Source organism: Carica papaya, chromosome 6, assembly GCF_054855325.1.
Source record: "Carica papaya isolate Zhongbai chromosome 6, ASM5485532v1, whole genome shotgun sequence".
Taxonomy (NCBI): Eukaryota; Viridiplantae; Streptophyta; class Magnoliopsida; order Brassicales; family Caricaceae; genus Carica; species Carica papaya.
In genome coordinates this window covers 13,648,820-13,937,177 of record NC_142314.1, presented here as the reverse complement: position 1 = coordinate 13,937,177, position 288,358 = coordinate 13,648,820, and positions in this window count along the sequence as shown.

Here is a 288,358-nt window from a genome sequence, read left to right as displayed (position 1 = left end):
ATTCTCGTAGTCCTATTGAGCATTATAAATTATTGTGTAAGCAATGTAAATTCTAACTCTATTAATCGCTTCTGCATTAAATTTATGAATTTATTTTCCTTTTAATTTAGGGTCTCTACAAGATGATAGTAGGAATGGAGGTTAATTAATTGTCATTCATTAGTTTTTAGTTCTAAATTTCATCTTATTGGGTTGTGTATACTCATTACTTTCATTTTTAGATACTTTGAGGTGGGAATAAGAACCGGAGTGCTTAGCAACGGAGCATTGGACCTAAAAGAAACAGAATATTATCAATGATAATAAGACATAGTAGTATACTCATTCTATTGAAATAGTATTGGAACTTCTATATGTATGGTTACGGTTGTAGAATTTCTTTAATTGTAGAGTTGTATCATTGTAACGAGAACCAATTACTTTATGAATTAATGGCTATAAGATTTGGTTGGAGGTTCTAAATACCTTGTCCTAGGTAGGAGGATGAATAATGTACATTAATATAGTCAAAACAGTATAGGAGTGTCACAAGAGATATATTCTTAATTGTAATAATTATCTTATTGTTTATTAGGATGTTATAAAATTGATTTTACATGTACAATATAATATAAAAAATTAAAAATTAAAAATTTAACTACATATTAAGAATTATATAAAGTAAAATATTATCTATTGTAAAAATTTATTTTATTACTATTAAATATTTTATAATTTGATATTAGAAGATATATCTTATTATAAAAATTTAATTGCACATTATTTCATGCAAATAAGGAAGAATGTTAAATAATATAAAAATTTACTGTACATAGGTCAATAGGATTATTTATATATACCACCAACATAATATTTCATTTAAATATCTCAAAAATTATTAAAAATATAGAACTATTTATTTTTTAAACGTATAATAGAATGATAATGAGTAATTTATAGTATTTTATTTAATAAATATATAATTTAATTTATCAATATATGTGATATTATGTTGATCAAATTGTATTTTGTTTTAATAAGTTTGTATACCTTTAATAAATAAAAATATTTTATAATAATAATTTTTTTAATTTAAATAGTCACAATAACTTACCTATTTTTATTTTGTCAAAATTTATAATATATATTATTATATATATATATATATATATAATATAAAGAACTAGAGAAGGTTTCTTCACATCTTTTGACAAACTTAGTCCATATGTTTCTGCGACCGATTTTGTAGAGTTTTCTCAACAAAGATTATCAAGTGGGCCCTAGACTTTGATTGAAACTCACCGTTTTTCCAGCTCATCACTTCCTCACCTGAAAAAAATTAAATATCAGTATATTTATTTCTTTACGACCACCGATGTTCCAGGTACCTTATGTATATTAATATTTACTTTATTGAATTTTCTTTTATAGCAACCTGGTTTTTCTTGTATTTTTTTTTTATTTGAGAAAAAAATTTTTTTGAATCGGTACAAATAAAAAAATTGTGTATATATAATAAAATCAAATTACTTATGAACTTGTACTTCATTCTTTTTCATTTTATATGTAGGAAAAATTTATGATTAAGTATCTTTAAATAATTTTTTTTAATAAATATTATTCTAGTTGATTAGTAAATATATTATGTGATTTTTATAATTTAGATTTAAGTGCTAAGTATGTAACTACCCGAAACTTGAAAGGAAATAAATTATAAATTAAATGCGGAAGCGAAATAATAGCGTTAAAGTTTATATTACTTACACAGTAATTCAGAATACCTAATAAGGTTACTAGAATGACCATTCTAAAATAACAACAAATAATCAAAGAAATAAAAAGAAAGTAAACAACTGAACATCTTATTTGCAACCCTCTTATAGATCGGGATATGAATCTTAGTCTTCTTGATCTGAAATGGTTAATAAAAGAGTGAGCTATACTAGCCCAATAAAAATATCACACTACTCACCGATACAGAAATGAAGGTTGGTAAAAATTATGAAAACAACTAATAGAGCTGTTAATTTAAGTAAATTTATTTATCATAAATAAAATTATTTTTTGTACATTTACTGTAGCGAAAATTTTAAAATTGACTTATAGAGGCAATAATACAAATAATATCATAATCTCATATTCAATTAACCAAAACAATAACTTTCCCTTTTTATCTGCCTATTGATATCTATGGGGATCCATAGAGATATCCCCACTATGCGTGAACCTTTATTCAATATTGTTAACTAATTGGTTATCCCCAAACCCCGTCTGGTATGAGCGCCAAAATACCATCCCTCAATACCCCGTCTGGTATGAGGGTGAAACGGATCGTCCCCATACCCCGTCCGGTATGAGTGCCAAAAATACCATCCCTCAATACCCGTCCGGTATGAGGGTGAAGCGGGTCGTCTCCATACCCCGTCCGGTATGAGTGCCAAAATACCAATCCTCGATACCCCGTCCGGTATAAGGCAACGTTCATGGTAGGGTTCCCTATGCACCCGTTCCATTCACCATCTCCCAGAATATCCAATAAGGCTACCATATTCATTTATTCACTTAATCAAATAATTTCCATTTACATTTAATTTTCAGTTTCACAATTTAACTATAAATCACGCAAAACAAGCAATACATGCATCAAGAAAATACAACTAAATCATCTTACCAACTCCAGTGTATTACTATGCACTTGAAACTGTAAAATCAATGAATTAGTTGAAACAGAACCAACAGTAATAAATAACTAGTTCCGGCTTCATTAGTAACCCGTAATTAATTATCGAAGTTTTCAGAATTAAGCAAAATATCGTATTATTTATAATTAGATTTCAATTCTATAACAAGGAATAAGGTGAGAGATTCTTATCCAAATCGGTGTCCGAACACTAAAATTTTAGCTGCACCTACTAGAGGTCCCTGGGTTCCCTAAATTTTCTTTGGAGATTAAAACATACTCCAAGTACCTAGAAATACCCTAAAAAAACTCAAAATCGGTGTTAAAACCCTTTTCTGGCCAATTTCAAAATTCTGGCACGGCGGCACAGCCGTGCTCCAGCGACTGCACTGTCGTCCCCAGCGGTAGTTTGCCTTGGATTGACTGTTTTCGACCGATTATATACTCATTTCTGCGAGAAAATACATTAAGGGTCATCGGTTGGCCGAAAAAAGTCAAAAAACATAAGCTTACCAGCGGTGGGATTTTCTGGTGCGGTGGCTCCGCCGACTCACCTTCTTGGTTGGACATTTTTTTTGTCAACTTGTGGAAACATAATGATGAATACAATGGTGAAAAAATCGTACGAAACGAAAATCAAGAAGGGCCTCATCGGAAGTGATTTTTAATTTTTTCCGTGGCTGAGCTGCCAGGCTTTACCCGCAGTTTCCGGCTCATCCGCCAGTCTTTTTGCTCCAATTTGGCTATGGGGGTGTTCAAAATCAAATTTCGAGCGAATAATTTTTTTTTAACCTTTTTTGGTAGTCGAAGTTGGCTCCGTTACGGCGGCGGGCGGCTCCCTTCTCCGGCGACTGGTTCTTCTTCTCCAGTGTGGGGCTGTCGACTAGGGTTAGGGTTCAGTATGAAGTTATATATTTATACCTATTTTTCTTTAATCTGGGTCGTCCATCGCATTTGATCTCAATCGTTCGATTGCATTTAAAGAAGAAATAAATTTGGACCGTTCATCGTGATTTGATCTGGACCATACGATCGCGTTTAAAGAGAAAACAGATCCGGACTGTCTACTCGCGCGAAAGCAAATTCGGATTGTCCGATCACGGGCATGCAGATTGCCAGCATGGCCGGGGTGCGTGGCACCGAGTCAGCGTGCCTTGCCACGCGACACGCTCTGGTTCGTTGGGGTTGCTAATGGCGCAGTTCTATGTGGCACATTTTTTTAAATTATGTTTTGACCCCCAGTTTCTGATTTTTCTTTGAAAAAAACCCACATAATCTAAATTTTCACCTTTTTTTTTTTCTGAAATTATTTTCAATTTTGTCATCCACCTATTTTTTCCTAATTTTTATATTAAATAAAAATTTATAAATTTAAAAATTATATTTTCTATATTAATTTTAAAATTTTAAAATTAATCGCGGGTATTATAACTCTCTCCTCTTAAAAGAAATTTGATCCCTTAAATTTGTCTATCTCTCACTCAATCAAACAGTTAGGGATACTGGACTTTAAAGTCTGATTATAGCTCCCATGTAGCCTCTCCCTATGTGTGATTCTGCCATAGGACCTTAACGAAGGGAATTTTTCGGTTGTGAAGTACTATGCTCTTTCGGTCCACAATACCGACCGATGCCTCCTCGTAGGACAGATCCTCTTGGAGTGAAAAGGACTCGTGGGCCAAGACATGAGAGAGGTTCAAGTTGTATTTGCGTAGCATAGACACATGAAATACATTATGGACCCTGGATAGTTCTGGAGGTAGTGTCAGTCTGTAGCCAGCGGTGTCAATTCTGTCTAAGATTTCAAATGGCCTAATAAACTGGAGATTTAATTTTTTCCTCTTGCGAAACTTACTGATTTTCTTAAAAAGAGTGACCTTAAGGAATACTCGATCACCTTTATCAAATTCCAAATCCCTTCTCCAAGTGTTCGTATAACTCTTCTACCTGCTCTGAGCCGTCTAGATATTCTCCCTGATCTTAACTATTTTTGCTGTAGTCTCCTCTACAAGATTTGAACAGAACAATTTTCTATTACCCACCTCTTCCCAACAGATCGACGATCTGCATGGACTGCTATATAACGCCTCGTACGGAGCCATGCTAATACTTACTTGGTAGTTGTTATTATAGGCGAACTCTATTAAGGGTAAATGATCATCCCAATGGCCCCCGAAGTTAAGGACACAAGCTCGGAGCATATCCTCCAGTTGCGGATCGTCCTTTTTGAATGTCTGTCGGTCTGAGAGTGGAATGCGGTACTAAGGAACAGTTTCATTTCTATGGCTTGCTGAAAACTGGACCAGAACCGAGAAGTGAACTTGGGGTCCCTGTCGGACATTATTGTCACTAGCACTCCATGTAATCTGACTATCTCTCGGATATATATTCTTGCTAGCTTGTCCAAGGGTCGATCATTTTGATGGCTAAGAAGTGGGAAGACTTGATGAGCCAGTCAATAATTATCCAAATGACATCATGTCCCAAGTGTGCGTTGGGCAATCTTGTCATGAAATCTATTATGATGTGTTCCCACTTCTACTCCGGAGTTAGTAACAGTTGAAATAGCCTGCTTGGGCATTGATACTCTATCTTGACTTGCTGATATACTAAATACTTGGAAACAAAGTTGGCCAGATCCCTTTTCATCCCATTCCACCAAAATAGAGGTCGCATACTTTGATACATCTTAATGCTTCCAGGATACATGATAAACTTTAAGCTATGGGTCTCAGTCATGATGTCCATTTTCAGTTCACTATCACATAGAACACACACCCTGTCCTAAAATCTAAGCAACTCATTGGCAGAGACTTAAAATTTTGAATTAACTCCCTGTTCTGCATCTTTCTTGAGGGCTGTTAGGGTGGAATCGGCGGATTGAGCTTCTTTTATTCTCTGAATCAACTCAGGTTGAACAGTCACGTAGGCCAAGCATGTGACTCTCTTTAGGTCCTGGAGTCGTACTTGTTGTGCGGTCCCTATTGTCTTGCATTCTGAAACCATTAGGTGAGCAAATATACCTGCACTTTTTCTGCTGAGTGCATCGGCTACCACGTTGTCCTTACCCGGATGATACAAGATATTGCAATCGTAGTCCTTAAGGAGTTCTATCCATTTTCTCTTATGCATGTTGAGATTCTTTTGAGTGAATATATGTTTCAACTTCTTATGGTCAGTATAGATCTAAAAGATTTCCCCATACAAGTAATGGCTCCAAGTCTTCAAGGCGTGGATAATCGTGGCAAGTTTTAAGTCATAGGTGGGGTAGTTTTTCTCGTGACTCTTCAACTGCCTGGACCCATAGGCTATGACATTTCCATGCTGTATCAAAACACAATCCAACCCTAGGTAGGAGGTATCACTATAAATTGTATATCCACCTGTCTTGCTCGGTAAGGCCAACACAGGTGCGGTAGTTAACCACTTTTTAGTTCTGAAAAACTCCTTCTACAGTCCTCGTTCCACTCAAACTTGACGTTCTTCTTTGTGAGCCGAGTCAAAGGAGTAGCTAGACTAGAAAAAGCTTCTATAAACTTGCGATAATAAATTGTCATTCTTAGAAAGCTATGAATCTTCTTGACTGAGGTTAAATTTTTCTAGCTGAGCACTGCCTCAACTTTTTGGGATTTACTGACACTCCATCCCTTGATATGATGTGCCCTAGGAAGGTAGTCTGCTCGAATCAAAACCCACACTTACTCAGCTTTTCATACAACTTCGTTTCTCTAAGAATCTGTAAAATTTGAGTCAGATGGTGAGTGTGTTCCTCTCTACTCTTTGAATAGACCAGGATATCATCAATAAATACAATGATGAACTGATCCAAGAATTGTCTGAAAACCCTGTTCATCAAATTCATGAAGATGGCTAGTGCATTGGTTAGTCCAAATAGCATGACTAGAAATTCATAGTGTCCGTACTTAGTTTGAAAAACTTTTTTGGGAATGTCTTCTGTCTTGATCTTTACTTGATGGTAACCTGAACGCAAGTCTATTTTGGAGAAGACTTGGGCACCCTGCAACTGATCAAAAAGGTCATCAATCTTAGGGAGGGGGTAGTTGTTCTTGATCGTGACCCTATTAAGTCCTCTGTAGTCAATACATAACCTTAACGTCCCATCCCCCTTCTTTGCAAATGTGACTCCAGCACCCAAAGGGGACACACTATGTCGGATGAATCCACTATCCTGCAATTCATTTTCTTAACTCCTCAATATCAATACGACTCATGCGGTAAGGGGTAATTGAAATAGGTTGGGTGCCTGGCTGAAGATCTATGGTGAATTCAACTTCTCTGTCCACTAGCGGTCTAGGTAGTTCATTTGGGAGCATATCCGAAAAGTTTCAGACTACTGAAATTTCTTGAATACAAATTTCTTTCTTAGCTTTGCCTAGTTAGAGAAAACAATTGAGTTAAAGCATTTGATAATAAGAAAAACTGCCATGAGGGAATAATGTTTAAAAATTTTTATTAATTTGTAAATGACTCTTCATTAGGAGGGTTGAATACAAGTTTCTTATGAAAATAATCTATGATAGCTTGATACACCGCTAGCCAGTTCATTCCTAAGATTACATCAAAGTCCCCCATGTTAATCTCTATTAGGTCCACACTCAATTTCCTATCTACTATATCTATGACAGAAGCTCTATATATAACCTCCCCAGTAGTGTCATACTCCCAGGAGTAGACATAAGCAACACAGATTCAAGTTTTTCAGGTAATACATTCAAGTTTAGTGTAAAAGCATGGAAAATAAATGAATGTGAGGCACCAATATTAATCAAAACATGTGCAAGATGATTGCAGATAGTGTACGTACCCTGTATCACGTATGGGTTGGCTTTTGCATCTTGTGAGTGAGGTTATAAGCCCTGCCCTAGATAAGAGGTCTGGTATGGTTCTGATTTATCAGGCACTCTCTCGCGTAATGTTGGGCACTCCCACATATTCGTCAAGTATTGTTGAGGCAATAGCAGGGTCAGTTCCCATGATCCTTGCCACAATGTTGGCAAGTCCTACTGCATCCTGTTGTTGGAATCTGAGGAAGAGTTTGATTCATTGGTCTAGGTCTCTTGATCTGCTGAACAGGTGCAGTAGGTGCCAGTCTGCGATGTGAAACTGAGGTCCTGAGGTTTCCTACTGCTAGAGGAAAAATACAAAGATTCCTCTCTACTAGTTGTGCTTTAGCCAGAACAACTGAGTAAGTAATGAGCTCGAACACATACAACTGCTGTCTAATCTCAGGACGGACCCCACTCGAACTTTCTTATTTTTTTGCCTTCATCCATCATGCTCTCAGGGGAATACCGACCCAACTTTAGGAACTTTCGGGTATATTCTGATACAGTCATGTCACCCTGGACCAAGTGTATAAACTCCGTTTTCTTCAGATGTCAGAGATGCTCTATGAGGTACTCTGCATTGAAGGATATCAAGAATTATTCCCAAGTGACTGGAATGGGTAGGGTGGCCTACTTGAGTTGCCACCAGCGACTTGCCTCTTCTACCAGCGACTTACCTCTTCTACCAGCATGTAGATGGCAAGTATGACTCTCTGTTCGAGAATCACTTCAAGAGTCGTGAAGGTCTTCTCTGTCTCAGCTAACCAGTACTTGGCCTCTTCAAAGAAGAATTCCTCTGCAAAAGTAGATGAATTTAGTCTTTTATACCTCTCAATGTAGCCTGGGTCTTTCTTGGAATGAATTGGGTCCCATAGAAGGTCTGGATTATGTTGGGGATGGACTTGATGCCCTTGTGGTGGTACTGGATGATACAGTGGAGGCATCGAATTATATTATGGTGGTGCCGGATGATGCAATTAGGGCACTGGGCTATATTATGGTGGTGCCGGGTGATGCAATTGAAGCATTGGACCATACTGTGGTGGTGCCGGATGGTACTATGGAGGAATAGGGTCGTACCGAGATGGCTCAGGATCCTCTCCCTACAGGTGTGGCTCAACCTATGGTAGCGGGGGAGGGTCAGGTAGCTCCCTCCTTTCCTCCCGAGCCTGTTGGACAGCGATGAGTCTCTCCAGCATTTCAAATAATTGGTCAACATTCTCTCGAAGCGAACCCTCCGGAGCTGGTCGATTTAGTGAGGGTCTTTCTCTCCTCATCTATCTGTACCTGTATTTCACAAGGAATGGTTGAGTGATAATTCATTCTTTGGTGTTTCCTAGGGTTTTTGTGTAAGGAATGGTTCTGAGGAACGTAGATTTGATACCAACTGTAACTACCTAAAACTTGAAAGGAAATAAATTATAAATTGAATGCGGAAGCGAAATAATAACACTAGGGTTTACATTCCTTACACAATAATTCAGAATACCTAATAGGGCTACGGGAATGACCCTTCTAAAAGAACAACAAAAAATCAAGAAATAAATAAAAAGTTAATAAGTGGACATCCTATTCGTAACCATCTTGTGGATTGGGATTTGAATATTGGTCCTCTTGATATAAATTGATTAATGAAAGAGTGAGCTACACTACCCCTGTAAAAATATCACGCTACTCACTGATACAGAAATGAAGGTTGGTAAAAATAATGAAAACAACTAATGGAGATCTTAATTTAAATAAATTAATTTATCATAAATAAAATCATTTATTGTACACTTACTGTAGCAAAAATTTTAAAACTAAGCTATAGAGGCAATAACACAAACAATATCATAATCTCATAATCAATTAACCAGAACAACAACTTTTCCTTTTTACCTGCTTACTGGTATCCATAGGGGTCCATAGGGATGTCCCTACTACGCGTGAACCCTTATTCAACATTGTCAACTAACCAGTCGTCCCCATACCCCGTCCGGTATGAGCTTTAAAAATATCAATCCTCGATACCCCGTCCGATATGAGGCAACGTTTACGGGTTCCCTATGTACCCGGTTCATCCACCATCTTTCAAGATATCAAGTAAGGCTGCCATTTGTTCATTCACTTAATCAAATAATTCCCATTTACATTTAATTTCTAGTTTTACAATTTAACTATAAATCACGTAAAACAAGCAATATATGCATCAAGAAAATACAACTGAATTATCTTACCAACTCCAGTATATTATTATGTATTTAAAATTATAAAATCAATCAATCAATTGAAACAGAACAAAAAGTAATAAATAACCGGTTCTGCCTCCATTAGTAACCCATAATTAATTATCGAAGTTTTCGATATTAAGCAAAATATTGTATTATTTATAATTAGACTTCAATTCTATAACAAGAAATAAGGTGAGAGATTCTCATCCGAATCGGTGTCCGAACACTAAACTTTCAGCTGCGCCCACTAGCGGTCCCTAGGTTCCCTGAATTTTTTTTTGGAGATTAAAACACGTTCCAAGTATCTAGAAATATCCCAAAAAATCCAAAATCGGTGTTAAAACCCTTTTTGTCCTATTTTAGAATTCCGGCATGACGGCACTGCCGCCCGCTGCAGCAGTTTGTCTAGGACTGGCCATTTTCAACTAGTTTTGGCCGATTTTGGCATATTTTATACTCATCCATGCGAGAAAACACGTTAAGGGACCTCGGTTGGCTGAAAAAAGTTAAAAAACAGAAGCTTACCGACAGTGGGGTTTTCTGGTGCAGTGGCTCTGCTGGCTCACCTTCGCTGTTGGCCATTTTTCTTTGGTTAACCTGTGGGAAATATAATGGTGAATATAATGGTGTAAAAATTGCACGAAACGACAATCGGGAATGGCCTCATCGGAGGTGGTTTTTGATTTTTTCTGTGGCGGCGATGTCAGGCTTTAACTGCGGTTTCTGACTCATCTGCTAGTCTTTTTCCTTCGATTTGACTATGGAGGTGTTCAAAATCAAATTTCCAGTGAATAAATTTTTTTTACCTTTTTTGGCAGTTGAAGGTGGCTCCGACATGACAGCGGACGGCGGTCGGCTCCCTTCTTCGGCGACTGGTTCTTCTTCTCCGGCAGGAGGTTGGTGACTAGGGTTAGGGTTCGGTGTGAAGTGATATATTTATACCTATCTCCCTTTAATCTAGGCCGTTGATCGCGTCTGATCTCGACCGTCCGATCACGTTTAAGGAAGAAATGAATCTGGAGCGTTCATCGCGATTTGATTTGGATTGTATGATCGCGTTTAAAGAGGGAACAGATCCGGATTGTCCATGCGTGCGGGAACAAATCGGGACCGTTCGATCGCGGGCATGTGGATTGCCAGTGTTGCCCCCTGTGTGTGGCACCGAGTCAACGTGCCTTACCACCCTGCGTGCTCCGATTCGTCGAGGCTGTTGACTCGGCAGTCCTACATAACAAATTTCTTTAAATTACGTTTTGACCTCCAGTTTTTGATATTTTTTTCAAAAACACTCCTAGAACCCAAGTTTCCACCATTTTTTTCCCAAAATTGTTTTTAATTTCGTCCTCTACCTATTTTTTCCTAATTTTTATATCAAATAAAAATTTATAAATTTAAAAATTATATTTTATATATTAATTTTAAAATTTTAAAAATAATTGCGGGTATTACAAAATATTATTTTAAAAATAAAATCTAGGTAAATTAAAAATGTCATGTCTATAGTTTAATGTAATTGTAATCGAATTATATAAATTTTTTTGACAAATTGGTTTTATATATTTAAGTATATATTTAAAAAATGCTTGAAAATTAATTTAACTTTAATAATACCCATGAGAAAAAGTTACGTATTTCATACTCAAATCTAAATTGAAGAAACATATCAAAATATAACTTAAATATATGCTTTTGTTTGATATATCTTCTTTTCACCAAAGATTAATGATGAGTTTTTTGTTTAATATTCACATTTTTTTTTGCATAAAAACATATAAATTATATAAAAGTTCTTAAGATTTTCCTATAGTTTTGTCTATGTTATATATATATATATATCTAACTTATGTATAGTTTTGTCATAATTTTATTTTTAATATTTTTTTGTTAAAATTTTGTCAATAATATTTTTCATTTGTTTTAAGCGTATAATTTATGTAATGACCAAAAACTCAAAGAAAATGAATTTATATTTTAAATGCGAAAGCGAATAATAATATTAAGGTTTATATTCCTTACACAATAAATTGAAATATCTAATAGGGTTACGAAAATGTCTCTTCTACGTGGTTCATAAAAAGACAAACGGTAATTAAAGAAAAATGAATAAATAAGTATTCTAAGGATATCCTTCACTAGCACTTAAAGGGAGTTCGCGAGGTGAACTACTCACGACCCTCTTGCTGATCGGGATCTAAATCTTGATCTTCTTAATTTGAAATGGTTAATGAAAGGGTGAGCTACACGAACCTAGTAAAAATATCACACTAATCATTGATACAGAAAACTAAATGTTGTTAAAAATCAGAAACAACTAACGAAGCTCTTGCTTTAAATAAATACATTTAACTTTAAAACTTTTTATTCGATACTAACCGTTATGGTTTTTTTTAAAATCAATCTATGAAGACAATTAACCAAATAACATTTCAATTTCATGCATAGGGTCATCAATCTTTCCTTTTTAACCTACTTACTGGGACCCCTAGAAGTCCATAGAGATATCCCTCTATTCGTAAATACAGTATCAAGATTTAACAATTAACCTAGTCGTCCCCATACCCCGTCCGGTAATGGGCACTAATAACACATCGCATCGATACCTTGTTCGGTATGAAGGTGAACCATATCTCCCAAAATCCTTCCGACATGGGACTTCTCAGCCTCATCTAACTGAGATAATATCTACAGTAAGGTTCCCTATGTACCGAGTTCGTCAACTATTTTCCAGGATACCCAGTAAGCTTTCATTTATTTAGATTCTTATCATCCAAACAACCTCTAAAGTATACCAACGTCTCATTTTATATTCATTGATAAGTTTAAACGACATTTAAGCAAATGACATAGTTTATCATAATCGAGTAATCAGATAACCAAATAAAAAATGCAGAAAGAACTAAATAAACCAAATAATCGAGAAGACTATAGAAACTATCAATTTAAACATACACAATATAATAGTAAGCAAGTTAGGCAGTACAGAAAAATGAAACAGGGAATAAGGATAAATGTGAACTAACTGGTTCTAACTCCATTAGTGACTTGTAATATTTTTAGAATTTTTTCTAATTTTTTGTGAAAAACACAATTATCGATTATTAATCCTCAATTTACCATAACTGAGAATAAGGTGAGGGATCCTTACCCGGATTGATGTTTTGAAATGTCATGCTATTTACTACGCCTCCTAACGGATCCCGGATTTCTTGAATTTTTCCTGCAAAAATTCAAAATACTCGTTATGTACCTAAAAATACCCCAAAAATCTAAAATTGATGTTAAAAACCGTTTCTGGCCAAGTTTAGGGTTCTGGCATGGCACCGCCAACATACTTCGGCACTGGCTCCACCAGCCACAACAGCAGTTCGTTTCGGCCTAGCTAGTTTTGACCGATTTTACACGTATCCTTATAAAAAAAATACGTTAGAGGGCATCAGTTCACCAAAAAATCACAAGAAACCGAACCTACCGGCGTCTTTGCTGGTTCTCCTTCGCGGTTGGGGTTTTTTCTTCGGCTAACCTGTATAGAAAAGGACAGTGAACAAAATGGTCAAAAAATTGTGTAAAATGGGAAACAAAAAGGGGCTCATCGGAGGAGTTTTAGGGTTTCAACTGCAGCAGCTCCGCCAAACTTTGCCCCTGGTTTTCAGCTCATCTGCCATCCCTTTTACTCCGATATGGCCACAGGGAGACTTGGAATTGAATGCCTAGCGAGGAGAGACCAATATTTCTTTTTTTTGGCGATTGACAGTGGCTTTGGTGTGACGCTGTCTACCATACTATTAGGCCTCATAGAAGACTGCTAAAATCTATCCTAATCTAATTCGAATTATCTTAATCTCCAATCTATGCTACAATCTATCCTAATCTAATTCTTTGATTCTTCAACTTCGATGAAATCGAAGTAGTTACCTTCAGTCTTATACTAATATACTTAAAAATTAGTAATAAATTTTGATGAAATTGAATTGGATTCAAACCAATATTTTTTATTTTTGATTGATTTTGATTCCTGTAAAAAAAAAATTGAAGTAGAAGGTTTTTTTTTAATTTTCATGAGTCGGCGCTTTTATATTAATTCGTACTGTACAATTCCTTTGTTTGTGGGATCATTTTCTCACAAGAGATAATGAAAAGAGTTATGGAATGGATTACTACCTATGCCTAGATCGCGTATAAATGGAAATGTTTTTGATAAAACCTTTTCAATTGTGGCCAATATCTTATTACGAATAATTCTGACAACCTCGGGAGAAAAAGAGGCATTTATCTATAATTGATTTCTTCTGTGTAATACTAATCGATAGGGCCTCATTGGTAAGTGTTACAAGATCTCGTACATTGGAACCCATGGTTATGGACTCGAATCCATTAGTATGGAACATTTTCTTTTCCAAGTGAAATCCCCAGTATATGAAAGAGTGAAAAAGTGCTTTCGTTGTTGTGGAATAAGAAGCCTTCATATCTTAATGCATGTATTTAATTTATTCGGGGCTATTAGAGCGAGGTCGGTCTCCTTCTTCGGCGACTAGTTCTTCTTCTCTAGTGACAGCAGATGCGGCTAGGGTTATGGTTCTCCTGCGATGCGATGTTTAAATACCTATCTTTTGTCGATCTGGACTATCCGTTCGCGTTGACGTGGAGCAAGGAAAGTCGTTTGGTTATTACCTGTTTAGGTCAATTGCATGGGCAAATATAGATCGTTCATCATGATTGATCTCGTCCATTCAATCGCTCTTAAAGAGGGAATGCATATGAGCTGTTCATGCACGCAAGATTAAATCTGGACCGTCGGATCCCTCGGCTTACGGATCCCTGGCGTGGCCTCCTGTGGGCATGCTCTGGTTCGTCGTGGCTATTAACTGGGTCGTCGCATGTGGCTGAATTTCTCTTTTTTCTATTTTAACCCTATGTTTTCAAATTTTCTTTTAAAAATAGTCCCCGAACTCAAAATTTCACCCTTCTTCCCAGAATTGCTTTGAACTTCGTCCCTAACTTATTTTTTTCAAATATTTACTAAAATTAAATTAAAATAATATTTTTAATTATGTTTATAAATAAAAAAATTTATCCCATGCCAAATTATGGGCCCGGCTATTACAACTCTCCCTTCCTTAAGAAAAATTTTGGTATCTCAAATTTGTTACCCTCTCACTTAGTTAAACAATTGAGGATACTGGGCTTTGAAGTCTAATTCTAGCTCCTATGTGACATCTTTCTGTGTGTGATTCTGCCATAAGACCTTGACGAAAGGAATTTCTCTATTGCAAAGTACTCTGCTCTTTCGGTCTACAATGTCTAATGGTACCTCCTCATAGGATAGATCTTCAAGGAATGAAAGGGGCTCATGGGACAGGATGTTTGAGGGGTCCAGGTTGTACTTGGGTCACATGAAACACATTATAGTCTAATATCTCAAATGACCCAATGAACCGAAGATTTAATTTCCTCCTCTTGCCAAACCTACTGATTTTCTTAAAAGGGGTGACCTTAAGAAACACTCGATCACCTTTCTCAAATTCCAAATCCCTCTTCCAAGTGTTAGCATAACTTTTCTATATGCTCTGAGTTATCTAGATGTTCTTCCTGATCTTAACTATCTTGGCTGTATTCTCCTTTACAAGATTTGGGCTGAATAATTTTCGATCACCCATGTCTTCCCAACATATCAATGACCTACAAGGGTGGCCATATAATACCTCATACGGGGCTATGCCGATACTTGCTTAGTAGCTGTTATTGTAGGCAAACTCTATCAAAGGTAGGTGATCATCCTAATATCCCCCGAAATCTAGAATACAATCTCAGAGAATATCTTCCAATGTACGAATCGTTCTCTTTGATTGTCCATCGGTTTGAGGGTGGAATGCAGTGTTAAGGGATAATTTTATTCCCATGGCTTGCTGAAAACTAGACTAAAACTGAGAAGTGAACCTGGAGTCTCTGTCGGATACCACTATCACTAGAACTCCATGTAATTTGATTATTTCACGAATATATATTCTCGCTAACTTGTCCAAGGGTCGCTCATCTTGATAACCAATAAGCGAAAGGACTTGGTGAGCCGGTTGACAATTACCCAGATAACATCATGACTCGAGCATGCCTTAGGCAACCCTATCACGAAGTCTATTGTGATATGTTCTCACTTTCACTCCAAGATCGATAATGGCTGAAGTAGTTCATCTGGACGTTGATGCTCTGCCTTAACCTGTTGACATATCAGATACTTAGAGACAAAGTCAACTATCTCTCTTTTCAATACGCTCCACCAAAACTGGGGTCGCATACTTTGATACATTTTAGTACTTTCAGAATATATGACGAACTTCGAGTTATGAGCTTCTGTCATGATATCCTTTTTCAGTTCACTGTCATCTAAAACATAAACCCTATCTTGAAACCTGAGCAACTCATCGGTAGAGACTCAAAATTCTAGATTTACTCCATATTCTGTATCCTTCTTAAGAGCTGTTATGGTGGAATTAATTAATTAGGTTTCTTTTATTCTCTTGATCAATTCATGTTGGACAGTCATGTGGGTCAAGCATGTAACCCTCTTCAAGTCATGAAACCATATCTATTGTGCAGCCCCTATTACCCTGCATTTAGAAATAATTAAGTAAGCTAATATACTTACACATTTTCTGCTGAGTGCGTCAACTACCAAATTACCTTTGTCTGAGTGATACAAAATATTACAATTGTAGTTATTAAGGAGCTTTATCGAACGTATCTGATGCATGTTGAGATCCTTCTAAGTGAATATATGTTTCAAGTTCTTATGATCTGTGTAAATCTTAAAAGTCTCCCCATACAGGTAGTGGCACCAAGTCTTCAAGACGTAGATAATGGTGGCAAATTCCAAGTCATGGGTGGGGTAATTTTTTTTATCACTCTTCAACTGTTTGGACCCATAGGCTATGACCTTCCCATGCTGCATTAGAACACAACCCAACCCTAGGTAGAAGGCATCACTATACACTGTATATCTCCTTGTCCCACTGGTAGTCCGGGTAATTCTTTAGAAAACACATCTGGAAATGCAAATTTTTTTCATAAGTTTGTCTATATAAAGAAGACAATCGAGTTAAAACGTCATGTAATAAGGGAATTTCCATGAGGGAATAATATTCAAAACTTTTATTAACTTGTAAATGACTCTTCGTTAGGAGGGTTGAATACAAGTTTCTTGTGGAAATAATCCACGATAGTATGATACGTGGCTAACCAGTTCATTCTTAGAGTTATATCAAAGTCCCCCGTGCCGATCTCTATCAAGTCCACACTCAGTTTTCTATCTGCTATGTCTATGATACAAGTTTTGTATATAATCTCCCCTAATAATAGTATACTTTCAAGAGTGGACACAAACAACACATAATCAGGTCTCTCAAGTAATACATTCAATTTTTGTGTAAAAACATGTGAGACAAATGAATGTGAATCACTAGTATCAATTAAAATATGTGCAAGGTTATTACAGATAGTGTACGTATCATGTATCATGTCTGAGTTGGCTTCAGCATCCTATTGAGTGAGGTTGTAAACTCTACCTAGATAGGAGGTTTGGCCTGATTCTGATTTCGCGGGCACTCTCTCGCGTAGTGTTGGGCACTCTCACATATGTGGCAAGTATTATTGAGATGATAGCAAAGTCCATCCCCATGATCCTTACCACAGTGCTGGCAAGTCCTACCACGTCCTGTTATTTATTTTATTAAATATAAAAATTTAATTTGATTATGTGTAATGACCCCGAAAATACCCAAAAAAAATAGATAATAACTTAAGTGCGGAAGCAAAATAAAAGGTTTAAGGTTTACATTCCTTACATAAAAACTTAAAAGTACTAAACAACATTACGGAATTCATCTCTTTGAAAGAAACACAAGAAATAAGGATATAAACGAAAAAGAGAAAATATCTAGCATCTACTCGCAATCTTCTTGCGGATCGGGCTATGGAACCTGGTCCTCTTGATATGAAATGGTTAAATAAGAAATGAGCTACACTAGATCAGTAAGGATATCATAGTATATCACCGACATAGAAATAAAGATGGGTATAAAAATAAAAATAACTAATGGAACACTAAATTTAGCAAATCCATTTATCAATCATAAAATCATTTACCGTTCACTTACCACAGTGAAATTTATAAAAATAACATATGCAGACAATTAATATCATACATATCATAATTTCATGTAAAATCAGCACATAGCACATATCCCAAGTCTATATATATCATCAATAAACCAAACAATAACTGTTACTTTTTCACCAGCCCACTAGTATCCATGGGGGTTCATAGGGATGTCCCTACTACACGTGACCCCTTTCCTTTAACAATCTCAATTACAGGCTGTCCCCATACCACGTCCGGTATGAGAGCCAAATTATTAAACCTCAATACACCGCTGGTATAAGGGTGAAGCAGGCTGTCCCCATACCCCGTCCAGTATGAGTGGAATTATTCAGTTTTCATATCGCGTCCGGTATGAGACAACATTCACGGTAGGGTTCCCTATGTACCCGGTCTGTCCACTATCTCCAAAGATATCTAGTAAGGCTATCATTCTATCTGTTTATTTAATCACACAACTTTTCTGTTTTTCTTTTGTCTCCATTTCCAAATCAAATATAATCACATAAGCAAATAAACATGTATCAGGTAATGAAGTCATGTCTCAAATTCCAAATCAAACAGTAGTCACGTAAGGCAGCAATTCACGCATTCAAACTATAAAATAAATCAACATAAATCAACAGAGAATAATTTCTGGTTCGGGCTCCATTAGTAATCCGTAATTAATTATGCACATTTATTTAATTTTCATAAATACCATATTATCATTGTTTAGACTTCAATTCTATGATAGGAAATAGGGTGAAGAATCCTTACTCGATTTGACACCCGAAAAGCTAAACTATTTACTGCATCTACGGGCGGTCCCTAGGTTCCCTGAATTTTTTTTTGGGAATTAAAACACATTAATAGTACCTACAAATGTTCCAAACAAACTCAAAATCAGTCCTAGGGCCACTTGGCCGATTTCAGAATTCTAGCATGGCGGCTCCAGCGATGGCACCGCCGCCCTCGGGGGTGGTCCATCTCGGGTCGGCTATTTTGGGTCATTTTCGACTGATTTTGCATCGATCCCTGCGAGAAAACACATTAAAGGGCCTCGGTTGGCCGACAAAATACGAAAAATCTAAACTCACCAGCAGCAGGGCTCTCCGGTGTAGCAGCTCCTCTGGCTCACGTTGCGATTAGGTATTTTGCTCCAGTCAACTTGTAGAGAAGGACACGATGATTACAATGGTAAAAAAATTACAGAGAACGGGAATTGGGAAGGGACTCATTAGAGGCATTTTGTGAAATTCCCTGTGGCACCAACGGGCTTCGCCGGTATTTTTCGACCGATTAGTCAGTCATTTTGCTCTGATTTGGCCATGGGTGAGCTTACAATTGAATTTCGTACAAAAGAGAAAGTTTTTATCTTTTTTGGAGGTCGAAAAGGCAGCGACAGGTGGCTGCGATCAGCTCCCCGGCGGCTGGGTCATCTTCTCTAGTGAAGAGGTCTAGCGGCTAGGGTTAGGGTTTGGTGCGGATGGGGATTATTTATATCCGTCTGCTTTTGATCTGGACCATCTATCGCGTTTGATTTGGACAATCCGATCGCGATTAAATAGAAGTGAAGCTGGACCGTTCATCGCGATCCAATCTGGGCCATCCATCGCGATTCTTTCTGGGTCGTCCGATCGCGTTTAAATTCGGCCGTTCGATCGCGTTTGGGAGGGAGTGCATCCAGGCCGTCTGTGAGCACGGGAACGGACCTGGGTCGTTCAATCGTGGGCATGCGGATCACCCGCGTGGCTTCCCACATGGCAACGTGTCAGCGTCCGCTGCCATGCGGTGTGTTCTGATTTCCCGGGCGTGCTGACCGGGCGTCTGACGTGGCGAAACTTTCTAAAATTATATTTTTGCTCCTATTTTCCAATTTTTCTTTCAAAAATACCCCCAGAACCCAAATTTTCACCCCTTTTTCCCAAAATTAATTTCAATTAAATCCTCTAATTTTATTTTATTTTTTACTCTAAATTAAAATAAAAACAAAAAGAAAAATTGAAAAATTATTTTATTACATTTAGAATAAAATTCTAAATTACAAAAAAAAATTTTTAGTGTTACATTATGTGTAATAATTATTTATTTAAATACAAATGTAATTATATTGATAAACAATTTTTTTTTATTACATACTTCTTATATACCATTTACTATTACATATAATAGATTGGGGTAAATTAGTAATTTGACTGAAAATATAACCATACCATTCTATCATCCAAATAAAAATATGTCATTAACATACATTAATATATAATCATCCAACCATAAAAAAATGTTGCCATTCTCATCCTGTGTTAGTGCCATTCAATCACTGTCATTACCATACATTAATTAACCATCACTAAAATTTATCCAAACAGGGTGTAAGAGTGAGAGATAGGTTGTCGATGGATGGCGAGGAAGGCAAAGAGAAAGAAGAGCAAATGAGGGAAATAACAACCAGATCAACATTATTATTGGGAGCAAGAGGTAAGATCATTTCAGCTCTTTTCGATTTGAATTGCAGTTTAAAGTACATGTTAATTCATTTAAATCGCATGAAGAAGATTTAAAATGGATATCTGGAAAACAGAGCAAGGTATAACATCATATGAATTTACAAATGGGCATACATACATGTGTATTTCCTTATCTTCAAAATAAATGTTAAATATGTGTGTATTAGTGTTTGAAGAAGAGGACTCAGATGTGTTGGTGGTTTGAGTATTTCGTACATAAATCTAGTGAGATATGGCTAAGATAATGAGGTGAGTTTCATTAAGTAATGGTTCAGGAAAGAAAAATAAGAAAAAAAAGAAGAGAAAAAAAAAATTCTGGAAGTACATAGGAGTCGTTGAGGAAAAGATATGTAGCGACCAAGAGTAGGAGAAGGGATTCTAGGTAGGCATATTTAACCAAATAAATTCTGTAAGTAAATTGGAGATAAAAACCTGATAAACCAAACACATAAAGGGGAAGAATAATAAGGGAAGATGTTCAGGGTGATGGAGAATAGTGAACCAAATAAAGTTAGGTTGAAGGAAACTCTCAGACGACTCACATAATTAATTTAAAGATTTTTTATTGGGAATGATACTAGACTAGGACTGCTGAATGTAAGCCTTGAAGGGACTTGAGTGTTGAATCTAGAATATGTTGGGTAGAAATGAGACAAAATTGGGAGGGTTAAATGATCCAAACCAGAGGCTAGATGTAGGATGGGATTGAGCTAGAACTAAAACATATTTTTTTGTGTTGGTGATCTCTCGTTGTGGTGTGTGTGTGGCCTATGTTCGCTGTGTGATGTGGAACAACTGACTATCAGAAGGTTCGAATTAGGAGTGAATCTCCCAAATGCATGTGATAAATGAGGCCAGAGATGTAGTCGAGAAAGAGAAGGCTCTGAAGGGCTTAGTTCGATGTGTAAAGTGCAAGCTCTGGGTATGTGCATGCGTTACATTCTAGTGTGACCAATGCAAATATGGAGTTGGGCTGGTGGAGCCGAGTGTGAAAACTGGTGGGAAAGAAATTAAAGAAAAACATATATAAAATAGGCGTAATGATGAGAATGAAAATTGGAAATATAATTAGGTAAGTTCAATGGCTATGTTGAATGATCTTAGTGATATGTATGTCCTGTTATATTGTTCCAATTTGTTAGAAAAATTGTTGCATATATCTAAATTCAAGAATTGATGAAACAAAATAGTACAGGTAAATGAGTATAGTTATGTAGAATTGCTAAAGAGGTAACTAATTTAAATGTGGATCATTTTGTTAAATGTGCATAATCTAATTCATAATTGAATGCCTTAAAAGTGTTTTGAAGAAACTTATAGGATGAGGATATGTAACATCCTAAAAATTGAATAGCGACCCTCGAAGTATGTTGGAAAGATTTAGTAGAAACAAAATTTTAAAATACTATAAAAGGTTAAAAGAAAGGATCAAATCTCAAAGGTTTTGAAAAAAGAGGAGCAATATGGAGATGATATAGGGGCTAGGTGGTAAGGATTTCAAAAAAAATAGGAAGTTTTGGAATTTAAAAAAAAAAGGAACCAACGATGCAGATCTACCCTTGACATCGAACAGTCCTCACAACCCTTATAAAAACTTCTTCTTCTCAGCCACTTGGGGGGGGGGGGGGGGAGAGGTGGGAACCCTAACAGAAGAGGGAGAGTCGATCACGAGAGAGAGATAGTGAGATCGACTCAGAGGAGAACAAGCCAACCGAGTACAAGATTCTAGAGAGGAAGTAAAATCTTAAAATAGCTAGTCTGATCGAGAGAAGGATGGGCAAAAGAGTACGAAGATCTAAAGAGGAACCGATGGCATTGCATTACGATGTCGCCAAGGAGGACTTAAGAGAGAACCGACATTGCAAGTAAACATCCACGCGGTGACAGGAGGTAAGATAAATTTTAAATTTTCAAACACCAAAATTGAGATTTATATTTTTAAATTCCTTCTTTTGGAGGATGTATGCATGATTGGGGTTGAAAAAAATGGAAAAGATATTTGAACTTTTAGTAGAATGTTAGATCGTGCATCATAAAAGGCTAAACCCAAAAGTGTATATAGAAATGTGATGATGCAGCAACATGGTAAGAGAATCGAGGGTGAAAGGGTTTTCATGATAGAAGGCTAACATTTTGGAGAAAATCAATTACGGTCTTAAAAACTAAAAATTAGGATGAATGGCTAAAAGTAACTCGGAAGAATAAATTAGATATGCTAAAGAAAGATGGACAACTGAATGTAAATTAATTTAAGAATAAAAAAATAAAAAAGTATGAATGAACACTGGAGAAAGAAAATAGATGGGAAATCAGGGCCTGTTTTGAGGGAGAGCTAAGGGGAGGAAACAACAGAATGTAGGTTTTGTTTGCAATGATTTAGAAATGGAATTATAAATAAATGATAGGGGTTTGAGAGAGAGAATGGACAGAGAGATATGGGAATAAATGGAAATCGTTACAAGGCAGATAAAGGGAGAGGAATTAGACAGCCTTCTAGGGGATTGTGGTGTTAAACCGAAAACCTTCCTAGGAAAGCATGGGTCGTTGTTTCTGGCATTTGGATCAACTTTGAGTGGGTGTGTGGCCAGGTTGTGGCCAGAAAGTGTGCGAAAATGGTGTACCTCATGTATTGTATTATTAAAAATTGTGTATTGCATTTGTAAGCTATATGTTGTGTTAATAGTGGTGCGTGTATGAGTGGCCAAATATAGGTTGGATTTTATATCATTTCCTTGTCACATTATCTGCTGATTTTCTTTACTATGTAATGCATTAACCTGCTATAGGTTATTAAATATGTTGTGTAAGTGGATGACCAACTCGTGGCCGGAATGGGTGTGACACTTGGATATTGAATATGCTATTGTTTATTTACTAAACTGGACAAACCATCTACAAAACTAAATGTTGTGATGGGTTATGTGAGTGGCTCGACAACGGTCATCTAAATATGTTTTTGACATTTAATATAAAATAGTATATGCTAAGTTGGAAAATAGAGTGGTGGAAAACACCAAAGGATTGCAGGTATGTAAAAATAGAATGTGCATAGAGTGGTTGTTGATATTATTGTTCTGGTTACTATGTGGGCATGCAGATTAGAGGCAGATTAGTATGGAATTATTGAGGAGAATAAAATGAGTACTTAAGGACTATGAGTGGAAAAAATTAAGCTGAACATAGGTTGAAGAGTGAAGAAAAATATCCTAAAATAGGTAAACCAGAATATGAAAGATGGAACTACAAATGGTAAGGTTAATAACCGAGGATCTGTAGTAGATGGTTATTGTGTTGAGAGGGTGTTTTAACCTGCAAAAGAGTGGCTGAAAGGGTTGGTGGCTAGGTAGGCTAAGGATGAGGTAACATATGGGTTATGAAATAGGAGCTGCCATGGTAATTATGTTGAAATTCAAGGGATATTTAGGCAGTAGTCTGCTGGTAACCATATAAGTAGAGGGATAAATGGACTATTTGAGTGGTAGAGTGATGACAAAGAGTAGATAGACTGTTGGGGACAAGTTAGGGAAGTGGATAACAGGCTATTTGTACCTGTGAGCTTTGGGGAAAGTCTAAGATATCTAGAATTTTCCTTTAGAGGGAAAAAATGGACTATATGAAGTGAGAGAGAGAGTTAAGGACGACTCCGGTTTAGGAATTTTATTTTAATATATTGTTTAAATTTAAATTTGACTTCATGGGCATGTGTAAGCTCATTCTTGTTTATTTACAGATACAGTGAAGTAAGAATCAAGATAGGATTCACCACCAACGGAATCCAATACATAGGGGATACAAGAAGAGAATAAGCGAGATTTACGCCATTATACTCATACGGATATAATAGCTAAAATTAACGCACATGTATAAGAACATCTTTGTTATTCACTGTGGTTTAACGTATGCTGATAGGAAGCTAAGGAACATTTTGACTGTGTTGAATTGGATGATGATGAATTTAAGAAGTATGTATTACTTTTAATTTAAAGAAGATGTCTCGATTATTATAGGTTGCGGGGCATTACATGATAAAAGGAAATTATAGGTAAGTGATTTGAGTTGAGGAAAACACCCACCAGAGTGAATGAGTTGCTACACTGTAATGCAGATTCTGATTGCTTGAGGTGCTGATCTGGGCTTACTGAGCGATTTATGCTCATCCTGTTATTTAATGTTGTTTTTCCAAATCAAATAAAATAAGAGGGTGATCCTAATCTAGTCAACCTAGTTCTGGAAGCATGGAAGAAACAAAAAAAGGAAAACTAAAGCTGTGTAAGAGTGAGATTAAATAGAGGTTCATACAGCGAATAGGAATACAAGAACAATGATTCTGAAAAAGAGAAGAAAAAAAAATAGCAAGAGGCAGTAGGATAGATAAAGAAAATTTATACATTCAGTTGGTAGGATTTAAGAACTATATGAATGTATGAACACATTTTTGGTTCTTCTCAAATTTTGTTTATTTAATATATATATTTTCTTGATATGGAAGTTTATGAGCACTTGTATATGGGTTTCCGAGTTGGGTCATTACATTGTGTGAAGTGATGCATGATTTTAAAATATTTTTTTATTTTTAAATTTGTGTATATTTAAATTCACAAAATTATATTTTAGTTAATAATAACACGATATAACTTTTTTTAAAAAAATAATAAAAAGATATAGTGAAATTAATTATTTATGAAATTATTTTGTTCTGAAAAATATTTTGCCTTTTATGAAAAAGACAATTATTTTATTTTACTTTGCTTATTTCATAATATCTAAACTTTATAATAAAAACACGTATATACATCAATACATTTGCTTATTTCATAAATATATAAACTTTATAATAGAAACACAAATACACATCAATACATTTTATAAATAAAAGTTATAAAACTACTTTTGGTTTGCTATTTGATTAGGTTACTAGAAAGACATTGGTGGTCTTTCTATTTGGTAACATCCTAAATATTATAATTCTAAAGAATATCAAAATATTTATTAAATTAAATAATATAATATTTCAAAAAATTAATTAATTATTAACAAAGATTAATTAGTTTTTTTATTTTTAAAAAATAAAATAATACTTAACAACTTATTATTAAAAATCAGCCGCAAGAAGCAAAAAATTAAGTTGTACAAGAAAATAATAATATGCAAAAAATTGAAGAAGACTAAAAAAACAAGAAATAGGCCACACTTGTAGCTATAAGAAGAGCACTCGCCTGGTTGCACACTAGAATGCATCAAAAGAAAAGAATAAGAAGAATAAGAAGAACAACAAAAAGAAGAATAAGTAGTAATAGTAGTAGTAGCAGCAGTAGTAGCAGCAGTATTAGTAACAGTAGCACTAATAGCAGTAATAGCAATATTAGCTGCAGTAGTAGTCGCAGCAATAGTAATAGTAGTAGTGGTAGTAGCAGTAGAAGTAGTAAAAATATTAGCAGTAGTAGTAATAGCAGCAGTAGGAGTTGTAGTAGTAGTAGCAGCTGTACCAGTAATAGAAATAACAACAGTAGTAGCAGTAACAGTAGTAGTAACAGTAGTGATAATATTATTGGTATTAGTAATAGCAGTAGTAGTAGTACTGGTATGTATAAATATTCATGTACTTGAAGGCTTTTAGCATCAGCTACAAATCAAAGCTTCAGTTTCTCAATTAGTCTGTCTAACTTCTTCCTCTCATATTTCAATAAATTATTATATTCAGCTAGCTTACTTCTTCATTTTTTTAATAGAAACAAATCAAGCCTAATTGATCATTTTGCTATTTATAGGTTGATTTTTACATTCAAATTCTTCTTCAATTGAATTAATATGACAACGAAACTTTTTTTCTTTATTTAAATAAATAAATAAATTAAAGTAATGAAATCTAAAAAAAAATACTGGATAGTTAATAATACTATTAAAATAAACTTTTTTTTTGAGGTTACATATAATGCAGTAGTAGTGACAATAGTAGTAGTAGCAGTAGCAGTAGCAACAGTAGCAATAACAGTATTAGCAGCAGTAGTAGTAACAGTGGTTGCAGTAGTAGTATCAGTAGTAAAAATAGTAACAGCAGTGGCGGCTGTAGTAGTAGTACTTGCTGTAGTAGTAGTACCTATACTAGCTGTAATAGAAGTAATAGTATTAGTAGTAGCAGCAGTAGTATTAGTAGTAGTAGTATCATTAGTAGTAGTAGTAGTACTATTAGTAGTAGTACTATTAGTAGTAGTATCTATAAATATACATGTACTTGAAAGCTTTTAGCATCAACCACAAATCAGAAAAGAAAATCTAAAAAAATACTGGATAATTAATAATACTATTAAAATAAACTAAATTTTTTATGGTGTTACATATGATGCAGTAGTAGTAGCAGTAGTAGTAGCAGCAGCAGCAACAGTAGCAGTAGCAGTACTAGCACCAGTAGTAGTAGTGGTAATAGTAGTAGTAGCAATAATAGAAATAATAGTAGTAGTAGCAGTAACAGCAGTAGCAGTAATAATTGCAGTAAAAGTAATAGTAGTAATAGTAGTAGCAGTAGTATTAGCAGCAGTAGTAGTATTAGTAGTAGTAGTAGCTAATACTAGTACCTATAAATACTCATGTACTTGAAGGCTTTTAGCATCAATCACAAATCGAAACTTGAGTTTCTCAGTTAATCTCTCTTACTTCTTGCTCTAATATTTCAACAAACTATTATATTTAGCTAGCTTATCTCTTCATTTTTTTCTAAAAAAATAAATAAAGTCTAATTGATTATTTTTCTATTTATAGGTTGATTTATACATTCAAAATCTTCTTCAGTTGAATTAATATGATAATGAAACTTTTTTTTTTCTCATTTAAATTAATTAGTTAATTCAAGTAAGGAAATCTGAAAAAAATACTGGATAGTTAATAGTGCTATTAAAATAAACTTAATTTTTTGTGTTATTACATTTGATGCAGTAGTAATAGCAGTAGTAGTAGTAGCAATAGCTGTAGCAGTATTAGTAGTAGTAGTAGTAGCAATGGTAATAACAGTAGTAACAGTAGTAAAAATAGTAACAGTAGTAGTAGTAGTAGCAATAGTGGGTTTAGAAGTAGTTGTAGTTGTAGTAGTAGTAATAGTAGTATAAGTACCTATAAATAACCATGTATTTGAAAGCTTTTAGCATCAACCACAAATCAAAACTTGAGTTTCTCAATTCGTCTATCTTACTTCTTCCTCTTATATTTCAACAAATTGTTATATTCTGCTAGTCTATCTCTTCATTTTTTCTAACAGAAACAAATGAAGCCTAATTGATTATTTTACCATTCATATGTTAATTTGTACATTCAAATTCTTCTTTAATTGCATTAATATAACAACGAAACTTTTTTATTTTCTCATTTAATTTAAGTAATTAATTCAAGTAAGGAAATCTTAAAAACAATGCTGGATAGTTAATAATGCTATTAAAATAAACTTGATTTTTTGTATTATTACATATAATGCAGTAGTAATAGCAGTAGTAGTAGCAATAGTTGTAGCAGTATTAGTAATAGTAGTAGTAGCAGTAGTAATAATAATAGTAACAGTAGTAAAAATAGTAGCAGTAGTAGCAGTAGTAGCAACAGTGGGTTTAGCAGTAGTAACAGCAATAGAAGTAATAGTAACAGTAGCAATAACAGAAGTATTAGTAGTAGTAGTAGCATTAGTAGTAATAGTAGTAGTAGTACCTATACCTATAAATACCCATGTACTTAAAAGCTTTTAGCATCAACCACAAATCAAAACTTAAGTTTCTCAATTCATCTATCTTACTTCTTCCACTTATATTTCAACAAATTGTTATATTCCGCTAGTCTATCTCTTCATTTCTTCTAACAGAAACAAATGAAGTCTAATTGATTATTTTACCATTTGTACGTTAATTTGTACATTCAAATTCTTCTTCAATTGCATTAATATAACAACAAAACTTTTTTATTTTCTCATTTAAATTAAGTAAATAATTCAAGGAAATCTTAAAAATAATGCTGGATAGTTAATAATGCTATTAAAATAAACTTGATTTTTTGTATTACTACATATAATGCAGTAGTAATAGCAGCAGAAGTAGTAGTAACAATAGTTATAGCAGTATTAATAGTAGTAGTAGTAGCAGTGGTAATAACAATAGTAATAGTAGTAAAAATAATAGCAGTAGTAGCAACAGTGGGTTTAGCAGTAGTAACAGCAATAGAAGTAATAGTAACAGTAGTAATAACAGAAGTATTAGTAGTAGTAATAGCATTAGTAGTAATAGTAGTAGTAGTACCTATACCTATAAATACCCATGTACTTGAAAGCTTTTAGCATCAACCACAAATCAAAACTTGAGTTTCTCAATTCATCTTTCTTACTTTTTCCTCTTATAAGGCTATGTATTTATTTTCTCTAACAAAAACAAATCAAGGCTAATTGATGATTTTGTCATTTGTAGGTTAATTTGTATATTCAAATTCTTCTTCAATTGAATTAATATGGCAGTGAAACTTTTTTTTTCTCATTTAAAGTAATTAATTCATTTCAAGTAAAGAACTCTGAAAAAAAAAGGCTGGATAGTTAATAATACTATTAAAATAAACTAGTTTTTTTATGGTGATGCATATAATATAGTAGTAGTTGCAGTAGTAACAGCAACAGTAGTAGTAATAGTAGTATTAGTAGCCGTAGTAGTAGTAGTAGTAGTAGAAATAATAATAATAGTAGTAATAGTAGCAGTAGCGGCTATATCAGTAATACATATTGTAGCAGTAGTAACAACAATAGAACTAATAGTAATAGCAGTATTAGTAGTATTAATAATAGTAGTAGTATTAATAGTAGTCGTTGAAGAAGTAGTAGTACCTATAAATACCCATGTACTTGAAAGCTTTTAGCATCAATCACAAATTTTCACAAATGAAAATTTGTGTTTCTTAATTAGTATCTCTTACTTGTTCCTCTTATATCTTAACAAATTATTATATTCTACTAGCTTATCTCTTCATTTTTTTCTAACAAAAATAAATCAAGGCTAATTGATCATTTTGCTATTTGTAGGTTGATTTGTACATTCAAATTCTTCTTCAATTGAATTAATATAACAACAAATTTTTTTCTCATTTAAATTAATTGATTAATTCAAGTAAAAAAATCTAAAAAAATATTAGATAATTAATAATACTATTAAAATAAACTAAATTTTTTACGATGTTACATATGATGCAGTAATAATAGCAGCAGTAGTAGTAGCAGTAGCAATAGCAGTATTAGTGGTGGTAGTAGTACTAGTAGAAATAGTAACAATAGTAGTAATAGCAGCAGTGGCGACTGTAGTTGTAGTATCTACTATAGCAGTATTAGTAGTAACAGTATCAGTAGTATTAGTAGTAGTAATAGCATTGATAATAGTAGTAGTAGTAGTAACTAGTACTTATAAATACCTATGTACTTGAAAGCTTTTAGCATCAACCACAAATCAAAACTTGAGTTTCTCAATTAGTCTCTCTTATTTCTTCCTCTTATATTTCAACAAATTATTATATTTAGCTAGTCTATCTCTTCATTTTTTCTAATAAAAATAAATCAAGCTTAATTGATAATTTTTTATTTGCAGGTTGATTTGTACATTCAAATTCTTTTTCAATTAAATTAATATAACAACAAAATTTTTTATTTTCTCATTTAAATTAAGTAATTAATTCAAGTAAAAAAATCTTAAAAAAATGCTGGATAGTTAATAATGCTATTAAAATAAACTTGATTTTTTGTGTTATTATATATAATGCAGTAGTAATAACAGCATAGTAGTAGCAATAGTTGTAGCAATATGAGTAGTAGTGGTAGTAGTAGTGGTAATAACAGTAGTAACAATAGTAAAAATAGTAGAAGCAGTAGCAATAGCAGCTTTAGCAGTAGTAGCAGTAGTAGCAGAAATAAAAATAATAGTAATAGTAACAATAGCAATAGCAGAAGTATTAGTAGTAGTAGTAGTAGTAATAGTAATAGTAGTACTAGTACCTATAAATACTCATGTACTTGAAGGCTTCTAGCATCAATCACAAATAAAAACTTGAGTTTCTTAATTAGTCTCTCTTACTTCTTCCTCTTCTATTTCATCAAATTATTATATCCAACTAACCTATCTCTTCATTTTTTCTAACAAAAATAAATGAAGTTTAATTGATCATTTTGTCATTTGTAAGTTAATTTGTACATTCAAATTCTTCTTCAAATTAAATTAATATGGCAATAAAACTTTTTTTTCTTATTTTAATTAATTAATTAATTTTAAGTAAAAAAAATGAAAAAAAGCTAGATAGTTAATAATACTATTAAAATAAACTAGACTTTTTATGGTGATACATATAATACAATATTAGTGGTAGTAGTAGTAGCATGAATAGTAGTAGCAATATTAGCAGCAGCAGCAGTAGTAGTAGTAGTAGAAATAGTAACAATAGCAGCAGTAGTGGTTGTATCAGTAGTACCTGCTGTAACAGTAGTAGCAATAGTAGTAACAATAGAAGTAACAGTATTAGCAGTACCAGTAGTATTAGTAGTGGTAGTAGAAGGAGTACTAGTACCTATAAATAACCATGTACTTAAAGGCTTTTAGCATCAACCACAAATGAAAACTTGAGTTTCTCAATTAGTATCTCTTACTTTTTCCTTTTATATCTCAACAAATTATTATATTCAGTTAGCCTATCTCTTTATTTTTTCTAACAAAAACAAATTAAGGCTAATTGATCATTTGGCTATTTATAGGTTGATTTGGACATTCAAATTCTTTTTTAATTGAATTAATATGACAACAATTTTTCTCATTTAAATTAATTGATTAGTTCAAGTGAGGAAATTTGAAATAAAAATGTTGGATTGTTAATAATACTATTAAAATAAACTACATTTTTTGTGGTGTTATATATAATGCAATAGTAGCAGTAGTAGTAGCAGCAGTAACAATAGTAGCAGTAGTAGCAGCAGCAGTAGCAGTAGTAATAGTAGCAGTATTAGTAACAGTAGTACTATTAGTAGTGGTACTAGCAGTAGTAACAGTAGTAAAAATAGTAGTAGTAGTAGTCGTAATAGCTGTAGCAGTAGTAGCAGTAGTAGAAGTAATAATAGTAGTAACAGTAGCAGTAGTATTAATAGTAGTAGTAGCATTAGTAGTAATACCAGTACTAGTATTAGTACTTATAAATACCCATGTACTTGAAGATTTTTAGCATCAATCATAAATTAAAATTTGAGTTTCTCAATTAGTATCTTTTACTTCTTCCTCTTATATTTTAACAAATTATTATATTTACCTAGCCTAAATATTCATTTTTCTAACAAAAATAAAAAAAGTTTAATCGATCATTTTGCCATTTGTTGGTTGATTTATACATTCAAATTCTTTTTTAATTAAATTAATATGATAATGAATTTTTTTTCCTTATTTAAATTAATTAATTAATTTAAATAAGGAAGTCTAAAAATAAATATTGGATAGCTAATAATACTATTAAAATAAGATTTTTTGTGGTGATATATATAATGCAGTAGTAGTAATAGTAATAGCAACAGTAGTAGCAATAGTATTAGTAGTAGTAGTGGTAGTAATAGTAATAAAAATAATAGTAATAATAACAGTAGCAGTAGTAGCAGTATTAGAAGTAATAGTAGTAGCAGCAGTAGTATTTGTAGTAGTAGTAGCAGTAGTAGCATTAGTAGTAGTAATAGTTTTAAATAATTTTATTAAAACTATTACTAATGCTACTACTGCTACTACTACTACCTTTATATACTATGTACTTGAAGGCTTTTAACATCAACCATAAATCAAAACTTGAGTTTCTCAATTAGTCTGTCTTACTTCTTCCTCTTATATTTCAACAAATTATTATATTCAACTAGCTTATCTCTTCATTTTTTCTAACAAAAATAAATCGAGTATAATTGTTTATTTTGTCATTTGTAGATTGACTTGTACATTCAAATTATTCTTCAATTGAGTTAATATGATAACAAAACTTTTTTTTCCTCATTTAAATTAATTCAAGTATGAAAATTTGAAAAAAAAATATGAATAGTTAATAATACTATTAAAATAAATTAGATTTTTTATATTGTTTTAGATATAATTTTATTAAAAGTTTTAAATAATTTTGTAATTTAATTTTAATAGAAATTATAGTTCCAACTATCTAAGTTTAATATAATTTTATTTGAAGATTTATGAAAAAAAATTAGTTAATTAATTTTAGTATGATTATAATTAAAAAATGTATAATAAATAAATAAACTAAAAAATAATTATATGAATCATAGTAAATATGCTCATTTCACAATGTAATAATTATATTAAGGATAAAACATTATTTTACAGTTAATTTTGATCTATTTTCTTTTATAATTATAATTGTGTATTTTATTAAAAAAAATCTTAAGTTTTTAAATTTTTTTAAATGACTAAAATAGTTAAAATTAAATATAAGAAATCTTTTTAAGCTGGAAATAATAGGAATATGTTGTCATTCAGACAAAAATATTTGCATAATATGTTGTCACTTAGACAAAAAATAGTAAGAAGTGTAATTGAACTAAAATGTTTGATTGTGCATATAATCTTATCGTTGGATCATCTAAATTTACTTTAAGTCAAATTCACATCCAAAATAACGATGAATACATAAAAGCCAGCTGGAAAGTAAGTCATATGATCTTTTGGTTCTTTTTCTTTTCAGATGTTGGGTTAAATCTATTCTCAAACTTAATTAAAACTACAATGGAAGGTTAGCAACGATTATTATTATTTTTTCCTATTTTTATAGAGATATTTATATTTTTTTTAGATTAATATGCATAGGTCATTAAAAAAATTATTTTATTAAAATGTGTATTTTTGTCAATATTTAAATTCACTTTACTTTACTCGAAAGGACATAACTCTTAATTTTTCTCTTCCCAAAATTTCTAGACGTGGTTTAGAAATATATTTTTATAAATTCACAATTTTTTGGCTAAAAATATGAATATATTAATTTATTAATTATGTATAATTTATTTTTATTTTTTTAATTAAGAAACTTTTTTTATATATGTTAAATTAGGATGGCTAGCATCTAAAGATGAGGAAATTGGATTTTGGGTATCGCAAAGATTTTCTTCTTTAAAGAATTTGGTTACTTACATGAGCTAGGGAAGAGAAGTATTTAGTCCACATAACATACCTAGTCGTCCAATGGGGAATGGTCACTTTCCATTGGGCCTCAGTAATGGAACAAATGCAATATATTATAAAGTTAGAATTGTTGATGAAACTAATCATCATCTTATTGATTTGTGGACACAAAGGATATCAAAATTATGCTTTGAATTTAGGGAGATCTAAAGAGTTTGGTCTTGCATTTTGTTATGGTGGTCTTGGAAAGTTAAAGTGAAATTAATCTTTCTTAAAATTACTTGATAATGTATTATCTTTTCTCTTGAAAGAAATTTTTAAATGTTATATGTATAATATACATATTTGTTTTACGTATATATATATATACATATATAATAGTGAGGTGTGGTAGGAAGAAATAAGCAAAGCAAGCATAAAGCAAGTAAATTAAACATGAGAATAGAAAATTTTTATGTTGGAAAAATCCAAATTTTGAAAAACATTAAATTGAACACTTTTATGATATGACTGGATCTAGTCCGATCAATTTTAGTACGGATTGACAACCAATTTTGTTATAATTTTTGTGTTTCATTTATTTCATTTCATATTCTTATATTCATACATATAAGAATATATATATTCTTATGTACATTCAAGTTTTCTATCTATTAATAAAAATGTATATTCTTATATATATATATATTCATTTCATATCACTTTACTTCATAAAATGACACATATATTCATCTAATTAATGAATTAAATGCATCTTTTAATTAATTGCGTAAAAAAATAATATTACTTGATGATGTGGCTTAGTGTAGTGCACACTTCACTAACTATATGTATAGATATGTATATCAATTATGATTAATTCATAAATAATAAAAAGTCTAGTGTCTTCATTTTTTTTAAGTGATCAATTCATTAACAGTTAGGAAACCATTACAGCAATATTGGGAGGTAAACTCTCCCAAACATACAAACAAGAATGGGAACGAGCAATCTGCGCAATGTTATGGGCTACTATTGCATTGTCTTCAAACTCAACTTATGGATACATTAGCTCAAAGTGCCAGCAGAATCCTATAATCTTCAATAATGAATCCAAACTCAGAATAATCTTCCCCATTGGTTGTCAAAGCAGTTTTTACCATTTGTGCATCCACTTCAATAATGCCCGACCCAGTGATATTGGAGATTATATATTGCAGTGAATTACGGTAGCCAAGTAGTTCAGTTATATAGGGAGATTGACACCCTCATAAACTGTTAAAGAAAATCGTCAATACTCTTTCTACCGAGTCTCAGACGACTGCTCCTTATCCTACCTCATAACCTACATAAAAAATTGTACCGTCCACATTGCATTTCTAAACCCCAGGCGATGGAGCTTCCCACAGCAGGGACCTTGACTTGGTGCGCGAAAGTTGTACCTTGCCTCTGTCTCTAACTTAATGTGCATGTCTCCGTTAATGCGAAAACTTCCTCGCTAGAAAGATGGAGGTCTAATCACCAAACATCCCTCAAGTCCATAGAAATTCATTCCACTCAAATCAGAGGTTCCATAAACAGCAAAGTATCTTTGTTAACTCCCGTTTTGCCATTGTTTTAGCTTGATGTTCTATCAATCTGAATATGTTGTCGGTCTATCTCGCCTGGAAGCGTATACCCAGTTTTTGCCAGCAAGACCTGGCTTTTTTCACAATCAAAGAAGGCATGCTTGGTGGTTTCCTCCTTGTCACATCTAGGGCGCATGTTCACAATTTCAATCCCTTTGTAAGCTGTATTATTGACAATTGTGTATTGCATTTATAAGCTGTATGTTGTGTTAATAGTTATGTGTGTCTGAGTGGCCGAATATGGGTTAGATTTCACATCATTTCCTTGTCACGTTATCTACTGATTTTTTTTACTGTGTAATGCATTAACTTGCTGTAGGTTATTAAATGTGTTGCATAACAAAAACAAATCAAGCTTAATTGATGAGTTTACCATGTAGGTTGATTTGTACATTCAAATTCTTCTTCAATTGAATTAATATGACGACAAAAATTTTTTTCTTTATGTAAATTAATTAATTAATTCAAGTAAGAAAATCTAAAAAAAAAAGCTGGATAATTAATAACACAATTAAAATAAACTAGTACCTATAAATACCCATGTACTTGAAAGCTTTTAGCATCAATCACAAATCAAAGCTTGAGCTTCTCAATTAGTCTCTTTTACTTCTTCGTCTCATATTTCAACAAACTATTATATTCAGCTAGCCTATCTCTTCATTTTTTCTAACAAAATAAATCAAGCCTAATTGATGATTTTGCCATTTGTAGGTTGATTTATTTTGTTAGAAAAAATGAAGAGATAGGAAGCCTAATTGATGATTTTGCCATTTGTAGGTTGATTTGTACATTCAAATTCTTATGCAATTGAATTAATATGACAACAAATTTTTTTTTTCTATGTGTAAATTAATTAATTAATCCAAGTAAGGAAATCTAAAAAAAATGCTGGATAATTAATAATACCATTAAAATAAACTAATACCTAAAAATACCAATGTACTTGAAAGCTTTTAGCATCAACCACAAATCAAAGCTTGAGTTTCTCAATTAGTCTCTTTTACTTCTTCGTCTCATATTTCAACAAACTATTATATTCAGCTAGCCTATCTCTTCATTTTTTCTAACAAAATAAATCAAGTCTAATTGATGATTTTGCCATTTGTAGATTGATTTGTACATTCAAATTCTTATGCAATTGAATTAATATAACAACAAATTTTTTTTCCATGTGTAAATTAATTAATTAATTCAAGTAAGGAAATCTAAAAAAAATGTTGGATAATTAATAATACCATTAAAATAAACTAGTACCTATAAATACCCATGTACTTGAAAGATTTTAGCATCAACCACAAATCAAAGTTTGAGTTTCTCAATTAGTCTCTCTTATTTCTTCCTCTCATATTTTAATAAATTATTATATTCAGCTAGTCTATCTCTTCATTTTTTCTAACAAAAACAAATCAACTCTAATTGATGATTTTGCCATTTGTAGGTTGATTTGTACATTCAAATTCTTCTTCAATTGAATTAATATGACAACAAAACCTTTTTTTCCTTCATGTATATTAATTAATTAATTCAAGTAAGTAAATCTAAAAAAAAAATGTTGGATAATTAATAATCAAGCCTAATTGATGATTTTGCCATTTGTAGATTAATTTGTACATTCAAATTCTTCTTCAATTGAATTAATATGACAACAAAACTTTTTTTCTCTTTGTGTAAATTAATTAATTAATTCAAGTAAGTAAATCTAAAAAAAAAAACTAGATAATTAATAATATCATTAAAATAAACTAAATTTTTTATGGTGTCACATATAATGCAGTAGTAGTGACAGTAGTAGTAACAGTAGTAGCAATACAAGTATTAGTAGTAATTTTGATAGTAGCACTAATAGCAATAGTAGAAATAGTAATAGTAGTAGCAATAGCAATAGTAATAGTACCTGGCAGTAGTAGCAGTGGTATCAATAACAGTTGTAGCATTTGTAATAGTAGTATTAGTAGTAGTAGTACCTATAAATACCCATGTACTTGAAGGCTTCTAGCATTAACCACAAATCAAAAATTAAGTTTCTCAATTAGTCTGTCTTACTTCTTCTCATATTTCAACAAATTATTATATTCAACTAGCTTATCTCTTCATTTTTTCTAACAGAAACAAATAAAGTTAAGTGATCATTTTGCCATTTGTGGGTTGATTTTTACATTTAAATTCTTCTTCAATTGAATTAATATGACAACAAAACTTTTTTTTCTTCATTTACATTAATTAATTAATTAAAGTAAAGAAATAAAAAAAAATGTTGCACAGTTAATAATACTATTAAAATAAATTAAATTTTTGTGTGTGTTATATATAATGCAGTAGTAGTGACAGTAGTAATAGTAGCAGCAGTAGCAATAACAATAGCAGTATTAGCAGTAGTAGAAATAATAACAGCAGTAACAATAGTAGCAATGGCGACTGTAGGAGTAGTACCTGTTGTAGCAGTAGCAGTAATATTAGTAGTAATAATAACATTAGTAATAGTAGTAGTAGTAGTAGTAGAAGTAATACCTATAAATACCCATGTACTTGAAGGCTTTTAACATCAACCATAAATTAAAACTTGAGTTTTTCAATTCATCTCTCTTACTTCTTCCTCTCATATTTCAACAAGTTATTATATTCAGCTAGCCTATCTATTCATTTTTTAATAAAAATAAATGAATCCTAATTGAATATTTTTTCATTTATAGGTTAATTTGGATATTCAAATTCTTCTTGAATTGAACTAATATGGCAATTAAACTTTTTTTTTCTAATTTAAATTAATTAATTAATTTCAAGAAAAGAAATCTGAAAAAAAATGTTGGATAGTTAACAATACTATTAAAATAAACTAGACTTTTTATGGTATTACATATAATACAGTAGTAGTGCAGTAATAATAGCAACAGTCATAGTAGAAGTATTAGCAGCAGCAGTAATAGAAGTTTTAATACTTGGGCCTGAAATTTAGCTCGGGATTAATTTTAAATTAAAAAAAATATATAAAAATATAATTTTTAAATTTTATTTAATGTAAAATTAAGAAGCAATAGGTGGAGGATGAAATTGAAAATAATTTTGGAAAAAAGGAATGAAAATTTGGGTTCGGGGGGTATTTTTGAAAGAAAAATAAAAAATTAGGGGTCAAAATACAATTAAAAAAAATTACGGCACGTAGGACTGCTCAATCAGCAGCCCCGACAAACCAGAATGCGCCACATCGCAAGGCACACTGACTCGGTGCCATGCGGGACGCCACGCTGGTAGTCCGTTTGCCTATGATTGGACGGCTCGGATGCGTTCTTATGTGCGTGGACGGTCTAGATTTGTTCCCTCCTCAGGCGCGATCAAACGGTCATAATTATGATCAGATGATCGTAATTAAACGCAATCGTACGGTCAAGATCAAATCAAGATGAACGGTCCGAATTCATTTCCTCTTTAAATGCGATCGGATGGTCGAGATCAAACGCGATGAATAGTCCATATTTAAGGAAGACGGGTATAAATATCTTGCATCACACTGAACCCAAACCCTAGCCGCTAGCCCCCGTCGAAAAAAGAAGAACAGTCACCGGAGAAGGGAACCGACCGTTACCCACTGCCGCGCCGGAGCCACCTCCGACCGCAAAACAAAGTAAAAATTCTCTATCTGCTTGGAATTTTATTTTAAACATCCCCATTGCCAAATCAAAGTAAAAGAAATGACGGATAAGCTGAAAACTGTGGGTAAAGCCTGGTGGCACCGCCACAGGTAAAACCTGAAATCGCTTCTGATGAGCCCATTTTGTGCGATTTTTCCACCATTGTGTTCACCATTATGTTTTTTACAGGTTGACCGGAGAAAAATACCCAGCTGCAAAGCTGAGCCGGTGGAGCCGTCGCATTGAAAAATTTTATTACTGGTAAGTTTTTGTTTTTTGACTTTTTTCGACTAACCGAGGCCCTCAACGTGTTTTCTAGCAAGGATAGGTATAAAACTGGCCAAAACTAGCCAAAATGGCCAGGCCGAGGCAAATTGCCACCATGGCTGGGGGTGCTGCCGTGCCAGAATTTTAAAATTTGCCAGAAAAGGTCTTTAACACCAATTTTGGGTTATTTGGGATATTTTTAGGTACGTGAAGCGTGTTTTAATCTCCGTAGAAAAATTCAGAAAACTCAGGGATTGCTAGTAGGCGCAGTAGAAAGCTAGGTGTTTTGGACACCGATTCGGGTAAGAATCCCTCACCTTATTCCTTGTTATGGAATTGAAGTTTAATTATTAATAATACGATATTTTACGTAATTTAGAAAACTTCGAGAATTTATTACAAGTTACTAATGGAGTCAGAACCTGTTATTTATTATTGTTTGTCCTATTTGACCGATTGTTTGATTTTACAGCCTTAAATGTATGATAATATACTGGAATGGATAAAATGATTTAGTTGTGTTTTTTTTATGCATGTATTATTTTACTTGCGTTGATTTACGGTTAAATCGTGACACTGAAAACTAAATGTAAACGAAAAATTGATTGGTTAAGTGAATGAATAAATGCTAGCCTTACTGGATATCCTGGAAGATGGTGGATGGACCGGGTACATAGGGAACCCTACCGTGAACATCGCCTCATACCGAATGGGATAACAAGGATTGGTATTTTTGGCCCTCATACCGGACGGGGTATGGGGACGAACCATTTCACCCTCATATCGGACAGGGTATTGAGAGATGATATTCTTGATGCTCATACCAGATGGGATATGGGGACGGCCGGTTAGTTGACAATGTTGAATAATGGTTCACGGATAGTGGGATATCCCTATGGGCCCCTAGGGATACCAATAGGCAAATAAAGAGGGAAAGTTACTGTTCTTGCTCACTTGAGTATAAGATTGGAATTTTATTTTGGTTATTGTTTCTATAGGTCGATTTTGAAAATTTCGCAAACAGTAAATACATGTAATAAATGTTTTTTTTATGATAAATAAATTTGCTTAAATCAAGAGTTCAATTTGTTGTCTTTTATGATTTTTACCAACCTTCAGTTTCTGTATTGGTGAGTAGTGTGATATTCTTACTGGGCTAGTGTAGCTCACTATTTCATTAACTATTTCAGATCAAGAGGACCAAGACCTATATCTTGATCAACAAGAGGGTTGTGAATAGTTTACTATCTGAACTCCTTTAAAAGCTAGTAAAGGTCGTCCTAAGATACTCAGTTGTTTACTTTTTATTTATTTCTTTAATTTTTATTTGTTCTTTTAGAAGGGACATTCCTATAATCCTATTGGGTATTTTAAATTATTGTTTAAAAAATGTAAATCCTAACTATATTATTCTGCTTTCGCTTTCAATTCATGTCTTTATTTCCTTTTAAGTTCTGGGCCTCTGCAGTTGGTATCAGAGTCGCGTTCCTCATAACCATTCCTTACACAAAAACCTTATGAAATGCCAAAAACAATGAATTATCACTCAACCATTCCTTGTGAAATGCAGGTACAGATAGATGAGGAGAGGAATGCAGGTTAACCGAGTAGCCCGGGAGGGTTCACTTCGAGAGGATGTTGATCGACTATTTAAAATGCTAGAAAGACTCATCACTGCCCAGTAGGCCCGGGAGGAAAGGAGGGAGCTACTTGATCCTCTTTCACTGCCACAATTTGAGCCACTCCTACAGCAGGAGGATCCTGAGCCACCCCGGTATGACCTTGCTCCTCCACAGTACCATCCAGCACCACCACAGTATGGCCCGGTCCCCCAACCGCATCACCTAACACCACCACAGTACAATCCGGTGCCTCCACTGTGTCATCCAATACCACCGCAGGGCCATCTGGTCCATCCCCAGCATAATCTAGTCCCTCTTTCACGGGACCCAGTTCCTCCCATGATGGATCCAAACTATATTAAGAGGTATAAAAGATTAAATCCATATACTTTTGCAGGGGCATTCTCCTTTTAAGAAGATAAGTACTAGTTAACTAAGACAGAGAAATCCTTCACGACTCTTGGGGTGATTCCTGAACAGAGAGTCATACTTGCCACCTACATGCTGGTGGGAGAGGTAGGCCGCTGGTGGTAGCTCAAACAGGCCACCCTGGCCGTTTCAGTCACTTGGGAACAGTTCTTGGTGGCTTTCAATGCAGAGTACCTCCTAGAGCATCTCTGACATCTAAAGAAAATAGAGTTTGCATACCTGGTCTAGGGTGATATGACTGTATCAGAATATGCTCGAAAGTTCCTAGAGTTTGACCGGTATTCCCCTGAGAGCATGATGATGAAGGCAGAAAGGCAAGAAAGTTTAAGTGGGGCCTCAGTCTTAAGATTAGAGAGCAACTGTATGTGTTCAAGCTCAACACTTACTTGACCATTCTGGTCAAGGCACAGCTAGTAGAGAGGAACCTTCGTATTTTTCCTCCAGCAGTAGGGAACCTCAGGCCCTCGGTTTCACACCGTAGACCAGTACCCAGTGCACCTGTTTAGCATAACAAGAGACCTAGGCTAGTGATGCAGGCTCCTCTTCAGATTTCGATAATAAGACGTGGTAGGACTTGTCAACACTGTGGCAAGTATCACGAGAATCGACCCTACTATCGGCTCGACAATATTTACCGTATATGTGGGAGTGTCCAGCATTACGCGAAAGAGTGCTCGAGGAATCAGAACTAGGCCAGACTTCCTATCTAGGGTAGGGCTCATAACCTCACTCAGCAAGATGCAGAAGCCAACCTAGACGTAATACAGGATATGTACACTATCTGTAATCATCTTACACATGTTTTGATTGATACTGGTACCTTACATTCATTTGTTTCACATGCTGTTACACCAAACTTAAATGTATTACCTAAAAGACTTGATTATGTATTTTTTATGTCTACTCTTGGGATGACACTACTGGAGGAGGTTATATACAGAGCCTGTATCATAGATATAGTAAATAGGAAATTGAGTGTGGACTTTATAGAGATTGACACACGGGACTTTGATGTAATCCTAGGAATGAACTAGCTAGCAGTGTTTCACGCCACCATAGATTATTTTCACAAGAAATTTATATTCAACCCTCCTAATGAAGAGTCATTTACAAATTAATAAAATTCTTTAAACGTTATTCCTTCATGGCAATTTTTCTATTACTAAGTGCTTTAACTCGGCTATTTTCTCTAACTAGGCAAACCTAAGAAAAAAATTTATATTCGAGAGATTCTGATAGTCCGAGACTTCCAGGATGTGTTCTTAGACGAACTACCTGAACTGCTAGTAGAAGAGAAGTTGAATTCACAATAGATCTTTAGCCAGGCACCCAGCCTATTTCAGTTGCCCCTTACTACATGAGTCGTGTTGAGATGGAGGACCCGAGGAAATAAATCAATGAATTGCAGGATAGTGGATTCATCCAACATAGTGTGTCACCTTGGGGTGCTGGAGTCACATTTGTAAGGAAGGGGGATGGGACATTAAGGTTATATATTAACTATAGATGACTTAACAAACTCATGATCAAGAACAAGTAACCCCTCCCTAGGTCAATGACCTTTTTTATCAGTTGCAGGGTGCCTAGGCCTTCTCCAAAATAGACCTGCGTTCAAGTTACCATCAGGTAAAGATCAAGGCAGAAAACATTCCCAAAATAGCTTTTTGAACTAGGTACAGACACCATGAGTTCTTGGTCATATCATTTGGACTAACCAATGCACCGGCCATCTTCATGAATTTGATGAACAGGGTTTTCAGACAATTTCTGGATCAGTTCGTCATCGTATTTATCAATGATATCTTGGCCTATTCAAAAAGGTGAGAGGAACACACTCACCATCTGACTCAGATTTTACAGGTTCTTAGAGAAAAGAAGTTGTATGCAAAGTTGAGTAAGTGTGGGTTCTGCCTTGAGCAGACTACCTTATTAGGGTACATCATATTAAGGGATGAAGTGTCAGTGAATACCGAAAAAATTGAGGCAATGCTCGATTGGGAGAAATTGACCTCGGTCAAGGAGATTCGTAGCTTTCTGGGGATAGCAGGTTATTACCGCAGTTTTATGGAAGGATTTTCGAGCCCAGTTGCTCTTTTGACCCAGCTCATAAAGAAGAATTCAAGTTTGAGTGGAACGAGGACTGTGAAAGGAGCTTTTCAGAATTAAAGAAGCGATTGACTACTGCACCTGTGTTGGCCTTGCCGAGTGGGACAGGTGGATACACAGTTTATAGTGATGCCTCCTACCTGGGGTTGGGTTGTGTTCTGATGCAGCATGGGAAGGTCATAGCCTGTGGGTCCAGGTAGTTGAAGAGTCATAAGAAAAACTACCCCACCCATGACTTAGAACTTGTCGCGATTATCCACGCCTTGAAGAGTTGGTGACATTACTTGTATGGAGAGACTTTTTAGATTTATACTGACCATAAGAGCTTGAAACATATATTCACTCAAAAGAATCTCAACATGTGTCAGAGACGATGGATAGAACTCTTCAAGGACTACGATCGCAATATCTTGTATCACCTGGGCAAGGGCAACGTAATAGCCGACGCACTCAGCAAAAAAAGTGCAGGTATATTAGCTCACCTAATGGTTTCAGAATGCAGAGTAATAGGGGCCGCATAACAGGTATGACTTCAGGACCTAAAGAGAGTTTCAGTTACATGTTTGGCCCACCTAACTGTTCAGCCTGAGTTGATCTAGAGAATAAAGGAAGCCCAATCAGCTGATTCCACCATGGCAGCCTTCAGGAAAGATTTAGAACAGGGGGTAAATTCAGAATTTCGAGTCTCTGCCGATGGGTTGCTCATATTTCAGAACAGGATGTGTGTTCTATATGATAGTGAGCTGAAAAAGAACATCATGACAAAGGCTCATAGCTTAAAGTTTGCCATGCATCCTGAAAGCACTAAAATGTATCAAAGTAGTTCCGATTTTGGTAGAACGGGATGAAAAGAGAGGTGGCCGAATTTATTTTCAAGTGTCTGGTGTGTCAGCAAGTCAAGGCAGAGCTTCAACACCCAGGCAGGCTATTTTAGCCATTACCAATTCTGGAGTGGAAGTGGGAACACATCACAATGGATTTTTTGACAGGATTGCCCAGGGCACGCTCGGGACATGATGCCATTTGGGTAATTATTGACCGACTTATCAAGTGTTCTCACTTCTTGGCCATCAAGATGATCGACCCCTTGGACAAGCTAGCAAGAATGTATATCCGAGAGATAATCAGGTTACATGGAGTGCTAGTGACAGTAGTATCTGACAGGGACCTCAAGTTCACTTCTCGGTTTTTGTATAGTTTTATGCAAGTCATGGGAATTTTTTACATTCAAAATCTTTTTCAATTGAATTAATTTGACAACAAAACTTTTTTTTCCTTATTTAAATTAATTAACTAATTCAAGCAAGGAAATTTGAAAAAAAAATGTTGGATAGTTAATAATGCTATTAAAATAAACTGCATTTTTTGTGTTGTTACATATAATGTAGTAGTAGTAGCAGTAGTAGTAGCAGCAGTAGCAGCAATAGTAGCAGCAGTAGTAGCAGTAGCAGCAGCAGTAGAAATAACAGTAGTAGCAGTAGTAGCAGTTGTATTAGTAGTAGTAGTAGCATTTGTAGTAGTAGTAGTACCTATAGATACTCATGTACTTGAAGGCTTTTAGCATCAACCACAAATCAAAACTTAAGTTTCTCAATTAGTCTGTCTTACTTCTTCCTTTCATATTTCAACAAATTATTATATTCAGCTAGCTTATCTCTTCATTTTTTCTAACAAAAACAAATCAAGTATTATTGATCATTTTGTCATTTGTATGTTGACTTATACATTCAAATTCTTCTTCAATTGAATTAATATGACAACAAATTTTTTTTTATTCATTTAAATTAATTGATTAATTAAATTAAGAAAATCTGAAACAAAAATGTTGGATAGTTAATAATACTATTAAAATAAACTAGATTTTTTATTGTCTTACATATAATGCAGTAGTAGTAGTAGTAGTAGTAACAACAGCAGTAGCAGTAGTAGTAATAGTAGTGGTAGTATAAGTAGTAGTAGTAGTAAAAATAATAGCAGTAGTATTAGTATTAGTACTAGTAGTAGTACTAGTACTAGTACTAGTACTAGTACCTGTAAATACCGATGTACTTGAAAAACTTTTAGCATCAACGACAAATTAAAACTTGAGTTGCTCAATTAGTTTTTCTTACTTTTTCCTCTCATATTTCAACAAATTATTATATTCAGCTAGCCTATCTCTTTATTTTTCTAACAAAAACAAATAAAGCTTGATTGATTATTTTGCTATTTGTAGGTTGATTTATACATTCAAAATCTTCTTCAATTGAATTAATATGACAACAAATTTTTTTTCCTCATTTAAATTATTAGTTAATTCAAGCAAGAAAAGTTAAAAAAAATGTTAGATAGTTAATAATTCTATTAAAATAAACTATATTTTTTGTATTATTACATATAATGAAGTAGTAGGAGCAGTAGTAGTAGTATTAGTAGTAGTACTACCATTTTTAGTAGTAGTAGTACCTATATTAAGATGGATGGAACATCAAGTTAAAACAATGGTGATACTTTGTTGCTTATGGCACCTCTGACTTGAGCAGAATGAATTTCTATGAACTTGAAGGATGTTTGGTGATTAGACCTCCATCTTTCTAGTGAGGAAGTTTTTGCATGAACGGAGACATGCACATTAAGTTAGAGCCAGAGGCAAGGTACAACTCTCGCACACTGAGTCAAGGTCCCTGTTGTGGGAAGCTCCATTGCCTAGGGTCTTGAAATGCAATGTGGATGGTACAATTTTTGACACAGGTTATAAGGAAAGATAGGGAGTAGTCATCCAAGAGTGGGCAGAAAAAGTATTGACGGTTTTCTTTGACAGGTTATGAGGGTGCCAATCTCCCTATCTAACTAAACTACTTTGGTACCATAATTTACTGCAATATATAATCTCAAATATCACTGGGTCGGGTGTTGTCGAAGTGGACCCACAAACGGTAAAAAATGCTTTGACGACCAATGGGGAAGATTGTTCTAAATTCGAATTCATTATTGAAGATTGTAGTACTCTGTTGGCACTTCGAGGTAATGTATCCATAAGTTGGGTTCGAATCCAAGGCAAGGGTAGCCCATAACATTGTGCAGACTGCTCGTTCCCATTCTTGTTTGTATGTTTGGGAGAGTTTACCTCCCAAGATTGTTGTAATATTTTCCTAACTCTTAATAAATTGATTACTTAAAAAAAAAATTGAAGACATTAGACTTTTTATAATCTACAAATTAATCTTGTTTGATATATATATGTATATATGTATACATACAGTTAGTATAGTGCGCATTACACTGAGCAACATCATCAAGTAATATTTATTTTTTATGCAATTAATTAAAAGATGCATTTAATTCATTAATTAGATGAATATATGTGTCATTTTATGAAGTAAAGAGATATAAAATAAATATATATATATATATATATATATAAGAATATACATTTTTATTAATAGATAGAAAAATTAAATGTACATAGGAATAAACATATTCTTATATGTATAAATATAAGAATATGAAATGAAATAAATCAAACCGAAAAATTATAACAAAATTGGTTGTCAGTCCGTACTAGAATTGATCGGACTAGATCTAGTCATACCATAAAAATGTTCAATTTAATGTTTTAAAAAATTTGAATTTTTCCAACATAAAATTTTTCTATTCTCATGTTTAATTTACTTGCTTTATGCTTGCTTTGCTTATTTCTTAATGATATTAATGAAATTCAAAAAAACATAATTATCTAGTACATCTCACTCCAACATAAAACCAAGGATGGGATAGAGGCTTGGAAAATATAGTTTACCATATTTATTTCTTCCTACCACACCTCAATATTATATACATATACATAAAAAAAATATGTATATTATACATATAACATTTAAAAATTTCTTTCAAGAAAAAAGATAATATATTATCAAGTAATTTTAAGAAAGATTACTTTTATTTTAACTTTCCAAGAACACCATAAAAAAATGCAAAACCAAACTCTTTAGATCTCTCTAAATTCAAAGTATAATTTTGATATCCTTTGTGTCCATAAATCAATAAGATTGTGATTAGTTTCATCAACAATTCTAACTTTATAATATATTACATTTGTTCCATTACTGAGGCCCAATGGAAAGTGACCATTCCCCATTGGACGGCTAGGTATGTTATGTTGACTAAATACTTCTCTTCCCCAGCTCATGTAAGTAGCCAAATTCTTTAAAGAAGAAAATCTTTGTGATAGCCAAAATCCATTTCCTCATCTTCATATGCGGACCATCCTAATTTAATATCAATAAAAAAAATTTCTCCATTAGAAAATAAAAATAAATTTTACATAATTAATAAATTAATATATTCATATTTTTCTCCAAAAAAATGAAAATTTATAAAAATATATTTCTAAAACACGTCTAGAAATTTTGGGAAGAGAAAAATCAAGAGATATATCCTTTCTAGCAGAGCAAAGTGAATTAAAATATTGACAAAAATACACATTTTAATAAAATAAATTTTTTTAATGACATATGCATATTAACGTCAGAAAAAAAAAATCTCTATAAAAATAGGAAAAAATAATAATAATCGTTGCTAACCTTCCATTGTAGTTTTAATTAAGTTTGAAAATAAATTTAACCCGACATCTGAAAAGAAAAAGGACCAAAAGATCATATGACTTACTTTCCAACTGGCTTTTATGTATTCATCATTATTTTGGATGTGAATTTGACTTGAAGTAAATTTGGATGATACAACAATAAGATTATATGCATAATCAAACATTTCAGCTCAACTATACTTCTTACTTTTTTTGTCTAAGTGATAACACATTCCTATTATTTCTAGCTTTAAAAGAATTCTTATATTTGCTTTTAACTGTTTTAGTCATTTAAAAAAATTTAAAAACTTGAGACTATTTTTTTAATAAAATATACAATTATAATTACAAAAGAAAATTGATCAAAATTTGAACAGTAAAATAATTTTTTGTCCTTAATATAATTCTTACATTATAAAATGAGCAGATTTACTATGATTCATATAATTATTTTTTAACTAATTTATTTATTATATATTTTTTTAATTATAATCATACTAAAATAATTAATGAAGTATTTTTCAATCTTCAAATAAAATTATATTAAACTTAGATAGTTGGAACTATAATTTTTATTAAAATTAAATTATAAAATTATTTAAAACTTTTAATAAAATTATATCTAATATAATACAAAAAATTTAGTTTATTTTAATAGAATTATTAACAATACAGAATTTTTTTAAAAAAAATATTTCCTTACTTGAATTAATTTAAATGAGGAAAAAAAAATTTCGTTATCATATTAATTCAATTGAAGAAGAATTTGAATGTACAAATCAACCTACAAATGGCAAAATAAAAAAGTAGACTTGATTTTTTTTTGTTAAAAAAAAAAAGAGATAGGCTAGTTGAATGTAATAATTTGTTGAAATATGAAAGGAAGAAGAGAAACTAATTAAGAAACTCAAGTTTTGATTTGTGGTTAATGTTAAAAGCCTTTAAGTACATGGGTATTTATAGGTACTAGTACTAATACTACTATTACTACTACTAATACTAGTACTAATACTACTATTACTACTACTAATACTAGTACTAATACTATTATTACTACTACTAATACCAGTATTACTACTAATATTACTGTTACTTCTAGTACTACTGTTATTTCCACTACTTCTACCACTATTACTACTGCTACTACTACTGCTACAGTTGTTACTGCTATTAATATTACTACTGTTACTACCACTGCTAGTGCTACTATTGCTAATACTGCTACTGTTACTACTGCTGTTACTGTTATTACTACTTCATTATATATAACACTACAAAAAATCTTGTTTTAATAGTATTATTAACTATGCAGAATTTTTTTTTTCAAATTTTCTTACTTGAATTAATTAATTAATTCAAATACGGAAAAAAAGTTTCGTTATCATATAAATACAATTGAAAAAGAATTTAAATGTACAAATCGACCTACAAATGGCAAAATGATAAATTAATTTATTTTTTTAGAAAAAATAAAAAGATAGACTAGCTGAATATAATAATTTGTTGAAATATAAGAGGAAGAAGTAAGATAAACTAATTGAGAAACTCAAATTTTAATATATGGTTGATGCTAAATGCCTTCAAGTACATAGTATATATAGGTAGTAGTAGTACTACTAGTACTATTACTACTAATGTTGTAACACCCAACATTTCATTTTTTTATTAATTATTATGATTTTTTTATATAAATATAATTATTATTTATATGATTTTAATTTAATTTATTTAATTTTAATTTGATTTAATAAAAATAATAATAATAAAAAGAGTAAAAAATTGGTTAAGGATTTAATTGAAAATAATTTTAGGGAAAATGGGTGAAAATTTGGGTTCTGGGGGTATTTTTGAAAGAAAAATCAGAAACCGAGGGTCAAAATGCAATTTAAAAAAGTTACGCCACGTCACTTGCCCGGTCAGCAGCCCCGACCAACCAGGACACGCCAGGTGGCAGAGACGCTGACGCGGGAGGCCACGCGGGGGGAGCCATGTGGGCGATCCGCGTGCGCGCGATCAAACGGCTGAGATCCGTTCTCGCGTGCACGGACGACCCAGATTGCATCGCGCACGGACGGTCCAGATTGAATTGCGTCCAGATTAAATGTGATGGACGGCCCAGATTAAAAGCGGATGGGTATAAATAACCCCATTCGCACCCAAACCCTAACCCTAGCCGGAGAAGACAACCCAGCCGCCGGGGAGCCGATCGCTGCCACTCGCTGCCGTACCGGAGCAATTTTCGACAGCTAAAATAGGTAAAAATTTCCCCTCTTGCACGAAATTCAATTTTAAACCCACCCATGGCCAAATCGGAGTGAAAGAACTGGCTGATTGGCCAAAAAATGCCACCGAAGCTCGGCATCGCCACCACGGGGTGTTTCAAAAAATGCCTCCGATGAGGCCGAATCAAAAAACCCAACTGCAACGTGAGCCGGAGGAGCCGCCACACCGGAGAGCCCCACCGTCGGTGAGTTTCGATTTTCTGCATTTTTTCGGCCCACCAAGGGCCCTAAGTGTGTTTTCTCACAAGAACCGGTGCAAGTTCGGCTGAATTCGGCTGAAAATAGCCAACCCGAGGCAGATCACCACCGTGGGAGGCGGCAACATCGTTGGAGCACAGCGGAGCCGCCGTGCCAGAATTCCAAAATTGGTCGAGTAGCCCCTGGGTCTATTTTTTGGGTTTATTTGGGACACTTATAGGTACTGTAAGTGCGTTTCAGTTTCTGAAGGAAAATTCAGAGAACCCAAGGACCTCCCGTAGGCGCAGTAACCATCTAGTTTTCGGCATCGAATCAAGTAAGGACCCCTCACCCTATTTCCTATCATAGATGTGAAGTTTGAATAAATAATAATATGGTCCTTTGTACAAGTTAGATAAACATGCATAATTAATTACAGATTGCTAACGGAGCCCAAAATTGGACATTATTTTCTGTTGATTCCTGTTGATTTATTTTACAGTTTAGATGCATGATGGTATTTGATTTATCTATTCTATGGTTTAAAATGCATGTATTACTGTATTACTTGACCACTGTGTGATTGTGGGAGTTAAGATATGATTGTATTACCGGGTGCATGTTCATTATTTATGTGATTGTGTTTAATTTGGTAATGGAGATTAAAGATAAGCAGGAAAGGGATGTGATCTAATAAACAGATAAGGTGACAGCCTCACTAGATGTAACGGCCCCAGAAATTTAGAATGAAATATGTGTATTAAAAATGTCAAATGCGGAAGCGTAATAAAAATTTTGATTAACATCCCTTACACAAAGACAAAAAACGTGCTCAAAATATAAAAGAACAAACTAACTAAAAGAGATACTCGAAAATAAGAACTATAAATATAACTACGGAGTCTTTAGGCGTCCCCTTCGCCGTCTTCCTGCGGAACGGGCTCAGGAACAATGTCTTCCTGATCTGAAATGGTTAAATAAGGAATGAGCTACACCAGCCCAGTAAAGACATCACATTATCTCACTGCCACGGAGGTAAAGGTGGGTAGAAAACACAAAAAAGACCAATAGAGCATAATTTATAATAAACTCATTTATTAACATAAAAACCTTTACTGTCCACTTACCTCGGTGAGATCCATAAAACAACATATGAAAGCAATAACATTATCATCATCATGAAATCATATGAACTGTATAACATAATACTTACCACGCCTTTGCATTTCAATCATTAAACAACACATTTTCCTCATGTATCCATGGGGATCCATAGGGGTCCCGCTGCCCGTGAACCCTTAACATTTATAACTTGATTCCAGAGCCGTCCCCATACCCCGTCCGGTATGGGCGCCAAAACACATAAGGTCTCCATACCCCGTCCGGTATAAGAGACCACGTTCCCGGTAGGGTTCCCTACGGACCCAGTTCGTCCACCATCTCCCAGGATATCTAGTCGGACTGTCCACATTATCCATTTATCAATTCACATAACCTTTTTGCCCTTTTCTTGGTTTCAATCATCCAAACACACGCAACATGTAAACCAGTAATGGACACCAAACAAGACAACACAGTATCGGGTTAAGCATAATACCAACCATAATAAGGAAACCATGATTCATGCATAGGAGGCCATAATATAATTACATCAAACATCATGCTGCATTTAATACTAGAAATTAAATCAAACAATAACAGACCAACACAGTATCAGACTCGGGCTCCATTGGCAACCTTAATCAATTATACATCTATAAAGTCATATAGTACAGTTTAATTATTTATTTAGCTTTAATACGGTGATAGGAAATAGGGTGAGGGGTCCTTACTTGTTTCGAGATCTGAATACGGATCTACAGTGTGCCTACAGGCTGTCTCTAATTTTCCCTGAATTTTTTCCGGGAAACTGAAACGCACTACTGGTACCTGCACGTGCCCCAAAAAATCTCAAATTAGACCTAGGGAATGTATATTAAAAATATCAAATGCGGAAGCGAAGTCAAAATTTGATTAACATCCCTTACACTAAAACCAAAAACGTGCTCAAAATATAAAAGATCAAACTAACTAAAAGAGAAATTCGAAAGTAAACTATGAATATGACTTTGGAGTCTTTAGGCGTCCCCTTCGTCGTCTTCTTGCGGAACGGGCTCGGGAACAATGCCTTCCTGATCTGAAATGATTAAATAAGGAATGAGCTACACTAGCCCAGTAAGGACATCACGATATCTCACCGTCACGGAGATAAAGGTGGGTAGAAAACACAAAAAGACCAATGGAGCATAATTTACAATAAACTCATTTATCAGTAATAAAACCTTTTACCATTCACTTACCTCGGTGAAATTCATAAAACAATATACGAAAGCAATAATATTATCATCATCATGAAATCATATAAACTGTGTAACATAATACTTATCACGCCTTTGCAATTCAATCATTTCACAATTACTTTTCCTCATTCACCAGCCTACTAGTATCCATGGGGATCCATAGGGGTTCCGCTACCCGTTACCCTTAATACTTGTAATCAGATTCCAGGGCCGTCCCCATACCCCGTTCGGTATGGGCGCCAAAACTGTAAACCTCAATACCCCGTCCGGTATGAGGGTGAAACGGGCCGTCCCCATACCCCGTCCGGTATGGGCGCCAAAACACATAAGATCTCCATACCCCGTTCGGTATGAGAGACCACAATCCTGGTAGGGTCCCCTACGGACCCGGTCCGTCCACCATCTCCCAGGATATCTAGTCAGGCTGACCCCATTACACAATTATCAATTTATACAATCTTCCATTCTTCTTTCCCTCAATCAGCATCATCAATTCGCATTTAGATAAGCAAAACAGTAATTCATGCCAAACAGACAACATACAGTATCGGTATTTCAGTCATTCAACCAATAATCAATAAAACAGTAAAATATGCACACGAAACTATAAAATGAAAACATCAAACCTCATACTGCATTTAATACTGAAAATTAGATCAAACAATAACAGACCAACATTGTATCAGACTCGGGCTCCATTGGCAACCTCAATCAATTATACATCTATAAAGTCTCAAAATACCGTTTAATTATTTATTAAACTTTAATACCGTGATAGGAAATAGGGTGAGGGGTCCTTACTCGTTTCGGGGTCCGAACACGGCTTCACAGTGCGCCTACAGGCTGTCCCTAATTTTCCCTGAATTTTTCTCGGGGAACTGAAACGCACTACTGGTACCTGCACATGTTCCAAAAAATCCCAAATTAGGCCTAGGGCCCCTTTCGGCCCAAATCGCAACTTCAGCACGGCGGCTCCGCCGTGCTCCGGCGACGGTGCCGCCGCTTGCGGCGGCGGTTTGCCTCGGGTTGGCCGTTTTCAGCCGAATTCGGCTACACTCGCATTGGTTCTTGTGATGAAACAACCCTACGGCCCTCGGGGGGCCGAAAATTTACGAAAAACCGAAGCTTACCAGCGGCGGTGCTCTCGGGTGCGGCGGCTCTCCGGTGAAGTTCGTGTTTTGGTGATTCGGCTCCGATCAACCTCGATCGGCGGTCGGAAATCCCTCCGGTGCGGCGGCGGGTGGCGGCGGCCGGCTTCTGGTTCGTCTTCTCCGGCGAGCGGCAGGCGGCTAGGGTTTGTGGTCTGGTGTGGGGGTTCTATTTATAACCCTTTGCCCTTTTGATCTCAGCCGTCCATTTTATTTTAATCTGGGCCGTCCGTTTTTGATTAAATCTGGGCCGTCCGTGCGATTAAATCTGGATCGTCCGATTGCACGCTTGATCTGGGCCGTCCGATCGCGCCTACGTGGATCGCCAACGTGGCCCGTTTCGGAACGACGTGGTCTTGCCACGTGGCAGGTCCCGGTTGGCCGTGACTGCTGACCGGGCCTGCGGCCCCTTTTTCCAGGCGCTACAACTCTCCCCCCCTTAAAGAAATTTGGTCCCCAAATTTGCCTCATTACTCTTGATCAAACAGATGGGGATATTGGGCCCTAAATTCTGATTCCAGTTCCCAAGTCGCCTCCCTGGGCGTGTGGTTCTGCCACATGACTTTTACAAATGATATTTTCCGGTTGCGGAGTATTCTACTTTCTCGGTCCGTGATACTGACCGGTACTTCTTCATAAGTCAAATCCTCTCGAAGTGGAAGCGGTTCATGAGCCAAGACATGAGAAGGGTCCGGATTGTACTTACGTAGCATAGATACATGAAACACATTATGAACCCGGGAGAGCTCAGGAGGCAGTGCAAGTCTGTAGGCAGTGGTACCAATCTTGTCTAAGATTTCAAAGGGTCCAATATATTTGGGGTTTAATTTTTCCCTCCTGCCGAACCTACTAATTCCCTTGAAGGGGGTGACTTTAAGAAACACCCGGTCGCCTTTCTCAAAGGCCAGGTCTCTCCTCCGGGTATCAGCATAACTCTTCTGCCTACTCTGAGCTGTCTGGATGTTCTTCTTGATCTTAACTATCTTGGACGTGGTTTTTTCTACCAAATTCGGGCCGAACAATCTTCTATCGCCCACTTCTTCCCAACAGATCGGTGACCTGCACGGGCGCCCGTATAGCGCCTCATATTGGGCCATGCCGATGCTTGCTTGGTAACTGTTGTTGTAAGCAAACTCTATCAGGGGTAGGTGGTCGTCCCAATGGCCCCTGGAGTCAAGGACACAAGCTCAGAGCATATCCTCCAGCGTACGAATTGTCCTTTCTGATTGTCCATCGGTTTGGGGGTGGAAAGCAGTACTAAGTGACAACTTTGTCCCCATAGCTTGCTGGAAACTATTCCAAAATCGAAAAGTGAATCTGGGATCCCTGTCGGATACCATTGTTACTGGAACTCCATGCAGTCTGACTACCTCCCGGATATACATTTTTGCCAACTTGTCCAAAGGATCAGTCATTCTGATGGCCAGGAAGTGGGAAGACTTAGTGAGTCGGTCAACAATTACCCATATAGCATCATGTCCCGATCGTGCCTTGGGTAGTCCCGATACGAAGTCCATGGTGATATGTTCCCACTTCCACTCTGGAATCGGTAAAGGCTGAAGTAACCCGCCCAGGCGTTGATGTTCTGCTTTGACCTGCTGACATACCAAGCACTTAGATACAAAGTCGGCTATATCTCTCTTCATCCCATTCCACCAGAAATGAGGTCGCATAGTTTGGTACATTTTCGTACTTCCTGGATGCATGGCGAACCTTGAACTATGGGACTCTGCCATGATGTCTCTTTTTAACTCACTGTCGTCTAGAACACACACTCTGTCCTTGAAACGAATCAATCCATCGGCAGAGATCTGAAATTCTGAGCTCACTCCCTGTTCTGCATTCTTCTTGCGGGTTACTAGGGCGGGGTCGACTGACTGGGCTTCTTTTATTCTTTGGATTAACTCGGGTTGGACTGCTAGGTGGCCCAAACATGTGATTCTCTTCAGGTCTCGCAGGCGAACCTGCTGTGTGGCCCCAATGGACCTACATTCTGAAACCATCAGATGGGCTAGGGTGCCTGCACTTTTCCTGCTGAGGGCATCGGCCACCACGTTGCCCTTACCTGGATGGTATAGGATGTCACAATCATAGTCCTTGAGGAGTTCCATCCACCTTCTCTAACGCATGTTGAGATCCTTCTGAGTGAAGATATGCTTCAAACTTTTATGATCGGTGTAGATCTGAAAGGTCTCTCCATACAAATAATGGCGCCAGGTTTTCAAGGCGTGTATGATTGCGGCAAGCTCCAAGTCATGGGTAGGATAGTTTTTCTCATGATTCTTTAGCTGTCTAGACCCATATGCTATAACCTTTCCATGCTGCATTAGGACACAACCCAGGCCCAGATAGGAGGCATCACTATAAACTGTGTACCCTCCTGATCCACTCGGTAGAGCCAGCACTGGTGCAGTAGTCAGTCACTTCTTCAACTCTGAAAAACTCCTCTCGCAGTTCTCATTCCATTCAAACCTTGCATTCTTCTTTGTGAGTCGGGTCAGAGGAGCTGCTAGACTAGAGAACCCTTCGACAAACCGGCGGTAATAACCTGCCATCCCTAGAAAACTGCGAATTTCCTTAACTGTTGTCAGCCTTTCCCAACCAAGTACCGCTTCAACCTTTTCGGGGTTCACCGACACCCCTTCCTTCAATATAACATGTCGTAGGAAGGCGGTTTGTTCGAGCCAAAATCCACACTTGCTCAACTTCGCATACAACTTCTTTTCCCTGAGTACCTGTAGGACTTGGGCAAGATGATGAGCATGTTCTTCCCTACTTTTTGAGTAGACTAAGATATCATCGATGAACACGATGACAAATTGATCCAAGAATTCTCTGAAGATTCTGTTCATTAGATCCATAAAGATGGCCGGGGCGTTGGTTAGCCCAAACGGCATAACCAGGAACTCATAGTGTCCGTACCTGGTTTGGAATGCCGTCTTGGGGATGTCTTCGGCTCTCACTTTTACCTGATGATAACCTGATCGTAGATCTATTTTGGAAAAGACCTGTGCACCCTACAACTGATCGAAAAGGTCATCAATCCGGGGAAGAGGGTACTTGTTCTTAATTGTTACCTTGTTTATCCTTCTATAATCAATGCACAGTCTCAACGTTCCATCCCCTTTCTTTGCAAAAGTAACCCCGGCACCCCATGGGGAAATGCTATGTCTAATGAAGCCACTGTTTTGTAGCTCAGTGATTTGTTTCCTTAGCTCTTCCATCTCGATGCGGCTCATTCGGTAAGGAGCTACCGAGATGGGCTGGGTTCCTGGCTGTAAGTCTATGGTGAACTCGACCTCTTTGTCCCCTGGTAGACCGGACAGTTCATCCGGAAATACGTCTGGAAAGTCTCGGACTACTGGAATCTCTTGGATACAAACTTCTTTCTTGGGTTTACCTAGTTAGAGAAAATACAATATTAAGGCACTGGGAATTTAGAAGAAAAGAATTTGCCATTAGGGGAAATCAGTACCGAATAATTTTATTAACTTGTAAATGGCTCCTCGTTGGGAGGATTAAATACAATCTTTTTGTTAAAGCAGTCTATGGTGGCGTGATACGCCGCTAGCCAATCCATTCCTAGGATTACATCAAAATCCCCTGTGTCTAACCCTATCAGGTCTACCCTCAATTTCCTATCTGCTATCTCCACGGCACATGCCCTGTAAACAACCTCTCCTAGCAATGTTTCCCCCCCAGCGGTAGATACAAGCAAAAATGAATCAAGTCTATCAAGTGATATACAAATTTTGGAAGCAAGAACATGTGAAATAAAAGAATGTGATGCACCAGTATCAAACAAAACATGAGCAATGTGGCCAGAGATAGTATACATACCATGTACCACGTCCGGGTCTGCGTCGGCATCCTTCTGGGTAAGGTTGTAAACTCTGCCCTGGATTGGAGGCCTCCCTTGATTGTGGTTCCTAGGGCACTCCCTCGCATAGTGCTGGGCACTACCGCATATGCGACAGGTGTTGTTGAGGCGGTAGCAGGGTCGGTCCCCATGATCCCTGCCGCATACTGGCAGATCTTCCCACGTGCTGCCCCCATAGCCTGAGGAGGGGCCTGGACGACAGGCCTGGGCCTCTTACTGGGTTGGACAGGCATGGTAGGCGCTGGCCTGCGGAGTGGGGCTGAGGGTCGGGAACTTCCCGCTAGCTGAGGGTGGGTGTCGAAGCTCCTTTCTATGATCTGCACCTTTGCCAGGACTGCCGAATATGTCTCGAGCTCCATCACCAATAAGTGCTGTCTGATCGCCGGGCAGAGACCCCACTAGAATTTCCTGGCCTTTCGGCCCTCATCCAACAATGTCTCCGGGGCATGTCGGCCCAGCTCCAGGAACTTGCGGGCATACTCCGACACTGTCATATTTCCCTGGACCAATTGAGCAAATTCCATTTCCTTTAAATGTTGGATGTGTTTAGGGAGATACTCCGCATGGAAGGCCGCTAGGAACTGCTCCCAAGTAACTGGTACAGGCAGGGTGGCCCGCTTGAGCTCCCACCAGCGTACTGCCTCCCCTACCAGCATGTAGGAGGCAATGGCAGCCCTCTGCTCAGGAACTACTCCCAAGGTCTCGAAAGCTCTCTCAGTCTCTACAAGCCAGTATTGGGCCTCTTCGAAAGAGGATCCCCCTGAAAAAGTAGAAGGGTTCAGTCTTCTGTACCTCTCTATGAAGCCGGGGTCGATCAAGGAGGGAGCGGGGTCCCGAGGTAGAGGGACTGGGACCGGCTGAGGGTGAACTGGGGGACCCTGTGGTGGCACCTGCTGATGTGGTGGGGGCACTGGAATGTGCTGTGGCGACACCTGTTGGTACTGTGGCTGTGGTACCGGGTCGTACCGCGGCTGTGGTGCCGGGTGGTACTGTGGAGGGACAGGCTCCTACCGGGGTGGCTCGAGATCAGCCTGCTGTAGCGGGGGCTCAACCTGCGCTAGCGGAGGAGGTCCGGGTAACTCCCTTCTCTCCTCTTGCCTTCGCTGGGCAGCTACGAGAGCTTCCACCATCTCATATAATCTGTCTAAATCCTCTCGAAGCGAATTATCTTGGGCCGCCCGGTTTAGTGGGGGCCTTCCTCTCCTCATTTCTGTGTACCTGCATTCACAAGGAATGGTTGAGTAACAACCAATCGGTGAGTATTTCTTTAAAAGACTATAGTGTAAGGGATGGGTCCGAGGAAACCTGGCTCTGATACCAACTATAACGGCCCCGAAAATTTAAAATGGAATGTATATTAAAAATATCAAATGCAGAAGCGAAGTCAAAATTCGATTAACATCCCTTACACTAAAACTAAAAACGTGCTCAAAATATAAAAGATCAAACTAACTAAAAGAGAAATTCGAAAGTAAACTATGAATATGACTTTGGAGTCTTTAGGCATCCCCTTCGTCGTCTTCTTGCGGAACGGGCTCGGGAACAATGTCTTCCTGATCTGAAATGATTAAATAAGGAATGAGCTACACTAGCCCAGTAAGGACATCACGATATCTCACCGTCACGGAGATAAAGGTGGGTAGAAAACACAAAAAGACCAATGGAGCATAATTTACAATAAACTCATTTATCAGTAATAAAACCTTTTACCATTCACTTACCTCGGTGAAATTCATAAAACAATATACGAAAGCAATAATATTATCATCATCATGAAATCATATAAACTGTGTAACATAATACTTATCACGCCTTTGCAATTCAATCATTTCACAATTACTTTTCCTCATTCACCAGCCTACTAATATCCATGGGGATCCATAGGGGTTCCGCTACCCGTTACCCTTAATACTTGTAATCAGATTCCAGGGCCGTCCCCATACCCCGTCCGGTATGGGCGACAAAACTGTAAACCTCAATACCCCGTCCGGTATGAGGGTGAAACGGGCCGTCCCCATACCCCGTCCGGTATGGGTGCGAAAACACATAAGATCTCCATACCCCGTTCGGTATGAGAGACCACAATCTCGGTAGGGTCCCCTACGGACCCGGTCCGTCCACCATCTCCCAGGATATCTAGTCAGGCTAACCCCATTACACAATTATCAATTTATACAATCTTCCATTCTTCTTTCCCTCAATCAGCATCATCAATTCGCATTTAGATAAGCAAAACAGTAATTCATGCCAAACAGACAACATACAGTATCGGTATTTCAGTCATTCAACCAATAATCAATAAAACAGTAAAATATGCACACGAAACTATAAAATGAAAACATCAAACCTCATACTGCATTTAATACTGAAAATTAGATCAAACAATAACAGACCAACATTGTATCAGACTCGGGCTCCATTGGCAACCTCAATCAATTATACATCTATAAAGTCTCAAAATACCATTTAATTATTTATTAAGCTTTAATACCGTGATAGGAAATAGGGTGAGGGGTCCTTACTCGTTTCGGGGTCCGAACACGGCTTCACAGTGCGCCTACAGGGTGTCCCTAATTTTTCCTGAATTTTTCTCGGGGAACTGAAACGCACTACTGGTACCTGCACATGTTCCAAAAAATCCCAAATTAGGCCCAGGGCCCCTTTCGGCCCAAATCGCAACTCCGGCACGGCGGCTCCGCCGTGCTCCGGCGATGGCGCCGCCGCTTGCGGCGGCGGTTTGCCTCGGGTTGGCCGTTTTCGGCCGAATTCGGCCACACTCGCATTGGTTCCTGTGATGAAACAACCCTACGGCCCTCGGGGGGCCGAAAATTTACGAAAAACCGAAGCTTACCGGCGGCGGTGCTCTCGGGTGCGGTGGCTCTCCAGTGAAGTTCGTGTTTTGGTGATTCGGCTCCGATCAACCTCGATCGGCGGTCGGAAATCCCTCCGGTGCGGCGGCGGGTGGCGGCGGCCGGCTTCTGGTTTGTCTTCTCCGGCGAGCGGCAGGCGGCTAGGGTTTGTGGTCTGGTGTGGGGGTTCTATTTATAACCCTTTGCCCTTTTGATCTCAGCCGTCCATTTTATTTTAATCTGGGCCGTCCGATCGCACGCTTGATCTGGGCCGTCCGATCGCGCCTACGTGGATCGCCAACGTGGCCCGTTTTGGAACGACGTGGTCTTGCCGCGTGGCAGGTCCCGGTTGGCCGGGACTGCTGACCGGGCCTGCGGCCCCTTTTTCCGAGCGCTGCAGCGCCGCCGCAAGCGGCGACGATTCTCCTCGGGTTGGCCGTTTTTGGTCGAATTCGGCCACGCTTGCATCGGTCCCTGTGATAGAACAACCCTAGGGCCCTCGGTGGGCCGAAAAATCACAAAAAACTGAAACTTACCGGTGGCGGTGCTCTCGGGTGCGGCGGCTCCCCCGGCGTGAGTCACGTTTTGATGTTTGGCTCTGATTAACCTGTAGAGAAAAGAACGGTGATCACAGTGGTATAAAATTTGTATCAAACGGAGGCCGGGAAGGGCCTCATCGGAGGCAAAAATCGAGGAGGGGCACGATGGTGCCGCTGGGTTTCGGCTGGGTTTTTCGACCGTTTGACGGGTGGTTTAGCTCCGGTTTGGCCATAGGCAGACTCAGCATCTAAAAACGAGCAAGGGAGAGAAAATTTACCTCGATCAACGGTCAAAAACTTCCCCGGTGTGGCGGGGGGTGGCGGCGGCCGGCTCCTCCGGCGTCTGGTTCTTATTCTCCGGCGAGCACTGGCGGCTAGGGTTTCTTTGGTCAGGTGTGGGTGGGGGTATTTATACCCTTTGCCTTTTAATCTCAACCGTCCATCAAGATTAAATTTGGACCGTTCGATCGCGATTTAATTGGGATTAAATATGGGCCGTCCATCCGTGCCTGATTGAATCTGGGCCGTCCGTGTGCATGAATCTGGGTCGTCCGTGCGCACATTTGATCTGGGTCGTCCGTGTGCGCGGGAACGAATCTGGGCTGTCTTATCGCGCACACGCGGATCGCCCACGTGGCCCGTCCCCTTATCAGCGTTTCCTTGCCACGCGGCGCGTCCTGGTTGGCCGGGGCTGCTGACCGGACCGCTAACGTGGCTGCTGACGTGGTGCTGACGTGGCACAACTTTTCTAAATTGTGTTTTGACCCCCGGTTTCCTTTTTCTTTTCAAAAACACCCCCATAATTCAAATTTTCACCCCTTTTTCCCAAAATCAATTTCAATTAAATCCAAATAATATTTTTACCCAATTTTATCATTATTATTATTTTTATTTTCATTAAATTAAATCAAATTAAATTAAATTAAATAAAAAAATCAAATAAAATTCCAATAATTACAAAATAAAATAAATAAAATAAATTGAAAAAATAATAATAATAATAATACACTTGGGGTGTTACACTAGATATCCTGGGAGATGGTGGACGGACCGAGTTCATAAGGAACTCTACGGTGAACATTGTCTCATACCGGATGGGGCATGGAGACTTGGTCATTTGGCACTCATACCAGACGAGGTATGGGGACGGCCCGCTTCACCCTCATACCAGACGGGGTATTGAGGTTTAATGTCTTGGCGCTCATACCAGACGGGGTATGGGGACGGCCCTAGAATTAAGGTTGTTAATGGAAAGAGTTCACATATAACGGGGACACCCATATGGATCCCCATGGATACTAGTAGACTGGTGAAATGAGAAACGGTGATGATTAGTTATTGTTAATGAATATGAATTTATGATATATTTTATGTTGCGCATGAAGTTATGATCTGTATGATGTTATTATCTTTATAGGTTGTTTTCGCAGGTTCTCCAATGGTAAGAAAAAAGAAAAATGGTTTTAATTTTAATGAATGTATTAGTTTAAAATTTGTGCTCCATTGGTTGTTTTTGGTTTTCTACCAATCTTTACTTCTGTGATGGTGATATATTGTGATGTCCTTACTGGGCTAGTGTAGCTCACCCCTTATTTAACCATTTTAGATTAGGAAGACCCGGTTCCCGATCCAGATCTGCAAGAAGGCTATGAGTAGATGCTAGATACTTTATAATTTTTTTAATTTTTTTCCATTTTTCGAATTTCTTTCAGAGAATTTGTTCTGTGATGTTTGTTAGTACTTTTGAATTATCGTGTAAGGGATATTAACCTTAACCTTTATTTCGCTACCGCACTCAAATTATTATATGCATTTCCTTTTAAATTTCCAAGGTCGTTACAAATGTTACTATTATTATTACTATTAATACTGCTACTGTTACTGGTGCTACTGCTGCTTCTAATACTTCTACTGTTACTAGTGCTACTGCTGCTGCTGCTACTACTACTACCATATTTATTACAACGACTGCTAATATTGTTATTGCTATTGCAGCTACTACTGTTACTGCTTTTATTACTGTTACTACTACTGCTACTGCTATTACTACTACTACAGCCGCCGCTGCTGCTATTTCTACTACTATTACCATTTCTACTACTGCTCCTACTGCTACTACTACTGTTACTACTACTACTGCTAATACTGCTATTGCTACTTCTACTACTGTTGTTGCTGCTATTGTCACTATTACTGCATTATATGTAACACCAAAAATAATTTAGTTCATTTTAATAGTATTATTAACTATCCAATATATTTTTTTAGATTTCTGTACTTTAATTAATTAATTAATTAAAATGAAGAAAAAAAAGTTTTGTTTTCAAATTAATTCAATTGAAGAAGAATTTGAATGAAAAAATCAACCTACAAATGGCAAAATGATCAATTAGGCTTGATTATTTCTATTAGAAAAAATGAAGAGATAAGCTAGCTGAATATAATAATTTGTTGAAATATGAGAAGAAGAAGTAAGACAGACTAATTGAGAAACTTAAGTTTTGATTTGTGATTGATGCTAAAAGCCTCCAAGTACATGGGTATTTATAAGTACTACTAGTACTAATACTACTACTACAAATACTACTGCTAGTACTGCTGCTACAACTGCTACAACAGGTACTACTGCTACAGCCGCCACTGTTGCTATTGTTACTACTGTTACTATTTCTACTACCGCTACTACTACAGTTACTACTACTAGTGCTAATATTGTTATTGCTACTGCTGCTACTATTATTGTCGCTAGTACTGCAGTATATATAACATCATAAAAAATTTAGTTTATTTTAATAGTATTATTAATTATCTATAATTATTTTTTAGATTTCCTTGAATTAATTAATTAATTTAAATGAGGAAAAAAAAAGTTTGGTTGTCATATTAATTCAATTGAAGAAGAATTTGAATGTACATATCAACCTACAAATGACAAAATCATCAATTAGGTTTGATTTATTTTTCTTAGAAAAATGAAGAGATAGGCTAGTTGAATATAATAATTTGTTGAAATATGAGAGGAAGAAGTAAGAAAGACTAATTGAAAAACTCAAGTTTTGATTTGTTGTTGATGCTAAAAGTTTTTAAGTAGATGGGCATTTATAAGTACTAGTTTATTTTAATAGTATTATTAATTATCCAGAATTTTTTTTTCAACTTTCTTTACTTGAATTAATTAATTACTTTAAATGAGGAAAAAAAATTTTGTTGTCATATTAATTCAATTGAAGAAGAATTTGAATATACAAATCAACCTGCAAATGGCAAAATGATCAATTAGGTTTTATTTATTTTTGTTAGAAAAAATGAAGAGATAGGCTAGCTGAATATAATAATTTGTTAAAATATCAGAGGAAGAAGTAAGAGAGACTATTGAGAAACTCAAGCTTTGATTTGTGATTGATGCTAAAAGCTTTCAACTACATTGGTATTTACAGGTACTATTACTACTACTACTACTATTACTACTACTATTATTACTGTTGTTGCTACTATTGTTACTATTGCTACTGTTGCTATTGTTATTACTGCTAGTATTGCTACTACTACTACTACTATTATTGTTGTTACTACTATTATTGTTATTACTACTACTACTGCTGCTACTACTACTACTATTACTACTATTGCTTTTACTTATTCTTCTTATTCTTATTCTTCTTCTTTTTGCTACATTATGGAGTGCAACCAAGCGAGCGCTCCTCTTACAACTACAAGCAAGGTCCATTTCTTTTTTTTTATATCCTTCAATTTTCTACATATTATTATTTTTCTGCACAGCTTTATTTTTTTGCTTCTTGTTACTGATTTTTAATAATAAGTTGTTGAATATTATTTTATTTTTTAATAATAATAAAACTAATTAATATTTGTTAATAATTAGTTAATTCATAAGAATATTAGATTATTCAATATAATAAATATTTTGATATTATTTAGAATTATAATATTTAAGATGGTATCAAATAAAGAGACCACTAATGTCTTTCCAGTAACCTAATCAAATAACAAACAAAAAAGTAGTTTAATAACTTTTATTTTTAAAATGTATTGATGTGTATACGTGTTTCTATTATAAAGTTTATATATTTGTGAAATAAACAAATGTATTTATGCATATACATATTTCTATTATAAAGTTTATATATTTATAAAATAATCAAAGTAAAATAAAATAATTGTCGTTTTCATAAAAGACAAAATATTTTCCAAAACAAAATAATTTCAGAAATAATTAATTTCACGATATCTTTTTTTTTTTTTAAATTATATCTTTTTATTATTAACTAATATATAATTTTGTGAATTTGAATATATACAAATTTAAAAATAAAAAGAATATTTTGAAACCATGCATCACTTCACACAGTGTAATGACCCAGCTTAGAAATTCACATACACTTCTCATAAACTTGTATATCAAGAAAAATATATATATATATATCAGATAAATAAAATTCAAGAAGATCCAAAACACGTGTTCATACATTCATATAGTTTTGAAATTCTACCAACTGAATATACAAATTTTTCTCTTTTTATCCTACTGTTTCTTGCTATTTTTTTTTCTTCTCCTTTTCAGTAGCATTGTTTTTGTATTCCTATTTGCTGTATGAAACTCTATCTAATTTCACTCCTACACAACTTTAGTTGTTCCCTTTTCTTGTTTCCTCCATGTTTTCAGAACTAGGTTGGCTGGAACGGGATCACTCTCTTGTTTTATTTGATATGGAAAAACAATATTAAATAATAGGATTAACATAAAACACTCAGTAAACCTAGATGAGAACCTCAAGCAATCAGAATTTACATTACAATGCAGTAACTCATTCACCCTTGTGAGTGTTTTCCTCAACTCAAATCACTTACCTATAATTTATTCTTATCCTGTAACACCCCACAACCTATAACAGTCGAGATATCCTATTTTAAATTATCAAGTAATACATGTCAAATTCATCATCATCTAATTCAACACAGTCAAAATATTCCTTACAAATATACATGTAAAAGGCATAACCTCCTCCACGTACTTACCTATCAAGTACACTTAGCTTCTTATCAGCATACACTAAACCATAGTGAATAACAAGAATACTCTTATACATGTGTGTCAATTTTAGCTATTATGTATGTATGAGTATAATGGTGTAAATCTCACTTATTCTCTCCTTGTATCCCCTATGTATTGGATTCCACTGGTGGTGAATCATATCCTGATTCCTGCTTCACTGCATCTGTAAATAAATAGGAATGAGCCTACGTATGCCCATAAAGTTAAATTTAGATTTAAACAATGTATTAAAATCAATAAAATTCTTAAATTGGAATTGCCCTCAACTCTCGTTCTCACTCCAGACAGTCCCTTTTTTCCCTCTATAGGAAATTCTAAATATCTTAGACTCTCCCCAAAGCTCACAGGTTCAAATAGCCCGTTATCCACTTCCCTAACTTGTCCCCAATAGTCTCTCTACTCTTTGCCATCACTCTCCCACTCAAATAGCCATTTATCCCTCTGCTTATATGGTTCCCATCACACTACTATCTAAATTTTCCTTGAATTTCAGCATAATTACCATGGTAGCTCCTATTTCATAACCCATATGTTACTTCATCCTTGGTCTAGCCAGTCGCCCCTTTCAGCCACTCCTTTGTAGGTTAAAACACCCTCCCAACACAATAACCATCTATTACATGTTCTCAATTTTTAACCTTACCATTTGCAATTCCATCTTTCACATTCTGATTTACCTATTGCAGGGTATTTTTCCTCACTCTTCAACCTATGTTCAACTTAATTTTACCCACTCATAGTCCCTAAGTGCTCATTTTCTTCTACTTAATAATTTCATACTAATCTGCCTCTGATTTGCATGCCCACATAGTAACCAGAATGATAATATCAACAACCATTCCACGCACATTCTATTTTCACATACCTGCAATCCTTTGGTGTTTTCCACCATTCTATTTTCGAACTTAGCATATGCCATTTTATATTGAATGTCAAACACATATTTAAACTGTAACAGCTCGAACTCTCATGTAGAATCTTGACCGTACGCATACCATATCATGATAAAATAATCTATAAGAATACTTCACGCAACAAATTTTAAAATAATAAAAAGTACATCCCTTTCATACTTACCTCAAAATATCCAATATCCATGAGGCATGTCTAAACTCTAAATTAAATACTCACTAAAAATAAAATCATTAACATTAAGTATTGTTTGAATTAAAATAAAAATTAAACGATCTTCTAGCAAGTCTTTCACTATTCAAGAGTGGGGTTCTGAATATCCTGATCTAAAAAAAATGAATAATAAATAGGGTGAGCTTGCTCAATAAGCATGTAAGTACCAATAAATAATAGGATAGTTTATCCAAGTTGGTAGAAAACATAAAACTACCGACAGAGATGGTTTAACACTTTTCTCTTTAATTCAGAAAGCACGTGGTATCTACACCCAAATTCATTAACAAATCTTATAAATAATTTTATTTAGTAAACATTCAAAATTCATTATTTCAGTATCATAACTCAAGGTATAAACAGTTCAATAAATAATATAATTTAGTATTCAGTATCACAATTTAGACAATAAGCAGTTCAGTAGATATTAATTTAGTATTTTAGTATTGTAAACATTACACATGACTCTCTATTTATTCTTATTGATTTATATCCTGTTAACAATAGTTTCATTGCGAGATGCCATTTCTGCGGTATCAACGAGAGCAGTAAGGATCCCCTCTACAAGGTGAATACGTTATAGTTCAGTTCATATATTACAGTTTGCAGTATACAGTATTCAATTTATAGTTTCACAGTACTTGTCACTTCGCTACGTTTGGCTAAAGTCATATCCACGGGTAGGGTTCACCACAGTCACATAATAAAAGGATATACACACACTCACCCCTTGGTGATACCAGTTAAATGAGTTTCCCAAATCTTTTAATGTATATTTATTTATTTCAACTCTCTAATAAGTTTTCTGATTTTTATTATTTAATAAATTCTATACCTATAATACGCATACTGGAACTATTCACCAGGATAGACTCTTCTACATATCCTTAATATATTCTCAATTACATAGCAACTAGTACATATACGAATTTAGTTACCAAAATATAGATAAACAATTCATCAACAATTTCAGTAGTAAACATAAATAGGAACATAAAATCAATAGTAAAATATTGTCAGAATCCTGCGCCTAATTACAAATTATTAAACATTACAGTTTTATTATCTTAGAAAGATTAAACTACATTTGTAATCGCTTACGCACTTACCTAATTTCCATCTAAATCTTGTTTGTGAAATTATCTTTGATGTACAAGATCAACTTGTTACATTGATATCCGTATCGGGTTAGTAATGAATTAGTTATCCCCTAATTTTAAACATCCGTGTCTAGATTTATCCCTAATTCTAAATAGGATAAATAATTTATTGCATTAAAATTAAATAGGATTAATTAACTCTAAATGTAAAACAGTAAACCATCAGGGTTTTTTGAACTCACCTATCCAAACCGGGTTCCTAGGACTCACTGCGCGCAACCACTAGAAGTTCGTGTGCCTCCACATGCACCTCCTCCAGATCGCCATGCGCTGCCACTGTTCGTCATCGATTGCCGCTACAGATTGGCCAAAATTCATTGTAGAGCACTTCACGCCCTTAGATCTGACACAGATTTGGTGGAATCCCGCCGAAGGGAGCCGTAGAATAGCAAAACACACGTCGAGCTACCGCACAAATCATCTTCTTCTCATGCGCACCGTTGCGCGCAACACAAGATTCTCCTCTGCCTTTTTCTTTTTCTTCTTCTTCCTCTCTTCTCTCGGTTGCCAATTGATGGTAACCGTAACCCTTCTCTCTTTATCTTATTCTCTTTATTTCTCTCTCTCTCTCTCTCTTTCTCTTTCTCTATCTTTTTCTCTCTCTTCCTGCACCTATTTCCTTCCCTCCCTTCGCAATTTATAGGGAGGGGCAGAAGGAGTCCTGCATAACCCTTCTTCCTCTCTTTTTTCTTTTGTACTGGTGGCAGAGGCATACACACCTCTACCTCTTCACTTTTCCTAATTAGAGGAAAACACACCTTTTGTTTTGCCTGAACAACACTGTTTTAGGGTCTCCCAAAATAATGTCGTTTTAGTCTCTTACACAGACGATCGTTGTCCGGCCACTCACACAACCCATCACAATATTTAGTTTTTTGAATGGTTTGTCCATGTCAGTAAATAAGCAATAATATATTTAATATCTCGGTGTCACACCCATTTCGGCCACAAGTTGGCCATCCACTTACACAACACATTTAATAACCTACAGTAGGTTAATGCATTACACAATAAAAAAAATCAGCAGATAATATGACAAGAAAATGATGTGAAATCTAACCAATATTTGGTCACTCACACATACATAACTATTAACACAACATACAGCTCACAAATGTAATACACAATTGTTAATAATACAGCAGATGAGGTACACCATTTTCACACATTTTTTGGCCACCAGCGCTGGCCACACACCCACACAAAGTTGATCCACACACCAGAAATAGCAACCCATGTTTTTTTAGGAATGTTTTAAGTTTAACACCATAGTCCCCTAGAAGGCCATTTAATTCCTCTCCCTTTTTCTGCCTTGTAACCCTTTCCATTTATTCCCATATCTCTCCATCTATTCACTCCCTTAAACACCTATCACTTATTTAAAATTTCATTTCTAAATCATTGCAAACAAAACTTACATTCTGTTGTTTCTTCCCCTTGACTCTCCCTCAAAACAGGCCCTGACTTCCCATCTATTTTTTGTCTCCAATGTTCATTTATACTTTTCCATATTTTTATTTTTAAATTAATTTACATTCAGTTGTCCCTCTCTCTTTATCAGATCTGATTTATTTTTCTGGGTTACTTTTAGCCATTCATCATATTTTCTAATTGTTAGGACCCTAATTGATTTTCTCCAAAATGTCAGCCTTCTATCATGAAAACTCTTCCAGTAAACTATATTGTGTTAGAGTCGATGTGTGAAGTGTGTTGTTTTGTGACTATAAGCATAAACCATACTGTATTATTGAATATTGTATTGATGTTACTGTAGTACATTGTGAAAACAATGGGTGTGCATTGTCACTGTAAATAGAGAAAATAAAACAATAGTCGTAATTGTAACCATTTAATAATACAATTAGCTATGACCAACACAAATAAAAGATTGAAGAAGTATGAGAGTAAAGAAAAAAGAGAAAAGAGGTATTCAATTATCAGTCTTGGAGGTTAAGGTATTAAATTATTTTTATTGAGCATGTGTAGTTCATTTAGTCCCATTTTTTAGAGCATTAAAACCAAGAAAAAACTCAAGATTAGCCAAAATAATGAGATCTATAGGGTGTGGAGGATATATGTTAACATCAGTTAGTGTTGACTTAATTTTTCAAACTCTAAACCATTATCTACCTTTTTGAAAGTGTTAACATCTCATGTTACGGGCTAACTATTTTAAATTTCACCACTGTTGTAAGGGAAGAAGTCATAGACAAAGTTAATATTTTCGCATTTTATGTTAATTCTATTGAGCATCAATTTGTGGTTGATATGCATGGATACTCATGACTCCATCTAGAATATGGGTCATTCCAATATATGTTACTGTGAATAAATATATTTATATGGGTGCAGTTACATGTACAAAATTTTTTTAACTATATAAATCTGTGTGCTGCGGATATATATATATATAAACATATGTATATACATATGAAAAAATAAAAGAAATGAAGAAAATAACTAACAATTGAATACAAAAAATGATTTTGAAATTTTAATCACAAGCTTAGTGATTTAAAATAAATTAAAGTCAAGAACTTGGTAGACCAAGAGAAACACATAGGTAAGTAAAAATCTGCCACTAAACTTGTTTAAACACTTATAAAATTAATCAACAAAGAAAGTCATACGAACAATAAATTAAAAATAAAAAAATGGAAAAATAATAATACCTTAATAAAGCAAATGGAGAACAAAAGTAAGTACATTTAGAAATTACATGAATAAAATAAATAGACAATTAAATTATGAATCATTGACCAAAGTGGTAAAGTGATACGATAACAAAGTTTTTGGAATAACAAATGAAATTGAGAATAAAAAAAGATATTAAGTTAAATTACAAATAAAAGAAACACTAATTAAAAAATTAAAAAAGAAACCAAATAAGCAATAAAATTAGAATAATATAAATAAGTTAAGGAATACTACAATAAGGGATAAGAAAATTCAAAATACAAACAAATGAAAATAAAAGAATTACTGAAAGACTATGAAACCCATTTAGTATGTATTAGAGAAGGATGGTGCGTGTGTAGCCATTTTTGGTAACTTATGTGCCTCAATCAGACAAGGCTGTAAAGCCCCATACTAAACATATTTGAGAAAGTGTTCAGTGATACCCATTACTGCAGGTGGAATGGAGATTTGAGTGCTAAGTGATTAGTATTTTCTATCCATGTTATAGAAGGAATCGTTAATGCCCCCAATGGTACCGATAAAAACAACATCATCAGATGAAACTCTTTAATAAATAAAAATAAGTGTCAACAAAAATGTTAGGGGTCAAGCCTTAGAAGCAGGGCTAACAAATGTATTTGGAGTCACTCGAAGGATGGCAAATAGATCGAAAAATTAGCATACCAACATTTGATGGGTTTCCATGCAAACCATGCACAACAATCATTTAACATGTGGAAGTATTTATGGCAGTCAGAAGTCTCCCCCAAAGTTAAGAATTTTGTATGGAGATTGTTGAATAATATCCCCTTGGTAAAATCTAAATAGCAGGAGAAAGGGATTGGAATTGTTAACGTGTGCCCTAGATGTGACAATGAGGAAACCACCGAGCATGTCTTTTTTGATTGTGAAAAAAGTTAGGGCTTGCTGGCAAAAACTGGGTATACACTTTCAGGTAAGATAAACCAACGACATATTCAGATGGATGGAACATCAAGTTAAAACAATGGCAAAGCGAGAGTTAACGGAGATATTTGCTGCTTATGGTGCCTCTGACTTGAGCAGAATGAATTTATGTGAACTTGAAGGATGTTTGGCGATTAGACCTCCACCTTTCTAGCGATGAAGTTTCTATATGAACGGAGATAGGCACATTAAGTTAAAGACAGAGGCAAGGTACAACTCTCGCATATCAAGTTAAGGTCCCTGCTGTGGGAAGCTCCATTGCCTGGGTTCTGAAAATGCAATATGGATGGTACAATTTTTTATGCAAGTTATAAGGCAGGATAGGGAGCAGTCGTCAGAGACTCGGCAGAAAGAGTATTGACAATTTTCTCTAATAAGTTATGAGGGTGTCAATCTCCCTATCTAATTGAACTACTTGGCTACTGTAATTCACTATAATATATAGTCTTCAATATCACTAGGTCGGGCATTGTCGAAGTGGACGCACAAATGGTAAAAAATGCTTTGACGATCAATGAGGAAGATTGTTCTGAGTTCAGATTCATTATTGAAGATTGTAGTACTCTGCTGGCACTTCAAGCTAATGTATCTATAAGTTGGGTTTGAAGACAAGGCAAGGGTAGCCCATAACATTGCGCAGACTGCTTCTTGTTTGTACGTTTGGGAGAGTTTACCTCCCAATGTTGTTGTAATATTTTCCTAACTCTTAATGAATTTATTACTTAAAAAAAATTGAAGACACTAGACTTTTTATTATTTATGAATTAATCTTATTTGATGTATCTATATGTATACATACAGTTAGTGAAGTATGCACTAAACTAAGCCACATCATCAAGTAATATTGATTTTTTACGCAATTAATTAAAAGATGCATTTAATTCATTAATTAGATGAATATGTATTATTTTATGAAGTAAAGTGATATGAAATGAACGTATATATAAGAATTTAAATTTTTATTAATAGATAAAAAAATTAAATGTAAATAAGAATATACATATTCTTATATGTATGAATATAAGAATATGAAATGAAATAAATCAAACCAAAAAATTATAACAAAATTTGTTGTCAGTTTGTACTAGAATTGATCGGATTAGATCCAGTCATACCATAAAAATGTTCAATTTAATGTTTTACAAAATTTGAATTTTTCCAACATAAAAATTTTCTATTCTCATGTTTAATTTACTTGCTTTATGCTTGCTTTGCTTATTTCTTAATGATATTAATGAAATTCAAAAAACATAATTATCTACTACATCTCACCCCAACATAAAACCAAGGATGGGATGGAGGGTTGGGAAATATACTTTACCATATTTATTTCTTCCTACCACACCTCAATATTATATACATACATAAAACAAATATGTATATTACACATATAACATTTAAAAATTTCTTTCAAGAGAAAAGATAATACATTATCAAGTAATTTTAAGAAAGATTAATCAACCATAAAAAAATGCAAGACCAAACTCTTTCAATCTCCCTAAATTCAAAGCATAATTTTGATATCCTTTGTGTTCACAAATCAATAAGATGATGATTAGTTTCATCAACAATTCTAACTTTATAATATATTGCTTTTGTTCCATTACTGAGGCCCAATGGAAAGTGACCATTCCCTATTGGACAACTAGGTTGTTATGTGGACTAAATACTTCTCTTCCCCAGCTCATGTAAGTAGCCAAATTCTTTAAAAAAGAAAATCTCTGCAATAACCAAAATTCAATTTCCTCATCTTCATATGTCAACCATCCTAATTTAACATCAATAAAAAAAATTTCAATTAAAAATTAAAAATAAATTATACATAATTAGTAAATTAATATATTCATATTATTACTCCAAAAATTGTGAATTTATAAGAATATATTTCTAAACCACGTCTAGAAATTTTGGGAAGAGAAAAATCAAGAGATATGTCCTTTCGAGCAGAGCAAAGTGAATTAAAATATTGACAAAAATACACATCTTAATAAAATAAATTTTTAATGACATATGCATATTAATCTAAAAAATATATAAATATCTGTATAAAAATAGGAAAAAATAATAATAATCGTTGCTGACCTTCTATTATTAATTAAGTTTGAGAATAAATTTAACCCAACATCCGAAAAGAAAAAGAACCAAAAGATCATATGACTTACTTTCCAATCGGCTTTTATGTATTTATCGTTATTTTGAATGTGAATTTGACTTGAAGTAAATTTGGATGATCCAACAATAAGATTATATGCACAATCAAACATTTCAGCTCAATTATACTTCTTACTACTTTTTGTTTAAGTGACAACATATTCCTATTATTTCCAGCTTTAAAAGAATTTTTATATTTACTTTTAACTGTTTTAGTCATTTAAAAAAATTTAAAAACTTGAGACAGTTTTTTTAATAAAATACACAATTATAATTACAAAAGAAAATGGATCAAAATTTGAACAGTAAAATAATGTTTTGTTCTTAATATAATTTTTGCATTGTGAAATGAGCAAATTTACTTTGATTCATATAATTATTTTTTATTTATAATCATACTAAAACTAATTAATTTTTTTTTTTCATAAATCTTCAAATAAAATTATATTAAACTTAGGCAATTGGAACTATAATTTCTATTAAAATTAGATTAGAAAATTATTTAAAACATTTAATAAAATTATATTTAACATAATATAAAAAGTCTAGTTTATTTTAATAGTATTATTAACTATTCAAAATTTTTTTTTTTCAAATTTCCTTACTTGAATTAATTTAAATGAGGAAAAAAAAATTTTGTTATCATATTAATTCAATTGAAGAAGAATTTGAATATATAAATCAACCTACAAATGGAAAAATAAACAATTAGGCTCGATTTGTTTTTGCTAGAAAAAATGAAGAGATAGGCTAGGTGAATATAATAATTTGTTGAAATATGAGAGGAAGAAGTAAGAGAGACTAATTAAGAAATTCAAGTTTTGATTTGTGGTTAATGTTAAAAGCCTTTAAGTACATTGGTATGTATAGGTACTAGTACTAATACTACTACTACTATTACTAATGCTACTATTACTACTGTTACTTTTACTACTGTTACTACTATTACTACTGCTACTACTACTACTATAGCTGCTACTACTGTTACTGTTACTACTGCTACTATTACTACTATTTTTATTACTTTTACTACTACTGCTAGTGCTACTGTTGCTAATACTACTCTGCTGCTGCTACTACTACTACTGTTGCTACTACTGTTACTGCTCTTACTACTACATTATCTATAACACAAAAAAAATCTTATTTTAATAGTATTATTAACTATCTAGTATTTTTTTAAAGATTTTTTTAGTTGAATTAATTAAATAATTTAAATAAGAAAAAAAAAGTTTTGTTGTCATATAAATTCAACTGAAGAAGAATTTAAATGTACAAATCAACCTACAAATGGAAAAATGATTAATTTATTTATTTTTTTAAAAAAATGAAAAGATAGGCTAGCTGAATATAATAATTTGATGAAATATGAGAGGAAGAAGTAAGAGAGACGAATTGAGAAACTCAAGTTTTGATTTGTGATTGATGTTAAAAGCTTTGAAGTACATGGATATTTATAGGTACTACTACTACTGCTATTGATAATACTACTATTACTAATACTTCTGCCACTGCTACTGTTACTGTTACTGTTACTGTTACTGTTACTTCTATTGCTGCTACTACTGCTGCTACTGCTAAAGTCACTACTACTACAACTGCTACTATTTTTACTACTGTTACTACTGTTATTACCACTGCTACTACTACTACTACTAATATTGTTAAAACTATTGTTATTACTACTACTATTATTACTACTGTATTATATGTAATAATACAAAAAATTAAGTTTATTTTAATAACATTATAAACTATCCAACATTTTTTTTTTGAGATTTTCTTACTTGAATTATGTAACGACCCTAGAATTCCAAAGAAAATAAATTATAAATTAAGCGCAGAAACGAAATAAATGGTTAAGGTTTAAATTCCTTACACAATAACTTAAAGTACCGAATAGTGCTACAGGAATTACCCTTTTGAAAGAAATACAAAAAAAATAAGAAAATAAGCAGAAAATAAATAAAACTAGCATCCTACTCGTAACCATCTTGCGGATCGGGCTCTGTGTAACACCCAAACCTTTTATTATTATTATTATTATTATTTTGTAATTATTTTGGTTTATTTCATTTTAATAATTAATTTATTTTGTAATAATATGTTTTAATTTAATTTAATTTAATTTAATAGAAATAAAAATAATAATAATGATAAAATGGAGTAAAATTATTTTTGGGATTTAATTGAAATTGATTTTGGGAAAAAGGGGTAAAAATTTGGATTCTAGGGGTGTTTTTGAAAAGAAAATCAGAAATCGGAGGGTCAAAATACAATTTAGAAAATTACGCCACGTCAGCAGCCAGATCAACAGCCCCGGCCAACCAGGACACGCCGCGTGGCAAGGACGCTGATGCGGGAAGCCACGCTGGACGGAGACACATGGGCGATCCGCGTGCGCGCGATCGGACGTCCCAGATCCCTTCCCGCGCACACGGACAACCCAGATCAAAAGCGCGCATGGACGGCCCAGATTTATTTCTAATTTAATCATGATCGGACGGTTCAGATTAAATCGTGATGGATGGCTCAGATTAAAATGGAAAGGTTATAAATAATCGCATCCACACCTAACCCCAAACCCTAGCTGCCAGAACCCTCGCCGGAGAAGACAACCCAGCCATCGGAGGAACCGGCCACTGCCACCCGCCGCCGCACCGGAGGATTTGTCGGCCACCAAACGAGGTAAAATTTCTCCTCTTGGCTCATTTTTCGATGTTGAACCTCCCTGTGGCCAAATCGGAGCCAAACCACCAGACAATTGGCCGAAAAATACCGCCGAAGTCCAACATCGCCGCCGTAGGTTTCTTCGATTTTTACCTCCGATGAGGCCCTTTCCGGTTCCTGTTCGATGTAATTTTTACCACTGTGACCACCGTCCTTTTCTCTACAGGTTGACCGGAGCAAAACACTAAATCGCGACTCGCGCCGGCGGAGCCATCGCACCCGAGAGCTCCGCCACTGGTAAGTCTCAATTTTCTATAATGTTTTGGCCAACCGAGGGCCCTAGGGGTGTTTTATCACAGGAACTAATGCAAGTTTGGCCGAATTCGGTTGAAAACGGCCAAAAACAGTCAACCCAAGGCGGATCGCCGCCGTCTCCGGAGCACGGCGGAGCCACCGTACTAGAATTCTGAAATTGGCCGAAAAGGCCCTGGGTCTGATTTGGGGACATGTTCAGGTACCGAAAGTGTGCTTCAGTTTCTGGGGAAAAAATTCAGGGAATCTAGGGACTGCTCGTAGGTCCAATGAGAACCCGATTTCAGACTCTGAAACAAGTAAGGATCTCTCACTCTATTTCCTATTACAGCATTAAAGCTTAATAAATGATAAAATGGTATGTTATGAATTAATAGATATGTATAATTAATTAAGGTTGCTAATGGAGCCCGAATCTGATGTATTTTTCGGTCAGGTATTGTTTGATTTATTTTGCAGTTTTGAATGCAGAATGGTGCCTGATGTGTTTATTCTATGGTTTCGTATCATGAATCACGGTTTCATTTATTATGGTTTGAATTATTGTGAACCCGATGTTGTGTTGCCTTGTTTAATGTCCATTACTGGTTTACGTGTTTATATTTGATTGGGTAATTGAGACTAAGAAAAATGAAAAAAGGTATGTGAATTGATAAATGGATAATGTCGACAGCCTAACTAGATATCCTGGGAAATGGTGGATGGACCAGGTTCATAGGGAACCCTACGGGAAACGTGACCTCTCATATCGGACGGGGTATGGAGACTTTATGTGTTTTGGCGCCCATACCGGATGGGGTATGGGGACGGCCCGTTTCACCCTCATACCGGACGGGGTATTGAGGTTTATGGTTTTGGCGCCCATACTGGACGGGGTATGGGGACGGCCCTGGAAATAAGTTATTAATGTGAATGGTTCATGTGTAGCGAGGATCCCCTATGGATCCCCATGGATACTAGTAGGCTGATAAAAGAGGAAATTTGTTGCCTGATGATTGAAATACAAAAGTATGATATGTGTTATGTTACAGAGTGTGCATGATCTTATGATGTTTATGATGTTATTGTTTCTCATAAGTTATTTTCATAAATCTCACCGAGGTAAGTGGACAGTAAAGGTTTTTATTATTGATAAATGAGTTTGTTATAAATTATGCTCCATTGGTCATTTTTGTTTTCTACCAACCTTTACTTTTGTGACAGTGAGATAGTGTGATGTCTTTACTGGGCTAGTGTAGCTCATTCCTTACTTAACCATTTCATATCAGGAAGACTTGGTTCCCGAGTCCGTCCCGCAGGAAGACAGTGAGTAGAAACCTAAAGATTTATTAGTTTTCCTTATAGTATTTCTTTCAGTTAGTTTATTCTTTCATATCTTTAATACGTTTTGATTATTGTGTAAGGGATGTTAATCATAATCTATTTTATTTTGCTTCTACACTTAGAATAAATATATACATTTCTTTTTAATTTCCGGGGCCGTTACACTCTGGATCCTGATCCTCTTGATCTGGAATGGCTAAATAAGAAATGAGCTATATTAGCCCAGTAAGAATATCATGCTACACACCAACATAGAAATGAAGATTGGTAGAAAATCGAAACAACAAATGGAGCACTTAATTAAACAAATGTATTTATTAGTAATAAAATCATTTACAGTCCACTTACTGCAGTGAGATTTGTAAAAACAACCTATAGAGACAATAACATAGCACTTATCATGATTTTATATATAATCGATAACATGCACACATTATAAATCCAGATTCCATAAATCAAACAACAACTACCCCTTTCAATAAGGTTTTTGATATCCGAGGGTTCATAGGGATGTCTCTGCTATGCGTGAACCCTTTCTTTTAACATTATCAATTAATGAGTTGTCTCCATACCCCGTCCGGTATGAGCATGAAACGGGCTATCCCAATACCCCGTCGATATGAGCACAAAATTTCCAAGTCTTGATACCCTGTTCGGTATGAGACCACGTTCATGGTAGGGCTCCCTATTATACCCGATCCATCCACCATCTTCCAGGATATCTAGTAAGGCTGTGGTTTCATCCATTCACTTAATCACACAGTTTCCATTTACCTTTAATCTCCAGTTTTCTAATTCAACCATAATCACATAAACAAACAAACATGCATAAGGGAATGCAACCATATCTCAGTTTTTTAATTTAAGAGTAGTCACATAAAGCAGTAATACATGCATTCAAAACCATAAAATTGATAAATCAGATATTATTATGCATTCAAACTGTAAAATAAATCGACAGAAATTAACATAGAATAATTTTCAATTCTTACTCCATTAGTAACCTGTAATTAATTATAGATATTTTTTAAATTGTACAAAATACTGTATTATTGTTAATTTGACTTCAATTCCATAATAGAGAATATGGTGAGGGATTTTTACGCACTTTGATACCTGAAAAGCTAAGTTGTTGACTGTGCCTACTGGCGGTCCCGGGTTCTCTGAATTTTTTCTCAGGGATTAAAATGTGCTATAAGTACCTATAAATATCCAAAAAATCTAAAATCAGTCTCATGACCAATTTTTGGCCAATTCTAGAATTCTGGCACGGTGGCTCTGCCGTGCTCCGGTGACAACGCCACTGCCCGCGGTGGTGGTTTGCCTCAGATCAGCTGTTTTTGGCCATTTTCAGATGGATTTGACCAATTTTGCATCAATCCCTATGAGAAAACACGTTAAAGGGCCTCAATTGGCCAAAAAAAACAAAAAACTGGAACTCACCTACGGCGGGGCTCTCTGGTGCAGAGCCTCTGGCTCATGTTGCGGTTGGGTGTTTTGCTCTGGTCAACCAATAGAGAAGGAAATGGTGATCATAATAATGGAAAAATTACGTACAACGGGAATCGGGAAGGGCCTCATTGGAGGTATTTTGTGAACTTCTCCGCGACAGCGTTGCTGGGCTTTGCCCACGATATTTGGCCAATCCACCAATTTTTTTGCTCCAATTTGGCCATTGGGGTGTTTAAAATTGAATTTCGAGCAAAGGAGAAATTTTTTACCTCTTTTGGCGGTCGAAAAGGTCTTTGGCGTGACGACGGGTGGCGGCAGCCTCCTTCCTAGCGGCTGGATCTTCCTGGCGGCTGGATCTTCTTCTCCGGTGAGGGGGGTCTGGCGGCTAGGGTTAAGGTTTGGTGTGAAGGGGGTTATTTATACTCGTCCCATTTTTTATCTGAGCCGTCCATCGCAGTTGATCTAGATCGTCCGATCGCAATTAAATAAGAAGTGAATATGAGCCGTCCATCGCGATCTAATATGGGTCGTTCGATCACGTTTAAATAAGAAGCAGATATGGACCATCAATCTCATTTAAATCTAGCCGTCTGATTGCGTTTAGGGAAGGAACGCATCCAGGGCGTCCATGTGCACAGGAACGGATCTGGGTCGTTCGATCATGGGCATGCAGATTGCCTGCGTGGCATTGCATCAGCATCCGTTGCCACGCGGCACGTTCTAGTTCGTCGGAGCTGCTGACCGGGCATCCTTCGTGGCACAAGTTTTCTAAATTACATTTTGACCTCCAGTTTTTTATTTTTCTTTCAAAAATACCTCCATAACCCAAATTTTCACCCATTTTTTCCAAAATTATTTTTAATTTCATCCCCCATCAAATTTCCTTCATTTTTACACTAAATAAAAATAAAAAAATTATATTTATAAATTAATTTTAAATTATATTAAAATTAAATTTGGGTGTTACAGATTAATTACTCAATTTAGATGAGGAAAAAAATGTTTCATTGTCCTATTAATTCAGTTGAAGAAGATTTTGAATGTATAAATCAACCTACAAATAGAAAAATGATCAATTAGCCTTTATTTATTTTTGTTAAAAAAATGAATAGATAGGCTAGATGAATATAATAATTTGTTGAAATATGATAGGAAGAACTAAGAGATACTAATTGAGAAACTCAAGTTTTGATTTGTGGTTGATGTTAAAAGCCTTCAAGTACTTGAGTATTTATAGGTAATAGTACTACTACTACTAATATTATTACTACTGTTATTACTACTATTACTTTTACTTCTGTTATTATCGCTACTACTACTACAACAACAAGTATTATTGATACTGCTGTTATTGCTACTACTGCTTTTACTTCTACTATAGCTACTACTACTACTACCACCACTACTACTACTACTGCTGCTGATACTGCTACTGCTACTGTTGTTACAGCTGTTACTACTATTGCTACTATTACTACATTATATGTAACACCATAAAAAATTTAATTTATTTTAATAGTATTATTAACTATATAGTATTTTTTCATATTTCCTTACTTGAATTAATTAATTAATTTAAATAAAGAAAATAAAAGTTTTATTGCCACATTAATTCAATTGAAGAAGAATTTAAATGTACAAATCAACCAACAAATGGAAAAATGATCAATTAGTCTTGATTTGTTTTTGTTAGAAAAGATGAAGAGATAGACTAGCTGAATATAATAATTTGTGAAAATATGAGAGGAAGAACTATGAGAGACTAATTGAGAAACTCAAGTTTTGATTTGTGGTTGATGCTAAAAGCCTTCAAGTACATGAGTATTTATAATACTAGTACTACTACTAATACTAATACTACTTCTACTACTACTTGTACTACTACTACTACCACTGCTGCTGCTGCTGCTAATATTGTTATTGCAACTACTGCTACTACTACTGCATTATATGTAACACAATAAAAAATCTAGTTTATTTTAATAGTATTATTAACTATCCAACCTTTTTTCTTTAGATTTCCTTACTTTAATTAATCAATTAATTTAAATGAATACAAATTTTTTTTGTCATATTAATTCAATTAAAGAAGAATTTGAATGTATAAATCTATCTACAAATGACAAAATAATCAATTAGACTTGATTTGTTTTTGTTAGAAAAAAATGAAGAAATAAGTTAGTTGAATATAATAATTTGTTGAAATCTGAAAGGAAGAAGTAAGACAGACCATTTCTTTTTTTTTGTCTTCTTCAATTCTCAGCATATTATAATTTTCCTGTACAACTTAATTTTTTTTGCTTCTTGTTGCTAATTTTTAATAATAAGTTGTTAAGTATTATTTTATTTTTTAATTATAAAAAAACTAATTAATCTTTTTTAATAATTAGTTAATTCTTGAAAATATTAGATTATTCAATTCAATAACTATTTTGATATTCTTTAGAATTATAATATTTAAGATATTACCAAATAGAAAGACCACCAATGTTTTTTTAGTAACCTAATCAAATAGCAAACCAAAAAGTAGTTTTATAACTTTTATTTATAAAATGTATTGATGCCAATTTGTGTTTCTATTATAAAGTTTATATATTTATGAAATAAGCAATTGTATTGATGTATATACTTGTTTCTAGATGTATATACTTGTTTCTATTATAAACTTTATATATTATGAAATAAGCAAAGTAAAATAAAATATTGTCTTTTTCATAAAAGACAAAATATTTTCCGAAACAAAATAATTTTAGAAATAATTAATTTCACTATATCTTTTTATTATTAATTAATATATAATTTTCTGAATTTAAATATACACAAATTTAAAAATAAAAAAATATTTTAAAATCATGCATCACTTCACACAGTGTAATGACCCAGCCCGGAAACCCATATATAAGTGCTCATAAACTTCCATATCCAGAAAATATATATGTAGCAGCCCCGGAAATTCATAATGGAATGTATATTAAAAATATCAAATGCGGAAGCGAAGTCAAAATTTGAATAACATCCCTTACACTAAAACCAAAACGTGCTCACAAAATATAAAAGATTAAACTACCTAAAGGAGAAACTTGAAAGTAAAAACTACGAATGTGACTATGGAGTCCTTAGGCGTCCCCTTCGTCGTCCTCCTGCGGAAGCGGCTCGGGAACGATGGCCTCTTGATCTGTAATGATTAAATAAGGAATGAGCTACACTAGCCCAGTAAAGACATCACGATATCTCACCGTTACGGAGGTAAAGGTGGGTAGAAAACACAAAAAGACCAATGGAGCATAATTCACAACAAATCCTTTTATCGAAAATAAAACCTTTACCATTTACTTACCTCGGTGAAATTCATAAAACAATATACGAAAGCAATAACATCATCATCATCATGAAAACATATATATGAACTGTATAACATAATACCTATCACACTTTTCGAAATTCAATCATTACACAACATATTTTCCTAATCCACCAGCCTACTAGTATCCATGGGGATCCATAGGGGTCCCGCTACCCGTTAATCCTTAACACTCGAAATTATATTCCAGGACCGTCCCCATACCCCGTCCGGTATGGGCGCCAAAACATAGACCTCATTACCCCGTCCGGTATGAGGGTGAAACGGGCCGTCCCCATACCCCGTCCGGTATGGGCGCCAAAACACATAAGATCTCCATACCCCGTCCGGTATGGGAGACCACAATCCCGGTAGGGTTCCCTACGGACCCGGTCCGTCCACCATCTCCCAAGATATCTAGTCAGGCTGAACACATTATACAATTTTCATTCACATAATTTTTCATTCTCCTTTTTTCTCAGTCAGCATTATCAATCACATACAAACAAGCGAAACGATAATTTATGCCAAACAGGCAACATACAGCATCAATATCCCGGTCATTCAATTCATAATCAATAAAACAGTAAAATATGCACACGAAACTATAAAATGAAAACATCGAACCTCATGCTGCATTTAAAACTGTAAAACAGGCCAAATAACAGTTAACCGACAAACACACTAGACTCGGGCTCCATTAGCGACCTTAAGCAATTTCACACATTCGTTGATTCACGAAATACCGTTTTATCATTTATTGGACTTTAAAACTGTGATAGAAAATAGGGTGAGGGGTCCTTACTCGTTTCGGGGTCCGAACACGGCTTCACAGTGCGCTTGCAGGCTGTTCCTAATTTTCCCTGAATTTTCCTCGGGGAACTGAAACGCACTACTGGTACCTGCACGTGTTCCAAAAAAATCCCAAATTAGGCCTAGGGCCCCTTTCGGCCCAAATCGCAACTCCGGCACGGCGGCTCCGTCGTGCTCCGGCGACGGCGCCGCCGCTGGCGGCGGTGAGTCGCCTCGGGTTGGCTGTTTTCGGCCGTTTCCAGCCGAATTCGGCCACACTCGCATCGGTCCCTGTGAGAAAACAACCATAGGGCCCTCGGGGGGCCAAAAAATCACGGAAAAACGAAGCTTACCGGCGGCGGCGCTCTTGGGTGCGGCGGCTCTCCGGCAAGGTTCATGTTTTGGTGATTCGGCTCCGGTCAACCTGTAGAGAAAAGAATGGTGATCACGGTGATATAAAAATTGCATCAAACGGAGGCCGGGAAGGGCCTCATCGGAGGCAAAAACCGAGAAGGGGCGCGGCGGTGCCGCTGGGCTTCGGCCGTTTGGCCGGGATTTTGGCTCCAATTTGGCCACAGGAGGAATCAACTTGGAAAAACGAGTCGGGGGTACGAAATTTACCTCGATCGGCGGTCGGAAGTTCCTCCGGTGCGGCGGCGGGTGGCGGCGGCCGGCTTCTGGTTCGTCTTCTCCGGCAAGCGGCAGGCGGCTAGGGTTTGTGGTCTGGTGTGGGGGTTCTATTTATAACCCCTTGCCCTTTGATCTCAGCCGTCCGTTTTTGATTAAATCTGGGCCGTCCGTGCGTTTAAATCTGGGCCGTTCGATCGCCCGCTTGATCTGGGCCGTCCGATCGCGCCCACGCGGATCGCCAACGTGGCCCTTTTGGAACGACGTGGTTTTGCCACGTGGCAGGTCCCGGTTGGCCGGGACTGCTGACCGGGCCTGCTGACGTGGCTGCTAACGTGGTTTTTTTTTTTTTTTTTTTTTTTTTTTCCTTCTCTCTTTCCTCCTCCTTTCCGGGCGCTACAATATATATTAGATAAAAAAAATTTGAGAAGATCCAAAACATGTGTTCATACATTCATATAATTCCGAAATCCTACTAATTAAATGTATAAATTTTCTTTATCTATCCTACTGCCTCTTGCTGCTTTTTTTTCTTCTCTTTTTCAGAGGCATTGTCCTTGTATTCCTATCCGTTGTATGAACCTCTATCTAATTTCACTCCTACAAAACTTTAGTTTTCCCTTTTCTTGTTTCCTCCATGCTTCCAAAACTAGGTCGATTGGATTGGGATCACCCTCCTATTTTATTTGATTTGGAAAAATAACATTAAATAATAAGATGAGCATAAATTGCTCAGTAAGCCCAGATTAGCACCTTAAGCAATCAGAATCTGCATTACAGTGCAATAACTCATTCACCCTGGTGGGTGTTTTCCTCAACTCAAATCACTTACCTGTAATTTTCTCTTATCCTGTAACACCCCACAATCTATAATAGTTTAGGCATCCTATTTTAAATTACTAGTAATACATACTTCTCAAATTCATCATCATCTAATTCCACACAGTTAAAATGTTCCTTAACTTCTTATCAACATATGCTATACCACAATGAATAGCAAAGATGTTCTTATACATGTGTGTCAATTTTAGCTATTATGTCCGTATTAGTATAATGGTGTAAATCTCACTTATTCTCTTCTTGTATCCCTTATGTATTGGATTTCACTGGTGGTAAATCCTATCTTGACTCTTGCTTCACTGCATCTGTAAATAAATAAGAATGAGCCTACACATGCCCATGAAGTCAAATTTAAATTTAAACAGTGTATTGAAATCAATAAAATTCCTAAATCAGAGTCGCTCTCAACTCTCTCTCTCACTCTAGACAATCCTCTTTTTTCCTCTAAAGGAAAATTCTAGATATCTTATACTCTCCCCAAAGCTCACAAGTACAAATAACCTGTTATTCACTTCCTTGACTTGTCTCCAATAGTCTTTCTACTCTTTGTCATCACTCTTCCACTCAAATAGCCCATTTATCCCTCTCCTTATATGGTTCCCAGCACACTACTGCCTAAATTTCCCTTGAATTTCAACATAATTACCATGGCAGGTCCTATTTCATAATCCATATATTACCTCATCCTTAGTCTACCTAGCCACCCCTTTCAGCCACTCCTTTGCAAGTTAAAACACCCTCCCAATACAATAACCATCCGCTACATATCCTCGGTTATTAACCTTACCATTTGCAGTTCCATCTTTCACGTTCTGGTTTGCCTATTCCAATTTTTCCTCACTCTTCAACCTATGTTCACCTTAATTTTTTCCACTCCTAGTCCCTAAGTGCTCATTTTATTCTCCTTGATAATTCCATACTAATCTGCCTCCAATTTGCATGCCCACATAGTAACCAAAACGATAATATCAACAACCACTCCACGCACATTCTATTTTTACATACCTGCATTCCTTCGGTGTTTTCCACCACTCTATTTTCCAACTCAGCATATAAAACTTTATATTAAATGTAAACACATATTTAGGCGACCATTGTCTGACCACTCACACAACCCATCACAACATTTAGTTTTGTAGACGATTTTTAAGTTTAGTAAATAAATATTAGCATATTCAATATCCCAGTGTCACACCAATTCTAGCCATGAGTTGGCCATCCACTTATAGAAAACATTTAATAACCTACAGTAGGTTAATGCATTACATAGTAAAGAAAATCAACAAATACTGTGACAATGAAATGATGTAAAAGCCAACCCATATTTGGCCACTCATACACACACAACTGTTAACACAACATAAACTTACAAATGCAATACATAATTGTTAATAATACAATAGATGAGGTACACCATTTTCACACAGTTTTGGACCGCCAACTGGCCACACACCAGAAACAGTGACCCATGGTTCCTTAGGAAGGTTTTTAGTTTAACATCACAATCCCTTAAAAGGTCGTCTAATTCCTCTCCCTTTATCTTCCTTGAAACTATTTCCATTTATTCCCATATCTCTCCATCCGTTGTCTCCCTCAAACCCCTATCATTTATTCATAATTCTGTTTCTAAATCATTGCAAACAAAACCTACGTTTTGTTATTTCCTCCCCTTATCTCTCCCTCAAAACAAGCCCTGATTTCCCATCTATTTTCTTTCTCCAATGTTCATTCATACTTTTTTCATTTTTTTATTCTTAAATTAATTTACATTCAATTGTCCTTCTCTCTTTAGCAAATCTGATTTACTTTTAGCAATTCATCATTTTTTTTTGTTTTTAAGACCCTAATTGATTTTCTCCAAAATTTTAGCCTTCTATCATGAAAACCATTTCACCCTCGATTCTCTTACCTTGTTGCTGCATCTTCACATATCTATATACACTTTTGGGTTTTGCCTTTTATGATGAACGATCTAACATTCTACAAAAAGTTCAAATATCTTCCCTTTGTTTTCAACCCCAATCATGCATATATCCTTCGAAAGAAGGAATTTAAAAATATAAATCTCAATTTTGGTGTTTAAAACCCAAATTTGTCTTACCTCACCGCGTAGATGTTTACTTGTAATGTCAGTTCTCTCTCAAGTCATCGGTTCCTCTTTAGGTCTTCATACTCTTTCTACCCATCCTTCTCGATCAGACTAGTTATTTTAAGATCTTACTTCCTCTCTAGAATCTCGTACTCATTCAACTTGCTCTCCTCTGAGTCGATCTCACTATCTCTCTCTCATAATCAACCCTCCATTTTCTGTTAGGGTCCCCCCCCTCTCAAATGGTTGAGAAGAATAAGTTTTTATAAGGGTTGTGAGGACTGTTCGATGTCAAGGGTAGATCAGCATCGTTGGTTTTATTTTTTTTTTAAATTCCCAAATTTCCCTTCTTTTTTTGAAATCCTTACAACCTAGCCCCAATACCATCTCCATATTACTCCTCTTTTTTTTAAAAAAAAAATCTTTGAGATTTGAACCTTTCTTTTCACCTTTTATAGTATTTTAAAATTTTGTTTCTACTAAATCTTTCCAACATACTTCGAGGTACACTATTTGATTTTTGGGATGTTACATATTCTCATCCTACAAGTTTCTTCAAAACACTTTCAAGACATTCAATTATGAATTAGACTATGCACATTTAACAAAATATCCACATTTAAATTACTTACCCCTTTACCCATCCTGCAGAACTATACTTATTTACCTATATTATTATGTTTCATCCATTCTAGAATTTAGACATATGCAGTAATTTTTCTAGCAAGTTGGAATATTATAACAGGACATACATATCACTAAGATCATTCAACACAACCACTAAACTTAACTAATTATATTTCTAATTTTCATTCTCATCATTACACCTCTTTTATATATATATGATAATAACAATGATTGGATTATACTGACACAGGATGAGAATGGTAAATTTTTTTGATGTTTGGATGATTGTATATTAATGTATGTTAATGGTATATTTTTATTTGGACGATAGAATGGTATGATTGTATTTTTAGTCAAATTACTAATTTACCTCTACTATTATATGTATTAGTAAATGATATATAAGAAATATGTAATGAAAAATAAATAAATTATTTACTAATATAATTACATTTGTATTTAAATAAATAATTATTACAGATAATCAAATTAAATTTTTATATTTAATAAAATAAATAATAATTTGTGAGGATAAAAATAGAATTAAGTATATTATATGGAGGCATAAGGGGAAAAAAAGTAACCTGTCGGTCACATACCACTAATTTGGTAGTTTTAAAATTTATCTCAAGTTTTCCAATCAGATACTGTTTGCTACCATTAGAAGTTGAAATAAACATGATTTTCTCACACCTGTGGAGTACTATACATTAAAATTCTATCTTTCACCATGATCCAAACAGGGTGTTAGGTTTTCTTCCTTTTTTGTGTAGAAACAATGTCTTCTTATATAGTAGCTAAAATTAAATTGTAGCCTTCCATTACAGAATGAGATCTGGACCGTTGATATGTTATTTCCTTTTAAAATTTTAAAGTTTCTTCCCCCTTTTTTTTATTGGGATGATACACACATACTTGGATTTGAGATGGAAATATAGAAATATATATAATTTTAAACTGTTGAACTTTTTTGGGTTTATTTTTTCTCTTTTTTTTATGTCATCTAAAAAGCTAATATAAGCTTGACACAAACATTTGCTTCAAATTGGCCGCTAACAAAAAAGCCCAACACAGATAGATCATATTTCTTCCACTATCTACATAATTTTTTTTATATATTGATATAATATTATAAATGAATCACATAATATATATTTTAATAAATAAATTATATTATTTTTATAAATTTTAAATTTAATTATTTATATAAATTTTTAATTGTAATAAAAATTTTAATTAACAATTAATTTACTTAAATATTAAAATGTTACTTTAGTTACAAAATTAATAGAAATCTTCACATAAAATTCTAAATTTCTTAATGTATGTCATAGAACTTCTTTTTATTTTAAATACATTATCTTCAAAAACAAATGAATCTATTTCGCATATTCAAATTTATTTGAAATCTTTCTTTACCTTTATCGATACTTAATTTTTTTGGCTTTTTTATTTAAATTAGTTTAAATCCTTATAGCTATCTATTTTTAGCAGTTTTAATCATTTAAAAAAATTTAATAGAATACACAATTACAAAGATAACAAAAATGGATCAAAATTTGAACAGTAAAAATATTATTTTGTCCTTAATATAATTTTTACACTGATAAAACCTTAATTATCAACCACATAATAAAATTGAATTAATATAATTAACCAAAAAAATTCCAAATACAATATCTTCAAGAAACATAAAAAAATAAATTTTATTTATAAATATATGATAATAGACATGATTAATTGATAAAGCAATGAAGAAAAAAGAGACAAAAGACAAGTTAGCAAATGATCCTTCAAAATTATAATTAGCAACTCATTGAACAATATTTATAATAGTAATATTGGGTATTTTCCTTTTTAATTGCATTATTAATTTTTTCCGGTGCTTTTGTTTCCTTGCAAAATTATTTAATACTTTAAGTAATTTTTCTAAAATAAAGTTAAATTTAAATGATTCAGTAATTAGCTGCTAATTCTAATTATATATAATTTTATAAACATAATTAAATAATTATTCAAATAATAGCTTGGATGGGCCTTTAACTACTTTAATAAAATCCAAACTTAAATTTTTATTGTAACATTTTATTGAGAATTTTTTTCAATTACAAAATAAATTTTAAATAATAAAAATTAACAAGGAAGTTATTAATAATATATAATGTTAAATCTTTTAACGTTTGTAAAATTTAGAATAATTTTCTCAAAAAAATATGTTACCTACATTAATTTTCTGTCTCTTCTTTAATTTTTTGCCTTAAACTCTATTATTATTTCATTGCTTCTTTAGATATTATTCTATTTTAGAGAATATTTTCAATTACATTTCTAAGAAATTCTATTCGTAAAGGTACTTTGGCAACACAAAGCCACTGAGTAATTCATGTGGAAACTAGAAGAGGAAATGAAACCTAAGAACCTTCATCTGTTTGTAGTACCTGATAAGTTCAATTTGGAGGACCAAATTCATTTTTAAGGAGGGGAGAATGTAGTAGCTTAGATTTTTTGAATTCTAGTTTCTCGTATTTGGTATGGTTGATTAAGTGTGTATATGTATCTAGGAAGATGTTGCAAGGATAAGAACTGGATTTAATGATAAATAGGAAGGAAATAGTAAAATTAGGTTAAGGAAGATCCCTTAATAGTGAGAATATTCCCTCAAAGGGGAAATCATTCGGCTAAAAAAGTTTCTCAAAGGTGAAACAACATCTTAAGAAGATGTAATGTAACGCCCAGAACGTGGACATTTTTGTAATTTCCTCATTAATTATTTGTCCAGCCAAAAAAAAAAAAAAAAAAAAGAAGCGTGGTGGCGCAGAGAACGGGAGAAGAAGAAGGAAGCAAAGACGTGCACGACGCGAGCGGGAAGAGATGGGTTTTCGTGATTTTTGGAGAATCTTCAGTGTGAGGATGCTGATCTAAACAGCTTCGCTCCACTATAAGCAGCGTAGTGGCGCAGAAAACGGGAGAAGAAGAAGGAAGGAAGGATGTGCACGTCGCGAGCGGGAAGAGATGGGTTTTCGTGATTTTTGGAGAATCTTCAGTGCGGGGATGCTGATCTAAACAGCTTCGCTCCACTATGAAGAACGAAACTCGAAAACAGAGAAAGGAGGAATCCTTGAGGCCAAAGGGGCGTAGAGAGAGAGAGGAGGCCGAGAAGAGAGAGAGAGCTCATCTTCTCCATGGACTCTTCGCAAAATACTTAGAAAAATCCCCTCAAATTGTTCTTCTCATTCTTTATTTTCCTTCTACTCGCAGAACCAATTACCGGCCTCTACTTATTGACATAAGCACAAATATCACCCATCTCTGTATTTTCTTCAGCGCGACTCCAAGCAGCTCAGGCCATCTCTGTTACAGAAGAAGCTCTCTCTCTGCTGTCCTTAATTTCCGAGCGGCAATCATATACATTGCAGCTTATCATCACCGAGACCCAACCTTCATTGCATAATTGATCGGAGCCGAATCACCAAAGCACGAACCTCACCGGAGAGCCGTCACACCCGAGAGCACCGCCGCCAGTAAGCTTCGGTTTTTCGTAATTTTATTTGGCTCCTCGAGGGCCCTAGGGTTGTTTTATCACAGGAACCAATGCAAGTGTGGCCGAATTCGGCCGAAAACGGCCAACCCGAGGCGAATCGCCGCCGCCGGAGCACGGGGGAGATGTCGTGCCAGAATTGCGATATTGGCCAAAAAGGAGCCCTGTGCCTAATTTGAGATTTTTTGAAACGCGTGCAGGTACCGTTAGTGCGTTTCAGTTTCCCGGAAAAAATTCAGGGAAAATTAGGGACAGCCTGTAGGCGCACCGTGAAGCCGCGTTCGGACCCCAAAACGAGTAAGGACCCCTCACCCTATTTCCTATCACGGTTTTAAGGTTCAATAAATGATAAAACGGTATTTCATGAATCAACGAATGTGTGAAATTGCTTAAGGTCACTAATGGAGCCCGAGTCTGGTGTGTTTTGTCGGTTAACTGTTATTTGGCCTGTTTACAGTTTTAAATGCAGTATGAGGTTTGATGTTTTCATTTTATAGTTTCGTGTGCATATTCTACTGTTTTATTGATTATGGATTGAATGATCGGGATATTGATACTGTATGTTGTCTGTTTGGCATAAATTACTGTTTTGCTTGTTTGTATGTGGATTAATGATGCTGACTGAGGAAAAAGAGAATGGAAAATTATGTAAATGGGTAATGGTATAATGTGGTCAGCCTGACTAGATATCCTGGGAGATGGTGGACGGACCGGGTCCGTAGGGGACCCTACCGGGATTGTGGTCTCCCATATCGGACGGGGTATGGAGATCTTATGTGTTTTGGCGCCCATACCGGACGGGGTATGGGGACGGCCCGTTTCATCCTCATACCGGACGGGGTAATGAGGTCTATGTTTTTGCGCCCATACCGGACGGGGTATGGGGACGGCCCTGGAATATGATTTCAGGTGTTAAGGGTTAACGGGTAGCGGGACCCCTATGGATCCCCATGGATACTAGTGGGCTGGTAAATGAGAAAAATATGTTGTGTAACGATTGAATTACGAAAGGTTTGATAGGTATTATGTTGTACAGTTTATATATATGGTTTCATGATGATGATGATGTTATTGCTTTCGTATGCTGTTTTATAAATTTCACCGAGGTAAGTGAATGGTAAAGGTTTTATTATCGATAAAGGGATTTGTTGTAAATTATGCTCCATCGGTCTTTTTGTGTTTTCTACCCACCTTTACCTCCGTGACGGTGAGATATCGTGATGTCTTTACTGGGCTAGTGTAGCTCATTCCTTATTTAATCATTTCAGATCAAGAGGACATCGTCCCCGAGCCGGTTCCGCAGGAGGACGATGAAATGAACGCCTAAAGACTCCATAGTCACATTCGTAGTTTTTACTTTCAAGTTTCTCCTTTAGGTAGTTTAATCTTTTATATTTTGCGAGCACGTTTTTGGTTTTAGTGTAAGGGATGTTATTCAAATTTTGACTTCGCTTCCGCATTTGATATTTATAATATAATTTCCATTTTAAATTTCCGGGGCTACTACATGTAAAGCATTCGACACTGTAAGAAAATTGTTCGAAGTGAAATTAAAAAGAGAACGGGAAGTTAGGTTACGTATGAAAACCCTAATTCCTTAATAATGGGAGAGAATGATCTTTTATGATTGAAACATTTTTTGAGACCAAAATACATAAAATTTGAATCCCAAATTTAGTAGAAGGCAAACTAAGAGTTGAAAGAAGAGAGATGTTAAAAAAAAAATTTTAGTAGAAGAAAATTTGGATAAACTTAAGGAAAACTGATAGACATATAGAGAAGTTTATAACGACTTGTTATTTAGGGCTTATGGACTTATGTGGGCCTAAAGGAGTCTAATAGGCTCTATTTCAGCTCAATTTTGGAGTTAAATGGAAAAAAGGATGGATAAGGATGAGGAAGCAAATGGAAGATTGTGGAAGAATTCAGAATAAAAATGGAATAACATGATGAAAGATGACAACTTTTTAGATGAAATGACATCATAAAAAGTGATAACTTTTAGATAAAGTGACATAACAAAATGTGGAAACCTTTTGATGAAGTTGCATTGTGGAAGGGTGAGAACTTTTCTCTTATGGCTCCTCAGTCCTATAAATAGGAGATGGGGGAATGGAGGAAAAGACAAAAATAGTGAGCAACATAGAGTTGGAGGAAGAAGGAGTATGAATTTAATGACTTTTTGAGAGTATTGTGAGGATTATAGATAAAAACCTTGGAGAAACTCTCCATGCATGCTCTAATTATGACAAACCAAGTGAAGAACAAACAAAAAATTAAGTGCTAATGGGTTATATATACATATATATAGTAAAAGATAATCAACAAACCAGATGTATAAAAGAAAGAATGAAATAGTGTTGCTACACATTGGAGCTTATAGTGGAAATTTAGTAAAGAAGGTTACTGTTGTTTCTATATTGAGAAATTGTGTAAACCATGTTTAGCTTTGTAATGGAAGCTATATTTTAAAAAATGATGAGATAGTTATTATTGATAGTTTACAGAGGTTTTTTGGGTCTCTTGGGGTATGTCCTTTCCATAGTTTTGATCATGAAGATCTCTTTTTTACAAATCAAATTTTTTTGAATAAGAGCTACAAAATGACATATAAAATGAGAGGATACTCTAAAGTGATTCCCTCTTAAATAATAAGTTCAAAATTATCAAAGGTCTCTTCATTCGAGAGTACCAATAAACAAACCATCAAGAGAGGAACAAATTAAAGAGAGAATCGTGAAAAGCTACTCATGAAGTTTTAATTTATAGGTTCAACTAAAATTTGTGGTTAAATTATTTCCTTGTAAACCTGATATCAGTGAATCACTTGTAAGAAAAGAACTTATGAGCCTAGTAGGAATAAGTTTAGAGATTGTATTTAAAATATTAAAAAGGTGCTATTCCGAGTTTGATGAGAGCCTTAGTTTAGGAAAATTTTTCTATCTAAGCTAATGAAAATACAGGAAGTAGTTTTTATGTAAGTCATTGAAAATGTAGTTTTTTTTTACTTTTATCTTAGCAATTGAAAAAGTGATAAAAGACCATTTTCAAGAAAGAAAGTAAATCTAATATAACTCGGCAATGGTATCAGTAATTACTTTATGTTTGATCCATAATAGGGCATTTCTTTACCATTGATGATACTACAAGTTCTAGAAAATTCATAAAACTAATTTTATTTATATTCAGAAATTGTCGTTCTCTTTCATTTCTTCTGCTCGACTCCTCTCAAATGGGAGGACTTGGGTTTATGATTTATTTATATATCTTAAACAGAAGTCATACGATTTGTTTCAATGAAGATCGGACCGTTGGATTGATCAAGGCCATTTTCGTCTTTATATGTGCGAAAATAACCCTTAGCCATTCAGTTTTGCCCCTTTGAACTTTGACCGTCTAATCTACGATTCCATTAATGGCTTTTTACTCTTTTTACATTTCCTTAAATTTTGGCTGTTAGATAATTTTAGGCAGGATGCAATCTAGACCATCGATTTGACTTTTAGTCATGGAAGGATTTGGGTCATTCAATCAGACGATATGTGCGAGAATGGGTTTTGGTCATTGGATCTAGCCCACAAACGACAGGGGTGAACTTTACTTCAGACACTACTTACTTTTTCTTCCTTAAAGAGGGCTCTTATGCTTTTCCCCACAAATAGTCTTCTCTAATTGTAGTAATTTTTCTATAACAGGGACTTGAATTACATTAGGAAAATAGTCCCCGAAAATGATATAACCATAAATGAACTTCAGTAAAATAGTCATTAAACCACTATTATGAATACTCTATCCACGGTAGGTAAGAACATTGCCACTATAGACTCATATTTTTCCTACTTATAGTGATTATCCTGTATATATGTATACATATATATATACACACACACATGCCAGACAGTCTTTATTATGTAGTATATATGTGCTTCTGTGCATGTGTGTGTATGCATGCATATATAAATATGACCATGTATATTTATGGACTTAGAATTTTTAGACCCAGTATTAGATGCCATCCCAAGATATCCTTATACTAAAAGACATAGTAATACAGATAAATGTGTTATATGTTGTGATGACTTTGCGCTTGGAGAAATTTTGCAAAGACTTCCTATTTTTCACCATACTTATCATTCTAGATGCATTAGTATATGGTTCTCAAGTGGCATCTACTCATATCCAGTTTCTAGGGAAGATAATACTAATTATAGAACATAATTATCTATAGATAAAGTTTTATAGATATAGAAACTACTTGGTGTGTATATATAGTGACAGTAAAGTTGATAACTTAACAAATGATGTACTGCATCTTAAAATGTTTAGCCCACTCTAATATATTGTGTGTGTGATATATAAATGTATAATTATAAACCAAGCTTTCTTTTTATTATGTACAAAACAAAATAGGTCATGATTTTTTATTTAACTCAAACGCATTAAAAATGTTTAGTCCATTCTTATGTATTGTGGGTGTGATATATAATATATAAATGTATAATTATAAACACAGTTTTCTTTTTATTATGTCTAAAATCAAATAAGGTCCTGAATTTATTTAGACCATTTTTTTTTTCACTTATAAACCCAGCCTCAACCTAGTTAAACTTAGGGGCATCCATTTTGTTGTCTTCATATTTTCTCCATTAAGTTAGAGAAAAAAAAAGTCATAGACAAGAGTTTTTTGGAGAATAGAGAGAGAGAAAGGGAAGGATGAACAAGGAGGGAGAGAGTTGCAACAGCAAGAAGAAAGAGAGTGTGAGATTACAACTGGAGAGACATTATGCTAATCAAGACTTAAATTACTTCAAATTCTTATTTATATATTTAACTATTTTAGTAATTCAAAAGAATTTAAAAATTTGGGACTATTTTTTTAATAAAATACACAATTACAATTACAAAAAGAAAAGGATCAAAATTTGAATACTAAAATAATGTTTTGTCCTTAATATAATTCTTACAATGTGAAATGAGCAGATTTACTATGATTCATATAATCATTTTTTAGTTTATTTATTTATTATACATTCTGTAATTATAATCATATTAAAACTAATTAATTAATTTTTTATCAAATTTCAAATAAAATTATATTAACTTAGAAAATTGAAACTATAATTTCTATTAAAATTAAATTACAAAATTATTTAAAATATTTAATAAAATTATATATAATACAATACAAAAATATAGTTTATTTTAATAATATTATTAATTATAAATTAGGCATGTTCAGTTACAAAGAAACTACAACCTTATTATTGCAACACAAGAGGGGAATTTGGTTGCATTAACGTCAACCAAGAAAACAAACCGTCTACACCTATAACAAATGTTTAAATATGAAAAGTAAAACTAACTCAAAAAAATTTACATGACAGATAATAAATAATGAGAAAGAGTTACCAAGGTAAAAGCAACATTTTGATTGAAAAGAAAACTTATTGGTTCTAAGATATTAGAAAACTTATGTTTGATTCAAATAAAGAAAATCTTTTAGTAATTAAAGAAACATTCTTTATTATTGTTAATAGTCTAGTTGAAGGTGTTGGACTTTTTATGGTGGATGGTGTCTTTTGGGTTGCTGACGATGCATTTTTATGGAAGATCAATTCACCTAACAATAAAATTTAGTTAAGGACACTGGGAAATATAAATTTTATGAAAAGATAAAAGTCAATAGTGTATAATGTTATAGTAGATGAGCATGTAAAGATAAAAGTCAATATAGTTTTGAATTTATGTATGTGGATATGATTATCTAATTTATTTTATTTTATCTCATCTTTTCAGCACAAAACGTTTATAAAAGATACTCGTTTTGTAACATCATGATGTCTATATGAATGAATTTTTACTAAAATTTTATTTATGCATTAAGGGAATTTTGGAAATAAAAGGAAAGCCCATGTAAATTTAAACAATTAAGAAAAACCCTAAAATTTTGTTAATTGTATTCATAAGAATATAATTGAAAAACAAATATTAGAAAAGGGCAAAACTATAATTAGCTAGGAAACCCATATGAAAGAAAATTAAGCGGAAGGGGGAATAACATAACTTTAAAAAGGCAGGACACCTTAGCATATCAGACTAACCAATAATGCCCTGCCACGTGGACAACCACGCCAGTTGACCTGCATGTGTGGTCAGCCATGCAAGTAGGAGGGTGTGAATATCGAACTGCTAAGATTCTAGATGCCGATCGAATGGCTAAGGGGTAATTCAGAAACGAGCGGCCAGGATAACTGACTGTCCCGATTTGCGGAGTAGAGAGATCCAACAGTCCAGATTTGCTTGGATAAAAGGTATGAAATTATCATTAGTGAGGCTTGATCCTACAGTCCTTCTGTTTCCATGCACACAAAGATTGGACAACTATGAAATTTAGGGGCAAGTATTAATAGAGTGGTCTGCTACCCCCCTGTCGAGCAGAAACATGATAGAGAAGAGAGAAGAGTGGCTGAGTTTAGTGGAGAACTGAGGTGTCAGGTTATCGAAGAAGGAGGCCAATGCCGGTGAGCTTTTCACTTCTCCTTCCTTTGCTATTTCGATTTAATTCCTCATTCACACCATGCATGTGTTTACACGTAGAATTAGAAAAGGTTTAAAGCTGAGAGAGAGGGAAACTTGAATGCCAAGAGGAGCTCCGACCCCTCTTTCCATTTAAATTTAGGTTAAGGTACAAGTTGCTATTAGAAGTCCTTAAAAATTAAATCTAACTAGTATGTTTTTTTTAATAAGAAATTTATGCAGGATTCAACCCAACGGAGACTATTCACTTATTTTTATTTTTCTTTTAAATTTTATTTTTCTAGCTTCAAATTTATTTTCTGTTGATTGATGAAAACGAAGAAGTGAAGTGAGGTTGCGTGTAAGGAAAGGTTTAAAGTCGAAAACAAATATTTATATATATATACTTATATATATATATATCTATCTCTGCATGTCAGTACATATATACTGTGTGCACGCGTGTGTGCTTTATGTATATATATATATATATACTTATTTATGTGTATATGTATACATATATACATGCATGAGTATATGTATACATTCTATATGTGTGCGTTTTCTGTATATATATATATATATATTGAGTGTGTGCTGGTTCGTAAATATACATATAATTGATACATATATATAGCTATATAAGTGTGTGTGCGTGACTGTATGCATGAAAATATTATGTATGCGTACAAATACTTGTGTACGTAAATGGAGTAAAACCCAGAATAGAAAATGGGTCGAACTAAAAAAAATACTCCAAAATTACTATTGGGCAGAAACCAGAGTACGTAACTTATGAAATAAAATAAAAGAAAAAAATGTACATAATAATAATAATAAAGAAAAAGGTATGTTTGACAGGGAGTTTGGGCTACTGACCCAGTTAAAGGATGAGCTGGGTGGTTAGGAACTTGAAATGGGTCAAATAAAAGAGCGCCGGTGGGTTTGGACTTGTGGCATAGGGGAACACTGCATTTAATTATGAAGTTTGGTAATGGACTGAATATAAAAATCTATAAAAGGCTTTATAAGGATATTAATACACCAAGGAAAAAAGAGGGGAAAAATGTTATAAATACTTATAATCAAATAAAAAAACAGACCCTGTATGTCTGATAAAAATTAGTTAGAGTTATTTTTTAAATTTAAATTAGATTACACCATAAAAAATATAAAGAAAATATGTGAATAACTATTAGACAAAGTAAAGGAAATTTACAATGCTTAAGGAGAGTACATGGGAAAAACTTAATTGAGAATACGAAGATTAAGAATTTTGTAAGGTCAAAATTTTAGAGGAAAAATCACTAAAATTCAAATAAAATAAGAGTAAGAAGATACATTCACAAAGTCAAATCATGGTAGTAAACTTCAAGAAAATTTAATAAAGACTATTGAGTGAAAATTTGGGTTAATATAAGGAAAATTTTAAATAGTATGAAATTTTGTGATACATCTAACTGTTTAGTTAAATATCAAGTGCGTGAGGGTGTGTATATGCTCAAATTCTCATCTATTTAAGTGATAGTGAATCCTATTACATGGATGATAAGGTTATTGTACACTTTTCCTATTGTATGATTATTGCATATGAGAATAATGTTATTGTGCATTGTAGCTGCTATGTTATCTTATACAAATGTGATGTTATACAAATGTGATGCTACTATTGTGAATTGTATCTGCTGTGTGATTTTGTACAAATGTGATGCTATTAGTATGAATTGTACCTATTGTGTGTTCTAGTACATATGTGATTAATGTTATTATGCATTGTATTTGTTGTATGATCTAGCACAAATATGATTATTTTTACTATGCATTGTATCCATGTTAATAGTGGTGTCCCAACTCTTTGTGATAGTAAACTATATTAAATTATATTAATTATTTAAATTAATTTTCTAAAAAATACTATTGCCTACATCAAATTCTTATATTTACTTTTACTCTTTTAGTCATTTAAAAGAATTTAAAAACTTGTGACAGTTTTTTAATAAAATACACAATTACAATAATAAAAAAAAAAGGATCAAAATTTGAATAGTAAAATATTATGTCTGTATGAGTATAATGGTGTAAATCTCACTTATTCTCTCCTTGTATCCCCTATGTATTGGATTCCACTGGTGGTGAATCATGTCCTGATTCCTGCTTGATTGCATTTGTAAATAAATAGGAATGAGCTTATGCATGCCCATAAAGTTAAATTTAGATTTAAACAATGTATTAAAATCAATAAAATTCCTAAACCAGAGTCGCTCTCAACTCTCTCTCTCACTCCAGACAGTCCCCTTTTTCCCTCTATAAGAAAATTCTAGATATCTTAGACTCTCTCCATAGCTCATAGGTACAAATAGTCTGTTATCAACTTCCTTGACTTGTCCCCAATAGTCTCTTTACTCTTTATCATCACTCTCCCACTCAAATAGCCATTTATCCCTCTGCTTATATGGTTCCCATCACACTACTACCTAAATTTCCCTTGAAATTCAGCATAATTACCATGGGAGCTCCAATTTCATAACCCATATGTTACCTCATCCTTGGTCTAGCCAGTCGCCCCTTTCAGCCACTCCTTTATAGGTTAAAACACCCTCCTAACACAATAATCATCTACTACATATTCTCGATTTTTAACCTTACCATTTGAAATTCCATCTTTCACATTCTTGTATACCTATTTCAGGGTATTTTCATCACTCTTCAACCTATGTTCAACTTAATTTTTTCCACTCATAGTCCCTAAGTGCTCATTTTCTTCTACTTAATAATTTCATACTAATCTACCTCCAATCTGCATGCCCACATAGTAACCAGAATGATAATATCAACAACCATTCCACACACATTCTATTTTCACATACCTGCAATCCTTTTGTGTTTTCCACCACTCTATTTTCCAACTCAGCATATACCATTTTATATTGAATGTCAAACACATATTTAAACTGTAATAGCTCAAACTCTCATGTAGAATCAGGACCGTATGCATACCATATCATGATAAAATAATTTATAAGAATACTTCACGCAACAAATTTTAAAATAATAAACAATTCATCAATAATTTTAGTAATAAACATAAATAAGAACACAACAATCAATAGTAAAATATTGTCAGAATCCTGTGCCTAATTACCAATTATTAAAAATTACAGTTTTAGTATTTTAGAAAGATTAAACTACGTTTGTAATCACTTCCACACTTACCTGATTTTCATCTAAATCTTGTTCGTGAAATTATCTTTGATTTATAAGATCAACTTGTTACAGTGATTTCCGTATCGAGTTGGTAATGAATTGGTTATCCCCTAATTTCAAACATCCATGTCCAGACTTATCCCTAATTCTAAACCGGATAAATAATTTATTGCATTAAAATTAAATAGGATTAATTAACCCTAAATGTAAAACAGTAAACCACCAGGGTTTTTTGAACTCACCTACCCAAACTGGGTTCCTAGGACTCACTGTGCATAACCACTAGAAGTTTGTGTGCCTCCACACGCACCTCCACTGGATCGCCATGAGCCGCCGCTGTTCGCTAATGATTACCACTGCGGATTGGCCGAAATTCACTGTAGACCACTTCGCACCCTCAAATTTGACATAGATTTGGTGGAATCGCACCTAAGGGAGCCACAGAATAGCAAAACACACGTCGAGCTGCTGCACAAATCGTCTTCTTCTCACGCACACTGTTGCGCACAGCATTGGACTCATCTCTACCTTTTTCTTTTTCTTTTTCTTCTTCTTCTTCCTCTCTTCTCTCAGTTGCCAATTGATGGTAACTGTAGCCCTTCTCTCTCTATCTTCCTCTCTTTCTCTCTCTCTCTCTTTCTCTCTCTCTCTCTTTCTCTCTCTTCCTGCACTGATTTCCTTCCCTCCCTTCACATTTTAGAGGGAGAGGCAAAAGGAATCTTGAACGACCCTTCTTCCTCAGCGTGCAGGTCTCCTCTTCTTTCTTTTCGGCCGGTGGCAAAGGTATACACACCTTTGCCTCTTCACCTTTCTCGACTAGAGGCAAACACGCCTTTTATTTTTGCCTAAAACAACGCCGTTTTGGAGTCTCCTAAAATGATGCCACTTTAGTCTGTTACATAGACGATTGTGTTCCGGCCACTAATAAAACCCATCACAATATTTAGTTTTGTGGACGGTTTTTCTAGGTTAGTAAATAAGCATTAGTATATTTAATATCCTGGTATCACACCCATTCCAACCACAAGTTGGCTATCCACTTACGCAACACATTAATAACCTATAACAAGTTAATGCATTACATGGTAAAAAAAAATCAGCAAATAATGTGACAAGGAAATGATGTGAAATCTAACCCATATTTGGCAACTCACACACACATAACTATTAACACAACATACAGCTCACAAATGTAATACACAATTATTAAGAATACAGCAAATGAGGTACACCATTTTCACACTTTTTTGGCCATCAGCTGGCCACACACCCACACAAAGTTGATCCACACACCAGAAATAGCAACCCATGTTTCTTTAGCAATGTTTTAAGTTTAACACCATAGTCCCCTAGAAGGCTGTTTAATTCCTCTCCCTTTTTTTGCCTTGTAACCTTTCCATTTATTCCCATATCTCTCCATCTGTTCTCTCTCTCAAACACCTATCACTTATTCAAAATTTCATTTCAAAATCATTGCAAAGAAAACCTACATTCTGTTGTTTCCTTCCTTGACTCTTCCTCAAAACAGGTCCTGACTTCCCATCAATTTTTCGTCTCCAATGTTCACTCATAATTTTCCATTTTTTTATTTTTGAATTGATTTACATTCAGTTGTCCCTCTCTCTTTATCATATCTAATTTATTCTTCTGGGTTACTTTTAGCCATTCATCCTATTTTCTTGTTTTTAGGATCCTAATTGATTTTATCCAAAATATCAGCCTTCTATCATGAAAACCCTTTCAGTAAACTATATTGTGTTAGAGTCAATGTGTGAAGTGTCTTGTTCTGTGACTATAAGCGTAAACCATACTGTATTATTCAATATTGTATTGATGTTACTATAGTACATTGTAAAAACAATGGGTGTGCATTGTCACAGTAAATAGGGAAAATAAAACTATAGTCATAATTGTAACCATTTAACAATACTATCATCTATTACCACTACAAATAAAAGATTGAAGAAGTATGAGAGTAAAGAAAAAAGAGAAGAGAGTTAGTCGATTATCAGTCTTTGAGGTTAGGGTATTAAATTATTTTTATTGAGCATGTGTAGTTCATTTATTCCCATTTTTCAGAGCACAAAAGCCAAGAAAAAACTCAAGATTAGCCGGAATAATGAGATCTATAGGGTGTGGATATATGTTAACATCAGTTAGTATCGACTTAATTTTTCAAACTCCAAACCATTATCTACCTTTTTTAAAGTGTTAATATCTCATGTTACGGGCTAACTATTTTAAATTTCATAATGTTGTAAGGGAAGAAGTCATAGACAAAGTTACTTTTTTTGCATTTTATGTTAATTCAGCTTAGCATCAATTTGTGGTTGATATGCATGGCTACTCGTGACTCCATCTAGAGTACGAGTCATTCCAATATATGTTACATGTGCAAAAAAATTTTAAGTCTATAAATCTGTTGTTGATACATATATAAGCATATGTATGTACATATGGAAAAATAAAAGAAACGAAGTAAATAACTAATAATTGAATATGAAAAATGATTTTGAAATTTTAATCACAAGCTTAGTGATTTAAAATAAATTAAAGTCAAGAACTTGGTAGACCAAGAGAAACATATAAGTAAGTAAAAGTCTGTCACTAAACTTGTTTAAACACTTATAAAATTAATCAACAAAGAAGGTCATAAGAACAATAAATTGAAAATAAAAGAATAGTAAAATAATAATAATACCTTAATACAGCAAATTGAGAACCAAAGTAAGTACATTTAGAAATTACATGAATAAAATAAATAGAGAATTAAATTATGAATCATTGACCAAAGTAGTAAAGTTATATGATAACAAAGTTTTTGGCATAACAAATAAAATTGAGAATAAAAAAAGATATTAAGTTAAATCACAAATAAAAGAAACACTAATTAAAAAATTAAAAAAGGAATCAAATAAGCAATAAAATTAGAATAATATAACTAATTAAGGAATATTACAATAAGGGATAAGAAAATTCAAAATATCAACAAATAAAAATAAAAGAATTACTGAAAGACTATGAAACCCATTTAGTATGTATTAGAGAAGCATGGTGCGTGTGTAGCCATTTTTGGTAACTTATGTGCCTCAATCAGACAAGGCTGCGAAGCCCCATACTGAACATGTTTGAGAAAGTGTTCAGTGATACCCATTACTGCAGGTGGAATGGGGATTTGACTACTAAATGATTAGTATTTTCTATCCATGTTGTAGAAGAAATCCTTAATGCCCTCAATGGTACTGATAAAGACAACATCATCATATGAAACTCTTTAATAAATAAAAATAAATGTCAACGGAAATGTTAGGGGTCTATTGTGGATGAGGAAGTCGATCTCATTATGAGTAGTCAAATAAGCCTGAAAAGCAAGGCTAACAAATGTATTTGGAGTAACTCGAAGGATGGCAAATAGATTGTAAAATTGGCATACCAGCATTTGATGGTTTCCATACAAACCATGCACAACGATCATTTAACACGTGAAAGTATTTGTGGAGGTCAAAAGTCTCCCCCAAAGTTACGAATTTCATATGGATATTGCTGAATAATATCCTCCTGGTAAAATCTAAACTGCAGGAGAAAGGGATTGGAATTGTGAACGTGCGCCCTAGATGTGACAAGGAGGAAACCACCGAGCATGTCTTCTTTGATTGTGAAAAAAGCAAGGGCTTGTTGGCAAAAACTGGGTATACACTTCCAAGTAAGACAGAGAAATGAAATATTCAGATGGATGGAACATCAAGCTAAAACAATGGCAAAGCGGGAATTAATGGAGATACTTTGCTGCTTATGGCGCCTCTTATTTGAGCATAATGAATTTCTGTGGACTTGAAGGATGTTTGGTGATTAAACCTCCATTTTTCTAGCGAGGAAGTTTTTGCATGAACGGAGACAGGCACATTAAGTTAGAGATAGAGGCAAGGTACAACTCTCGCACACCAAATCAACGTCCCTGCTGTGGGAAGCTCCATCGCCTGGGGTATGGAAATGCAATATGGACGGTACAATTTTTGACGCAAGTTATAAGGCAGGATAGGGAGCAGTCATCCGAGACTCGGCAAAAAGAGTATTGACAATTTTCTCTAACAGGTTATGAGGGTGTCGATCTCCCTATCTAACTGAACTACTTGGCTACCGTAATTCACTGCAATATATAATCTCCAATATCACTGGGTCGGGCATTGTCAAAGTGGACTCATAAATGGTAAAAAATGCTTTGATGACCAATAGGAAAGATTGTTCTGAGTTCGAATTCATTATTGAAGATTGTAGTACTCTGCTGGCACTTTGAGTTAATGTATCCATAAGTTGGGTTTGAAGACAAGGCAAGGGTAGTCCATAACATTGCGCAGACTGCTCGTTCCCATTCTTGTTTGTACGTTTGGGAGAGTTTACCTCCCAATATTGCTGTAATATTTTCCTAACTCTTAATGAATTGATTACTTAAAAAAAATTGAAGACACTAGACTTTTTATTATTTATGAATTAATCTTATTTGATATATATATATATGTATACATACAGTTAGTGAAGTGCGCACTACACTAAGCCACATCATCAAGTAATATTGATTTTTTACGCAATTAATTAAAAGATGCATTTAATTCATAATTAGATGAATGTATGTATCATTTTATGAAGTAAAGTGATTTGAAATGAATGTATATATAAGAATTTACATTTTTATTAATAGATAAAAAATTAAATGTAAATAAGAATATACATATTCTTATATGTATGAATATAAGAATATGAAATGAAATAAATCAAACCAAAAAATTATAACAAAATTGGTTGTCAGTCCGTACTAGAATTGATTGGACAAAATTTGGATTTTTCCAACATAAAAATTTTCTATTCTCATGTTTAATTTACTTGCTTTATGCTTGCTTTGCTTATTTCTTAATAATGTTAATGAAATTCAAAAAACATAATTATCTATTACATCTCACCCCAACATAAAACCAATGATGGGATGGAGGCTTGGGAAATATACTTCACCATATTTATTTTTTCCTACCACACCTCAATATTATATATATATATACATAAAACAAGTATGTATATTATACATATAACATTTAAAAATTTCTTTCAAAAGAAAAGATAATACATTATCAAGTAATTTTAAGAAAGATTAATTTCATTTTAACTTTCCAAGACCACCATAAAAAATTACAAGACCAAACTCTTTAGATCTCCCTAAATTCAAAGCATAATTTTGATATCCTTTATGTTCACAAATCAATAAGATGATGATTAGTTTCATCAACAATTCTAACTTTATAATATATTGCTTTTGTTATATTACTGAGGCCCAATGGAAAGTGACCGTTCCCCATTGGACGACCAGGTATGTTATGTAGACTAAATACTTATGTTCCCCAACTCATGTAAGTAGCCAAATTCTTTAAAGAAGAAAATCTTTGGAATAGCCAAAATCCAATTTCCTCAGCTTCATATGTCGACCATCCTAATTTAACATCAATAAAAAAAAATTTCAATTAAAAAATAAAAATAAATTATACACAATTACTAAATTAATATATTCATATTTTTACCCCAAAAATTGTGAATTTATAAGAATATATTTGTAAACCACGTCTAGAAATTTTGATAAGAGAAAAATCAAGAGGTATGTCCTTTCCAACAGAGCAAAGTGAATTAAAATATTGATAAAAATACATATCTTAACGCATATTAATCTAAAAAAAATATAAATATCTCTATAAAAATAGGAAAAAATAATAATAATCGTTGCTAACCTTCTATTGTAGTTTTAATTAATTTTGAGAATAAATTTAACCCAACATTTGAAAAGAAAAAGAACCAAAAGATCATATGACTTACTTTCCAACTGGCTTTTATGTATTCATCGTTATTTTGGATGTGACTTGAAGTAAATTTGCATGATCCAACGATAAGATTATATGCACAATCAAATATTTCAGCTCAATTATACTTCTTACTGTTTATTGTCTAAGTGACAACATATTCCTATTATTTCCAGCTTTAAAAGAATTCTTATATTTACTTTTAACTGTTTTAATCATTTAAAAAAAATTTAAAAACTTGAGACTGTTTTTTTAATAAAATACACAATTATAATTACAAAAGAAAATAGATCAAAATTTGAATAGTAAAATAATATTTTGTCCTTAATATAATTCTTACATTGTGAAATGAGCAGATTTACTATGATTCATATAATTATTTTTTAGTTTATTTATTTATTATATATTTTTTAATTATAATCATACTAAAACTAATTAATTAATTTTTTTTCATAAATCTTCAAATAAAATTATATTAAACTTAGACAGTTGAAACTATAATTTCTATTAAAATTAGATTACAAAATTATTTAAAACTTTTAATAAAATTATATATAACATAATATAAAAAATTTAGTTTATTTTAATAGTATTATTAACTATCCAAAATTTTTTTTTCAAATTTTCTTACTTGAATTAATTTAAATGAGGAAAAAAAAAGCTTCGTTATCATATTAATTCAATTGAAGAAGATTTTGAATGTACAAATTAACCTACAAATGGCAAAATAAATAATTAGGTTTGATTTGTTTTTGTTAGAAAAAATAAAGAGATAGGCTAGCTGAATATAATAATTTGTTGAAATATGAGACGAAAAAGTAAGAGAGATTAATTGAGAAACTCAAGTGTTGATTTGTGGCTAATGTTAAAAGCCTTCAAGTACATGGGTATTTATAAGTACTAGTATTAATACTACTACTACTACTAATACTACTATTATTACTGCTACTGCTAGTACTATTGTTACTTTAATTACTTCTACTACTATTACTATTGCTACTACTACTGCTACTATTATTAATGTTACTACTGCTACTATTACTACTATGTTTACTACTGCTACTACCACTGCTTGTGCTACTATTACTAATACTGCTACTGCTATTACTATTTTATTATATTTAACATCACAAAAAATTTTATTTTAATAGTATTATTAACTATCCAGCATTTTTTTTCAGATTTTCTTCCTTGAATTAATTAATTAATTTAAATAAAGAAAAAAAATTTCGTTGTCAGATAAATTCAATTGAAGAAGAATTTAAATGTACAAATCAACTTACAAATGGAAAAATAATTAATTAATTTGTTTTTTTAGAAAAAATAAAAAGATAGGCTAGCTGAATAAAATAATTTGTTGAAATATAAGAGGAAGAACTAAGATAGACTAATTGAGAAACTCAAGTTTTGATTTGTGGTTGATGCTAAAAGTCTTCTAGTACATGAGTATTTATAGGTACTATTACTAGTACAGATGCTACTACTACTATTAATACTACTACTACTACTACTGTTATTTCTACTACTGCTTCTACTACTGCTACTACTTCTAATACTACTGCTACTAATACTGCATTATATGTAATAATGCAAAAAAATATTGTTTATTTTAATAACATTATTATGTAATGACCCCAAAAATCTAAAAGAAAATATATAATAATTTAAGTATAGAAGCGAAATAAAAAGTTAAAGTTTACATCTCTTATAAAATAACTTAAAAGTACTAAACAAACATCACAGAATGAATTTTTTGAAAGAAACACGAGAAATGAGAAAAAAAAAAGAAAAATATAAAGTATCTAGCATCTACTCGCAGTCTTCTTGCGGATCAGGCTCAGGAATCAGGTCCTCTTGATCTGAAATAGTTAAATAAGGAATAGCTACACTAGCCCAGTAAGGACATCACACTATATCACCAGCACAGAAGTAAAGATTGGTAGAAAATCAAAACAACCAATGGAGTAGTAGATTTAAACGAATACATTTATTTAAAATAAAACCATTTACCCTTTTACTTACCATTGGGGAATTTATGAAAATAAATTATAGAAGTAATAATATCATACAGATCATGACTTCATGTACGACCAGCAACATAAAACATATCATAAATTCACATTTATTAACAATAAATGAAATTGTAACCGTTTCTCATTTCACCAGTCTACTAGTATCCATGGGGATCCATAGGAGTGTCTCCGCTACACGTGAACCCTTTCCCTTAACAGTCTTAATTACATAGCCGACCCCATATCCCGTTTGGTATGAGCACCGAGACAATAAACCTCAATACTCCGTCCGGTATGAGCGCCAAATTACCAAGTCTCCATACCCCGTCTGGTATGAGACAACATTCACGGTAGGGTTCCCTATGAACTCGGTCCGTCCACCATCTCCCAGGATACCTAGTGAGGCTGTCATCTTATCTGTTTATTAAATCACACCCTTTCCTATTTTTCCTTAGTCTCCATTACCAATTCAAACATAATCGCATAAATAATGAATATGCATCCGGTAATGCAATCATATCTTAAATCTCAAAATCAACCAATGGTCAAGTAAGGCAGTAATACATGCATTTAAACCATAAAATATATAAACCAGAAATCATCATGCTTTTAATTTATAAAATAAATCAATATAAATCAATAGAGAACAATGTCTGGTTCGGGCTCCATTAGCAATCCGTAATTAATTATGCACATCTATTTAATTTGTACAAAATAAAGTATCATCATTTATTCAAACTTCAATTCCATTATAGGAAATAGGGTGACGGGTCCTTATTTGATTCGACACTGAAAGCTAAATGGTTACTGTGCCTACGGGCGATCCCTAGGTTCCTTGAATTTTTTTTTTGGGAACTAAAACGTGCTTACGGTACCTAAAAATGTCCCAAATAAATCCAAAATCAGTCCCAGGGCCTACTCGGTCAATTTCAAAAATTCGGCATGGCGGCTCCACCGTGCTCTCGCGACAATGCCTCCGCCCGCGACAGCGATCCACCTCGGGTTGGCTGTTTTCAGCCATTTTCTGCCAAATTCAGCCAAATTTGCATCGGTTCCTATGAGAAGACTCACTTAGGGCCGTCGGTGGGCTGAAAAAATGTAAAAAACCAAAACTCATGGGCGGTGGGGCTCTCCGGTGTGGTGGCTCCTCCGGCTCACGTTGCGGTTGGGTGTTTTGTTCTTGTCAACCTATAGAGAAGGAAACAGTGATCACAAGGGTGGAAAAATCACATCAAACGGAAATCGGGAAGGGCCTCATCAGAGGCATTTTTTGAAATACCCTGCGACGGTGTCGTCGGGCTTTGCCAGCATTTTCTGGCCAATTGGTTGGTTCTTTTGCTATGATTTTGTTATGGGTGTGTTTAAAATCAAATTCTAAGAAAAGATTTAAATTTTTACCTCGTTTGGCAGTCAGAAATTCCTCTAGTGAGGTGGCAGTCGGCTCCCCTGTGGTTGGGTAGTCTTCTCCGATAAGGGGGGCTCTGGCGGCTAGGGTTAGGGTTTGGGTGTGGATGAGGTTATTTATACCAATCTACTTTTGATCTGGGTCATCCATTGCTTTTAATCTGGACCGTCCTATCGCGATTAAATAGGGAGTGAATCTGGACCGTTCATCATAATTCAATCTGGGCCATCCGTGCAAGATTCAATTTGCGCCGTCCGTGCGCAAATCAATCTGGGATGTCCGTGCGCGATCTCAATATGGGTCGTCCATGCACGCGGGAGCGGACCTCAGCCGTTCGATCGCGCACACGAGGATCGCCCACGTGGCCCCCCAGCATGGCCTCCCGCGTCAGCGCCTCTGTCACCTGGCATGCCCTGGTTCGTCGGGGCTGCTGATCGAGCATATGATGTGGCACATTTTTTTTAAATTGCATTTTGACCATTGATTTTTTATTTTTCTTTCAAAAATACCTCCATAACCCAAATTTTTACCATTTTTTCGCAAAATTGTTTTCAATTAAATCCTCAACTAATTTTTTACCCTTTTTATTATTATTATTATTATTATTTCCATTAAATTAAATTAAAATAAAATAAACTAAATTAAATTCAATTAACAAATAATTATATATATATATATAAAAATCAAAAAAATTAAATGTTGGGTGTTACAACTCTCCCCTCCTTAAAAGAAATTTGGTTCCTCAAATTTGTCTCTTACTCTCGATCCAACAGCTGGGGATATTGGGCTCTAAAGTCTGATTCTAGCTCCCATGTAGCCTCCCTTGGTGTGTGGTTCTGCCATATGACCTTTACAAAGGATATTTTCCGGTTGCGGAGTAATCTGCTCTTTCGATCCACAATGCCAACTGGTACTTCCTCGTAGGATAAATCCTCCTAGAGTAGAAGAGACTCGTGGGGCAGGATATTAGAGGGATCCGGGTTGTACTTGCATAGCATGGACACATGAAACACATTGTTGACCTTAGAAATTTATAGAGGCAGTGCTAGTCTGTAGGCGGCGGTACCAATCCTGTCTAAGACTTCAAATGGTCCAATAAATTGGGAGTTCAATTTTCCCCTCCTGCCGAACCTACTGATTCCCTTGAAATGAGTGACCTTGAGGAACACCCGATCGTCTTCCTCAAATTCTAAATCTCTCCTCCGGGTGTCTGCACAACTCTTCTACCTACTCTGAGCCGTCTGAATGTTCTTCTTGATCTTAACTATTTTGGATGTAGTCTCCTCTACCAGCTCTGGGCTGAATAGTTTTCTATCGCCCACTTGCTCCCAACAAATCGGCGATCTACATGGGCGCCCATATAATGTCTCATACGGAGCCATGCTAATACTTGCTTGGTAGCTGTTGTTGTAGGCGAACTCTATCAGGGATAGATGGTCGTCCCAATGGCCCCTGGAGTTAAGGACACAAGCTTGGAGCATATCCTCAAGTGTACGGATTGTCCTTTCTGACTGTCCATCAATTTGAGGGTGGAATGCAGTACTGAGGGACAGCTTCGTTCCCATGACTTGCTGAAAGCTACTCCAAAACTGAGAAGTCAACCTAGGGTCCCTGTCGGACACCACTGTCACTGTGACTCTATGTAATCTGACCACTTCCCGGATATACATTCTTGCTAACTTGTTGAAGGGATCAGTCACTCTGATGACCAAGAAGTGGGAAGACTTGGTAAGCTGGTCGACAATTACCCAGATGGCATCATGTCCTGAGCGTGCCTTAGGTAATCCTGTCACGAAGTCCATGGTGATATGTTCCCATTTCTATTCTAGGATCAGTAATGGCTGAAGTAGCCTGCCTGGGCACTGATACTCTGTCTTGACCTGCTGATATACCAAACACTTAGAAACAAAATCTGTTATATCTCTTTTCATTCCGTTCCACTAAAATCAGGGTAGCATATTTTGGTATATTTTAGTGCTTTCGGGATGCATGGCAAACTTTGAGCTATGGACCTTTGTCATGATGTTTCTCTTTAACTCGCTGTCACCTGGAACACACACCCTGTCCTGGAATCAGAGCAACCCATCGGTGGAGACTCAAAATTCTGAGCTAACTCCTTGTTCTGCATCTTTCTTGATGGCTACTAGGGCGGCATCGGCTGACTGGGTTTCCCTTATTCTCTAGATTAACTTAGGCTAAACGGTCAGATGGCCCAAACATGTGACTTCCTCAGGTCCTGAAGCCGAACTTGTTGTGTGGCCCCCAATCTGCCTGCATTTTAAAACCATCAAATGGGCTAATATACCTGCACTTTTTCTCCTGAGTGTATCGGCTACCACGTTGCCCTTACCTGAATTATACAAGATGTCACAACCATAGTCCTTAAGAAGTTCTATCCACTTTCTCTTATGCATGTTGAGATCCTTTTGAGTAAATATATGTTTAAAACCCATGTGATCGGTATAGATCTGAAAGGTCTCTCTGTATAAATAATGGTGCCATGTCTTCAAGGCGTGTATGATTGCGGCAAGCTCTTAGTCATGGGTGGGATAGTTTTTCTCATGAATCTATAATTATCTGAACCTATAGGCTATGACCTTCCCATGCTGCATTAAAACACAACCCAGGCCTAGATATGAGGCATCACTGTAAACTGTATATCCCCTCGATCCACTCAGTAAGGCCAGCACAGGTGTAGTAGTAAGCCACTTTTTTAGTTCTGAAAAATTTTTTTTACAGTCCTCATTCCACTCAAACTTGACATTCTTCTTCGTGAGCCGTGTCAGGGGAGCAGATAGACTAGAAAATCCTTCAACAAACCTGTAGTAATAGCCCGCCATTCCCAAAAAGCTACAGATCTCTTTAACTGATATCAATTTCTCCTAGCCGAGCACCGCTTCAACCTTTTCAGGGTTCACTGATACTCCATTCTTAGATATGATGTGTCCTAGGAAGGTGGTAAGCTCAAGTCAAAATCCATACTTACTTAACTTTGCATACAGCTTCTTTCTTCTGAGAACCTGCAAAACCTGAGCTAGATGGTGAGTATATTCTTCTCTGCTTTTTTGAATAGACTAGGATGTCATCGATGAACACGATAACAAATTGATCTAGGAATTGTCTGGAGACCTTGTTCATCAGATCCATGAAGATGGCCGGGGCATTGGTTAGCCCAAATGGCATGACCAGGAACTCATAGTGTCTGTACCTAGTTCGAATAGTTGTCTTGGGGATGTCTTATGTTCTGATTTTCACCTGATGGTAACCTGAACACAAGTCTATTTTGGAGAAGACCTGCGCACCCTGCAACTAATCGAAGAGGTCATCAATCCTGCGAAGGGGATACTTGTTCTTGATTGTGACTCTGTTCAATCCTCTGTAATCAATACATAGTCTCAACGTTTCATTTTTCTTTCTGGCAAAAGTGACTCTGGCACCCCAAGGGGACACACTATGTCTGATAAAACCACTGTTCTATAATTCAGTGATTTGTTTCCTCAGTTCCTCCATCTCAACGTGGCTCATGCGGTAAGGAGCAACCAAAATAGGCTGGGTGCCTGGCTGTAGGTTTATGGTGAATTCGACTTCCCGGTCCATTGACAGTCCGGGTAGTTCATCCAAAAATACATCTGGGAAGTCTCGGACTACAAGAATCTCTTGAATACAATTCTCTTTCTTGGGTTTGCCTAGTTAGAGAAAATAATAGGGTTAAAGTATACGATGAATAAGAAAACATGCCATCAAGGAATAAGTACTAAATGATTTTATTAATTTGTAAATGGCTCCTCATTAGGACGATTGAATACAACCTTCTTGCTAAAATAATTTACGATGGCGTGATACACCGTTAACCAATTCATTCCTAAAATTACATCAAAGTGCTCCGTGTCTAATTCAATTAGGTCCACAATCAATATCCTATCTGTTATCTCTACGACACAAGCCTGTAGACAACTTCACCCAATAGTGTCATACTCCCAGCCGTAGACACAAATAATATAGAATCGAGTTTATCAAGTAATACATTAAATTTGGATGTAAAAACAGGTGAAACAAATGAATGTGATGCACCAGTGTCAATCAAAACATGAGCAAGATAGTTACAGATAGTGTACATACCCTGTACTACGTTCGGGTTGGCTTCAATATCCTACTGGGTGAGATTGTAAGTCCTGCCCTAGATAGGAGGTCTGCCCTGATTCTGGTTCCTTAGGCACTCTCTCGCATAATGTTGAGCACTACCACATATGCGATAGGTGTTGTTGAGATGGTAGCAAGGTTGATCCCCGTGATCCCTACCGCAGTGCTGACAGATCTTTCCATGTCCTACCACTGGAGCCTGAGGAAGAGCCTGGATCACTGGCCTGGGCCTCTTGTTCTATTGGACAGATACAGTAGGTGCTGGTTTGCAGGGTGGAGCTGAGGGTCTGAGGTTCTCTACTGCTTGAGGGAGGGTATGGAAGCTCCTTTCCACCAGCTGTGCCTTGGCCAGAACGGCCGAATAGGTCCTGAGCTCCAGCACGAACAAATGCTGCCTGATCTCTGGGCGGAGGCCCCACTGGAACCTCCTAGCCTTCCTGCCCTCATCCAACAGTGTCTTAGGGGAGTATTGGCCCAACTTCAGGAACTTACGAGCATATTCTGACACAGTCATGTTCCCCTGGACCAAGTGGATGAACTCCATCTCCTTTAGATGTCAGAGATACTCTGGGAGGTACTCTGCATGAAAGGCTCCTAGGTGGTCTGTTTGAGTTCCCACCAGCGGTCTGCTTCTCCCACTAACATGTAAGTAGCAAGGGTGACCTTCTGCTCAGAAGTCATCCCTAGGGTCTTGAAGCCCTTCTCTATCTCTGCCAACCAGTACTCGGCATCTTTAAAAGAGGATTCCTCTGTAAAAGTGGATGGGTTTAGTCTCTTGTACCTCTCTATGTAGCCTGAGTCAATCGTGGTAGGAATTGGGTCCCGTGAAAAATGGACTGGGCCAGCCTGAGGATAGAATGGGGGGCCCTGTGCTGGTACTTACTGATACGGTGGGGGCACTGAATTATACTGTGGCGGTGCCGGGCGGTACTGTGGCTAGGGCACCGGATCATACTGCGGTGGTGCCAGATGGTACTGTGGAGGAGTAGGGTCGTATTGGGGTGGCTCGAGATCTTCTTGCTGCAGTGGTGGCTCAGCCTGTGGAAGCGGGGGAGGGTCAGGTAGCTCCTTCCTCTCCTTTCGGCCCTACTGGGCAGTAATGAGTCTCTCTAGCATCTCAAATATTCTGTCAACGTCTTCCCTAGGCGAACTATCTCGAGCTGCTCGATTTAGTGGGGGTCTTCCTCTTCTCATCTCTCTGTACCTGCATTTCACAAGGAAGGGTTAAGTGATAATTCATTGGTTTGGTGTTTCTCTAAGTATTATTGTGTAAGGGATAGGTACCCCGAATCATATGTCTTTTTCCTATTCCTAAGACGGGGAGTGGTAAATAAAGAAAAAAAAATAATGATAATCAAAATCAAATCGCACCATCTCTGTAATAGGTAAATGCCTCTTTTTCTCCCGAGGTTGTCGGAATGGCTCTGATACCAACTGTAACGACCCTGAAAATCCAAAAGGAAATATATAATAATTTAAGTGCGAAAGCAAAATAAAAATTTAAGGTTTACATCCCTTATACAATAACTTAAAAGTACTAAACAAATATCACAGAATGAATTTTTTGAAAGAAACACGAGAAATGAGAAAAGCAAAGGAAAATATAAAGTATCTAGCATCCACTCGCAATCTTCTTGCGGATCGGGCTCGGGAATCAGGTCCTCTTGATCTGAAATAGTTAAATAAGGTATTAATAAGCTACACTAGCCCAGTAAGAACATCATACTATATCATCAGCACATTTAATTTTTTTGATTTATATATATATATATAATTATTTGTTAATTGAATTTAATTTGGTTTATTTTAATTTAATTTAATTTAATGAAAATAATAATAATAATAATAATAAGGGAAAAAAAATTAAATGTTGGGTGTTACATATTAACTATCCAGCATTTTTTTCAAATTTTCTTATTTGAATTAATTAATTAATTTAAATGAGGAAAAAAAAGTTTTGTTGTTATATTAATTTAATTGAAGAAGATTTTGAATGTGTAAATCAATTTTGAAATGGTAAAATAATCAATTAGGCTTGATTTGTTCTTCTTAGAAAAAATGAAGAGATAGGCTAACTAAATATAATAATTTGTTGAAATATGAGAGGAAGAACTAAGAGAGACTAATTGAGAAACTCAAGTTTTGATTTGTGGTTGATGTTAAAAGCTATCAAGTACATGAGTATTTATAGGTAATAGTATTACTATTACTACTACTAATGTTAATACTACTACTAATCTACTGCTACTGCTATTACTACTATTACTTTTACTGATGTTATTATTGCTACAACAACTATAGCAGGTACTGCTGCTACTGCTATTATTTCTACTACTATTACTACTGTTACAACCACTACTACTACTGCTGGTGTTAATACTGCTACTGTTACTACTGCTACTGCTGCTGCTACTGCTGCTGCTACTGCTGCTGCTACTACTACTATTATTATTATGACTACTACTAATACTGTTATTGCTACTACTGTTGCTATTACTGCTACTACTACTACTATTGCTACTACTTTTACTATTTTTACTATTGCTACTACCACTGTTACTACTACTATTGCAGCCGCCACTACTGCTATTACTACTACTGTTACTATTTCTACTACTGCTCCTACTGCTACTACCATTGTTACTATTACTACTGCTAATATTACTATTGCTACTACTACTACTGGTACTGCTGCTACTACTGCATTATATTTAACACTCAAAAGAATTTTATTTATTTTAATAGTATTATTAACTATCCAACATTTTTTTTCTTATTTCTTTACTTTAATAATTAATTAATTTAAATGAAGAAAAAAGTTTCGATGTCGTATTAATTCAATTGAAGAAGAATTTAAATGTAAAAATCAACCTAAAAATGACAAAGTGATCAATTAGGCTTGATTTATTTATGTTAGAAAAAATGAAGAGATAAGCTAGCTAAATATAATAATTTGTTGAAATATGAGAAGAAGAAGTAAGACAGACTAATTAAGAAACTTAAGTTTTGATTTGTGGTTGATGCTTAAAGCCTTCAAGTACATGAGTATTTATAAATACTACTACTAATAATACTACTACTAGAAATGCTACTACTACTACTAATACTAATACCACTACTACTACTATTATTTCTAGTACTGCTACTACTACTACCACCACTACTACTACAACAACTACTAAAACTGTTATTGTTACTACCGCTACTGCCGCTGCTACTATTACTACTGCCACTGTTATTACAATTACTGTTAATATTGTTATTGCTACTGCTATTGCGACTACTTTTACTATTTTTACTACTGCTACTATCACTGTTACTACTACTATTGCTACAATAAGTACTAAAGCTACAGCTGCCACTACCGTTATTTCTACCACTGTTACTATTTCTACTACTGCTCCTACTACTACTATCACTATTACTATTATTATTGCTAATACTGCTACTACCGCTACTATCACAGTTAATACTGCTGCTGCTAATAATGTTATTGTTGTTGCTGCTACTACTACTGTCACTACTACTACATTATATGTAACACCATAAAAAATTTAGTTTATTTTAATAGTATTATTAATTATCCAAAAAAAAATTTAGATTTCTTTACTTGAATTAATTAATTAATTGAAATGAGAAAAAAAATGTTGGTTGTCATATTAATTCAATTGAAGAAGAATTTGAATGTACAAATCGACCTACAAATGGAAAAATCATCAATTAAGCTTCATTTGTTTTTGTTAAAAAAATTAAGAGATAGGCTAGCTGAATATAAAAATTTATTGAAATATTAGAGGATGAAGTAAGAGATACTAATTGAGAAACTCATGCTTTGATTTATGGTCGATGCTAAAAGCTTTCAAGTACATGGGTATGTATAGGTACTAGTTTATTTTAATAGTATTAATAATTATCCAACATTTATTTTTTAGATTTTCTTACTTGAATTAATTAATTAATTTAAATGAGAAAAAAATTTGTTGTCATAGTAATTCAATTGAAGGAGAATTTAAATGTACAAATCAACCTACAAATGGCAAAATGATCAATTAGGCTTGATTTGTTTTTGTTAAAAAAATGAAGAGATAGGCTAACTGAATATAATAATTTGATGAACTATGAGAGGAAGAAGTAAGAGAGACTAATTGAAAAACTCAAGCTTTGATTTGTTGTTGATGCTAAAAGCTTTCAAGTACATTGACATTTATAGGTACTAGTTTATTTTAATAGTATTATTAATTATTCAGAATTTTTTTTTTCAGATTTTTGTACTTGAATTAATTAATTAATTTAAATAAAGAAAAAAAATTTTGTTGTCATATTAATTCAACTGAAAAAGAATTTAAATGTACAAATCAACCTAAAAATGGCAAAATCATCAATTAGCCTCTATTTATTTTTGTTAGAAAAAAATGAAAAAATAGGCTAGCTAAATATAATAATTTGTTGAAATATGATAGGAAGAAACAAAATAGACTAATTGAGAAACTCAAGCTTTGATTTTTGGTTGATGCTAAAAGCTTTCAAACACATGGGTATTTATAGGTACTAGTTTATTTTAATAGTATTAATAATTATCTAGAATTTTTATTTTCAGATTTTCTTGAATTAATTAATAAATTTAAATGAGGAAATTTTTTTTGTTGTCATATTAATTCAATTGAAGAAGAATTTGAATGTACAAATCAAACTAAAAATGACAAAATCATCAATTAGGAATGATTTGTTTTTGTTTGAAAAAATGAAAAGATATGCTAGCTGAATATAATAATTTGTTGAAATATGAGATGAAGAAATAAGAGAGACTAATTGAGAAACTCAAGCTTTGACTAGTGGTTGATGCTAAAAGCTTTCAAGTACATGGGCATCTATAAGTATTAGTACTACTACTACTACTACTACTATTATATTACCAATAATATTATTACTACTGCTATTACTACTGGTGTTATTTCTACTTTTGGTACAGTTATTACTACTGCTACAATTCCTACTACTACTGCTGCTAATATTGCTACTACTGCTACAACTACCACCACTACTACTATTGTTCCTGCTATTGTTGTTGCTACTGTTACTGCTAATATTGCTATTACTGTTATTAGTGCAACTTTTACTAATACTGTTACTACTACTGTTGTTACTACTATTGCTACTGCTACTACAACTAATACTACTTATTCTTCTTTTTTCTTGCTCTTCTTATTCTTCTTGTTCCTTTCTTTTGCTGCATTCTGGAGTGCAACCAGTCGAATGCTCCTCTTACAATTACAAGCCTGGTCCATTTATTTATTTTTTGTCTTCTTCAATTTTTTGCATATTATTATTTTCCTGTACGACTTAATCTTTTTACTTCTTGTTGCTGATTTTTAGTAATAAGTTGTTAAGTATTATTTTATTTTTTAATAATAAAAAAACTAACTAATATTTGTTAATAATTAGTTAATTCGTCAAAATATTAGATTATTGAATTTAATAAATATTTTGATATTATTTAGAATTATAATATTTAGGACGGTACCAAATAGAAAGACCACCAATGTCTTTCTAGTAACCTAATCAAATAGCAAACCAAAAAGTAGTTTTATAACTTTTATTTATAAAATGTATTGATGTGTATTTGTGTTTCTATTATAAAGTTTATATATTTATGAAATAAGCAAATGTATTGATGTGTATACACGTTTTTATTATAAAGTTTATATATTATAAAATAAGCAAAGTAAAATAAAATAATTGTCTCTTTCATAAAAGGCAAAATATTCTCCGAAACAAAATAATTTTAGAACTAATTAATTTCACTATATCTGTAACGGCCCCAGAAATTTAAAAGGAAATGTATGTGTTAAAAATTCTAAGTGCGGAAGTGAAATAAATATTCTGATTAACATCCCTTACACAATAACCAAAAAACATATTCAACGTGTGAAAGAATAAACTAAGGTAAATACTAGTAATGAATGATATAAATAAAACTGTGAAATCTTTAGGCGTCTACTCGCCGTCTTCCTGCGGGACGAGCTCGGGAACCACATCTTCCTGATTTGAAATAGTTAAGTAAGGAATGAGCTACACTAGCCTAATAAAGACATCACACTATCTCACTGCCACGGAAATAAAGGTTGGTAGAAAACAAAAAGGACCAATGGAGCATAATTTATAACAAACTCATTTATTAATAATAAAAACTTTTACTGTCCACTTACCTCGGTGAGATTCGTGAAAATAACATATGAAAACAATAACATTATAACCATCATAAGGATATACACTTTGTAACGTAACACATGTTATACTTTTGTACCTCAATAATCAGACAACAAATTTCCTCTTTTACCAGCCTACTAGTATCCATGGGGATCCATAGGGGTCCCCGCTACACGTGAACCATTAACATTAATAACTTAATTCCAAGGCGGTCCCCATACCCCGTCCAGTATGGGTGCCTAAAAACCATGAACCTCAATACCCCGTCCGATATGAGGGTGAAACGGGCCATTCCCATACCCCGTCCGGTATGGGCGCTAAAACACATAAAGTCTCCGTACCCCGTTCGATATGAGAGACCACATTTCTGGTAGGGTTCCCTATGGACCTGGTCTGTCCACCATCTCCCAGGATATCTAATAAGGCTGTAGTCATTATCCATTTATGAATTCACATACTTTTTTCATTTTTCTTGGTCTCAATTATCTAGTTATACACAAACACATAAACTAGTAATGAACATCATACAAAACAACACAACATAGAGTTCCCAATAATTCAAACCAGAATAGACGAAACCGTGATTCATGCATACAAAACCATAAAATAAATACATCAGATACAATGCTGCATTTAGACTGTAAAATAGATCAAACAACAACTGATCGAAAAATACATCAGATTCGGGCTCCATTAATAACCTTAATTAATTATACATATGTATTAATTCATGAAATGCCGTTTTATTATTTATTGAGCTTTAATACCGTGATAGGAAATAGGGTGAGAAATTCTTACTTGTTTCGGGGTTTGAAATCGGGTTCTCACTGCGCCTACGGGTTGTCCCTAAATTCTCTGAATTTTTTTCGAGAAACTAAAACACACTTCTGGTACCTGCACGTGTCCCAAAAAATCCCAAATCAGACCCAGGCCCATTATTAGCCAATATCAAAATTTCGGCACTGCGGCTCTGCCGTGCTCCGGCGACGGCACCGCCGCCCACAGCGGTGATTCGCCTCGGGTTGGCCATTTTTAGCTAAATTCGGCCAAACTTGCATTGGTTCCTGCAATAAAACAACCCTAGGGCCCTCGGTGGGCCAAAAAATCACGAAAAATTGAGACTTACCGGCGGCGGAGCTCTCGGGTGCAGCGGCTTCTCCAGCGCGAGTCGCAATTTGATGTTTTGCTCCGGTCAACCTGTAGAGAAAAGGACAGTGATCACAGTGGTGTAAAAATTGCATCAAACGGGAATCAGAAAGGGCCTCATCGGAGGCAAAAACCGAGGGAAGCCGCGGCGGCGTCGCTGGACTTCGGCGGTGTTTTCCAGCCGATTGGCCAGTGGTTTGGCTTTGATTTGGCCATAGGCGGATTCAGCATCGAAAAAAGAGCCAAGGGGAGAAAATTTACCTCGTTTGGCGATCGAAAAATCCTTCGGTGAGGCGGCGGGTGGTGGCGGTCAGCTCCTCCGGTGACTAGTTCTTCTCCTCCGGCGAGGGTAGTGGCGGCTAGGGTTTGGGGTTGGGTGTGGGTGAGGTTATTTATAACCTTCCCCTTTTAATCTCAGCCGTCCATCACGATTTAATCTGGCCGTCCGATCGCGATTAAAATAAGAATAAATCTGGACCGTCCATCGCGATGCGATCTGGGTCGTCCGAGCGTGATTCAATCTGGGCCATCCACACGTGATCTGGGCCGTTTGATCGCGTGCACACGGATCGCCCACGTGGCTTCGTCCCGCGTCAGCTTCCTTGCCATGCGGCGTGTTCTGGTTGGCCGGGGCTACTGACTAGGCTGCTGACGTAGCACAACTTTTCTAAATTACGTTTTGACCCCTAGTTTTCGATTTTCTTTTCAAAAACACCACCGGAATCCAAATTTTCACCCCTTTTTTCCAAAATCAATTTCAATTAAATTCCAAAAATAATTTTACCCTATATTATTATTATTATTATTATTATTTTTATTAAATTAAATTAAATTAAATTAAAACCTTATAAATTAAATATTGAAATAGAATAAAGAATTAAACAAAAATTCTAATATAAATTTAAATAAATTAAATAATAAATTTGGGTGTTACAATATCTTTTTATTATTAACTAATATATAATTTTGTGAATTTAAATTTACATAAATTTAAAAATAAAAAAATATTTTAAAATCATGCATCACTTCACACAATGTAATGACCTAGCCAGAAACACATATACAAGTGCTCATAAACTTCCATATCAAGAAAATATATATATCAGATAAATAAAATTTGAGAAGATCCAAAACATATGTTCATACATTCATATAGTTCCGAAATCCTGCCAACTAAATGTATAAATTTTCTTTATCTATCCTATTGCCTCTTGCTGTACTTTTTTTCTTCTCTTTTTGCGAAGCATTGTTCTTGTATTCCTATTCACTGTATGAACCTCCATTTAATCTCACTCCGACACAGCTTTAGTTTTCCCTTTTCTTGTTTCCTCCATGCTTCAAGAACTAGGTTGACTGGATCTGTAATACCCTTAATTAATTTTAATTACATTAAAATTAATGTATAAATATAATTTTTTAGTTTTTGAATTTTTATTTAATTTAAAAATAAAGAAAATTAATTGGAGGATTGAATTGAAATTTTTTTTGAGAAAAATGAGTGAAAATTTGGGTTCTCGGGGTGTTTTTGAAAGAAAAATCAGAAAATGGGCACACTGATGCGGTTCCACACAGGAGGCCACGCTGGTGATCCGTATGCCTACGATCGGACGGTCTAGATTTGTTCCCGCGCGTACGGACGGTCCGGATCCATTTCTTCCTCAGACGCAATTAGACGGTCACGATTAAACACGATGAACGGTCCAGATCCACTTTCTATTTAAACATGATCGGACGACCCAGATCAAATCGCGATGAACGGTCTAAATTCACTTCTTATTTAAACGCAATCAGATGGTTCGGATCAAACGCGATGGATGACCCCGATTAAAAGGAGATGAATATAAATAACTCTCTTAACACCAAACCTAACCCTAGCCGCCAGACCCCCCCGCCCCCCCCCCCCCCCCATCGGAGAAGAAAGCTAGTCGCCGGGAAGGGAGTCGACCACCGCTTGTCGCCGTGTCGGAGCCGCCTCTAACTGCCAAAAGAGGTAAAATTTTCCTCATTTGCTCAAAATTCAATTTTGAACACCCCTATGGCCAAATTGGAGCAAAAGGACCGGTGAATGAGCCGAAAACTGCGGGTTAAGCCCAGCAGCACCGCTGCAGGAAAAAGCAAAACTACCTCCGATAAGGCCCTTTCTGATTCCTGTTTCGTGTAATTTTTCTACCACTGTAATCACTATTCCTTTCTCTACGAGTTGACTAAAGCAAAACACCAAACTGCGAAGGTGAACTAGCAGAGCCGCTGCACCGAAAAACCCCGTCGCCGGTAAGCTTTGGGTTTTTGACTTTTTTCGGCCAACTGAGGCCCCTTAACATGTTTTCTCGCATGGATTGGTATAAAAATGGCTGAAATTGGCAAAAAATAGCCAAAAATAGCCAACTCGAGGCAAACCACTGCTGCAGGCGGTGGTGCTGTCGTCGGAGAACGGTAAAGCTGTCGGGCTGAAATTTATGAATTGGCCAAAAAGGGTTTCTAACACTCATTTTGGGTTTTTGGGGGTATTTTTAGGTACTTGAAGCATGTTTTAATCCCCAAAGAAAATTCAGGAAACCCAGGGATCGCTAGTAGGCACAGTAAAAAACTTAGCGTTCGGACACCAATTCGAGTAAGAATCCCTTACCTTATTCCTTATTATGGAATTGAAGTTTAATTTTAAATAATATGGTATTCTGTGAAAATTAAAAAATATTTGTAATCAATTACAAGTTACTAATGAAGCCAGAATCAGTTACTTATTATTGTTTGCTATGTTTAACTAATTTCCTGATTTTACAATTCCTGAATACATGATAATACACTGAAATTGGTATGATGATGCGATTGTGTTTCTTTGATGCATGTATTGCTTGTTTTATGTGATTACGGTTAAACTGAGAAACTGGAAATTAAAGGTAAACATGAAATTGTTTGATTAAGTGGATGGATGAACGGTAGCCTTACTGGCTATCCTAGGAGATGGTGGACAGACCGGGTACAAAGGAAACCTACCATGAACATTGTCTCATACCGGACTGGGTATGGAGATGGCCCGTTTCACTCTCATGCCGGACGGGACACTGAGAGATGGTATTTTGGCGCTCATAACGGACGAGGTATGGGAACGACCCATTAATTGAAAATGTTAAAAAGGGGTTCATGTGTAGTGAGGACATCCCTATGGACCCCCATGGATACCAGTAGGATGATAAAAGAGAAAGTTGTTGTTACCGACTGATTACATATGAGATTATGATATTGTTTATGTTATTGACTCTATAGGTTGGTTTTGAAAATCTCGCTATGGTAAGTATGCTGTAAATGATTTTTATTTATGATAAACGAATTTACTGAAATTAAGAGCTTCAATAATTGTTTTCATGATTTTTACCAACCTTCATTTCTGTGTCGATGAGCAATGTGATATTCTTACTGGGCTAGTATAGCTCACTCTTTTATTAATCATTTCAGATCAAGAGGACCAAGATCCAAAGCCCGATTCACAAGAGGGTTGCGAGTAGGATGCCCAGTTGTTTATTTTTTATTATTTCTTTGATTTTTCATTATATCTTTTAAAAGGGTCATTCCTGTAGCCCTATTGGATAATCTGAATTATTTTGTAAGTAATGTAAACCTTATTATTTATTTCATTTCTGCATTCAATTCATAATTTATTTCCTTTCAAGTTTATGGGCTATTATAGGATCGAGATCACCCTCCTATTTTATTTGATTTGGAAAAACAACATTAAATAACATGATGAGCATAAATCGCTTAGTAAGCTCAGATCAGCACCTCAAGCAATTAGAATCTACATTACAATGCAGTAACTCATTCACCTTGGTGGGTGTTTTCCTCAACTCAAATCACTTACCTATAATTTCCTCTTATCCTGTAATGCCCTGCAACCCATAATAGTCGAGGCATCATGTTTTAAATTACCAGTAATACATCTCGAATTCATCATCATCAACACAGTCAAAATGTTCCTTAGCTTTCTATCAACATACACTATACCACAGTGAATGACAAAGACGTTCTTATACATGTATGTTAATTTTAGTTGTTATGTCTGTATGAGTATAATGGCATAAATCTCGCTTATCCTCTTCTTGTATTGCCTATTTATTGGATTCTGCTGTGGTGAATCTTATCTTGATTCCTGCTTCACTGCATTTGTAAATAAACAAGAATGAGCCTACCCATGCCCATGAAGTCAAATTTAAATTCAAGTAATGTATTAAATCAATAAAATTCCTAAACCGAAGTCGCCCTTAACTCTCTCTCTCACTACAAATAATCCCCTTTTTCCTTTAAAAAAAAATTCTAGATATCTTACACTCTCCCCAAAGCTCGCAAGTACAAATAGCCCATTATCCACTTCCCTGACTTGTCCCAATAGTCTCTCTACTCTTTGTCATCACTCTCCCACTCAAATAGCCCATTTATCCCTCTGCTTATATGGTTCCTAGCACACTACTACCTAAATTTCCCTTGAATTTCAAAATAATTACCATGGCAGCTCCTTTTTCATAGCCCATATGTTACCTCATCCTTAGGCTACCTAACTACTTCTTTTAGCCACTCCTTTGTAGGTTAAAACACTCTCCCAACACAATAACCATCTGTTACATATCCTCGGTTATTAACCTTACCATTTGTAGTTCCATCTTTCACATTCTAGTTTACCAATTTTAGGGTATTTTTCCTCACTCTTCAACCTATGTTCAACTTAATTTTTTCCACTCATAGTCTTTAAGTGCTCATTTTATTCTCCTCAATAATTTCATACTAATCTGCCTCCAATCTGCATGCCCACATAGTAACTAGAATGATAATACCAACAATTGCTCCAGACACATTCTATTTTTACATACCAGCAATCCTTTGGTGTTTTCTGCCACTTTATTTTCCAACTCAACATATACCATTTTATATTGAATGTCAAACACATATTTATACGACCATCATCCGGCAACTCTTACAACCTATCAGTATATCATTTTCACACATTTTGCGACCATAGGTTGGCGATAAACCCACACAAAGTTAATCCACACACCAAAAACAGTGACCCATGTTTCCTTAGGAAGGTTTTTGGTTTAACACCACAATCCCCTAGAAGGCTATCTAATTCCTCTCCCTTTATCTGCTTTGTAACCATTTCCATTTATTCCCATATCTCTCCATCCTTTCTCTCCCTCAAACCCCTATCATTTATTCAAAATTCTATTTCTAAATCATTGCAAACAAAACCTACATTCTGTTATTTCCTCCCCTCAGTTCTCCCTCAAAATAGGCCCCAATTTCCTATCTTTTTTCTTTCTCTAGTGTTCATTCATACTTTTTTCATTTTTTTTCTTGAATTAATTTACATTCAGTTGCCCCTCTCTCTTTAGTAGATCTGATTTATTCTTCCGAGTTACTTTTAGCCATTCATCCTATTTTTTTATTATTAAGACTCTAATTGATTTTCTCGAAAATGTCAGCCTTCTATCATGAAAACCCTTTCACCCTCAATTCTCATACCTTGTTGTTGCATCATCATATATCTACATACACTTTTGATTTAGCCTTTTATGATGCACGATCTAACATTCTACTAAAAGTTCAAATATCTTTCCATTTTTTTCAACCCCAATCATGCATATATCCTCCGAAAGAAGGAATTCAAAAATATAAATATTGATTTTGGTGTTTGAAACAAAAATTTGTCTTACCTCCTGTCACCGCGTGGATGTTTACTTGCAATGTCAGTCCCCTCTCAAGTCCTCCTTGGCTACGCCGTAACGCAATGTCATCAGTTCCTCTTTAGATGTTCGTACTATTTCCACCTATCCTTCTCTCGATTAGACTAGTTATTTTAAGGTCTTACTTCTTCTCTAGAATCTCGTACTCGTTCGGCTTGCTCTCCTCTAAATGGATCTCACTATTATTCTCTCGTGATCAATCCTCCCTCTTCTGTTAGGGTTCCCCCCTCCCCTCCCCCCCCGCCCCCCCCAAAATGGCTGAGATGAAGAAGTTTTTATAAGGGTTGTGAGGACTATTCGATGTAAAGAGTAGATCTGCATTGTTGGTTTCATTTATTTTTTAAAAAAAAATTCCCAAATTTCCCTTTTTTTTTGAAATCCTTACCACCTAGCCCCTTTATCATCTTCATATTGCTCCTCTTTTTTCAAAACTTTTGAGATTTGGTCATTTCTTTTAACCTTTTATAGTATTTTAAAATTTTATTTCTACTAAATCTTTCCAACATACTTCGAGGGTCGTTATTCGATTTTTGAGATGTTATATATCATCATCCTGTAAGTTTCTTCAAAATAATTTAAAGACATTCAATTATGAATTAGATTATGCACATTTAACAAAATGATCTACTTTTAAATTACTTACCTCTTTACCCATTCTGCAAAACTATGCTCATTTACATGTACTATTCTGTTTCATCCATTATGGAATTTAGATATATGCAACAATTTTTATAGCAAGTTGGAACATTATAACATGACATATATATCACTAAGATCATTCAACATAGCCATTGAACTTACCTAATTATATTTCCAATTTTCATTCTCATCATTACACCTCTTTTATATATGTTTTTCTTTAATTTCTTTCCCACCAGATTTCACACTTGGCTCCACCAGCTTAACTCCCTATTTACATTGGTCACACCAGAATGTAACGCACGCACATACACAGAGCTTGCACTTTACACATTGAATCAAGCCCTTCAGAGCCTTCTCTTTCTCAACTATATCTCTGACCTCATTTATCACATGCATTTGGGAGATTTACTCCCATTCGAACCCTCTCATATTTGGTCCATTTTGCTGACTAAGCATGGGTCAGTTGTTCCACATCACACGACCAACATAGGCCACACATACACCACAACGAGAGATCATTAACATAGAAAAATATGTTTTAGTTCTAGCTCAATCCCATCCTACATCTAGCCTCTAGTTTGGATCATTTAACCCCAATTTTGTCTTATTTCTACCCAAGATATTCTAGATTCAACACTCAACTCCCTTCAAGCCTTACTTTAGCAGTCCTAGTCTATTATCATTCCCAGTACTAAATCTTTAAATTAATTATGTGAGTCATTTGAGTGTTTGCTTCAACCTAACTTTATTTGGTTCACTATTCTCGATCACCCTGAACACCTTCCCTTATTATTCTTCCCCTCTATGTGTTTGGTTTGTCAGGTTTTTATCTCTAATTTACTTCTAGAATTTATTTGGTTGAATGTGCCTACCCGAAATCCCTTCTCCCACTCTCAGTCGCTACTTATCTTTTCCTCAATGACTCCTGTGTACTTCCATATTTTTCTTTTTCTCTTCTTTTTTGTTCTTATTTTCCTTTCCTGAACCATTACTTGATGAAACTCACCTCATTATCTTAGCCATATCTCACCAGATTTATGCACAGAATACTTGAATCACCAACACATCTGAGTCCTCTTCTTCAAACACTAACACGCCCATATTTAACATTTATTTCAAAGATAAGGAAATACACATGTATGTACGCCTATTTGTAAATTCATATGATGCTATACCTTACTCTGTTTTCCAGATTTCCATTTTAAATCTTCCTCATGCGATTTAAATGAATTAACATGCATTTTAAACTCAAATTCGAATCGAAAAGGGCTGAAATGATCTTACCTCTTGCTCCCAACAACAATGTCGATTTGGTTGTTGTTTCCCTGCTTTTCTTTCTCTTTGCCTTCCTCGCCATCCATCGACAGCCTATCTCTCTCTCTTACACCCCGTTTGGATAAATTTTAGTGATGGTTAATTAATGTATAGTAATGACAGTGATTGGATGGCACTGACACAGGATGAGAATGGCAAAATTTTTTTATGTTTGGATGTTTGTATATTAATGTATGTTAATGACATATTTTTGTTTGGACGATAGGATGGTACGGTTGTATTTTCAAACAAATAACTAATTTAACCCTACTTATTATATGTAATAGTAAATGGTATATAAGAAGTATGTAATGAAAAAAAATAAATTATTTACGAGTATAATTACATTTGTATTTAAATAAATAATTATTGCACATAATTGAATTAAATTTTTATATTTAATAAAATAAATAATAATTTGTGAAGATAAAAATAGAATTAAGTATATTATATGGGGTATAAGAGAAAAAAAGGTAACCTGCCAGTCACATACCACCGATTTGGTGGTTTTAAAATTTATCCAAAATTTGCCAGTCATATACTGTTTGCTTCCATTAGAAGTTGAAACAAACATGATTTTCTCACACTCATGGAGTATCATATATTAAAATTCTATCATTCGCCATGATCCAAAGAGGGTGTTAGGGTTTCTTCTTTTTTTTGTGTTGAAACAATGCCTTTTATATAGTAGCTAAAATTAAATCATAGCCTTCCATTACGACATGAGATCTGGACTGTTGATCTCTTATTTCCTTTTAAAATTTTTAAGTTTCTTCCCCTTTTTTTTTATTGGGATGATCCACACATACTCGGATTTGATATGGAAATATAGATATATATATATATATATATAATTGTAAACCGTTGAAGTTTTCTAGGTTTTTTTTTCTCTTTTTTTTTTATGTCATCTGAAAAGCTAATTTAAGCTTGACCCAAACATTTGCTTCAAATTGGCCCCTAACAGAAAAGCCCAACACAGATGGGTCATATTTTGTCCACTATCTATATAAATTTTTTTATATATTGATATAATATTATATATGAATCACATAATAAATATTTTAATAAATAAATTATATTATTTTTATAAATTTTATATTTAATTATTTATATAAATTTTTAATTGTAATAAGAATTTTAATTAAACAATTAATTTACTTAAATATTAAAATGTTACTTTAGTTACAAAATTAATAGAAATCTTCATATCTAATTTTAAATCTCCTAATGTATATCATAGAACTTCTTTTCTTTTAAATATATTATCTTCAAAAATAAATGAATCTATTTTGCATATTCAAATTTATTTGAAATCTTTCTTTACCTTTATCGATACTTAAATTTTTTGGCTTTTTTATTTAAATTACTTTAAATCCTTATATCTATCTATTTTTAGTTGTTTTAATAATTTAAACAAATTAAAAAAAATTAATAGAATACACAATTACAAGTACAACAGAAAATGGATCAAAATTTGAACAGTAAAAATATTATTGTCTTTAATATAATTTTTATGTCGATAAAACCTTAATTATCAACCATATAATAAAATTAAAATAATATGATTAACCCAAAAAAAAATTCCAAATACAACATATTCAAGAAACATAAAAAAATGAATTTTATTAATAAATATATGATAATATACATGATTAATTAACAATGCAATGAAGAAAAAAGAGACAAAAGAAAAGTTAGCAAATGATCCTTCAAAATTATAATTAGCAATTTATTGAACAATATTTATAATAGTAATATTGGGTATTTTCCTTTTTAATTGCATTATTAATTTTTTCTGGTGCTTTTGTTTCCTTGCAAAATTATTTAATACTTTATGTAATTTTTTAAAAATAAATTAAAATTTAAATGATTCATTAATTAGCTACTAATTCTGATTATATATAATTTTATGAACATAATTAAATAATAATTAAATAATTATTCAAATAATAGCTTGGAGGGCCTTTAACTACTTCAATACAATCCAAACTAAAATTTTTATTGTAACATTTTATTGAGAATTTTTTTTTCATTTACGAAATAAATTTTAAATAATAAAAATTAACAAGAATATATAATGTTAAATCTTTTAATGTTTGTAAAATTTAGATTAATTTTCTCAAAAGAATATGTTACCTACATTAATTTTCTGTCTCTTCTTCAATTTTTTGCATTAAATTCTATCATTATTTCATTATTTCTTTAGGTATTATTATATCTTAGAGAATATTTTCAATTACATTTCTAAGGAATTCTATTCGTAAAGGTACTTTGGCAACACCAAGTCACTGAGTAATTCATCTGGAAACTAGAAGATGAAATGAAAGCTAAGAACCTTCATCTATTTGTAGTACATGATAAGTTCAATTTGGAGGACCAAATTCTTTTTTAAGGAGGGGAGAATGTAATAGCTTAGATTTTTTGAATTCTAGTTTCTCGCATTTGGTATGGTTGATTAAGTGTGTATATGTATCTAAGAAGATGTAGTAAGGATAAAAACTGGGTTTAATGATAAATAGGAAGGAAATAGTAAAATTAGGTTAAGGGAAATCCCTTAATAGTGAGAATATTCCCTCAAAGGGGAAATCATTCAGCCAAAAAATATTTCTCAATGCTGAAACAACATCTTAAGAAGATGCAAAACATTCGAGACTATGAGAAAATTGTTCGTAGTGAAATTCAAAAGAGAATGGGAAGTTAGGCTACGTATGAAAACCCAAATTCCTGAATGATGAGAGAGAATGATCTTTTATGATTGAAACATTTCCTGAGACCAAAATACATAGAATTTGAAGCCCAAATTTGGTAGAAGGCAAGCTAAGACATGAAAGAAGAGATGTTAAAAAAGAAAAATTTAGTGGAAGAAAAATTGGGATAAAATTAAGGAAAATTGATAAACATATAGAGAAGTTTATAACGGCTTGCTATTTAGGGCTTATGGGCTTAGGTGGGCCTAAAGGAGTCTAATGGGCTCTATTTCAACTCAATTTTGGAGTTAAATGGAAAAAAGAATTGATATAGATGAGGTAGCAAACGGAAGATTGTGGAAGAATCTAGAATAAGAATGAAATAACATGATGAAAGATGACAACGTTTCAGATGAAATAACATCATGAAAAGTGATAACTTTTAGATAAAGTGACATAACAAAATGTGGCAACCTTTTAATGAAGTTGCATGGTGGAAGGGTGGGAACTTTTCTCTCATGGCTCCCCAGTCCTATAAATAGGAGATGGGGGAATGGAGGAAGAGACATTGTGGATGAGAGAAAAATAGTGAGCAGCATAGAGACGAAGGAAGAAGGAGTATGAAGTGTATGATTTTTTGAGAGTATTGTGAGGATTATAGACAAAAACCTTAAAGAAACTCTCCTTGCATGCTTTAATTATGACAAACCAAGTGAAGAACAAACAAAAAATTAAGTGCTAATGGGTTATATATACATATATATAGTAATAAAATATTTAACAGACCAAACATATAAAAGAAAGAAGGAGATAATGTTGCTACACATTGGAGCTTATAGTGAAAATTCAGTAAAGAAGGTTACTGTTGTTTCTATACTGAGAAATTTTGATGTAAACCATGTTTAGCTTTCTAATGGAAGCAATATTTAAGAGAATGATGAAATAATTATTATTGACAGTTTACAGAGGTTTCTTGGGTCTTTTGGGGTAAGCTTTTCCATAGTTTTGATCATAAAGATCTTTTTTTTACAAATCAAATTTTTTTAAATAAGGGCTACAAAATGATGTATAAAATGAGAGGATAGTTTAAAGTGATTCCCTCTTAAATAATAAGTTCAAAATTATCAAAGGTCTCTTCATCCGAAAGTACCAATGAACCATCAAGAGAGGAACAAATTAAAGAGAGAATCGTGAAAAGCTACTTATGAAGTTTTAACTTATAGGTTCAACCAAAATTTGTGGTTAAATTATTTCCTTGTAAACCTGATATCATTGAATCACTTATAAGAAAAGAACTTATGAGCCTAGTAGGAATAAGTTTAGAGATTGTATTTAAAATATTAAAAAGGTGCTATTCTGAGTTTGATGAGAGCCTTAGTTTAGGAAAATTGTTCTATCTAAGCTAATGAAAATATAGTAAGTAGTTTTTATATAAGCCATTGAAAATGTAATTTTTTTACTTTTATCTTAGCAATTGAAAAAGTAATAAAAGACCATTTTCAAGAAAGTAAGTAAATCTAATATAACTCAGCAATGGTATCAATAATTACTTTATGTTTGAGCCATAATAGGGTATTTCTTTACCATTGATGATACCAAAAGTTCTAGAAAATTTATAAAACTAATTTTATTTATAATAAAAAAATGTCGTTCTCTCTCATCTCTTCTGCTCAATTCCTCTCAAATGGGAGGACTTGGGTTTATGATTTATTTATATATCTTAAACATAAGTCATATGATCAGTTTCAATGAAGATCGGACCATTGGATTGATCGGGGCAATTTTCATCTTCGTATGCGTGAAAATAACCCTTAGCCATTCAGTTTTGCCCTTTTGAACTTTGACCGTCTAATCTACGAGTTCATTAATGGCTTTTTGCTTTTTTACATTTCCTTAAGTTTTGACTGTTAGATCATTTTAGGCAAGATGCAATCTGGACTGTCCATTTGACTTTTAGTCATGAAAAGATTTGGGTCGTTCAATCAGATGATGTGTGTGTGAATGGGTTTTGGTTGTTTGATCTAGCCCACGAATGATAGGGGTGAACTTTGCTTCAGACACTACTTATTTTTTCTTCCTTGAAGAGGGCTCTGATGCTTTTCCTCACAAATAGTCTTCTCCAACCGCAATAATTTTTCTATGATAGAGACTTGAATTACATTAGGAAAATAGCCCTAGAAAATGATATAACCATAAATGAACTTCAGTAAACTAGTCATTAAACCACTATTATGACAACTCTATCCACGGTAGGCAAGAACCTTGCCACTACAGACTCATATTTTTCCTATTTCTAGTGATTATCCTGTATATATGTATACATGTATATACACACACACACGTGTCAGGTAGTCTTTATTATGTAGTATATATGTGCTTCTGTGTATGTGTGTGTGTGTATGCATGCATATATAAATATGACCATATATATTTATGGACTTAGAATTTTCAAACCCACTATTGGATGCCATCCCGAGATATCCTTATTATGAAAGACATGGTAATACAGATAAATGTGTTATATGCTGTGACGACTTTGCGCCTGGAGAAATTTTGTAAAGACTTCCTATTTATGACCATACTTATCATTCTAGATGCATTAGTATATGGTTCTCAAGTGGCATGTATATGCCCAGTGTCTAGGGAAGACTATACTAATTACAGAACATAATTATCTATAGATAAGATTTTATAGATATAGGAACTACTTGGTGTATATATATATAGTGAGAGTAAAGTTGATAACTTAACAAATGATGTACTGCATCTTAAAATGTTTAGCCCACTCTAATATATTGTGTGTGTGATATATAAATGTATAATTATAAACAAAGCTTTCTTTTTATTATGTACAAGATCAAATAGGTCCTGATTTTTTATTCAACTCAAACCCGTTAAAAATGTTTAGTCCATTCTTATGTATTGTGGGTGTGATACATAATATATAAATGTATAATTATAAACACAGTTTTCTTTTTATTATGTCCAAAATCAAATAAGGTCCATAATTTATTTAGCCCTTTTTTTTTTACTTATAAAGCCAGCCTCAACCTAGTTAAACTTAGGGGCATCAATTTTGTTGTCTTTATATTTGCTCCATTAAGTTAGAGAAAAAAAAGTCTCAAACAAAAGTTTTTTGGAGAATGGAGAGAGAGAGGGAGGGAAGGACAAACAGGGAGGGAAAGAGTTGCTAACAATAAGAAGAAAGAGAGTGTGAGATTACAACTAGAGAGACATCATGCTAATCAAGACTTAAATTACTTCAAATTCTTATACTTTTAATTATTTTAGTCATTTAAAAGCATTTAAAAATCTGGAACTATTTTTTTAATAAAATACACAATTATAATTACAAAAAAAGGATCAAAATTTGAACAGTAAAATAATATTTTGTCCTTAATATAATTCTTACAGTGTGAAATGAGCAGATTTAGTATGTTAAATTCAAATCAAGTAAAACTTTTAGCTATTAAAGAAACATTTTTTATTATTATTAATAGTCTAGTTCAAGGTATTGAACTTTTTATGGTGGATGGTGTCTTTTGGGTTGCTGATGATGCATTTTTATGGAAGATCAATTCACCTAACAATAAAATTTAGTTAAGGACACTGGGAAATATAAATTTTATGAAAAGATAAAAGTCAATAGTGTATAATGTTATAGTAGATGAGCATGTAAAGATAAAAGTCAATATAGTTTTGAATTTATGTATGTGGATATTGTTATCTTATTTATTTTATTTCATCTCATCTTTTCAGCACAAAAATTTTATAAAAGATACTCGTTTTGTAAAATCATGATGTTTATATGAATAAATTTTTACTATAATTTTATTTATGCATTAGGGGCATTTTGGGAATAAAAAGAAAGCCCATGTAAATTTAAACAATTAAGAAAAACCCTAAAAATTTATTAATTGTATTCATAAGAATATAATTGAAAAGCAAATATTAAAAAAGGGAAAAATTATAATTAGTTAGGAGACATAAATGAAAGAAAATTAAGCGGAAGGGGGAATAACAAAACTTTAGAAAGGCAAGACACCCCATCAAATGAGACTAACCAATAAAGCCCTGCCACGTGGACAACCACACCAACTGACCGCACAAGCAGGAGGGTGTGCAGATCGGACTGCTAGGATTCTAGATGTTGATCGAACGGCTAAGGGGTAGTTTGGAAACAAGCGACTGGGACTAAAAGCCAGGAAGATCGAATGGCCAAGAGAACAAGCAGTCCCAATTTTTGGAGTAGAGAGATCCAACGACCTAGATTTCGCTCGGATAAATAATATGAAATTACCATTAGTGAGGCTTAATCCTATGGTCCTTCTGTTGCCACCCACATAAAGATTGGACTGCTATGAAATTTAGGGGTGAGTATGAATAGAGTGGTCTACTACCCCCCTGTCAAGAAGAAACGTGACGGAGAAGAGAGAAGAGTGGTCGAGTTTAGTGGAGAATCGAGGTGTCGGGTTGCCGAAGAAGGAGGCTGACCCTAGTGAGCTTTTCACTTCTCCTAGCTTTGCAATTTTGATTTAATTCCTCATTCACACGATGCATGTGTTTACACGTAGATTTAGAAAAGGTTTAAAGCTGTGAGAGAAGGAAACTTGAATGCCGAGAGGAGCTCCAACCACCCTTCCATTTAAATTCAGGTGAAGGTGCAAGTTGCTATTAGAAGTCCTTAAAAATTAAATCTAACTAGTGGGTTTTTTTTAATAAGAAATTTTATGCAGGATTCAACCCGACGGAGACTATTCATTTATTTTTATTTTTCTTTTAAATTCTATTTTTCTAGCTTAAAATTTATTTTATGTTGATGGATGAAAATGAAGAAGTGAGGTAGGGTACGTGTAAGGAAAGGTTTAAAGCCAAAAATAAATATTTATATATATGCTTATATATATATATCTATCTCTGCATGTCAGTACATATATACTGTGTGTGCATGCATGTGCTTTATGTGTATATATATATATACTTAGTTATGTATATATGTATACATATATGTATGCGTGAGTATATGTATACATTCTTTATGTGTGCGTTTTCTGTATATGTATATATATATACTGAATGTGTGTTGATTCATAAATATACATACAATCAATATATATATATAGCTATATAAGTGTGTGTGCGTGACTGTATGCATGAAAATATTATATATGCGTATAAATACCTGTGTATGTAAATGGAGTAAAACCCAGAATAGAAAATGGGTCGAACTGAAAAAAATACTAGTGGGCAGAAACCAAAGTATGTAACTTAAAAGAAAAAAATGTATGTTTAACAGGGAGTTTCGTTGCCATATTAATACAATTGAAAAATAAATTTGAACGTACAAATCAACCTATAAATGGCAAAATGATCAATTAGGCTTGATTTTTTTTTTGTTAGAGAAATGAAGAGATAGGCTACCTGAATATAATACTTTGTTGAAATATGGGAGGAAGAAGTAAGAGAGACTAATTGAGAAATTCAAACTTTGATTTGTGGTTGATGCTAAAAGCCTTTAAGTACATGGGTATTTATAAGTACTACAACTACTATTACTACTGTTATTGCTACTATTGTTACTACTACTACTAATATTGTTAGATTTAAATAATGTATTAAAATAAATAAAATTCCTAAACTGAAGTTGTCCGCAACTCTCTCTCTTACTCCAAACAGTTCCTTTTTTCTCCCTATAGGAAAATTCTAGATATCTTAGACTCTCCCCAAAGCTCTCACGTACAAATAGCCCGTTATCCACTTCCTTGACTTGTCCCCAATAGTCTCTCTACTCTTTGTCATCACTCTCTCACTGAAATAGCCATTTATCCCTCTACTTATATTCACACTACTACCTACATTTCCCTTGAATTTCAGCATAATTACCATGGTAGCTCCTATTTCATAACCCATATGTTACCTCATCCTTTGTAGGTTAAAACACCCTCCCAACAGAATAACCATCTGCTATATATTCTCGGTTTTTAACCTTATCATTTGCAATTCCATCTTTCACATTCTGGTTTACCTATTTCAGGGTATTTTTCCTCACTCTTCAACTTATGTTCAACTTAATTTTTCCACTCATAGTCTCTAAGTGCTCATTTTCTTCTACTTAATAATTTCATACTAATCTGCCTCCAATTTGCATGCCCACATAGTAACCAAAATAATAATATCAACAACCATTCCATGCACATTTTATTTTCATATACCTGCAATTCTTTGGGGTTTTCCACCATTCTATTTTCCAACTCAGCATATACCATTTTATATTGAATGTCAAACACATATTTAAACTGTAATAGCTCGAACTCTCATATAGAGTCCTAACCGTACGCATACCATATCATGATAAAATAATCTATAAGAATACTTCACACAATAAATTTTTAAAATAATAAAAAGTACATCCCTTGCATACTTAGCTCAAAATATCCAATATCCATGAGGTATGTCTAAACTCTAAAATAAATATTCACTAAAAATAAAATCATTAACATTAATTACTGTTCGAATTAAAATAAAAATTAAACAATCTTTTAGCAAATCTTTCACTATTCAGGAGCGGAGTTCTAAATATCCTGATCTAAAAAAAATGAATAATAAATAGGGTGAGCTTAATATGCTTAATAAGCATGTAAGTACCAACAAATAATAGGATAATTTGTTCAAGTTGGCAGAAAACATAAAACTACCGATGGAGATAGATTAACACTTTTTTCTTTAATTCAGAAAGCACGTGGTATCTACACCCAAATTCATTAACCAAATCTTATAAATCATTTTCTTTAGTAAACATTCAAAATTCATTATTTCAGTATCATAACTCAAGGTATAAATAGTTCAATAAATAGCATAATTTAGTATTCAGTATCACAATTTAGACAATAAGCAATTCAGTAGATATTAAATTAGTATTTTAGTATTATAAATGTTACACATCTATTTATATCCTATTAACAATAGTTTCATCGCGAGATGCCATTTCTGTCGGTATCAACGAAAGCAGTAAGGATCCCCTCTACGATGTGAATACATTATAGTTCAGTTCATAGTTTACAGTTTGCAGTATATAGTATTCAGTTTATAGTTTCACAATACTTATTGCTTCGCCCCGTTTGGCTAAAGTCATATCCACGAGTAGGATTCACCACAATCACACGACAAAAGGATATACACACACCCACCCCTCAGTGATACTGGTTAAATAAGTTTCCCAATTTTTTTAATATCTATTTATTTATTTCAACTCTCTAATAAATTTTCTAATTTTTATTATTTAATATATCCTATACCTATAATACGCATACTAGAACTATTCATCAGTCTAGACTCTTCTAAATATCGTTAATATATTCTCAATTACATAACAACCAGTACCTATACGAATTCAATTACCAAAACATAGATAAACAATTCATCAGCAATTTCACTAGTAAACATAACTAGGAACACAACAATCAATAGTAAAATATTGTTAGAATCCTGCGCTTAATTATCGATTATTAAACATCACAATTTTAGTATCTTAGAAAGATTAAACTACATTTGTAATCGCTTACGCACTTACCTAATTTCCATCTAAATCTTGTTCGTGAACTTATCTCTGATGTACAAGATCAACTTGTTACAGTGATATCTGGATCGGGTTAGTAATGACTTGGTTATCCCCTAATTTCAAACATCCGTGTCAAGATTTATCCCTAATTCTAAACTGAATAAATAATTAATTGCATTAAAATTAAATTAGGTTAATTAACCCTAAATGTAAAACAGTAAACCATCAGGGTTTTTGAACTCACCTGCCTGAACCGGGTTCCTAGCACTCACTGTGCGCAACCACCAGAAATCCATGCGCCTCCACATGCATCTCCACCGGATCGCCATGCGTCGCCATCGTTCGTCGTCGATGGCCACTACGGATTGGCCAAAATTCACCGTATTGCACTTCGCACCCTCAAATTCAACATAGATTTGGTAGAATTGTGCTGAAGGGAGCCATAGAACAGCAAAACACACGTCGAGCTGCTGCACAAATCATCTTCTTCTCATGCGCACCATTGTGCGTAACACTAGACTCTCCTATGCCTTTTTCTTCTTCTTCTTCTTTTTTCTCTCCTCTCTCGGTTGCCAATTGATGGTAACCGTAGCCCTTCTCTCTATCTTCCTCTCTCTCTCTCTCTTTCTCTCTCTTCCTGCAACGATTTACTTCCCTCCCTTTGCATTTTATAGGGAGGGACGGAAGGAGTCCTGTACGACCCTTCTTCCTCAGCGTGTAGGTCTCCTCTTCTTTCTTTTTGGCCAGTGGCAGAGGTATACACACCTCTGCCTCTTCACCTTTCCCGACTAGAGATAAACATGCTTGTGTTTTTTTTCCTAAAACAACGCCATTTTGGGGTCTCCCAAAACGACGTCATTTTAGTTTATTACATAGGCGATCGTTGTCCGGCCACTCACATAACCCATAACAACATTCAGTTTTGTGGACAGTTTGTCTAGGTCAATAAATAAGCAGTAGTATATTTAATATCACGGTGTCACACCCATTCCGACCACAAGTTTACCATCCACTTACACAACACATTTAATAACCTATAGCAAGTTAATGCATTACACAGCAAAAAAAATCAATAGATAATATGACAAGGAAATGATGTGAAATCTAACTCATATTTGGCCACTCAGACATACATAACTATTAACACAACATATAGCTCACAAATGCAATACACAATTGTTAATAATACAACAGATCAGGTACACCATTTTCACACACTTTCCGGCCACTAGCTGGCCACACACCAAAAATAACAACCCATATTTCCTTAGGAAGGTTTTAAGTTTAACACCATAGTCCCCTAGAAGGCCGTCTAATTCCTCTTTTATTTGAAATTTAACTTAATATCTTTTTTTATTCTCAATTTCATTTGTTATTCCAAAAACTTTGTTATCATATCACGTTACCTCTTTGGTCAATGATTCATAATTTAATTGTCTATTTATTTTATTCATGTAATTTCTAAATGTACTTACTTTGGTTCTCCATTTGCTTTACTAAGGTTATTATTATTTTACTATTCTTTTATTTTCAATTTATTGTTCTTATGACCCTACTTTGTTGATTAATTTTATAAGTGTTTAAACAAGTTCAGTGGCAGACTTATACTTACCTATGTGTTTCTCTTAGTCTACCAAGTTCTTGACTTTAATTTATTTAAATCATTAAGCTTGTGATTAAAATTTCAAAATCATTTTTTGCAATTATTGGTTATTTCCTTCATTTCTTTTATTTTTCCATATGTACATACATATGCTTATATATATATACATCCACAGCACAAAGATTTATATACTTAAAAAAATTTTGTACCAATTGAAGAAGAATTTAAATGTACAAATCAACTTAGAAATGGCAAAATGATCAATTAATTTGTTTTTTTAGAAAAATGAAAAGATAGACTAGTTGAATATAATAATTTGTTAAAATCTGATAGGAAGAAGTAAGACAGGCTAATGATAAACTCAAGTTTTAATTTATAGTTGATGCTAAAAGCTTCCAAGTACATAGTATATATAGGTAGTAGTAGTAGTACTACTACTACTACTACTACTAATGTTACTATTACTATTACTAATTCTACTGCTACCGCTACTACTACTGCTAGTACTACTACTACCACTGCTACTACTACTGCTACTATTATTACTGCTACTACTACTGCCACTTTTACTGTATTATAAGTAACACCACAAAAAATCTAGTTTATTTTAATAGTATTATTAACTATCCAGCATTTCTTTAACTTTTTTTACTTGAATTAATTAATTAATTTAAATGAGAAAAAAAAAATTTTGTTGTCATATTAATTTAATTGAAGAAGATTTTGAACGTATAAGTCAATTTTGAAATGGCAAAATTATCAACTAGCCTTGATTTGTTTTTATTAGAAAAAATGAAGAGAGAGACTAGCTAAATATAATAATTTATTAAAATATGAGAAGAAGAACTAACAGAGACTAATTGAGAAACTCAAGTTTTGATTTTTAATTGATGCTAAAAGCTTTCAAGTACATGAGTGTTTATAGGTTTTAGTACTAGTACTACTACTACTAATGCTACTACTACTACTACTAATACTACTGCTACTACTATTACTACAATTACTTTTACTATTGTTATTACCAATACTACAACTACAGCAGATACTATTGCTACTGCTATTATTTTTAGAACTGCTATTACTGTTACCACTACTACTACTGCTGCTGCTGCTAATGCTACTACTGTTACTATTGCTACTGCTGCTGCTACTACTACTACTATACCACTGTTATTACAACTACTGCTGCTACTACAACTACTATACCACTGTTATTATAACTACTGCTAATACTGTTATTACTACTGCAGCTACTGCTGTTACTGCTTTTATCACTGCTACTGCTACTGCTATTGCTGCTATTTTTACTATTTTTACTACTATTACTACTGCTACTACCACTATTATTATTAATATTACTAATACTACTACAACAGATACTACTGCTATAGTCACCACTACTGTTATTCCTACTACTATTACTATTTCTACTACTACTACTCCTCCTACTCTTACTACCACTGTTACTATTACTACTGCTAATACTGTTATTTCTACTACTACTACTGCTGCTGCTACTACTATCACTATTACTGCATTATATGTAACACCAAAAATAATTTAGTTCATTTTAATAATATTATTAACTATCCAATATTTTTTTTTTCAGATTTTTTTACTTTAATAATTAATTTAAATGAAGGAAAAAAAGTTTTGTTTTCAAATTAATTCAATTGAAGAAGAATTTGAATGAAAAAATTAACCTACAAATGAAAAAATGATCAATTAGCCTTGATTTGTTTATGTTAGAAAAAATAAAGAGATAAACTAGCTGAATATAATAATTTATTGAACTATAAGAAGAATAAGTAAGACAAACTAATTGAGAAACTTAAGTTTTGATTTGTAGTTGATGCTAAAAGCCTTCAAGTACATGGTTATTTATAAGTACTACTAATACTAATACTACTACTACAAATACTACTACTACTACTAATACTACTGCTACTACTACTATTACTGCTACAATTGCTACAGCCGACACTATTGCTATTGCTACTACTGTTACTATTTCTACTACTGCTACTACTGCTACTACTACAGTTATTACTACTGCTACTAATACTACTATTGTTACTGCTGCTTCTACTATTGTTACTACTACTGCATTATATGTAACATCATAAAAAAATTAGTTCATTTTAACAGTATTATTAATTATCCATAATTTTTTTATAGATTTTCTTACTTGAATTAATTAATTAATTTAAATGAGAAAAAAAAATTTAGTTGTCATATTAATTCAATTGAAGAAGAATTTGAATATACATATCAACCTACAAATGATAAAATCATCAATTAGGCTTGATTTATTTTTTCTAGAAAAAATGAAGAAATAGGCTAGTTGAATATAATAATTTGTTGAAATATGAGAGGAAGAAGTAAGAGAGACTAATTGAGAAACCCAAGCTTTGATTTATGGTTGATACTAAAAGTTTTCAAGCACATGGATATTTATAAGTACTAGTTTATTTTAATAGTATTATTAATTACCCATAATTTTTTTTTCAAATTTCTATACTTGAATTAATTAATTAATTTAAATGAGAATTTCCTTTTTGTCATATTAATTCAATTGAAGAAGAATTTGAGTGTACAAATCAACCTACAAATGGCAAAATGATTAATTAGGCTTTATTTATTTTTGTTAGAAAAAATGAAGAGATAGGCTAGCTGAATATAATAATTTGTTGAAATATGAGAGAAAGAAGTAAGAGAGACTAATTGAGAAACTCAAGCTTTGATTTGTGGTTGATGCTAAAAGCTTTCAAGTACATGGGTATTTACAGGTACCACTACTACTACTGCTATTACTACTACTATTACTACTATTGTTGTTACTATTGCTACTATTGCTACTTTTGTTATTATTATTACTGCTAGTACTGCTACTGTAACACCTAAATTTAATTTTTATGTAATTTACAATTAATTTATGAATATAATTTTTTATTTTTTAATTTTAATTTAGTGTAAAAATAAAAGAAATTTGATAGGGGATGAAATTAAAAATAATTTTGAAAAAAATGGGTGAAAATTTGGGTTCTGGGGATATTTTTGAAAGAAAAATCAGAAACTAAGGGTCAAAATGCAAGTTAAAAAACTTGTGCCATGTAGGATGCCTGGTCAGCAGCCCCGACAAACCAAAACGTGTCGCGTGGCAATGGACACTGATGCGGTACCACGCGGGAGGCCACGCGGGCGATTCGCATGCCCACGATCGAATGGCCCAAATCCATTCCTGCACGCACAGATGGCCTGGATGCATTCCCTCCCCAAACGCTATCAGACGACCATATTTAAATGCGATCAACGGTCCATATCTGCTTCCTATTTAAACTCGATCGGACAGTCCAGATTCACTTCCTATTTAATCAGACGGTCCAGATTAAACGTGATGGACAGCCCATATCAAAAGGAGACAAGTATAAATAACCCCCTTCACACCAAATCTTAACCCTAGCCGCCAAACCCCCCCATCGCCGGAAAAGGAGATCTAGACGCCAGGAAGGAGGTTGCCGCCACCCGTCGCCGCGACGGAGCCCTTTCCAACCGCTAAAACAGGTAAAAAAAAATTTTTTTGCTTAGAATTCAATTTTAAACACCCCCATGGCCAAATCAGAGCAAAAAGACTGGTGGATTGGCCAAAAAATGTGGGCAAAGTCCGGCGGCGCCGCTGTGGGGAATTTTACAAAATGCCTCCGATGAGGCCTTTCCCGATTTCCGTTCTGTGTAATTTCTCCACCATTGTGATAACTGTTTCCTTTTCTATAGGTTGACTGGAGTAAAACACCCAACCGCAACGTGAGCTGGAGGAGCCGTCGCACTGGAGAGCCCCGCCGCCGGTGAGTTTCAATTTTGTGTTTTTTTGGCCAATCGATGCCCTTTAACGTATTTTCTTGCAGAGATTGATGCAAAATTAACCGAATCCAGCTAAAAATGGCTGAAAATAGCCGACCCGAGGCGGACCGCCGCTGCGGGCAGCGGCACCGTCACCGGAGCACGGCGGAGCCGCCATGCCAAAATTCTAAAATTGGCCAAAAATGTGTCCTGAGATTGATTTTGAGTTTTTGGGATATTTGTAGGTACTTATAGCGTGTTTTAGTCCCCGAATAAAAATTCAGAGAACTCGAGGATCGCTAGTAGGCGCAGTCAACAGCTTAGCTTTTTGGACATCAAATTGAGTAAGAATCACTCTCCCTATTCGCTGTTATAAAGTTGAAGTCAAATTAACAATAATCCGGTATTTTGTACAATTTAAAATATATCTATAATTAATTACGAGTTTCTAATAGAGCCATAACCGAAAATTATTCTCTATTGATTTCTGTCAATTTATTTTACAGTTTGAATGCATAATAATATCTGATTTATCAATTTTTATGATTTTGAATGCATGTATTGCTGTCTTATATGACTACTGTTAAATTGGAAAACTGAGATATGATTGCATCTCCTGATGCATGTTTGTTTGTTTATATGATTACGATTGAATTGGAAAACTGGAGGTTAATGGTAAATGGGAACTGCGTGATTAAGTGAACGGATGAAACGGCAGCCTTACTTGATATCCTGGGAGATGGTGGATGGATTGGGTATAATAGAAAATCCTACCATGAACGTTGTCTCATACTGGACGAGGTATCGAGACTTGGTAATTTAGCGCTCATACCGGACGAGGTATGGAGACGGTCCGTTTCACCCTCATACCGGACGGGGTATTTAAGTTTAGTAATTTGGCACTCATACCAGACAGGGTATGGGGATAGCCCGTTAATTGAGAATGTTAAAGGAAAGGGTTTACGTGTAGTGGGGACATCCCTATGAATGCCCATGGATACTAACAGGTTGATGGAAAAGGGCAGTTGTTGTTGTATTTATGGAATATGGATTTATAATGTGTGCATGTTACCGATTGCATATGAAATCATGATAAATGTTATGTTATTGTCTCTATAGGTTGTTTTTATAAATCTCGCTGCGTTAAGTGGTCGGTAAATGATTTTATTACTAATAAATGCATTTGTTTAATTAAGTGCTCCATTAGTTATTTTAATTTTCTACCAACTTTTATTTCTATGTCGTTGTGTAGCGTGATATTCTTATTGGGCTAGTGCAGTTCATTTCTTATTTAATCCTTTCAGATCAAGAGAATTAGGATCCAGAGCCTGATCCAAAAGAGGGTTGCGAGTAGGATGCTAGTTTTATTTATTTTCTGCTTATTTTTTTGTATTTCTTTCAAAAGGGTGATTCCCGTAGCACTATTCAATACTTTAAGTTATTGTGTAAAGAATGTAAACCTTAACCATTTATTTTGCTTCCGTGCTTAATTTATAATTTATTTCCTTTGGACATTCCGAAGTCATTACAGCTACTATTGTTATTAATATTACTACTGCTGCTACTACTACTGCTACTACTGCTACTACTGCTACTGTTGCTGCTCCTGCTGTTACAGTTATTACTACTATTACTGCTATCGCTACTACTACTACTACTATTGCAACTACTACTACTTTTTTTTCTTCTTTTTCCTATATTCTGGAGCACAACCAAGCGAGCGCTCCTCTTACAACTGCAAGCCAGGTCCATTTCTTTTTTTTATATTCTTTAATTTTCTGCATATTATTATTTTCTTGCACAACTTAATTTCTTTTGTAACAACCTGTGAACTCCAAAGGAGATAAATTATAAATTTAGTGCAGAAGCAAAATAAATAGTTAGGGTTAAATTCCTTACACAATAATCCAGATTACCTAATAGGGTTACTGGAATGACCATTTGAAAAAAAACTGACTAAAAATCAAGATATAAATGGAAAATAAACAACTAAGCATCCTACTCGCAACTCTCTTGTGGATCGAGCTCTGGATCTTGGTTCTCTTGATCTGAAATGGTTAATGAAAGAATGAGCTACACTAGCTTAGTAAGAATATTACACTACTCACCAACATAGAAATGAAGGTTGATAGAAATCATAAAAATAACTAATTGAGCTCTTAATTTAAGTAAATTCATTTATCCTGAATAAAAACTATTTACTGCATGCTTACCATAGTGAGATTTTCAAAACCAACCTATAGAGTCAAGAACATAAACAATACCATAATCTCATATGCAATCATTTAGAACAATAAATTTTCTCTTTTATCAACCTACTAGTATCCATAGGGGTCCACAGGGATATCTTCACTACACATAAGCCTTTATTTAACATTTTTAAATAACGGGCCGTCCCCATACTCCGTTCGGTATGAGCACCAAATGATACCATCCCTAAATATCTCGTTCGGTACGAGGGTAAAACAAGTCGTCCTCATACCCCATCCGGTATGAGTGCCAAATTACCAATCCTCGATACCTCGTCCGGTATGAGACAACATTCACAGTAGGGTTCTCTTTGTACCCAGTCCGTCCACCATCTCCCAGGATATCCAGTAAGGCTGTCGTTCATCCATCCACTTAATCAGACAATTTTCCATTTTTCTTTAATTTTTAGTTACCCAATTGAACCATAATCACATAAAACAAGCAATACATGCATTAAAAGAATACAATCGCATTATCATACTAATTCCAATGTATTATCATGCATTCAAAAGCTGTAAATTCGGCAATCAGTTAAACATAGCAAATAGTAATAAGTAATCGGTTCCGGCTCCATTAGTAACCTGTAATAAATTACGAATATTTTTTAAGTTTCATAAAATACCATATTATTTAAAATTAAACTTCAATTCCATAATAGGGAATAAGATGAGTGATTCTTACTCGAATTGGTGTCCGAACGCTAAGTTTTTGACTGCACGTACTGGCGGTCCTCAGGTTCCTTGAATTTTTCTTCGGAGATTAAAATGCACTTCAATTATCTAAAAATACTCCAAAAAACCCAAAATCAGTGTTAGAAACCCTTTTTGACCAATTCCAAAATTTCAGCATGATAGCTCTGCCGTGCTCCGGCGACAGTATCGTCGCTCGCAGCAGCTATTTGCCTTGAGTTGGCTGTTTTTGGCCCTTTTTGGCTGATTTCGGTCGATTTTATACCAATCCCTGTGAGAAAACACATTAAGGGGTCTTGGTTGGCCAAAAAAGGTTGAAAAACTGAAGCTTACCGGCGACAGGATTCTCCAGTGCGGCGGCTCCGCCGCCTCACCTTTGCGGTTGGGTGTTTTGCTTCGGTCAACCTGTAGAGAAAGGGATGGTGATTATAATGGTGAAACAATACATGAAACGGGAATCGGGAAGGGCCTCCTTGGAGGCGATTTTTACCTTTTTCCACAGCGGTGTCATTGGACTTTACCTGCGATTTTCTGCTCATCCGCCGGTCTTTTTGCTCCAATTTGGCCATGGGTATGTTCAAAATTGAATTTTGAGCAAACAGGGAAAAGTTTACCTCTTTTGGCCGTCGAAAGTGGCTCCGGCGCGGCGACAGGCGGCAGGCGGCGGTCGGATCTCTTGCCGGGGACTGGCTCTTCTTCTCCGGCCGGGGGTTCTGGCTGTTAGGGTTAGGGTTTGGTGTGAAGATGGTTATTTATATCTGTCTCCTTTTAATCTGGGTCATCCATCGCGTTTGATTTGGAACGTCTGATCATGTTTAAATAGGGAGTGAATCTGGACCGTTCATCGCGATTTAATCTGGGTCGTTCGATTGCGTTTAAAGGGAGAACGGATCCGGACTGTCCGTGCGCGCGGGAACAAATCCGGACCATCCGATCGCGGGCACGCGGATTACCAGCATGGCATCTTGCATGGCGCCGCATCTGTGTGCCTTGCAATGCGGCGCGCTCTGGTTCGTCGAGGCTACTGACTGGGCGTCCTATATGGCACAATTTTCTTAAATTGTATTTTGACCCCCGATTTTTTATTTTTCTTTCAAAAAACTCCTCATACCCCAAATTTTCACCCCTTTTTCTCAAAATTATTTTCAATTTCATCTTCCAATTAATTTTCTTCATTTTTACATTAAATAAAAATTCAAAAACTGAAAAATTATATTTATACATAAATTTTAATTTTATTAAAATTAATTAATTAAGGGTATTACATTTTTGCTTCTTGTTGCTGATTTTTAATAATAAGTTGTTGAATATTATTTTATTTTTTAATAATAATAAAACTAATTAATCTTTATTAATAATTAGTTAATTCGTGAAAATATTAGATTATTCAATTTAATAAATATTTTGATATTATTTAGAATTATAATATTTAAGATGGTACCAAATAAAAAGACCACTAATGTCCTTCTAGTAACCTAATTAAATAGCAAACCAAAAGATAATTTATAACTTTTATTTTTAAAATATATTGATGTGTATACGTGTTTCTATTATAAAGTTTATATATTTGTGAAATAAGCAAATGTATTGATGCATATACGTGTTTCTATTATAAAGTTTATATATTTATGAAATAAGCAAAGTAAAATAAAATAATTGTCCTTTTCATAAAAGGCAAAACATTTTTCAAAACAAAATAATTTTAGAAATACATACTTGTCAAATTCATCATCATCTAATTCAACATAGTCAAAATATTCCTTACAAATATACATGTAATAGGCATAACCTCCTCCACGTACTTACCAATCAAGTAAACTTAGCTTCCTATCAACATACACTATACCACAGTGAATAACAAAGATGTTCTTATACAAGTGTGTTAATTTTAACTATTATGTATGTATGAGTATAATGGCATAAATCTCACTTATTCTCTCATTGTATCCTCTATGTATTGGATTCCACTGGTGGTGAATCATGTCTTGATTCTTGCTTCACTGCATCTGTAAATAAACAGGAATGAGCCTACGTATGCCTATAAAGTTAAATTTAGACTTAAACAATGTTTTAAAATCAATAAAATTCCTAAACCAGAGTCGCCCTCAACTCTCTTTCTCACTCCAGACAGTCCCCTTTTTCCCTCTACAGAAAACTTCTAGATATCTTAGACTCTCCCCAAAGCTCACAGGTACAAATAGCCCATAATTCATTTCCTTGACTTGTCCCCAATAGTCTCTCTACTCTTTTTCATCACTCTCCCACTCAAATAGCCATTTATCCCTCTATTTATATGATTCCCATCACACTACTACCTAAATTTCCCTTGAATTTCAGCATAATTACCATGGTAACTCCTATTTCATAACCCATATGTTACCTCATCCTTGGTCTACCCAGTCACCCCTTTCAGCCACTCTTTTATAGGTTAAAACACCCTCCCAACACAATAACCATATGCTACATATTCTCAGTTTTTAACCTTACGATTTGCAATTCCATCTTTCACATTCTGGTTTACCTATTTCAGGGTATTTTTCCTCACTCTTCAACCTATGTTCAACTTAATTTTACCCACTCATAGTCTCTAACTGCTCATTTTCTTCTACTTAATAATTTCATACTAATCTGCCTCCGATTTGCATGCCCACATAGTAACCAGAATGATAATATCAACAACCATTCCAAGCACATTTTATTTTCACATACCTGCAATCCTTTGGTGTTTTCCACCACTCTATTTTCCAACTCAGCATATACCATTTTATATTGAATGTCAAACACATATTTAAACTGTAACAACTCGAACTCTTATGTAGAGTCTTGTCTGCACGTATACCATATCATGATAAAATAATCTATAAGAATACTTCACGCAATAAATTTTAAAATAATAAACAATTCATCAGCAATTTCAGTAATAAACATAAAGAGAAACACAACAATCAATAGTAAAATATTGTTAAAATCCTGCGCCTAATTACCAATTATTAAACATCACAATTTTAGTATCTTAGAAAGATTAAACTACATTTATAATCACTTACGCACTTTCCTGATTTTTGTCTAAATCTTGTTTGTGAAATTATCTTTGATATACAAGATCAACTTGTTATAGTGATATCCGTATCGGGTTAGTAATGAATTGGTTATCCCCTAATTTCAAACATTCGTGTACAGACTTATTTCTAATTCTAAATCGGATAAATAATTTATTGCATTAAAATTAAATAGAATTAATTAACTATAAATATAAAACAGTAAACCGTCAGGGTTTTTTGAACTCACCTACCCTAACCGGGTTCCTAGGACTCACTATGCACAACCACCAAAAGTCTGCGCGCCTCCACACGTACCTCCACCGAATTCCCATGCGCCGCTGCCGTTCGCTGTTGATCGCCGCTACGGATTGGTCAAAATTCATTGTAGAGCACTTTGCGCCCTCAGATCCGACGTAGATTTAGTGGAATCGCGTCGAAGGGAGCTGCATGATAGCAAAACACTTGTCGAGCTGTCGCATAAATCGTCTTCTTCTCATGCGCACCGTTGCGTACAGCACCAGACTCTCATATGCCTTTTTCTTCTTCTTCTTCTTCCGCTCCTATCTCAGTTTCCAATTGATAGTAACCGTAGCCCTTCTCTCTCTATCTTCATCTCTTTCTCTCTCTCTCTCTCTCTCTTTTTCTCTCTCTTTCTCTCTCTTCCTGCACCGATTTCCTTCCCTCCCTTCACGTTTTATAGGGAGGGGCAAAAGGAGTCTTGCACGACCCTTCTTCCTCGGTGTGCAAGTCTCTTCTTTTTTCTTTTCGGCCAGTGGCAGAGGCATACACACCTCTACCTCTTCACCTTTCTCAACCATAGGTAAACATGCCTTTATTTTTTTTTTCCTAAAACAGCGTCGTTTTGGGGTCTCCGAAAATGACGTCGTTTTAGTCTGTTACATAGACGATCATTGTCCGACCACTCAAAAAACCCATCACATTAGTTTTGTGGACGGTTTGTCCAGGTCAGTAAATAAGCAGTAGTATATTTAATATCCCAGTGACACACCCATTCCGACCATAAGTTGGCCATCCACTTACGCAACACATTTAGTAACCTATAGCAGGTTAATGCATTACACAGTAAAGAAAATTAGTAGATAATGTGACAAGGAAATGATGTGAAATCTAACCCATATTTGGCCACTCAAACACACATAACTATTAATACAACATACAGCTCACAAATGTAATACATAATTGTTAATAATATAGTAGATGAGGTACCCCATTCTCATACATTTTTCAACCACCAGCTGGCCATATACCCACACAAAGTAGATCCACACACCAGAAATAGCAACCCATGTTTCCTTAGGAAGGTTTTTGGTTTAACACCATAGTCCCCTAGAAGGCCGTCCAATTCCTCTCCCTTTTTCTGCCTTATAAACCTTTCCATTTATTCCCATATCTCTCCATCTGTTCTCTCCCTCAAACACCTATCACTCATTCAAAATTTCATTTCTAAATCATTGCAAACAAAACCTACATTCTGTTGTTTCCTTCCCTTGACTCTCCCTCAAAATAGGCCCTAACTTCCCATCTATTTTCTGTCTCCAATGTTCATTATACTTTTTCATTTTTTTATTTTAAAATTAATTTACATTCAATTGTCCCTCTCTCTTTATCATATCTTATTTATTCTTCTGGGTTACTTTTAGCCATTCATCCTATTTTCTGATTTTTAAGACCCTAAATGATTTTTTTCTAAAATGTCAGCCTTTTATCATAAAAACCCTTTTTGTAAAACTATATTGTGTTAGAGTCAATTTGTTAAGTGTGTTGTTTTGTGACTATAAGCGTAAACCATACTGTATTATTGAATATCGTATTGATGTTACTATAGTACATTGTGAAAACAATGGGTGTGCATTATCACTATAAATAGAGAAAATGAAACTATAGTCGTAATTGTAATCATTTAACAATACTATAAGCTATGACCACTACAAATAAAAGATTGAAGAAGTATGAGAGTAAAGAAAAAACAGAAGAGAGGTATTTGATTATCCGTCTTGGAGGTTAGGGTATTAAATTATTTTTATTGAGCATGTGTAGTTCATTTATTCCCATTTTTTAGAGCACAAAAACCAAGAAAAAACTCAAGATTAGCTGAAATAATGAGATCTATAGGGTGTGGAGGCTATATGTTAACATCAGTTAGTGTCAACTTAATTTTTCAAACTCTAAACCATTATCTACCTTTTTGAAAGTGTTAATATCTCATGTTACAGGCTAACTATTTTAAATTTCACCAATGTTGTAAGGGAAGAAATCATAGACAAAGTTAATTTTTTTGCATTTTTTGTTAATTCGACTTAGAATCAATTTGTGGTTGATATGCATGGATACTCGTGACTCCATCTAGAGTACAGGTCATTCAAGTATATGTTACTATGAATACATATATTTATATGGGTGTAGTTACATGTACAAAAAATTTTAAGTATATAAATCTGTGTGCTGTGGATATATATATATATAAACATATGTATGTACATATGGAAAAATAAAATAAATGAAGTAAATAACTAACAATTGAATACGAAAAATGATTTTGAAATTTTAACCACAAGCTTAGTTATTTAAAATAAATTAAAGTCAAGAACTTGGTAGACCAAGAGAAACACATACTTAAGTATAAGTCTGCCACTAAACTTCTTTAAACACTTATAAAATTAATCAACAAAGAAGGTCATAAGAACAATAAATTGAAAATAAAAGAATAGTAAAATAATAATAATACCTTAATAAAGCAAATGGAGAACAAAAGTAAGTACATTTAGAAATTACATGAATAAAATAAATAGACAATTAAATTATGAATCATTGACCAAAGTGGTAAAGTGATATGATAACAAAGTTTTTGGAATAACAAATGAGATTGAGAATAAAAAAATATATTAAGTTAAATTACAAATAAAACAAACACTAATTAAAAAATTAAAAAAGGAACCAAATAAGCAATAAAATTAGAATAATATAAATAAGTTAAGGAATATTACAATAAGGGATAAGAAAATTCAAAATATCAACAAATAAAAATAAAAGAATTACTAAAAGACTATGAAACCCGTTTAGTATGTATTAGAGAAGGAGGGTGCGTGTGTAGCCATTTTTGGTAACTTATGTACCTCAGTCAGACAATGCTGCGAAGCCCCATACTGAACATGTTTGAGAAAGTGTTCAATGATACCCATTACTGCAGGTGGAATGGGGATTTGAGTGTTAAGTGATTAGTATTTTATATCCATGTTATAGAAGGAATCATTAATGCCCTCAATGGTACCGATAAAAATAACATCATCAGATAAAACTCTTTAATAAATAAAAATAAATGTCAACGGAAATGTTAAGGGTCTATTGTGGATGAGGAAGTCGATCTCATTATGAGTATTCAGATAAGCCTGAGAAGCAAGGCTTACAAATGTATTTGGAGTCACTCGAAGGAGGGAAAATACAGCGTAAAATTGGCATACCAGCATTTGGTGGGTTTCCATTCAAACTATGCACAACGATCATTTAACATGTGGAAGTATTTGTGGTAGTCAGAAGTCTCCCCCAAGGTTCAGAATTTCACATGGAGATTGCTAAATAATATCCCCCTAGTAAAATCTAAACTACAGGAGAAAGGGATTGGAATTGTGAACGTGCACCCTAGATGTGACAAGGAGAAAACCACCGAGCATGTCTTCTTTGATTGTGAAAAAAGCCAGGGCTTGCTGGTGAAAATTGGGTATATACTTCCAGGCAAAACAAACCAACAACATATTCAGATGGATGGAACATCAAGCTAAAATAATGGCAAAACGGGAGTTAAAGCAGATACTTTGCTACTTATGGCGCCTCTAACTTGAGCAGAATGAATTTTTGTGAACTTGAAGGATTTTTATTGATTAGACCTCCATCTTTCTAGAGAGGAAGTTTTCACATGAACGGAGACAAACACATTAAGTTAGAGAAAGAGGCAAGGTACAACTCTCGCACACCAAGTCAAGGTTCCTGTTGCTGGAAGCTCCATCGCTTGGTGTCTAGAAATGCAATGTGGATGATACAATTTTTTACACAGGTGATAAGGTAGGATAGGGAGCAGTCATTCGAGAATCAACAGAAAAATTATTGACGGTTTTCTCTAACAAGTTATGAGGTGCCGATGTCCCTATCTAACTAAACTACTTGGCTACCATAATTCACTACTATATATAATCTCCACTATCACTGGGTCGAGTGTTGTCGAAGTGGATGCACAAATGGTAAAAAATGCTTTGACAACCAATGGGGAAGATTGTAGTACTCTGCTGGCACTTCGAGCTAATGTATCCATAAGTTGGATTCGAAGACAAGGCAATGGTAGCCCATAACATTGCGCAGACTGCTCGTTCCCATTCTTGTTTGTATTTTTAGGAGAGTTTACCTCCCAATATTGCTATAATGTTTTCCTGACTCTTAATAAATTCATTACTTAAAAAAAATGATGACACTAGACTTTTTATTATTTATGAATTAATCTTATTTGATATATATGTGTACATAAAGTTAGTGAAGTGCATACTACACTAAGCCACATCATCAAGTAATATTGATTTTTTATACAATTAATTAAAAGACGCATTTAATTCATTAATTAGATGAATATATGTGTCATTTTATGAAGTAAAGTGATATGAAATGAATATATATATATAAGAATTTATATTTTTATTAATAGATAGAAAAATTAAATGTAAATAAGAATATACATATTCTTATATGTATGAATATAAAAATATGAAATGAAATAAATCAAACCAAAAAATTATAACAAAATTGGTTGTCAGTCTGTACTAGAATTAATCAGACTAGATCCAGTCATACAATTAAAATGTTCGATTTAATGCTTTGCAAAGTATTTTTCCAACATAAAAATTTTCTATTCTCATGTTTAATTTACTTGCTTTATGCTTGCTTTACTTATTTCTTAATGATATTAATGAAATTCAATAAAAACATAATTATCTAGTATATCTCACCCCAACATAAAACCAAGGATAGGATGGAGGCTTGGGAAATAACTTTACTATATTTATTTCTTCCTACCACACCTCAATATTATATATATACATAAAACAAATATGTATATTATACATATAACATTTTTAAAAAAATTTCAAGAGAAAAGATAATACATTATCAAGTAATTTTAAGAAATATTAATTTCATTTTAACTTTCCAAGACCACCATAAAAAAATACAAGACTAAACTCTTTAGATCTCTCTAAATTCAAAGCATAATTTTGATATCCTTTGTGTCCACAAATCAATAAGATGATGATTAGTTTCATCAACAATTCTAACTTTATAATATATGCATTTGTTCCATTACTGGGGCCCAATGGAAAGTGACCATTCCCCATTAGACGGCTAGGTATGTTACGTGGACTAAATACTTCTCTTCCCCAGCTCATGTAAGTAGCAAAATTCTTTAAAGAAGAAAATCTTTGCTATAGCCAAAATCCAATTTCCTCATATTCATATGCCAACCATCCTAATTTAACATCAATAAAAAAAATTTCTCAATTAAAAAATAAAATAAATTATACATAATTACTAAATTAATATATTCATATTTTTACCCAAAAAATTGTAAATTTATAAAAATATATTTCTAAACCATGTCTAGAAATTTTGGGAAGAGAAAAATCAAGAGGTTTGTCCTTTCGAGCAGAGCAGAGTGAATTTAAATATTGATAAAAATACACATTTTAATAAAATAATTTTTTTAATGACATATGCATACTAATCTAAAAAAAATATAAATATCTCTATAAAAATAAGAAAAAATAATAATAATCGTTGCTAACCTTCTATTGTAGTTTTAATTAAGTTTGAGAATAAATTTAACATAACATCTGAAAAGAAAAAGAACCCAAATGTCATATGACATACTTTCCAACCGGCTTTTATGTATTCATCATTATTTTGGATGTGAATTTGACTTGAAGTAAATTTGGATGATCCTACGATAAGATTATATACACAATCAAATATTTCATCTCAATTATACTTCTTACTATTTTTTGTCTAAGTGACAACATATTCCTATTATTTCCAACTTTAAAAGAATTCTTATATTTACTTTTAACTGTTTTAGTCATTTAAAAAAATTTAGAAACTTGAGACTATTTTTTTAATAAAATACACAATTATAATTAAAAAAATATATCAAAATTTGAACAGTAAAATAATATTTTGTTTTTAATATAATTCTTACATTATGAAATTAGTAGATTTACTATGATTCATATAATTATTTTTTAGTTTATTTATTTATTGTACATTTTTTAATTATAATCATACTAAAATTAATTAATTAATTTTTTTTCCATAAATCTTCAAATAAAATTATATTAAATTTAGACAGTTGGAACTATAATTTCTATTGAAATTAGATTACAAATTATTTAAAACTTTGAATAAAATTATATATAGCACAATATAAAAAATCTAATTTATTTTAATAGTATTATTAACTATTCAATTTTTTTTTTTCAAATTTCCTCACTTGAATTAATTTAAATGAGGAAAAAAAAGTTTTGTTATCATATTAATTCAATTGAAGAAGAATTTGAATGTACAGATCAACCTAAAAATGACAAAATAAACAATTAGGCTCGATTTGTTTTTGTTAGAAAAAATGAAGAGATAGGCTAGCTGAATATTATAATTTGTTAAAATATGAGAGGAAGAAGTAAAGAGGCTAATTGAGAAACTCAAGTTTTGATTTGTGGTTAATGTTAAAAGCCTTCAAGTACATAATAATTTATAGGTACTAGTACTAATAGTACTACTACTACTACTAATGCTACTATTCCTACTAATATTACTGCTATTGCTAATACTATTATTATTTCTATTGCTGCTACTACTACTACTACTATTGTAGCTACTACTGTTGTTACTGTTATTACTGCTACTGTTACTGCTATTTTTACTACTACTACCACTACTAGTGCTACTATTGCTAGTACTACTACTTCCCGGCCTCCGTTCGATGTAAATTTTATACCATTGTGATCACCGTTCTTTTCTCTACAGGTTGATCGGAGCCAAACATTAAAACGCGACTCACGTCGGAGGAGCCGCCACACCCGAGAGCACCGCCGCCGGTAAGTTTTGGTTTTTCATAATTGTTTGGCCCACCGAGGGCCCTAGGGTTGTTTTATCATAGGGACCGATGCAAGTGTGGCCGAATTCGGCCAAAAACGGCCAACCCGAGGCGAACCACCACCGTAAGCGGTGGCGCCGTCGCCAGAGCACGGCGGAGCCACCGTGCCGGAATTCTGATATTGGTTGAAAGGGGCCCTAGGTCTGATTTTGGATTTTTTTGGGACACGTGCAGGTACCAGTAGTGCGTTTCAGTTTTTCCGAAAAAATTCAGGAAAATTAGGGACAACATGTAGGCACACTGTAGAGTCGAATTCAGACCTCGAAACAAGTAAGGACCCCTCACTCTATTTTCTATCACGGTATTAAAGCTAAATAAATAATTAAACTGTACTATGTGACTTTATAGATGTATAATTGATTAAGGTTGCCAATGAAGCCAGAGTCTGATACAGTGTTGGTCTATTATTGTTTGATCTAATTTTCAGTATTAAATGCAGTATGATGTTTGATGTAATTATGTTATGGTCTCGTATGCATGAATCATAGTTTCTTTTATTATGGGTTGTATTATGGTGAACCCGATACTGTGTTGTCTTGTTTGGTGTCAATTACTGGTTTATATGTTGTGTATGATTGGATGATTGAGATCAAGGAAAAAGGCAAAAAGGTTATGTGAATCGATGAGTGGATAATGTTGACAGCCTGACTAGATATCCTAGGAGATGGTTGATAGACAAAAGGCAAAAACATTATGTGAATTGATGAGTGGATAATGTGGACAGCCTGACTAGATATCCTGGGAGATGGTTAACGGACCGGGTCTGTAGGGAACCCTACCGAGAACGTGGTCTCTCATACTAGATGGGGTATGGAGACCTTATGTGTTTTGGCGCCCATACCGGACGGGGTATTGAGGTTCATGATTTTGGTGCCCATACCGGACGGGGTATGGGGACGGCCCTGGAATCAGGTTGTAATGTTAATGGTTCACTGGTAGTGGGGACCCCCTATGGATACCCAGGGATACTAGTAGACTGGTAAAAGAAGAAATCTGTTTTCTGATGATTGAAATGTAAAGGTATGATATGTGTTATGTTATAAAGTTTATATGATTTCATGATGATGATAATGTTATTGCTTTCATATGTTGTTTTTATGGATCTCACCGAGGTAAGTGGACAGTAAAGGTTTTTATGTTAATAAACGAGTTCGTTATAAATTATGCTCCATTGGTCATTTTTGCTTTCTACCCACCTTTACTTCCGTGGCGGTGAGATAATGTGATGTCTTTACTGGGCTGGTGTAGCTCATTTCTTATTTAACCATTTCAGATCAGGAAGACGTTGTTCCAGAGCCCGTTCCGCAAGAAGACGGCGAAGGGGACGCTTAAAGACTTCATAGTTATATTTATAGTTCTTATTTCGAGTATCTCCTTTAGTTAGTTTGTTTTTTCATGTTTTGAGTATGTTTTGGTTATTGTGTAAGGGATGTTAATCAAATTTTTATTACACTTCCGCATTTGAGATTTTTAATACATACATTTCATTTAAATTTCCAGGGCCGTTACAACTACTACTGTTACTTCTACTACTGCTAGTATTGCTACTACTGCTACTACTGTTATTATTACTACAATTTCTATTACTATTACTACAACTATTAATATTGCTACTTCTACTGCTGCTACTATTGCTACTACTATTACTACTATTGCCACTACTACTGGATTATATATAACACCACAAAAAATCTTATTTTAATAGTATTATTAACTATCCAGTATTTTTTTTAGATTTTCTTAATTAAATTAATTAATTAATTTAAATAAAGAAAAAAAATTTCGTTGTTATATTAATTCAATTAAAGAAGAATTTGAATATAGAAATTAACTAACAAATGGCAAAATGATCAATTAGGCTTGATTTGTTTTTGTTAGAAAAAATTAATAAGTAGGCTAGCTAAATATAATAATTTGTTAAAATATGAGAGGAAGAATTAAGAGAGACTAATTGAGAAACTCAAGTTTTGATTTGTGGTTAAAGTTAAAAGCTTTCAAATACATGGGTATTTATAGGTACTAGTACTACTACTACTACTACTACTAATGCTTCTGCTACTACTACTACTACTAATGCTACTACTACTACTACTACTACTACTACTAATGCTACTACTACTACTACTATTGTTACTTCTACTACTGCTACTATTGCTACAGCTACTACCGCTACTACTGCTACTATTTTTACTACTACTATAACTGCTACTATTTTTACTACTACTACTACAATTATTACCACTACTACTACTGCTGCTGCTACTGCTATTGCTTCTACTGCTACTACTGCACTGCATTATATATAACACTACAAAAAATCTAATTTATTTTAATAGTATTATTAACTATCCAATATTTTTGTTTTAGATTTCCTTACTTTAATTAATCAATTAATTTAAATGAATAAAAAAAATTGTTGTCATATTAATTCAATTGAAGAAGAATTTGAATTTACAAATCAACCGACAAATGAAAAAATTATCAATTAGACTTGATTTTTTTTCTTAGAAAAAATGAAGAGATAAGCTAGCTGAATATAATAATTTGTTGAACTATGAAAGGAAGAAGTAAGACAGACTAATTGAGAATATAAAGTTTTGATTTGTGGTTGATGCTAAAAGCCTTCAAGTACATGGGTATTTATAGGTACTACTACTACTACTACTACTTTTACTACTATTACTACTGTTATTTCTACTGCTGCTACTGCTGTTGCTACTGCTACTGCTACTGCTACTGCTACTGCTACTACTACTGCTGCTACTACTACTGCATTATATGTAATAAAACAAAAAATATAGTTTATTTTAATAGTATTATTAACTATCCAGCATTTTTTTCAAATTTTCTTACTTGAATTAATTAATTAATTTAAATGAGGAAAAAAAAGTTTTGTTGTCATATTAATTCAATTGAAGAAGATTTTGAATGTATAAATCAACCTACAAATGGCAAAATAATCAATTAGACTTGATTTATTTTTGTTAGAAAAAATAAAGAGATAGGCTAGCTGAATATAATAATTTGTTGAAATATAAGAAGAAGAATTAAGAGAGAATAATTGAGAAACTCAAGTTTTGATTTGTGGTTGATGCTAAACGCCTTCAAGTACATAAGTATTTATAGGTATTGGTACTACTACTACTAGTACTACTAGTACTACTACTATTAGTACTATTGCTATTACTATTACTACTATTACTACTAGTACTTTTACTCTTGTTATTACTGCTACTAGTACTACTGTTATTGCTATTATTTTTACTTCTGCTACTACTACTACTACTACTACTAATACTGCAACTGCTACTGTTGCTACTACTACTACTACCACTGTTACTATGACTACTATTAATACTGTTATTGTTACTGTAGCTACTGCTGCTATTACTGCTACTGCTACTGCTACTGCCATTACTACTGTTATTATTTTTACTACTGCTACTACTCCTACTAGCATTGTTACTACTACTCTTGCTAATATTGCTATTGCTACTGCTGTTACTACTACTGCTACTACTACTACATTATATGTAACATCACAAAAAATATAGTTTATTTTAATAGCATTATTAACTATCCAACATTTTTTTCAACTTTTCTCATTTGAATTAATTAATTAATTCAAATGAGGAAAAAAAAAATTCGTTGTAATATTAATTCAATTGAAAAAGAATTTAAATGTAAAAATTAACCTACAAATGACAAAATGATCAATTAAACTTCATTTATTTTTATTAGAAAAAATAAAAAGATAGATTAGTTTAATATAATAATTTGTTTAAATATGAGAAGAAGAACTGTAGCGCCCGGAAAGGGGCCGGAAAAAAAAAAAAAAAAAGCCACGTCGGCAGCCACGTCAGCAGGCCCGGTCAGTAATCCCGGCCAACCGGGACCTGCCACGTGGCAAGACCACGTTTTTCCAAAAAGGGCCACGTTGGCGATCCGCGTAGGCGCGATCGGACGGTCCAGATTTAAACGCACGGACGGCCCAGATTTAATCAAAAACAGACGGCCCAGATTAAAACAAAATGGACGGCTGAGATCAAAAGGCAAAGGGTTATAAATAGAACCCCCACACCAGACCACAAACCCTAGCCGCCTGCCGCTCGCCGGAGAAGACGAACCAGAAGCCGGCCGCCGCCACCCGCCGCCGCACCGGAGAAATTTCTGACCGCCGATCGAGGTAAATTTCGTACCCCCGACTCATTTTTCCATGCTGATTCCTCCTGTGGCCAAATCGGAGCCAAAATCCCGGCCAAACGGCCAAGATACACGGCCGAAGCCCAGCTGCGCCGCCGCGCCCCTTCTCGGTTTTTGCCTCCGATGAGGCCCTTCCCGGCCTCCGTTTGATGCAATTTTTATATCACCGTGATCACCATTATTTTCTCTACAGGTTGACTAGAGCCGAATCACCAAAACACGAACCTCGCCGGAGAGCCGCCGCACCCGAGAGCGCCGCCGCCGGTAAGCTCCGTTTTTCCGTGATTTTTTGGCCCCCCGAGGGCCCTAGGGTTGTTTTCTCGCAGGGACCGATGCGAGTGTGGCCGAATTCGGCAGAAAACGGCCGAAAACAGCCAACCCGAGGTGAATCGCCGCCGCCAGCAGCGGTGCCATCGCCGGAGCACCGCGGAGCCGCCATGCCGGAGTTGCGATTTGGGCCGAAAGGGGCCCTGGGCCTAATTTGGGATTTTTTTGGGAACACGTGCAGGTACCAGTAGTGCATTTCAGTTCCCCAAGGAAAATTCAGGGAAAATTAGGGACAGCCTGCAAGCGCACTGTGAAGCCGTGTTCGGACCTCGAAACGAGTAAGGACCCCTCACCCTATTTCCTATCACGATTTTAAAGTTCAATAAATGATAAAACGGTATTTCATGAATCAACGAATGTGTGAAATTGCTTAAGGTCGCTAATGGAGCCCGAGTCTAATGTGTTTGTCGGTTAACTGTTATTTGGCCTGTTTTACAGTTTTAAATGCAGCATGAGGTTCGATGTTTTCATTTTATAGTTTCGTGTGCATATTTTACTGTTTTATTGATTATGGATTGAATGACCGGGATATTGATGCTGTATGTTGTCTGTTTGGCATAAATTATCGTTTTGCTTGTTTGTATGTGATTGATAATGCTGACTGAGGGAAAAGGAGAATGAAAGATTATGTAAATGGAAATTGTATAATGTATTCAGCCTGACTAGATATCCTGGGAGATGGTGGACGGACCGGGTCCGTAGGGAACCCTACCGGGATTGTGGTCTCCCATACCGGACGGGGTATGGAGATCTTATGTGTTTTGACGCCCATACCGGACGGGGTATGGGGACGGCCCGTTTCACCCTCATACCGGACGAGGTATTGAGGTTTATGGTTTTGGCGCCCATACCGGACGGGGTATGGGGACGGCCCGTTTCACCCTCATACCGGACGGGGTATTGAGGTTTATGGTTTTGGCGCCCATACCGGACGGGGTATGGGGACGGCCCTGAAATCTGATGACGAATGTTAAAGGTTAACGGGTAGCGGGACCCCTATGGACCCCCACGGATACTAGTAGGCTGGTAAATGAGGAAAAAATATGTTGTATAATGATTGAATTACAAAAGGCGTGATAAGTGTTATGTTTTACAGTTTATATGATTCCATGATTATGATAATGTTATTGCTTTCGTATATTGTTTTATAAATTCCACCGAGGTAAGTGGATGGTAAAGGTTTTATTATTAATAAAAGGATGTGTCATAAATCATGCTCCATTGGTCTTTTGTATTTTCTACCCACCTTTACCTCCGTGACGGTGAGATATCGTGATGTCCTTACTGGGCTAGTGTAGCTCATTCCTTATTTAATCATTTCAGATCAGGAAGACATGGTTCCCGAGCCCGTTCCGCAGGAGGACGACGAAGGGGATGCCTAGAGACTCCATAGTCATACTCATAGCTTTACTTTCGAGTTTCTTTTTTTGTTAGTTTAATCTTTTATATTTTGAGCACGTTTTTGGTTTTCGTGTAAGGGATGTTAACTGAAATTTTGATCTCGCTTCCGCATTTGATATTTTTGAATATAAATTCCATTTTAAATTTCCGGGGCTGCTACAAGAACTAAAAGAGACGAATTGAGAAACTCAAGCTTTGATTTGTAGTTGATGCTAAAAGCTTTCAAGTACATGGGTTTTTATAGGTACTACTACTACTACTACTACAACAACTACTAATACTACTACTATTAGTATTACCATTAATTCTACTATTACTACTACTACCAATGCTATTACTATTATTAATACTTCTGTTACTGCTACTGCTAATGTTACTTTTATTACTTTTACTACTACTACTACTACTAAAGCTGCTACTGTTACTACTGCTACTATTTTTACTATTGTAACTATTGCTATTACTATTGTATTATATGTAAGAATATAAAAATTCAAGTTTATTTTAATAGCATTATTAACTATCCAGTATTTTTAAAAAATTTCTTTGAATTAATTAATTAATTCAAGTGAAAAAAAAAAGTTTTGTTGTCATATTAATTTAATTGAAGAAGATTTTGAATGTATAAATCAACCTATAAATAGAAAAATGATCAATTAGGCTTCATTTATTTTTCTAGAAAAAATGAAGATATAAGCTAGTTAAATATAACAATTTGATGAAATATGAGAGGAAGAAGTAACAGAGACTAATTGAGACACTCAAGTTTTAATTTGTAATTGATGCTAAAAGCCTTTAAGTACACGAGTATTTATAAGTACTAGTACTACTACTACTACTAGTACTACTAACACTACTACTACTACTAGTACAAATACTATTGCTATTTTTATTACTACTGTTACTTTTATTATTGTTATTACTACAATTACTATTACAGCAGTTATTACTGCTATAGCTGCTACGGTTACTGCTGCTACTATTTTTACTACTGTTACTATTATTACTACCACTACTACTACTATTACTACTATTGTTAATTGCTACTGTTGTTACTGCTGCTACTACTACTGCTGTTACTGCTGCTACTACTATTACTGCTACTACCACTGCATTATATGTAACACCACAAAAATTTTAGTTTATTTTAATAGTATTATTAACTATCCAATATTTTTATTTCAAATTTCCTTACTTGAATTAATCAATTAATTTAAATGAGGAAAAGAAATTTGTTGTTATATTACTTCAATTGAAGAAGAACTTGAATGTACAAATCAACCTACAAATGAAAAAATAATCAATTAGCTTTGATTTGTTTTTGTTAGAAAAAAATGAAGAGATAGACCAGCTGAATATAATAATTTGTTAAAATATGAGAGAAAAAAGTAAGAGACACTAATTGAGAAACACTCAAGCTTTGATTTGTGGTTGATGCTAAAAGCTTTCAAGTATATGGGTATTTATACATACATACTCCTACTACTACTAAGGTTACTACTACTACTAATACTACTACTACAGTTACAACTACTACTACTACAACAGGTACTACTGATACAGCCGACACTGCTGCTATGCTACTACTGTTACTATTTCTACTGTTGCTACTACTATTTGCATTACTACTGCATTATATGTAACACCACAAAAAAATTAGCTTATTTTAATAGTATTATTAATTATCCAGTATTTGTTTTTAAGATTTATTTACTTGAATAAATTAATTAATTTAAATGAGAAAAAAAAAGTTTCGTTGTAATATTAATTAATTAAAGAAGATTTTGAATCTATAAATCAACGTATAAATGATAAAATGATCAATTAGGCTTCATTTATTTTTGTTATAAAAAATGAAAAGATAGGCTAGCTGAATACAATAATTTGTTGAAATATGAGAGGAAAAAGTAAGAGAGACTAATTGTGAAACTCAAGTTTTGATTTGTGGTTGATGCTAGAAGCCTTCAAGTACATGAGAATTTATAGGTACAAGTACTACTACTACTACTAATGCTACTACTACTATAAATACTACTGCTACTGCTATTACTACTATTACTTTTACTGCTGTTATTACTGTTACTACAACTACAACAAGTACTACTTCTACTACTATTATTTCTATTACTCCAACTGTTATTCTTTCTAGTATTGCTAGTACTGCTACTAATACTACTACTACTACTGCTGCTAATACCACTGCTGCTACTACTATTATCACTGTTACTATTATTAGTATTAATGCTACTACTACTGTTACTGTTGTTACTGCTGTTACTCTTACTATTGCTGCTACTACTGCTGCTACTACTACTGTCACTACTACTGCATTATATGTAACACAAAAAAATTTAGTTTATTTTAATAGTATTATTAACTATCCAGTATTTTTTTTAGATTTTTTTACTTTAATTAATTATTTAATTTAAATGAAGAAAAAAAGTTTCGTTATCATATTAATTCAATTGAAGAAGAATTTAAATGTAAACATCAACCTACAAATGACAAAAATGATCAATTAGGCCTGATTTATTTCTGTTAAAGAAAATGAAGAGATAGACAAGTTGAATATAATAATTTGTTGAAATATGAGAGGAAGAAGTAAGAGAAAGTAATTGAGAAACTCAAGTTTTGATTTGTGGATGATGCTGAAAACCTTCAAGTACATCGTTATTTATAGGTACTAGTTTTAGTACTAGTATTAGTACTACCACTAATACTAAAACTACTGCTACGACTACTATTACTACTATTACTTTTACTGATGCTACTACTGCTACTACTGTTACAGCTGCTACTAGTACTGCTACTACTGCTACTATTGTTATTACTACTATTATTGCTACTAGTAGAGCTACTAATGTTACTACTAATACTGCTACTGCTACTACTGCTACTGCTACTGCTAGTAGTACTACTATTGCTACTACTATTACTATTGTTACTACCACTGTTACTACTATTACTGTAAATAATACTAATGTTGGTACTGCTGCTACTACTACTGCATTTTATGTAACATCACAAAAAATCTAGTTTATTTTAATAGTATTATTAATTATCCAAAATTTTTTTTTTCAGATTTCCATACTTGAATTAATTAATTAATTTAAATGAGTAAAAATAAATTTTGTTGTCGTATTAATTCAATTGAAGAAGAATTTGAATGTACAAATAAACCTAAAAATGAAAAATCATCAATTAGACTTGATTTGTTTCTGTTAAGAAAATGAAGAGATAAGCTAGTTGAATATAATAATTTGTTAAAATATGAGAGAAAGAAGTAAGAGAGACCAATTGAGAAACTCAAGCTTTAATTTATGGTTGATGCTAAAAGCCTTCAAGTACATGGATATTTATAGGTACCAATTTATTTTTATAGTATTATTAATTATCCAATATTTTTTTTCAGATTTCCTTACCCCCTAGCCCCTATATCATCTTCATATTACTCCTCTTTTTTCAAAACCTTTGAGATTTAGTCATTTCTTTTCACCTTTTATAGTATTTTGAAATTTTGTTTCTACTAAATCTTTTCAGCATACTTTGAGGGTCACTATTCGATTTTTGGGATGTTACGTATCCTCATCTTCCAAGTTTCTTCAAAACACTTTCAAGACATTCAATTATGAATTAGATTATACGTATTTAACAAAACGATCCACATTTAAATTACTTACCTCTTTACCCATTCTACAGAACTATACTCATTTACCTGTACAATTCTGTTTCATCCATCTGGAATTTAGATATATGCAGCAATTTTTCTAGCAAGTTGGAACATTATAACAGGACATACATATCAGTAAGATCATTCAACACAACCACTGAACTTACCTAATTATATTTCCAATTTTCATTCTCATCATTACACCTCATTTATATATGTTTTTCTTTAATTTCTTTCCCACCAGATTTCACACTCGGCTCCACCAGCCCAACTTTTTATTTGCATTGGTCACACTAAAATGTAACGCACGCACATACATAGAGCTTACACTTTCACATCGAACCAAGCCCTTCAGAGCCTTCTCTTTCTCAACTACATCTCTGGCCTCACTTATCACATGCATTTGGGAGATTCACTCCCATTCAAACCCTCTGATATTCGATCCACTTTATTGACTGAGCATGGGTCAGTTGTTCCACATCACATGGCAAACATAGGCCACACACACACCACAATGAGAGATCACCAACACAGAAAAATATGTTTTAGTTCCAGCTCAATCCCATCCTATATTTAGCCTCTGTTTTGGATCATTTAACCCTCCAAATTTTCTCTCATTTGTACCCAACATATTCTAGATTCAACACTCAACTCCCTTCAAGGCTTACATTTAGTAGTCCTAGTCTAGTATCATTCCCAGTAATAAATCTTTAAATTAATTATGTGAGTCATCTGAGAGTTTCCTTCAACCTAACTTTATTTGGTTCACTATTCTCCATCACCCTGAACACCTTCCCTTACTATTCTTCCCCTCTATGTGTTTGGTTTGTTAGGTTTTTATCTCCAATTTACTTTATGAATTTATTTGGTTAAATGTGCCTACCCGGAATCCCTTCTCCCACTCTCGGTTGCTACCTATCTTTTCCTTAACGACTCCTGTGTACTTTCAAAATTTTCTTTTCTTCTTCTATTTTTTTCTCGTTTTCCTTTCCTGAACCATTACTTGACGAAACTCACCTCATTTTCTTAGCCATATCTCACCAGATTTATGCACGAAATACTCGAATCACCAACACACCTGAGTCCTCTTCTTCAAACACTAACATGCCCATATTTAAAATTTATTTCGAAGATAAGGACATACACATGCATGTATGCCCATTTGTAAATTCATATGATGCTATACCTTACTTTGTTGTCCAAATTTCAATTCTAAATCTTCCTCATGCGATTTAAATGAACTAACATGCACTTTAAACTCAAATTCGAACCAAAAAGGGCTGAAATAATCTTACCTCTTGCTCAGAACAACAATGTTGATCTGGTTGTTGTTTCCCTCATCGCTCTTCTTTCTCTTTGCCTTCCTCGCCATCCGTCGAGAGTCTCTCTCTCTCTTACACCCTGTTTAGATAAATTTTAGTGATGGTTAATTAATGTATGATAACGACAGTGATTAGAAGACACTAACACAGAATGAGAATGGCAAATTTTCTTTTATGTTTGGATGATTGTATATTAATGTATGTTAATGGCATATTTTTGTTTGGATGATAGGATAATATGGTTGTATTTTTAGTTAAAATACTAATTTACCCCTACCTATTATATGTAATAGTAAATAGTATATAAGAAGTATGTAATGAAAAAAAAAATTGTTATCAATATAATTACATTTGTATTTAAATAAATAATTATTACACATAATCAAATTAAATTTTTATATTTAATAAAATAAATAATAATTTGTGACAATAAAAATAAAATTAAGTATATTATATGCGGGTATAAGGGGAAAACAAGTAACTTGCCGGTCATATACCATTGATTCAGTGGTTTTAAAATTTATCCAAAATTTATCGATCAGATACTGTTTGCTACCATTAGAAGTTGAAACAAACATGATTTTCTCACACCCATGGAGTACCATACATTAAAATTTTATCATTCACCACGATCCAAACAAGTTGTTAGGGTTTCTTCCTTTTTTTATGTAGAAACAATGACTTTTATATAGTAGTTGAAATTAAATCGTAGCCTTCCATTACAGAATGAGATTTGGACCGTTGATCTCTTATTTCCTTTTAAAATTTTTAAGTTTTTTCTCCCATTTTTTATTGGGATGATACACACATACTTGGATTTGAGATGAAAATATAGAAAAATATATAATTGTAAACCGTTGAACTTTTCTGGGTTTTTTTTCCCTCTTTTTTCTATGTCATCTGAAAAGCTAATTTAAGCTTGACCCAAACATTTGCTTCAAATTGGCACCTAACAGAAAAGCCCAACACAAGTGGATCATAGTTTATCCACTATCTATATAAATTTTTTTATATATTGATATAATATTATATATGAATCACACAGTAAATATTTTCATAAATAAATTATATTATTTTAATAAATTTTAAATTTAATTATTTATATAAATTTTTAATTGTAATAAGAATTTTAATTAAAAAATTAATTTACTTAAATATTAAAATGTTACTTTAGTCACAAAAGTAATAGAAATATTTATATATAATTCTAAATCTCCTAATGTATGTTATAGATCTTTTTATTTTAAATATATTATCTTCAAAAATAAATGAATCAATTTTGCGTATTCAAATTTATTTGAAATCTTTCTTTACCTTTATCAATACTTAAATTTTTTGGATTTTTTATTTAAATTACTTTAAACCCTTATATCTATCTTTTTTTAGTGGTTTTAATCATTTAAAAAAATTAAAATTTTTTTAATAGAATACACAATTATTAGTACAACCAAAAAGGAATCAAAATTTGAACAGTAAAAATATTATTTTGTCTATAATATAATTTTTACATTGTGAAAAAGACCGATAAAATCTTAATTATCAACAACATAATAAAATTGAAATAATATAATTAACCCAAAAAAATTTCCAAATACAATATCTTCAAGAAACATAAAAAAATAAATTTTATTTACAAATATATAATAATATACATGATTAATTAATAAAGCAATGAAGAAAAAAGAGACAAAAGACAAATTAGTAAATGATCCTGTAACGCCCGGAACTTGAAAGGAAATAAATTATAAATTGAATGCGGAAGTGCAATAATAAAGTTAGGGTTTACATTCCTTACACAATAATTTAGAATACCCAATAGGGCTACAAGAATTATCCTTCTAAAAGAACAACGAAAAATCAAAGAAATAAATGAAAAAAAAACAACTGGACATCCTATTCGCAACCTTCATGTTGATCGGGATTTGGATCTTGGTCTTCTTGATATGAAATGGTTAATGAAAAAGTGAGTTACACTAGCTCAGTAAGAATGCCACACGACTCATCGATATAAAAATGAAGGTTGATAAAAATCATGAAAACAACTAATGGAGCTCTTAAGTTAAGTAAATTCATTTATCATAAATAAAATCATTTACTGTATACTTACCGTAGCGAGATTTCCAAAACTGACCTATCGAGGCAATAACAGAAAAAATATCATAATCTTATATTCAATTAACCAGAACAATAACTTTTCCTTTTTATCTGCCCACTGGTATCCATGGGAGTCCATAGGGATATCCCCACTATGCGTTAACCCTTATTCAATATTGTCAACTAACCAGCCGTCCCCATACCCCGTCCGATATGAGCGCGAAAAATGTCATTCCTCATCCAATGTGAGGTAATGTTCACGGTAGGGTTCCTTATGCACTCGGTCCATCCACCATCTCCCAGGATATCTAATAAGGCTATCATTCATTCATTCACTTAATCAAGCAATTCCTTATTTATATTTAATTTTCAGTTCCACAATTTAATTGTAAACTATGCAAAACAAGCAATACATGCATCAAGGAAACACAACTGAATCATCTTACCAACTTTAGTATATTATCATGCATTTAAAACTATAAAATCAATCAATAAGTTAAAACAGGATAAAAAGTAATAAATAACCGGTTCTGGCTCCATTCGTAACCTATAATTAACTGTCAAAGTTTTCTAAATTAAACAAAATACCGTATTATTTATAATTAGACTTCACTTCCATAACAGAGAATAAGATGAGAGATTTTTACACGAATCGGTGTCCGAAACACTAAACTCTCAACTATGCCTACTAGTGGTCCTCAAGTTTCTTGAATTTTTCTTTGGAGATTAAAACATGCTTCAAGTACCTAGAAATACCCCAAAAACCCAAAATCGGTGTTAAAAACTTTTTTTTGGCAAATTTAGAAATTCTGGCACGACGGCACCGCCGTGCTCCGGTGACGGCAACGTTGCCCACGGCGGCGGTTTACCTCGGACTGACCATTTTTGGTTAGTTTTGGCCAATTTCAGATGATTCTATATACATCCCTGCGAGAAAACACATTAAGGGGCCTCGGTTGGTCGAAAAAAGTTAAAAAACAAAAGCTTTCTAGTGGCAAAGTTTTTCGGTGCGGCGGTTCCACTAGCTCACCTTCACGGTTGGGAATTTTTCTTTAGTCAACCTGTAGGAAACAGAATGGTGAATACAATGATAGAAAAATTGCACAAAATGAGAATCAAGAAGGGCCTCATCGGAGGGGGTTTTTGGTTTTTCCCGCGACAACACCACTGGGCTTGACTCACAGTTTCTGGCTCATCCACCGGTCCTTTTGCTCTGATTTAGCCATGAGAGTGTTCAAAATCAAATTTTGAGTGAATGAGAAAATTTTTATCTTTTTTGGCAGTCGGAGGTGACTCTGGCACGACGACGGGCAACGGTCGGCTCCTTCTCCGATGACTGGTTCTTCTTCTCCGACCGGGGGCTGGTGGCTAGGGTTAGGGTTCGATGTGAAGTGAGCTATTTAAACCTGTCTCCCTTTAATATGGGCCATCCATCGTGTTTGATCTGGATCGTATGATTGCATTTAAAGAGGGAACAAATTTGAGCTGTTCATCGCGTTTAATCGTGATCGTCCGATCGAGCCTAAAGAGGGAACAGATCTGAACCGTCCACGCGCACGAGAACAAATCTGGATTGTCTGATCGCAGGCACGTGGATTGCCAGCGTGGCCTTCTGCGCAGCATTGAGTCAGTGTGCCTTGCCACCCGGCGCACTCCGGTTCGTCAGGGTTGATGACTGGGTTGTCCTAAGTGGCACGTTTTTCTTAAATTATGTTTTGACCCTCAGTTTCTAATTTTTCTTTCAAAAACACCCCCAGAACCCAAATTTTCACCCCTTTTTCCCAAAATTCTTCTTAATTTCATCATCCACCTATTTTTTTTCTTAATTTTACACTAAATAAAAATTTATAAAATTAAAATTTATATTTTAATATATTAATTTTAATTTTTAAAACTAATTCTGGGTATTACAACTCTCTCCCCTTAAAAAATTTAGTCCCTTAAGTTTGTCTCTCTCTCACTCAATTAAACAGTTGGGGACACTAAGCTCTGAAGTCTGATTCTAGCTCCCATGTAGCCTCTCTTTGTGTGTGATTCTGCCATAGGAACTTAACGAAGGAAATTTTTGGTTGCGAAGTACTCTGCTCTTTCAGTCCACAATACCGATCGGTACCTCCTCATAGGACAGATCCTCCTGGAGTGAAAGGGGCTCGTGAGCCAATATGTGAGAGGGGTCCGGGTTGTACTTGCGTAGCATGGACACATGAAATACGTTATGGACCCTGGATAGTTCTAGAGGTAGAGCCAGTCTATAGGTGGCGGTGCCAATTCTATCGAAGATTTTGAATGGCCCAATACACCAGAGATTTAGTTTTCCGTTCTTACTAACCTACTGATTTCCTTAAAATGAGTGACCTTAAGGAACACCTGATCACCTTTCTCAAATTCCAGATTCCTCCTCCGAGTATCCGCATAACTCTTCTGCCTGTTCTGAGTCATCTGGACGTTCTTCCTGATCTTAACTATTTTTGTTGTAGTCTCCTCCACAAGATCTGGACCGAATAATTTTTTATCACCCACTTCTTCCCAACAGATCGATAATCTACATGGGAAGCCATATAACACCTCGTACGGAGCCATGTCGATACTTGCTTGGTAGCTGTTATTGTAGGTGAACTCTATTAGGAGTAAATGTTCATCCCAATGGCCTTTGAAGTTAAGAACACAAGCTCGGAGCATATCTTCCAGTGTGCGGATTATCCTTTCTGATTATCAATCGGTCTGAGGGTTGAATGCAGTACTAAGGGACAGTTTTGTTTCCATAGCTTGTTGAAAACTATACCAGAACCGAGAAGTGAACTTGGGGTTCCTGTTGAATACAACTGTCACTTGCACTCCATGTAACCTGACTATCTCTTATATATATATTCTTGCTACCTTGTCCAAATGGTTAGTCATTTTGATGGCCAAGAAGTGGGAAGACTTGGTGAGCCGGTCAATAATTACCCAAACGGCATCATGTCCCGAGCGTGCCCTAGGAAATCCTGTCACGAAATCCACTATGATGTGTTCCCACTTCTACTCCAAAATTGATAACGGTTGAAGTAACCCGCTTGGGCGTTGATGCTCTGCCTTAACTTGCTGACATACCAAACACTTGGAAATAAAGTTGGTCACATCATTTTTCATCCCGTTCAATCAAAATCGGGGTCGTATACTTTGATACATCTTAATGCTTTCGGGATGTATGGAAAACTTTGAGCTATGGGCCTCAGTTATGATGTCTCTTTTTAGCTCACTGTCACATGGAACACAAATCCTGTCCTGAAATCTAAGCAACCCATCAGTAGAGACTCAAAATTCTGAATTAACTCCCTGTTCTGCATCTTTTTTTAGGGCTGCTAGGGTGGAATCGGCGGATTAGGCTTCCTTTATTCTCTGGATGAACTCAGGTTAAACAGTCAGGTGGGCCAAGCATGTGACTCTCTTCAAGTCCTGAAGTCGTACCTGTTGTGCGGCCCCTATTGCCCTGTATTCTAAAACCATTACGTGAGCTAATATACCTGCACTTTTTTTACTAAGTGCGTCAGCTACCACGTTGCCCTTATCCGGGTGATACAAGATGTTGCGATCATAGTCCTTGAGGAGTTCTATCCATCTTCTCTTATGCATGTTGAGATCCTTTTGAGTGAATGTGTGTTTCAAACTCTTATGGTCGGTACAGATCTGAAAGGTCTCCCCATACAAGTAACGGCGCCAAGTCTTCAAGGAGTGAATAATCACAACAAGTTCTAAGTCATGGGTGGAGTAGTTTTTCTCATGACTGTTCAACTGCCTGGACCCATAGGTATGACCTTCCCTTGCTGCATCAAAACACAACCCAACCCCAGGTAGGAGGCATCACTATAAACTATATATCCACTTGTCCCGCTCAGCAAGGCCAACATAGGTGTTTTCACAGTCCATGTTCTTCTTTGTGAGCCGAGTCAAATGAGCAGTTAGACTAGAAAATCCTTCCACAAACCTGTGTTAATAACTAACCATTCCTAGAAAGCTATGAATCTTCTTGACCGAGGTTAATTTTTTCTAGCCAAACACTACTCAACTTTTTCAGAGTTCACTGACACTCCATCCCTTGATATGATATGCTTTAGGAAGGTAGTCTGCTCGAGGTAGAACCCACACTTACTCAACTTTGCATACAACTTCTTTTCTCTGAGAACCTGCAAAACCTGAGTTAGATGGTGAGCGTGTTCTTCTCTGCTTTTTGAATAGATCAGGATATCATCAATAAATACAATGATGAACTGATACAGAAATTGTCTAAAAACCCTGTTCATCAAATTCATGAAGATGGCTGGTGTGTTAGTTAGTCCAAATGGCATGATCAGGAACTCATAGTGTCCATACCTGGTTCGAAAAGCTATTTTGGGAATGTCTTCTGCTTTGATCTTTACCTAATGGTAACCTGAACGCAAATCTATTTTGGAGAAGACCTGTGCACCCTGCAACTGATCAAAAAGGTCATCAATTCTGGAGAGGGGGTACTTTGTTTTTGATTGTGACCTTGTTCAGTCCTCTGTAGTTAATACATAACCTTAATGTCCCATCCCCCTTCCTTGCAAATGTGACTCCGGCACCCCAAGGGGCCACAATATGTTGGATGAATCCATTATCCTGCAATTCATTGATTTGTTTCCTCAACTCCTCCATCTCAACATGACTCATGCGGTAAGAGGCAACTGAAATAGGCTGGGTGCCTGGCTGAAGATCTATGGTGAATTCAACTTCTCTGTGCACTAGAAGTCTAGATAATTCATCTGGGAACATATCCAGGAAGTCTATAACTACCAGAATCTCTTAAATACAAATTTCTTTCTTAGGTTTGCCTAGTTAGAGAAAATAGCAGAGTTAAAGCACTTGATAATAGGAAAAATTGCCATAAAGGAATAATGTTTAAAATTTTTTATTAATTTATAAATGACTCTTCACTAAGAGGGTTGAATACAAGTTTCTTATGAAAATAATCTACGGTGGCGTGATACGCCATTAGCTAGTTCATTCCTAGGATTACATCAAAGTCCCCCGTGTTAATCTCTATTAGGTCCACACTCAATTTTCTATCTGCTATATCTATAACATAGGCTCTATATATAACATCCCCCAGTAGTGTCCTACTCCCAGGAATAGACACAAACATCACAGATTTAAGTCTTTCAGGTAATACATTCAAGTTTATTATAAAGGCATGTGAAACAAATAAATATGAGGCACCAATATCAATCAAAACATGTGCAAGATGATTACAGATAGTGTACGTACCGTGTATCACATCTATGTTGACTTCTGCATCTTGCTGAGTGAGGTTGTAAGCCTTGCCCTAGATAGGAGGTCTGGCCTGGTTCTGATTTCTCAGGAACTCTCTCGCGTAATGCTGGGCACTCCACATATATGGTAAGTATTGTTGAGGCGATAGCATGGTCGGTCCCCATGATCCTTGTCATAGTATTGGCAAGTCCTACCGCGTCCTGTTGTTGAAATCTGAGGAAGAGCTTGAGTCATTTGCCTAGGTCTCTTGTTCTGCTGAACAAGTGCAGTAGGTGCTGGTCTGCGGTGTGAAACCACATGCCTGAGGTTCCTTACTGCTGGAGGAAAAATGCGATAGTTCCTCTCCACTAGCTGTGCTTTGGCCAGAATGACCGAGTAAATACTGAGCTCGAACATATACAGCTGCTGTCTAATCTCAAGACAGAGACCCAACTCGAACTTTTTTGCATTTATGCCTTCATCCATGATGCTCTCAGGGGAATACCAATCCAACTCTAGGAACTTTCGGGCATATTTTGATACAGTCATATCACCTTGGACCAGGTGTACAAACTCAATTTCCTTGAGATGTCAGAGATGTTATGGGAGGTACTCTGTATTGAAGGCTATCAAGAATTGTTCCCAAGTGACTAGAATGGGCAGGGTGGCCTGCTTGACTTGCCACCAGCAGCCTGCCTCTCCTACCAGCATGTAGGTGGCAAGTATGACTCTTTGTTCAGGAATCACCCCAAGAGTTGTGAAGTCCTTCTCTGTCTTAGCTAACCAGTATTCGGCCTCTTTAAAGGAGGATGCCCCTGCAAAAGTAAATGGCTTTAGTCTTTTATACATCTCAATGTAGCTTGGGTCCATCATGGGAGGAACTGTGTCCCATGGAAGAGGGACTAGATTGTGCTGGGATAGACCGGCTGGCCCTGTGGTGGTACTGGATGATATGGTGGAGGCACCAGATTGTATTATGGTGGTATCGGGTGATGCAGTTGGGGCACTAGGCTATACTGTGGTGGTGCCGAATGATGCAATTGGGACTCTAAACCATACTGTGGTGGTGCCAGATTATACTGTGGAGGAGCAAGGTTGTGCCACGGTAGCTCAAGATCCTGCTGCTGCAAGGGTGGCTCAACTTGTGGTAGTGGGGGAGTGTCAGATAGCTCCCTCCTTTCCTCCCGAGCCTGCTAGGCAGCGATAAGTCTCTCCAGCATTTCAAATAATCGATCAACATCTTCTCAAAGCAAACCCTCCTGGGCTACTCGGTTTAGTGGGGGTCTTCCTCTCCTCATCTATCTGTACCAGTATTTCACAAGGAATGGTTGAGTGATGATTCATTTTTTTGGTGTTTCCTAGGGTTTTTGTGTAAGAAATGGTTCCAAGGAATGCGGATCTGATAGCAACTATAACACCCAGAACTTGAAAGGAAATAAATTATAAATTGAATGTGGAAACGAAATAATAAAGTTAGGGTTTACATTCCTTACATAATAATTTAAAATACCCAATAGGACTACGGGAATGACTCTTCTAAAAGAACAACGAAAAATCAAAAAAATAAATGGAAAGTAAACAACTGGACATCCTATTCGCAACCCTCTTGTAGATCGGGATCTGAATCTTGGTCCTCTTAATCTGAAATGGTTAATGAAAGAGTGAGCTACACTAACCCAGTAAGAATGTCACACTACTCACCGATATAGAAATGAAGGTTGGTAAAAATTATAAAAATAACTGATGGAGCTTCTAATTTAAGTAAATTCATTTATCATAAATAAAATCATTTATTATATACTTATCGTAGCGAGATTTCCAAAACTGACCTATAAAGGCAATAACACAAACAATATCATAATCTCATATTCGATAACCAGAATAACAACTTCCCATTTTTATCTACTTACTGGTATCCATGGGGGTCTATAGGGATGTCCTCACTACGCGTGAACCCTTATTCAACATTATCAACTAACCAACCGTCCCCATACCCCGTCCGGTATGAGCACCAAAATACCAATCCTCAATACCCCGTTCAGTGTGAGGCAACATTCACGGTAGGGTTTCTTATGCACCCGGTCCATCCACTATCTCCCAGGATATCCAATAAGGCTACCATTCATTCATTCACTTAATCAAACAATTTTTCGTTTACATTTAATTTTCAGTTCCACAATTTAACTATAAATCACGCAAAACAAGCAATACATGCATAAAAAAACATATCTGAATCATCTTACCAACTCCAGCATATTATCATGCATTTAAAATTGTAAAATCCATCAATCAGTTAAAACAAGATAAATAATAATAAATAACCGGTTCCAGCTCCATTAGTAACCTGTAATTAATTATCAAAGCTTTCTAAATTAAGCCAAATACCGTATTATTTATAATTAGAGTTCAATTCCATAACAATGAATAAGGTGAGAGGTTCTTATAAAAATCGGTGTCTGAAATACTAAACTCTCAGCTGCGCTTACTGGCGGTCCCTCGGTTCTTTGAATTTGTTTTTATAGATTAAAACATGCTTCAAGTACCTAGAAATACCCAAAAAAAACACAAAATCAGTGTTAAAACTCTTTTTTGGTCAATTTTAAAATTCCGGCACGGTGAAACTACTGTGCCCTGGCAATGGCACCACTACCCGGGGTGGTAGTTTGCCTTAGACTGGCTGTTTTTGGCCCATTTTGGCCAATTTCAGTCGATTTTATACTCATCCCAACAAGAAAACACGTTAAAGGGCCTCTGTTGGTTGAAAAAAGTCAAGAAATAGAAGCTTTGCAGTGGTAGGGGTTTTAGGTGCGACGGCTCTACAAGCTCATCTTTGCGGTTGAACATTTTTCTTCGGTCAACCTATGAGAAACAAAATGGTGAATACAATAGTGGAAAAATCACACGAAATGGGAATCGTGAAGGGCCTCATCGGAGGGGGTTTTTGATTTTTCCCGCGGTGGCACTGCCGGGCTTTACTCGCAATTTTTAGCTCATCTGTCTGTCTTTTTGCTCTGATTGACCGTGGTGGTGTTCAAAATCAAATTTCAAGCGAATGAATTTTTTTTAACCTTTTTTGGCAATCGGAGGTGGCTCCAGCACGGCGGCAGTCGGCTCCCTTCTCAAGCGACTGGTTCTTCTTCTCCAGCAGGGGGCTGGTGGCCAGGGTTAGGGTTCGGTGTGAAGTGAGATATTTATACCTGTCTCCCTTTAATCTCAGCCATCCATCGCGTTTGATCTGGACCATACGATCGCGTTTAAAAAGGGAACGAATCTGGACCATTCATCGTATTTAATTGTGACCATCTGATTGCGTAGGAATAAATCCATACCATCCGATAACAGGCACGCGAATTGCCAGCTTGGCCTCCCGCGCAGCACCGAGTCAGCGCACCTTGCCACACGGCGTGCTTCAGTTCATCGGGGCTACTGACTCGGAAGTCCTACGTGGTACATTTTTCCTAAATTGCATTTTGACCTCCAGTTTCTGATTTTTCTTTCAAAAACACCCCCATAACCCAAATTTTCACCCCTTTTTCCCAAAATTATTTTCAATTTCATCCTCCACCTATTTTTTCCTATTTTTACATTAAATATAAATTTATAAAATTAAAATTTATATTTCCATATATTAATTTTAATTTTTTAAATTAATTCCGGGTATTACAGATCCTTCAAAATTATAATTAGCAACTCATTGAACAATATTTAAAATAGTAATATTGAGTATTTTCCTTTTTAATTGCATTATTAATTTTTTCTGGTGCTTTTGTTTCCTTCCAAAATTATTTAATACTTTACGTAATTTTTCTAAAATAGATTTAAATTTAAATGATTCAGTAATTAGTTACTAATTCTAATTATAGATAATTTTATAAACATAATTAAATAATTATTTAAATAATAGCTTGGAGAGGCCTTTAACTACTTCAATAAGATGCGAACTTAAATTTTTATCGTAACATTTTATTGAGAATTTTTTTTTTTTAATTACAAAGTAAATTTTAAATAATAAAAATTAAGAAGCAAGTTATTAATAATATATAATGTTAAATCTTTTAATATTTGTAAAATTTAGATTAATTTTCTCAAAAAAATATGTTACCGACATTAATTTTTTGTCTCTTCTTCAATTTTTTGCTTTAAATTCTATCATTGTGTTATTACTTCTTTAGATATTATTCTATTTCAGAGAATATTTTTAATTACGTTTCTAAGGAATTCTATTCGTAAAGATACTTCGGCAACATCAACCTACTGAGTAATTCATCTCGAAACTAGAAGATGAAATGAAACCTAAGTTCAATTTGGAAGACCGAATTCCTTTTTAAGAAGGGGAGAATGTAATAGCTTAGATTTTTTGAATTCTAGTTTCTCGCATTTGGTATGGTTGATTAAGTGTGTATATGTATCTAAGAAGATGTAGTAAGGATAAAAACTGGGTTTAATGATAAATAGGAAGGAAATAGTAAAATTAGGTTAAGGGTGGGAACTTTTCTCTCGTGGCTCCCCAATCCTATAAATAGGAGATGGGGGAATGGAGGAAGAGACACTGTGGATGAGAGAAAAATAGTGAGCAGCATAAAGATGAAGGAAGAAGAAGGAGTATGAAGTGTATGTTTTTTTTAGAGTATTGTGAGTTTTATAAATAAAAACCTTGGAGAAACTCTCCTTGCATGCTCTAATTATGACAAAACAAGTGAAGAACAAATAAAAAATTAAGTGCTAATGGGTTATATATACATATATATATATAGTAATAATATATTCAAGTGATCAAACGTATAAAAAAAAGAATGAGATAGTGTTGCTACACATTTGAGCTTATAGTGGAAATTGAGTAAATAAGGTTACTGTTGTTTCTATATTGGGAAATTTTGATGTAAACCATGTTTAGCTTTGTAATGGAAACTATATTTTAGAGAATGATGAGATAGTTATTATTGACAGTTTACAGAGGTTTCTTGTGTCCCTTGGGGTAAGTCATTCCTATAGTTTTGATAATAACGATCTCTTTTTTACAAATCAAATTTTTTTTGAATAAGAACTACAAAATGACGTATAAAATAAGAGGATACTCTAAAGTGATTCCCTCTTAAATAATAAGTTCAAAATTATCAAAGGTCTCTTCATCCGAAAGTACTAATGAACCATCAAGAGAGGAACAAATTAAAAAGAGAATCATGACAAGCTACCTATGAAGTTTTAATTTGCAGGTTCAACCAAAATTTGTGGTTAAATTATTTCCTTGTAAATATGATATATGTGAATCACTTGTAAGAAAATAGCTTATGAGCCTAGTAGGCGTAAGTTTAGAAATTGTATTTAAAATATTAAAAAGATGTTATTCTGAGTTTTATGAGAGCCTTAATTTTGGAAAATTGTTCTATCTAAGCTAATGAAAATATAGTAAGTAGTTTTTATATAAGCCATTGAAAATGTAGTTTTTTTACTTTTATCTTAGCGATTGAAAAAGTGATAAAAGATTATTTTCAAGAAAGAAAGTAAATCTAATATAACTCGGTAATGGTATCAATAATTACTTTATGTTTGAGCCATAATAGGGAATTTCTTTACCATTGATGATACTAAAAGTTCTAGAAAATTCATAAAAGTAATTTATTTATATTTAGAAAATGTTGTTCTCTCTCATCTCTTTTGCTCGATTCCTCTCAAATGGGAGGACTTGGGCTTATGATTTATTTATATATCTTAAACATAAGTTGTATGATCGGTTTCAATGGAGATCAGACCATTGGATTTATCGAGGCCATTTTTGTCTTTGTATGTGTGAAAATAACCCTTAGCCATTTAGTTTTGCACCTTTGAACTGTGACTCTCTAATTTATGGTTTCCTTCATGGGTTTTTGGTCTTTTTACATTTCCTTAAATTTTGGCTATTAGATCATTTTAGGCAGGATGCAATCTGGACCGTCCATTTGACTTTTAGTAATGAAAGATTTGGGTCGTTCAATCTGATGATATGTGCGCAAATGGGTTTGGTCATTCGATCTACCCACAAATGACAGGGGTGAACTTTGCTTCAGACACTACTTATTTTTTTTTCCTTGAAGAGGACTCTGATGCTTTTCCCCACAAATAGTCTTCTCCAACTCCAATAATTTTTCTATAACAGGGACCTAAATCACATTAGGAAAATAGCCCCAGAAAATGATATAACCATAAATGAACTTCAGTAAAATAGTCATTAAACCACTATCACGACAACTCTATCCACGGTACGCAAGAACCTTGTCACTACGGACTCATATTTTTCCTATTTCTAGTGATTATCTTATATATATGTATACATATATATATATACACACAGACACACACATGCCAAGCAATCTTTATTATGTAGTATATATGTGCTTCTCTGTGTGTGTGTGCATATATAAATATGACCATGTATATGTTTATACGATTATATTCTTAGAGATTATTCTTGTATATAATTTGTCTTGCTCAGTTGTCTATTTGTGGTTTTTGTATGTTTAATTTGTTGCTTCGCTGGGCTTCCCTCTATTTATTTTTAAAATATAAATTTTTAAAACAAATATTTGATTATGCAGTACTATCCTGACGACAACGATTTTAAAAAAGAAGATTACTCAGGTAGTATGTTCAAGCAATAATTATATTATTTATTTGATCAAATTTGTTAATAATATAAAAACTTTTATTATCATATATATCTGTATTTGTTTATATTTGCATGCAGATTGCTAAGATGCTCAATGTTATTGTCCTTATGTTGCTTTTTCTCCCAACAACATACACACAAGATCCTCTGCATGCTAATAAATCACAATCATCTCTAGAATCATACCAGATAGCTCTCTTGGTTTTCTTCATTATATTAATAGGGATGATAATATTTTTTAGTTTACAGAAGACGTGCCTCCAACAACAGCAAACACCATCTGCAGGCATAGGAGTTCCACAAACAAACTTGGAGAAGTCCCAATCACATTCATTCCATATAAACGAAGACATCTCACGGACTTAGAATTTTTAGACCCAGTATTGGATGCCATCCCAAGATATCCTTATACTGAAAGACATGGTAATACAAATAAATGTGTTATATACTGTGATGACTTTGCACTTGGAGAAATTTTGCAAAGACTTCCTATTTGTGACCATACTTATCATTCTAGATGCATTAGTATATGGTTCTCAAGTGGCAAATAGTCATGCCTAGTTTCTAGGGAAGACTATACTAATTACAGAACATAATTATCTATAGCTAAAGTTTTATAGATATAGGAACTACTTGGTGTATATATACAGTGAGAGTAAAGTTGATAACTTAACAAATGATGTACTGCATCTTAAAAATGTTTAGCCCACTCTAATATATTGTGTGTGTGATATATAAATGTATAATTATAAACCAAGCTTTCTTTTTATTTTGTACAAAATCAAATAGGTCCTGATATTTTATTTAACTCAAACTCATTAAAAATGTTTAGTCCATTCTTATGTATTGTGGGTGTGATATATAATATATAAATGTATAACTATAAACACAGTTTTCTTTTTATTATGTCCAAAATCAAACAAGGTCCAGAATTTATTTAGCCCATACTTTTTTTTTTTACTTATAAACCCAGCCTCAACCTAGTTAAACTAAGGGGCATCCATTTTGTTGTCTTTATATTTGCTCCATTAAGTTAGAGAAAAAAAAAGTCACAGACGAGAGTTTTTTAGAGAATGGAGAGAGGGAGAGAGAAGGACGAGCAGGGAGGGAGAGAGTTGCAAGAGCAAGGAGAAAGAGAGTGTAAGATTACAACTGGAGAGACATCATGTTAAAAAAGACTTAAATTACTTTAAATTCTTATATATACTTTTAACTATTTTAGTCACTTAAAAGAATTTAAAATTTTGGGACTATTTTTTTAATAAAATACACAATTCAATTACAAAAGGATCAAAAAGTAAAATAATATTTTGTCCTTAATATAATTCTTACAATGTGAAATGAGCATATTTACTATAATTCATATAATTATTTTTTACTTTATTTATTTATTATACATTCTTTAATTATAATCATACTAAAACTAATTAATTAATTTTTTTTATCAAATTTCGAATAAAATTATATTAACTTAGAAAATTGAAACTATAATTTCTATTAAAATTAAATTACAACATTATTTAAAATATTTAATAAAATTATATATAACACATTACAAAAAATCTAGTTTATTTTAATAGTATTATTAATTATAAATTAGGCATGTTCAACTACAAAGAAACTACAACCTTATTATTGCAACACAAGAGGAGAATTTGGTGACATTAACGTCAACCAAGAAAACAAACCGTCTACACCTACAACAAACGTTTAAATATGAAAAGTAAAACTAACTCGAAAAATTTTACAGGACGGATAATAAATAATGAGAAAGAGTTACCAAGGTAAAAACAACATTTTGATTGAAAATAAAACTTATTGGTTCTAAGATATTAGAAAATTTATGTTAGATTCAAATCAAGCAAAACTTTTAGCTATTAAAGAAACATTCTTTATTATTGTTAATAGTCTAGTTAAAGGTGTTGGACTTTTTATTGTGGATGGTGTCTTTTGTGTTGCTGATGATGCATTTTTATGGAAGATCAATTCACCTAAAAATAAAATTTAGTTAACGACACTGGGAAATATAAATTTTATAAAAAGATAAAAGTCAATAGTGTATAATGTTATAGTAGATGAGCATGTAAAGATAAAAATCACTATAGTTTTGAATTTATGTATGTGGATATGATTATCTTATTTATTTTATGTCATCTCATCTTTTCAGCACGAAAATTTTATAAAAGATACTCGTTTTGTAACATCGTGATGTTTATATGAATAAATTTTTACTAAAATTTTATTTATGCATTAGAGGCACTTTGGAAATAAAAGGAAAGCCCATGTAAATTTAAACAATTAAGAAAAACCCTGAAAATTATTACGTAACGGCCCCGAAAATTGAAAGGAAATACATAAAATAATCTGAGTGCGGAAGCGAAACAAAATGTAGCACCCGGAAAGGAGGAAAAAAAAAAAAAAAAAAAAAAAAAAAAAAAAAAGGGGGCCACGTCAGCAGCCACGTCAGTAGGCCCGGTCAGCAGTCCCGGCCAACCGGGGCCTGCCACGTGGCAAGACCGCGTCACTCCGAAAGGAGCCACGTTGGCGATCCGCGTGGGTGCGATCCGACGGCCCAGATCAATCGCGCGATCGGACGGCCCAGATTCAATCGCACGGACGGCCCAGATTCAATCAAAAATGAACGGCCCAGATTAAAACGAAATGAACGGCTGTGATCAAAAGGCAAGGGGTTATAAATAGAACCCCCACACCAGACCACAAACCCTAGCCGCCCGCCGCTCGCCGGAGAAGACGAACCAGAGGCCGACCGCCGCCACCCGCCGCCGCACCGGGGAAATTTCCGACCGCCGATCGAGGTAAATTTCATACCCTCGACTCGTTTTTCTCCGCTGATTCCTCCTATGGCCAAATTGAGGCTGAAATCCCGGCCAAACGGCCGGAATACGCGGCCGAAACCCAGCGGCGCCGCCGCGCCCCTCTCAGTTTTTGCCTCCGACGAGGTCCTTCCCGGCCTCCGTTCGATGCAATTTTTATATCACCGTGATCACCATTCTTTTCTCTACAGGTTGACCGAAGCCGAATCACCAAAACACGAACCTCGCCGGAGAGCCGCCGTACCCGAGAGCGCCGCCGCCGGTAAGCTCCGCTTTTCCGTGATTTTTGGCCCCCCCGAGGGCCCTAGGGTTGTTTTCTGACAAGGACCAATGCGAGTGTGGCCGAAAACGGCCGAAAACAGCCAACCCGAGGTGACTCGCCGCCGCCAGCGGCGGCGCCGTCGCCGGAGCACGGCGGAGCCGCCGTGCCGGAGTTGCGATTTGGTCCGAAAGGGGCCCTGGGCCTAATTTGGATTTCTTTTTGGAACACGTGCAGGTACTATTAGTGTGTTTCAGTTCCCCGGGAAAAATTCAGGGAAAATTAGGGACGGCCTGCAGGCGCACTGTGAATCGTATTCGGATCCCGAAAACAAGTAAGGACCCCTCACCCTATTTCCTATCACGGTATTAAAGTTCAAAATGATAAAACGGTATTTCTTGAATTAACGAATGTGTGAAATTGCTTAAGGTGGCTAATGGAGCCCGAGTCTAGTGTGATTGGTGATTTACTGTTATTTAGCCTGTTTACAGCTTTAAATGCAAAATGAGGTTTGATGTGTTCATTTTACAGATTTGTGTGCAAATACTACGTTTTTATTAATCATGGGTTGGATGACTGAAAAACTGATACTGTATGTTGTATGTTCGGCATGAATTACTGTTTTGCTTGTTTGTATGTGAATTGATGATGCTGACTGAGGAAAAGGAAAATGAAAGATTGTGTAGACTGATAATTGTATTATGAGGGTCAGCCTAACTAGATATCCTGGGAGATGGTGGACGGACCAGGTCCGTAGGGAACCCTACCGGGATTGTGGTCTCACATGCCGGACGGGGTATGGAGATCTTATGGTTTTGGCACCCATATCGGACGGGGTATGGGGACGGCCCGTTTCACCCTCATACCGGACGGGGTATTGAGGTTTATGGTTTTGGCGCCCATACCGGACGGGGTATGGGGACGGCCCGTTTCACCCTCATACCGGACGGGGTATTGAGGTTCATGGTTTTGGCGCCCATACCGGACGGGGTATGGGGACGGCCCTGGAAACTGATTATGAATGTTAAAGGTTAACGGGTAGCGGAACCCCTATGGACCCCCACGGATACTAGTAGGCTGGTAAATGAGAAAAAGATATGTTGTACAATGATTGAATTACAAGAGGCGTGATAAGTGTTATGTTTTACAGCTTATATTATTCCATGATTATGATAATGTTATTATTTTTCTTATATTGTTTTCATAAATTCCACCGAGGTAAGTGGATGGTGAAGGTTTTCATGTTAATAAACGAGTTTATTGTAAATTATGCTCCATTGGTCTTTTTGTGTTTTTCTACCCACCTTTACCTCCGTGACGGTGAGATATCGTGATGTTCTTACTGGGCTAGTGTAGCCACTCCTTATTTAACCATTTCAGATCAGGAAGACATGGTTCCCGAGCCCGTTCCGCAGGAGGACGACGAAGGGGATGCCTAGAGACTCTGTAGTCATACTCATAGTTTTATTTTCGAGTTTCTCTCTTAGTTAGTTTAATCTTTTATATTTTAAGTACGTTTTTGGTTTTTTGTGTAAGGGATGTTAACTGAAATTTTGATCTCGCTTCCGCATTTGATATATTTAAATACTCATTTCATTTTAATATTTCCGGGGCCGTTACACAAAATATTAAGGTTAACATCCCTTACACAATAACTTAAAAGTACTAAACAATATCACGGAATAAGTTCTCTGAAAGAAACACGAGAAATGAGAAAAATAAAGGAAACTATAAAGCATCTAGCATCTACTCGCCATCTTCTTGTGGATAGGGCTCAGGAACCAGGTCTTCCTGATCTGAAATGATTAAATAAGGAATGAGCTACACTAACCCAGTAAGGACATCACACTATATCACCGTCACAGAAGCAAAGGTTGGTAGAAAATCAAAAACAACCAATGGAGCACAAATTTTAAACCAATACAATTATTTAAAATAAAACCACTTACCCTTTTTCTTACCCTTGGAGAACCTGTGAAAACAACCTATCAAGACAATTACATCACACAAATCACAATTTCATGCATAATCAGTAACATAAAACATATCATAAATCCGTATTCATTAACAATAACTAATTATCACCGTTTCTCATTTTCACCAGCCTACTAATATACATGGGGATCCATAGGGGTGTCCCCGCTACACGTGAACCATTCTTCTTAACAATCTTAATTCCAGGGCCGTCCCCATACCCCGTCCGGTATGAGCTCCAAGACATTAAACCTCAATACCCCATCCGGTATGAGGGTGAAGCGGGCCGTCCCTATACCCCGTTCGGTATGAGCGCCAAATGACCAAGTCTCTATACCCCGTCTAGTATGAGACGACGTTCACGTTAGGGTTCTCTATGAACCCGGTCCGTCCACCATCTCCCAGGATATCTAGTGAGGTTGTCACCTTATCTGTTTTTCCTTAGTCTTCGTTACCAAGTTGAACATAATCACATAAACAATAAACATGCACCCGGTAATACAATCATATTTTAAATTTCAAAATCACACATTGGTCAAGTAAGACAGTAACACATGCATTTAAAATCATAGAATAGATAGACCAAAAACCATAATGTATTTAAATTGTAAAATAAATCAAGCAGGAATTGACAGAGAATAATGTCTGATTTCGGGCTCCATTAGCAACCTTAATTAATTATGCATATCTATTAATTTACACAAAATACAGTATTACCATTTATTTGAACTTTAATTCCATGATAGAAAATAAGGTGAGGGGTCATTACTTGATTTGATGCCGAAAACTAGATTGTTACTACACCTACGGGCAGTCCCTGGATTCCCTAAATTTTTTCTCAGGAACTGAAACGCGCTTACGGTACCTACACATGTCCCAAATAACCCAAAAATCATACCCAGGGCCTACTCAGCCTATTTTGAAATTCTGACACGGCGGCTCCGCCGTGCTCCAGCGACAGCGCTACCACTCGCAGTGGCGATCCACCTCAGGTTGGCTGTTTTCAGCCGAATTCAGCCAAACTTGCATCGGTTCCTATGAGAAAACACACTTAGGGTCCTCGGTGGGCCAAAAAAACATAGAAAACTAAAACTCACCAGCAGTGGGACTCTCTGGTGCAGCGGCTCCTCCGGCTCAAGTTGCGGTTGAGTGTTTTGCTCCGATCAACCTATAGAGGAGGAAACGGTAATCACAACGGTGGAAAAATCACATCAAACGAGAATTGAGAAGAGCCTCATCGGAGGCAAAAATCAAAACACCCTGCAGCGGCACCGTTGAGCTTCGGCGGCGTTTTCAGGCCAATTGACCGGTGCTTTGGTTCTGATTTGGCCATAGGTGGGTTTAGAATCAAATTCTGAGCAAAGGATAGAATTTTTACCTCGTTTGGCGGCCGAAAATTACCCCGGATTTTTTTGAATATGTGTATCTTATTTATAACAAATAAATAAGAATATGTGTATCTTATTTACATTCAATTTTTGAATATAAGAATATGAAATGAAATAAATCAAACCAAAAAATTATAACAAAATTGATTGTTTGTAGCAGCCCCGGAAATTTAAAATGGAATTTATATTTAAAAATACCAAATGCGGAAGCGAAGTCAAAATTTGAATAACATCCTTTACACTGAAACCAAAACGTGCTCACAAAATATAAAAGATTAAACTACCTAAAGGAGAAACTTGAAAGTAAAAACTACGAATGTGACTATGGAGTCTTTAGGCGTCCCCTTCGTCGTCCTCCTGCGGAACCGGCTCGGGAACGATGTCCTCTTGATCTGAAATGATTAAATAAGGAATGAACTACACTAGCCCAGTAAAGACATCACGATATCTCACCGTCACGGAGGTAAAGGTGGGTAGAAAACACAAAAAGACTAATGGAGCATAATTTACAACAAATCCTTTTATCGATAATAAAACCCTTACCATTTACTTACCTCGGTGAAATTCATAAAACAATATACGAAAGCAATAACATCATCATCATCATGGAAACATATATATGAACTGTATAGCATAATACCTATCACACTTTTCGTAATTCAATCGTTACACAACATATCTTCCTAATTCACCAGCCCACTAGTATCCATGGGGATCCATAGGGGTCCCGCTACCCGTTAATCCTTAACACTTGAAATCAAATTCCAGGGCCGTCCCCATACCCCATCCGGTGTGGGCGCCAAACCATAGACCTCATTACCCCGTCCGGTATGAGGGTGAAACGGGCCATCCCCATACCCCGTCCGGTATGGGCGCCAAAACATATAAGATCTCCATACCCCGTCCGGTATGGGAGACCACAATCCCGGTAGGGTTCCCTACGGACCCGGTCCGTCCACCATCTCCCAGGATATCTAGTCGGGCTGAACACATTATACAATTTCCATTCACATAATCTTTCATTCTCCTTTTTCCTCAGTCAGCATTATCAATCACATACAAACAAGCAAACAATAATTTATGCTAAACAGACAACATACAGCATCAATATCCCGGTCATTTAATCCATAATCAATAAAACAGTAAAATATGCACACGAAACTATAAAATGAAAACTTCGAACCTCATGCTGCATTTAAAACTGTAAAACAGGCCAAATAACAGTTAACCGACAAATACACTAGACTTGGGCTCCATTAGCGACCTTAGGTAATTTCACACATTCGTTGATTCATGAAATACCGTTTTATCATTTATTGAACTTTAAAACCGTGATAGAAAATAGGGTGAGGGGTCCTTACTCGTTTAGGGGTCCGAACACGGCTTCACAGTATGCTTGCAGGCTGTCCCTAATTTTCCCTGAATTTTCCTCGGGGAACTGAAACGCACTACTGGTACCTGCACGTGTTCCAAAAAATCCCAAATTAGGCCCAGGGTTCCCTTTCGGCCCAAATCGCAACTCCGGCACGGCGGCTCCGCCGTGCTCCGGCGGCGGCACCGCCGCTGGCAGCGGCGATTCGGCTCGGGTTGGCTGTTTTCGGCCGTTTTCGATCGAATTCGGCCACACTCGGATCGGTCCCTGCGAGAAAACAACCCTAGGGCCCTCGGGGGGCCAAAAAATCACGGAAAAACAGAGCTTACCGGCGGCGGCGCTCTCGGGTGCGGCGGCTCTCAGGCGAGGTTCGTGTTTTGGTGATTCGGCTCCTATCAACCTGTAGAGAAAAGAATGATGATCACGGTGATATAAAAATTGCATTAAACGGAGGCCGGGAAGGGCCTCATCGGAGGCAAAAACCGAGAAGGGACGCGGCGACGCCGCTGGGCTTCGGCCGTGTATCTCGGTCGTTTGGCTGGGATTTTGGCTCCAATTTGGCCACAGGAGGAATCAGCGTGGAAAAATGAGTCGGGGGTACGAAATTTACCTCGATCGGCGGTCGAAAATTCCTCCGGTGCGGCGGTGGGTGGCGGCGGCCGGCTTTTGGTTCGTCTTCTCTGGCGAGCGACAGGCGGCTAGGGTTTGTGGTCTGGTGTGGGGGTTCTATTTATAACCCTTTGCCTTTTGATCTCAGCCGTCCATTTTGTTTTAATTTGGGCCGTCCGTGCGTTTAAATCTGGGCTGTCCGATCGCACGCTTGATCTAGGCCGTCCGATCGCGCCTACGCGGATCGCCAACGTGGCCCTTTTTGGAACGACGTGGTCTTGCCACGTGGCAGGTCCCGATTGGCCGGGACTGCTGACCGGGTCTGCTGACGTGGCTGCCGACGTGGCTTTTTTTTTTTTTTTTTTTTTTTTCGGCCCCTTTCCGGGCGCTACAACTCTCCCCCCCATAAAGAAATTTGGTCCCTAAATTTGCCTCATTACTCTTGATCAAACAGATGAGAATATTGGGCCCTAAATTCTTATTCCAGTTCCCAAGTCGCCTCCCTGGGCGTGTGGTTCTGCCACATGACTTTTATAAATGATATTTCCCGGTTGCGGAGTATTCTACTTTCTCGGTCCGTGATACTGACCGGTACTTCTTCATAAGACAAGTCCTCTCGGAGTGGAAGCGGTTCATGAGCCAAGACATGAGAAGGGTCCGGATTGTACTTACGTAGCATAGATACATGGAACACATTATGAACCCGGGAGAGCTCAGGAGGCAGTGCAAGTCTGTAGGCAGTGGTACCAATCTTGTCTAAGATTTCAAAGGGTCCAATATATCTGGGGTTTAATTTTCCCCTCCTGCCGAACCTACTAATTCCCTTGAAGGGGGTGACTTTAAGAAACACCCGGTCGCCTTTCTCAAAGGCCAGGTCTCTCCTCCGGGTATCAGCATAACTCTTCTGCCTACTCTGGGCTGTCTGGATGTTCTTCTTGATCTTAACTATCCTGGACGTGGTTTCTTCTACCAAATCCGGGCCAAACAATCTTCTATCGCCCACTTCTTCCCAACAGATCGGCGACCTGCACGGACACCCGTATAGCGCCTCGTATGGGGCCATGCCGATGCTTGCTTGGTAACTGTTGTTGTAAGCAAACTCTATCAGGGGTAGGTGGTCGTCCCAATGTCCCCCGGAGTCGAGGACACAAGCTCGGAGCATATCCTCCAGCGTACGAATTGTCCTCTCTGATTGTCCATCAGTTTGGGGGTGGAAAGCTACTCTAAGAGACAGCTTTGTTCCCATAGCTTGCTGGAAACTATTCCAAAACCGAGAAGTGAATCTGGGATCCCTGTCGGATACCACTGTTACTGGAACTCCATGCAGTCTGACTACCTCCCGGATATACATTCTTGCCAACTTGTCCAAAGGATCAGTCATTCTGATGGCCAGGAAATGGGAAGACTTAGTGAGTCGGTCAACAATTACCCATATAGCATCATGTCCCGATCGTGCCTTGGGTAGTCCCGATACGAAGTCCATGGTGATATGTTCCCACTTCCACTCTGGAATCGGTAAAGGCTGAAGTAACCCGCCCAGGCGTTGATGTTCTGCTTTGACTTGCTGACATACCAAGCACTTACATACAAAGTCGGCTATATCTCTCTTCATCCCATTCCACCAGAACCGAGGTCGCATAGTTTGGTACATTTTTGTACTTCCTGGATGCATGGCGAACCTTGAACTATGGGACTCTGTCATGATGTCTCTTCTTAACTCACTGTCGTCTGGGACACATACTCTGTCCTTGAAACGAATCAATCCGTCGGCGGAGATCTGAAATTCTGAGCTCACTCCCTGTTCTGCACTCTTCTTGCGGGTTACTAGGGCGGGGTCGACTAACTGGGCTTCCTTTATTCTTTGGATTAATTCGGGTTGGACTGCTAGGTGGCCCAAACATGTGACTCTCTTCTGGTCTCGCAGGCGAACCTGTTGTGTAGCCCCAATGGACCTACATTCTGAAACCATCAGATGGGCTAGGGTGCCTGCACTTTTCCTGCTGAGGGCATCGGCCACTACGTTGCCCTTACCTGGATGGTATAGGATGTCACAATCATAGTCCTTGAGGAGTTCCATCCACCTTCTCTTACGCATGTTGAGATCCTTCTGGGTGAAGATATGCTTCAAACTCTTATGATCGGTGTAGATCTGAAAGGTCTCTCCATACAAATAATGGCGCCAGGTTTTCAAGGCGTGTATGATGGCGGCAAGCTCCAAGTCATGGGTAGGATAGTTCTTCTCATGATTCTTTAGCTGTCTAGACCCATATGCTATAACCTTTCCATGCTGCATTAGGACACAACCCAGGCCCAGATAGGAGGCATCACTATAAACTGTGTACCCTCCTGATCCACTCGGTAGAGCCAGCACTGGTGCAGTAGTCAGTCGCTTCTTCAACTCTGAAAAACTCCTCTCGCAGTTCTCATTCCATTCAAACCTTGCATCCTTCTTTGTGAGTCGGGTTAGAGGAGCTGCTAGACTAGAGAACCCTTCGACAAACCGGCGGTAATAACCTGCCATCCCTAGGAAACTGCGAATTTCCTTAACTGTTGTCAGCCTTTCCCAACCAAGACTGCTTCAACCTTTTCGGGGTTCACCGACACCCCTTCCTTCGATATAACATGTCCTAAGAAGGCGGTTTGCTCTAGCCAAAATCCACACTTGCTCAACTTCGCATACAACTTCTTTTCTCTGAGTACCTGTAGGACTTAGGCAAGATGATGAGCATGTTCTTCCCTACTTTTTGAGTAGACTAAGATATCATCGTTGAACACGATGACAAATTGGTCCAAGAATTCTCTGAAGATCCTGTTCATTAGATCCATAAAGATGGCCGGGGCGTTGGTTAGCCCAAACGGCATAACCAGGAACTCATAGTGCCCGTACCTGGTTCGGAATGCCGTCTTGGGGATGTCTTCTGCTCTCACTTTTACCTGATGGTAACCTGATCGTAGATCTATTTTAGAAAAGACCTGTGCACCCTGCAACTGATCGAAAAGGTCATCAATCCGGGGAAGAGGGTACTTGTTCTTAATTGTTACCTTGTTTATCCTTCTATAGTCAATGCACAGTCTCAACGTTCCATCCCCTTTCTTTGCAAAAGTAACCCCGGCACCCCATGGGGAAATGCTGTGTCTAATGAAGCCACTGTTTTATAGCTCAGTGATTTGTTTCCTTAGCTCTTCCATCTCGATGCGGCTCATTCGGTAAGGAGCTACCGAGATGGGCTGGGTTCCTGGCTGTAAGTCTATGGTGAACTCGACCTCTCTGTCCCCTGGTAGACCGGGCAGTTCATCCGAAAATACGTCTGGAAAGTCTCGGACTACTGGAATCTCTTGGATACAAACTTCTTTCTTGGGTTTACCTAGTTAGGAAAAATACAATATTAAGGCACTGTGAATTAAGAAGAAAAGAATTTGTCATTAGGGAAAATCAGTACCGAATAATTTTATTAACTTGTAAATGGCTCCTCGTTGGGAGGATTAAATACAATCTTTTTATTAAAGCAGTCTATGGTGGCGTGATACGCCGCTAGCCAATCCATTCCTAGGATTACATCAAAATCCCCTGTGTCTAACCCTATCAGGTCTACCCTCAATTTCCTATCTGCTATCTCCACGGCACATGCCCTATAGACAACCTCTCCTAGCAATGTCTCCCCCCAGCGGTAGATACAAGCAATAATGAATCAAGTCTATCAGGTGATACATAAATTTTGGAAGCAAGAACATGTGAAATAAAAGAATGTGATGCACCAGTATGAAACAAAATATGAGCAATGTGGCCAGAGATAGTATACATACCATGTACCACGTCCGGGTCTGCGTCGGCATCCTTCTGGGTAAGGTTGTAAACTCTGCCCTGGATTGGAAGCCTCCCTTGATTCTGGTTCCTAGGGCACTCCCTCGCATAGTGCTGGGCATTGCCGCATATGCGACAGGTGTTGTTGAGGCGGTAGCAGGGTCGGTCCCCATGATCCCTGCCGCAGTACTGGCAGATCTTCCCACGTGCTGCCCCCATAGCATGAGGAGGGGCCTGGACGGCAGGTCTGGGCCTCTTACTGGGTTGGACAGGCATGGTAGGCGCTGGCCTGCGGAGCGGGGCTGAGGGTCGGGAACTTCCCGCTAGCTGAGGGTGGGTGTCGAAGCTCCTTTCTATGATCTGCGCCTTTGCCAGGACTGTCGAATATGTCTCGAGCTCCATCACCAATAAGTGCTGTCTGATCGCCGGGCGGAGGCCCCACTGGAATTTCCTGGCCTTTCGGCCCTCATCCAACAATGTCTCCGGGGCATGTCGGCCTAGCTCCAGGAACTTGCGGGCATACTCCGACACTGTCATATTACCCTGGACCAATTGAGAAAATTCCATCTCCTTTAAATGTTGGATGTGTTTAGGGAGATACTCCTCATGGAAGGCCGCTAGGAACTGCTCCCAAGTAACTGGTACAGGCAGGGTGGCCCGCTTGAGCTCCCACCAGCGTACTGCTTCCCCTACTAGCATGTAGGAGGCAATGGCAGCCCTCTGCTCAGGAACTACTCCCAAGGTCTCAAAAGCTCTCTCAGTCTCTGCCAGCCAGTATTGGGCCTCTTCGAAAGAGGATCCCCCTGAAAAAGTAAAAGGGTTCAGTCTCCTGTACCTCTCTATGAAGCCAGGGTCGATCAAGGAGGGAGCGGGGTCCCGAGGTAGAGGGACTGGGGCTGGCTGAGGGTGAACTGGGGGACCCTGGGGTGGCGCCTGCTGATGTGGTGGGGGCACTGGAATGTGCTGTGGCGGCACCTGTTGGTACTGTGGCTGTGGTACCGGATCGTACCGCGGCTGTGGTGCCGGGTGGTATCGTGGAGGAACAGGCTCCTGCCGGGGTGGCTCGGGATCAGCCTGCTGTAGCGGGGGCTCAACCTGCGCTAGCGGAGGAGGTCCCGGTAACTCCCTTCTCTCCTCTTGCCTTTGCTGGGCAGCTGCGAGAGCCTCCACCATCTCGAATAGTCTATCTAAATCCTCCCGAATTGAATTATCTGGGTCCGAGGAAATGCGGCTCTGATACCAACTGTAGCAGCCCCGGAAATTTAAAATGGAATTTATATTCAAAAATACCAAATGCGGAAGGGAAGTCAAAATTTGAATAACATCCCTTACACTGAAACCAAAACGTGCTCACAAAATATAAAAGATTAAACTACCTAAAGGAGAAACTTGAAAGTAAAAACTACGAATGTGACTATGGAGTCTTTAGGCATCCCCTTCGTCGTTCTCTTGCGGAACCGGCTCGGGAACGATGTCCTCTTGATCTGAAATGATTAAATAAGGAATGAGCTACACTAGCCCAGTAAAGACATCACGATATCTCACCGTCACGGAGGTAAAGGTGGGTAGAAAACACAAAAAGACTAATGGAGCATAATTTACAACAAATCCTTTTATCGATAATAAAACCTTACCATTTACTTACCTTGGTGAAATTCATAAAACAATATACGAAAGCAATAACATCATCATCATCATGGAAACATATATATGAACTGTATAGCATAATACCTATCACACTTTTCGTAATTCAATCGTTACACAACATATCTTCCTAATTCACCAGCCCACTAGTATCCATGGGGATACATAGGGGTCCCGCTACCCGTTAATCCTTAACACTTGAAATCAAATTCCAGGGCCGTCCCCATACCCCGTCCGGTATGGGCGCCAAACCATAGACCTCATTACCCCGTCCGGTATGAGGGTGAAACGGGCCGTCCCCATACCTCGTCCGGTATGGGCGTCAAAATACATAAGATCTCCATACCCCGTCCGGTATGGGAGACCACAATCCCGGTAGGGTTCCCTACGGACCCGGTCCGTCCACCATCTCCCAGGATATCTAGTCGGGCTGAACACATTATACAATTTCCATTCACATAATCTTTCATTCTCCTTTTCCCTCAGTCAGCGTTATCAATCACATACAAACAAGCAAACAGTAATTTATGCTAAACAGACAACATACAGCATCAATATCCCGGTCATTTAATCCATAATCAATAAAACAATAAAATATGCACACGAAACTATAAAATGAAAACATCGAACCTCATGCTACATTTAAAACTGTAAAACAGGCCAAATAACAGTTAACCGACAAATACACTAGACTTGGGCTCCATTAGCGACCTTAGGTAATTTCACACATTCGTTGATTCATGAAATACCGTTTTATCATTTATTGAACTTTAAAACCGTGATAGGAAATAGGGTGAGGGGTCCTTACTCGTTTCGGGGTCCGAACACGGCTTCACAGTGCGCTTGCAGGCTGTCCCTAATTTTCCATGAATTTTTCTCGGGGAACTGAAACGCACTACTGGTACCTGCACGTGTTCCAAAAAATCCTAAATTAGGCCCAGGGCCCCCTTTCGGCCCAAATTGCAACTCCGGCACGGCGGCTCCGTCGTGCTCCGGCGGCGGCACCGCCGCTGGCGGCGGCGATTCGCCTCGGATTGGCTGTTTTCGGCTGCTTCCGGCCGAATTCGGCCACACTCGCATCGGTCCCTGTGAGAAAACAACCCTAGGGCCCTCGGGGGGCCAAAAAATCACGGAAAAACGGAGCTTACCGGCGGCGGCGCTCTCGGGTGCGGCGGCTCTTCGGCGAGGTTCGTGTTTTGGTGATTCGGCTCCGGTCAACCTGTAGAGAAAAGAATGGTGATCACGGTGATATTAAAATTGCATTAAACGGAGGCCGGGAAGGGCCTCATCGGAGGCAAAAACCGAGAAGGGGCGCGGCGGCGCCGCTGGGCTTCGGTCATGTATTCCGGCCGTTTGGCTGGGATTTTAGCTCCGATTTGGCCACAGGAGGAATCAGCGTGGAAAAACGAGTCGGGTGTACGAAATTTACCTCGATCGGCGGTCGAAAATTTCCCCAGTGCGGCGGCGGGTGGCGGGGTCCGGCTTCTGGTTCGTCTTCTCCGGCGAGCGGCAGGCGGCTAGGGTTTGTGGTCTGGTGTGGGGGTTCTATTTATAACCCTTTGCCTTTTGATCTCAGCCGTCCATTTTGTTTTAATCTGGGCCGTCCGTTTTTGATTAAATCTGGGTCGTCCGTGCGTTTAAATCTGGGCCGTCCGATCGCACGCTTGATCTGGACCGTCCGATCGCGCCTACTCGGATCGCCAACGTGGCCCTTTTTGGAACGATGTGGTCTTGCCACGTGGCAGGTCCCGGTTGGCCGGGACTGCTGACGTGGCTTTTTTTTTTTTTTTTTTTTCGGCCCCTTTCCGGGCGCTACATTGTTAGTTCGTACTAGAATTAATCGGACTAGATCGAGTCATATCATAAAAATGTTTAATTTAATGTTTTACAAAATTTAGATTTTTTCAACATAAAAATTTTCTATTCTCATGTTTAATTTACTTGATTTATGCTTGCTTTGCTTATTTCTTAATGATATTAATGAAATTCAAAAAAAGATAATTATCTAGTACATCTCACCCCAACATAAAACCAAGGATGGGATGGAGGCTTGCGAAATATACTTTACCGTATTTATTTCTTCCTACCAAACCTCAATATTATATACATATACATAAAACATTTAAAAATTTCTTTCAATAGAAAAGATAATATATTATCAAGTAATTTTAAAAAAGATTAATTTCTTTAACTTTCTGAGACCACCATAAAAAAATGCAATACCAAACTCTTTAGTTCTCTTTAAAGTCAAAGCATAATTTTGATATCCTTTGTCCACAAATCAATAAGATGATGATTAGTTTCATCAACAATTCTAACTTTATAATATATTGTATTTGTTCTATTACTGATGCCCAATGAAAAGTGACCATTCCCCATTGGACGGCTAGGTTTGTTATGTGGACTAAATATTTCTCTTCTCCAGCCCATGTAAGTAGGTAAATTCTTTAAAGAAGAAAATCTTTGCGATAGCCAAAATCCAATTTCCTCATCTTCATATGCCGACCATCCTAATTTAACATCAATAAAAAAAATTTCAATTAAAAAATAGAAAAATTTTTTTTACGAAATTAATAAATTAATATACTCATATTTTTACCAAAAAAATTGTGAATTTAGAAGAATATATTTCTAAAACACGTCCAAAAATTTTGGGAAGAGAAAAATCAAGAGATATGTCCTTTCGAACAAAGCAAAGTGAATTAAAATATTGACATAAATACACATTTTAATAAAATAATTTTTTTAATGACATGCATATTAACCTAAAAAAAAATATAAATATCTCTATAAAAATAGAAAATAATAATAATAATTGTTGCTAACTTCCATTGTAGTTTTAATTAAGTTTGAGAATAAATTTAACTCAACATCTGAAAAAAAAAAGAACTAAAAGATCATATGATTTACTTTCCAACCGGCTTCTATGTATTCATTGTTATTCTAGATGTAAATTTGACTTGAAGAAATTTGAATGATCCAACGATAAGATTATATGCACAATCAAACACTTCAGCTCAATTATATTTCTTACTGTTTTTTGTCTAAGTGACAATATATTCCTATTACTTCCAGCTTTAAAAGAATTCTTATATTTACTTTTAACTGTTTTAGTCATTTTAAAAAATTTAAAAACTTGAGATTATTTTTTTAATAAAATATACAATTATAATTACAAAATAAAATGGATCAAAATTTAAATAGTAAAATAATATTTTGTCCTTAATATAATTCTTACATTGTGAAATTAGTAGATTTACTATGATTCATATAATTATTTTTTAGTTTATTTATTTATTATATATTTTTTAATTATAGTCATACTAAAATTAATTAATTATTATTTTTTCATAAATCTTCAAATAAAATTATATTAAACTTAGACAGTTGGAACTATAATTTCTATTAAAATTAAATTAAAAAATTATTTAAAACTTTTAATAAAATTATATCTAACACAATATAAAAAATCTAATTTATTTTAATAGTATTATTAACAATCCATAATTTTTTTAAAAATTTCCTTACTTTAATTAATTTGAATTAGGAAAAAAAAGTTTTGTTATCATATTAATTCAATTGAAGAAGAATTTGAATGTACAAATCAACCTGTAAATGGCAAAATAAACAATTAGGCTTGATTTGTTTTTGTTAGAAAAAATGAAGAGATAGGCTAGTTGAATATAATAATTTGTTGAAATATGAGACGAAGAGTAAGAGAGACTAATTGAGAAACTCAAGTTTTGATTTGCGGTTAATGTTAAAAGCTTTCAAGGACATGGGTATTTATAAGTACTAGTACTAATACTATAGCTACTACTACTAATACTATTACTACTACTAATATTACTGCTACTGCTAGTACTACTGTTACTTCTACTGCTTCTACTACTGTTATTACTGCTATTACTACTACTACAACTTTATTGTTGTTAATATTACTACTATTTTTACTACTGCCACTACCACTGGTAGTGCTACTATTGCTAATAGTGCTACTGCTACTACTGCTGCTACTATTGTTACTGCTATTACTACTTCATTATATAAAACACCATAAAAAATCTTAATTTAATAGTATTATTAACTATGTAATATTTTTTTATAGATTTTCTTACTTGAAATAATTAATTAATTTAAATAAGAAAAAAAAAGTTTTGTTGTCATATAAATTCAATTGAAGAAGAATTTAAATATACAAATCAACTTATAAATGGCAAAATGATTAATTAATTTTTTTTGTAGAAAAAATGAAAAGATAAACTAGCTAAATAAAATAATTTGTTGAAATATAAGAGGAAGAAGTAAGACAAACTAATTGAGAAACTGAAGTTTTGATTTATGGTTGATGCTAAAAGCCTTCAAGTACATAGTATATATAGGTAGTAGTACTAGTACTAGTATTGCTAATGCTACTATTACTACTACTAATAGTACTACTACTGTTATTACTACTATTGCTACTACTTCTACTATTGCTACTGCTACTACTGTTATTACTACTATTACTTTTATTACTATTACTACCACTACTACTACTACTACTAATACTGCTACTACTATTTCTGCTACTGTTACTACTACTATCAAGACTACTGCCACTATTACTGCATTATATCTAACACCACAAAAAATATTATTTTAATAGTATTATTAAATATCCACCATTTTTTTCAGATTTTTTTAGATTAATTAATTAATTTAAATAAGGAAAAAAAGTTTCGTTGTGATATTAATTCAACTAAAGAAGAATTTAAATTTACAAATAAACCAACAAATGGCAAAATGATCAATTAGGCTTGATTTATTTTTGTTAGAAAAAATGAATAGATAGGCTAGTTAAATATAATAATTTGTTGAAATATGATAGGAAGAAGTAAGAGAGACTAATTAAGAAACTCAAGTTTTAATTTGTGGTTGATGCTAAAAACCTTCAAGTACATGGGTATTTATAGCTACTAGTATTACTACTATAACTACTACTAATGCTACTACTACAATTAATACTACTGCTAGTGCTACTGCTACTACTGCTGCTACTGCTGCTACTATTACTATTACTACTACTGCTGCTACTACTGCTACAGCTGCTACGGGTACTACTGTTACTATTACTACTACTACTACTGTTGTTAATACTGTTACTGCTACTGCATTATATTTTACACCACAAAAAATCTAGTTTATTTTAATAGTATTATTAACTAACTAGTATTTTTATTTCAGATTTCTTTACTTGAATTAATTAATTAAAATGAGGAAAAAAAAATTTGTTGTCATATTAATTCAATTGAAAAAGAATTTGAATGTACAAATCAACCTACAAATGGCAAAATAATCAATTAGCCTTGATTTATTTTTGTTAGAAAAAAATGAAAAGATAGGCTAGCTGAATATAATAATTTGTTGACATATGAGAGAAAAAAGTAAGGGATACTAATTGAGACACTCAAAGTTTTCATTTGTGATTGATACTAAAAGCCTTCAAGTACATGGGTATTTATATGTGCTAGTACTCCTAATACTACTACTAATACTATTGCTACTACTAATACTGTTACTTCTATTGTTGATACTACTGCTACTACTACTACAATAGGTACTACTGATGTAGTCACTACTGCTGCTATTGCTATTATTGTTACTATTTCTATTACTGCTACTACTACTACTACCACTACTATTACTGCCACTACTATTGTATTATAAGTAACACCATAAAAAATCTAGTTTATTTTAATAGTATTATTAACTATCAAGCATTTTTTCCAAATTTCTTTACTTGAAATTAATTAATTAATTTAAATGAGAAAAACAAAGTTTCATTGCCATATTAATTCAATTGAAGAAGAATTTGAATGTGCAAATTAACCTACAAATGGCAAAATGATCAATTAGACTTCATTTATTTTTGTTAGAAAAATAAATAAATAGGCTAGCTGAATATAAAAATTTGTTGAAATATGAGAGGAAGAAGTAAGAGAGACGAATTGAGAAACTCAGGTTTTGATTTGTGGTTGATGCTAAAAACTTTCAAATACATGGGTATTTATAGGTACTACTACTACTACTAATACTATTACTACTATTACTATTGCTACTACTACTACTAATACTTCTACTACTTCTACTACTACTGTTATTTCTATTGCTGATACTACTACTGCTGCTGCTACTGCTATTACTACTGTTATTTTTACTACTGTTACTACTGCTATTACCACTGTTACTACTACTATTATTAATACTGATATAACTATTGCTACTACTACTGCATTATATGTAATAACACAAAAAATTAAGTTTATTTTAATAGCATTATTAACTATCCAACATTTTTTTTCAGATTTTCTTACATTAATTAATTAATTAATTTAAATAAAGGAAAAAAAGTTTTGTTGCCATAATAATTCAATTAAAGAGAATTTGTATGTACAAATCAACCTATAAATGACAAAATGATCAATTAGTCTTGATTTATTTTTGTTAAAGAAAATAAAGAGATAAACTAGTTGAATATAATAATTTGTTGAAATATGAGAGGAAGAACTAAGAGAGACTAATTGAGAAACTCAAGTTTTGATTTATGGTTGATGCTAAAAGTCTTCAAGTATATGGGTATTTATAGGCATTACTACTACAAATGCTACTACTACTAATGTAACAACCCAGAACTTGAAGAAAATAAATTATAAATTGAATACAAAAGCGAAATAATATCATTAGGGTTTACATTCCTTAAAGAATAATTCAGAATACCCAATAGGGTTACGGGAATGATCATTCTAAAAGAACAACGAAAAAGTAAAGAAATAATAGAAAGCAAACAATTGAACATCTTATTCGCAATCTTCTTGTGGATTGTGATCTGGATCTTGGTCCTCTTGATCTGAAATGGTTAATAAAAGAGTGAGCTACACTAGCTCAATAAGAATGTCACACTACTCACTAATACAAAAATGAAGGTTGGTAAAAATCATGAAAACAACTAATGGAGCTCTTAATTTAAGTAAATTCATTTATCATAAATAAAATCATTTATTGTACACTTGCCGTAGAAAAATCTCAAAAACTGATCTATAGAGGCAATAACATGATAATATCAAAATCTCATATTCAGTTAAGTAAGAATAACTACTTTTCCTTTTTATCTGTCTATTGGTATCCGTGGGGGTCCATAGGAATATCCCCATTCCTTATTCAACATTGTCAACTAACCGGCCGTCCCCACACCCCGTCCTGTATGAGCACCAAAAATACCATCCCTCAATACCCGGTCCGGTATGAGGGTGAAACGGGTCATCCCCATACCCCGTCTGGTATGAGGCGACGTTCACAGTAGGGTTCCCTATGCATCCGGTCTATCCACCATCTCCCAAGATATCCAATAAGGCTATTATTCATTCAATCACTTAATTAAACAATTCTTCGCTTACATTTAATTTCTAATTTCACAATCTAATTGTAAGTCACGCAAAACAAGCAATACATGCATAAGAAAAGCACAACTGAATCATCATACCAACTCCAGTGTATTATTATGCATTTGAAACTGTGAAATCAATCAAACAGGATAAACAGTGAATAATAACTGGTTCTGACTCCATTAGTAACCTATGATTAAAAATCAAGATTTTCTAAATTGTACAAAATACCACATTATTTATAATCAAACTTCAATTCTATAAGAAGGAATAGGGTGAGGGATTCTTCCTCAAATCGATATCCGAAATACTAAGTTTTCAGCTGCGCCTACTAGCAGTCCCTAGGTTCCCTAAATTTTTCTTCGAACATTAAAACACGCTCCAAATACCTAAAAATACCCACAAAAAATTCAAAATTGGTGTTAGAATCCGGTCAATTTAAGGATTCCAACACAGTGCCACCGCTGTACTCCGCGGCGGCACCGCCGCCCGTAGCAGTAGTTTGCCTCAAGCTGGCCATGTTTGGCAAGTTTCAGCCGATTTCAGCTAGTTTTATACTCATCCCTACAAGAAAACACGATAAGGGGCCTCAGTTGGACCAAAAAAAGTTGAAAAATAGAAGTTTATCGGTAGTGGGGTTTTTCGGTTCGGTGGCTCCACCAGCTCACCTTCACGGTTGGGCCTTTTTTTTTGGTCAACTTGTGGGAAACAAAATGGTGAATACAATAATGGAAAAATTATACGAAACAGGAATAAGGAAGGGCCTCATCGAAGGTGATTTTTAATTTTTCCCGCAGCGGCACCGCCGCACTTTACTCACAGTTTTCGGCTCATCCACCAGTCCTTTTGTTCTGATTTTATCATGGGGTGTTTAAAATCAAATTTCGAGCGACTAGGAGAAGTGGCGGGTGGCAGTTGGTTCCCTTCCCGGCAATTGGTTCTTCTTCTCCAGGGGGGAGGGGTTGTTGGCGGCTAGGGTTAGGATTTGGTGTGAAGTGAGGTATTTATATTCGTCTTCTTTTTATATGGATCATCCATCGCCTTTGATCTGGACCATCCGATCGTGTTTAAATAAGAAATAAATCTGGACCGTACGATTGCACCTAAGAGGGGAACGAATCCGGACCGTCCACACGCAGGAGAACAAATTCAGATCGTTCGATCGCGGGCACGTGGATTGCCAACGTGGCCTCCCGCGTGGCACAGCATTAGCGTGCCTTGCCACGCAGCACGTTCCGGTTCGTCGGGGCTGCTACTGGGCAGTCCTAAGTGGCATTTTTTTTGTAAATTATGTTTTGACCCCCAGTTTCTTATTTTTCTTTCAAAAACACCCCCATAACCCAAAATTTCACCCCTTTTTCCTAAAATTATTTTCAATTTCATCATCCACCTATTTTTCTTAATTTTTACATTAAATAAAAATCCATAAATTTAAAAATTATATTTTGTACATTAATTTAAATATTTTAAAATTAATTCTGGGTATTACTACTACTACTACTACTACTACTACTACTACTACTACTACTACTGCTACTTTTATTGCTACTTCTACTGCTGCTACTACTTCTACTACTACTGCATTATATGTAATAACGCAAAAAAATGTAGTTTATTTTAATAACATTACTAATTATCCAGTATTTTTTTCAAATTTCCTTACTTGAATTAATTAATCAATTTAAATGAGGAAAAATAATTGAAGAAGATTTTGAATGTATATGTAACACCCCAAGTGTATTATTATTATTATTTTTTTCAATTTATTTTATTTTGTAATAATTGGAATTTTATTTGATTTTTTATTTAATTTAATTTAATTTGATTTAATTTAATGAAAATAAAAATAAAAATAATGATAAAATTGGGTAAAAATATTATTTGGATTTAATTGAAATTGATTTTGGGAAAAAGGGGTGAAAATTTGGATTCTTGAGGTGTTTTTGAAAAGAAAAATGGAAACCGGGGGTCAAAACACAATTTAGAAAAGTTGTGCCACGTCAGCACCACGTTAGCAGCCATGTCAGCAGCCTGGTCAGCAGTCCCGACCAACCAGGACGCGTCGCGTGGCAAGGAAACGCTGACCAGGGAAGAGCCACGTGGGCGATCCGCGTGCGCGCGATCGGACAGCCCAGATCTGTTCCCGCACGCACGGACGGCCCAGATTAAACGTGCGCACGGACGGCCCAGATTGCATCGCGATGGACGGCCCAGATTTAATCCCAATTAAATCGCGATCGAACGGTCCAGATTTAATCTTGATGGACGGTTGAGATTAAAAGGCAAAGGGTATAAATACCCCCACCCACACCTGACCAAAGAAACCCTAGCCGCCAGTGCTCGCCGGAGAAGAAGAACCAGACGCCGGGGGAGCCGGCCGCCGCCACCCGCCGCCGCACCAGGGAAGTTTTCGACCGCCGATCGAGGTAAATTTTCTCTCCCTTGCTGGTTTTTCGACGCTGAGTCTGCTTATGGCCAAACCGAAGCCAAACCACCGGCCAAATGGCCGAAAAACCCAGCCAAAACCGAGCGGCGCTACCGCGCCCCTCCTTGGTTTTTGCCTCCGATGGGGCCCTTCCCAGCCTCCGTTTGATGCAAATTTTATACCACTGTGATCACCGTTCTTCTCTCTACAGGTAAATCGGAGCCAAACATCAAAACGCGACTCACGTCGGAGGAATCGCCGCACCCGAGAGCACCACCGCCGATAAGTTTCAATTTTTCATTTGGCCCACCGAGGGCCCTAGGGTTGTTCTATCGCAGGGACCGATGCAAGTGTGGCTGAATTCGACCGAAAACGGTCAAAAACAGCCAACTCGAGGTGAATTTCATAGCCGGAGCACGGCGGAGCTGCTGTGCCGGAATTGCGATATTGGCCGAAAGGGGCCCTAGGTCTAATTTGGGATTTTTTGGGGCACGTGCAGGTACCAGTAGTGCGTTTCAGTTTCCTGGAAAAAATTCAGAGAAAATTAGGGAGAGCCTGTAGGCGAACTGTAGAGCCGTATTCAGACCCCGAAACAAGTAAGGACCCCTCACCCTATTTTCTATCACGGTATTAAAGCTAAATAAATAATTAAACTGTACTGTGTGACTTTATAGATGTATAATTGATTAAAGTTGCTAATGGAGCCCGAGTCTGATACTGTGTTGGTCTGTTATTGTTTAATTTAATTTCCAGTATTAAATGCAGCATGATGTTTGATGTAATTATATTATGGCCTCCTATGCATGAATCATGGTTTCCTTATTATGGTTGGTATTATGCTTAACCCGATACTGTGTTGTCTTGTTTGGTGTCCATTACTGGTTTACATGTTGTGTGTGTTTGGATGATTGAAACCAAGAAAAAGGGCAAAAAGATTATGTGAATTGATAAGTGGATAATGCGGATAGCCTGACTAGATATCCTGGGAGATGGTGGATGGACTGGGTCCGAAGAGAACCCTACCGGGAACGTGGTCTCTCATACCGGACGAGGTATGGAGACCTTATGTGTTTTGGCGCCCATACCAGACGGGGTATGGGGACGGCCCGTTTCACCCTCATACCGGACGGGGTATTGAGGTTCACAGTTTTGGTGCCCATACTGGACGGGGTATGGGGACGACTCTGGAAACAGGTTATAAATGTTAAGGGTTCACGGGTAGCGGGACCCCTATGGATCCCCATGGATACTAGTAGGCTGGTAAATGAGGAAGATGTGTTGTTTAATGATTGAAATGCAAAGGTGTGGTAAGTATTATGTTATACAGTTCATATGATTTCATGTTGGTGATAATGTTATTACTTTCATATGTTGTTTTATGGATCTCACAGAGGTAAGTGGACAGTAAAGGATTTTATTACTGATAAACGAGTTTATTATAAATTATGCTCCATTGGTCTTTTTGTGTTTTCTACCCACCTTTACCTCCGTGGCGGTGAGATAGTGTGATGTCTTTACTGGCCTGGTGTAGCTCATTCCTTATTTAACTATTTCAGATCAGAAAGACATTGTTCCCGAGCCCGTTTCACAGGAAGACGGCGAAGGGGACACCTAAAGACTCCGTAGTTATATTTATAGTTCTTATTTTCGAGTATCTCTTTTAGTTAGTTTGTTCTTTTATATTTTGAGCACATTTTTGGTCTTTGTGTAAGGGATGTGAATCAAAATTTTTATTACGCTTCCGCATTTGACATTTTTAATACACATATTTCATTCTAAATTTTCGGGGCCGTTACAGTTGGTATCAGAGCCGCGTTCCCCAGACCCATCCCTTACACAATAATGCTTAGAGAAATATTCACCGATAAACCGTTACTCAACCATTCCTTATGAAATGCAGGTGCAGAGAAATGAGGAGAGGAAGACCCCCACTAAACCGAGCGGCCCGGGATAATTCACTTCGGGAGGATGTAGACAGACTATTTGAGATGATGGAAGGATTCATAGATGCCCAACAAGGGCGAGAGGAGAGAAGGGAGTTACCCAACCTTCCTCCACTACCGCAGGTTGAGCCTCTACTACAGCAGGCTGATCCGGAGCCACCCCGGCATGAGCCTGCTCCTCCACAGTACCACCCGGCACCACTACCGCAGTACAACCCGGTGCCCCAGCCACGGTACTACCTGGCACCGCCACAGCACGACCTAGTGCCCCCAGCATATCAGCAGGTGCCACCACAGGACCCCCCAGTCTATCCCCAGCCGGGTCCAGTCCCTCCTCCACGGGACTCCGCTCCTTTCTTGATCGACCCGGGCTACATAGAGAGGTACAGGAGACTGAACCCCTCCACCTTTGCAGGGGGATCCTTTTTTGAAGAGGCCCAGTACTAGCTGGCGGAGACTGAGAGAGCTTTTAGGATCTTGGGAGTAGTTCATGAGCAGAGAGCTGCCCTTGCTTCCTTCATGCTGGTAGGGGAAGCAGGACGTTGGTGGGAGCTCAAGCAGGCCACCCTGCCTACACCAGTCACTTGGGAGCAATTCCTAGCGGCCTTCCATGCGGAGTATCTCCCTAAGCACATCTGACACCTAAAGGAAACAGAGTTTGTTCAACTAGTTCAGGGAAACATGACAGTATCTGAATATGCTAGTAAGTTCCTAGAGCTGGGCCGATACTCCCCGGAGACATTGATGGATGAGGGCCAAAAGGCCAGGAGATTCCAGTCGGGTCTACGCTCAGAGATCAAGCAACACTTGGTAGTACTAGAGCTCAAGACATATTCAGCTGTCCTAGCAAAGGCACAGATCGTGGAAAGAAGCTTCAGCACCCGTCCTCAGCCAGGAGGGAGTTCCCGACCCTCAGCTCCATTCCGCAGGCCAGCACCTACCGCGCCTGCCCAGCCAAATAAGAGGCCCAGACCAGCCATCCAGGCCCCTCCTCAGGCTCCAAGGGCAGCACGTGGGAAGATATGTCAACACTGTGGCAGAGATCATGGGGACCGACCCTGCTACCGCCTCAACAACACTTGTCGCATTTGTGGCAGTGCCCAGCATTATGCTAGAGAATGCCCGAGGAACCAGAATCAAGGGAGGCCTCCTATCCAGGGCAGAGCTTACAACCTTACCCAGCAGGATGCCGACGCCGACCCGGATGTGGTACAGGGTATATATACTATCTGTGACCATATTGCTCATGTTTTATTTGACACTGGTGCATCGCACTCTTTTGTTTCACATGCTTTTGCTTCTAAAATTAATGTATCACCTGATAAACTTGAATCACTGTTGTTTGTGTCTACTGCTGGGGGTGAAACACTATTAGGGGAAGCTATCTATAGGACTTGTACCGTGGAGATAGCAAATAGGAAACTGAGTGTAGACCTGATAGGGTTAGACACGGGGGATTTTGGTGTAATCTTAGGGATGGATTGGCTAGCAGCGTATCACGCCACCATAGATTGCTTCCACAAGAAAATTGTATTTAATCCTCCTAACGAGGAGCCATTTACAAATTAATAAAATTATTTAGTACGTCTTCCTTGATGGCAAGTTTTCTTAACTTCTAGTGCCTTAATCTTGTTGTTTTCTCTAACTAGGCAAGCCCAAGAAGGAAATTTGTATTCAAGAGATTCCTGTAGTCCGAGACTTCCCAGATGTGTTTCTGGACGAATTACCTGGTCTACTAGTGGACAAAAAAGTCAAGTTCACTATAGACCTACAGGCAGGTACCCAGCCCATTTCGGTTGCCCCTTACCGCATGAGCCGTATTGAGATGGAAGAGCTGAGGAAACAGATCACTGAATTACAAGACAGTGATTTTATTAGACACAGCGTGTCCCCTTGGAGTGCCGGAGTCACTTTTGCAAGGAAGGGAGATGGAACGTTGAGACTGTGCATTGATTACAGAGGATTGAACAAGGTCATGATCAAAAATAAGTATCCCCTTCCCCGGATTGATGACCTCTTTGATCAGTTGCAGGGACAAGTCTTCTCTAAAATAGACCTATGATCAGGTTACCACCAGGTGAAGATAAGAACAGAAGACATCCCCAAGACGGCCTTCTGAACCAGGTACGGACACTATGAGTTCCTGGTCATGCCATTTGGGCTAACCAATGCCCTGGCAATCTTTATGGATCTGATGAACAGGGTCTTCAGAGAGTTCTTGGATCAATTTGTCATCATGTTCATCGATGATATCTTAATCTACTCAAAAAGTAGAGAAGAGCATGCTCACCATCTGGCCCAAGTTTTGCAGGTCCTTAGAAACAAGGGGTTATATGCGAAGTTGAGTAAGTGTGGATTTTGGCTTGAGCAGACTGCCTTCCGAGGACACATCATATCGAAGGAAGGGGTGTCAGTGAATCCTAAAAAGGTTGAAGCGGTACTTGGTTGGGAGAAGCTGACATCAGTTAAGGAAATCCATAGCTTCCTAGGAATGGCAGATTATTACCGCATGTTTGTTGAAGGATTCTCCAGTCTAGCAGCTCCTCTAACCCGACTCACATAGAAGAATGCCAAGTTTGAGTGGAATGAAGACTGCGAAAGAAGTTTTTCAGAATTAAAGAAGCGGCTGACCACTGCACCCGTGCTAGTCTTACCGAGTGGATCGGGAGGATATATAGTTTATAGTGATGCCTCCTATCTGGGCCTGGGTTGTGTCCTGATGCAGCATGGAAAGGTTATAGCATACGGGTCCAGACAGTTAAAGAATCATGAGAAGAACTATCCCACCCATGACTTGGAACTTGCCGCAATCATTCATGCATTGAAAACCTGGCGCCATTATTTGTACGGAGAGACCTTTCAGATCTATACCGATCACAAGAGTTTGAAACACATATTCACTCAGAAGGATCTCAACATGCATCAGAGAAGGTGGATGGAACTCCTTAAGGACTATGATTGTGACATCTTATACCATCCGGGTAAGGGCAACGTGGTAGCAGATGCCCTCAGCAGGAAAAGTGCAGGTATCTTAGCCCATTTGATGGTTTCAGAATGCAGACCAATTGGGTCCACACAACAGGTTCGAATTCATGATCTGAAGAGAGTCACATGTTTGGGCCGCCTGACAGTCCAGCCCGAGTTAACTCAGAGAATAAGGGAAGCCCAGACAGTTGACCCCGCCCTTGTAGCCCGCAAGAAGGATGCAGAACAGGGAGGGAGCTCAGAATTCTGAATATCTGCCGATGGACTACTTCGTTTCCAAGATAGGGTGTGTGTCCCAGGGGACAGTGAGTTAAAAAGGGACATCATGACGGAGTCCCATAGCTCGAAGTTTGCCATGCATCCAGGAAGCACCAAAATGTACCAAAGCATGCAACCCCGGTTTTGGTGGCATGGGATGAAGAGAGACATAGCCGACTTTGTATTTAAATGTTTGGTATGTCAGCAGGTCAAGGCAGAGCATCAGCGCCCAGGTGGGTTACTTCAGCCTTTACCGATCCCGGAGTGGAAGTGAGAACATATCACCATGGACTTCGTATCGGGGCTACCCAAGGCACGTTCAGGACACGATGCCATATGGGTAATCGTTGACCGACTTACCAAGTCTTCCCACTTCCTAGCCATCAGGATGACCGATTCATTGGACAAGTTGGCAAGGATGTATATCCGGGAGATAGTCAGATTGCATGGGGTTCCAGTGACAGTAGTGTCCGACAGGGATCCCAGGTTCACTTCTCAGTTTTGGAGTAGCTTCCAACAAGCTATGGGAACAAAGCTATCTCTTAGTATTGCTTTCCATCCCCAGACTGATGGACAATCAGAGAGGACAATTCGTATGCTTGAGGATATGCTCCGAGCTTGTGTCCTCGACTTTGGGGGCCATTGGGATGACCATCTGCCCCTGATAGAGTTTGCCTACAACAACAGCTACCAAGCAAGCATCGACATGGCTCCATATGAGGCATTATATGGGCGCCTGTGCAGATCACCGATTTGCTAGGAGGAAGTGGGCGATAGAAGATTGTTCGGCCCGGAGTTGGTAGAGGAGACCACGTCCAAGATAATTAAAATCAAGAAGAACATTCAGACAGCTCAGAGTAGGCAGAAGAGTTATGCAGATACCCGGAGGAGAGACCTAGCATTTGAGAAAGGTGACCGGGTGTTTCTTAAGGTCACTCCTTTCAAGGGAATCAGTAGGTTCGACAGGAGGGAAAAATTAAACCCCCGGTATATTGGACCCTTTGAAATCTTAGACAGGATTGGTACTGCTGCCTACAGACTGGCACTGCCTCCAGAGCTCTCCAGAGTCCACAACGTGTTCCACATATCCATGCTACGTAAGTACAACCCGGACCCTTCTCATGTGCTCATGAACCGCTTCCACTCCAAGAGGACTTGTCTTATGAAGAAGTACCAGTTGGTATCACGGACCGAAAGAGTAGAATACTCCGCAACCGGGAAATACCATTTGTAAAGGTCGTGTGGTAGAACCACACGCCCAGGGAGGCTACTTAAGAGCTGGAATCAGAATTTAGAGCCCAGTATCCCCATTTGTTCGACCAAGAGTAAGAGGCAAATTTGAGGGACCAAATTTCTTTAAGGGGGGGAGAGTTGTAACACCCCAAGTGTATTATTATTATTATTATTTTTTCAATTTATTTTATTTATTTTATTTTGTAATTATTGAAATTTTATTTGATTTTTTAATTTAATTTAATTTAATTTGATTTAATTTAATGAAAATAAAAATAATAATAATAATAAAATTGGGTAAAAATATTATTTAGATTTAATTGAAATTGATTTTGGAAAAAAGGGATAAAATTTAGATTCTGGGGGTGTTTTTGAAAAGAAAAACAGAAACCGGGGGTCAAAACACAATTTAGAAAAGTTGTGCCACGTCAGCACTACGTCAGCAACCACGTCAGCGGCCCGGTCAGCAGCCCCGGCCAACTATGACGTGCCGTGTGGCAAGAAAACGTTGACTAGGGGACGGGCCACGTGGCCGATCCGCGTGCGCGCGATGGGACGGCCCAGATCTATTCCCGCGCGCACGGACGGCACAGATCAAATATGCGCATGGACGGCACAGATTCACGCGCACGGACGGTCCAGATTTAATCAGGCACGGATGGCCCAGATTTAATCTTGATGGACGGTTGAGATTAAAAGCAAAGGGTATAAATACCCCCACCCACACCTGACCAGAGAAACCCTAGCCGCCAGTGCTCGCCGGAGAAGAAGAACCAGATGTCGGAGGAGCCGGCCGCCGCCACCCGCCGCCGCACCGGGGAAGTTTCCGACCGTCGATCGAGGTAAATTTTCTCTCACTTGCTCGTTTTTCGACGCTGAGTCTGCTTATGGCAAAACCAGAGCCAAACCACCGGCCAAACGGCTGGAAAACCCAGCCGAAACCCAGCGGCGCAGCCGCGCCCCTCCTCGATTTTTGCCTCCGATAAGGCCCTTCCCGGCCTTCGTTTGATGCAAATTTTATACCACTGTGATCACCGTTCTTTTCTCTACAGGTTAATCAGAGCCAAACATCAAAACGCGACTCACACCGGAGGAGTCGCCGCACCCGAGAGCACCGCCGCTGGTAAGTTTCAGTTTTTTGTGATTTTTTGACCCACCGAGGGCCCTAGGGTTGTTCTATCGCAGGGACCGATGCAAGTGTGGCCGAATTTGGCCGAAAACGGAGGAAGATGTGTTGAAGGGGGTAAATGAGGAAGATGTGCTGTTTAATGATTGAAATGCAAAGGCGTGGTAAGTATTATGTTATACAGTTCAAATGATTTCATGTTGGTGATAATGTTATTACTTTCATATGTTGTTTTATAGATCTCACTGAGGTAAGTGGACAGTAAAGGATTTTATTACTGATAAACGAGTTTATTATAAATTATGCTCCATTGGTCTTTTTGTGTTTTATACCCACCTTTACCTCCGTGGCGGTGAGATAGTGTGATGTCTTTACTGGGTTGGTGTAGCTCATTCCTTATTTAACCATTTCAGATCAGGAAGACATTGTTCCTGAGCCCGTTCCGCAGGAAGACGGTGAAGGGGACGCCTAAAGACTCCGTAGTTATATTTATAGTTCTTATTTTCGAGTATCTCTTTTAGTTAGTTTGTTCTTTTATATTTTGAGCACATTTTTTGTCTTTGTGTAAGGGATGTGAATCAAAATTTTTATTACGCTTCCGCATTTTACATTTTTAATACACATATTTCATTCTAAATTTCTAGGGCCGTTACAGTATAAATCAATTTTGAAATGGCAAAATGATCAATCAGGCTTGACTTATTTTAATTAGAAAAAATGAAGAGATAGGCTAGCTAAATATAATAATTTGTTCAAATATGAGAGAAAGAACTAAGAGAGACTAATTGAGAAACTCAAGTTTTGATTTGTGGTTGATGTTAAAAGTATTCAAGTACATGAGTATTTATAGGTACTAATATTACTACTACTGCTAATCTACTACTACTGCTATTACTACTATTACTTTTACCGTTGTTACTACCGATACTACAACTATAGCAAGTATTACTGCTATTACTATTATTTTTGCTACTGCTACTACTGTTACCACCACTACTACTACTACTGTTACTATTGCTATTACTGTTGCTACTACTACTACTCTCACTGTTATTACGACTACTGCTAATATTGTTATTGCTACTACTGCTACTGCTGTTACTGCTGCTATTACTACTACTGCTATTACTATTGCTACTATTATTATTACTTCTACTACTGCTACTACCACTGTTACTACTATTATTGCTAATACTTCTACAACGAGTACTACTGTTGCAGCCGCCACTGCTGTTATTGCTACTACTGTTATTATTTCTATTATTGCTCATACTGCTACTACCACTGTTACTACTACTATTGCTAATACTACTAATGCTACTGCTACTGTTGCTGCTGCTATTACTGCTACTACTACTATCACTACTACTGCATTATATTTAACACCAAAAAAAATTTAGTTTATTTTAATAGTATTATTAACTATCCAACATTTCTTTTCATATTTCTTTACTTTAATTAATTAATTAATTTAAATGAAGAAAAAAAATTTCATTGTCATATTAATTCAATTGAAGAAGAATTTAAATGTAAAAATTAATCTACAAATGACAAAATGATCAATTAGGCTTGATTTGTTTCTATTAGAAAAAATTAAGAGATAAGCTTACTGAATATAATAATTTGTTGAAATATGAGAAGAAGTAAGACAGACTAATTGAGAAACTTAAGATTTGATTTGTGATTGATGCTTAAAGCCTTCAAGTACGTGAGTATTTATAAGTACTACTACTAATAATACTACTACAACAAATGCTACTACTACTACTAATACCACTGATACTGCTATTATTTTTACTATTGCTACTACTACTACTACCACCACTACGACTATAACAACTGCTAATACTGCTACTGTTACTACTACTACTGCCACTGCAGCTACTACTACTGCGACTATTATTATAACTACTGGTAATATTGTTATTGCTACTTCTGCTACTGTTACTGCTATTGCGACTACTTTACTATTTCTGCTACTGTTACTACTACTATTGCTAATATTGCTACAACAAGTATTACAGCTACAGCTGCCACTGCTGTTATTCCTACCACTGTTACTATTTCTACTACTGCTCCTACTGCTACTACTGCTACTACCACTATAATTATTATTACTACTAATACTACTATTGCTACTACTGCTATTACTGTTGTTGCTACTAGTTCTGCTGCTATTGCTGGTACTACTGCTACTCCTATTATCACTACTACTGCATTATTGTAACACAAAAAAAAAAATAGTTTATTTTAATAGTATTATTAACTATCCAATATTTTTTTTCAGATTTCTTTACTTTAATTAATTAATTAATTTAAATAAAGGAAAAAAAGTTTCGTTGTCATATTAATTCAATTAAAGAAGAATTTAAATGTAAAAATCAACCTACAAATGACAAAGTGATCAATTAGGCTTGATTTGTTTCTATTAGAAAAAATGAAGAGATAAGCTAGCTGAATATAATAATTTGTTGAAATATGAGAAGAAGAAGAAGTAAGACAGACTAATTGAGAAACTTAAGTTTTGATCTGTGGTTGATGGTAAAAGTCTTCAAGTACATAAGTATTTATAAGTACTACTATTACTAATACTACTACTACAAATACTACTACTACTATTAATACTATTGGTACTACTACGACTGTTACAACTGCTACGACAGGTACTACTGCTACAGCCGTCACTATTGTTATTACTACTACTGCAACTACTGCTACTGCTAATACTGCTATTGCTACTGTTGCTACTACTACTATCACTACTACTGCATTATATATAACACCATAAAAAAAATTTAGTTTATTTTAATAGTATTATTAATTATTCATAATTTTTTTTAGATTTCTTTACTTGAATTAATTAATTAATTTAAATGAGAAAAAAAAATTGGTCGTCATATTAATTCAATTGAAGAATAATTTGAATGTACAAATCGACCTACAAATGGCAAAATCATCAATTAGGCTTCATTTATTTTTGTTAGAAAAAATAAAGAGATAGGCTGTAGCGCCCGGGGAAATTGAAGAAATTGAAGAAAAAAAAAATGCGTGCCACGTCAGCAGCCACGTCAGCAGACCCAGTCAGCAGGCATGGCCAACCAGGACTTGCCACGTGGCAAAACCACGTCGACCGGGGATGGGCCACGTTGGCGATCCGCGTGCGCGCGATCGGACGGCCCAGATCAATCGCGCAGACGGCCCAGATTTAATAAAAAACGGACGGTCCAGATTAAATCAAAATGGACGGCTGAGATCAAAAGGCAAAAGGGTATAAATAAGACCCCCACACCAGACCCCAAACCCTAGCTGCCTGCCCTCGCCGGAGAAGACGAACCAGAAGCCGGCCGCCGCCACCCGCCGCCGCACCAGAGGGATTTCTGACCGCCGATCGAGGTAAATTTCATACCTCCAACTCGTTTTTCCACGCTGATTTCCCCAGTGGCCAAATCGGAGCCAAAATCCCGGCCAAACGGCCGGAAAACACGGCCGAAAGCCAGCGGCGCCGCCGCGCCCCTTCTCAGTTTTTGCCTCCGATGAGGCCCTTCCCGGCCTCCGTTTAATGCAATTTTTATATCACCGTGATCACCATTCTTTTCTCTACAGGTTGATCAGAGCCGAATCACCAAAACACGAACTTCACCGGAGAGCCGCCGCACCCGAGAGCACCACCGTTGGTAAGCTTCGGTTTTCTGTAAATTTTCGGCCCCCCGAGGGCCGTAGGGTTGTTTTATCGCAGGAACCAATGCGAGTGTGGCCGAATTCGGCCAGAAACGGCCGAAAACGGCCAACCCGAGGCAAACCGTCGCTGCAAGCGGCGGCGCCGTCGCCGGAGCACGGCAGAGCCGCCGTGCCGGAGTTGCGATATTGGCCAAAAGGGGCCCTGGGCCTAATTTGGGATTTTTTGGAACACGTGCAGGTACCAGTAGTGCGTTTCAGTTTCCCGAGAAAAATTTAGGAAAAATTAGGGACAGCCTGTAGGCGCACTGTGAAGCCGTGTTCGAAACGTGTAAGGACCCCTCACCCTATTTCCTATCACGGTTTTAAAGTTCAATAAATGATAAAACGGTATTTCATGAATCAACGAATGTGTGAAATTGCTTAAGGTCGCTAATGGAGCCCGAGTCTAGTGTGTTTGTCGGTTAACTGTTATTTGGTCTGTTTTACAGTTTTAAATGCAGCATGAGGTTCGATGTTTTCATTTTATAGTTTCGTGTGCATATTTCACTGTTTTATTGATTATGGATTGAATGACTGGGATATTGATGCTGTATGTTGTCTGTTTGGCATAAATTATTGTTTTGCTTGTTTGTATGTGTTTGATAATGCTGACTGAGGGAAAAGGAGAATGAAAGATTATGTAAATGGAAATTGTATAATGTGTTCAGCCTGACTAGATATCCTGGGAGATGGTGGACAGACTGGGTCCGTAGGGAACCCTACCGGGATTGTGGTCTCCCATACCGGACGGGGTATGGAGATCTTATGTGTTTTGGCGCCCATACCGGACGGGGTATGGGGACGGTCCGTTTCACCCTCATACCGGACGGGGTAATGAGGTCTATGGTTTGGCGCCCATACCGGACGGGGTACGGGGACGGCCCTAGAATGGATTTCAAGTGTTAAGGATTAACGGGTAGCGGGACCCCTATGGGTCCCCATGGATACTAGTGGGCTGGTGAATTAGGAAAATATGTTGTGTAACGATTGAATTACGAAAAGTTTGATAGGTATTATGTTATACAGTTCATATATATGTTTTCATGATGATGATGATGTTATTGCTTTCGTATATTGTTTTATGAATTTCACCGAGGTAAGTGAATGGTAAAGGTTTTATTATTAATAAAAGGATTTGTTGTAAATTATGCTCCATTGGTCTTTTTGTGCTTTCTACCCACCTTTACCTCCGTGACGGTGAGATATCGTGATGTCCTTACTGGGCTGGTGTAGCTCATTCCTTATTTAATCATTTCATATCAAGAGGACATCGTTCCCGAGCCGATTCCGCAGGAGGACGACGAAGGGGACGCCTAAAGACTCCATAGTCACATTCGTAGTTTTTACTTTCAAGTTTCTCCTTTAGGTAGTTTAATCTTTTATATTTTGTGAGCACGTTTTTTGGTTTTAGTGTAAGGGATGTTATTCAAATTTTGACTTCGCTTCCGCATTTGATATTTATAATATAAATTCCATTTTAAAAATTCCGGGGCTGCTACATAGGCTAGTTGAATATAATAATTTGTTGAAATATTAGAGTAAGAAGTAAGAGAGACTAATTGAGAAACTCAAGATTTGATTTGTGGTTGATGCTAAAAGCTTTCAAGTACATGGGCATTTATAGTTATTAGTTTATTTTAATAGTATTATTAATTATCAAGATTGTTTTTTCAGATTTCTTTACTTGAATTAATTAATTAATTTAAATGAGGAAAAAAATATTTGTTGTCATATTATGTAACGACCCTGGAAATTCAAAAGGAAATACATATAATAATCTGAGTACGGAAGCGAAATAAAAGATTAAGGTTAACATCCCTTACACAATAACTTAAAAGTACTAAACAATATCACGGAATAAATTCTTTAAAAAAATATGAGAAATGAGAAAAATAAAAGAAATTATAAAACATCTAGCATCTACTCGCCATCTTCTTGTGGATCGAGCTCGTGAACCAGGTCCTCCTGATCTGAAATGGTTAAATAAAGAATGAGCTACACTAGCCCAGTAAGGACATCACACTATATCACTGTCACAGAAGCAAAGGTTGATAAAAAACCAAAAACAACCAATGGAGCACAAATTTTAAACCAATACAATTATTTAAAATAAAACCACTTACCCTTTTTCTTACCCTTGGAGAACCTGTGAAAACAAACTACAAAGACAATAATATCATATAGATCAAAATTTCATGCATAATCAGTAACATAAAACATATCATAAATTCGTATTCATTAACAATAACTGATTATCACCGTTTTTTGTTTTCACCAGCCTACTAGTATCCATAGGGGGTCCCCGCTACACGTGAACCATTCTCCTTAACAATCTTAATTCCAGGGTCGTCCTCATACCCTGTTCGGTATGAGCACCAAAACAATAAACCTCAATACCTCGTCCAGTATGAGGGTGAAGCGAGCCGTCCCCATACCCCGTCCAGTATGAGCGCCAAATGACCAAGTCTCCATACCCCGTCTAGTATGAGACAACATTCACGGTAGGGTTCCCTATGAACCCAGTCCGTCCACCATCCCCAGGATATCTAGTGAGGTTGTGATCTTATCCATTTATCAAATCACATCCCATTCCTATTTGTCCTTAGTCTCTGTTACCAACTCAAACATAAATACATAAACAAGTAATGTGCATCCAACAAAGCAAACATATCTTAGATTCCCAAAATCAAACAATAGTGAAGTAAACTATACATGCATTTAAAACCATATAATAGATAAACCAGATACCATAATGCATTTAAACTATAAAATAAATCAAACAGGAATCGACAGAGAATAATTTCCAGTTCAGGCTCCATTAGCAACCATAATTAATTATACATATTTATTTAATTTGTACAAAATACAATATTATCATTTATTCAAACTTCAATTCTATGATAGAAATATGGTGAGGGGTCCTTACTTGATTTGAGCCGAAAACTAGATTGTTACTGCGCCTACGGGCGGTCCTTGGGTTCCCTGAATTTTTCCTCAGGAACTGAAATGCGCTTACAGTACCTACACATATCTCAAATAACCCAAAAATCAGACCCAGGGCCTACTCGGCCAATTTAGAATTTTGGCACGGCAGCTCCGCCGTGCTCTAGCAACGGCGCCGCCGCTCGCGGCTGCGATCCACCTTGGGTTGGCTGTTTTCAGCCATTTTCGACCGAATTCAGCCAAACTTGCATCGGTTCCTGTGAGAAAACACACATAGGGCCCTCGGTGGGCCGAAAAAATGTAAAAAACTGAAACTCACCGGCGGTGGGGCTCTCTAGTGTGGTGGCTCCTCCGGCTCACGTTGCGGTTGGGTGTTTTACTCTGGTTAACCTGTAGAGGAGGAAACGGTGATCACAACGGTAGAAAAATCACATCGAATAGGAATCGAGAAGGGCCTCATCAGAGACGAAAATCGAAACACCCTGCAGCGGCGCTGCTGAGCTTCGACAGCATTTTCCTGCCAATTGGCTAGTGCTTTCACTTCGATTTGGCCATAGGTAGGTTTATAATCAAATTCTGAGCAAAGGGTAGAATTTTTACCTCGTTTGGCGGTTGGAAATTGCTCCGGTACAGCGGCGAGTGGCGGCAGTCGGCTCCCCGACGGCTGGGCTGTCTTCTCCGGTGAGGGGCTATGGCGGCTAGGGTTAGGGTTTGGGTGCGGATGAGGTTATTTATACCCATCCGCTTTTCATCTGAGCCGTCCATCGCTTTTAATTTGGACCGTCCAATCGCAATTAAATAGGGAGTGAATCTGGGCTGTTCATCGCGATTCAATCTTGATTGTCCATGCGTGATTCAATCTAGGCCGTCCGTGCGCGATGTAATCTGGGCCATCCATGCACATTTTTTATCTGGGCCGTCCGTGCGCGTGCACGCGGATCGACCACGTGGCTCCCTCCCACGTGGCCTCCTGCATCAGTGTCTCTGCCACCTGGCGCGTCCTGGTTGGCCGGGGCTGCTGATTGGGCAGCTGACGTGGCACAACTTTTTTAAATTACGTTTTGACCCTTGATTTCTGATTTTTCTTTCAAAAATACCCCCAGAACCCAAATTTTCACCTCTTTTCCCCAAAATTGCTTTCAATTAAATCCCTAAACACTTTTTATCCCTTATTATTATTATTATTATTATTATTTCCATTAAAATAAATTAAATTCAATTTAAAATTACATAAATAATAATTATATTCATACAATAATAATTAATAAAAAGAAAAAAAAGAGGAAAGGTTGGGTGTTACATATTAATTCAATTGAAGAAGAATTTGAATGTACAAATCAACCTGCAAATAACAAAATGATAAATTAGGATTTATTTATTTTTGTTAGGAAAAATAAAGAGATAGACTAGTTGAATATAATAATTTATTGAAATATGAAAGTAAGAGAGACTAATTAAGAAACTCAAGCTTTCATTTGTGGTTGATGCTAAAAGCTTTTTAAGTACATGGGTATTTATAGGTACTAGTTTATTTTGATAGTATTATTAATTATCCAGCATTTTTTTTCAGATTTTCTTACTTGAATTAATTAAAAATTTAAATGAGGAAATTTTTTTTTTGTGTTGTTATATTAATTCAATTGAAGAAGAATTTGAATGTACAAATCAAACTAAAAATGACAAAATCATCAATTAGGATTAATTTTTTTTTGTTTGAAAAAATGAACAGATAGGCTAGCTGAATATAATAATTTGTTGAAATATGAGAGGAAAAAATAAGAGAGACTAATTGAGAAACTCAAGCTTTGACTTGTGGTTGATGCTAAAAGCTTTCAAGTACATGGGCATCTATAGGTATTAGTACTATTACTACTACTACTACTACTACTACTACTACTACTACTACTACTATTAGTACTACCAATAATATTATTACTACTGCTACTACTACTGTTTCTACTACTCTACTACTACTATTGTTATTGCTACTTTTAGTACAACTGCTACTACTGCTAAAATTCCTACTGCTACTACTGCTGTTACTGCTACTACTCCTAATATTGCTATTACTGCTATAGCTACTACCACTACTACTATTACTGCTACTGTTGTTGTTATTGTTACTACTAATATTGTTATTGCTGTTATTAGTGCTACTTTTATTAATACTGTTACTACTACTGCTGTTACTGCTATTGCTGCTGCTACTACAACTAATACTACTTATTCTTCTTGTTCTTTTCTTTTGCTGCATTCTGGAGTGCAACCAGTCGAACGCTCCTGTTACAGCTACAAGCTTGGTCCATTTATTTATTTTTTGTCTTCTTCCATTTTTAGCATATTATTATTTTCTTGTACAACTTAATCTTTTTACTTCTTGTTGCTGATTTTTAGAAATAAGTTGTAAAATATTATTTTATTTTTTAATAATAAAAAAACTAATTAATCTTTGTTAATAATTAGTTAATTCGTCAAAATATTAGATTATTCAATTTAATAAATATTTTGATATTCTTTAGAATTTTAATATTTAGGACGACACCAAATAGAAAGACCACCAATGTCTTTCTAGTAACCTAATCAAAGAGCAAACCAAAAAGTAATTTTATAACTTTTATTTATAAAATGTATTGATGTATATTCGTGTTTCTATTATAGAGTTTATATATTTATGAAATAAACAAATGTATTGATGTGTATACGTGTTTCTATTATAAAGTTTATATATTATGAAATAAGCAAAGTAAAATAAAATAATTGTCTTTTTCATAAACGGCAAAATATTTTCCGAAACAAAATAATTTCAGAAATAATTAATTTCACTATATCTTTTTATTATTAACTAATATATAATTTTGTGAATTTAAATTTACACAAATTTAAAAGTAAAAAAATATTTTAAAATCATGCATCACTTCATACAGTGTAATGATCCAGCCTAGAAACCCATATACAAGTGCTCATAAACTTTCATATCAAGAACATATATTTATCAAATAAACATAAAAAGAGAAGATCCAAAACATGTGTTCATACATTCATATAGTTCCGAAATCCTACCAACTGAATGTATAAATTTTCTTTATCTATCCTACTGCCTCTTGTTGTTTTTTTTTTCTTCTCTTTTGAGAAGCATTGTTCTTGTATTCCTATTTGATGTATGAACCTCTATTTAATCTCACTCCTACACAACTTTAGTTTTCCCTTTTCTTGTTTCCTCCATGCTTCAAGAACTAGGTTGACTGGATCGGGATCACCCTCCTATTTTATTTGATTTGGAAAAACAACATTAAATAACAGGATGAGCATAAATCACTCAGTAAGCCTAGATCAGCACCTCAAGCAATTAGAATCTACATTACAGTGCAGTAATTCATTCACCCTGGTGGGTGTTTTCCTCAACTCAAATCACTTACCTATAACTTCGTCTTACCCTATAATGCCTTGCAACTTATATAGTCGAGGCATCCTGTTTTAAATTACCAATAATAAATACTCCTCAAATTCATCATCATCAACACAGTCAAAATGTTCCTTAGCTTTCTATCAACATACACTATACCATATTGAATGACAAGGACGTTCTTATACATGTGTGTTAATTTTAGCTATTATGTCCGTATGATAATAGCGGGGTTCTAAATATCCTGATCTAAAAAAAATAAATAATAAATAGGGTAAGCTTAATATGCTCAATAAGCATGTAAGTACCAACAAATAATACGATAATTTGTCTAAATTCATAGAAAACATAAAACTACCAACGGAGATGGTTTAACACTTTTCTCTTTAATTCAGAAAGCACGTGGTATCTACACTCAAATTCATTAACCAAATCTTATAAATCATTTTATTTAGTAAGCATTCAAAATTCATTATTTCAATATCATAACTCAAGGTATAAACAGTTCAATATATAGCATAATTTAGTATTCAGTATCACAATTTAGACAATAAGCAGTTCAGTAGGTATTAATTTAGTATTTCAGTATTACAAACGTTACACATGACTCTCTATTTATTCTTATCTATTTATATCCTATTAACAATAGTTTTATCGTGAGATGCCATTTCTATCGGTAGCAACGAAAGCCGTAAGGATCCCCTCTACAATGTGAATACGTTATAGTTCAGTTCATATTTTATAGTTTGCAGTATACAATATTCAATTTACAGTTTCATAGTACTTATCGCTTCACCACGTCTGGCTAAAGTCGTATCCACGGGTAGAGTTCACCATAGTCACATGAGAAAAGGATATACACACACCCACCCCTCCATGACACCGGTTAAATGAGTTTCCCAAATTTTTAATGTATATTTATTTATTTCAACTCTCTAATAGATTTTTTAATTTTTATTATTTAATATATTCTATACCTATAATACGCATACTGAAACTATTTACCAGGCTAGACTCTTCTACATATCCTTAATATATTCTAAATTACATATCAACCAGTACATATACGAATTCAGTTACTAAAACATAGATATACAATTCATCAGCAATTTCAGTAGTAAACATAAATAAGAACACAACAATCAATAGTAAAATATTGTCAGAATCTTGTGCCTAATTACCAATTATTAAACATCATAGTTTTAGTATCTTAGAAAGATTAAACTACATTTGTAATCGTTTACGCACTTACCTGATTTCTATCTAAATCTTATTCGTGAAATTATCTTTGATGTACAAGATCAATTTGTTACAGTGATATCCATATCGGGTTAGTAATGAATTGATTATCCCCTAATTTCAAACATTCGTGTCAAGACTAATCCCTAATTCTAAACCGAATAAATAATTTATCGTATTAAAATTAATTAGAATTAATTAACCCTAAATGTAAAACAGTAAACCATCAAGGTTTTTTGAACTCACCTACCCAAACTGGGTTCCTATGACTCATTGTGTGCAACCACTAGATGTTCGTGTGCCTCCACACGCACCTCCACCAGATCGCCATGTGCTGCTGCTGTTCATCGTTGATTGCTCCTACAAATTGGCCAAAATTCAATGTAGGGCACTTCGCACCCTCAGATCCGACACAGATTTGGTGGAATCACACCGAAGGGAGCCGCAGAATAGAAAAACACACGTTGAGCTACTGCACAAATAATCTTCTTCTCATGTGTACTATTGCGCGCAGCACTAAACTCTCCTCTGTTTTTTTTTTCTTCTTCCTCTCATCTCTCAGTTGCCAATTGATGGTAACCGTAGCCCTTCTCTCTCTATCTTCCTCTCTTTTTCTCTCTCTCTCTCTCTTTCTCTCTCTTTCTGCACCGATTTCCTTCCCTCCCTTCACGTTTTATAGGGAGTGGCAGAAAGAGTCCTATATGACCCTTCTTCCTCGACGTGCAGGTCTGCTCTTCTTTCTTTTCGGCCGGTGGCAGAGGCATACACACCTCTGCCTTTTCACCTTTCCCGACCAGAGGTAAACACACCTTTTTTTTTGCCCAAAATGGTGTCGTTTTGGGGTCTCCCAAAACGATGCCGTTTTAGTCTATTACATAAACGATCATTGTCTAGCCACTCACATAACCCATTACAATATTTAGTTTTATGGACGGTTTATCCAGGTCAGTAAATAAGTAGTAGTATATTTAATATCCCAATGTCACACCCATTCCAGCCACAAGTTGGCCATCCACTTACGCAACACATTTAATAACCTACAACAGGTTAATGCATTACACAGTAAAGAAAATCAGTAGATAATGTGACAAGGAAATGATGTGAAATCTAACCCATATTTGGCCACTTAAACACACACAACTATTAACACAACATATAACTCACAAATGCAATACACAATTGTTAATAATACAGTAGATGAGGTACACAATTTTCACACATTTTTCGGCCACCAGCTGGCCACACACCAGAAACAACAACCCATGTTTCCTTAGGAAGGTTTTTGGTTTAACACCATAGTCCCCTAGAAGGCCGCCTAATTCCTCTCCTTTTTTCTGCCTTGTAAACCTTTCCATTTATTCCCATATCTCTCCATCCATTCTCTCCCTCAAACACCTATCACTTATTCAAAATTTTATTTCTAAATCATTACAAACAAAACCTACATTCTGTTGTTTCATCCTCTTGACTCTCCCACAAAACAGGCCCTGACTTCCCATCTATTTTCTATCTCCAATGTTCATTCATACTTTTCCATTTTTTATTTTTAAATTAATTTACATTCAGTTGTCCCTCTCTCTTTATCATATCTGATTTATTCTTTCGGGTTAGTTTTAGCCATTCATCCTATTTTCTGAATTTTAGGACCCTAAATGATTTTTTCTAAAATGTCAGCCTTCTATCAAGAAAACCCTTTTAGTAAACTATATTGTGTTAGAGTCAATTTGTGAAGTGTGTTGTTTTGTGACTATAAGCGTAAACCATACTGTATTATTGAATATCATATTGATGTTAATGTTGTACATTAGGAAAATAATGGGTGTGCATTGTCACTGTAAATAGAGAAAATAAAACTATAGTCGTAATCGTAACCATTTAATAATACTATCAACTATGACCACTACAAATAAAAGATTGAATAAGTATGAGAGTAAAGAAAAAAGAGAAGAGAGGTATTCGATTATTAGTCTTGGAGGTTAGGGTATTAAATTATTTTTATTGAGCATGTGTAGTTCATTTATTCCCATTTTTTAGAGCACAAAAACCAAGAAAAAATTTAAGATTAGCTGAAATAATGAGATCTATAGGGTGTGGAGGATATATTTTAGCATCAGTTAGTGTCGACTTAATTTTTCAAACTGTAAACCATTATCTATCTTTTTGAAAGTGTTATTATCTCATGTTACGAGCTAACTATTTTAAATTTCACCAATGTTGTAAGAGAAGAAGTCAGACAAAGTTAATTTTTTCGCATTTTATGTTAATTCGACTTAGAATCAATTTGTGGTTGATATGCATGGATGCGTGACTCCATCTAGAGTACGGGTCATTCAAATATATGCTACTATGAATACATATAAATATATGGGTGTAGTTACATGTACAAAAAACATTTAAGTATATAAATCTGTGTACTGTGGATATATATATAAGCATATGTATGTACATATGGAAAAATAGAAGAAACGAAGTGAATAACTAATAATTGAATACGAAAAATGATTTTAAAATTTTAATCACAAGCTTAGTGATTTAAAATAAATTAAAGTCAAGAACTTGGTAGGCTAAGAGAAACACATAGTTAAGTAGAAGTCTGCCACTAAACTTGTTTAAACACTCATAAAATTAATCAACAAAGAAGGTCATAAGAACAATAAATTGAAAATAAAAGAATAGTAAAATAATAATAATATTTAATAAAGCAAATGGAGAACCAAAGTAAGTACATTTAGAAATTACATGGATAAAATAAATACACAATTAAAATATGGATCATTGACCAAAGTGTTAAAGTGATATGATAATAAAGTTTTTGGAATAACAAATGAAATTGAGAATGAAAAAAGATATTAAATTAAATTACAAATAAAAGAAACACTAATTAAAAAAATAAAAAAGGAACCAAATAAGCAATAAAATCGAAATAATATAAATAAGTTAAGGAATATTACAATAGGGGGATAAGAAAATTTGAAATAACAACAAATAAAAATAAAATAATTACTAAAAGACTATGAAACCCGTTTAGTATGTATTAGAGAAGGAGGTTGCGTGTGTAGCCATTTTTGGTAACTGATGTGCCTCAGTCAGGCAAGGCTGTGAAGTCCCATACTTAACATGGTTGCGAAAGTGTTCAGTGATACCCATTACTGCAGGTGGAATGGGGATTTAAGTGTTAAGTGATTAGTATTTTCTATCCATGTTGTAGAAGGAATCCTTAATGCCCTCAATGGTACTGGTAAAAACAACATCGTCAGATGAAACTCTTTAACAAATAAAAATCAATATCAACATAAATGTTAGGGGTCTGTTGTGGATGAGGAAGTCGATCTCATTATGAGTATTTTGTTAAGCCTGAGAAGCAGGGCTGACAAATGTATTTGTAGTCACTCGAAGGACGACAAATACATTGTAAAATTGGCATACCAGTATTTGATGGGTTTCCATGGAAACCATGCACAACGATCATTTAACATGCAGAAGTATTTGTGGCAGCCAAAAGTCCCCCCCCCCCTCCCCCCCAGAGTTAAGAATTTCACATAGAGATTATTGAATAATATCCTCCTGGTAAAATCTAAACTACCGGAGAAAGGGATTGGAATTATGAACATGAGTCCTAGATGTGATAAGGAGGAAACCACCGAATATGTCTTCTTTGATTGTGAAAAAATGCAAGGCTTGCTAGTGAAAAATGGATATACACTTCCAGGTAAGACAGACCAATGATGTATTTAGATGGATGGAACATCAAGCTAAAACAATGGCAAAGCGGGAGTTAACACAGATACTTTGCTACTTATGGCACCTTTGACTTGAGCAGAATGAATTTCTATGGTCTTGAAGGATGTTTGGTGATTAGACCTCAATCTTTCTAGCAAGAAAGTTTTCGCATGAACGGAGACAGGCACGTTAAGTTAGAGATAGAGGTAAGGTACAACTCTCATGCACCAAGTCAAGGTCCCTACTGTGGAAAGCTCCATCCCCTGAGGTTTGGAAATGCAATGTGGACTGTACAATTTTTTACGCAGGTTATGAGGTAGGATAAGGAGCAGGCGTCCAAGGCTCAGCAGAAAGAGTATTAACGATTTCTTTGGCAGGTTATGAGGGTGTCGATCTCCTTATCTAACTGAACTACTTGGCTACCGTAATTCACTGCAATATATAATCTCCAATATCACTAGGTCAGGGGTTGTCCAAATGGATGCACAAATGGTAAAAAAAGCTTTGACGACCAATGGGGAAGATTGTTATGAGTTCAGATTCATTATTGAAGATTGTAGGACTCTGCTGGCACTTCAAGATAATGTATCCATAAGTTGGGTTCGAAGACAAGGCAAGGGTAGCCCATAACATTGCACAGACTGCTTGTTCCCATTCTTGTTTGTATGTTTGGGAGAGTTTACCTCCCAATAGTGCTGTAATGTTTTCCTAACTCTTAATGAATTGATTACTTAAAAAAAATGAAGACACTAGACTTTTTATTATTTATGAATTAATCTTATTTGATATATATATATATATATATGTATACATACAGTAAGTGAAGTGCGCACTACATTAAGCCACATCATCAAGTAATATTGATTTTTTATGCAATTAATTAAAAGATGCATTTAATTCATTAATTAGATGAATATATATGTCATTTTATGAAGTAAAGTGATATGAAATGAATGCATATATATATATATATATAAGAATATACATTTTTATTAATAGATGGAAAAATTGAATGTCGATAAGAATATACATATTCTTATATGTATGAATATAAGAATATGAAATGAAATAAATCAAACCAAAAAATTATAACAAAATTTGTTGTCAGTCCGTACTAGAATTGATTGGACTAGATCTAGTCATACCATAAAAATTCTTCAATTTAATATTTTACAAAATTTGGATTTTTCCAACATAAAAATTTTCTATTCTCATGTTTAATTTACTTGTTTTATGCTTGCTTTGATTATTTCTTAATGATATTAATGAAATTCAAAAAAAAATATATAATTATCTAGTACATCGCACACCAACATAAAACTAAGGATGGGATGGAGGCTTGGGAAATATACTTTACCATATTTATTTCTTCCTACCACACCTCAATATTATATAGATATACATAAAACAAATATGTATATTATACATATAACATTTAAAAATTTCTTTCAAGAGAGAAGATAATACATTATCAAGTAATTTTAAGAAAGATTAATTTCATTTTAACTTTCTAATACCACCATAAAGAAATGCAAGACCAAACTCTTTAGATCTCCCTAAATTCAAATCATAATTTTGATATCCTTTGTGTCCACAAATGAATAAGATGATGATTAGTTTCGTCAACAATTCTAACTTTATAATATATTGTATTTGTTCCATTACTAAGGCCCAATGGAAAGTGACCATTCCCCATTGGACGGCTAGGTATGTTATGTGGATTAAATACTTCTCTTTCCCAGCTCATGTAAGTAGCCAAATTCTTTAAAGAAGAAAATCTTTGTGATAGCCAAAATCCAATTTCCTCATCTTCATATGCCGGCCATCCTAATTTAACATCAATAAAAAATTTTGTCAATTAAAAAATAAAAATAAATTATACATAATTACTAAATTAATATATTCATATTTTTACCCAAAAAATTATGAATTTATAATAATATATTTCTAAACCACGTCTAGAAATTTTGGGAAGAGAAAAATCAAGAGGTATGTCATTCTGAGTATAGCAAAGTGAATTAAAATATTAACAAAAATACAAATTTTAATAAAATAATTTTTTTAATGACAGATGCATATTAATCTAAAAAATTTATATGAATATCTCTACAAAAATAAGAAAAAATAATAATAATCGTTGATAACCTTCCATTGTAGTTTTAATTAAGTTTGAGAATAAATTTAACCTAACATCTGAAAAGAAAAAGAACCAAAATATCATATGACTTACTTTTCAACCGACTTCTATGTATTCATCATTATTTTAGATGTGAATTTGACTTAAAGTAAATTTAGATGATCCAACGATAAGATTATATGCACAATCAAACATTTCTGCTTAATTATATTTCTTACTGTTTTTTGTCAAAGTGACAACATATTATGCAAAGATTTTTGTCTAAGTGACAACATATTCCTATTATTTCCAAATTAAAAAGAATTCTTAAATTTACTTTTAACTTGTTTAGTCATTTAAAAAAATTTAAAAACTTGAGGCTGTTTTTTTAATAAAATACACAATTATAATTACAAAAAAAAATGGATCAAAATTTGAACAGTAAAATAATGTTTTATTCTTAATATAATTCTTACATTGTGAAATGAGCAGATTTACTATAATTCATATAATTATTTTTTAGTTTATTTTTTTATTATACATTTCTTAATTATAATCATTCTAAAATTAATTAATTAATTTTTTTCATAAATCTTCAAATAAAATTATATTAAACTTAGACAATTGGAACTATAGTTTCTATTAAAATTAAATTACAAAATTATTTAAAACTTTTAATAAAATTATATATAACACAATAAAAAAAATCTAGTTTATTTTAATAGTATTATTAACTATCCAGAATTTTTTTTTTCAAATTTCCTTACTTGAATTAATTTAAATGAGGGAAAAAAAATTTTGTTATCATATTAATTCAATTGAAGAAGAATTTGAATGTATAAATCAACCTACAAATGGAAAAAAAAACAATTAGGCTTGATTTGTTTTTGTTAGAAAAATGAAGAGATAGGCTAATTGAATATAATAATTTGTTAAACTATGAGAGGAAGAAGTAAGAGAGACTAATTAAGAAACTCAAAATTTGATTTGTGGTTAATGTTAAAAGCCTTCAAGTACATGGGTATTTATTGGTATTAGTACTAACACTATTACTACTACTGCTACAGCTGCTACTGATACTATTACTATTATGTTTACTACTGCTACTACCACTGCTAGTTCTACTATTGTTAATACTGCTACTCATACTGCTCCTACTACTGCTACTGCTGTTACTGCTAATATTATTGCATTATATATAACACCACAAAAAATCTTATTTTAATAGTATTATTAAATATCCAATATTTTTTTTTAGATTTTCTTACTTAAAATTTATTAGTTAATTTAAATAAGGAAAAAAAAGTTTCGTTGTTATATAAATTCAATTGAAGAAGAATTTAAATGTATAAATCAACCTACAAATGGCAAAATGATCAATTAATTTGTTTTTTTAGAAAAAATAAAAAAAATAAGCTAGCTGAATCAATAATTTATTGAAATATGAGGAAGAAGTAAGACAAACTAATAATACTATTACTATTACTAATACTATTGTTACTACTGCTATTACTTCTACTACTGCTACTACTGTTACTACTGCTATTACTACTATTGCTGTAACAGCCCTGGAAATTTAAAGTGAAATGTATGTATTAAAAGTTTTAAGTGTGGAAGCGACATAAAAATTCTGATTAACATCCCTTACACAATAACAAAAAACGTATTCAACGTATGAAAGAATAAGCTAATTAAAGGAAATACTCGAAATGAAAACTATAAATAGAACTATAAAATCCTTAGGTGTCTAACTCGCCGTCTTCCTGTGGAACGGGCTCGGGAACCACGTCTTCTTGATCTGAAATGGTTAAGTAAGGAATGAGCTACACTAGCCCAGTAAGGACATCACACTATCTCACTACCATAGAAGTAAAGGTTGGTAGAAAACAAAAATGACCAATAGAGCATAATTTATAACAAACTCATTTATTAATAATAAAAACCTTTACTGTCCACCTACGTCGGTGAGATTTGTGAAAATAACATATGAAAACAATAACATTATAACCATCATAAAATAATATACACTTTGTAACGTAACACATGTTATACTTTTGTACTTCAATAATCAGACAACAAATTTCCTCTTTTACCAGCCTACTAGTATCCATGGGGATCCATAGGGGGTCCCCGCTACACGTGAACTATTAACATTAATAACTTAATTCCAGGGTCGTCCCCATACCCCATCCGGTATGGGCGCCTAAAAACCATGAACCTCAATACCCCGTCTGGTATGAGGGTGAAACGGGCCGTCCCTATACCCCGTCCAGTAGGAGAGACCACGTTCTCGGTAAGATTCCTTATGGACCCGGTCCATCCACCATCTCTCAGGATATCTAGTTAGGCTGTCAACATTATCCATTTATCAATTCACATACCTTTTTTCATTTTTCTTGGTCTCAATTATCCAATCATACACAAACACGTAAATCAATAATGAACACTAAATAAAACAACACAACATCGGGTTCACCATAATTCAAACTATAATAAAAGAAACCATGATTCATGCATACGAAATCATAAAATAAACACATCAGATACCATACTGCATTTAAAACTATAAAATAGATCAAACAATAACTGACCGATAAATACACCAGATTCGGGCTCCATTAGCAACCTTAAGCAATTATACACATCCATTAATTCATGAAAATACTGTTTTATGATTTATTGAACTTTAATACTGTGATAGGAAAATAGGGTGAGAAATCCTTACTTATTTCAAGGTCTGAAATTGGCTTTACACTGCGCCTATGGGCAGTCCCTTGATTCCCTGAATTTTCTCCCAGGAACTAAAACACACTTCCGGTACCTGCACGTGTCCCCAAATAAACCCCAAATCAGACCCAGGGCCCTTTTAGCCAATATTGGAATTCTAGTACGGCGGCTCCGCCGTGCTCTGGCGACGGTACCGCCGCACGCAGCGGCGATCCGTCTCGGGTTGGCCATTTTTGGCCATTTTCGGTCAAATTCAGCCAAACTTGCATTGGTTCGTGTGATAAAACAACCCTAGGGCCCTCGGTGGGCCAAAAAATCACAAAAAATTGAGACTTACTGGCGGCGGAGCTCTCGGGGGCGGCGACTTTCCGGCGCGAGTCGCGATTTGATGTTTTGCTCCGATCAACCTGTAGAGAAAAGGATGGTGATCACAGTGGTGCAAAAATTGGATTGAACGGGAACTGGGAAGGGCCTCATCGGAGGCAAAAACTGAGGGAAGCCGCGGTGGCGCCGCTGGACTTCGGTGGTGCTTTTCGACAGATTGGCCAGTGGTTTGGCTTCGATTTGGCCATAGACGGATTCAGTGTCAAAAAATGAGCCAAGGGGAGAAAATTTACCTCGTTTAGCGGTCGAAAAATCCTCCGGTGCGGCGGCGGGTGGCGGCGGCCGGCTCTTTCGGTGATTGGTTCTTCTTCTCCGGCGAGGGTATTGGCGGCTAGGGTTTGGGGTTGGGTGTGGGTGAGGTTATTTACAACCTTCCCCTTTTAATCTCAGCCGTCTATCTCGATTTAATCTGGGTCGTGCTCCTGCGACGGTACCGCCGCACGCAGCGGTGATCCGCCTCGGGTTGGCCGTTTTCGGCCATTTTCGGTCAAATTCAGCCAAACTTGCATTGGTTCCTGTGATAAAACAACCCTAGGGCCCTCGGTGGGCCAAAAAATCAGGAAAAATTGAGACTTACTGGCGGCGGAGCTCTCGGGGGCGGCGACTTCTCCGGCGCGAGTCGCGATTTGATGTTTTGCTCCGATCAACCTGTAGGGAAAAGGACGGTGATCACAGTGGTGCAAAAATTGGATCGAACGGGAACTGAGAAGGGCCTCATCGGAGGCAAAACTGAGGGAAGCCGCGGTGGCGCCGCTGGACTTCGGTGGTGTTTTTCGACAGATTGGCCAGTGGTTTGGTTTCGATTTGGCCATAGACGGATTCAGCATCAAAAAATGAGCCAAGGGGAGAAAATTTACCTCGTTTAGCGGTCGAAAAATCCTCCGGTGCGGCGGCGGGTGGCGGCGGCCGGCTCCTTCGGTGACTGGTTCTTCTTCTCCGGCGAGGGTACTGGCGGCTAGGGTTTGGGGTTGGGTGTGGGTGAGGTTATTTATAACCTTCCCTTTTAATCTCAGCCGTCTATCGCGATTTAATCTGGACCGTTCGATCGCGATTAAAATAGGAATAAATCTGGGCCGTCCGCACGCGTGAGATTTGGGTCGTCCGTGCGCGTGAGATCTGGGTCGTCCGTACGCATGAGATCTGGACTGTTCGATCGCGTGCACGCGGATCGCCCACATGGCTCCGTCCTGCGTGGCCTCCCGCGTCAGCTTCCTTGCCATACGGCGTGTTCTGGTTGGCTGGGGCTGCTAACTGGGCTGTTGACGTGGTATAATTTTTTTAAATTGCATTTTGACCCCTGATTTTTTATTTTCTTTTCAAAAACACCCCCAGAATCCAAATTTTCACCCCTTTTTCCCAAAATCAATTTCAATTAAATCCCAAAAATAATTTTATCCTATTTTAGTATTATTATTATTTTTATTTCTATTAAATTAAATTAAATTAAATTAAAACCTTATAAATTAAATATTAAAATAGAATAAAATTAAACAAAAATTCTAATAAAAATTAAAATATATTAAATAATAAAAATACAATTTTTGGGTGTTACAATTGCTACTACTGTTATTATTGTTGCTACTTTTATTACTACTACTGCTACTACTAGTACTACTAATATTGCTACTGCTACTGCTGATACTGTTGCTGCTATTGTTATTACTACTGTCACTACTACTGCATTATATATAACACCACAAAAAAAAATCTTATTTTGATAGTATTTTTAACTATCAAACATTTTTTTTTTAGATTTCCTTAAATTAATTAATTAACTTCAATAAGGAAAAAAAAGTTTTGTTGTCATATTAATTCAATTAAAGAAGAATTTAAATGTACAAATCATCCAATAAATGGAAAAATAATCAATTAGGCTTGATTTGGTTTTGTTAGAAAAAATGAATATATAGGTTAGCTAAATATAATAATTTGTTAAAATATAAGAGGAAGAAGTAAGACACACTAATTGAGAAACTCAAATTTTAATTTGTGGTTGATGCTAAAAACCTTCAAATACATAGGTATTTTTAGGTACTAGTACTAGTAATACTACTACTACTAATGCTACTAATACTATTAATATTACTGCTACTACTACCACTACTGTTACTTCCACTACTTCTACTACCGCTACAGTTATTACTGCTACTACTACTACTACTATTATTACTACTACTATTGTTGCTGCTGCTAATACTGCTACTGTTACTACTACTACTACTGCTGCTACTACTGCATTATATATAACACCATCACTACTACTATTGTAGCTGCTAATACTCCTACTACTACTACTGCTACTACTCCTACTACCACTACTGCTACTACTGCTATTTCTGTTACTACTACTATTGCTGCTGCTACTAAAATCTTGTTTGTTTCAGATTTTCTTACTTGAATTAATCAATTAATTTAAATGAGGAAAAAAAATTTGTTGTCATATTAATTCAATTGAAGAAGAATTTGAATGTATAAATCAATCTGCAAATGGTAAAATGATCAATTAGGCTTGATTTATTTTTGTTAGTAAAAAATGAAGAGATAAGCTAGCGAAATATAGTAATTTGTTGAGATATGAGAGAAAAAAGTAAGAGATACTAATATAAAAACACTATGTTTCATTTGTGGTTAATGCTAAAAGCCTTCAAGTGCATGGGTATTTATGGGTACTACTACTCCTACTACTACTAATAATACTACTACTACTACCTATACTACTGCTACTTCTAATACTATTACTTATATTGTTACTACTACTGCTACAGCAGGTACTACTGATATAGTCGCTACTGCTGCTATTGGTACTATGTTACTATTTCTACTACTGCTGCTAATACTGCTACTACTACTGCAGCTACTACTACTGCCACTGCTACTATATTATATGTAACACAAAAGAAAACTAGTTTATTTTAATAGTATTATTAACTATCAAACATTTTTTTTTCAGATTTCTTTACTTTAAATTAATTAATTAATTTAAATGAGAAAAAAAAAGTTTAATTGCCATATTAATTCAATTGAAGAAGAATTTAAATGTACAAATTAATCTAAAAATTACAAATGATCAATTAGGCGTCACTTGTTTTTGTTAGAAAAAATGAAGAGATAAGCTAGCTAAATATAACCATTTGTTGAAATATGAAAGAGAGAAGTAAGAAAGACGAATTGAGAAACTCGAGTTTTTATTTATAGTTGATGCTAAAAGCTTTCAAGTACATGGGTATTTATAGATACTACTATTATTACTACTCGTACTACTATTAATACTAATACTACTACTACTATTAATACTACTACTACTACTACTAATGTTACTACTACTACTGTTACTTCTATTGCTGGTACTACTGCTACTACTTCTAAAGTCGCTACTACTGTTACTGTTACTACAACTACTATTTTTACTATTGCCACTATTGCTATTACCACTGTTACTACTATTACTACTAATACTGCTACAGCTATTGCTATTATTACTACTACTATTACTACTGCATTATATGTAATAACACAAAAAGTAAAGTTTATTTTAATAAAATTATTAGCTATCCAATATTTTTTTTAGATTTCCTTACTTGAATTAATTAATTAATTAAAACGGGTAAAAAAAAAGTTTCTTTGTCATATAAATTCAATTGAAGAAGATTTTGAAAGTATAAATTAACCTACAAAAAAAATGATCAATTAGGCTTTATTTGTTTTTGTTAGAAAATAAATGAAATATTAGAGGAAGAAGTAAGAAAGACTAATTGAGAAACTCAAGTTTTGATTTATGGTTGATGTTAAAAGCCTTCAAATACATGATTATTTATAGGTACTAGCACTACTACTACTACTACTATTACTACTAATACTAAAACTACTACTACTAAAACTACTACTACTGTTACTTTTACTGCTGTTATTACTGCTATTATTGCTATAGCAGGTACTATTGCTACTGCTGTTACTGCTCTAACTACTATTATTTCTACTACTACTACTACTGTTACTAGCACTATTACTACTACCATTGCTGCTAATACTGCTACTGTTACTGTTGCTACTACTGCTATTACTACTGCTACTACAATTGCATTATATGTAACACCATAAAAAATTTAATTTATTTTAATCATATTATTAAATATCAAGTATTTTTTTTTTCAAATTTCCTTACTTGAATTAATTAATTAATTAATTTAAATGAAGGAAAAAAAGTTTTGTTGCCATATTAATTCAATTGAACAGAATTTGAATGTAAAAATCAACTTACAAATAGGAAAATAATCAATTACGCTTGATTTGTTTTTATTAAAAAAAATGACTAGATACACTAACTGAATATAATAATTTGTTGAAATATGAGAGGAAAAAGTAAGAGAGAAATTGAGAAACTCAAGTTTTGATTTGTGGTTAATGCTAAAAGCTTTCAAGTACATGGGTATTTATAGGTACTACTACTACTACTATTACTACTATTACTAATGCTACTACTACTACTAATACTACTGCTACAGCTACTATTATTACTTCTATTACAGCTACTACTGCTACAGCTGCCACTGCTGCTGTTGCTACTACTGTTACTATTTCTATTATTACTACTACTGCTACCATTGTTGTTATTACTGTTGCTAATACTGCTATTGCTACTGCTGCTAATACTACTACTAATACTGCTATTGCTACTACTGCTACTATTACTGTCACTACTATTGCATTATATATAACACTACAAAAAAATTTAATTTATTTTAATAGTATTATTAACTATCCAGCATTTTTTTAGATTTCTTTACTTTAATTAATTAATTAATTTAAATAAAAAAAAGTTTTGTTGTCATATTAGTTCAATTGAAGAACAATTTGAATGTAAACAAATAGCAAAATGATCAATTAGGCTTGATTTGTTTTTGTTACCAAAAATGAAAAGATAAGCTAGCTGAATATAATAATTTGTTGAAATATTAGAGGAAGAAGTAAGACAGACTAATTGAGAAACTTAAGTTTTGCTTTGTGGTTGATGCTAAAAGCCTTCAAGTACATCAGTATTTATATGTACTATTACTACTACAAATGCTACTACTATTACTAATACTACTGCTACTACTACTATCGCATTATATGTAATAACACATAACAATGTAGTTTATTTTAATAGCATTATTAACTATCTAGCATTTTTTTTTAAATTTCCTTAATCGAATTAATTAATTAATTTAAATGAGAAAAAAGAATTTTCATTTCCATATTACTTAAATTGAAGGAGAATTTAAATATACAAATGAACCTACAAAAAACAAAATGATCAATTAGGCCTAATTCGTTTTTGTTAAAAAAAATGAAGAGATAGACTAGCTTAATATAATAATTTTTTAAAATGTAAGAGGAAGAAGTAAGAGAGACGAATTGATAAACTCAAGTTTTGGTTTATGGTTGATACTAAAAGCTTTCAATTACATGGGTGTTTATAGGTACTACTACTACTATTACTACTACTACTACTATTATTGCTGCTGCTGCTACTACTACTACTACTAATGCTACTATTACTAGTAATACTATTGCTACTGTTACTGTTACTTTTATTGCTTCTACTACTGCTGTTGCTGCTAAAGCCGCTATTGCTACTACTACTACTATTTTTACTATTATTACTACTATTATTACGACTGCTACTACTACTACTACGAATACTGCTATAGTTATTGCTATTACTACTGCTACTACTGCTACTATTTTTACTATTATTACTACTATTATTACGACTATTATTACTACTACTACAAATACTGCATGGTTATTGCTACTACTACTGCCACTACTACTACTGCATTATATATAATAAAACAAAATATCAAGTTTATTTTAATAGCATTATTAACTATCTAGCATTTTTTTTTAGATTTCCTCACTTGAATTAATTACTTAATTTAAATGAGAAAAAAAAATTCGTTGCCATCTTAATTCAATTGAAGAAGATTTTAAATGTATAAATCAACCCAAAAATAGAAAAATGTTCAATTAGGCTTCATTTATTTTTGTTAGAAAAAATAAAGAGATAGGCTAGCTGAATATAATAATTTGTTGAAATATGAGAGAAAGAAGTAAGAGAGACTAATTGAGAAACTCAAGTTTTGATTTGTGGTTGATGCTAAAAGCCTTTTAAGTACATGAGTATTTATAGGTACTAGTACTAGTACTACTATTATTACTACTAATACTACTACTACTACTACTAATACTACTACTACTAATAATACTACTGCTACTACTATTATTACTGTTACATTTACTGCTGTTATTACTGCTACTACTACTACAACAGGTACTACTACTATTGCTGTTATTGCTACTACTGCTATTATTTCTACTACTGCTACTACTACTACTACCACTGCTACTATTACTGCTAATACTGTTGAATATAATAATTTGTTGAAATATGAGAGGAAGAAATAATAGAGTCTAACTGAGAAACTCAAGCTTTGATTTGTGGTTGATGTTAAAAGCTTTCAAGTACATGGGTATTTATAGATATTAGTTTATTTTAATAGTATTATTAATAATCCAAATTTTTTTTTTAAGATTTCCTTACTTAAATTAATTAATTAATTTAAATGAGAAAAAAAATTATGTCGTCATATTAATTCAATTGAAGAAGAATTTGAATGTATAAATCAACTTATAAATGGCAAAATCATCAATTAGCCTAGATTTGTTTTTGTTAGAAAAAATGAAGAGATAGGCGAGTTGAATATAATAATTTGTTGAAATATGAAAAGAAGAAGCTGAGAAACTCAAGGTTTGATTTGTGGTTGGTGCTAAAAGCTTTCAAGTACATGGGTATTTATAGGTACTAGTTTATTTTAATAGTATTATTAATTATCCAGAATTTTTAATAGATCAAACATATAAAAGAAAGAATGAGATAGTGTTGTTACACATTGGAGCTTATAGTGGAAATTAAGTAAAGAAGGTTACTGTTGTTTTTATATTGAGAAATTTTGATGTAAACCATGTTTAGCTTTGTAATGCAAGCTATATTTTAGAGAATGATGAGATATTTATTATTGATAGTTTTCAGAGGTTTCTTGGGTCTCTTGGGGTAAGTCCTTCTTATAGTTTTGATCATAACGATCTCTTTTTTACAAATCAAAATTTTTTGAATAAGAGCTACAAAATGATGTATAAAATGAGAGGATACTCTAAAGTGATTCCCTCTTAAATAATAAGTTCAAAATTATCAAAGGTCTCTTCATCCGAAAGTACCAATGGACCATCAAGAGAGGAACAAATTAAAGAGAGAATTGTGAAAAGCTACTTATGAATTTTTAACTTATAGGTTCAATAAAAATTTGTGGTTAAATTAGTTCCTTGTAAACCTGATATTTATGAATCACTTGTAAGAAAAGAACTTATGAGTCTAGTAGGAATAAGTTTAGAGATTGTATTTAAAATATTAAAAAGGTACTATTCCGAGTTTGAAAAGAGCCTTAGTTTAGGAAAATTGTTCTATCTAAGCTAATGAAAATATAGTAAGTAGCTTTTATATAAGCCATTGAAAATGCATTTTTTTTACTTTTATCTTAGCAATTGAAAAAGTGATAAAAGACCATTTTCAAGAAAGAAAGTAAATCTAATATAACTCGGCAATGGTATCAATAATTACTTTATCTTTGAGCCATAATAGGGCATTTCTTTACCACTGATGATACCAAAAGATCTACAAAATTCATAAAACTAATTTTATTTATATTCAGAAATGTCGTTCTCTCTCTTCTCTTCTGCTCGATTCCTCTCAAATGGGAGGACTTGGGTTTGTGATTTATTTATATATCTTAAACATAAGTCGTACGATCAGTTTCAACGAAGATCGGACCATTAGATTGATCAGGGCTATTCTTGTCTTTGTACGTACAAAAATAACCCTTAGTCATTTAATTTTGGCCCTTTGAACTATGACCGTTTAATCTATAGTTTCATTAATGGCTTTTTTGTCTTTTTACATTTCTTTAAATTTTGGCTGTTAGATCATTTTAGGTGGGATGCAATTTGGACTGTCCATTTGACTTTTAGTCATGAAAGGATTTGGGTTGTTCAATCAGACGATATGTGCACGAATGGGTTTTAGTCATTCGATCTAGCCCATGAACGACAGGGGTAAACTTTGCTTCAGACACTACTTATTTTTTCTTCCTTAAAAAGGGCTCTGATGCTTTTCCCCACAAATAGTCTTCTCTAACTGCAATAATTTTTCTATAACAGGGACCTGAATCACATTAGGACAATAGCCCCAGAAAATGATATAACCATAAATAACAGAGAAGAGAGAAGAGTAGTCGAGTTTAGTGGAGAACTGAGGTGCTGGGTTGTTGGAAAAGGAGGCCGACGCCGGTGAGCTTTTCACTTCTCCTTCCTTTACTATTGTGATTTAATTCCTCATTCACACCATGTATGCATTTACAAGTAGATTTAGAAAAGGTTTAAAGCTGAGAGAGAGGGAAACATGAACGCCGAGAGGAGCTCTGAGCCCCTTTTCCGTTTAAATTCAGGTGAAGCTGCAAGTTGCTATTATAAGTCCTTAAAAGTTAAATCTAACTAGTGAATTTTTTTTAATAAGAAATTTTATGTAGGATTCAAACCGATGGAGACTATTAACGTATTTTTATTTATCTTTTAAATTATGTTTTTTTAGCTTCAAATTTATTTTCTGTTGATGGATGAAAACGAAGAAGAGGGGTGAGGGTATGCGTAAGGAAAGGTTTGAAGCCAAAAACAAATATTTATATGTATGCTTATATATATATCTATCTCTGCATGTCAGTACATATATACTGTGTGTGCGCACGTGTGCTTTATGTATATATATATATATATATACACATATATGCATGTGTGAGTATATGTATACATTTTATATATGTGCGTTTTCTGTATATATATATACTGAGTGTGGGTTGGTTCATAAATATACATATAATCAATACACATATATATAGCTATATAAGTGTGTGTGCGTGACTGTATGAATGAAAATATTATGTATGCGTACAAATACCTATGTACGTAAATAGAGTAAAACCCAGAATATAAAATGGGTCAAACTAAAAAAAATACTCTACAATTAGTAGTGGGCATAAACCAGTTTATGTAACTTATGAAATAAAATAAAAGAAAAAAATGTACATAATAATAATAATAAAGAAAAAGGTATGTTTAACAGGGAGGTTGGGCTACCTGCCCAGTTAAAGGATGAGCTTGATGGTTAGGAACTTGCAATGGGTCAAATATAAAAGAGCACTGGTGGGTTTGGGCTTGTTGCGTAGAGGAACACTACATTTAATTATGAAGTTTTGTAATAGATTGAATATAAAAATCTATAAAGGGCTTTATAAGGGTATTAATACACCAAGGAAAAAAAAGGGGAAAATGTTATAAATACTTATAATCAAATAAAAAAACAAACCCATATGTCTGATAAAAATTAGTTAGAGTGATTTTATAAATTTAAACTAGTTTACATCATAAAAAACACAAAGAAAATATAAAAATAACTATTAGACAAAGTAAAAGAAATTTATAATGCTTAAGGAGAGTACATGAGAAAAACTTAATTGAGAATATAAAGAGTAAGACTTTTCATAAAGTCAAATAAGATACCCATTGTGTAAGTCTAATAAACTTATCAGTGGATGGTCATTAGATTCTTTCTAAAAATGGAATGGCCCGCTTCTCCCTACTGTGGACGACTATGTTCTCCGGTTCTTTCCCGGCTGACTTGCATGTTCTCTTCTTGGAGGAGGGAAAAGACGCATATTTGCTATAGGTCACTTTTTTAATCAGAGGTTGTTGAAACCCGTCCATGATTGGTGTATGACTGTTTTACAGTCTATACCGTCTGATGGTACGTTTAATCAAAGACGAACTCTTGATCGATTAGTTGGAAAAGTTTAGAGGAAAAATCATTAAAATTCAAATAAAATAAGAGTAAGAAGCTACATTCACAAAGTCAAATCATAGTAGTAAATTTAGAAGAAATTTAATAAAGACTATTGAGAGAAAATTTGGGTCAATATAAGGAAAATTTTAAATAGTATGAAACTGTGTGATACATCTAACTCTTTAGTCAAATATCAAGTGTGTGATGGTGTGTATATGATTAAAATCTCGTCTATCTAAGTGATAGTGAACCATATTACATGGATGATAAGGTTATTGTACACTTTTCCTCTTATATGGTTATTACATATGAGAATAATGTAATTGTGCATTGTAGCTGCTGTGTGATCTTATACAAATGTGATGCTGTTATTGTGAATTGTATTTGTTGTGTGATTTTGTACAAATATTGTAATACTTGGGCCCAAAATTTGGCCCAGAATTAATTTTAAAAATTAAAATTAATATATAAAAATGTCAATTTTAAATTTATAAATTTCTATTTAATGTAAAATTAGGAAAAAAATAGGTGGATGATGAAATCAAAAACAATTTTGAAAAAATGGATGAAAATTTGGGTTCGGGGGGTGTTTCTGAAAGAAAAATCAGAAACTGAGAGTCAAAATGTAATTTAAAACAAATGTGCCATGTAAGATCGCCCAGTCAGCAGCCCCGATGAATCGGAGCGTGCCGCGTGGCAAGGCACACTGACTCGGTACCACGCGGGAGACCACGCTGGCAATCTACGTGCCCGCGATCAAAAGACCCAGATTTGTTCCCACGCGTGTGGACAATCCGGATTTATTCTCTCTTCAGGCATGATCAGACGATCGTGATTAAACGTGATGAACTATCCAGATCAAATCACAATAAACGATCCAGATTCATTTTCTCTTTAAACACGATTGGACGGTCGAGATCAAACATGATGAACGGTCCAGATTTGAGGGAGACGGGTATAAATATCTCATTTCACACCTAACCCTAACCCTAGCTACCAGCCCCCCGCCGGAGAAGAAGAACCAGTCGCCGAAGAAGGGAGTCGTCCGCCGCCTGCCGCCATGCTGGAGCCATCTCCGACCGCCAAAAAAGGTAAAAATTTTCTCATTCACTCGAAATTTGATTTTGAACACTCCCATGGCCAAATTGGAGCAAAAGGACCAGTGGATGAACCGAAAACTATGGGTAAAGGCCGGTGGTGCCATAGTGGGAAAAACAAAAAATTACCTCCGATGAACCCCTTCCCAATTCACGTTTCGTGCAATTTTTCCACCATTGTATTCACCATTCTGTTTTTTACAGGTTGACCAAGGAAAAACACCCAACCGCGAAGGTGAGCCGATGGAGCTGCCGCACTAGAAAGTCCCATCGCTGTAAGTTTCTGTTTTTCGACTTTTTTCGGGCAACTGAGACTTCCTAACGTGTTTTCTAAAAGGGAAGGGTATAAAATTAATTTCGGGCCAAATTTCATACTTGGGTATTACAACTCTCCCCCCTTAAAAGAAATTATATCCCTCAAATTTGTCTCTCTCACTCAATCAAACAGTTGGGAATATTGGGCTCTGAAGTTTGATTCTAGCTCCCATGTGGCCTCCCTCTGTATGTGATTCTGCCATAGCACCTTAATGAAGGGAATTTTTTGGTTGCAAAGTACTCTGCTCTTTCAGTCCATAATACCCACTGGTATCTCCTCGTAGGACATATCCTCCTGAAGTGAAAGAGGCTTGTGGGCCAAGACGTGAGAGGGGTCTGTGTTGTACTTGCGTAGCATGGACACATGAAACACATTATGGACCTTGGGGAGTTCGGGAGTCAGTGTCAGTCTGTAGGTGGTGGTGCCAATTCTGTTTAAGATTTCAAACGGCCTAATAAACTTGGAATTCAGTTTTTTCCTCTTGCAAACCTACTGATTCTTTTAAACGGAGTGACCTTAAGGAATGCCTGATCACCTTTCTCAAATTCTAAATCCCTCATCCGAGTATGCACATAACTCTTTTGCCTGCTCTGATCTATCTGGATGTTCTTCCTTATCTTAACTATTTTGGCTGTAGTCTCCTCCATAAGATCTGGACCAAATAATCTTCTATCGCCCACCTCTTCCTAATAGATTGGCAATCTGCATGGGCAGCCATACAACGCCTCGTACGGAGCCATGCCAATACTTGCTTGGTAGCTGTTATTGTAGGCAAACTCTATTAGGGGTAAATGATCATCCCAATGGCCCCTAAAGTCAAGAACACAAGCTCGGAGCATATCCTCAAGTGTTCGGATCGTCCTTTCTGATTGTCCATCGGTCTGAGGGTGGAATGCAGTACTAAGAGACGGTTTCATCCCATGGCTTGCTAAAACTAGACCAGAACTGAGAAGTGAATCTGGAGTCAATGTTGGACACTATTGTCACTGGCACTACATGTAACCTGACTATCTCCCGGATATACATTCTTGATAGATTGTCCAAGGGGTCGGTCATCCTAAAGCAAAAAAGTGGGAAGACTTGGTGAGCCGGTCAACAATTACCCAAGTGGTATCTTGTCCCAAGTGTGCCCTAGGTAATCCTGTCATGAAATCCATTGTGATATGTTCCCACTTCCACTCTGAAATTGATAATAGTTGAAGTAACTCTCCTGGGCGTTGATGTTCTGCCTTGACTTGCTGACATACCAAACACTTGTAAATAAAGTCGGTCATATCTCTTTTCATCCCATTCCACTAAAATCGGAGTCGCATACTTTGATACATATTAGTGCTTCTAGGATGCATGGCAAACTTTGAACTATGTGCCTCTATCATGATGTCCCTTTTTAGCTCACTGTCACATGAAACACACACCCTGTCCTGAAATCTAAGCAACCCATCAGCAGAGACACGAAATTCTGAATTAACTCCCTGTTCTGTATCCTTTTTGAGGGCTGCTAGGGTGGAATCGGTGAATTGGGCTTCCTTTATTCTCTGGATCAACTCAAATTGAGCAGTTAGGTGGGCAAAACATGTGACACTCCTCAGGTCCTGAAGTTACACCTGTTGTGTGGCCCCTATTGCCCTAACCATTAGGTGAGCTAATATACCTGCACTTTTTCTACTGAGTGCGTCAGCTACAACATTGCCCTTATCTGGGTTATACAAGATGTTGCAATTGTAGTCTTTGAGGAACTCTATCCATCTTCTCTGATACATGTTTAGATCCTTTTGAGTGAATATGTGTTTCAAGATCTTATGATTGTTATAGGTCTGAAAGATCTTCCCATACAAGTAATGGCACCAAGTCTTCAAGGTGTTGATAATCGCGGCAAGTTCTAAGTCATGGGTGGAGTAGTTTTTCTCATGACTCTTCAACTGTCTGGGCCCATAGCTATGACTTTTCCATGCTGCATCAGAACACAACCCAACCCCAAGAAGGAACCATCACTATAAACTGTATATCCACCTGTCCCACTTGGTAAGGCCAACACAGGTGTGGTAATCAACCACTTATTTAGTTCTAAAAAACTCCTTTGACAGTTCTTATTCCACTAGAACTTGATGTTCTTCTTTGTGAGTCGGGTCAAAGGAGCAGTTAGACTAGAAAACTCTTCTATAAACCTGCAGTAATAACCTATCATTCCCAGAAAGCTACGAATCTCCTCGATCAAAGTTAATTTTTCCCAACTAAGTACTACCTCATCCTTTTCAGGATTCACTGACACTCCATCACGTGATATGATGTGCCCTAGGAAGTTAGACTACTCAAGCCAAAACCCATACTTGCTCAACTTTGCATATAACTTCTTTTCTCTAAGGACCTGCAAAACCTGAGTAAGATAATGAGCATGCTCCTCTCTACTTTTTGAATAGACTAGGATATCATTAATAAATACAATGACGAACTAATTTAGGAATTGTCTGAAAACTCTGTTCATTAGATCCATGAAGATAACTGGTGCGTTGGTTAGTCCAAATGGCATGACCAAGAATTCATGGTGTTCGTACCTGGTCCGAAAGGCTGTTTTGGGATTATCTTCTGTCTTGATCTTTACTTGATGGAAACCTGAACGCAAGTCTATTTTGGAGAAGATTTTGGCACCCTACAACTGATAAAAAAGGTCATCAATCCTAGGGAGGGGGTACTTATTCTTGATCGTGACCCTGTTCAGTCCTTTAGAGTCAATACATAACCTTAACATCCCATCCCTCTTCCTTGTAAATGTGACTCCGGCACCCCAAGGGGACACACTATGTCAGATGAACCCATTATCCTACAATTCATTGATCTGTTTTCTCAACTCCTCCATCTCTACACCGTTCATGCAGTAAGGAGCAACGGAAATAGACTTGGTGCCTAGTTGAAGGTTTATGATGAATTCAACTTCTCTGTCCACTGGTAGTCTGGGTAGTTCATCCAGGAACACATCTGAGAAGTCTCAGACTACCAGAATCTCTTGAATACAAATTTCTTTCCTGAATTTGCCTAGTTAGAGAAAACAACCGAGTTAAAGCACTTGTTAATAGGAAAATTTGCCATGAGGGAAAAAATGTTAAATAATTTTATTAATTTATAAATGACTCCTCATTAGGAGGGTTGAATACAAGCTTTTTATGAAAATAATCTATGGTGGCGTGATACACCGCTAGCCAATTCATTCCTAAGATTACATCAAAGTCCCCCGTGACAATCTCTATTAGGTCCACACTCAATTTTCTAGTCCACACTCAATTTCCTAGTCCACATTCAATTTCTTATCTACTATATCTATGATACAGACTCTGTATATAACCTCCCCCAGTAGTGTCCTACTCCCAAGAGTAGACACAAATAACACAAAATCAAGTCTTTCAGGTAATACATTCAAGTTTGATGCAAAAGCATGTGAAATAAATGAATGTAAAGCACCAGTATCAATTAAAACATGTGCAAGATGATTACAGATAGTGTACATATCCTGTATCACGTCTGGGTTGGCCTCTGTATCCTGTTGAGTGAGGTTGTAAGCCTTGTCCTGGATAGGAGGTATGGTCTAGTTCTGATTCCTCGGGCACTCCCTCGCGTAATGCTGGGCACTCCCACATATGTGGCAGGTATTATTGAGGTGATAGTAGGGTCGGTCCCCATGATCCTTTCCACAGTGTTGGTAAGTACTACCACATCCCGTTGTCGGAATCTGAAGAGGAGTCTAAGTCATTGGCTTGGGTCCTTTGTTCTGCTGAGTAGGTGTAGCAGGTGCTGATCTACAGTGTGAAACTGGGGGCCTGAGGTTCCCTACTGCTAGAGAAAAAATGCGAAGGTTCCTCTCCACCAGCTGTGCTTTGGCCATAATAGCCGAGTAAGTACTAAGCTTGAATGCATCGGCTGCTGTCTGATCTCAGGAAAGAGGCCCCACTCGAACCTTCTTGCCTTTGTACCTTCATCCATCATGCTCTCAAGGGAATATCGATCTAACTCTAGGAACTTTCGGACATATTCTGATACAGTCATGTCACCCTAGACCAGGTTACAAACTCCATTTCTTTCAGATATCAGAGATGCTTTGAGAGGTATTCTGCATTAAAGGCCATCAAGAATTATTCCCAAGTGATTGGAACGGGCAGGGTTGCATGCTTGATTTGCCACTAGTGGCCTGCCTCTCCCACTAGTATGTTGGTGGCAAATATGACTCTCTGTTCGGGAATCACCCCAAGAGTCGTGAAGGCCTTCTTTGTCTCAACTAACTAGTACTCGACCTCTTCAAAGGAAGATCCTCTTACAAAAGTAGATGGGTTTAGTCTTTTATACCTCTCAATATAGCTTGGATCCATCATGGGAAGAACTGGGTCCCGTGAGAGAGGGATTGGCTTGTGCTGGGGATGGATCGGATGACCCTGTGGTGGTACTGGATGATACGGCAGAGGCACTGGATTGTACTATGATGGTGCCGAGTGATGCGGTTTGGGCACTAGGCTATACTATGGTTGTGCCGGGTGGTACTGTGGCTGGGGCACCGGATCATACTGTGGTGGTGTTGGATGGTATTGTGGATGAGAAGGATCGTACCGGGGCGGCTCAGGATCCTCCTGCTGTAGGGGTGGCTCGACCTGTTGCAGCAGGGGAGGGTCAGGTAGCTCCCTCCTTTCCTTCCGGGCCTGCTGGGCAGCGATGAGTCTTTCCACCATTTCAAACAATCGGTTAACATCCCTTCAAAGTAAACCATCCCGAGCTACTTGGTTTAGTGGGAGTCTTCCTCTCCTCATCTATCTGTACCTACATTTCACAAGGAATGGTTGAGTGATAATTCATTCTTTGGTGTTTCCTAAGTTTTTTTTGTGTGTAAGGAATGGTTTCAAGGAATGTGGCTCTGATACCAACTGAAACGACCCAGAACTTGAAAGGAAGTAAATTATAAATTAAGTGCGAAAGCGAAATAATAGCATTAGGGTTTACATTCCTTACACAATAAGTCAGAATACCCTATAAGGCTACGGGAATGACCCTTCTAAAAGAACAACTAATAATCAAAGAAATAAATGAAAAGTAAACAGATTGAATATCCTACTTGCAACCCTCTTATGGATCGGAATCTGGATCTTAGTCTTCTTGATCTGAAATGGTTAATGAAAGAGTGAGCTACATTAGCTCAACAAGAATGTCACAGTAGTCACCGATACAGAAATGAAGTTGGTAAAAATCATGAAAATAGCTAATGGAGCTCTTATTTTAATTAAATTCATTTATCATAAGTAAAATCATTTATCGTACACTTACCGTAGTGAAATTTCCAAAACTAACCTGTAGAAGCAATGGCACAAACGATCTCATAATCTCATGTACAATTAACCAGAATAACAACCTATCCTTTTTATCTGCCTACTGGTATCCATAGGGGTTCATAGGGATATTCCCACAACGCATGAACCCTTATTCCACATTTTCATTAAATGGTCGTCCCCATACCCCGTCCGGTATGAGCGCTAAAATACCAATCCTCCATACCTCGTCCGGTGTGAGGCAACATTCACAATAGAGTTCCCTATGTACCCGGTCCGTTCACCATCTCCTAGGATATCTAGTAAGGCTACCATTCATTCACTCACTTAATCAAGCAATTTCCCATTTACATTTAATATTTCAGTTTTTCAATTTAACTGTGAAATACACAAAACAAGCAATACATGCATCAAGGGACACAAACGAATCATCATACCAATTCTAGTATGTTATCATGCATTCGAAACTGTAAAATCAATCAATCAATTAAAACATGACAAATAGCAATAAATAACCGATTCAGGCTCCATTAGTGACCTTTAATTGTCGATATTTCTAAATCACGCAAAATACCATATTATTTATAATTAGACTTCAATTCCATAACAGGGAATAAAGTGAGGAATTCTTACTCGAATTGATGTCCGAAACACTAAACTTTTAACTGCGCCTATTAGCAGTCCCCGGGTTCCCTGAATTTTTCTTCAGGGATTAAAACACGCTTCAAGTACCTAGAAATACCCCAAAAATCCAAAATTGGTGTTTGAAATCCTTTTCAGCAAATTTCAAGATTCCGCCACAGTGGCGGCGCCATGCTCCAGCGACGACACCACTGCCTGTGGCGGTGGTTTACCTCGGGCTAGCCATTTTTGGCTAGTTTCGGTTGATTTTGACCAGTTTTGTACTCCTCCCTGTGAGAAAACATGTTAAGAGGCCTTAGTTGGCCAAAAAAAGTCAAAAAATAGAGGCTTACCAAGGGCAGCGTTTCCTGTGTGGCAGCTCCGCCGGTTCACCTTCACGGTTAGGTGTTTTGCTTCGATCAACCTATAGACAAAAGAATAGTGATTACAATGGTGGAAAATTTGCATGAAATGGGAAACGGGAATCAGGAAGGGCCTCATCGGAGGCGATTTTTGATTTTTTTTGCGGTGTTGCCGCTGAGCTTTACCCGTAGTTTTCAGCTCATCCACTGGATCGTTTGCTCCAATTTGGCCATGGGGGTGTTCAAAATCGAATTTCGAGCAAATGAGAAAATATTTACCTCTTTTGGCGGTCGGAGATGGCTCCGGCACGGCGGTAGGAGGTAGGCAGCTCCCTTCCCAACAACTGGTTCTTCTTCTCTGGTGGAGGGTTTGGCGGCTAGGGTTAGGGTTTGGTGTGAAGTGGGGTATTTATATCTGTCTCCTTGTAATTTGGGCATCCATCACGTTTGATCTACACCGTCCGATCGCGTTTAAATAGAAAGTGAATCTGGACCGTTCATTGCGATTTGATCTTGACAGTCTGATCGCGTTTAAATAAGAAGTGAATTTGGATCATTCATCGCAATTTGATATGGAACGTATGATCGCATTTAAAGGAAAAACAGATCTGGACCGTCCACACATACGGGAACAATTCTGGACCGTCTGATCACGGTCATGCTACTACTATTGTTACTGCTATTACTACTGCATTATATATAACACCACAAAAAATCTTATTTTAATAATATTATTAACTATCCAGCATTTTTTTTCTAAATTTTTTTACTTGAATTAATTAATTAATTTAAATAAGGAAAAAAAAGTCTTGTTGTCACATAAATTCAATTAAAGAAGAATTTAAATGTACAAATCAACCTACAAATGGCAAAATGATCAATTAATTTATTTTTTTAAAATAAAAAAATAACCTAGCTGAATAAAATAATTTGTTGAAATATGAGAGCAAGAAGTGAAACAAACTAATTGAAAAACTCAAGTTTTGATTTATTGTTGATGCTAAAAGCCTTCAAGTACATAATATATATAGGTAGTAGTAGTACTAATAATGCTACTACTATTGCTACTGATGTTACTACTACTACTGTTATTATCACTACTACTTGTATTACTGCTACTACCACTACTATTACTACTACTACTAATAATACTCCTGCTACTCTTGCTACTGTTGCTACTACTGTTACTACTACTACCCCTACTGATGCATTATATATAACACAACAAAAAATCTTATTTTAATAGTATTATTAATTATCCAATATTTTTTTTTTCAAATTTCTTTACTTAAATTAATTAATTAATTTAAGTAAGGAAAAAAAAATTTCATTGTCCTATTAATTCAATTAAAGAATAATTTGAATGTACAAATCAACCAACAAATGAAAAAATGATTAATTAGGCTTGATTTATTTTTGTTAGAAAATATGAATAGATAGGCTAGCTAAATATAATAATTTGTTGAAATATAAGAGGAAGAAGTAAGACACACTAATTGAGAAACTCAAGTTTAAATTTGTGTTTGATGCTAAAAATCTTCAAATACATGAGTAAGTACTAATACTAGTACTACTAATGCTATTACTACCATTAATATTACTGCTACTACTACCATTAATGTTACTTCTACTGCTTTTACTACTGCTACAGCTGTTACAGCTACTTCTGCTACTGTTTTTACTACTGCTACTAGTGCTACTATCACTACTACTATTGCTGCTGCTGCTAATACTGTTACTGCTGCTAATACTGCATTATTTGTAGCACCATAAAAAATCTAGTTTATTTTAATAGCATTATTAACTATCGAATATTTTTGTTTTAGATTTCCTTACTTGAATTAATCCATTATTTCATATGGAAGACTGAATCTCTAGCCTCATTTATTGTATGCATTTGGGAGATTGACTCCCATTCGAACCCTCTGATATTTAGTCCACTCTTTGACTGAGCATGGGTTAGCTATTCCACATCACACGGCTAACATAGGCCACACACACACCACAACAAGAGATCATCAACACAGAAAAATATGATTTAGTTCCAGCTCAATCCCATCCTACATCTATCCTTTAGTTTGGATCATTTAACCCTCCCAATTTTGTCACATTTCTTCCCAACATATTCTAGATTCATCACTCAACTCCCTTCAAGGCTTACTTCAGCAATCCTAGTCTAGTATCATTCCAAGTAATAAATCTATAAATTAATTATGTGAGTCGTCTGAGAGTTTCCTTCAACCTAACTTTATTTGATTCACTATTCTCCATCACCTTAAACATTTCCCTTATTATTCTTCCCCTCTATGTGTTTAGTTTGCCAGGTTTTTATCTCCAATTTACTTCCAGAATTTATTTGGTTAAATGTGGCTACCCGTAATCCCTTCTCCCACTCTCGATCACTGCCTATCTTTTCCTCAACGATTCCTGTGTACTTCTAGCTTTTTCTTTTCCTCTTCTTTTTTTTCTTATTTTCCTTTCCTGAACCACCTCATTATCTTAGCTATATCTCACTAGATTTATGTAAGGAAAACTCAAACCACTAACACATCTGAGTCCTCTTCTTCAAACACTAACACATCCATATTTAACATTTATTTCGAAGAAAAGGAAATACACATGTATGTACTCCCATTTGTAAATTCATATGATGCTATATCTTACTTTGTTTTCTAGATTTCCATATATCTTCCTCATGCGATTTAAATGATTAACATGCACTTTAAACTCAAATTCGAATAAAAAAGGGCTGAAATGATCTTACCTCTTGCTCCCAACAACAATGTTGATCTGGTTGTTGTTTCCCTCATTTGATCTTCTTTCTCTTTGCCTTCCTTGCCATCTGTTGACAGCCTCTCTCTCTCTCTCACACCCCGTTTAGATAAATTTTAGTGATGGTTAATTAATATATGGTAATGAGAGTGATTTGATGACATTGAACATGATGAGAATGGCAAAAAAATTTTATGTTCGGATGATTGTATATTGATATATGTTAATGACATATTTTTGTTTGGATGATAGAATGATATGGTTGTATTTTCAGTCAAATTACTAATTTATCCATACCTATTATATGTAATAGTAAATAGAATATCAGAAGTATGTAATGAAAAAATAAATAAATTGTTTACCAATATATTTACATTTGTATTTAAATAAATAATTATTACACATAATCAAATTAAATTTTTATATTTAATAAAATAAATAATAATTGGTGAGGATTGTATATTAATGTATGTTAATGGCATATTTTTGTTTGGACAATAAAATGGTACGGTTGTATTTTCAGTCAAATTACTAATTTACCCATACCTATTATATGTAATAATAAATGGTATATCAGAAGTGTAACGGCCCCGGAAATTTTAAAATGAAATATGTGTATTAAAAAGGTCAAATGCGGAAGCGTAATAAAAATTTTGATTAAACATCCCTTACACTAAAACCGAAAACGTGCTCAAAGTATAAAAGAACAAACTAACTAAAAGAGAAACTCGAAAATAAAAGCTATAAATATGACTACGGAGTCTTCAGGCGTCCCCTTCGCCGTTTTCCTGCAGAACGAGCTCGGGAACAATGTCTTCCTGATCTGAAATGATTAAATAAGGAATGAGCTACACCAGCCCAGTAAAGACATCACACTATCTCACCGTCACGAAGGTAAAGGTGGGTAGAAAACACAAAAGGACCAATGGAGCATAGTTTACAACAAATTCTTTTATCAATAATAAAATCCTTTACTATCCACTTATCTCGGTGAAATTCATAAAACAATATACGAAAGCAATAACATTATCATCATCATGAAATCATAGGAACTGTATAACATAATACTTATCATGCCTTTTGCATCTCAATCATGACACAACATATTTTTTCTTATTTACCAGCCTACTAGTATCCATGGGGATCTATAGGGTCCCGCTACCCGTGAACCCTTAACACTTGTAATCAGATTCCAGGGCCGTCCCCATACTCCGTCCGGTATGGGCGCCAAAACTATAAACCTCAATACCCCGTCCGGTATGAGGGTGAAACGGGCTGTCCCCATACCCCGTCCGGTATGGGCGCCAAAACACATAAGGTCTCCATACCCCATCCGCTATGAGAGACCACAATCCCGATAGGGTTCCCTACGGACCCGGTCCGTCCACCATCTCCCAGGATATCTAGTCAAGCTGACCACATTATACAATTATCAATTTACATAACCTTTCATTCCCCTTTTCCTCAGTCAGCATCATCAATTCACACACAAACAAGCAAACCAGTAATTTATGCCAAACAAGACAACATACAACATCGGATTCTCAATCATTCAACCCATAATCAATAAAACAGTAATATATGCACATGAAACTATGAAATGAAAACATCAGACCTTATACTGCACTCAAAACCGTAAAATAGGCCAAACAACAGCTAACCGACAAACACACCAGACTCGGGCTCCATTAGCGACCTTAAAATAATTCCACACATCTATTGATTCATGAAATACCGTTTTATCATTTATTGAACTTTAATACCGTGATAGGAAATAGGGTGAGGGGTCCTTACTTGTTTCGGGGTCCGAACACGGCTCCACAGTGCGCCTACAGGCTGTCCCTAATTTTCTATGAATTTTTCCCAGGGAACTGAAACGCACTACTAGTACCTGCACGTGTCCCAAAAAATTCCAAATTAGACCCAGGGCCCCTTTCGGCCAATATCGCAATTCCGGCACGGCGGCGATTCACCTCAGGTTGGCCGTTTTCGGCCGTTTTCGACCGAATTCGGCCACACTTGCATCAGTCCCTGTGATAAAACAACCCTAGGGCCCTCGGGGGGCCAAAAAATTACGAAAAACCGAAGCTTACCGGCGGCGGTGCTCTCGGGTGCGGTGACTCTCCGGCGAGGTTCGTGTTTTGGTGATTCGGCTCTGATCAACCTGTAGAGAAAAGAATGGTGATCACGGTGATATAAAAATTGTATCAAACGGAGGCCGGGAAGGGCCTCATCGGAGGCAAAAACCGAGGAGGGGCGCAGCGGCACCGCTGGGTTTTGGCCGTGTTTTCCGGCCGTTTGGCAGGGATTTTGGCTCCGATTTGGCCCCAGGGGAACTCAGCGTGGAAAAACGAGTCGAGGGTATGAAGTTTACCTCGATAGGCGGTCAGAAAACTCCCCGGTGCGGCGGTGGGTGGCGGCGGCCGGCTCCTCCGGCGTCTGGTTCGTATTCTCCGGCGAGGGCAGGCGGCTAGGGTTTTTGTGGTCAGGTGGGGGGGTTCTATTTATACCCTTTTTCCTTTTGATCACAGCCGTCCATTTTGATTAAATATGGGCCGTCCGTGCACGCGGGGACGCATCTGGGCCGTTTGATCGCGCGCACGCGGATCGCCCACGTGGCCCGTTCCCCGGTCAACGTGGTCTTGCCACGCGGCAGGTCCTGGTTGGCCAGGGTTGCTGACTGGGCCGCTGACGTGGCTGCTGACGTGGCGCTGACGGGGCACAATTTTTCTAAATTGCGTTTTGACCCCCGGTTTCCGATTTTCTTTTCAAAAATACCCCTAGAATCCTAATTTTCACCCCTTTTTCCCAAAATCAATTTCAATTAAATCCAAATAATATTTTTACCCAATTTTACAATTATTATTATTTTTATTATTATATTAAATTAAATTAAAATAAACAAAATAAAATAAAATAAATAAAAATAAAATTAATAATTGTAATAAAAATAATTTAAAATTATTTGGGCGTTACAAGAAGTATGTAATGAAAAAATAAATACATTGTTTACCAATATATTTATATTTGTATTTAAATAAATAATTATTACACATAGTCAAATTAAATTTTTATATTTAATAAAATAAATAATAATTTGTGAGGATTAAAATAGAATTAATTATATTATATGGAGGTATAAGGGAAAAAAAAGTAACCTACCGGTCACATACCACCAATTCAGTGGTTTTAAAATTTATCTCAAATTTGCCAGTCAGATACCATTTGTTACCATTAGAAGTTGAAACAAACATGATTTTCTCACACTCGTGGAGTACCATACATTAAAATTCTATCATTCACCATGATCCAAATAGGGTGTTAGGGTTTCTTCGTTTTTTTGTGTAGAAACAATGCCTTTTATATAGTAGCTAAAATTAAATCATAGCCTTCCATTACATAATGAGATCTGAACCGTTGATCTCTTATTTTCTTTTAAAATTTTCAAGTTTCTTCCCCCTTTTTTTTATTGGGATGATACGCACATACTTGGATTTGAGATGGAAATATAGAAATATATATAATTATAAACCGTTAAACTTTTCTCGGTTTTTTTTCTCTCTTTTTTTTTATGTCATTTGAAAAGCTAATTTAAGCTTGACCCAAACATTTGCTTCAAATTGGCCCCTAACAGAAAAGCCCAACACAGATGGGTCATATTTTGTCCACTATCTATATAAATTTTTTATATATTGATATAATATTATATATGAATCACACAATAAATATTTTTATAAATAAATTAAATTTTTTTTATAAATTTTAAATTTAATTATTTATATAATTTTTTTAATTGTAATAAGAATTTTAATTAAACAATTAATTTACTTAAATATTAAAATGTTACTTTAGTTACATAATTAATAGAAATCTTCATATATAATTCTAAATCTCCTAATGTATGTCACAGATCTTTTTTTTTATTTTAAATATATTATCTTTAAAAATAAATGAATCTATTTTGCATATTCAAATTTATTTGAAATCTTTCTATACCTTTATCGATACTTAAATTTTTTGGATTTTTTATTTAAATTACTTTAAATTCTTATATCTATCTAACGGTTTTAATGAATTAGAAAATTAAAAAAAAATTGATAGAATATAAAATTACAAGTACAACAAAAAATGGATCAAAATTTGAACAGTAAAAATATTATTTTGTCCTTAATATAATATTTACATTGTGAAAAAGACCAATAAAACCTTAATCATCAATCACATAATCAAATTCATCTGGAAACTAGAAGATGAAATGAAACCTAAGAACCTTCATTTATTTGTAATACTTGATAAGTTCAATTTGACACACCAAATTCCTTTTTAAGGAGGGGATAATGTAATAGCTTAGATTTTTTGAATTCTAGTTTCTTGCATGGTATGGTTGATTAAGTGTATATATGTATCTAGGAAGATGTAGTAAGGATAAGAACTAGGTTTAATGATAAATAGGAAGGAAATAGTAAAATTATGTTAAGGGAAATCCCTTTATAGTGAGAATATTCCCTCAAAGGGAAATCATTCGACCAAAAAAAATGACATCTTAAGAAGATGCAAAGCATTCCGAGACTATGAGAAAATTGTTCAAAGTGAAATTCAAAAGAGAACGGGAATTTAAGTTACATATGAAAATCCTAATTCCCAAATAATGGGAGAGAATGATCTTTTATGATTGAAACATTTCTCGATACCAAAATACATAGAATTTGAAGCCCAAATTTGGTAGAAGGATGTTATTGTAGTACATTGTGAAAACAATGGGTGTACATTGTCACTGTAAATAGAGAAAATAAAACTATAGTCGTAATTGTAACCATTTAACAATACTGTTAGCTATGACTATGACAAATAAAAGATTGAAGAAGTATGAAAGTAAAGAAAAAAGAGAAAAGAGGTATTCGATTATCAGTCTTGGAGGTTAAGGTATTAAATTGTTTTTATTGAGCATGTGTAGTTCATTTATTCCCATTTTTCAGAGCATGAAAACCAAAAAAACAAAAAACTCAAGATTAGCTAGAATAGTGAGATCTATAGGATGTGGAGGATATATGTAACACCTGGAAAATATAAAAAAAAAAAATGCCACGTCAGCAGCCACGTCAGCAGACCTAGTCAGCAGTCCTGGCCAACCAGGACCTTCCACGTGGCAAAACCACTTCGACCGGGAACGGGCCACGTTGGCGATCCGCGTACGCGCAATCGGACCACCCAGATCAAGCGTGCGCACGGACGGTCCAGATTAAATCAAAATGGACGGCTGAGATCAAAAGGCAAAAGGGTATAAATAGAACCTCCACACCTGACCACAAAAACCCTAGCCGCCTGCCCTCGCCGGAGAAGACGAACTAGACGCCGGAGACGCTGGCCGCCGCCACCCGCCGCCGCACCGGGGAGATTTTCGACCGCCGATCGAGGAAAATTTCATACCCCCGACTCGTTTTTCCATGCTGATTTCCCCTGTGGCCAAATCAGAGCCAAAATCCCAGCCAAACGGCCGGAAAACACGGCCGAAACCCAGCGACGCCGCCGCGCCCCTCCTCGGTTTTTGCCTCCGATGAGGCCCTTCCCGGCCTCCGTTTGATGTAATTTTTATATCACCGTGATCACCATTCTTTTCTCTACAGGTTGATCGGAGCCGAATCACCAAAACACAAACCTCACCAGAGAGCCGCCGCACCCGAGAGCACCGTCGCCGGAGCACGCCGGAGCCGCCGTGCTGGAATTGCAATATTGGCCAAAAAGGGGCTCTGGGCCTAATTTGGGATTTTTTGGAACACGTGCAGGTACCAGTAGTGCGTTTCAGTTCCCCGAAAAAAATTTAGGGAAAATTAGGGACAGCCTGTAGGCACACTGTGAAGCCGTGTTCGGACCCCGAAACGAGTAAGGACCCCTCACCCTATTTCCTATCACGGTATTAAAGTTCAATAATGATAAAACGACATTTCTTGAATCAACGAATGTGTGAAATTGCTTAAGGTCGCTAATGGAGCCCGAGTCTAGTGTGTTTGTCGGTTAAATGTTATTTGGCCTATTTTACAGTTTTAAATGCAGTATGAGGTTTGATGTTTTCATTTTATAGTTTCGTGTGCATATTTTACTGTTTTATTGATTATGGATTGAATGACTGGGATATTGATGCTGTATGTTGTCTGTTTGGCATAAATTACCGTTTTGCTTGTTTGTATGTGGATTGATGATGCTGACTGAGGAAAAAGAGAATGAAAGATTATGTAAATGGGTAATTGTATAATGTGGTCAGCCTGACTAGATATCCTGGGAGATGGTGGACGGACCGGGTCCGTAGGGAACCCTACCGGGATTGTGGTCTCCCATACCGGACGGGGTATGGAGATCTTATGTGTTTTGGCGCCCATACCGGACGGGGTATGGGGACGGCCCGTTTCACCCTCATATCGGACGGGGTAATGAGGTTTATAGTTTTGGCACCCATACCGGACGGGGTATGGGGACGGTCCTGGAATCTGATTTCAAGTGTTAAGGGTTAACGGGTAGCGGGACCCCTATGGATCCCCATAGATACTAGTGGGCTGGTAAAAGAGGAAAATATGTTGTGTAATGATTGAATTACAAAAGGCGTGATAAGTATTATGTTATACAGTTTATATATGATTTCATGATGATGATAATGTTATTGCTTTCGTATACTGTTTTATGAATTTCACCGAGGTAAGTGGATGGTAAAGGATTTATTATTGACAAAAGAATTTGTTGTAAATTATGCTCCATTGGTCTTTTTGTGTTTTCTACCCACCTTTACCTTCGTGACGGTGAGATATCGTGATGTCCTTACTGAGCTAGTGTAGCTCATTCCTTATTTAATCACTTCAGATCAGGAAGACATTGTTCCCGAGCCCGTTCCGCAGGAGGACGACGAAGGGGACGCCTAAAGACTCCATAGTCATATTCGTAGCTTTTACTTTCAAGTTTCTCCTTTAGGTAGTTTGATCTTTTATATTTTGTGAGCACGTTTTTGGTTTTAGTGTAAGGGATGTTAATCGAATTTTTGACTTCGCTTCCGCATTTGATATTTTTAATACACATTTCATTTTAAATTTTCGGGGCTGTTACAATATATGTTAACATCAATTAGTGTTGACTTAATTTTTCAAACTCTAAACCATTATCTATCTTTTTGAAAGTGTTAACATCTCATGTTATGGGCTAACTATTTTAAATTTCACCAATGTTGTAAGGGAAGAAGTCATAGAGAAAGTTAATTTTTTCGCATTTCATGTTAGTTTGACTTAAAATCAATTTGTGGTTGATATGCATGGATACTCGTGACTCCTCTAGAGTATGAGTCATTCCAGTATATGTTACTATGAATACATATATTTATATGGACGTAGTTACATGTACAAAAAAATTTTAATTATATAAATCTGTGTGATGTGGATATATATATAAGCATATGTATGTACATATGGAAAAATAAAAGAAATGAAGTAAATAACTAACAATTGAATACGAAAAATGATTTTAAAATTTTAATCACAAGCTTAGTGATTTAAAATAAATTAAAGTCAAGAACTTGGTAAACTAAGAGAAACACATAGGTAAGTAGAAGTCTGCCACTAAACTTGTTTAAACACTTATAAAATTAATCAACAAAGAAGGTCATAAAAACAATAAATTGAAAATAAAAGAATAGTAAAATAACAATAATACCTTAATAAAGCAAATGGAGAACCAAAGTAAGTACATTTAGAAATTACATGAATATAATAAATAGACAATTAAATTATGAATCATTGACCAAAGTGATAAAATGATATGATAACAAAGTTTTTGGAATAACAAATAAAATTGAGAATTAAAAAAGATATTAAGTTAAATTACAAATAAAAGAAACACTAATTAACAAAATAAAAAAGGAACCAAATAAGCAATAAAATCAGAATAATATAAATAAGTTAAGGAATATTACAATAGGCGATAAGAAAATTTGAAATAACAACAAATAAAAATAAAAGAATTACTGAAAGACTATGAAACCCGTTTAGTATGTATTAGAGAAGGAGGGTGTGTGGGTAGCCATTTTTGGTAACTGATGTGCCTTAGTCAGAAGCCCCCCCAAAGTTAAGAATTTCATATGGAGATTGCTGAATAATATTCCCCTGGTAGAATCTAAACTGCAGGAGAAATGGATTGGAATTGTGAACGTGCGCCCTAAATGTGACAAGGAGGAAATCACCGAGCATGTCTTCTTTGATTGTGAAAAAAGCCAGGGATTACTGGTGAAAACTGGGTATACACTTCCAGGCAAGATAGACCAATGACATATTCAGATGGATGGAACATCAAGCTAAAACAATGGCAAAGCAGGAGTTAACGGAGATACTTTGCTTCTTATGGTGCCTTTAACTTGAGCGGAATAAATTTCTGTGAACTTGAAGGATGTTTGGTGATTAGACTTCCATCTTTCTAACGAGGAAGTTTTCACATGAACGAAGACAGGCACATTAAGATAGAGACGAGGCAAGGTACAACTATCGTGAACCAAGTTAAGGTCCCTGCTGTGGGAAACTTCATTGCCTGGGGTCTGGAAATGCAATGTTGACAGTACAACTTTTCACACAGGTTATGAGGCAGGATAGGGAGCAGTCGTCTGAGACTCGGTAGAAAGAGTATTGACAGTTTTCTCTGACAGGTTATGAGGGTGTTGATCTCCCTATTTAACTGAACTATTTGTCTACTGTAATTCACTGCAGTATATAATCTCCACAAATCAATAAGATGATGATTTGTTTCATCAACAATTCGAACTTTCTAATATATTGCATTTGTTCCACTAATAAGGCCCAATGGAAAGTGACCATTCCCCATTGGACAGCTAGATATGTTACATGGACTAAATACTTCTCTTCCCGAGCTCATGTAAGTAGCCAAATTCTTTAAAGAATAAAATCTTTGCGATAGCGAAAATCCAATTTCCTCATCTTTCTATGCCGGTCATCCTAATTTAACATCAATAATAAATTTTCTCAATTAAAAAATAAAAATAAATTATACATAATTACTAAATTAATATATTCATATTTTTACCCAAAAATTGTGAATTTATAAGATTATATTTCTAAACTAAATCTAGAAATTTTGGGAAGAGAAAAATCAAGAGGTATGTCCTTTCGAGCAGAGCAAACTGAATTAAAATATTGACAAAAATACACATTTTAATAAAATAATTTTTTTTAATGACATAAGCATGTTAACCTAAAAAATAGATAAATATCTCTACAAAAATAGGAAAAATAATAATAATAATCGTTGCTAACCTTCCATTGTAGTTTTAATTAAGTTTGAGAATAAATTAAACCTAACATCTGAAAATAAAAAGAACCAAAAATTCATATGGCTTACTTTCCAACTGGCTTCTATGTATTCATCATTATTTTGGATGTGAATTTGACTTCCAGTAAATTTGGATGATCCAACAATAAGATTATATGCACAATCAAACATTTCAACTCAATTATACTTCTTACTGTTTTTTGTCTAAGTGACAACATATTCGTATTATTTCCAGCTTTAAAAGAGTTCTTATATTTACTTTTAACTATTTTAGTCATTTAAAAAAATTTAAAAACCTGAGAATATTTTCTTAATAAAATACACAATTATATTACAAAAAAAAAAGGATCAAAATTTGAACAGTAAAATAATATTTTGTCCTTAATATATTTCTTGCATTGTGAAATGAGCAGATTTTCTATGATTCATATAATTCTTTTTTAGTTTATTTATTTATTATACAGCTTTTAATTATAATCGTACTAAAATTAATTAAGAAATTTTTTTTTTTCATAAATCTTCAAATAAAATTATATTACACTTAGACAGTTAGAACTATAATTTCTGTTAAAATTAAATTACAAAATTATTTAAAATTTTTAATAAAATTATATCTAACACAATACAAAAAATTTAGTTTATTTTTATAGTATTATTAATTATCTAGAATTTTTTTTCAAATATTCCCTTACTTGAATTAGTTTAAATGAGGGAAAAAAAGTTTCGTTATCATATTAATTCAATTGAAGAAGAATTTGAATATATAAATCAACCTACAAATGGTAAAATAAACAATTAGGCTTGATTTGTTTTTATTAGAAAAAATGAAGAAATAAGCTAGCTGAATATAATAATTTGTTGAAATATGAGAGGAAGAAGTAAGAGAGACTAATTGAGAAACTCAAGTTTTGATTTGTGGTTAATGTTAAAAGCCTTTAAGTACATGGGTATTTATAGGTAATAGTACTAATACTACCACTACTAGTACTAATATTACTATTACTACTATTACTACTGCTACTACTAGTACTACTGTTACTTCTATTGCTGCTACTACTATTACCACTGCTACAACTGCTACTGCTGTTACTATTACTATTGTAACACCCCAAGTGTATTATTTTATTTATTTATTTTATTTTGTAATTATTAGAATTTTATTTGATTTTTATTTAATTTAATTTAATTTGATTAAATTTAATGAAAATAAAAATAATAATAATGATAAAATTGGGTAAAAATATTATTTGGATTTAATTGAAATTGATTTTGGAAAAAATGGGTGAAAATTTGGATTCTGGGAGTGTTTTTGAAAAGAAAATAGAAAACCGGGGGTCAAAACGTAATTTAGAAAAGTTGTGCCACGTCAGCAGCCACGTCAGCGGACCAGTCAGCACCCCCGGCCAACCAGGACGCGCCGCGTGGTAAGGAAACGCTGACCAGGGGACGGGCCACGTGGGCGATCCGTGTGCGCGCGATCGGACGGCCCAGATCCGTTCTCGCGCGCACGGACGGCCAAGATCAAACGTGCGCATGGACGACCCAGATTCACGCGCACGGACGGCCCATATTGCATCGCGATGGACGGCCCAGATTTAATCCCAATTAAATCACGATCAAACGGTCCAGATTTAATCTTGATGGATGGTTGAGATTAAAAGGCAAAGGGTATAAATAACCCCACCCACACTTGACCACAAAAACCCTAGTCACCAGTGCCTCGTCGGAGAAGAAGAACCAGACGCCGAAGGAGCCGGCCGCCGCCACCCGCCGCCGCACCGGGGAAGTTTCCGACAGCCGATCGAGGTAAATTTTCCCCCCCTTGCTCGTTTTTTGATGCTGAGTCCACCTATGGCCAAATCGGAGCCAAACAACCGGCCAAACGACCAAAAAACCCAGCCGAAGCCTAGCGGCGCTGCCGCGCCCCTCCTTGATTTTTGCCTCCGATGAGGTCCTTCCCGGCCTCCGTTCGATGTAAATTTTATACCACTGTGATCACCGTTCCTTTATCTACAGGTTGATCAGAGCCAAACATCAAAACGCGCACGCCAGAGGAGCCGCCACACCCGAGAGCACCGCTGCCGGTAACTTTTAGTTTTTCGTGATTTTTTGGCCCAACGAGGGCTCTAGGGTTGTTTTATCGCAGGGACCGATGCAAGTGTGGTAAAAAAATGGCCAACTCGAGTCGAATCACCGCCACTTGCGGCGGCCTCGTCGCTGGAGCATGGTGGAGCCGCCGTGCCAGAATTGCGATATTGGAAGAAAGGTGCCCTAGGTCTGATTTGGGATTTTTTGGGACACGTGCAGGTACTGGTAGTGCGTTTCAGTTTTTTGGAAAAATATTTAGGAAAATTAAGGACAGCCTGTAGGCGCACTGTAGAGCCGTATTCAGACCCCGAAACAAGTAAGGACCCCTCACCCTATTTCCTATCACGATATTAAAGCTAAATAAATAATTAAACTGCACTGTGTGACTTTATAGATGTATAATCGATTAAAGTTGCCAATGGAGCCCGAGTCTGATACTGTGTTGGTCTGTTATTGTTTGATTTAATTTCCAGTATTAAATACAGCATGATGTTTGATGTAATTATATTATGGTCTCGTATGCATGAATGATGGTTTCTTTTATTTTGGTTGGTATTATGCTTAACCCGATACTGTGTTGTCTTGTTTGGTGTCGATGACTGGTTTACATGTTTGTATATGATTGGATGATTGAGACCAAGGAAAAGGGGCAAAAAGGTTATGTGAGTTGATAAGTGGAAAATGTGGACAGCCTGACTAGATATCCTTGGAGATGGTGGATGGACCGGGTCCATAGGGAACCCTACCAGGAACGTGGTCTCTCATACCGAACGGGCTATGGAGACCTTATGTGTTTTGGCGCCCATACCGGACGGGGTATGGGGACGACCCGTTCTACCCTCATACCGGACGGAGTATTGAGGTTCATGGTTTTGGCGCTCATACCGGACGCGGTATGGGGACGGCCCTGGAATCAGGTTGTAAATGTTACTGGTTCATGTGTAGAGGGGACCCCCTATGGATCCCCAAGGATACTAGTAGGCTGGTAAAAGAGGAAATCTGTTTCCTGATGATTTAAATGTAAAGGTGTGATATATGTTATGTTATAAAGTGTGTATGATTTCATGATATTATAAGGTTATTGTTTTCATATGTTACTTTCATGGATTTCGCCGAGGTAAGTGGACAGTAAAGGATTTTATTATTGATAAATGAATTTGTTATAAATTATGCTCCATTGGTCATTTTGTTTTCTACCCACCTTTACTTCCGTGGCGGTGAGATAGTGTGATGTCTTTACTGGGCTGGTGTAGCTCATTCCTTATTTAACCATTTCAGATCAGGAAGATATTGTTCCCGAGCCCGTTCAGCAAGAAGATGGCGAAAGAGACGCCTAAAGACTTCATAGCTATATTTATAGTTCTTATTTCGAGTATCTCTTTTAGTTGGTTTGTTCTTTCATGTTTGGAGTACGTTTTAGTTATTGTGTAAGGGATCCTAATCAAAATTTTCATTACACTTCCGCATTTGACATTTTTAATACATATAATTCTTTTAAATTTCCGGGGCTGTTACAACTACTGCTACTATTACTACTATTTTTACTACTGCTACTACCACTGTTAGTGTTTCTATTGCTAATATTGCTACTGCTACTACTGTTACTACTATTACTACTGCATTATATATAACATCATAAAAATATTATTTTAATAGTATTATTAAGTATCCAATTTTTTTTTCAGATTTTCTTAAATTAATTAATTAATTTGAATAAGAAAAAAAAAGTTTGGTTGTCATATAAATTCAATTGGAGAAGAATTTAAATGTACAAATCAATCTACAAATGGCAAAAAGTTCAATTAGTTTTGATTTATTTTTGTTAGAATAAATGAAAAGATAAGCTAACTAAATATAATAATTTGTTGAAATATGAGAGGAAGAAGTAAGAGGGACTAATTGAGAAACTCAAGTTTTGATTTGTGGTTGATGCTAAAAGCCTCCAAGTACATAGGTATTTATAGGTTTTAGTACTACTACTACTACTACTAATACTACTAATACTACTGCTACTCCTATTAATACCGTTACTTCTACTGCTGCTACTACTGCTACAGCAGCTACTACTGTTACAGCTCCTTCGGCTACTACTGTTACTGCTGCTACTACTACTGCTACTACTAGTGCATTATATGTAACACCACATTAACTATCCAACTTTTTTATTTTCAGATTTCCTTACTTGAATTAATCAATTAATTCAAATGAAGAAAAAAATTTGTTGTCATATTAATTCAATTAAAAAAGAATTTGATTGTATAAATCAACTTACAAATGGCAAAATGATCAATTAGCCTTGATTTATTTTTGTTAGGAAAAAAAGAATAGATAAGCTAGCTGAATATAATAATTTGTTGAAGTATGAGAGGAAGAAGTAAGAGATACTAATTGAGAAACACAAGTTTTTATTTGTGGTTGATACTAAAAGCCTTTAAGTACATGGGTATTTATAGGTACTAGTACTACTTCTACTACTACAATTAATACTACTACTACTGCTACTTCTGTTACTTCTATTGTTGCTACTACTGCTACTACTGCTACAGCAGGTACTACTGATACAGCTGTTATTACTGCTATTGCTACTACTGTTACTATTTCTACTACTGCTACTGCCATTGCTACTGCTACTATTGCTACTACTACTACTACTACTACTACTACTACTGTATTATATTTAATACCATAAAAAAATTAGTTTATTTTAATAGTATTATTAACTATCTAGCATTTTTTTTCCATATTTCTTTACTTTAAATTAACTAATTAATTTAAATGAGAAAAAAAATGTTTCATTGCCATATAAATTCAATTGAAGAAGAATTTGAATGTACAAATTAACCAACAAATAGCAAAATGATCAATTAGGCTTTATATGTTTTTATTAGAAAAAATGAAGAGATAGGCTAGCTGAATATAATATTTGTTTAAAACATGAGAGGAAGAAGTAAGAGAGACGAATTAAGAAACTGAAGTTTTGATTTGTGGTTGATGCTAAAAGCTTTTAAGTACATGGGTATTTATAGGTATTACTACTACTACTACTACTACTACTAATGCTACTACTACTACTACTAATGCTACTACTACTACTAATACTTTTGCTACTTCTACTACTACTGTTACTTTTATTACTACTACTATTGACAGTACTACTAAAACTACTACTATTTTTACTATTGTTACTACTGCTATTGCCACTACTATTACTACTACTAATACTGTTACATTATTACTACTACTACTGCTATTACTACTACATTATATGTAATAACACAAAAAATTAAATTTATTTTAATAGCATTATTAACTATCCAATATTTTTTTTTCAGATTTTCTTACTTGAATTAATTAATTAATTTGAATATGGAAAAAAAGTTTCATTGTCATATAAATTCAATTGAAGAAGAATTTAAATGTACAAATCAACTTACAAATGACAAAATGATCAATTAATTTATTTTTTTAGAAAAAATGAAATGATAGGCTACCTGAATATAATAATTTGATGAAATATGAGAGGAAGAAGTAAGAGAGACTAATTGAGAAACTCAAGTTTTGATTTGTGGTTAATATTAAAAGCCTTCAAATACATTAGTATTTAGAAGTACTAGTACTACTACTATTACTACTACAAATACTAATATTACTACTAATACTACTGGTACTACTATTATTACTATTACTTTTACTGCTGTTATTACTGCTTTTACTATTACAGTAGCTACTACTACTACAGCTGCTGCGACTACTGTTGTTACTATTTTAACTACTGCTACTATTGCTACTACCACTACTACTACTATTACTGCTGCTAATATTGCTACTGTTACTGTTGCTATTACTGTTACTACTACTGCTACTACTATTGCATTATATGTAACACCATAAAAAATTTAGTTTATTTTAATAGTATTATTAATTATCCAATATTTTTTTTTCAAATTTTCTTACTTAAATTAATTAATTAATTAATTAAAATAAAGAAAAATAAAGTTTGATTGCAATATTAATTAAATTGGAGAGAATTTGAATGTACAAATCAACCTATAAATGACAAAATATCAATTAGGCTTGAATTGTTTTTGTTAGAAAAACATAAATAAATAAACTAGCTGAATATAATAATTTGTTGGAATATGAGAGGAATAAATAAAATAGACCAATTGAGAAACTTAAGTTTTGATTTGTGGTTGATACTAAAAGCTTTTAAGTACATGGATATTTATAGATATTACTACTACTACTTCTATTACTACAAATGCTACTACTACTACTAATACTACTGTTGCTAGTATTACTACTACTACTATTACTTCTACTGCTGCTGCTACTGCTGTTACTACTATTGCTACTACTACTGCATTATATGTAATAACACAAATAGCATTATTAACTATCTAGCATTTTTTTCAAACTTTCTTACTTGAATTAATTAATTAATTTAAAGGAGGAAAAAAAAGTTTTATTATCATATTAATTTAATTGAAGAAGATTTTAGATGTATAAATTAACCTACAAATGACAAAATGATCAATTAGACTTGATTCATTTTTATTAGAAAAATGAAGAGATAAACTAGCTGAATATAATAATTTTGTCAAATATGAGAGGAAGAAGTAAGAGACACTAATTAAGAAACTCAAGTTTTGATTTGTGGTTTATGCTAAAAGCCTTCAAGTACATGAATATTTGTAGGTACTACTACTACTACTCATGTTACTACTACTACTAATACTACTGCTACTGCTATTACTATTATTTTTGCTGTTGTTATTACTGCTACTACTATTACAGTAGGTACTACTACTACTGCTATTATTTCTATTACTGCTACTACTGCAAGTACCACTACTAATACTGCTACTGCTAATACTGTTATTACTACTGCTGCTGCTAATACTGCTATTGCTACTGCTGCTACTATTACTACTACCATTGTTACTACTATTGCTGCTAATACTGTTATTGCTATTGCTACTACTGTTACTATTTTTACTATTGTTACTACTACTACTACCATTGCTACTATTACTATTACAAATACTTGTACTGTTATTGCTACTACTGTTGCTACTGCTATTGCTACTACTACTATTGCTACTACTACTGCATTACATATAACACCACAAAAAATCTAGATTATTTTAATAGTATTATTAACTATGCAATACTATTTTTCAGATTTCCTTACTTAAATTAATATTAATTTAAATGAAAAAAAGTTTTGTTGCCATATTAATTCAATTAAAGAAGAATTTAAATGTATAAATCAACCTACAAATGAAAAAATAATCAACTAGCTTTGATTTATTTTTGTTAAAAAAAATGAAGAGATAGGCTAACTGAATATAATAATTTATTGAAATATGAGAGGAAGAAATAAGAGAGACTAATTAAGAAACTCAAGCTTTAATTTGTGGTCGATGCTAAAAGCTTTCAAGTGCATGGGTATTTATAGGTACTAGTACTAATACTAATATTACTACTACTAATACTATTATTACTACTAATACTACTGCTACTGTTACTACTGTTACTTCTATTGTTGCTACTGCTGTTACTACTGTTATGTCTATTGTTGCTACTATTGCTATTACTGCTATAGCAGATACTACAACTATAACTACCACTACTGCTATTGCCAGTATTGATATCATTTCTACTACTACTACTAGTACTGTTACTACTACTACTTCTAACATTGTTATTGCTACTACTGCTGTTACTGTTACTTTTGTTGCTACTACTACTACTACTGCTACATTATATGTAACATCACAAAAAATCTAGTTTATTTTAATAGTATTATTAACTATCAACCATTTTTTTTACAGATTTTCTTACTTGAATTAATCAATTAATTTAAATGAGAAAAAAAAATTATTGTCATATTAATTCAATTGAAGAAGAATTTGAATGTACAAATGAACTTACAAATGGTAAAATGATCAATTTGCCTTGATTTGCTTTTGTTAGAAAAAAATGAAGAAAATAGTTAGTTGAATATAATAATTTATTGAGATACGAGAGGAAGAAGTTGGAGATACTAATTGAGAAACACAAGTTTTTATTTATGGTTGATGTTAAAAGCCTTCAAGTACATAGATATTTATAGATATTAGTACTTCTTCTACTGCTACTACTAATACTATTACCATTACTAATACTACTGCTACTGTTACTACTGTTACTTTTATTGTTGCTACTACTACTATAGCAGGTACTACTGATGCAGCTGCTACTGCTGTTATTACTACTTTGTTATTATTTTTACTACTGCTGCTACTGTTACTACCACTATTACTACTGTTTCTAATACTACTACTGCTACTGCTGCTACTGCTACTGTGACATCCCAGACGCCAGTTAAGGCAATTGGGTGTCAGATGCAGATTCAGAATAATGAGTGCATGATAATATTTATAGAGCGAAATCAAGACATTAACAAATTCCTTACAGATATATATATATATATAGTTCTAAATACATACATCATTGAGGCTAGAAATGGCTACAAAATACAAAACATAAGGGCTACTTCTTTCACTATGCTATTGGAATTCATTAGAGAGCGGGAACAGACATGCACTCAGATTTGTCAATCCACGGGATCCTCATAGACTTTAATAGGCAGGTCTGACTGTGGTTCCTCGTTTTCTTCCTCATCTGGGAGAGAATGGAAAGAGTGAGTTTCATATACTCAGTAAAAAAAATAATATTAAATTAACATTATAAGATTTTAAAAGTTTATTATTTTATCTTACCGATTAGCTTTTTCGTTTATCTAACTCATCATTAGGAAAAAAACTATTTATTTGAATATCAAAATAGTACATTAGCACACAAAACCAAATATATATATATCATGCTAAATAATAAAAAAAAATCAAATAAATAATGAAATGCTCAAATATTTTGTGTCATGCTTCGTGAAGTCGTTACAAACTTCCATCTCTGAGAGCAGATACAGATTTCCAACTACCCAAGTGGAATGATCATATTAGATACAGATACTACAATTTGCTCAGGCCCACTTCCGACTGACCAAACCATGGTATGATATATGACCACGGTCATACCAACCATAGTGGTCCTAACAGATAATCTATAGTCAAGACATTACTTAGCCACAGGTGACCCCTACAGATAGTGCGATACCACTCTTGTCAGAGGGCACACCGTCATCCACTAGGAGCGGTTTTCTTACATCATTCTACACCAGATAGGGGATGGGAAAACAAATACCCCAAAGGGCAAGGGGAACGGATACCCCTCAAAGATAAAGCCTAACGAGACACTTGATGCAATATGCATGTCAATACAGATCCACTTTGGACCATACAGGCTTCATTTCACTTTTCTCTTTTTCTTTATTTTATTTTATTTTTTTATTATCACAGGGTACATATTACATTTATCGCACATAAATTCACCAAGTATCAGTAAATCACACAGCATGCTTGAAAATCAGACAATTTGACTCATTTGAATACAAAGGCATGCAAAACAAACAAAATAACTATTATATTAAATTTGCTTATCTAAAAATACTCCTTAGGACGTCGAAATTAATACTATATTTCTTACTAAAACCTTGATATTTTTTACTCACTGTTTTGCTTTCTTTTTTTCTTCTCTAATCATTTTAATCTCTCTCTCTCTATCTCTCTCTAAACTTTAAAAATGGAAGAAATGGAAGTGTAGAGAGGAAGGAAAGGGGATGGGACATTTATAGAATTTCAAAACCGTTAGATTTACGCCAGGTAGCAAAATCAGGTGAAGAGAAGAGAAAAAGATTCTTGGCACGAAAAATAAAGGAGAAACATTTTCTCCATCGGTGGCGACGGTGCACCGCCCAAGGCAACAGTGGAGCTTTGCCTGAGGTGGAAAAGCCTAGCTGGTGCACTACAGGCTAGCTTGCAGGCGCATAAGCCTGCTGCCATGCGCACAGGGGCTAGCCTATGCACGCGCAAGGCCTAGGCGTACTGGGCACCGCGCACACAGGCCAACTTACAACGCGGACGACGCGTGCACAGTGTACGGTGCCAGTCCATGTGCGAAGTGACGTGCGAATAGGCTGCCTGCGCGGAACAAGATGCGTGTAACACCCAAATTTATTATTTTTATTTTTTTAATTTATTTTAATTTATATTAGAATTTTAGTTTAATTTTTTAATATTTAATTTATAAAGTTTTAATTTAATTTAATTTAATTTAATGAAAATAAAAATAGTAATAATGATAAAATAGGGTAAAATTATTTTTGAGATTTAATTGAAATTGATTTTGGGAAAAAGATGTGAAAATTTGGATTCTGGGGGTGTTTTTGAAAAGAAAATCAGAAATCAGGGGTCAAAACGTAATTTAAGAAAGTTGTGCCACGTCAGCAGCCACGCCAGCAGCCCAGTCAGCAGCCCCGGCCAACCAGAACATGTTGTGTGGCAAAGAAGCTGACGTGGGAGACCACGCGGACGGAGCCACGTCAGTGATCCGCGTGCACGCGATCGAACGGTCCAGATCACACGTGTGCGGACTGCCCAGATCTCACGCGTGCGGACTGCCCAGATTGAATCACGCACGGACGGCCCAGATCGCATCGCGATGGACGGTCCAGATTAAACCATGATGGACGGCGAAGATTAAAAGGGGAAGGTTATAAATAACCTCACCCACATTCGACCCCAAACCCTAGCCGCCAGTGCCCTCGCCGGAGAAGAAGAACCAGTCGCCGGAGGAGCTGGCCGCCGCCACCCGCCATTGCACCGAGGGTTTTTGGACCGCCAAACGAGGTAAAATTTCTCCCCTTGGCTTGTTTTTCGAACCTGAATCTGCCTATGGCCAAATCGGAGCCAAACCATCAGCTAATCGGCCGGAAAACACCGCCGAAGTCCAGCGGCGCCGCCGCAGCTTCCTTCGATTTTTACCTCCGATAAAGCCCTTTCCGGTTCCTGTTTGATGTAATTTTTATACTACTGTGATCATCCTCCTTTTCTCTACAGGTTGACTGGAGCAAAACATCAAATCGCGACTCGCACCGGAGAAGCCACCGCACTCGAGAGCTCCGCCGTCGGTAAGTCTCAATTTTTTATGATTTTTTGGCCCTTCGAGGGCCCTAGGGTTGTTTCATCGCAGGAACAAATGCAAGTTTGGCCGAATTCAGCCAAAAATAACCAAAAACGGCCAACCCGAGGCGGATCGCCGCCGTAGGCGGATCGCCGCCGTAGGCGGCGGTGCTGTTGCCGGTGCACAGCGGAGCCGCCGTACCGAAATTTCGATATTGGCTGAAAAGGGGCCATGGGTCTGATTTGGGTTTTTTCTGGGACATGTGCAGGTACCGGTAGTGCGTTTCAGTTTCTCAGAGAAAATTCAGAGAATTTAGGGACAGCCCGTAGGCACACTATAGAGCCGATTTCAGACCCCGAAACAAGTAAGGATCTCTCACCCTATTTCCTATCACGACATTAAAGCCTAATAAATGATAAAATGGTATTTTATGACTTTATAGATATGTATAATTGATTGAGGTTGCCAATGGAGCCCGAATATGATATATTGTTGGTTAGTTGTTGTTTGATCTATTTTTCAGTATTAAATGCAATATGGTATTTGATGTATTTATTTTATGGTTTCGTATGCATGAATCATGGTTTCTTTTATTATGGTTTGAATTATGGTGAACCCAATGTTGTGTTATTTTGTTTGGTGTTATTATTGGTTTACGTGTTTGTGTATGATTGGATAATTGAGACCAAGAAAAATAGAAAAATGGTTATGTGAATTGATAAATGGATAATGTAGATAGCCTGACTAGATATCCTGGGAGATCGTGGACAGACCAGATCTGTAGGGAACCATACCGGGAACGTGGTCTCTCATATCGGACGGGGTATGGAGACCTTATGTGTTTTGGCGCCCATAGCGGACGAGGTATGGGGACGACCTGTTTCACCCTCATACCGGACGGGGTATTGAGGTTCATGGTTTTGGCGCCCATACCGGACGGGGTATGGGGAATGCCCGTTTCACCCTCATACCGAACGAGGTATTGAGGTTTATGGTTTTGGCGCCCATACCGGACGGGGTATGGGGACGGCCCGTTTCACCCTCATACCGGACGGGGTATTGAGGTTCATGGTTTTGGCACCCATACTGGACGGGGTATGAGGACGGCTTTGGAATTAGATTATTAATGTTAATGGTTCACGTGTAGCGGGGACCTCCTATGGATCCCCACGGATACTAGTAGGCTGGTAAAAGAGGAAATTTGTTATCTGATTATTGAAGTGCAAAATATAACATGTGTTATGTTACAAAGCTTATATGATTTTATGATGGTTATAATGTTATTGTTTTCATATGTTATTTTCATGAATCTCACCGAGGTAAATGGATAGTAAAGGTTTTTATTATTAATAAATGAGTTTGTTATAAATTATGCTCCATTGGTCGTTTTTGTTTTCTACCAACCTTTATTTCTGTGACAGTGAGATAATGTGATGTCTCTACTGGGCTAGTGTAGCTCATTCCTTATTTAACCATTTCAGATAAGGAGGATTTGGTTCCCGAGCCTGTTCCGCAAGAAGACGGCGAGTTAGACGCCTAAATATTTTATAGTTCTATTTATAGTTTTTATTTCGAGTATTTTTTTTAATTAGCTTATTCTTTCATACATTGAGTACGTTTATGGTTATTGTGTAAGGGATGTTGATCAAAATTTTTATTTCGCTTCCGCATTTAAGATTTTGAATACATACATCTTCATTTGAATTTTCGGGGCCGTTACAATGCGTGCACAAGTCCTAACCCCATATCGTTCATGTGGAAGGGACTTGCGTGCTGTGCGCACGTCCCGTGTGTGTATGCATGCAGAGGGGCCATGCGCGCTATGCACACATCCCGTGCGTGCTGTGCTCACGTCCCATGCGTGCTGGCATGCAGATGGGACGTGCGCACTGTGCGCACGCCACACGGCCACTGTGCGTGCATGCGCGCACACACAGTGCCTAGCACATGCGCGGGTAAACCTGTTTTCCCGTAGGATTTTTCCCCGTGAGCCGGTTTTCTCCAGTTTTGCCAGTTTTTGATTTTTTTTCTAATTTTTTTTTTGAAATAAAACAAAATAATATAAAATAAATTTAAATAAAATAATAGAAAATTTAGTAAAATAAATAAAAATAAAAATAAAAATAGATTAAAATCATGGATCTCGAAAATAGTGTAAATTAATTTAAATTTAGGATGGCCAAAGACCCGAATAAATAGAGTTTCTAAATCATTTTAGCACAGTGATGGGTAGGGTGTTACATCCCTCCCACCTAAAAAACTTTGGTCCCCAATCTTGTCTCGAATAAGTCTGGATACTTCTTCCACATTTTGTCCTCTAACTCCCACGCCGTGTCTTCTTGGGTGTGATCCTGCCATCATACCTTCACCATAGGAATTGTCTTGTTACGTAAGACCTTATCAGTCCACCTGAGAATTTCTATAGGAACGTCCTCATAGGACAAATCGGCTTGTACCTGTACCTCATCACTAGGAATAACATGATAAGGATCAGGGTGTACTTCTTGAGTATCGAGACTGAAAGACATCATGTAAACCTGCAAATTCCTGATATAGAGTGAGGCAGTAAGCCATGGGTCCAATGCATTCGATGATAGGAAAAGGTCCCACATATCGAGGGCTCAACTTCCCTCTCTTTTCAAATCGCATCTTGCTTTTATAGGGATAGACTTTTAGGAAGACTTGATTTCCTATAGAAAAATCCAAGGGTCACCTACGATTATCTACATAGCTCTTTGGGCAGTTCCCAAATTCTTGCGGATGATTGCAACTTTCTCAATGGTTTCCTGAATGAGGTTTGGTCCTAAGTGCTGCTAGTTCCCGACTTTACTCCAGCAAGTAGGGGAATGACAAGGCCTTCCATACAAAGCTTCATATGGGGCCATACCGATGCTAGAATGGTAACTATTATTACACATGAATTCACAAAGAGGAAGATACTAATACCAGTTATCACCAAAGTCGATAACAGAAGCACGTAACATGTCTTCTAATGTCTGGATCGTACGCTCAGATTGACCATCTATTTGGGGATGATAAGCAATGCTAAAGTACAACCCAGACCCCCAAGGCTTCTTGGAAGGTGTCCCAAAAGTGAGAGGTGAACCTGGGGGTCGCGGTCAGATACAATGGATGAGGGAACTCCATGGAGTTGAACAATCTCATCCACATATAGGCGAGCTAACTTACTGGTGGAGTCCATGGTTTGAATAGGCAGGAAATGGGTACTCTTAGTCAACCTATCCACAATGACCCAAATGGCATTTTGACCAGAATAGGTCTTAGGCAATCCGGTGAAAAAATCCATAGTCATGTGCTCCTATTTCCATTCGGGAATCGAAAGACCCTGTAGCAATCCACTAGGTCTCTGATGTTTTACCTTTATCCGTTGACAAGTAAGGCATCGGGACACGTAGTCGACTGTATCCTCCTTCATTCTTGGCCACCAATATTGTTGCTTCAAGTTCTGGTACATCTTGGTACTCTCGAGATGGATGGATAACTTGGAAGCGTGGGCAGTCTTGAGTACATTTGTGCGTACTGCACCGGAGAACCCAAATTTGATTCCAGAATCTGAATAATTCATCATTAAAGATAAAAAAATTAAGAGATTCATCCGAAGTGAACGTATCCAAGCTCTTGATGAGTTCCAGGTCCATGGCCTGTGCTTCCTAGATTTTCATAAAAAGATCCGGTAGGGCTCGGATCTGGGCTCGGTAGGTGCCCTTGCCATAATAGCTAAGGCGGGGCGATTGCACGGTGTCCATCATCTTTCAACTGGAGGCCATGGTTTGGGCTAGCATAGTAGGCTCTCATCAACTTAGGGCATCAGCAACTACATTTCCTCTCCTAGGGTGATAAATGATCTAACAATCATAATCCTTCAGAAGATCCATCCAACATCTCTATCTCATGTTTAACTCCCGTTGCGAAAAGATATATTTGAGACTCTTATGGTCAATGTAGATTTCGAAAGTCTTGCAATACAAGTAATGCCACCATAACTTCAGGGCGAAGATAATGGCTGCTAGCTCCAGCTCATGGGTAGGGTAGTTCTGCTCGTGGACTTTGAGCTGTCGGGATCCAAAGGCGACTACTCTGCCATGTTGCATCAGAACACACCCCAAACCGATATGAGATGTATCACAATAAACTTGGAATCTCCCCTCATTGTCTGGGAGGATCAACACACGGGTAAAGGTGAGATGATATTTCAACTCCATAAAACTTTCACTGCATGCATAATTCCAAATGAAGGGTAGACCCTTTCTGGTGAGTTGAGTCATGGGGGTAGTAATCCTGGCGAATCTGTCAATGAATCATCGGCAGTAGCCTGCTAAGCCAAGAAAACTACGTACCTCAGCCACATTGGTTGAGCTCTAGTTGGTCACTGATTCCATCTTATATATGTCTATAGAAACTCCTTCACTTGAGATTATATGACCGAGAAAAGAAACTCGATCCAATTAAAAGGAACACTTGCTTAGTTTTGCATACAGTTGGTTTTGGCAGAAGGTTTTCAACACTTCAATCAAATGTACAATATGTTCCCCATGGCTTTTGAAATACACAAGAATGTCATCGACAAAGACGATGACGTATTGATCTAGTGCGTGCTAGAAAACTCGGTTCATGAAAGCTATCGGGGCATTGGCAATCTGAACGGCATCACTCTGAACTTGTACAATCTGTATCTACACTGAAAGACAGTTTTTTGGAATATCTTCTTCCTTCACTCTCAACTGGTGGTACCCGATTTTGAGATCAATCTTAGAGAAGACCGTGGTTCCTTGCAGTTGATCAAAAAGATCATTGATTCAGGGTAAGAAGTACTTGCCTTTGATGGTCACTTGGTTGAGTTCCCAATAGTCCACGCAGAGTTAGAGGGTACCATCCTTTTTCTTTATAAATAGCACCGAAGTGCCCTAAGGAGAATGGCCAGGGCGAATGAATTTTTGAGTGATAATATCAGAAAGTTGATGTTCCAGTTCGGTTAGTTTAGTATGACTCATGCGATATGCGAGCTTTGAGATTAGTTTGGTTCCGAGCAATAATTCAATTAAGAACTCTACCTCACGTGAGGGAGGTAGACCAAAGAGGTCAAATGGGAAAGACGTTAGAAAAATTGCAAACAATGGGTACGGAACACACAGTAGGATCAACATCCATATTCCTGTTTAATTGTTAGGAAAATGATAACAACTTTCATTTCAGGGATCGTAAAGTTACAATTTTATTTTCACAGTTTATTATAACTTTATACTTTTCCAACTAATCCATTCCTAATATTACATCAAATCCTATAAAATCTAATAATATTAAGTTTACACATACTTCTATCCCTGAAGTCTTTAACTTACAGTCCTTATATATGCAATGGGCCTTTAGTAGTCCCTTAAAGGGAGTTTCCACTGCTAGCATTTTTCCTAAAGCTTCTGGTTTAAATTCTAGGTTACCAGCAAGTGCACAGAAAATAAAAGAGTGAGTTACGCCAGTATCGATTAAAGCCTTGACAGGAGTATTATTAATAGAAAGCACGCCCTCGATGAGAACATTAGCAAAAAGGACTTCAGTTTGATCTAAATGGTACACTTGACCTTGTGTTATGGGTTTGGCTACATCCTTCGATCACTTAGGGTAGTCTTTTATAAGGTGCTGGATGCTTTCGCACCGATAGCAGGCGTGATTGATACATCGACAAGATAGGTCCCCATGCGAGCGACCACAATGTTGACAAGGTGGGTTAGTTTAGGCAGGTGGAGCTGTAGGTGGGGGCAAGACGGGAAGAAGGGCAATTCTGGTTCGTTTGTTTGGGGCTTAGTTATTGGGTCAGGCAATCTCTTTCTAAGCTATTGGGGCAGTTGTTGGGCTCGAACTTGAGCAAAGTGTTGGTGCTTAGTCGAGATAAGATCTTTGGCCAACTGAGCATGTTCATGCACCTCTGCATACGAGATAGGTCTTAGCATCGCGACCCGATCATAAATGTCGGCACGAAGGCCCTTGAGAAACTTTCTAGTCTTTCAATTTTTAGGGGTGACCATCAAAGGGGCAAACCTAGATAGCTGAACAAATCGGGCTGCATATTGTGCTACAGACAAGCTTCCTTGGTGGAGGTTCTGAAATTTCTCCTCTCCTTTTTCCAAACATAAGCAGGGAAAAGATTGTAAAAGAAAGCATCCATGAAAACTTCCCAAGTAATAAGGGTAGATAGGATTTCTTTTTTAAGTCGCCACTAGTGTTCGGCTTCACCGTTTAACATAAAAGTTGTAAGAAGGACCTTTTGTTTTTTTGGTTAGGTCTAGTATAGAGAAGAACTTTTCTATTTATAGGATTCAGGCTTCGGCTACTAAAGGATCAAGGCCACCTTCAAAGTGTGGGGGGTTAAGTTTCCTAAACTCCACTATATTATGGGAGATAGACCGATCTGGGTTTCGAAATTCAAGGGTAAGGGGTGGACAAGGGTTAACTTGGTTTTGTCCTACAACTGCAGTTAACCCTTAAACGGCTTGAAAAAGTTCTGTAAATTCAGCCCTGGTCAGATGATCATGGGCTTCAGGTCGTTCAGTACGCTCTATAGATGGTCTTCCTTACATCATTCCTATAAAAGAAAGGAAGACATGAGTTGGAGAATCTTTGAAAGGAGGACATTTATCTTTGCTAGATACTCTAATTGGTTTATCTATCCTAAACCTCAGTGTAAGGGATTTATTCCATGATATTCTACTCTAAGACCACCTGTGACACCCCAGGTGCCAGTTAAGGCAATTGGGTGTCAGATACAGATTCAGAATAATGAATGCATGATAATATTTATATAGGGAAATCAAGACCTTAACAAATTCCTTTCATATACATATATATAGTTCCGAATACATACATCACTGAGACCAGAAGTGGCTACAAAATACAAAACATAAGGGCCACTTCTTTCACTATGCTACTGGAATTCATCAGAGTATGGGAACAGACATGCATTAAGACTTGTGAATCCACGGGATCCTCATAAACTTCTAAGGGTAGGTCTGCCTGTGGTTCCTCATTTTTTTCCTCATCTGGGTGGGAATGGAAAGAGTGAGTTCTATACATTCAATAAGGAAAACAGTATTAAATTAACATTGTAAGATTTCAAAAGTTTATTATTTTATCTTACTGATTAGCTTCCTCATTTACCTAACTTATCATTAGGAAAAAATCATTTATTTAAATATCAAAATAGTACGTTAGCTCAGAAAGTCAAATATACATATATCATACTAAATAATAAAGAAAATCAAATAAATAATGAAATGCTCAAATATTTTGTGCCATGCTTTGTGAAGTCTTTACAAACTTCGATCACTGAGAATAGATACAGATTTCCAACTACCCAAGTGGAATGATCAGATTAGATACAGATACGACAATTTGCTTAGGCCCACTTCCGGCTGGCCAAACCGTGGTACGATATATGACCACAGTTGCACCAACCATAGTGGTCCTAATAGATAATCTATAGTCACAACATTACTTAGCCACGAGTGATCCCTACAGATAGTGTGATACCACTCTCGTCATAGGGCACGCAGTCATCCACTAGGAGCGATCCTCTTACATATTTCTAGACCAGATAGGGGATGGAGAAATAGATAGCCCGAAGGGTAAAGGGAACGGATACCCCTCAGAGATAGAAAGCCTAATGAGACACTTGATGCAATATGCATATCAATACAGATACACTTCGGACCATACAGGCTTTATTCCACTTTTCTCTTTTTTTAATTTTTTTTTTATTATCATAGGCTACATATTTACATTTATCACATGCAAATTCATCAAGTGTCAGTAAATCACACATGATGCTTGAAAATCAGACAATTCGACTCATTTGCTACTACTACGGCATTATATGTAATACTATAAAAAACTAGTTTATTTTAATAGTATTACTAACTATCCAGTATTTTTTTTAGATTTCCTTACTTGAATTAATTAATTAATTTAAATAAAGGAAAAAAAAAGTTTTATTGCCATATTAATTCAATTGAAGAAGAATTTGAATGTACAAATCAACCTACAAATGGAAAAATCATCAATTAGGCTTGATTTGTTTTTGTTAGAAAGAATGAAGATATAGACTAGCTGAACATAATAATTTGCTGAAATATGAGAGGAAGAAGTAAGAGATTAATTGAGAAACTTAAGTTTTGATTTGTGGTTGATGCTAAAAGCTTTCAAGTACATGGGTATTTATAGGTACTACTACTACTACTAATACTACTACCAATACTACTACTATTGCTAATACTATTATTTCTATTGCAGCTACTACTGCTACTATTACTACAGCAGCTACTACTGCTACAACCGTCACTGCTGCTATTGCTACTACTGTTACTATTTCTACTACTCATACTACTTCTAATACCGCTGTTACTACTACTACTGCTGCTAATACCGTTATTCCTACTGCTGCTACTGCTGCTACTATTGCTACTACTACTGTATTATATGTATCACTAAAAAAATTAGTTTATTTTAATAGTATTATTAACTATTCAGCATTTTTTTCATATTTTTTTACTTTAATTAATTAATTAATTTAAATGAAAAAGTTTCTTTATTATATTAATTCAATTGAAGGAGAATTTGAATGTAAAAATCAACCTACAAATGGCAAAATGATCAATTAAGCTTGATTTGTTTCTATTAGAAAAAATGAACAGATAAAGTAGTTAAATATAATAATTTGTTAAAATATGAGAGGAAGAAATAAGACAGACTAATTGAGAAACTTAAGTTTTGATTTATGCTTGATGCTAAAAGCCTTCAAGTACATTGGTATTTATAGGTACTATTACTAATACTACTACTACAAATGCTACTACTACAAATGCTACTACTACTACTGTTACTTCTATTGCTGCTACTATTGCTGCTACTGTTGCTATTACTACTGTTGCTACTACTGCTACTACTGTTGCATTATTAACTATCTTATATTTTTTTAAACTTTCTTTTATTGAATTAATTAATTAATTTAAATGAGGAAAAAAAATTTAGTTGTCATATTAATTCAATTGAAAAAGATTTTGAATGTAAAAATCAACCTACAAATGGCAAAATGATCAATAAACTTGATTTATTTTGTTAGAAAAACATGAAAAGATAGGCTAGCTGAATATAATAATTTATTGAAATATGAGAGGAAGAAGTAAGAGAACTAATTGAGAAACTCAAGTTTTGATTTATGGTTGATATTAAAGACATTCAAGTATATCGGTATTTATAGGTACTAGTACTAGTATTAGTACTGCTACTAATACTAATACTACTGCTACTACTACTATTACTGTCACTTTTACTATTGCTATTACTACTACTACTGTTATAGCTGCTACTGGTGGCACTGCTACTACTGTTACTATCACAGCTATTAATACTGCTACTGCTACTGCTACTGCTACTGTTACTACTGCTGCTACTATTACTACTACTACTACTGCTACTACCACTGCTACTACTACTGCATTGTATGCAACACCACAAAAAATTTAGTTTATTTTAATGGTATTATTAATTATCTAGAATTTTTTTTCAGATTTCCTTACTTTTATTAATTAATTAATTTAAATGAGGAAAAAAAGTTTTGTGTTAATTCGATTGAAGAAGAATTTGAATGTACAAATCAACCTACAAATGACAAAATCATCAATTAAGCTTGATTTATTTTTGTTAGAAAAATGAAGAGATATGGTAGCTAAATATAATAATTTCTTAAAATATGAGAGGAAGAAGTAAGAGAGACTAATTGAGAAACTCAAACTTTTATTTGTGGTTGATGCTAAAAGCTTTCAAGTTCATGAGTATTTATAGGTACTACTTTATTTTAATAGTATTATTAATTATCGAACATTTTTTTTCTAAATTTCCTTACTTGAATTAATTAATTAATTTAAATGAGAAAAATTTTTTTTGTTGTCATATTAATTCAATTGAAGAAGAATTTAAATGTACAAATCAACCTACAAATGGTAAAATAATCAATTAGGCTTGATTTATTTTTGTTAGAAAAATGAAGAGATAGACTAGCTGAATATAATAATTTGTTGACATATAAGAGGAAGAAGTAAGGGAGAATAACTGAAAAACTCAAGTTTTAATTTGTGATTGATGCTAAAAAGCTTTCAAGTACATGGGTATTTATAGGTACTAGTTTATTTTAATAGTATTATTAATTATCCAACATTTTTTTTTCAGAATTCCTTACTTGAATTAATTAATTAATTTAAATGAGGAAAAAAAAGTTTTGTTGTCATATTACTTTAATTGAAGAAGAATTTGAATGTACAAATCAACCTACAAATGGAAAAATCATAAATTAGGCTTGATTTATTTTTGTTAGAAAAAATGAAGAGATACACTAACTAAATATAATAATTTATTGAAATATGAGCGGAAGAAGTAAAAAAAGATTAATTGAGAAACTCAAGCTTTGATTTGTGGTTAATACTAAAAGCTTTCAAGTACATGGGTATTTATAGGTACTAGTACTAGTACTACTACTGCTACTACTACCAATAATCTTATTACTATTGCTTCTACTCTTGTTACTGCTACTCTGCAACTACTGTTGTTATCGCTACTGCTGGTATAGCTGCTACTACTACTATAATTCTTATTGCTACTACTACTACTGCTAAATTTATATTTAAATGATGTATTAAAATCAATAAAATTCCTAAACTGGAGTCGCCTTCAACTCTCTCTCACTCTAGACAGTCCCTTTTTTCCCTCTATAGGAAAATTCTAGATATCTTAGACTCTCCCTAAAGCTCAGAGGTACAAATAGTTTGTTATCCACTTCCCTGACTTGTCCCCAATAGTCTCTACTTTTTGTCATCACTCTCCCATTCAAATAGCCATTTATCCCTCTGCTTATATGGTTTCCATCACACTACTACCTATATATTTCCCTTGAATTTTAGCATAATTACCATAGCAGTTCCTATTTCATAACTCGTATGTTACCTCATTCTTGGCCTACCTAGTCACCCCTTTCAGCCACTCCATTTCAGGTTAAAACACCCTCCCAACACAATAATCATCTGCTACATATTCTCAATTTTTAACCTTACCATTTGCAGTTCCATCTTTCATATTCTGGTTTACCTATTTCAGGGTATTTTTTCTCACTCATAGTCCCCAAGTGCTCATTTTCTTCTCTTTAATAATTCCATACTAATCTGCCTCTAATATGCATGCCCACATAGTAACCAAAACGATAATATCAACAACCACTCCATGCATATTCTATTTTTACATGCCGGCAATCCTTTGGTGTTTTCCACCACTCTATTTCCCAACTCAGCATATACCATTTTATATTGAATGTCAAACACATATTTAAACTATAACAGCTCGAACTCTCATGTAGAGTCCTGACCGTACGCACATCATATCATGATAAAAAAATCTATCAGAATACTTCGGGGGACCGTACGCATACCATATCATGATAAAATAATCTATCAGAATACTTCAGGCAGCAAATTTTAAAATAATAAAAAGTACATCCCTTGCATACTTAGCTGAAAATATCCAACATCCATGAGGTATGTCTAAACTCTAAAATAAATACTCAGTAAAAACAAAATCATTAACATTTGTACTGTTCCAATTAAAATAAAAATTAAACGATCTTCTAGCAAGTCTTTCATTGTTCAAGAGTAGGGTTCTGAATATCCTTATCTAAAAAAAATAAATAATAAATAGGGTGAGCTTAATATGCTCAATAAGCATGTAAGTACTAATAAATAATAGGATAATCTGTCCAAGTTGGTAGAAAACATAAAAATATTAACAGAGATGGTTCAACACTTTTCTCTTTAATTCAGAAAGCACTTGGTATCTACACCCAAATTCATTAACCAAATCTTATAAATTAGTTTATTCGGTAAACATTCAAAATTCATTTTTTCAGTATCATAAATCAAGGTATAAACAGTTCAATAAATAGCATAATTTAGTATTCAGCATCACAATTTAGACAATAAGTAGTTCAATAGATATTAATTCAGTATTTCAGTATTATAAACGTTACACATGACTCTCTATTTATTCTTATCGATTTATATCCTATTAACAATAGTTTCATCACGAGATGTCATTTTTGCCAGTATCAACGAGAGTAGTAAGGATTCCCTCTACAACGTGAATACGTTATAGTTTAGTTCACAGTTTTACAGTTTGCAGTATAAAGTATTCAGTTTATAGTTTCACATTACTTGTCACTTCGCCACGACTTGCTAAAGTCATATCCACGGGTAGGGTTCACCACAGTCACACGACAAAAGGCT